At 38.4% G+C, this 288358-nt stretch overlaps 7 protein-coding genes and 2 pseudogenes across 15 annotated transcripts; 2 read left to right on the top strand and 7 right to left on the bottom strand.

The window, feature by feature from the left end:
- Positions 1-50896: 50896 nt before the first annotated feature.
- On the bottom strand, positions 50897-60105 carry rsl24d1.L (ribosomal L24 domain containing 1 L homeolog). The gene is given in 6 exon segments (NM_001092431.1): positions 50897-51662; positions 52074-52159; positions 52249-52312; positions 54180-54252; positions 58106-58219; positions 59988-60105. Coding segments are annotated over 6 exon segments (492 nt in total). The 5' UTR covers positions 60069-60105; the 3' UTR covers positions 50897-51588.
- A 5352-nt stretch (positions 60106-65457) lies between these two features.
- Positions 65458-98356, bottom strand: rab27a.L (RAB27A, member RAS oncogene family L homeolog). 5 transcript variants are annotated; one of them, XM_018250959.2, is made up of 7 exons: positions 98185-98335; positions 93548-93656; positions 74877-75049; positions 73337-73422; positions 70622-70725; positions 68435-68558; positions 65458-66148 (listed from the first exon to the last, which is right to left on the bottom strand). In XM_018250959.2, exons 3-7 carry the CDS (start codon positions 75027-75029, stop codon positions 65950-65952), a joined length of 666 nt encoding a protein of 221 aa, XP_018106448.1. In that variant the 5' UTR covers positions 75030-75049; positions 93548-93656; positions 98185-98335; the 3' UTR covers positions 65458-65949.
- A 1634-nt stretch (positions 98357-99990) lies between these two features.
- LOC121401246 lies at positions 99991-100448 on the bottom strand (annotated as a pseudogene).
- A 1194-nt stretch (positions 100449-101642) lies between these two features.
- On the top strand, positions 101643-121268 carry pigb.L (phosphatidylinositol glycan anchor biosynthesis class B L homeolog). Of its 2 annotated transcripts, none has more exons than XM_018253061.2 (12): positions 101643-102094; positions 104242-104377; positions 104900-105017; positions 105977-106081; positions 106877-107007; positions 107094-107234; positions 109863-109914; positions 112043-112254; positions 114588-114652; positions 117344-117554; positions 119492-119672; positions 120987-121268. In XM_018253061.2, exons 1-12 carry the CDS (start codon positions 101968-101970, stop codon positions 121104-121106), a joined length of 1599 nt encoding a protein of 532 aa, XP_018108550.1. In that variant the 5' UTR covers positions 101643-101967; the 3' UTR covers positions 121107-121268. The 2 variants fall into 2 exon arrangements, with proteins under 2 accessions (XP_018108550.1, XP_018108551.1); XM_018253062.2 differs by lacking the exon at positions 101643-102094 and adding an exon at positions 103339-103492.
- Positions 121269-121569: 301 nt separating this feature from the next.
- ccpg1.L (cell cycle progression 1 L homeolog) lies at positions 121570-150142 on the bottom strand. Of its 3 annotated transcripts, none has more exons than XM_018253057.2 (10): positions 150004-150142; positions 137112-137182; positions 136447-136609; positions 136288-136361; positions 132958-133216; positions 128399-128644; positions 127343-127464; positions 125867-125992; positions 123652-125033; positions 121570-122166 (listed from the first exon to the last, which is right to left on the bottom strand). In XM_018253057.2, the coding sequence occupies exons 2-10, from the start codon at positions 137169-137171 to the stop codon at positions 121980-121982; spliced, it is 2619 nt and encodes an 872-aa protein (XP_018108546.1). In that variant the 5' UTR covers positions 137172-137182; positions 150004-150142; the 3' UTR covers positions 121570-121979. The 3 variants fall into 3 exon arrangements, with proteins under 3 accessions (XP_018108546.1, XP_018108547.1, XP_018108548.1); XM_018253058.2 differs by lacking the exon at positions 150004-150142 and adding an exon at positions 149748-149893; XM_018253059.2 differs by lacking the exon at positions 125867-125992.
- Positions 150143-150273: 131 nt separating this feature from the next.
- On the top strand, positions 150274-156687 carry LOC108711379 (annotated as a pseudogene).
- A 1567-nt stretch (positions 156688-158254) lies between these two features.
- On the bottom strand, positions 158255-171865 carry dnaaf4.L (dynein axonemal assembly factor 4 L homeolog). 2 transcript variants are annotated; one of them, XM_018251029.2, is made up of 9 exons: positions 171609-171865; positions 171259-171406; positions 169966-170099; positions 169431-169626; positions 168362-168513; positions 168099-168208; positions 167555-167708; positions 164127-164232; positions 158255-159140 (listed from the first exon to the last, which is right to left on the bottom strand). In XM_018251029.2, exons 1-9 carry the CDS (start codon positions 171729-171731, stop codon positions 159028-159030), a joined length of 1236 nt encoding a protein of 411 aa, XP_018106518.1. In that variant the 5' UTR covers positions 171732-171865; the 3' UTR covers positions 158255-159027.
- A 5013-nt stretch (positions 171866-176878) lies between these two features.
- pygo1.L (pygopus family PHD finger 1 L homeolog) lies at positions 176879-182979 on the bottom strand. The gene is made up of 3 exons (XM_018253056.2): positions 182702-182979; positions 178857-178939; positions 176879-178064 (listed from the first exon to the last, which is right to left on the bottom strand). The coding sequence occupies exons 1-3, from the start codon at positions 182838-182840 to the stop codon at positions 177015-177017; spliced, it is 1272 nt and encodes a 423-aa protein (XP_018108545.1). The 5' UTR covers positions 182841-182979; the 3' UTR covers positions 176879-177014.
- Positions 182980-189260: 6281 nt separating this feature from the next.
- Positions 189261-282239, bottom strand: prtg.L (protogenin L homeolog). Its single transcript, XM_018253055.2, has 20 exons — positions 282007-282239; positions 277992-278294; positions 241400-241544; positions 241111-241244; positions 239766-239903; positions 239407-239565; positions 238773-238932; positions 237117-237364; positions 234729-234893; positions 233270-233575; positions 232479-232667; positions 206626-206721; positions 205756-205942; positions 204495-204622; positions 202580-202750; positions 199084-199266; positions 198483-198603; positions 198219-198369; positions 197289-197390; positions 189261-197210 (listed from the first exon to the last, which is right to left on the bottom strand). The coding sequence occupies exons 1-20, from the start codon at positions 282074-282076 to the stop codon at positions 196911-196913; spliced, it is 3456 nt and encodes a 1151-aa protein (XP_018108544.1). The 5' UTR covers positions 282077-282239; the 3' UTR covers positions 189261-196910.
- Positions 282240-288358: the final 6119 nt, after the last annotated feature.

Below are 288358 nucleotides of genomic sequence, written 5' to 3'. Positions count from 1 at the left end.
CTAAGCCTCTGCTGTGTTGGAGCTGTCAGCTCAGTGCCACTCTCTTTCATATTCAGGCATGGCATACCTTTGGCAAGTGAAAACAATAATCATAATGTTGACCATTTAATGCCTTCAACAACCACATCTCTTGCATCTAACATTTCTTGTGCATAGTATAGAATTGTGTTTATAAGAAGAATTGGATGGAGAGACAGCACTCGCAGAATAAACATTAGTCTGAATGTATGAAGGCAGTGGGGCAGAATATGTCCATTTAACAGTTTTACATCCCGAAAAAAATTACAATATTAAAAAGAGAGTATGTTGTCCTAATATTAGCATGATATTTGTTTCTAGCTACTGTAAGTACCTGCATACATATGCATGTTTATCCTCTTACTTATCATATCTTGCCATTGCATTAAAATGTTCTCTCTTCCCTATGTCGCCCATTACCTCTTTAGTATGAAAGAGAAGAGAGGAGAGAAGGAAAGAGGCAGCTACCAGTGTAAGATAGAATGTATTTTAACACATATCATACAGGGATGGCACAGCAAGCCTCTAGGCTCAGGCACTAATAGCAGAAAAAGAAGGTAACAAACAAGGACAGTAGTGGGCCATTGGAAAGGCTACCAAAGCCCAGGAATAGGGGACAGTTCATGTGATTATTGGTAATTTAAGGTGTATTATGGTAAGAGGCTGGGTGTGGAGCTACATTTGTATTATTCAGCCTCTGCACTTATAATTGTATCCGACTTGAACAGCAGCAAAAACAGTGTCAATGCAGCACAAAGGCATTGAGTTATAATTCCAATATACTGAGAGCAATTGACTTAGAGATACGTGTCCAGCTTCTGTGTTAGGGTGCAATGTGAGAGGCTGAATTGAAGTGTGGGCTGCTGGCTGTGTGCTATTTAGTTCCACATCTATATATAATAATTCATAGGGCTTTTTTTATCTGCCCATACATGTTACAAAAGTAGCCAAGATAGGATTTCTGAAAACCAAAGCAAGAAAAAATAAATTGGATCATGTTCTGTAACTAGATGATAGATAATTACTTAAAAGTGGTCATAAATGGCATTGACTGGTAGAAAAGGCTTGCAGGAGTGAATTAATCAACTGTCACCGATGCTTTGCTCAAAGTCTTTCATTCCAGGAGATGAAATAAAGAGGGCATTGTATTTTCTGGGGATTAAATAGTGGGAGCATTGGACAGGCTTTTTAACTGCAAGGAAAAAGAAAATGTACAGCTCGTATATTTAATGAACTATGACAATTGAAATGTATGAAAACGCCTCATTAATAAGGTTAATTTCCATATACATTACACCAGTTTCATTCGCCCAGTTAATATTTGTCTTCTGTCTCCAGAATTGACTACTGTCACTGCTTTTCTTTATACTAATGTGAAGAGGCACTTCCGGAAGCTCCGTGACATGTCTCCTAATATCAAAAATAAGCCATACTGATAAACCTGTGTGATTAGAATGGGCTTTCACATAGAAAAGGAGAGTGGCTGCAATCTATGGAGATGAAGAATGCAGGGGCCATTTAAAACTGGTACAATGTGCCATTTGTTTTGCACTTTGCACACTGCCTTCCACTCTCTCTTAATTTTTTTTCTCCTTTTTGGAGCACAAAGACATGTGCCACCCTATGAATACAGCTGCCATTGCTGTATTCACGAGGGGGAATGAAGCATCCCCTAACTTGCATGTCATTCAGATGCACAAGGGAGTGGCGGCTGGCACAAGCCGCAACTGTGCCGTGTACCTAATACCTGCTCTATGGCTAGGATTGCTACAGTATTTTACCGGCCTGACCTGCCTACCTACCTGCCTAAAAATTATGCTTTACCCCAATGTTATTAATAGGGAAAAAATCTAAATATACAGGAAGGCTGGTATTTTTTTCCAAAAAAGGTGGCAACCCTATCTATGGCAAATGGTAAGAACAGGTACAACCTGCATCCACCAACGCTGCACACTAAAATCCCGTGCAGAAGGGTTCTCTGCATGGGCACTAAGGAGAGATGCATTTGCTTGGGTAATAGTAAATGGCACCTAACTATGTCCATAACTATGAGCCATTTCAGTGTATTCCACTGTGTTAACTGGTCTTAGTTGTTCCACTTTGCATTTATAGTATATACTAGTCCCAGTCATGAAAGAACAATCTTAACCAAATGTATTAAGATATAAGGCAGAAAGTTACACAGTGATTATTGTTGCTTGCACTGGGGTCTTGTTTTCAGCTCTGACCAGAGTTGAGGCTGTATATATTCCCTGTAGGTTAGATTAAGGTACTCTGGTCTACCACAATGGGCTTCTAACAGCCAATCCACTCATCTAACCTTGAATAGATTGCTACTAACTCCTTTTAATTAAAAGCTACCAGGCCTATTATTAGTTTTCCTATGAGAATTTCAAGTCTCCAGCACTGCAAGAACAATTACAAATAGTTGCATCTAGCAGTTTTACTGTTGATGTATTTATCTTTTAAGGAAAAAGCCATTTGCTGAGTTCAAATTACAAAATATTTTACTTTCCAACAACAATGGCACTGAGCTGTCAGCTATAAATTAAACTTGCAGAAATTACAACCTTGGAAGCTCGGTAAATCTAAAAAATAAAAAAAATTGCTCTTTATAAGAAAGGTCATGTTATGACATCCATGGATATATATGTGTACAAGTTTTCATAACTTTACGGAACAGAAATGTCTGTGATCATTTTCTACACACTGAGGAAATCAACTGTTTCTACAATTTTATGATATCAATATAAGTAGAGTATTTCACTAATTTCCAGAGACCATTTTAAGAAATCCCATTTTAAGAAATGGCACAAGTACGGACAGAAAAAGATAATAATTGACAGCAATATATTTATATTGTATCTCTGTAATGTAAAAATGAATAATTCATCAAAGCTAACCCTTCTGTCAGGATCTACCAACAGTGTGTGGTTGGCAGGTAGGAGCCGAAATGCATGGTAACATGGCGACACCATGTTTGGTGTTAGAATAACCAGGAAATAGAAGTGTGCTCAGAATGAAGTTTAATGGTAAACTATAAACAATTGGTGCTGGTGAAACGGAAGACAAATAATAAGAAGTAAAATGAGAACTATAACAAACCAAAGGTTGGGGCAGGCTGATGCAAGTCCGTGTACACAGGCAAGAGTTCATAGGCGGGCGGCAGGCGATACAAGTCCTAGGAACAGGCAAGAGATCAGTGGCAGGCGGCAAACAATGCAAGTCCGTGAAACAGGCGAAGGGTCAAACCAGGAGATCAGATCAAGGATGTAGCAGGTACAAGGAATAAACAGGTCAGAGGAACAAGCAGGACAAGTCAGGAATCAGGGACTGGGTAATTTCAGGAACACTGGCACAAGGCGACTAGAACACAGAAATAAATCAATGATCCAGCAATGGCTGGCAGAAAGGTAATGGCTTATATAGAGCCTTGATGATAAGATCACCGACACCTGGCTTCAATGAGATTAGGGGTGGAGACATGGAATAGCAGTAATCTACACTGACAGTTCGAGGTGTGAGCTCCAACTGCCTCCAGTGGCTCAGCATGAGAATGCACTGTCCAGTCAACCTGCAGACCAGGGATTCAATCCCCAATAGTCCTGACACCTTCACTGGTCAGAATTTTAGTATTTGAATTTATTAAGTACATCTTGTACCCACCTATAGAAGCCTCACTTACTCCGCTCCTGGGTCCTCTGCTAAATAAATGAACAGTGATAATAAAATAATAATCTAAAACTGCAACTGGTATGAATTGGCAATGTCAGGCAGTTTGAAATGCTTAAAAGACGGTTACGTCAAATGTACCAATGAAGAGGAGAGCTCCAAACACAGAGTAGTTGCTTCAAATTATTTATTGCTGACTACATGTTTCGGATTCCTTCGAACCTTTTATCAAGTGTATACAAACAGAAACGTGATACCCAATATAAACCAAAAGGACAACTCCCCAGATATCAAAGTGTCCATCAAGTTACTTAATTATCAATGTCCAATGAGAAGTTCATCAAGCACAGTCATAATATATAGTAACATTTGGTTGAAAAAAGAAACTCATCCATCAAGTTCCACTTTCAAGTCCATATATAACCTGCCAAACTGCTAGTTTGTACAGAGGAAGGCAAAAAAAGACATCTCCAATTTGAGGGGAACAAAATTATCTCCTGACTCTAAGATGGCAATAGGACCAGTCCCTGGATCAATTTGTTCTATGAAATGTCTTCCATAACCCTGTATTCCCTTGTTTGCTAAAAACTATCCAACCACTTCTTAAAGCTAATGTATCATCTAGTACAGCAGATTCAGGGAGATAATTTAACAGCTCTTACTGTTAAAAAAATCCCTTCCAAGGGAAAATATCATTGTATAGTCTATTTCATGACTATACAAATGTTACTACATATATTATCCATACCCAGAAACAAAATACTAAGTGGTTTATTTAATAAACCTAAAGTTTTTCTGATAAAGCTTTTTTGGGCAAAAACCTGAATTTTTCATGGAAAAAAACCTCGAATTTTTCGAGATTTATTATACCCTGATCCTGCAAAAAGCCTGAATTTGAAAACCATTTCAGACTTGTTGAGGTCCTATCCCAAATTGAAGTTATTGTGGTCTGTGCTGGGTTTAGCCTGAAATCCGACTTTTTCGGGGGGGTTTCGGGGAAAAACTCAAAAAAAATCTTGCTTTTCGAGAGAAAAGCCTGAAAAAATCGTACAATTGGGGTTTTCAATAGATATTTTTATAGTTTTTTAGCAATCCGATTAAATTGAGTTAATTTATTAATAAACAAGGCAAAGGTCAGACATGGGAGTTTGGTGCATCCTAATAAACGAGTGCCTCTGCTTTTCAGAGGTATAGGTAATATGATATTTTGTTTGTACGACATCACAGTAGAACATCCGAGATATCATGTAACCAGCAATCTAAACTAAAATACACTGATCCAGACCATTGCTCTTATACATAGCATTCCATCCATAAAGCATGTTAAAGGAAAACTATTACCCGGAACATTGTAGGTCTCTATAAAAACAGCTGATATGTAAAACCCTGCTTCATGTAAATAAACCATTTTCATAATAATATACTTTGTTTCACCATGTACACAAAGAAACCATACATGTAAGGTCACATGAGCCAATTAGCAGACAGAGTTGTGTCTTTTGCTTCCACACTTCTTCCTGTTACAGTTAGAGTTGTAGTATTTCTGGTCAGGTGATCTCTGAGGCAGCACACAGACCATCATGAAATGGGGGTTCAAGGAAAGAGATGTAAAAGGGCAATATTTAATTAAATATATATTTCAGGTTGGTAAGATTCTTTAATGTGACACACAGGGGGTTATTAATCAAAGGTCAAATTTTAGTGTTTTATACCTCGAATGAACTCAAACTGGAACGGTATCTAATTTAAGAAAAACGCAAATGGATAAAACTCGCTTCAGTGAGTCCGAGTTGCATAACCCATGAACTCAAATAAATGGAGTTTTTGGTGAAAAAACCTGAATCACTCTAATTAATCGAAACCCCCGTAAAAAAACTGGAACATCATGCAGGCTACTAACATCTTAAAATGGTTCAAGGGACCTCTGCCATTGACTCCTACATGACCTCAACAGCTTTTTGATGGTGTATTTTCAGATGTGAGCTATTTCCAGGATCAGGGTATAACAAATAAATGTATTTTTTTTTTTACCAGAAAGATTTGCTTTTTAACCAAAAAAATAACCTTGAAAACTCGAATTTTCATGAAAAATAAAATCTCCCCCTAAATATGATATTGTGTATGATAAAATGTTGCTTAAAGGAGAATTCAACTCATAATAAATAAATCCTCCCCCCGCCCTCCTCCCCCTAGCCTACCTGCCCTCCCCCCCCCCGGGCAAATGCCCTTAATTTTTTACTCACCCCTTCATGGCAGCCATCTTCTTCTTCTCCGGTAATCTTCGTTTCTTGATGGCATTTTCAGCACATACGCAGTTTGAGTAAATTTCCTGTCCCGAACAACTGCGCATTCGCGCCGAAAGTCCTGGAAATTTCCGGAAAAGACCTAAGAAAGAAGCTGGCACCCGTGAACTCCCGTGGCCAGAATCTGCACAGAGGGGTAAGTAAAAAATTAGTGGCATTTGCCCGGGGGGGCAGGTAAGATGGGGGGAAGAGGGAGGGGGGTTTACCCAGGGTAGGGGGGAGGGGTTTTTTTTATTAGGAGTTGAATTCTCATTTATTTTGGGATGGAGTTTTCATGTAATACTGCTGCCCTTTTGATTAACTCATGACATACAGTATAACTCTGCCATTCATCAGAACATTAAAGTAAATTATTTGTTGGCAACCTTTGTTTCCATGGCCATTGAGCAGCCATCAAAATCTTTATAGTCTTTCATGAAATGCTGTCACCTTATTTCCCCTTAATCTCACAGGATGGATGCATCAATGAGTGTTCTCTTAGATTTTGTAATCTGATCCTGTAATCTCAAAGTGAAGTATGAAACCGATCAATATGTACAGAGATAACAATGCCATGCTTTCAATAACCTGCGACCTTCACAAAATACTTTTGACATACATCTGCAAACATTCCAGATATTAGTTATTTTTATTGTCAGGTTGTTTAACTACTATTACAACAGTCTTGAAGCATTGCCTGTAGAAGAATATTGTACTACTTATTCGGACCCCAAGAACAAAATCATCTGCAATTTAAATGCCTGTTTGTCTTAGACAGTAGTTCTTCTACATGGAGATATTATATTAAATAAGTGTTATGCCTTTTCTGTTTGTCTGGGGAAATGAAGCAACAAATCTCAAAAGTAGTTACCAACCAAGTTCAGTGGGCTACGCATAGGGGTTTATCATTATCCTCAACCACAGTGTCCCCTGCCTGTCCCTACTTAAGATTATTATTTATGCAGGCAATATTTAGAATAGTAAGGATTTTATAATTTTTATTTAAACATTATAGAAAAATGATAATGTTCAACATGATGGTGGATGGTACATCATATTATGGATAGCCGTGAAACCCTTCCTAGTCTGAAGGGGGAAGAAGTCAGTGGAGATAACAAAAAAGTCCATTGATGAGTTCATGTGTATCTATAATTCTGCACCTGTTCGGATTACATTGTGACATCATGGTATGACAGATGCGTAGGTATGATAACGTGGGAGCCATGGTGACATCATTAGGTTGCGACGGTCTGTTTTAATATTATTTATTGGCTATTTCAGAGTATGTGTTATTTCCTTTAATTATAACACTCCAGTAGCAGAGAATTTAATGTCAAAAGAGATTATATGTTAATGTGTCATTTTGTATGAAGTGAGTTTAAAATTATAATAATACAATTAACAGGCCATAATTGCGCTGTAACCGATAATAAAAGGTGTTAGCACATTACCATTCTATTTTATGATTGTGAAGATGATTTATATCACATTTTCAATGTTCTTACATAAAATGTTGACCCAAAAGTAATTTTATCACAAAAAAATCTTTGCAATACAAAAGGAATAATTTTCAGCATTAATTTACATAAGTCTAAACCTCTTATGGAGGACTTTTCTGATAAGATATAATTAGACATTTTTTACAACTTAAGCTGGCCATAGATGTTGAGATTTTTAAAAGATCAGATCCTGATCGTGAGACCAATATCTTCTCAGAACGATCGTACGATCGTACGAATTTACCATCAACTAAAAAGACCAATTTGGCAGGAAAACAAAGGGGAGCTGCCTGCTTGGCCCTGCAAACATAGAGAAATTGCACTGGGGCCGACAAAGATTTTTTGACCTGGCCGATCAATTTCCCGACAGATGTCGGCCGAAAAATCGTATGATGTACGATCGTTCGAATACCACTAACCGCACGATAATTTCGAAGGATTGGTCGGACTTCCCTAAAATCGGTCGTTCGGCAAGAAGAATCGTCGCGTCTATGGGGACCTTTACTCTACAGTCTGCAAGTGGAGAAACCAGTTCTGTATAGATACAGTACAAGATTGGTTTTAATTAGATTTTTTTAGCTTCTCAATTAAATCTATATAACCTTCTTTATCCTTTGTGTTTATAATGCAGTCGATGAATTAGTGCAGTGGTCAGTAACATATCCTATGTTCAGGTGTATTTATTTCCAAGGAAATGCATAACAAGGAAAATAAAACATGAACGTTATATACTGTCCGATGTAAGTGGAAAACTGGGAAGTATTATAGGATCTGGGAGACTTGGCTTAATCACTATTCTCTCCCAATATTTTACAAAAAAAGACATGCATTCAAAAATACAAGCAGTTTCTAAAATAAAAAGGAAAAATACATAGAAACCTATACTGAGGGCACATTTATCAAGGGTTGAATTTCGAATTGAAAAAACTTCGAAATTCGAATTCAAAAAGACCAACCAAAATTAAGTCAAAGTTTTTTGGGCCAAATAAGTCTGTTTTCGATTGAATAGGTCCGTATTTGGCCAAATTCAAATCGTTTGAATCTAAGGAATAGCGCATTCGATCGAATTCGATTCAAAGTTTTTACTAAAAAAAACTTTGATTTTTCAAAGTCCACCAATTGACTCCAATTAGGTTCTAGGAGGTCCCTCACAGGCTAAAACAGCAACTCGGCAGGTTTTAGATGGTTTATGGTCGAAGTCGAATTTTTAAAGAGACAGTACATGATAAATTTCGATATTCGAATTTTCTAATTTTTTGCAAATTCAAAACGAATTTGGACCATTCCCTAGTCGAAGTACAGAAAAATAGCTCAAAATTCGAATTTTTTCAATTCGAAAATTCACCGGGACCTCTGATAAATCTGCCTCTTAGCTTTAAATATAGAGATTCCTTCAACAGTTGCTTTTCCATACACAAACATTACCTTTCATCTTTTCCTTTCATGTCCCGTCCAGACTTTTAATTCAAGTTGAAATTTCACAGAGTAGATATAACTGCAAAGTGTGTTTATTGACACAACATGTTTCTGGTGTTAAACCCTTCAAGTGAAATATTTAGTTTCCTGGTCCTGGAGGCAAGGGGAAAAAACCCCACGAAAATGGGTTCTCCAAAGTAAATCCAATGCTTAACTAGAAGAGCTGACTATTTATCATTGATTGCAGGGGCATCCGGTAGCTGGACCCTCCCTCAGCAATGTGAAGGGGTGTGGCCTAGTAGGACACAGATTGAGTTTTTTATGATCTCCTGCTTGTAGGAACTGGGCCACGATTACAATGACAACAAATTAAATATATTGGTTATGTTTTTTTCCAACTGGTTCCATACACACTAAACATCAATGCTCTGTGATCTGCCTCTGCCCAGACATTCCCATCTGATAGACCAAGAGCCAAACCTAGTCATGTTTGCACTCTTTTAAAAGCTAATGTGCCATTGAATCCATAACCAGTTTTTCATACTGTTGGTACAACAGATATGGATTCTAGGATGATAAATACCAAAACTTGCCTCCAAGCCTAAAATTCAAAAATAAGCTCCTGCTTTGAGGCTGGAGAGTAACATGTTGCTCACAAGCTACTGGTTGGGGATCACTGATAAATATGTTAGAGTATAGTTTATAGTGTGACCTCAACATTACCTATGAGGGGCCTTAATGTGAACATTAAGTCCCCCTCCCTACCATGGGCTTTCACTTTCACATCTGGAATGCCTGTTACCAGTCAATTATCAGCCAGGGCTTAGAGCAGGGCACCAGACCTGGTTGATTCCAGACCTTAGTGAACAGAGGCCTGTTACGTATCTGATTTTGGTACTGGCAGAAATTGTTTGGTTTTTTTTGTTGTTCATGATACATTGGCCTTGTTTTACCCCAGATTGCCTGGCTCAACAAGTGTTACTCCTTCTCAAATGAATTTCATAGAAATGTTGGCAATATTTTGCATAGTGTCTTGGGTATACTACAGTGGTTCTACAAAACAAATCTTCTGAACAACTTGTCAGCAAAAGGTTTGATTATATTTCTGAATTTAGTGATTCATTTCCCCAGGCAATCATGCCCCTGACATTTATCATTCTTAAATAAGGGATGTTTCTGCCAAGTAGTCAAAAAGCTCCTAGACCTTACCCCTTACAGGTATGCAATTTAGTTCTTAATTCTATATGTATCTCAGGAAAAACAAATGCCTTTAGGAAAGAACAATTATAAATAAACGTATATACATATAATCCTGAGTTTAATGAATTATACTGCCTGGAGTCTCATCATCTTTTATTTACATTTACAGTTCTATGTATTTAATAAGCTTTTTAAGAATGCAACGCATCATAAGAAAATAGTATTATTTCATGACATTTATGAAAACTGACAAACCATGCCTTTCTCCTGACTTCATTCCAGGCAGCAGAAGCAGCACCGATTTTATGTAGTAGCACCTAGTCCTCTTTCATTCACTAATGTGTTTGTTGTTGTTGTTTTGTTTAATGTGAGCAAACTTACAAGGAGACACTAGGGGGGCAGATTTATCAAGGGTCGAATTTCGAGTTTGTAAAAACTCACACAAACTCCCATGAACTCGAAATTCTGGGGAAAAATGACCAATCTAAATTTTTCAAAAAAATCTAATTTTTCAAATTCGGGTGAATGGGATGGATCCACTAACTCTAATCGAATTTCGAGTTTTTTCACACAAAAAAACTAAATTTTCAGGATGTTTCCGAACAACTCCAAATTGATTCCAGGACGTCCCACATAGGTTAAAAGTAATTTGGCAGGTTTAAGGTGGTGAATAGTCAAATTCAAATTCTTAAAGGGCCAGTATATGATAAATTTCAAAATTCTAGTTTTTTTTCAAAAACACGAATCGGATTTTAACTATTCCCTAGTCGAAAAAATTTATTTGAAAATTCTCATTTTTAAATTCGAAATTCAAATTTTCACTTCGACCCTTGATAAATCTGCCCCTAGGGGTCATATTTGAAAGCAAGCGAAGTGTGTTAGGTTTTTAACAATAATGCAGAGTTTTTCCCTATAAATCCTGCATAATTGTTGCCACACTCAATGCCTCAATGCATTTAAATGGATGTAATTGCTATTACACTTTGTTGCAAATCTGGAGCAAGTTGAATCTATTTTCAGAGTAGGGCTGTGTCACTCCTGGAGCACTTAGTACCACTATTGAAGCAACCCAATTGTGGGCTGAGGGAGCCTTGGAGAACAACAGGAGCAGTTGCACATCATTTATCAGAAGAGACAGGATGGACTCATTAGCAACCACTGCAAGCGCAGGAACTTATTTGAAGGAATCAGCTTTCTTATTATTTATTCAGCCATTAATTAAAATGAGTTTTCCAGCTTGCAACTCTGTATTAATATTATGTAAACAGCACAATCAACAAATATCTGTATATAATTTATCAGCAGTGGCAATTGTTTCAGCCCTTAAAATCTGTCACAGAGCATCTGTTATGACTGATAAATTTGATACGATTGCTTTAATTTTGTCCGTGTGCTTAATTGGGTACACAAATTATAGGGTGGGGCTGGGCATGACCAAAATATCGTAGCACATATTGGTACTGACAAAATTATTGGTAGATGAAGAACCTTAACTTTTTTCAGTTCATTTGTTATCAAATTAATTAATAAGACTTTTTTCAAATGCTTTCCTTTTTTTATTTTTGACCATTTTTCAAAGCTCAGTAATCTAGGTGCAGATTCTGAACTGTTATTGATACATTTCTCAGCAGCATCTTTGGAATATTAACAAATATTGTATCAATTATAACAGCTGTCTTTAATGAAACTCAGGTCTGACATCAGCAGTAGGAAAACTTTTTGACGGGGTAATAATATCCCATTACACTCAACAGCTCCTGAGGCACATGCCTTGTCTGTGTAGCTCTTAGTTCCAACCCTGCAGGTAGAGTAGTTATCTGACAGGTTATTCTGAATTGAATCAGGCTGCAGTTAGTTGTAAAACAGAAGTGGAGAAAAAGTGACAAGATTCTGAATGACTTTAGTAACCAATGAGAGGTGAAGGGTAAAGAGTATTATGTTTAAACTGACATATAATAGTGTTATGTTTACAAGAATTTTAAAGGGGAACTAAAGTCTAAAATAGAATAATGCTAGAAATGCTGTATTTGTATACTATACATAAACATGAACTTACTGCACCAGAAGCCTAATTAAACAAATGATTTATGTTTTCAAAGTTGGTTGCAGGGGGCTGTCATCTTGTAACTTTGTTAAACATCTTTGTAAGACCAAGACCACGCACATGCTCAGTGTGGTCTGGGCTTCAGTTGGGAAGTTAAGCTTAGGGATTGTAATATATTACCAAAATAGCACAAGTCAAATAATATCTGCCATAGAAGCTGATACAGCAAGACTGATCAATAATCACAATATACAGACTGCACTGGGTCTGTGGATACAAATCTCTACACAGTCGCTGGCTGCTTTACAGAAAAACAAAAACGCTGCTCGAGGTCAGGGAAGTAAGGTGTGGGCCCCCCCCCGTTTGAAAGTATGATTGTTTCCCTGCAGAGCAGTTAGGGACGTCTGACGTTTCCTATCTGCAGCTGTCAGAGCAAGCAAAACGAAGGGGGAATTTCACTGCATACAGTCAGGTTTACTATAAAAACAGTACACATTTTTTCATCAAAGTATATTAAATATAGATTTATTTTTCATTATAGAAAGTAAAAATGGGATTTTATTTTTTTTGCCTTTACATCCCCTTTAAGTGTTCAGTTTGAATACTAACTAAATGCAAAAAACTGTCACAATGCAGGAAGTGATGCAAATGAAAGAGACCCATAAGTACATCATACTAGCACCAAACACCCCCAAAATTGAGGACAGGAGGCCAGTGAATTGGAGAGAGGCCACTGAGACTTAACCAGGAAGAAGACAAACTTGTGGTCAGACAGATCTCGGTCAGTGCAGGCAGCAGAGATTCAGAGAGATTAACAGGCAGAGGTCAGGTCAGGCAGAGGCAAAGAAGGATCCAAAATGGACCGAGTTATAACAGAAGAAATCAGAATTAGTTCACAGAGAAGAGCTAGAGAACGGCTAGGGGTATGCAGAACACCACAATAACCAAGCACCCCTATCAGGGCTGGAAGATTTTTATTAATGCCAAATAGGGATGTAGCGAACGGCGGAAAAAATGTTCGCGAACATATTCGCGAACTTGCGTCAAAAATGCGAACGGTTCGCGAACGTCGCGAACCCCATAGACTTCAATGGGAAGGCGAATTTTAAAAGCTAGAAAAGACATTTCTGGCCAGAAAAATGATTTTAAAGTTGTTTAAAGGGTGCAACGACCTGGACAGTGGCATGCCAGAGGGGGATCAAGGGCAAAAATGTATCTGAAAAATACATTGTTGACACAGCGCTGCGTTTTGTGCTGTAAAGGGCAGAAATCACACTACGTCACTCAGGTGATGTTTCTGGACACGGAATGTGAAAAAGCTCACACAGCTAGGTGGCACTTGGTTAAAGACTGGGCAAACAATGCCTGCAAGGGCAACGTATACAGTAGTGGGTACGGAATATATTATTGCTGCTGTAAAAACATCACTCAGGTGATGTTTACGGACACGGAATTATTATTGTTATTTAGACAGAATGTGAAAAAGCTCACACAGCTAGGTGGCACTTGCATACCTCCCAACTGTCCCTCTTTTGACCACTCAACCCCCTGTCCCTCTTTTGTACTGGAAAGTCCCTCTTTTCTCTGAACTGAACAGCCAGAAAAAAAACAGTTTCTAACTTAATTAGCTTTTGGCAGAGAGCTCAGAACAGCTAACAGGTGCAAATAAGATACTTTGTAACAATTTTGACTCTGGTTGGTGCTGGTAGTGGTGAACTACTAGGAGGAGCAGCACACCAGTCCCACTCCCCAACACAGCTAGACGAATAGCACTGGGCTCTTACAGTAGCAAAGTAAAAAAAACAAAAAAGAAAATAAAAGCAGTCCTTACAAGGACTATTGGGTTACAGGCAGCAGTCAGCAGACGAGAGATCAGAAGCAGGACAGCTGCCCACAGCAGCTACATACAGAGCACTGCAGTAGAAGGTAGATTACTAGCCAGCAAAGCTACCTAACCTAAAATGTCCCTCAAATCCCTGCAGAGTTCTGTCCCTACAATACAGAGCAGTATCAAGTAGATTACTAGCCAGCAAAGTTACTATAAACTGTCCCTCAAATCACTAAACAGCTCTCTCCCTACACAAGCTCTTCCAAGCACACACAGGCAGAATGAAAAAACGCTGCAGGGCTTCAGTTTATATATGGAAGGGGAGTGGTCCAGGGGGTGTGGGGGTGGTCCAGGAGGGAGAGCTTCCTGATTGGCTGCCATGTATCTGCTGCTCTGGGGTGAGAGGGCAAAAATAAGCACCAGCTAAGGCGAACCCAAATTGGCGAACGTCGCGCGATGTTCGCGAACATTCGGCGGACGCGAACGGTCGATGTTCGCGCGAATTAGTTCGCGGGCGAACAGTCCGCGACATCCCTAATGCCAAAGCCAGAGTGGAACTGGTGTCAGAAGGTGCGTCAGAGCACATTCATAGCTCAGTATTGCATTTACACAAACATGCATTTATTACATTACAGCTGCTCCTTTTCTTATAAATAAACCCAAATATGCAGGTATATTAGGGTCCCTGTGCAGAAGGACCTATGCCAAAGTGTTCTATACAATAGTACAATAACAGACATGCCATAAATGTGCAGCTTGAACTTGTCTTACTGTACATATCTTAAAATGCAAAGTGCAAAACAATACATGTATTAATTAAGCTATGTTTCATACTGTTATGCATGGTGTAGGAGGAATCCCATTTAATTCTCTTGTAAACAATATCTAAAAAACGATGCCAATGAAATAGCATAAAGCACATCGCTTTTCCAAACCAAGTAGCTTTGTGAACCTATTATTTCAGCCCCCTCATTATCTCTCTTTGCGTGGGGAATGCTCCTTTACATCAGTAGTGAAAAATGTCTGCTACTATTCATCCACATATTAAAGGCAGGTAAAGCATTTAGCTACTGTATATTTTTTTAATAATAACTGTAACAGGTAATAGCGATGAGCATTTCTTTTAGGGTCACAATAGGGAAATAATACAATTGTTGAGATATTTTAGTGCATGTGGCCCTATGCCTGTTGTTGAACCGCAACAGCCAGCAGTTGTTCCTGCTGTGGAAAGTGACATCTATTTCTCTGTTAAGTTAAAGGGGACCCGTCACCCAAAAAAATTAATCCAAATCCTATTTTATTATGTTAGTCAAGCAAAATTAACTTTAATTACACTGTATAAACTATTTCAATATTGTTTCCATCAGTCTGGGAATTCACAATTATAGGAAGCAGGCAGGAGCCATTTTGTGGACACTGTTATGAAGACAAGCCTTGTATCATCTCAGAATCTTGTTTGTGCACCAGAATAGGGGACCTGATGTCCATCCCCATGCCCTGGTTACACAATTAAATGGTTAAGAGAACGGGGGGAATGTCGGGAGAGCAGTGACATCTGGAAAGTGCTGAATGGAAAGTGAAAGTAATTGCTTGTCCCACCTCTATGCCTAGAGGGAGGAGGGGCAGACAATATTTGATTGACAGCTGAGATGTTTAAATGAGTTTACAACAGTTATGAATGCTTTAATTAAAAAAAAAAGAATTGGATTTCATGTTTAATTTGAAAAGGACTTTTAATATACAGCTTTTTATGTCTGGGTGACAGGTCCACTTTAACCACAACACCAATCATGCAATACATACCCTCAAATTTATTTTAGGGAGGCATAGAGGATTAGGATTCTGCCATATCAGCACATTATGCAGGATTTGGACACAAAGCTGACCCCTTAAAGCCACACATCTTTAAATAGGATGTCAATTGTAATATAACATTTTGGTTAATGCAAAAAAAAATGATTACATTATTAGCATATTATCAATATACAATTTATCAGTTTAAAATCATTATACAGGTATGGGATTCATTATCTGGAATCCAGTTATCAGAAAGCTCTGAATTGCAGAAAGACCATTTCGCATAGACTCTATTATATCTATATTTTTTAAATGATTTCCTTTTTCTCTGTAATAATAAAACATTACCTTGTACATGATCCAAACTAAGATATAATTCATCCTTTTTGGAAACAAAACCAGCCTAGTGGGTTTATTTAATGTTCATATGATTTTCTAGTAGACTTAAGGTATGATGATCAAAATTACGGAAAGATCCATTGTACAGAAAGACCCAGATCCCAAGCATTCTGGAAAAAAGGTCCCATACCTGTATATTATTTACACATTTTGGTTTGAACCTACTTGTAAATTTCATTATATTTCCCACAATGATGTGCAAGTTACTGGAAGCTATATTATCCTACTGTTTCAGTACATAGTTACAGAGTAAATTCGGGTTAAAAAAAGATACATATCTATCAAGTGCAACATTTTAAGTCTATATATGGTCTGCCTAACTACAAGTTGATTGAGAGGAAAGCAAAAAACCTTGTTTGAAATGTCTCCAACTTGAAAAAATTCCTTCCTGACACCAAGATGGCAATCAGGCCAGTCCCCGAATCACTTGTTCTATGAGCTATATTTCATAACCCTCTATTCTTTCAATTGCTACAAAGCTATCTAAGCCAGCAAGATTCAGGGAGAGAATTCCACATCTTCACAGCTCTCATTGTAAAAAAAAAACCCCTTCCGAATATTTCCGGAACCTCTTTTCTTTTAATCGGAATGGGTGCCCTCTTGTCAGCTGGATGGACCTAGTGGTAAATAAAGGATTAGAGTGGTTATTATAGGATCCCCTTATATATTTATACATAGTCATCATATCACCCCTTAAGCGCCTCTTCTCCAGCATGAACATCCCCAGCTTGGCCAGTCTTTCCACATAGCTAAGATTTCCCATACCTTTTACCAGCTTAGTTGCCCATCTCTGGACCCTCTCTAATTCAAGATCAAAACTGCACAGCATATTCTTAATGGGGTCTTACCAGTTCTCTGTACAGTGGAAAAATAACCCCCTCCTCGCACAAATCTATGCCCCTTTTAATACAGCTCAAGACCTTATTTGACCTTGATGCTGCTGACTGGCATTGCCTGCTATAGCCAGGTTTATTATGTACAAGAACTCAAAGGTCCTTTTTCATTATGGATCTGCCTAGTGCAGTCCCATTAAGGGTATAAGTGGCTTGCATATTTTTACATCCCAGGTGCATGACTTTACATTTATCAACATTGAATTTCATCTGCCACTTAGCAGCCCAAATTGACAGTTTGTCAAGATCCTGCTGGAAGGATGCCACATCCTGGATGGAATTAATTGGGCTGCATAGTTTATTGTCATCTGCAAACATTGATACATTACTTACAATACCCTCCCCTAAGTCATTAATAAACAAGTTAAATAAAAGTGGGCCCAATACAGAGCCCTGAGGGGCCCCACTAAAAACCTTACTCCAAGTAGAGAATGTGCAATTACCAACCACTGTACCCAATCCTGTAGCCAGTTTCATATCCACATGCAAACAACTTCATTAAGCCCAACAGACCTTAGTTTAGAAAGCAGTCATTGTCCAAATAGATCACATTCACTGCCGCGCCTTGTTCACATTCATTTTTAGTAAAGCATTATGAACCATATCCTGAGTCATTGACTAGATTGAGCTAAACCAACAGCATAGCTATGAGGTGGGTTTGGGAACTCTGACTCCTCTCTTGTATATACTGAAGAAAAGAACTAAATTAGCACATTTGCTAATTTTTTTGTATCTGTTACAAAGGTAGGGCCCTATAGGGATACAGGCCCTATAGAGTTAATCTTTTCACCATTTCCTTGGATTATTGGGTAGAATCCCTGTTACAAAATAACCTTTACAGTGATAGACTGAGAGATTTGATGACACTGCTCTGACTCACTCCTATATAGTGTGTGCAGGGAGTGGCCTCTTCCTCTTTTGCCTCTGGATGTGATTCCAGCTGGATGTGCTCAGGGGGACTGAGTGCAATAGACCCAGAAGAAGGCATGTGTCCAAGTCGGGGACCAGGTAACCCCGTGAATGAGGAACAGATATACTAGGGCAGACTTTTCATAGTCTCTCTAGCAGGGGCGCTCCACCAATGAGGCGAGTTGAGACACTCGCCTCAGGCGGCAGCGCCCCCCCTGGTTGCCAGGGGCGGCAAAAATGCCGCTCCTGGTAACTAAGAGCCGAATTTCCGGTTTTCAAACCGGAAATTCGGCTCTTCTAGCGCAGAGAGCGCTATCGCGCTCTCTGCACGTATCGTCGCGGACCGCCCCTGCCCTCTCCGGCGCTATAAAGGTTAGTGCCGGGAGGAGGGAAGGGGGCAGCGAAAGAAGGCCGCCTCAGGCGGCATTATACCAAGAATCGCCCCTGCTCTCTAGGAGAGAAAGGCAGAGAGGATAGAGAGAAAGAGCAGCTGAGCTCCAACAAGGATTTGCAGAAAGGGAGTAGCTTCCCAGAGGCTCTGTGTGTTGCCTCCAGTCAGGGACCTCAGTGAAGAGGGAGTGTAGGGTAAAAGCTGCTTGCCTGACAACTTCCAGGAGGGAAAGGTTGTACTGCATCTGCCTGTGTACTCTCTGTGTGAGCCTGCCTGTGATCTGTGTGAACTCTCAATATGCTGTTTTCCACAACTCCTGCGTGAGTACTGAAACCTGTGGTCATTTGCCCTTTTTGGCATAATAAACCGTCCCGGTTTTGTGTGCACAGTAGCCTGGGGGGATGTAGTTGCACTACACCATAGAGGGAACACTTCCACTTAGCGAAGGCTCTGCCCTGGGTGTAAGTCGCGTGTAACCCATGCTCTAGTGTTCTAGCTGGTGAATTAACCCCGTATGACCCAAATAGGTGTTACACAACCATACTTATACAATTATCTAAAGGGGTCACACTCTCAACCCGCATATTTTTACTAATAGGGGCATATTTATCAAGGATTGCATTTCAAAGTAAAAAAACTTAGAAATTCGACCATCGAATTTGAGTACTTCGATAGTCAAAGTATTTTTTCCAGCAAAAACGGCCATATTCGATCGAAGTACAATCAAAGTAAAATCGTACGATCGAATGATTTAACCCTTTGAATTGAACGAATCGAAGGATTTTTCAAAACTTGCCCAAAAGCCTCAGGTTCTAGGAGGTCCCCCATAGGCTAAACAGCAATTCGGCAGGTTTTAGGTGACGAAATGTCAAAGTCAAAGTTTTTTTAAAGAGACAGTACTTTGAATTTCGAGTGGTTGAATTTTCGAAGGTTTTTCAATTCGAGTCGAAGTCGAATTTGGCCTATTAGATGGTCGAAGTACCCAAAAATTACTTTGAAATTCAAAGTTTTTTAATTCAAAAATTCACTTCGACCTTTGATAAATCTGCCCCTTAATGTACATAAAAAACTATTTGGGGTTGCTCTTAGCCTCAATGTGCTCCTCATTTCTGATCTTTGACCTTTCCAGATTGCTGTTTATTGTAGTGTTTATATTCATTAATGATGCAGATTCTGTCCCCACAGACTTGTAGTTTTTAAATGCTTTACTCTTCATTCCTATTAACTTATTTACTTCTATATTAAGCCACATAGGGTGGTTCTTGGTGGTTTTGGTGCTTCTGCATTTACTTCTTAAAGGGATACACTCATGGGAAAACACATCAGTTAATAGTGCTGTTCCCGCAAAATTCTGCACCAAAATCCATTTCTCAAAAAGAGCAAACAGATTTTTTTTTATATTTAATTTTGAAATCAGACATGGGGCTAGACATATTGTCAGTTTCCCAGCTGGCCCCAGTCATGTGATAAACTTCAGTCACTCTTTACTGCTGTACTGCAAACTGGATCGATTTCACCCCTCCCTTTACCCCCCCCCCTCCAGCAGCCTAACAACAGAACAATGGGAAGGTAACCATTAACATATCCTTAACAGTACCCCCAATCAACTTTCCTCCCCCATTTTCCCTTCCTTTGCCCACTACCTCATCTAACCTGTCTTCCACAGAACCCTTTATTGCACCCTCCCCTACATGCCTAGTTTAAAATCTCCCATAACCCTTAAGCCATCTTCTCCCCCAAAGCAGCTACACTACCATGAGGTGCAGCCCATCCCTGGCAAAGAGCCTGTAGCCCAGTTCTCCAAAAACCCAAAGCCCTCTTCCCTAAGCCAATCTCTCAGCCACGCATTAATCTCCCAAAACTCACCCTGCCTTCTTAACATTGCTAGTGGCACAGGTAATATCTCTTAGAAAATTACCTTGGAAGTCCTCACCAAGTCCTCTAACTTTGTCATTGGTATCTACAGTATGTGTACCAAGACTGCTGGGTCTTCTCTGTCTCACTGCAGAGAACAAGAGGACTCAGGCAGAGACAGCTTTCAATAGCAATTACATTTAGAAATAACTTTAAATCAACTTTAAAAAGTGTATTGAATATATATCTTAATGCATCTTTCCAACCAGATAATTCAGTTTTTTGGGGGGTGGCTGCACAGATTTAAATATTTGAAATTAGTCAGAATCCCTTAGGGTAGAACTAGACAAGATGCGATGGAAAACAAGGTAAGAAATACAAGTGTCGGATGGTGTCGCATCATTGGTCCGACGCGACACGACTGTCGGATGCAAACGCTACAAGCTGCGTCTGCATCCGACAGTTGTGTCGCGTCGGACGAACACCATCCAACATTGCTATTGCTTACCTTGTTTTCTGTCGCATCCGACTTGACACCTTGGTTTGGCGCAGCACTTCGGATCTAGCAGAATCGAGTCCAAAACGGTTGTCTAGTTCTACCCTTATTAGGACAAAATAGCAGCCCTGAGAAAACTGATAAGGAGCGTGAGGTCAGCCACGACTAGCAATACACAATACCACAATTTAATACCACTAAACCAAGCAGGTTTTAGCAGTGCTATTTCTTTATTACTGAACAATTTAGAAGGTAGATATTTACAGCACTACAATTTGGGATGTCACTTTAGACCCTCTCAGCTAAACTGCGTGTCAAAAGCCCATTGTTAGGAAGAGACCCACAATTTAATTGCTTCTGTAAGTGCTGCACAAACTACACGGGCTGAAGCAGTTTTGATTCATTGAATAAATGTGGATTTCTAAAGACATTAATAGGAATATAATGGTTGCTTTGTAAATATTGTAAGTAACAATTACAGAGACGGGGTGTCAAGGTAAAGAAGCCAAAACTGCCATTAAACTTAGGAGGGAGAGAGAAAGTGCAAGTAAACATGCGTACATTCTCTATGGCAGGTGAACAAGGAAAACAATTGTATATTTCAGAGAGAGAGCAAAATAACTGGGGAATAAGAATTTGTATCCATTTTTCAGTATTTATATTAACTGTTGCTGACAATGCATGACAAAGAATAAACAGTTGTATTTAAGGGTTTGTTGAACATGTCCACCATAACAGCATTCATGGGGTTAACACAGGTCTCCATTTTGGAACTACCTCAATTATTTCATCGGCATGGTAAAAAAAACAGCGGATAACACCCATTTTTGCACTTTGCAGGTAGCAAATGACTCCTTTAGTTGTAACACAATTATTACTATTATTACTATTTACACAAAGTTTTGAGTTGGTAGCATATTTAAAGGGATTCTGTCATGATTTTCTGGTATAGTTTTTATTACTATATTACACTGGGTACATTGGAAGTAATTAATTCTACCATTTAAAATTGTATTCTTGAACCAATAAATGCATTTTTTTATTGGTTGTAACATTGGTGTGAATGCAGATATCTCCGTGCATTTTGCCTGGTTGGAAAGAGCCAGCACTACACAATGGAACTGCTTTTAGACAGGCTATTGTTTCTCTTACTTGGTGAACTGGGACTTGGATTTTTACTATTGAGTGTCATTCTCAAATCTACCAGGGAGCTGTTATCTGGATTGTTCTGCTGATGGGCTGATGGGGGGGAGGGAGGACAGTGATATAACTCCAACTTGCAGTGTAGCAGTAAAGAGTGACTGAAGTTTATCAGAGCACAAGTCACATGGGGAAAGTGACAACATGTCTAGTCCCATGTCAGATTTCAATATTAAATTTAAAAAAAAAACTTGTTTGCACTTTTGAAAAATGGATTTCAATGCAGAATTCTGCTAATAACTGATGCATTTTGTAAAAATAAAAAACATGTTTTCCCATGACAGAATCCCTTTAAGGCAGGGACTCCAGAGAGGGATACCATGAGCAGGCTTTAGTGGATTATGGCACTTCATGTCAATGCTTCCTTTACTTTTAGTATATATTGGTCCAATAGTCTGTGCACCTTCAGTTATGGCTGTAAACTATTTTAAATATAATCTTCCACTCAAGTTAAATACAGCTAAATGAGAGACTTTAGCAGGAAAGAAAGCTAATAAGGAGAGCCATTTCTACAAAAGTTACTGGGCGATGTACTAGAGAGGCAGTAAACCGATGGCCTAATTTATAATTCCAGCACCCCTAGGCAAAGCTGTGCCCACCCACTCTCCCATACCCTCCTGGACTGCACATGCTCTCCTTACCTTTTACTGGCACTCAAGGCACTGGGGACTTTGCAAACAGGAGATTTAACTGTCACAATCTCCCCCGCACCCAGTATGGGAGTGTCAATAGGAACCAGGGAGCAGATGCAGCTGGTTGGCATATAACCCCCTAAAATTGTGTCTCCCTTGGCCCAGATTTTTGTGCACTTCCCACAAATTCAGGCTTGAATATACCCGCTTTTTCATTGTGTGTGAATAGAGATTGTGCTGAAAGTATTTGTTGCATATTGATTTGGTTAATAAATTAGCTGTTCTTGATCTCTAAAGAAAGCTTTAGCTGAGGAAAGAAAGATTTTTTATACAGAGGGTTTCTCAAGGGACTAATAATATGTTTTGATTGAACAGGATTTAAAATGTGAATTCCAATTTAAAAATTTCCATGTTGAATTACAAAAAGAAGAAAATAAATATGTTTGGTAGAAGCCCTATTCCTTGAACTAATATAGAAAGGAGGTATAGTGCCCCTTTAAGGGATGTGCCATATGAAAACACTCCCTAAATAATTTAGGCACTGTTAGTAACATACTGGCTGCACACAAGGAGCTCTCTAATGACCATCTGCTTTGACTTCTAACTGCAGGGTTTCAGCCGCCCCCTTGACTTGCTCTGAACAGGCCTTAAACTGGAAATATCAGGCTCCCTGTCGGCAAACGAATGAACATAGCAATTTGCTCTATGATCAAAAATGAGCCCCCTGGTCTTTTGAAAGTGACTGTGCAGCAACTTTCTATCAAAAAATGTCTTACATCTTTCAGCTATGTTACAGTGAAGTCCTGATATCTAATTATAGGCCTTTTATGAAGGGGGCCTAGAAATGATATTTATCTCAAAGAAACTAGTCACATAGTTGAGGAGCTATGATAAAATGAGAGAACTTTTTACAAATATAGTATCTCCTTTGCCATATTTTTTTCTGTTTTGGGGCATACTTTGGCACATTTCTTATAACAGCCGGATGATGCTCTCATTTTACACCTGTCTTCCCCTGCAATAGAAAGGTCTTTGAACTGAGAAATGGATCTGCCAGCCTATTACCTGATAAAATCAGCACACTATATGGGAATTAATACCTTTTAAGAACATCTGTTGGTTCTAAAGAGGAGTCTAGATGATGAACAGCGAGAGGTCAATATCATCTCAATCTCCTGACAAATTGAATCCACTAGGAGAAAATCTCTTAATTCTATTTTAAGTACTTCAAAACAAAATGATAAACTTTTTATTTATTTTACAAAACAGCACAAATATGGGTCCGGCATTGTGCTCTTTGACAATAAAAGACTATATTTCCGAACTTACTATGAACTGCACACAAGATGATTTTGATAAGGTTGCCGGTTGATCATTATATTTTTGCAAACATAACACATCCTGGGCATCTTTTCCAAGAGAGGATGCAATAATTACACAATTTAGAATTGATTTAATTATTCGACATGGTTGTAGAAAATCAAGTCACCCATGCAGTCACATTTAGATGAATGGGGCTGTAATTCTAGGACAAATTCACTAAAGGGTGAATTTTCGCCAGTGAACTCTCCACCACACTTCTCACCAGTTCGCCAGTTGCGTCTCAGCACCTGAACACTTGGTATTGTTAATTCGTCAGCACGAGCATTTCTTACCGATCTTTCGCTAGCATTCAATTCTGCCAGTAAAACTTTGTTAGTATTCTTATGCTTAGGTCAATTTGAATAGGACGGTTACATAAAAGTCGTATAGACGTCTTTATTAGAGATGTTGGTTAAAATGCTTGAAGTGGCTACTTATTATTACACATGTCCAAGGAAGCAAATTAAAGAATAAAGTCTCCTCTAATGCCCTAGACATGAGCCCACCCTAAAACAAATCTGGGATACCCCTCAAATTGGTTAAAAAAATTGTGAACACAAAAAATCTTTTATAGGCAATCCCGCTTTAAAAAATGAAAAAACGCCAAGATTTTTTTAAAACTTTTATGAGTTTCCGGCATACAGGATTTGATGTCACTGACATCAAAGGGATAAAGGGATACTGTCATGGGGGAAAAAAATTTTTTTCAAAATGAATCAGTTAATAGTGCTGCTCCAGCAGAATTCTGCACTGAAATCCATTTATCAAAAGAGCAAACAGATTTTTTTGTATTCAATTTTGAAATCTGACATGGGGCTAGGCATATTGTCAATTTCCCAGCTGCCCCAAGTCATGTGACTTGTGCTCTGATAAACTTCAATCACTCTTTACTGCTGTACTGCAAGTTGGAGTGATATCACCCCCTCCCTTTTCCCCCCCAGCAGCCAAACAAAAGAACAATGGGAAGGTAACCAGAAAGCAGCTCCTAACACAAGATAACAGCTGCCTGGTAGATCTAAGAACAACACTCAATAGTAAAAACCCATGTCTCACTGAGACACATTCAGTTACATTGAGAAGGAAAAACAGCAGCCTGCCAGAAAGCATTGCTCTCCTGAAGTGCAGGCACAAGTCACATGACCAGGGGCACCTGGGAAATTGACAAAATATCTAGCCCCATGTCAGATTTCAAAATTGAATATAAAAAAATCTGTTTGCTCTTTTGAGAAATGGATTTCAGTGCAGAAGTCTGCTGGAGTAGCCCTATTAACTGATGCGTTTTGAAAAAAAAACATGTTTTCTGATGACAGGATCCCTTTAAGGAGGATGAAGCTTTATCTTATCAGTTTGCCAGGTCTAAGGTGGAGAAGGAAACTGTTGAAAGAGGTAACATTCTGTAAAATTTGCACTTTAGTGAATTTGCGGAGTAACGATTGTTATTCGTCTGGCAAAATTGAGTGAAACTATGCTAGCGGCAGTCTCTTTTGCTAGTGAATTGTCGTCTACGCCTGTTAATAAATTGGCGATGTCCCTGCGGATGAGATTTGAAGCATGTGACTAGATACATGGAAGTACACTGCTGGCCTATGACACTCAAGAAAGGAGGAAAAATATTTTTTATTTTTACAGTGGGAATGAGAATGCACGCTTTGGGGGCGGAATGAGCAGTAGTATGACATTATGATCCACAGCTGATAACTATGTGGAAGCATTCAGTCACTAATTACAGTATAATTGGAATTCCCTCAGTGGGATAAATAGTGAGTGCTTGATATTAATCGCTTCTTTGTTTTGCTTTGTAAGCGACCATTTCATGTTCATTTGATGGGCTATGGTGACACTTGAATATTATGCTATCTAGTATTTAGGTTGTAATTGTAATGTCTTCTGGGGAAGGGTCCTTTTTACCTCGTTTATCGGTTAATTGCAGCTTTTTATGTTAATCTGCATGTTTCAAGTATTTACTTATTGACTGGACAGTGCTGAGGAATATGTTGGCGTTTATAAACATTTTAATAATAACTCAGCGATACATAGCAGTTCAGCAATTATAGGAATAGAGAGAGAGAGAGATTATGGTAGGGAAATCCATATTATGGAAAGATGCCTTATCCAAGGATCAGTGTCCCAAGCATTCCAGATGATAGATCCCATACCTGTATAATATCAGAGTAATAACTGCTGAATGCTGCTTGTGTACAAGCCCAATTCACATGTGGCTAACTTTCAGCCAGATGCCAATCGGGGAAGCCAGTCAGAGGGCCCCATACACTGCCTAAAACATCTGCCCGTGTATGGGGACCTTTAGCTGGGGACTAATCTTTAAATAGGGCAAATAATTAGCGCATTCACTGGCATTCCATCTTTTCAGAACCATTTTATGCCACTAATGTGCTTTTAAAGTCTGTCTATATTTTGAGAAGAGCTTCTTTTTAACCTTCATTTAGACAAAGTAGATAGAAAACGCTGATGCCTCTGTTGCAAAACTAGATGGCTATTAATTAGAGATAAATTGAAGTGTGCCAAAGAGGCACACATGCACAGTCTACGTCCCACATTCTTATCCTTATCTATTATTAAACCTGAACATCCTGCTAATTTGTTTAATTAACTGCAATGCACGCAGAAACTGCTTGGTACAATGAACTTGTTTGTTCTTTAAAGTTTTTGGATAGTGGATAAGAAAAGAAAATTTACATATTTTTCCTGGAAATGATTTGTTTCTTACATGGCGCTAGTGTAAACTTCAGTCTTTATTATAAAGGCACTGTTATAGCTGTTAATAAATCCAAACTGCTGTGAATACGTTGGGGCACATTTACTTAGGGTCGAATACCAAGGGTTAATTAACCCTCGATATTTGGCCGTCGAAGTAAAATCCTATGACTTCGAATATCAATCGAACGATCATAGGAAAAATCGTTCAATCGAACGATTAAATCCTTCTAATTGAACAATTCGAAGGATTTTAATCCATCGATCGAAGGATTTTCCTTCGATCAGAAATTTGTTAGAAAGCCTATGGGGACCTTCCTACTGATGCTTGGTAGGTTTTAGGTTGCGAAGTAGGTGGTCGAAGTTTTTTTTAATGAGACAGTACTTTGACTATGGAATGGTCGAATAGTCGAGTGATTTTTAGTTCGAATCATTCAATTCGAAGTCGTAGTCGAAGGTCAAAGTAGCCAATTCGATGGTCGAAGTAGCCAAAAAAAACATTCGAAATTCAAAGTATTTTTTATTCTATTCCTTCACTCGAGCTAAGTAAATGTGCCCCCACATCTTAACTCTCCTTAAATAGATGTTTAAACGCAGAGACACGAGGAAACTCAGGCGACTTCGGAAATCAAATCGCTCTGAGTGCCATCCCGCCGGTGATTTACATTCTAGCCGGCAGGAAGGCAGTTCAGGGAGATTAGTCCCCCCAAAGAAGAGGCATATTTTACTGTGGGAACCCTGAAAATTACTGCCATGTTTAGGGTTCAATAAGTGCACCTGCACACAATTAAGTGGAAGAGGCCAGACAGAAAGAAGTGCAAGGAGTGTAGATATTAAACAATACATTTGCTTCTGTAGCATTACTACAAAAAGAGAAGATAAAGCCTGCCTATTATGTAAAGCAGTTAACATCACAATTGTTGGCTTTGGGAAAGCAGCAAAATGATTTATTTATTGTAAAACTAATGTTCAAAATGTCGATAGGAATAGTAAGGGTTGGAATGACAGACGCTTGATACAAACACGCTCTGAATGAATTTTATTTGGAAATTGCGGTCCTGCATCCATGAAACTGAATTTTATCAATCTCAGTACTGATTGAATCCACAGGGATAAAACGTGTAAAAAATGCACATAGCTCATAGCCTGCCATAGAATTTTTTTGACTTGGACTACTCATTATTTTGAGGGTCTGAGATTAAAAAAAACTGACAAGATTGGCCTATAATCAAATCAAAGTTGCACCAGAACAGTAAACCATAACAACTAAGCATTCAGATCAGTTTAATGATTGTAGAATAAAAACATTATTATTATTATTATTATTATTATTATTATTATTATTATTATTAACATGTATTTATATAGCGCCAACATATTGTGTAGCACTGTAAAGTAAATGTGATTATACAACTAAATCACATGAATTATATACATAGAACATATGGAGTTACATACATCACAATCAATACCGGTACAAAAAGGTGAGGAAGGCCCTATGCATAGGCATACAGTCTAAAGGGAAGGGAGTAATACACAAGGTGTGGGAGTGGGCAAGATCAAATTAAGTGGGTGAGAAATGTGGTATTGTATGTGGTGTTGCGTTTGGTAGTTAAGCAGAGTGAGGGTAGGCTTCTCGAAAGAAGTGTGTTTTCAGAGATTATTTAAAAGCAGAGAGAGTTCCAGAGGAGGGGTGCAGACCTTGCAAAGTCTTGAATGCGAGCATGTGAGGAGGTAATGAGAGAAGAGTTGAGTAGCAGGTCAGTAGAGGAGCGTAGTAAGCGATTGGGTGAGAGTTATGAAGTGCTTTGAAAGTCAGTGTCATTAATTTGAATTTGATTCTGAAAGGTAACGGAACATGATTGGGTGCTCAGTTTACAGCACTGGAAGAACTTTGCACCTTTATAAGGGGACCAGTCACATCCTATTTTAATCCTAATCTACCATGTTAGTCAAGCAAAATAAACTCTAATAACACTGTAAATAATTTGAATCTTGCAGTTTGGGAATTCATAATTATAGCAAGCAGGCAGGAGCCATTCTGTAGACACTGTTATTAAGACAATCCTTGCATGATCTCACAATATTATTTGTGCACCAGAATGGGGGACTCAATGTCCATCCCCATGTACTGGTTACACAATTAAATGGTAAAGAGAGAGTGGGAATGTGGGGAGAGCAGTGACATCTAAGGTATAGAGGAGGGGCAGACAATATTTGATTGCTGAGATCTTTAAATGAGTTTACAACAGCTATGAATCATTTAATAAAAAATAGAAATTGGATTTCATGTTTAATTTAAAAAGGACTTTTATTATACAGCTTTTTGTGTCTGGGTGACAGGTCCACTTTAATGCTATGCACACCCTGTGACCCGAAGCCTACCTCTTTATTACCTTAAGATCATTCATCAAGTTATTTTTACATTTCCAGTATATCTGTTACATTCTTATATTCCAAAAAATGTATTTGTGTATGTATTTTATACACAATTAAATTTGCATGTGTACATTTCTGTTAAATGATCAAGTTTTTAAAAACTTGAATATGGTTAGAATCTCATATCAACCTTGTGAACATAATATGGGGAGGCACATTTATCAAGGGTCGAATTTCAAGATCGTGTGAGGTTTTTTAAAACTCTGATTCGAGTTTTTTCTCAGAAAAAATCATGAATATCAGGAAGCCTGCAAACATCTTCAAATTTATCCCTGCACCTCTCCCATTGACTTAAACAGGAATTCGGCAGTTGGTGAATAGTTGAATTCGAATTCTTAAAGGGCTAGAATATGATAAATCTCGAAAAGCTAATTCGAATTTTTTTAAAAAACTCGAATCAAGCCGACCATAAAAAAAAAATCGACAATTAGAATTTTCAATTCAACCCTTGATAAATCTGCCCCATAAAGTTAACCCTTTTCCAATGCAAATCTCATTGACTACACGATGCACGTTGTTTTCAGACAAAAGTACTTTTTTATTTTTACAACAGTGTCTCTTCCACATCCTTTTGCACAAAATAAACAGCAATTATTATTATTAGGCTATCATATCTTTGAAAAGAGCTTTCAGTGCTTGCTTGCGATTCTATTGTGTTTTTTTTATATTGTCAGCTTGTTACATGGTAGGATAATAGCGTAATACAACAGATATTTAGTTAAATTAATTCCTAACTTACCAGACTACAGACAAGAATTTTTTTTTCAGATTTGCCATAACATCAATATAACTCTGATTATATTTACCCCTGTGTGGTGATGGCCGAATGTATTCGCCAGGCATGGATTCACGGCGAATTTCGCCAACTGCAAATGTTTTCGCAAAACTGTCATGAAAATTCACTGTGGGAAAATTTGCTGCAAAGAAAAAATTGTGGCTTGTCAAAATTGGAGCACGTCTAAATTATTCAGACACCCATTGACTTTAATGCATTTGGACAAAAGAGTCAAGCGTGTAAAAATTGTCGCACATCAAAATTATTCGGACGCTCATGTCAAAATTGTCACGCTTCAAAATAATTCTGACGCCCATTGGACAAAAGTGTTGTGCGTATAAAAATTTCGCTCATGTCAAAATTTTGTGTGTCAATATAATTTTGATTTCAATTGACTACGATGTGTTTTGCAAATTTTTTGCGGTTTCGTGAATTTTTTCGGAGTTTCTAAAATTATTCTGCGATATGGGACAGATTTGTCCATCACTACTCCTGTGTACAACATTTATTAAAGGGGGTTGTTCACCTGTGAGTAAACTTTTATTATGATATAGAGAGTGGTATTGTGAAACAATTTGCAACGAAGACGCAAAACTTAAAATACAACACCTTTACAAACCAAGGAAAAAATCATAGCACAAAAATTAGACTAAAATTACATTTGTGGCTCCAGCCCCATGTAAGGTCCGGCATTTGTTCAGGGCGTTCCTGGACCCCAGCTGGACTTCATATTGCCAAGGTCATGGATACCATTAGGGAACTCAGCCCCACAGTTTGGGAATTTTTACATAATTACAAAGTTGAATTTACAAAATATAAAGGTATAGTGGCATTTCATTTGGGGAGGATGGAGATCTAAATATGTAGGGACCCAGTCTTGTTTTACAGCATCTATTATCCAAATAAAAATGTGTTTTAGAGATGTACAAATCACAAAAAATATCTGTAACTCTTAGCTGTTTTAGAACATTACTAATAATAATTCTATACAATAACTACTGTTAGGTGCCACATGGTTGATTAGTTGGCCAACTCCCAGGGATAAATGTTCTATGGAACTAGTTTAAGAGGCAAAACATGATAACAGGAACAGAAGGTCAGTAATAGGGGCAGCCAACTGTAAATCACAGTAAATGGAGACACATTATCTAGCATAAAAATGACCTGAAGGACCTGATAGAAGAACATTCAGTGCTGACGAGAAATTCCTTTCTTTATTTACTGTTTCTATAACCATTGTAACCAATATAAAATATAGTTTTACAAAGACTAGTTGTTAGTAGCACAACAGTTTCACAGATTTTTAATTTTACAGAGGGCACCAAACTGCCTTTTTTGGGGTTTGCCCATGAATCAAATGCTCCACAAAAGATTTGGTTGAAAACTAAACTGAATCCAAGGCCTGCATTGTAAATTTAAAATCTAGCACAATCAAAAAAAAAATTTCTTTGAACAAACTGGACAAACTTATCTCAACCATTTGGTTCAGCTGATGACTAAGGGGCAGATTAATGATTGCTCAATCCTTTCGGCTTGAGCAATCATTAGGAAACCCCGCATGACGCAAGGTTTCAGTGGAAAAAACCTCGGTAGTTGAGGTGTTTTTGTGCAAGCTGGCTTTTTTTTCCCCATTAGAATCCAAAGCAGAAACAAAGACAACACCCGACAGTGGCATAACTAGATGTTACAGGGCCCACCGCAAATTTATTTTAGGGCCCCCAAAATATCCAGAGGTTGCCCTGTTTTACCAATATATATTGAATTTGCTCATTAAGTAGGGCCTCATGAGGCCCCCTATACAGTATTCTACTTCCTGGGCCTCTCTGCAGCCACAGGGTCTGCTTCCCCTGTAGTTACACCCCTGACACCCGCAATGTTGAAGATATATATAATATATATATATATATATATATATATATATATATATATATATATATATATATATATATATAAAGAGAGTGCTATATAGATTTATGCTGCTCTCCCAAAAATCATTCATATTGGTGCTCAAAGTCAAACTCACTACAGCCGTATGCAGTACATAATACAAACAATCCAAAAACACCAGGACACAATTTGTAAAGCACTTAAAATTATATTGTGGAAAAAAATCTTTGCTCAGGCCCAAACAAATCGCAGCGTTTCAGTGCTTCCAAGCACCTTTATCAATCCATGGGCACATAAGCTTCCCACAGGTTTACACTAAATCAACATTTTAAAGGGTAATGCAGGAAATGACTTTACAGATCTGACTATCATTATTAACCATATAGATTCCAGGCATCACAGCATCATAATCCAAACCCTGTAAAACAAAAACAAAAAAACAACAAGAATAATAAAAACCTACAACTCAAAATTTTTGTTGAGTCCATGGGGAACCAAATATTGTAACTGAATGATCCACCATGCCTCACATTTACATAGTAACAACTCCCTGTCCCCTCCCTGCCTGGGCATATTGACCTGCTCCAGTACAAAAAAATCTCAAGTCCTTTTCTGAATGTCCCTTCTCTACAAAATGTATGGAAACCAGTAATTTGATATTTCCCTTCCTGATGGTGGATCAATGTTGTGCTATATTTGTTCTAATCTCTATTGTGGTCTCACCCACATAGAGAAGTTTATGTGACAGAGAAAACACAGGGAAAATAAATACCAGGGTCATGTGAGCTATCTGGAAACTGAAAGCAAACATCCTATGTGGACATTGTTATATTACAGTAATGCAAGCAGGCTCAGTTCACCATCGTTATTTTCAAGCACACAGAGACTAGCTTTCCAGTCTTCTCCCGCTATTCCCAAGGCTGCAACATTCTGACATCCATCAAGAGAACTTTATAAAACTTATGCAAATTCATAACAGACATAATTCAATGACATAACCAGAGGTTTATAATATGTAATTACAAGCCAGCAGGCACCACAGAGATGCCAATACATAACATCACTTTATATTAATATGATAGCAGTCCTACCATGAATACCGACAGCTGTGTGTGTTGCCATGTTTTAAACAAAACCTAATTGCACGAAAAACAAATACAAAGGTGAGGCCTTAAAATCCCAACACTGTAGTGGCTGCTCAGGGAAAAAAATAACTGAATCCATAATTCTTGTATTTGGCTGAATACAGAATCAGTCAACAAAAGATTAAGTGTAATCAGGGAAGGATTTCCAACTGTTGAGCCCCTAGGCCATGCCATCCTTGCAGCTTTGCCGCCACCAACCCCATTCCCCAGCTCACCTGCACATGCTCTTAAAGACTCCCATAATAATTTGGCACCCCAGACCCCACACAAATCCAGCCCTAGGGCTTCTGAATTCAAACAGTTATTCAGTTAAATTCCATCATATGAATGCAAATGTGATGCTTTATTTATTGAATGCTGTAAAGTTGCACACATTTAAGGATTTGGATTCAATTTGGCTGAACACCTGCATCATCAGTCAAGGGAACTTTTTACAAACGTATATTTATATATACATATACAGCATACAGTGACAGGTGTACTTATTTACAGTCATGATTTCATTCCAAGCTATTAGTGTTTCTATGGACTATACCACATATAAAAATGAAAATGTGAAAATAACACCATATCCATAGGCAGCCTCTAACCTCCCAGGCACTGTTTAAATATAAAACCCTTCTGCAAATCCTTCATATGTTGGGGGGGGGGGGGTTGCTGGGAAATGCAGTTTAATCACCTAGAATTCAAATCATAAAAACATGGCTTTAATACAAACTGAACATGTCCATCTGAGTGAGGTGGGGCCCTTATACACCAACAGAAACAAAATGAGTTTGTAGAAAGGCTGCATTTGTAAATGGGATCTTGTTTGGCTGAATCGCTGTCCAATATTGAATAAATCACACATGTATGTAACGAAAAACAGCTTGATAAAAATCCAAGAAACACTTTCTGCAGCAGTTTGGCATCAAGACCCAATATATTTAATAAAGAAGGTAAAACACTCAGAGTGATGGCTTGAGCATGTAATCAAATAGATTTCAATAAACATGTGGGTGTGCTTCCTACTTCTAATCCTATGAGCAATGTTCTGCCCATCTGGCGCGAGCATCTCTTCTATCAAATCTATTAAGCACCCTGGGGGATACAAGGAGGGATATTCCCTTTGTATCTATCCACTTCCTTTATTTGTACAGTGTAATACATCATCCCAAACCAGGGAAGCAAAGGAAAATTGTGCCTGTTGGGGAAAATGATATATGTACACAGTGCAGTATTCTGAGTACACATCTATCAATATTAAATCATTTTCTTCTCATTTCAAGAGCAGTTCTGTGGTTCTTTTAACAAAAGTTTCCATTGCTAAGGGCAGCGAAATGAGCATCTATTTATTATACAATGTAAACTGCAAGCAACCCATAATGCTAGAACAATTCTACTTTATAACCCTCTTCTAGCATAGGCTGGAGCAATTTCCTAAGCCTTGATTTTTTTTTTCAGGTTGCAATCAATTAGTTTTATCAATCAATAGCATAAATGCCCTGGGTTATAACACATTGTTTTCATTTCCACTTTAGATATATTTCCCTGAAAATATTGCTTTTACTGGACAGCTACAATGCCTAATTTGCCAATCATATTTTACACCAATAAATACTACTATAATTAATAATGTTTTCAGTTTTGCATCAGTTTTTCCCCCTCAGTCATTCTCATTGATGGTGTTCATTGAATGTAATCAATTTTAAATGTGTATATTATATTAGAATGTGAAGGGCAGTCAGTGAATTGATTACAATTAGAAGGACCATAGCTACATTTATCTGCAGCTTCCTACTGCCATCTACTGTCCAGAACACATATGTCTGGCATTTAATTCTGCCGTGGTATTAACTGAGTGATAACATATCGTGGGGAGATTGTACTTTGTACTTTGAAATAAAACCTAAATACACTGAAAAACACTATATATATATATATATATATATATATATATATATATATATATATATATATATATATATACACATATATATACAACTATATATATAGTCAGAGGTTTAATAACAGCATGGCTAAAATACAGCCTCTAGTATTGAGCTGAAGAGCAGCAGTTCATATACTGATTATGTTATGCAGTTACATTTGTTACACTGAGTGAGATTAGGGATGATTGCTTCTTTCACTCCTGCAGCCAGGTCCAGACTGAGAATTAAAATAGGCCCTGGCATTTCAGGTTCACAGAGGCCCAACCAGCCCACACAGAGGCCCAAACAGCCCCCACCAGCCCACTATATACTGACTTTCTATGGCAACTTATAGCAGCCCCTCTGGCATTTGCCAGAACCCACAGATTGCCTGACCGGGCCTGCCTGCAGCTATATAAGTAGTTTTATTGACTGCAGTTTTGTTATAAGTTATTGAAGCCTGGCCAACTGTTGCACCACAAAGGGAGAGCTTGAACCCAAAAACTGAAAAAAACACTATATTTAAAGGATACAGTTTCACAGTATAATACAGTGTAACCCCTACAATTAATACAGTATAAACCCAAATGATTTAACAGGACTGTAACAACACAGCAATGCATTTCGTATATTCATATATCTGAAAAGTGCTGCGTTATGTCTTACTGTGAGTCTTGTCAGACTATTGCACTGATTTTAAAACTCCATATATAAGTCCAAACACAACAGTGTTTTTTTCTATATATTGCTTTTTTTAAGAAAAAAGAAGGAGATAGAGACACAGATGTGCCCCATTCCCCATACATAAATGAAAACTACTACATTTTCAAAGCTGTTGTACGAAAGAATGACTTGATGTATATGAAATCTGTTCCTATTTTAATCCTAAAAGGTCCTGCTTTCATCAGCTGGCTTTAACTACTTCATTCCTGAGATATACTGTATGCTCAGAAGCAGAGGCATATCTTTATAGAAGATGCATTACAATTGCTGGGGGGCCCAGGGGTTATAGGGAGCAGTTTCCAGTTTTTAATGTGTGTTTCTGAAAAGTGTCTTATTCCCAATCTTTAGGGGGACCCAAAACTGAATGTGCTGGGGGCCCCAGTAACTTCTAGTTATGCTACTCTTCTTAAGCAGTAGCAGATTAATGATATGTGAGGCCTCTAGGCTGCTATTTCCACATGGCCCCCTTCGAGGGTACTCCGCCTTCTGTGAGGCCAGATGGGGATCCAGGCACGTGTGCTCTCTACACCAGGTTGGGTTTGGTGCACACCAGTGATATCACTTGTCTGCCTTCTATCTTCACTATCTTCTCTCAGTCCCAGGTGCAAACTGGACCCAGCATAAAAAACATCTAGATGGGCCCCTGTTCACACTGAACCCCTTGGCTATAGCCTAGGTAAGCCTGTGCATTAATTTTCCCCTGCTCATAAGTGGTCTTGGATAGTAGTTCCTAACCCTTTGTATGTACCCAAGAATCAGGCAGCTAACACATCATTTTTAAACTACAGTTAGGCCTACTTATGTTTGCACCTGTTCCTGCAGTGTACCTATTCCCATAGCCTTCACAGAAAAGAAAACTAGCTAGAATGTAATATTCTACAGACTACATGAAGAAGTACCGAGCTAACAGATTGCTCTGACCTGACCATAGTTTCAAGCAGGCTCTATAGCTCTACTAGCAGGCTATATTGCCCTGGAAGAAAGTTAATGCCCTTAGTGCAGAGATCCCCATCCTTTTTTACCTGTAAGCCACATTCAAATGTAAAAAGCAACTCAAGCGCGCAAAATGTTCCTGGGGTGCCAATTATGGGCTGGCATTGACTATCTGGTAGCTCGTTTTTGGACTGATACCCCACAGAAGGCTCTGTTTAACAGTATACCTGGTTTTTATGCAACCAAAACTTGTCTTCATGCCTGGAATTCAAAAATAAACACCTGCTTTAAGGCCACTGGGAGCAACTTTCTAGGGGTTGATGAGAAACATGTTGCTCAGGAGCCACTGTTTGGGGACTACTGCCTTAGTGCTTCCCCATAAGAGTCTACTGTCAGAGTTTCACAAAGATTTCCATACTATGTCTTCCTGTGACCCCAGACTTCTATAAAAATGCATTCCCTATTAGTGATCTGTAGAAACCAATGTTGTGAGGATTAAGGCATTAAAAGATGAGCTGCATTTCAAATGACTTAAAGCAACAAAAATAGAATAAATACGTGTACAGTCTAGAGGAAATCTGCAAAGGAGTAATAGAGTAATATATACAGTATATATATATATATATATATATATATATATATATATATATATATTTTTTTTTTTTTTATTTATTTTTATTATATAATTTATTTCTTTTTATTATTGCTTTATTATTATTATTATTGAAATCTGAAGAGGGAAATGGTGGATTAAAAATTGATTTCATTTAAAAATAAAAAATATTGATTAATATAATTGTACACAAAGTAATCTCCATGTAACATGGTGTGCATTCATTATGCATGCATGAGGTGCTTCCTGTAAAAGAACGCTCAGCAGCATGTAGACGGCTCCAACTGTCACAAGCAAATGAAGTAATCTCTCTGATGACTACTTCATTTGCATAATTCTTTTCCATTGCCTTGCCATCAGAAGGAATGTAATACAGATGTTTAACCCACTGCTGCCCATCTCTTGAAGTAGAATTCCAATCACTTTCTAATGTCTGTAGGCAATATCAAAATGCTGGAATTTGTAGGTCTAAAAAGGCTAAAATGTGGCAAGAACAGATGGTTGTAACTACTGAGGTCACAGACAACATGTCTTCACAAAGCAATACAACTAATGATAAATCACTTGCCCTTGCTTTGTCTATTATATCACAAGACTTACTGTGCCCTCCATGACAATCAAATACCATTGCCTTGTTTTACCAAGTAATCATTAATTGAGAACTTATGGACATAGTTCCCCATTACCTTAATATTTAACATAATGTAGGTAGGGATGGTCTATTCTATTCAATCTGCAATTGGTCTTCTTTTTTTATTTGTATTGTTTTTTTTTAATTATTTCACTTTTGTTCAGCAGCTCTCCATTTTTGAATTTCAGCAGCTAGCTGCAATCTGGTTGCTAGGGTACATTTTACCCTAACAATCACACCGTTGCTTGAATATGAGACTGGAATATGAATAGTGAGGGCCTAAATGAAAGTAATAAACTGTAGCAATAACAATAGAATTGTAGCCTCACAGAGAAAGTATTTTTGGCTGCTGAGTTCATTGACCCCCCCATTTCAGAACTGAAAAGAGGCAAGAGGAAGGCAAATCATTCATAAACTATGAATAAAAAATACAAGTTTTATAAGAACAGATTATTCTATAACAAATGAAATGTTAATTTAAAGATAATGTGCCCCTTTAAATATTGGTGATTTTTTTTTACCGGTTCTTTTGTTGATTTTTGAATAGATATTTTGGTATTCAATAGAATAAGACAGGTGCACTCAAGGGACCTTAAAGGAAAACAAACTCTCTATTAAATTGACGTTTTTGGATGCACCCTGGGACCCTATCTCTTGAGGAAGGCTCCCAGGGGGGCATCTGAAATACTGATTTAATAAATAGTTTATTTTATTTTAAAGTCCCTTGAGGGTTCCTGTCTTATGCTTACATATATTCACAAGAAAAACCAGACACTTGTAACAAGGGAACACGGAGTCTGGGTGCAATACATCACCAACAGTGATCCATCTCCAAAATACACTGCTCTCACAGATTTATAGATGCCTTAAATGGTTTAGTTTTACAGCCCAATAGCTGGATCCATGTTGAAAAAGGCCAGGAGATTTTATATATATATATATATATATATATATATATATATATATATATTATATTAATGTGTGTACATATATATTTTACACACACACGCACATATATATATATATGCAAAATAATGTAAATAGAGTTTTTTTTCTTGATGAGGAACCTGGATTAAATTAGCATTGGTTTTTCATTTATTATTTAATTGTAATTACTTTTGTGCATTGTAGGAAAATAAATGCAAAATAACTAATTATATATTCTGATTTAATGGGGGTGAATGGAATGGGTATACTGATTGCTGTTTATGGGTTATTGTCTGGTTTCTTGGAAAATGAATTTTAATAAAAACCCCACTAATTAAATCTCTTCATTTTCCTGTGACTTTTACCGGTACTAGAAAGACTTAACTAGCCTGATGATAAAAAAGATTATCCACTGTCCTTTTACATTTACTGGGCCATTCATTTTATCTCACAAGAGAACCTATATAGTATACAGTATATACAACTGGTAACTGGGGAGAAGTTTGATGGGAGATATATTTCCCCTAGATTCATCTCATACTCCCATATATACAGCAGTCCTGACGGGGCTAATTCCCAGAGAGAGTGTGGCCCAGAGTGAGATTGAGCTTCTTGCTGAGATGGTTGAGACCTGGGATCTGGGTGAAATAGTTTGAAGTGCTGCTGTTTTGTTTTCCCAAAGCAAAAGGTCTCTGTGAAGGTACTGTGACTCTGTGGACATTTGGATTTTGGCTGGGAATCCCAGTAGGGGACCGGTAGTAGAGAGGGGAAATACCTCATGCATTAGTTAAAGCCTGAGTGTGGCACGGATTTTATTTTGTTGTGTTCCTGTTTGCTTACAGAGTCTGAACATGTAAACAATACATGGACTTTACCCTGTTAAAGAAATGTCTGTTCTTCTGATCCTGCTCACAATATATGTGCACATTTTCATGTTTATCATTACAATATTAGCCTTCTGACTTAGAGACCTGATCATCTGTTCCTGAAAAGATATGAACAGAAGGGTCCGTATATTACTCTCAGGAATATAACAATGACACTTCATGTTAGATACAAGAGAAAATGTTTCTCCTGTGCATGGTTTTCTTTAGACAATAAAAGAAACAATGACAGTTATGGCACTGTTGCCTTCCATGTAATGACTACCTAGTGAAACATCTCTTACTCATCTCTTAAAAGAATGATTTCATCATAAAGAGCCTGAATGTGAAACAACGAATTTGTTAAGAACAGCATCTAGTGAAATCAAGCAAGCACATGATTAGACTATGACTCAGATTAAAGTAAACAAACAATTGGGTTTTAATGAATATCCAATTTTAAATATTTGATTAACTAATGAAAACATCTGCCAGCAGTGGTGGAAGTGGTCAAATAAATAAAATATCTAGACTGCATATTTTACCAGCAGATCTCATTTATAGTGTACAATGACCCTCACATACGCAGCAGTGGCACGTGATAGGGTAGATGTTCATGTAAGGAAGGAATCCAACTATCCCTTTCTATTATCTTTCTGTGTTGTATGGGAATACCACTTTCCAGTGGTAAGTCCAGAACCATGACAAGGGAAAGCTCTGAGACTTCTTTACAAATATCTATAACAATATAGACACACAAGCAAGTACTTTTGGAGATATGTGAGCATAGTTTAATTCATAGTCATTCAACAGATTTCGGGTGGTTCACCTTTAAGTTAACTTTTAGTATGTTACATAATGGCTAATTCTCAGCAACTTTTCAATTGTGCTTTATTGTTTAGATTGTATAGTTTTTTTAATTATTTGTCTTCTTCTGACTGTTTCCAGGTTACAAATGAATGCCACCGACCCCATCTAAAAATCAAATGCTCTGTAAGGCTACAAATGTATTGTTATTGCTGTTATTATTCATCTTTCTATTCAGGCCCTCTTAAAGAACCATCTCCGTACTTGCTAATTCTTAAAATCTTACATTAATTGCTGCACTTGTCTCAACTTTCTCAGACAGGCATAAGTTATTTGTTTATTGCTGCCTCTTTTTATTTAATAGTGTTTCAATTGTTTAATGCACTCATTAGTAATTTAAAGTGCTGGGCTGTAAAGTGACACCAAAGATAGAGAGCACTTGTACTGCAATACATTGTTAATGTATGTAACCTTTTCTAGCAAGTAGTGAATATAAAGCACTAAACAGAAACACGTCCATTTTTTTAAAATCTCCTCCGGAGCAGGATAACTAATAACATTGCCCCTAACAAGCAAAAAACAATTTCTTTCCCTGCCCAGACTCTTAGCCAAGAAATGTATTAGTTACTACCACTGACATTCTTATTAAGGGATTCAAGACATTGCCATCTAAATAGAATTCAATTGTTCCTAGTTCCCTGGACAAGAGAATAATGTGTGTGTGTGTGTGTATATATATATATATATACAGTGGTGTGAAAAACTATTTGCCCCCTTCCTGATTTCTTATTCTTTTGCATGTTTGTCACACTTAAATGTTTCTGCTCATCAAAAACCGTTAACTATTAGTCAAAGATAACATAATTGAACACAAAATGCAGTTTTTAAATGAAGGTTTACGTTATTAAGGGAGAAAAAAAACTCCAAATCTACATGGGCCTGTGTGAAAAAGTGATTGCCCCCCTTGTTAAAAAATAACTTAACTGTGGTTTATCACACCTGAGTTCAATTTCAAAGGTTATAAAGCCATTTCTAAAGCTTTGGGACTCCAGCGAACCACAGTGAGAGCCATTATCCACAAATGGCAAAAACATGGAACAGTGGTGAACCTTCCCAGGAGTGGCCGGCCGACCAAAATTACCCCAAGAGCGCAGAGACAACTCATCCGAGAGGCCACAAAAGACCCCAGGACAACATCTAAAGAACTGCAGGCCTCACTTGCCTCAATTAAGGTCAGTGTTCACGACTCCACCATAAGAAAGAGACTGGGCAAAAACGGCCTGCATGGCAGATTTCCAAGGCGCAAACCACTTTTAAGCAAAAAGAACATTAAGGCTCGTCTCAATTTTGCTAAAAAACATCTCAATGATTGCCAAGACTTTTGGGAAAATACCTTGTGGACCGACGAGACAAAAGTTGAACTTTTTGGAAGGTGCGCGTCCCGTTACATCTGGCGTAAAAGTAACACAGCATTTCAGAAAAAGAACATCATACCAACAGTAAAATATGGTGGTGGTAGTGTGATGGTCTGGGGTTGTTTTGCTGCTTCAGGACCTGGAAGACTTGCTGTGATAGATGGAACCATGAATTCTACTGTCTACCAAAAATCCTGAAGGAGAATGTCCGGCCATCTGTTCGTCAACTCAAGCTGAAGCGATCTTGGGTGCTGCAGCAGGACAATGACCCAAAACACACCAGCAAATCCACCTCTGAATGGCTGAAGAAAAACAAAATGAAGACTTTGGAGTGGCCTAGTCAAAGTCCTGACCTGAATCCTATTGAGATGTTGTGGCATGACCTCAAAAAGGCGGTTCATGCTAGAAAACCCTCAAATAAAGCTGAATTACAACAATTCTGCAAAGATGAGTGGACCAAAATTCCTCCAGAGCACTGTAAAAGACTCGTTGCAAGTTATCGCAAACGCTTGATTGCAGTTATTGCTGCTAAGGGTGGCCCAACCAGTTATTAGGTTCAGGGGGCAATTACTTTTTCACACAGGTTTGGATTTCTTTTCTCCCTAAATAATAAAAACCCTCATTTAAAAACTGCATTTTGTGTTTACTTGTGTTATCTTTGACTAATAGTTAAATGTGTTTGATGATCAGAAACATTTTGTGTGACAAACATGCAAAAGAATAAGAAATCAGGAAGGGGGCAAATAGTTTTTCACACCACTGTATATATATATATATATATATATATATATATATATATATATATATATATATATATATATATATATATATATATATATATATATATATATATATATATATATAGGGAAGGCCTAGTAGCCTATAAACTCCTGTCCTAAAATGGATCTATATATATATATATATATATATATATATACTGTTGTTTTTTTTAAAAAATTGTAAATACAGCTATATGTTGATGTGACTTTTATTCCTATAGATATCAGTACAAAAGTAATAAACTGCAACAGTTTTATTGGAATTATACAAGGTCATTATCAGGTGGTCACTAGCAATGGCATATTGCACTGATTCAAATTATTTCACAGCAATGAAAAAGAAGCTTTATTACCAATAGAAGGAACTAAACTTCAAGTGGTATATAAATGTATAAGTGTATGCTTTATGGCTATACTTGAGTTTTTACTTTCACAGTGGAAGCAGCATTTAGCATTGTACAGTTAATAATTAATTTCAGCTAGTAGGAACCACTGCCTTACATATATCCATGCTTACAAATACAATTTAGCCATATTTCATGCTATGTATTATATAAGAGAATTTTCCAACAGAGAACATGTTGGAGAACATTCAACAGAAAATGTGTCTGCATGATAGATACGTCTGCTACCTTTGAGCCACTAAGCATTGTAGAACACCTCCAGATTAAGTGACTTGCCAGAATAAGTAATACACCATGAAATTAGAACAAGTATGTCAGGCTTTATATCTGGTGTCAAAGTTACAGCACATATATGCCAACGACTTTAAACCCCTGTCTTCCCTATTACACCTGCCTTATCCCTGAATGGTTCTATACTATTCTGGAGGTCCTTCATATTGGCACGTGCATAGGTTTAATCCAGTCCTATGTCTTTAAACTGGTCAGCAACATATTTATATGTTTTCATATTCCTGTCTTTACTGCCCCAAACTAATGGTTACATGTTTTCATCAATAAACATTGTACTTTAAATGTTATATGGCATAGTGCGCTAAGATTTCTTCTTTCCATGGAGTAGTAACATTTAATATTCTAGTTTTTTGTCTATTTCTGGCAAATGTAAACATCAACATGAACTTAATATTCAAGAGAAGGGAAGTATTATATTTCCTGTTCCTTTGGAAAAAGCAGAGCATAATAATTGTAAACAGTACCAAGGACAGGTCCTTCCCCAGAACTAGGCAGATTCAGTGAATAAGTGTGAACGCTGTTAGAGAACAGAGTGGACCATTCTTCGTATCTTTTTTAAAGTAGCAAATAGGTTAAAAAAAAGAAGAAGAAAGAACTGACTTTCATTATGACGGATTTGCAGACTATAAGTGCAAATATACTGTATAAAGAATGTGCCTTGAGCACAGGGTTCTCATTAAAATCACAAACATTACATTAATGGAAAACTATACCCCCAAAATGAACACTTAAGCAACAGATAATTCATATCATATTAAGTGGCATATTAGAGAATTTTACCAAACTGGAATATATATTTAAGTAAATATTGCCCTTTTACATCTCTTGCCTTGAGCCACCATATCGTGATGGTCTGTGTGCTGTCTCAGAGATCACCTGACCAGAAATACTACAACTCTTAACTGTAACAGGACGAAGTGTGGAAGCAAAAGACACAACTCTGTCTGTTCATTGGCTCATGTGACCTAACATGTATAGTTTGTTGGTATGTTTGTGAGTACAGTGAATCCTACAATCCCAGGGGGCGGCCCTTATTTTTTAAAATGGCAATTTTCTATTTATGATTACCCAATGGCACATACTACTAGAAAAGTATATTATTATGAAAATGGTTTATTTACATGAAGCAGGATTTTACATAAGAGCTGTTTTATGCAATATCTTTTTATAGAGACCTACATTGTTTGTGGGGTATAGTTTTCCTTTAAGGGGAATGATTGCGAAAATAAAAATGTAATATAAGCTTTGTCAAACTGAAGTAATTCTGTACCATTTCTGAAATAATCAAGTTTACATTCACTATCCCTCTCTCAGCATCTGTTTCTCTTCATTCTGTCTTCTAGCAGGAGTTTGGTGTCAGATTCATTGACAGATCTAATATATCTTTTAGGGAGGCTCCATTTTCTAGCATATGCTTCAGAGTTCACTCAAATAACTGATTTTATTGCAAAGAAAATCTAACAAAATAACTGACTTTGGCAAAAATTCTGCATGCAGAGAGACAGTATTTCTGGTAATTATTGGATTGAAGGGGCTAATTTATCAAAGGACGAATAGATTTTTACCCAAAAAAAGAGTATTTTTAAAAGAAATTGTTGAATTTTTTCGGATTTGAAAAAAAATAGCTTCAATCCAAAATACTCCAGCTAAAAACTTGTCGATGTCAATGGCAGAGGAACCATTTGAAGATGTTTGTAGCCTTCATGATGTTGGGTTTTTTAAAAGTGGGTTTCGCTCACAACTTGATTGATTTGAGCTATTCAAGATTAATTCAAGTTTTCCAGGTTTTTCCCCCAGAATTCACTGACTTGAATTTTTTTCATTTGAGTTTTTTTTAAAATCAGATTTCATTTAAGGTATAAAAAACCTCAGAAACCTCTAAAACCTGACCTTTGATAAATAACCCCATTCAAAATCACACGACCAACTCCTGCATGAAGAAGGAATGAAGAGAAATAGATGCTGAAAGCAGCAGCGTAACAAAGTGCCACCAGCCCCCTCCCACCAAAAAGGGAGGGGCCCAGCGTGCAGTCACTCTTGCTCCGCCCCCAATACCCACCCACCTGCCTGACCACCCCCCCTCGCTGGTTCCTGATGCTCCTCGTCAGCTCTCAATTAGGGGGGAGATTCGTGTAATTTAGAGGAAGCAGGCCCTGTGTCCCGGGGCCCCCCCCCCCCCCGGTGAAGAGTAACTTGATTATTTCAGAAACTAGTCAGAATTTTAAATTGATGATACATAGAAAATTTCTTATTTCAGTATGATGAAGCTTATATTAAATTTGAATTTTTGCGATAGTTCCCCTTTAACATGAGTTATTTTTATGGGCAATTGTATCATTAGTCTTAAAACCTCTTTTTTGTAGCTGGTAATGTTTCTATTATCCTGCCTATCTAAAGGAAATGTATATATTCTACAGTGTTACTTGTACCTCCAAGTGGCAAGTCTCCAACAAAAATCTGTAAAGGGCTCTTTAGCAGTCTTCAATTTCACTGACTTCTCACACATCATGTATCCTGGAAAAGGTCCGATTGACCTGCCTGAACCTATTTCTATTTCTTCAATTTCCTTCATGACCCTTTACCCTACACGCTCTTTTTAATCATCATGGTGGGAAAGACAACAATAGTACAACAAGCCAGGGAATATTACACATGCCTTCATGAGAAGTTCTGAGATAACACTGAATAGAACTGACGATTTGGCAACAATACCCCAAGCAGGTTTCCAATCACGTTATATAAAATAGATAATTGTTTCCTCCCAGATAGGAACTCGTCTAATTACCAGCCAGCGCCAAGTGAGAATAGCATATACATATGACTTGGCTCACAATATTTTACAGACCACTGAGTGATTTGAATATTCTGCTTACCAGAAGAAACGTAACTATTCCTGTGCATACATTAGCAAAAGGTGTATCAGAAAATGTTGAGTGGAAATCATTCTTGGCATAAGCTCTCTAAATTCATTTCCCCTGAGAGATGCTATTTTGCATGATTCCATGGCTACAAATTAGTGTTGTACTGTAAAGCAATTAGAGCACATCAGCAATCAGAAGATGAATTGATATAATTGTATTTATCATGTATCCTCTTGACATTCACCAGTCAGGTGTACTCACAACATTCATTATGGCAATGATGCTTGCACACTAAACCAGCGAGAGGCGTCCACATAGATATAGCTCATGCACAGTCCAAGGCAATGTACATCGCTGAGGACACAGGTGTCAATAATAAAAAATAATAAATAAAAAAAGGAAAATGGAAAAATCAATGTTCTTTTAAATGTTATTCTAGATATCCTTTAGATGTGATTCTCCTAAAGGATTTCCTAGAGGACATCTCCGACATGGATGGTAAATATATCTATGATTATTATACCATGTACGGTAAATCAAATTTTTTGGTTCATTTTAAAGTCCAACATCTAAGGCTGGGTGACTGATTATACTGAATCATCTGCAATATAATGTATGTGACTATAGATTTAAAGAACTAAAGCTTAACAACGAATTGGGCTACATAAAAGGGGCAGTTTACAATTGCAAGCGCAGTTGTGCTCCCACTCTCTTCCTCCAAAATAAATTGCACATTAAACCACATTCATTAGGCTCATGAAGTGCTGCTGTGCCTACTGACAAAGGGTAACCCTGGAGCTACCACCTCCACACCTGGCAGTAGTCTCATGGTTCCTATTGTGCCTGGTGTTAGTAGGTGTAGCACATCTGCCTAAAGCATCAGGTGCAGGTATCACTTGCACCGCGAACATCTGAAGTGACGCCAGGTGGACTTCTATGCAGTTGTGTCCAACTGTCAGCAGCAGAACATTGAAATGTTAATACAAAACTGTAAACAACTATTTGAGTAATTATATTTCATATAGGCCTAGATCTTGCAAGAAGCATGTGAGTCCTTGCTATTCTTAAAACAAGAAGCCAGGATAATCTGTATGGCATCAAGCTGCCTGATGCATTCCTTTTTACAAGCACACTTAATCATAGGTACTTATGCATATAATTGTGCTTGTCATGTGAAAGGTATCTAGGGGTTTTTGTAGATAACAAGTTGTCTAATTCTGGGCAGTGTCATTCTGTGGCTACTAAAGCAAATAAAGTTCTGTCTTGCATAAGAAAGGGCATTAACTCAAGGGATGAAAACATAATTATGCCTCTTTATAGGTCCCTGGTGAGGCCTCATCTGGAGTATGCAGTGCAGTTTTGGACTCCAGTCCTTAAGAGGGATATAAATGAGCTGGAGAGAGTGCAGAGACGTGCAACTAAACTCGTTAGAGGGATGGAAGACTTAAATTATGTGGGTAGACTGTCAAGGTTGGGGTTGTTTTCTCTGGAAAAAAGGCGCTTGCGAGGGGACATGATTACACTTTACAAGTACATTAGAGGACATTATATACAAATAGCAGGGGACCTTTTTACCCATAAAGTGGATCACTGCACCAGAGGCCACCCCTTCAGACTAGAAGAAAAGAACTTTCATTTGATGCACGTGTAAGAAAAATATGTGAGCAGGATTTTATCCTGTACAACTAGTAACTGCTACACAGCCAGGCAATACAGCCATTTCAGATCATAGCCATATGTGAATTTAATCAAAACTAATATTACAGTGATTTCTTATGCAAAACAGTTGTCATTGCTAACATCTGTCATAAACAGAACGCTACTGAGAAATGAAAGCTCCTGCAGATCGGAAAATTCAAAGGATTTGGAAATTATCCATGTAACATCAGCATAGCTCGCGTAGTTAGATACATGCTGTGATATATTTGAACTTTAAATTATCTCAAATACTTTTACCCCCAGCTGAAAAAGACTGGTGATGACTTGAACTGCCGAGCAGCCAGGGTGGAAAACTTGCTAAGATGCCGAAATCTGTTTTAATCATAATGTTATATATGTATATTGCACCCTGATACACACAGTTTAAAATGATAAGGACACTTGGAAAAATGTCGCTAATTATTTGTTTTTAAAAATAAACTACAGATGAAAGATGTTTGGGTTTTGGGAAACAACTACCAAAGATATACAATGAGAGGTTTCTGAATCTGCCTGGGGAAGTGCGCTTTCCTCTAGGGATGCACCGAATCCTCTATTTTGGATTTGGCCAAACTCAACGAATCATTCGCGATAGATTCGGCTGAATACCAAACCAAATCCGAATTTGCATATGCAAATTAGGGGTGGGAAGGGGAAAACATTTTTTACTTCGCTGTTTTGTGACAAAAACGTACTCAATTTCCCTTCCTGCCCCTAATTTGCATATCCTAATTTACATATGCAAATTAGGATTCAGTTCGGCTAGGCAGAAGGATTCAGCCGAATCCTGGATTTGGTGCATCCCTACTTTCCTCCCATGAGAACTGCTTAGAAGGGCTATAGCAGGGATTAGCATCACCTCTGTATCCCTTACTAGGTGTTAACATCATGTCGACATCAGGACCTAGAGGCTACCTTGACAGATGATTCTATTAGGGTTTTCAACCCAGCTGCCCTCGGCAATGGCTGAACTACAAAAAGATATTACAAAATGTCACACAGAACAAACAGGCAGTGCAATGTAAAAGGATAGTGGAACCTTTAAACTTTTATCTGAAACATGGTACTATCCCTTTAATATTAATAATCATTGATGTTCTGTTCAACATGTGACACTTGCTATTATATGACTCCAATCTTTTCCTCTGTAACAATATCAGGTAGATGTGTCATTTTTGATTAAAACTATGTGATTTTTTTTCAGGTATTTTTGTGCCCGTCAACCTCTTGAATTTGTCACAGGGTTGTATCTTCCATCCTCACAGAAATTGCTGGGTGGTTTTAACAATGGGTTTAATATCTTTGGTGGGTATCATGTGGCATTTCAAAATGCCCTAGACAGAGTGTCAACATTCTAGTGACATGAACTTCATACAGCAACATGTCACTGTCACTTTAAGAACAGTCTCTGCAAAGATCTCATTGGTTACTATGAGTAACATCACCAGTAAGGTTTCACTCCCCTTTGTACACAGCATGATAAATAATCCCCTGATGAAAGGCTTATAACCGCTACTTCTCATCCGTTTAGACAAATGCCAAACCAGGTCTCTGTTTTAACAGCTCCAGTTCAGTACATATAGGTATCTAATTTTAGATCTTTGAAAGAAAACAAAAATCCAAAACTTAGCAGATCCAACGCATTCTGAATAATGGGAGTCCAAACCTGTACCAAAATTTTGGCAAATTACTAATGCTGTGCTGTTCTTTAAAAAGGGTTCTTGTTCTCAGCCAGGGAACTATAGGATTGTTTATTTGGCATCTGTGGTAGCAACGATTTTGATAAAGAATATTAAGGCAAAATACATTAGAATACATTGTAAGGGACAGATTTATCAAAGGTTGAAGTGAAAATTTGAATTAAAAAAAATTTGAATTTCGAGCTAATTTTTGTCTACTTCTACTAGGGAATAGGCCAAACTCGTTGTTTTAGCCTATGGGGAACCTCCTAGAACCTTTTGGGAGTCAATTGGTGGACTTTGAAAAATCAAAGTTTTTTTTTTGGAAAATACTTTGCATCAAATTCAATTGAATACGTCACTTAAATTCGTATTCGATCAAAAATTTAACGATTCGGGCAAAAAAAAAAAAGTCTATTTTTTTTATATAAATAAATTTTGGTTGGTCTTTTTGAATTCAAATTTCAAGTTTTTCAAATTCAAAATTCGACCCTTGATAAATCTGCCCAAATGAATGCCACCATGGTTTTTATGTGCAATGCCTCCTACCAGACGGATTCGATTTTCAAGGAAGTGAGCAGAAGACTAGAATTCTACTAAGGAATTTCATACAGTAAATGAGATTTCTCATTAAAGTAAAGGATATTGGTCTTGAATACACTATTTCTAGGTGGAACTGGAAGCAAGACAATTTAAAACGGTGATAAATGGAACGTTTTGTCACTAAACTTGTATTGGTAGTGGAATACCTCACTTGTCTAGCTCTGGTCCACAGCTATTTAAACTTATCATGTACTTTGTTTTATAAAGCACCATTTTTTCCCATCACTTTAAAAACCTACAGGAAGGTTAAATGGCACCTGATCAAATTGACCACAATGTGTGTGTGTGTGTGTGTGTGATAGGGACCTTTGATTGTAAGCTCCACTGGGACTGTAAACATAATATTTGCAACTTACCTTGCAAAAGAAATTGAATGGTTAAGTTATAAAGAAAACCGGTAATGTTAATCTATTGGATTGTTTCAGGCACAATTTTGCAGCACTTAAAAATTGTTCTGTATAATACACCGCTTTATCTGAAGTAATGGAAATAGATCTGCACCCTAAGACTGTGGAATTCCCCATATCCCTAATGGCACATTAGGCAACATACTAACACTGCAATTACCTGAGAAGCAGCAGTGTTTGTAAGGCAATAGTGTGTGGATGCTTTTAAGGCAATGACAATGACTAGGAAGTGCCAATTTATTACACCCCCCATGTGTTTACAATTGCTAATCTTTAACCCTTTTCTCCAGAGCTCTGCCATGTTTTCACTGGTCCCAAGTGTCCAATGCACGGATTTAAGCTGAATGCATCTCCACTACAGTGTAGTACTGTGCTGTGCATGCACCCCATTTCACAGCAGCAAGAATATGGCAACATAATAATCTGGCAAAAAGTACCCTGAGCCAGAACATAGTAAAAGGATAGCAATTTTGGTCACAGGGTACCTAACAAACGAACATTGCTTCACAGAGATTTTAATTTTTCTTCTACTATAATGTAGTTTTTGGGCTACTTAAAAACATGCTGCTTAAAGCTTGGATGCCTTTTGGGCAGCCAAGATATCAGAGGCTACAGGACAACTTGAATATACATGTGTTGGGGCTTATTTATAAGAGATTAAAGTAGGAAATCCAAAACGATTTCCAGTAGTTCAATCTCCCGTTTTTGCCAAATGTAGCCAAGCTAATCCTTTCATCAGAAGCATGGAGCACATTCATTTCCTATAGGGACATCAGTAGGCAACAGTACTCTGCACCAATACCATTATCACAATAATTTATATCAATACAGACAATAAAATCTTTTCTTCCAGAAACAAACCCTGCACCAATGTATCAAATACTGTATATCAAATCTAATTTACCTGTTTAGAAAAATTAAACACATTTAACAAACTGTGCTATCCACAATCAGAGCACTTATCAAGACCACTGGTAGAACAACTTCCGTAAACAAAAGTTTTTATTGATCAGCCAGCGGGTACACACAATTATTTGGCTGTTTGTGTGTTCACTCTGTTCCTCTGAACAATGCTGCTGACAATCGGTGAAAAAGTTACAGTCCAAATTGCAAACAAAAGATTGTTTCCACAGCACACAAGATGATGATGGTATGACAGCAAAGATGACAAACAGATGGTGATGCACATGCCTAGGCAGACTCTTCCATGTCCACATCCTCTTGTAATTTCTGAACCATTTTGTCTTCCATCTGTTTTGCCTTTCCTATAAAAAAAGAAGAAAACAATTACAATGACTATTTAAAATCAGGAATTGTGAGTACAAACACAAACCATCACAAAAGGGTCACAGATATATGTATCTATTAGATAAGTCAGTAAGTCTTGCATTAAGAAAAATCAGCATCATGTGCAACTGAGAGGAGATTAACAAATTTGGGGAAATTTGTCTTGGTACAGTAACCCATAGCAACCAATGAGCATAGCTTTATTAAGTAGCATGCAGGCAGATTAATGAAAACAGGTGTTCAATTGCTCGCAGTGGGTTTTAAATAAACTCTTCTGACTGAGACAACCTATGGAGAGGAAAAGTGTTTAAAAAACTGAAGCACTGTGGCATAACTTTGGTATGTTGTTGATCGATTTGCATATTTGCACATATTTAAACAAATCTTACCAGCATGAGGAGCCCGAATAAGATGAATGTTCTGTTTGACTTCTTTGATATCCTGTGCTTTTTGCAACTCTTTGCCTTTTTTAAGTCTAAGAAAGAGAAAGCATTATGAAAATGGCCCTGTAAGCTCTGTCTTGTCTGCTTTTATATTTACAAATCGGTAGTAAGATGTATTTACCTGTTCATGATAAACCGAGCCTGCCTCTTTTGCTTGATTTCTTCCACTCTCTTCATAGCCTCAACTGAAGAGATTTCAAGGAGAATGTTAATAGCATGAAAAAACAGGGTTGGATAAGTCACGAGATATCATTTAAATGTATTTTTTGAGCGGCAATATATTCCACAGCACTGTACAATAAATGGATTTAAACAAAGAATGTACATAATTACATATATATCGACCAATAACCAACACAAAGGTGAAGAGGGCTCTGTCCATTCTCCTTAAAACATTCAAACCATAAAAAACAAAAAATACAAAGCCAATTATAGTGAAGTCTTCACATTATGGTGTCTATACTATTCAGCGTTGATGCAGAAGGGTAATAAAAGAAAAGAAATTCGGATATACACTAGAATAATTAAATATTTCACTAGATGTGAACAGTACATCACTGGTCATCTGAAGAATGCTCCACTACTTCTAGGATTGGCCAGGTTACAAAGTGAAGGGCATCATTTAAAAAAATAAATAAATTACGTTATGTGTTAATAGTATACTAAATCTACTTCCTTATGTAACTGAAAATGCTCATAATTACTACATAAAAATATTTAAAGAAGTAGGATATGCATTACATTCCTAAAGTAGATTACAAATAATTAACAGTATAATATAAAGATATATGTTAAATCATAGGTAGATGGCCATCGAACAACAAAACATTTGAGAGATCAATACTATACTCTTTTTTTTCCCATAGTAATAATTTTCTTCTCCCAAAGCCCTACTGTTAATCTAGATCTCCTGAACAAGTCTTCTAGAAAGGACTCTGGGGCAAAGCTTAACCTCACTGGGGTGTATTAATAATTGTATAAATTAGTACGGCGATAACTCAAGAGAGTAGCAGATTTTAGGGTTGAGACACACGGGCAGATTCGGGGGGAGATTTAGTCGCCTGGCAACTAATCGTCTCTTCATCTGGGCGACAATATCCCCGAACTGCCTTTGCGTGTCTTCCTGTCCGCTATAATGAAAAGTTGCCTGCGATAAAGCACACGCGGCGCTTCGTTTTCCAAAGTCGCTAAAAGTTGCATCATGAGGAAACTTTGGGCGACTTCGGGAAAACGAATCGATGCGTGTGCTTTAGTGCAGACGACTTTACATTACAGCGGACAGGAAGATACGCAAAGGCAGCGGGGAGATTGTCGCTCAGAAGAAGAGGCGATTAGTCGCCAGATGACTTAATCTCCCCGAATCTGCCCGTGTGTCACAACCCTTAGGCTAGGGCCACACGGGAAGATTCAGGGAGATTGGTCGCCTGGAGCCGCGATTGGGCACAGTTAACGGGGCTCTTCACCTTCCAAACACTTTTTTTCAGTTCAATTGTTTTCAGATTGTTCACCATGAAATAAAAACTTTTTTCAGTTACTTTCCAATTTATTTTTTACCGTTTTTTCAAAATCTTAGTTTAAAGTTTAAGGTTCCTGTCTCTGGTGTTTGAGTCTGGAAACTCAGTAATTCAGGTGCAGATTCTGAGCTGTAACAAATTTGCAACATTTAGTTGATAAATTTCTCAGCAACATCTCTGGAGTATTAGCAACTATTGTAGCAATTAAAACAGCTGCCCTTAATGAAATCAAGATTCTGCTCAGAAGCGCGAAAGATAATAAATGTATCAACTAAATGTATCAATTTAGAACAGTTTACAGGGTCAGTGACCCCCTCCTCCCAGAGCTGCTTTAGAAGGTGAAAAATTACACTTTACACTTCAATATTAGGAAAACAGACATATATTAAATAGAAAGTAATTGCAAAAAGTTGTTATTTCTGGTGAACTGAAACCAATTAGGTGTTTGAAGGCAAATAACCCCTTTCAGCACAAGTTTCATATAAATATATAACAAAATGAATTAGAAACATGTGTGAAACAGAAGAGGGCATGTTACCTGTCTTGCTCCACAATTGTCTCTGATATTTGACAGGTTCATTTCTTCTTTTTTCAAATTCAAATGAATTATCCTGTGTACAACAAAAGAGGATTAAGATGATGAAATGAGATTTATGAGAATGAGAAAAAACACTACTCCGTTTTTAATCCACAGAAATTATGTTTTACTACATAGTCTAATACTGCTTATGTATATATATTTTTATATATATATATATATATATATATATATATATATATATATATATATATATATATATATATATATATATATATATATAAATAAAATGATGCTTATTGGGAACAAATTGCTAATAACTTGCAAACATCACATGGAAGGTATAAGTGACATGTACCTTCGTATTAATATTTAGTATTATGTAGATCGTTATATTCTGAGACAATTTGCAACTGTCCTAAACTGCAACTGGTCTTCATTTAGATTTTTTTTTTAATTAATTTTGTTCTGCAGCTTCTCAGTTTAGAATTTCAGCATCTATCTGGTTGTAAGGGTCCAATTTACCCTAGCAACAATGCAGAGGAGTCTGAAAGACTAGAAGATGAATTGAAAAGGGCCAGGATAGAGAGAACACCACCACAGAAAGAGCAATAGTTTTTTTGATTATAGGAATCAGTGAACCCCAACACCCTATTGTTGCAGCAATTTTAACTAGAAGCTGGAAAGATGGAGAAAAGGCAAATAATTCAAAACTTTTAGAAAAATGAAGGCTAAAATAGAACATCCTATAACATACTAAAAGTTAACTTAACTTTTAACTAACCCTTACATGTTTCATGTGTGAAGATTAAACTACATTAAAATATTTATTATACTGGGTGTTTGTTTTATTTAAATCGCTGAAATTGCTATTTTAGGGAAAAACAAGAGAAGCACAGCAAAGAGTAGAGCTCTGTATCTGTATCAAGTGTTTGGGGCCTCATAGCAAAAGGTTTTATTGCACTCTATAAACACACTTTCACTTGTAGGCAGTCCTGGTAATGCAGGAGCCCATGGTTTTAAGAGCAGAAAAAAGTTTAATTGGGAAAACACCCAGGGTGCAGATTTATTAAATGCATTTATGTTTCTCCAATTTTCGAAAATCACAGCAAAAAAAAAAAAAAAAAAACAACTGTGACTTTTTACAATCTTTATTTTTTTTTTTTTACAATTCTTTTATGGAACATAATGAAATTCCATTTTACAGCAGTATATTTATACATTGTACAGAATGCTTGTTTTACAATAAAGTCAAAAACTTTAAACTAAACACGGTGTGGGTCATTTATAAACATTGGGCAAATTTGCTCCAGGGCAGTTTCCCATGGCAACCAACCACAGGTTTGCTTTCAGTGTTCAACCTACAGCTGGCTAAAAAAAAGCTGATCACTGATTGGTTGCTATGGGATACTTCCCAGGAGAAAATTTGCCCAGTGTTTATAAATGAGATCTGTTATGTCTTCTTGCCTTCCTAACACTCAGTAATGTATTTCCATAGCCTCAAGGGTTTGAAGTTGGTACCAAAGGGTAATACTAGGTCTTGTCTTAACAAGGGGGGGATTTTGTGTACGTGGGAAAGGCGACAGTTGAGGGTCTGTCAGGTACTGCGTTGGGGGGATTGGGGAGGAATTCCGAAATTAGCTGAAGGGTCCATCTCTGTCCAATGTCTCCAGACATTCTGAAATTTTTGGGGACGGCCTCTCCTGAGATATGTAAGTTTATATAGAGGTACTGCTTTATGGTCATGTCTTCCCAGGGTATGCAATCTGGCCCATTTCCAAAAAACCCTACCTCTCACTCCACATAGACCCTCCCTCCAGCCTAGCTGCTACCCTGGGCAAATGCCCCTAACTTTTTACTTACCCCTCAGTGCAGATTCAGCGATCGAAGTTCATGGCAGCCATCTTCTGAGTCGTCGGAAACCCAATGAGACCGTCGCTGCAGCACATGCCCGTCGGAGCAATTTCCCGGTTTCCAACAACTGCGCATGTGCAATGGACGGAAGTTGCTGAAGCGCCGGAAGACAAGAAGACCCGGAAGATGGCTGCCGTGAACTTTTTTTGTTTTTGGCTTAAGTAAGGTCACTATAGGGTCTGATGGAAGTGTGATGTCTGTTCTGTCATGTATATGTCTAGCTACTTTAACCCAAAACTTTTTTACCTTTGGGCATTTCCACACCATGTGGAAAAATTCAGTGGGGGCTTATTTGCATCTGGGGCAATCATGTGCCATTTCAGAGTTAATTTTATGTAGTTGTTGAGGGGTCAGGTATATAATCTATCCCTTGTGCTTATTATTCCCTCACAGGTCAACTCTAGTATGTCCTCCCATTGATCAGGGGTCAGGTGAGGAATGTCTTTTTGCCACTATTAATAGAGTCTATTTAAGGGAGTGCTGCTTGCTTTCATGAGGCTGGCATAAAATTAAGAGAGGGTTTTTTTGAGCTCAGCTGTGTGGGCCATTATTTCTGGTGATTTAGGGGTTGTGTCAAGAGGATGTTTAGTAAATTGAGCCTCTATTGCATATCACAGTTGAAGGAATCTAAAAAAAACATTTTATTTGGGAGCGAGAACAATTGTTTCAGTTCTGAGAAGGGTAGCAGTTTGTCTTCTGCTATAACATTTGAAACATACTTTTAATCCTGTGCTACGCCCATGCATGGGGATCAGGGAGGTATTTTAGGTGCTGGAGTTTCAGATTGCCCCACAATGGGGTACAGGTTGAGCAGTGGTGTTGAGATTTTGGGTAAAACAATATTGCAGTTTTCCATACTCTAACACAGGGGTCCCCAACCTTTTTAACCCGTGAGCCACATTCAAATGTAAAAAGAGTTGGGGAGCAACACAAGCATTAAAAAGTTCATTGGGGTGCCAAATAAGGGCTGTGACTGGGTATTTGGTAGTCCATGTGGACTGGCAGCCTACAGGAGGCTCTACTTGGCAGTATACTTAGTTTTTATGCAATTAAAACTGGCTTTCAAGCTTGAAATTCAAAAATAAGCACCTGCTTTGAGGACCCTGAGCGCAACATCCAAGGGGTTGGAGAGCGAAATGTTGCTCACAAGCTACTGGTTGTGGATCACTGCTCTAACAGTAGCCCTCATCAATAGAGTGGCTTTGTCTGTATATGGAGTACCACTATAACAGGTTTCTTAAGTTCCTCTAGGGACCCCAGTACCTTTGCTTATAGGAGAGTTACAGCATTATCTAGTCAATCTTTATTTTTAACACAGTTAGGAGAGATTATTATTAAAAAAAAAAAGTGAAAATTGTGTCACCTAATACCTAAAAAAAAAGTGTCATTTTCCAAGTTGTTCCCCTTGATTTTTATAACATTTTAGCCTCAAAAACGCAGATTTTGTTTTAAAGAGTTATTTTTCTTTGAAGACAACAATCAGAGAAAAATTAGATCACACTAAAAACAGGATAGAGTTTAGTCGCAATTGATAAAGATGCCTCAGAGATATGAGTGTTGTTTGCAAAGCAGCACAAGAGTGATTTTTCATTAAATTCAAGACAGCAATTTAAGGTAAATTGAAAATAGAAAAATGTTTCCCTCACCAAGGTGCCATCCCCTCTAATCCAGTTAGGGGAAACAATAAAACGTCTCACACATGCGCATAATGAGCGAGATAGCCACTATCTCATGATGCCCATGCATGTGCCAAAATGGTTTCCTCCAGGTTCAGGTGGAATAGAAATTCAAGAAGCATTTTCTAGCAAAATAGTATTGTTTCCCACAACAGGAGTGCAAGCTATATTAGACTGCCCTTCTGGTGGGAAAAAAATCATATGATAGGTGCCCGTTAATCATTACAGTAACAGAATTACACCTTTAGAAAAATCACATCCATAAACCCCAGTTAAGTGATAAATTACACAAGGGTGAATGAAAATGACCAAGTGAGAGCAGAGATGAGGACTTACCACAGTCAACTCTTTACCAGCTGACTTTCTGAACGCTTTGGTCCACCTGAGCTTTCTAGGGTTGCGCTTCTTCTTGAAATTCTTATGGCATTTTGACCTGCAGAATCTAAAAGCCTAAACAGATAACAAAACAAGAGTTCATCCACTCATATTGCCAGGAGTTAAACAAGAGCTTTCGTAAAACAAACATCAACTTCGTAGGAAGCGCCCCAGCATTAACCTAGAGGTAGAGGTCTAATTGTAATCCTTAGGGATGAAAGCTCCCAGTTTAGTCATTAATGTTAATGGGGTTATTAAGCTTTAAATTAACTTTTAAAGGAATTGTTCTGTGTATAATTAAAAACTGGGTAAAAATGAAATAAAAAATGAAAACCAATTGCAAATTTTCTCAGAATATCATTCTCCACTTCATATTAAAGGAAGAGTTCAGTGTAAAAATAAAAACTGTGTAAATAGGCTGTGCAAAAAAAAAAAATGTTTCTAATATAGTTAGCCAAATATGTAATGTATAAAGGCTAGAGTGACCGGATGTCTAATATAATAGCCAGAACACTACTTCCTGCTTTGCAGCTCTCTTGGTTCCCAATGATTGGTTACCAGGCAGTAACCAATCATTGACTTGAGGGGGGGCCACATGGGTCATAACTGTTTGGTTTTGTATCTGACCTGCATGCTAAGGAGTTATGTCCCATGTGTGCTCCCTTAAAGTTGCTGACTAACTCAGAGTTAGAGAGCTGCAAAGCAAGAAGTTGTATTCTGTTCTGTTATTTTATACAACAGCTCAGTCCAGCCTTTATACATTACATTTTTGGCTAACGATATTAGAAACATTTTTTTTTATTTTGCACAGCCTATTTACCCAGTTTTTAATTTTTTACACTGAACTGTTCCTTTAATATGATGTAGAGAGTGATATTCTGAGAAAACTTCAATTAGTTTTCATTTTTGATCATTGTGATTGTTCAGTTATTTAGCTTTTTATTCGCTCTCCAGTTAGCAGTTTCAGCAATCTGGTTGCTAGGATACACTTTACTCTAGCAACCACACACTGATACAAGAGACTGGCAAATGAATAGGAGTGGCCCCGAATAGAAAGATGAGTAATAAAAAGCAGCAATAACAATATATAATGCACAAAATCCATGAATATCTTGTAAATTATATCCTTATAAACGGTGACTTCTGATGTCATCAGTTATAAACTGTGAGTTCTGATGTCATTTCTGTCACATGACTCACTGAAACTTGTGTATTATAATAAAGTAAACCCAGTTGCAAAATATGAGGGTATTAGAAGTCACGTCGGCCTCGTGTTTTTATATGGTCATGAAACTCCTCGGCAACTTATAATATCCTTATATTTTACAAGAGGGGGTACTTTATTCACTATATATTTAGCCTTACAGAGAATTTGTTTTTAAGATGGGGGGGGGTCAGTGACTTATATTTGAAAGCTGATCAGAGTCAGAACAAGAAGGTGAATAAAGCAAATCTATAAAAAAGAAAAAAACAAAGGGCCATTGAGAAGTTGATTTGAATTAGCCATTCTGTAACATACTAAAAGTTAAACTACCCATTTAAAAGAAAAAAAAACATGGTGTTACTGTTGTTATGCGATCAGTCGTGTTCTTTTTGGTGTATACACCCCCCCCCCCCCTTTGCAAAATTGGGTCGGCCCTGTCCCTGGCAACAAACACCCGGGCAACTATGATCAGGAGGATACTGGGATTAACCGGATACGTTCAGTTACTCATATCTTTCAACCAATGCACACGAGGATTTGCTACACGAACGTATTCCAGACGCAGACGTATCCCCGCAGCTGCATGTGTTTACAAACTAGTAGTGACAGACATGCACATTCCTCTCGAGCCTCGCCCACCTTACAGTCGTTCCTCACGAACATCATCCCGTGTCCCGGGTAAATGGGCGCGGAGCAGAAGTAACACTTTTCAACTCGCATGGTGGCGGCTCACGACCGAGACCGACCACACGCTCCCAGCACCAGCTGTAAAAGGAAGTCTCCAAACTCCAGTCAGCAACATTTCCGTCACTGCCAGAACGGTATGTGCGCTCCTCCAGCTCACAGCGCCACCCAGGACTGGCGGAGTATGTTGTCTCACTACATCTTCTCTACTGAATAAGGAATCCTGAGGAGAAACTGATAAAAGCAGTTACCACTGAAAAGCCCTCTGTTACTGAGCTGCAGCTTAGGCTGGGTGTGTCACTTTCAATTTAAATCACCCTGACGATAAAAGGACTGGGGTTGGAAGTTTAGTGAAAAAATTAAAGTAAACATTTGTAAAATATAGATTTTCTTAGTGATAGGAATGGGCATGTCCATTTCCAACACAATTTATTTTTTATTTTATTTATATGTTTCTTAAGCATTGGATATTGCATTCCTGTCTCAGTTTGGGGAAAGTGTATATTGCCTTTAGAAGAATTCATCCCCTTTTTCTGGTGTTTATGTTCAGATTTTAATTGATGCTTTCCTTGATCTCCCTATGCTGATTGATGTCAGTGCTAATTAAGGGATGTAATGCAAAACAATATCATCTGCAAGGATTACACCCCATTAGTAGTATATAGACAATTGTGGTATTTTCCAAACAAATTGCCCTGAACATCACACTATGTTAGTGATACCGAAAGATGTAAACCCAAGTACTTAGTGGATCCCTTGGACCAGTTACTTAGAGATGCAGTTTTCCTGGCCAATTCCACAGCAGCATACATGTTACAATTACAATCTTTCCTGAAAAAGATCTTTCCAAGACAGATAGTTTGTTTCAATATGCTATATAAATAAATGATGATGATACACATGTGCAGAGCTAAATCGTCAGATATACAGGAAGAAACAATAGAATTCTACCTTAAATTACTGAAAGTAATGCTTTTAAATTTGTAAATGCAATTGCTACAGTAAAGCTGTGCCATAAATACCTCACCAAATGAGCTCATCTCTCCCCAATATTCCCATCTTGAGGTGGGCGATATCGGCTGATCTAAACGTGGGCCCTGGGGCCCAAAGATCGGATCATATTGGGTGGTTGGATCGAGGACCACATCAGCGAACCGTTGCGGCCAGATATCGATAAGGGAAGCCCATCGGAGGGCCCCATACACCGGGCAATAAGCTGCCAACTGTCAGCAGTGTATCTCTGCCCATGTATGGGGGCCTTTAGGGGCCCATCTAGTAACAATCGAATTTCGATATTTTTTTCCACAGATGTCTAAAAATTTGTAGTTTTCCGATTTTTTTTAAAAAAAAATTCGCCAGGTAAACGTTGTTGAGGTCCTATAGAAGTCAATGGGAACTGCACTGATCCTATTGGACCGTTTTAGACTTTTAGAGGTTTTTGGATTTTTTTTTTTTTTGCTAGGAATTGTCCAAAGACTAGAATTTTTTTTAAATTTTGTATACACTTTTTTAAGTGCATTATTTTCCGTTCGTAATTTTTTTATAATAAATGTCATGAATGAGATTCAATTCAAAGACGAAAAACTTTTCTCCAAATTCAGTTCCAGTTTTTTCCCATAGACTTCAATAGTTTCACATGATAAACATTGAATTGCATTTCAAATCGAATCTCATCCATGAGTTTCACGTGATAAACCTTTTTCTCTCTGAATCTCTTCCAATGTATCATAAGTTGGCTGATTAAGCCACCCACAGAGGAACCGACTTCTGCTACATTGGTCTGGCCCAGATAACTGAAAGGGATAAATTGCTTTCAGTTGCAATTACATTTACAGCTGTAAACCACTAAAAATGTATAATTAATTAATTTACATCGGAAAGTAGAATGACATTTTCTTTTCCATTGGAGACAGTAAACTGGTGATTTTCTTGACATAGTTCTAAAATATTAGCAGAATTCTAGTTGTCCTTTGGTGCACCTTTGACTCTGTTAATTTCAGGAAGATGGTACCATCTCATTATCAAGAACCAATAAATAAAATGAATAAAAAAACAGACTAATATGTTGGAATCTTCTCTGCTGATTTATTGTGCCTTCATACATGGCATGTTTCAGGGTTTCCCCTTTCTAAATTGAAATCAAAGCAGCAGAGAAGATTCAGCAATATTAGTCTGTTTTTTATTCGTTTTATTTTCTTACCTCGTAGGCGAACCCACCCACCAACTCCTATTCTGCAGAAATCACCTCCGCCCACAATCCCAGAGAGGAGACGGAAATTATTTGCATTAATAAACTTTAATATTTGATTTATTGTAAAACATCTTGTTAAAGAAAAATATTTCTCCAGTATCACAAATATTGACAAAAATATGGCATTTAGGCATTTATTTTAAATCAGGTTACCTGTTCATTTGACAAGTACAACTAATTTAATGTCAGTGTACCTGACAAAAAACTAGAGAAAGTAAAAACATTGCATGGCACTGAATTAGACAACTTATATTTCTGGTTACACTGAAATCCTGAATTTGTGAAGCCTGGTTCTTAGGTTTAAACCTTACAAGAAAGAACAAAAAAGGTACCTGCATTTGGAAAGCAAGCAACATGGCTGGCTGTGGCTGTAAAAATACAGGCATGTATAGCAGTAACAAGTAACAAGGCAAAAAGGATTCAGATTCAAAATAAATTCAGTATTTACCAAGTACTGAAAAACCAACATTCATGAATCCTTAGGTGACTACTACAAAAAAGCACTCATTACTAGCAAGGATATCTACAGTAGCTTTAATTATTAAGTTCAATCAAACATTTAATTAGGAGTAACACAGATGTGCTTTTGTTCTATTATTTGAATGCATAATGCATATTGAAGGAAAACTGTAACTAAAAGAGGTATTGTTTGAATGTGTAAGTGTGCTGTGTAACATTCCATAATGTGCTTATCCAAAACTAGTATACTGCCTATGACTGGGGACTGTGTATTTGAGGGTCCGGTTATTTTTTTTTCAATACGATTATTCATTTTCTTTGATATAGGGGCCCAATATGGACTGTGGCTCACAACTCTTATGAGCTTCCATATTTAATCAAACACAACTGCAGTAGCAGACAAGGGACCTTATTTTTGTAGCTCTTAAAATAATGCCCAGTCATATTTTGCAGCAGCTTTAAAGTACCCCAACCACAAGCAGGTTTTCAAACCTCTATTTGATTGACCCGTTCATATGCAATCTAGCAACACATTAATGGGGAACTGTAATAAAAGTGTGCCCTGGTCTTTTCACCCATATCAATTAATCAGATGTTTGTTTTCAAACAGGTGACTCGTATGAGCAGCCTGCTGATTCACTTTTTTAGGTGACCCAGTCTAATGATTTGTCTTTCAGAGTAAACAGGCCCTTGCTTACTGCTGGTTGTCTCACAACTCCAAAATGTGTAGGCCATTTTTTGCAAGATAAGTGATTGTAAGCGTTGGGTTTATCCATGGTCACTGATGGGACTTGATTGCAAGTAGGATAGGGACATAGGACAGGAACTGAGCAGGAAGGGTTCAGCACTCATTAATTAAAACATAGTAACCTGACTGCATGATGTGTGCAAGCTGGATACAGAGACTCCTCATCAAGCACTCAAATCTTATTGCCACTAAAATAGAAAACAAAGGGCAATGATAGTGCTCTGGTAAATTCCCAGGCTGGTTTGATGGAAATAGTTTAGATTCAACTTTGTGGGCTTTGTCATGTAATCAGCTGTGCAATAAGCCCTTATAATGTGACATATCACGTTATTGGTTTAAGATACAGCCAGGGGCGATCCTGGCCCCTCCGCCACCTGAGGCAGAAGCAGTTGCTGCTGCCCCCCCTCCCCCGGTAATTCGCTCTTAAAGTACCAGGAGCAGCATTTTTGCTGCCCCTGGTACCTAGTGGGGCGCTGCCGCCTGAGGCGACAGCCTCAACCTGCCTCATTGGCGAAGCACCCCTGGATACAGCTATGGACTGAAAAGCAAAGGCTTAGAACTTTAAAAAAAAAGAACTTTGAGATTGTTCAAATTAATGTATCACAAGTGGACATATGGAAATCCCCTCTCTCTTTCACCAAAGTATAAAAAATAATTACTAAAAATAATGTATGAACCTACAGAACATATATGTTCCCACTGCACTTGAATATGTGTTAGTATGCTTGTTATGGCTCAATGCTTTCTATTGCTTATTCTATATTATAACCATTTGCTTGCTGGAAACCATACGCATAAATTAAGTTGAAGTACTGAAAGCCACAGCAAGCAGGTTCTTGTTATTTAGATAAACCATATTTATAAAATATTGTGACAAATATTAAATATTTCTTTAAATACCTTCAAGGCAGGATCTGATTGTATCTGGTCTGAAATTCAAATACTAATAATCATATGGAACAGAGAGCCCACCAACATAACACCAACAGGACAGTAAAAGAGAATCAACAATGTACTTGTATATTGTATAAACTAGCCACTTTCCAAGAAGTAAATCCAACATTTACAACCTACATTTAGAATTTGGCACCTCCCAACAGAGATCTTGTGTAGCAAGTCTCACCAGGACCAGTTACGGAACTGGGTTTATCCAAAAGGGTCCCAAAAAGTACACGTGGCACATAAAATTTCATCGCTTAGCACCAGCCCTGATGAAATTTTGCTGACAAGGTTTCTGCCCTAAGTTCAGCGCCGGATTTCTTCTTCGGCCGCCCCGGCCGCACGGTCCTAGCGCCCGCCTTCCCAGCGCGCGGCGAAAAAACGCTGGTGCAGCTGGTGTAGTTGAACGCAGACGCGAACGGCCCCATAATGCTGCTTGGTGGCATGCCGCCCCTATTTTTTGCCGCCCTAGGCCCGGGCCTATGCGGCCTTGCCGCAAATCCGGGCCTGCCTAAGTTCCTGTTGAAACATAAACGATAGTATATATATATATATATATATATATATATATATATATATATATATATATATATATATATATATATATACATACACAAAACCAGTTAGGACCGCTTCAACTCACCACCACTTAGCTGCTCCCCTGTAGTGCCGGGTGCTCAGTCCGCAGCGTCCCCACTGCCAACAGTAAATGCACGAACAGAAGGACGGCACTCCGGTAAAGAACAGGATTTTATTGCTGGGTACTGTAGAAAAACATATGCCTTACGCGTTTCGGGAACTCCTTCCCTTAATCATAGGCTATAGCGGAGTGCCGTCCTTCTGTTCGTATATATATATATATATATATATATATATATATATATATATATATATATATATTATATTTATAGAATTGTATTCTGTAATCCTTGTTTGTTATCCACCATTTATTCCCTGTTTGCTATAACTGCAGTAAAGCACTGCGTATCTTGACAGCGCTATATAAATAAATGATGATGATGATAGAATTGCAAAAACAGTATATATCTTTAAGTGATTCATTATAACAGTGGCACATTACATACATGGGCTGGGACACATTTCTGATTTCTGACTATACAGAATTTTAGAGCATCTTCTTTATAAAAACAAGAGTTTAAATATTTGTACTATAAGATTACTTCTGGAGAAAGGCAGAAAATACTGTTATATGCAACATTGTAAGACAAAAGGCTGTAAATAAAATGCTAAAATGCTACTATAGCCAGTAGCCTGTGACCAATTTGTTCATTGGTTTAGTAGGTGTCCTTGGATGAGGTTGTGGATGATGAGAATCCTTATGCTTAGGAAATGTCATTTGGTACATAGCCGGATTGTAAGCCTGTGGCATTAGGCTGTCTTGTAATGGCCCATTTTATAAACAGAACAATTATTTAAATGTAGTTTTAAAAAATATTTTTTTTAAAAAATGGGGGTGAAAATAGGATCTTTTTTTTTTTTTTTCAAAATAAGCTTTGGTCTCAACAGCCACATTTGCCCTTGTCTTTTTCCTCAGTTAACTGCTCTGTAGATCTGTGGCCATTGGATTGCACCACCCCTTGAGGTATCCAAGACTTGTCCACACACCGTTCCATTCGCTTCATAATAAGGTCTAGAAGGGTATCCACTGCCTTATTTACATTGGTTCCATTTGCAGCACTGGTTTCAAAGTATGGGATTCTGGGAATATAGAAACACACACATATTGTCAGTAAATGGGTACTCCAGTTCTCAAGGGCTCAACAAAGGATTTCCTCTCAAAGAAACACATGGATTAGGCAGCAAAAGACATGTCAGCTGCCAGTACATTCCCTAATACATCTAAGATGCTGGGAGGGCAGCCTGAAACAGGACACCACTACTGTTTAAAATCATTGATATATATGTACAGAAGAATAAAAAAATATATATATTTTAGGAGAAAGGTGGGTTTCAGTTATAGGCATTATTATCTGTACATTCAGGTTAATCAAATTGCTCAGCATGTATGTGCTTTTCTTAGTTAGGTGTTAAAGAGAAATGTCGATTTTAAAAAAATATTTCACCCTTGTAGGTGTTATTTAAATGTGTCTGGTTTTGCTGTTTTGACCAGCCTTGCTCTCTTCTGCCTGCAGCTGGAGCATGAAACATTCAAAGAAGGATAGAAATGCATACAGAATCCTATGGTAAGCGGTTTCTGGAATACAATGCAGGTTGGTAGGCTGGAAAAAACTATATATTTTGACACTGAACAGCCAATTTTGGTAAATATATTTGGTGGATTACTTGAGGACACTCCATTTCTGGGCTAAAATGCTGTTTGGCTTCACTGACAGTATGGTTACTAACTTTTGTTGCAGCAGTCACTCACCATTTCCTTTCCTTCTACAGTATACTATCTCTTCTACTTTCAACTACACATTTTGTGTTCGCTCTGTGTAGGGCAAGCCAATTTCTGCACTATGGGCACTATCAGGGAAAGCATTTGGTATTATATATAGGACATCTAAACCCAAGAAAATAGTTTTAGACTTATAGAGCATTTTCCTATATTATTGCTTGTTTCTGTATTATAAGAAGGTATTAAACTTCTGATACAGGTATGGGACCTATTATCCAGAATGATCAGAATCTGCAATTTTCCAGACAAATTTCCATACCTTAAGTCTACTAAAAAATCATTAAAACATTAAATAAACCAATAGGATTGTTTTGCTTCAAATACGGATAAATAATATTTTAATTGGGATCAAGTACAATATAGTTTTATTGTTGCAAAGAAAAAGAAAATCCTTTTTTAAACATTTGAATTATTTAATTAAAATGGAGTCTATGGGAGATGGCCTTCCCATAATGCAGAGCTTTCTGGACCAGTTTCTGGATAAGAGATACCATACCTGTACCAGGCTTTCAGCTCAGCATTAACTTTGTTTCAGCCACTATTTGTCACATGCATTGCCAGTAATAACCACAGGATCATTGACACTATGCTGCTGAAAACAGTCTAAAACTGTGAATAACTGAGAGACCCCTAAATGTAGAAAATGTATGTGAATGGCAGATGTGCTCAGAGGAGCACTATGTAATTTTAGGTTTTTCACAGTCTATGGCTATAACTAAAACTCAAGATGGCACCACATCTGCACTTCTGTTGTGTGTGATTATAGCAAACATCTTATATCTGTACAGGTTTGGGATCTGTTATCTGGAAACCTGTTATACAGCAAGCTCCGAATTACAGAAAGGCCATCTCATACATGCTATAAATTTGTCAGCTGACCAGGCTGATTTTGTCCACCCTCAAGCAGCTAATAAATGCCTGCAACTAATGTATGAAACTGTATGTTGCTTTGTATCAGACTTTGTGGAGTTTTTTAGAAAGTTGGGGGAAAGATCAAGCTGCTGCTAATTTTTACACACATATAACAGATTACTGAGCTGCTTTTGAGAAACATGAGAGGGTGGAAACAGATCTATTTAAGTTTTAAATATATGTACATGTTCCTATGGGCTCCTCTATATCAACTTTCTACTGCACACGGGATAAAAGGACGATGCATGTCTTTTATTAGGGCCAGAGATAAATTATGTGCATTCATTGTACTGTAAATGGAGGCATGCTGCATGTTGAACAGCACATTTTGAAGCAAATACTGCCCTAGCCTGCCATATGAACTGATTATTAGAAGAATGTTTCACTAGTTGCATTTTCTGCAGAAATGTAGCCTACCTGATGAAAAATTCATGTAAATAAGTCCTAACATGTCATTGCAACAATGCTTTGCAGTATAAGTAGAACATAATCAGAAATATGAAGTTTCTGTATGTTTGGAGCTAAATCTTGAAGATAAATGATGGCTTAAAATGTCTTTCAGTGGTGCTGCAGGTCTATTTAGTGCAGGCAGTAACATACAGACCATTATACTCAGTCTGGGCACGCAAGCTATGGGTCACAGCCTGAACAATACATGGAAGGAAACTACTCACCCATATTTCTCAGCAAATTCCTTGGCTTCTTCTTCTTTAACTGCTCTCTGATCATCCAGATCACACTTATTGCCACACAATACAATATCTGGATTTTCACAATATGCGTGGATTTGCAGCTGGCCTATAAAAACAGTAACAAATGAGACATAATTTATCATATTTGCTGTATTGGACAATGGAAGAATGTCTGAATTATGGCTCTGCAGTGGTTGCTGAACTAAAACTACCATCATATTCCAACAAAAAAAGCAAAAGCTCCCAGAATAGGGACCAAAATATAAAACTAAAATGTTTTAAGAAACAGAAATATGTAAAACCACACAGCGACCACCCTCAAACTGGGGAATATTACATAATACATTATGAGCTAAAAAATAACTTTTAATAGGTTTGTAGCCTTAAAGGAATTGTTCAGTATAAAAATATAAACTGGGTAAATAGATAGGCTGTGCAAAATAAAAAATGTTTCTAATATAGTTAGGCAAAAATGTAATGTATAAAGGCTGGAGTGACTGGATGTGTAACATAATAGCCAGAACACTTCTTCCTGCTTTTCAGCTCTCTTGGTTTACACTGACTGGTTAACCTGGTTACCAGGCAGTAACCAATCAGAGACTTGAGGGGGGCCACATGAGTCATATCTGTTGCTTTTGAATCTGAGCTGAATGCTGAGGATCAATTACAAACTCACTGAACAGAAATGTCCCATGTGGCTCCCCTTCAAGTCGCTGACTAACTCAGAGTTATAGAGCTGAAAAGCAGGAAGTAGTGTTCTGACTATTATGTTAGACATCCAGTCACTCCAGCCTTTATACATTACATTTTTGGCTAACTAACTATATTAGAAACATTTTTTATTTTGCCCAGCCTATTTACACAGTTTTTATTTTCACACTGAACTGTTCCTTTAAGCTTGTGTCTCACATTTAACATCCGCTAAGAGAGGTACATGTGCATGTTGTTCAAGAGTGTCCATTTGGGCATCCCTTTAAATCTGAGCTTCTCGTTAACTAAAGTATTTAAAGTCGAAGTGCACCCCCTTCTTACACATGAATTCAATGAATAGGGCTTGTGCTGAACATACTTTTACCTTATTTTAATCACAATAATCAGTGGAATTTGTTATTTTTTTAGCTAAACAGGTCATACAAGGAAACTAAAGCTACTATATGTTTGATCCTTGCAAGATAGATAATTAGATAACCAGTTCTCAGATAATTCCCCCAGCATATACTGCTGCTAACAAAACAGTGACTACAAAGGGTGACCAAACATGGAGTAGGGCTGTTAACTACTAAATTAACTTTTAGTATGATGTAGAGAGTGGTATTCTGAGACAATTTGCAATTGGTTTTCATTTTTTATTATTTGTGGTTTTTGAGTTATTTAGCAGCTCTCCAGTTTGCAATTTCAGTAATCTGGTTGCTAGGGTCCAAATTACTGTAGCAACCATGCATTGATTTAAATGAGATACTGGAATATGAATAGGAGAGGCCCTGAATGTGTACTGCCAAACAGAGCCACCTGTTGGCTTTAAGTCCACATAGGAGTTACCAATACCCAATCACAACCCTTATTTGGAAGCCCCAGGAACTTTTTGCCTGATTATGTTGCTCTCAACATTATTTTACACTTGAATGTGTCTCACAAGTAAAAAAAAAGTTGGGAACCCCTGCTCTAGAAAACCCAGCTAGAAGGCCTGTAATGAGTGCATTTAAATGAAATATAGTAACTGCAACCTTGCTAGATGGATTTTTAAGACGTGTCAGATCTTTTACATATTATCTCCTATGTTAAAATGTATATTACTTTTATACAAAAAAAGAGCTAATAACCGCCAGATAAAAATATCTTTACAAAACAAGGAACATAGCGTTATCATGATATAAATAATTATCATGATATAACATTTTTATAGTTGTGCACTAAAATGGAAGCAAAACTCCTTACAATATTTGAGGAGCAACTTACCCAGAACCCTACAATAGGATATTTGCCTTTGATCCAAACACAGTCTATGCAGTGAAATGTATTGCATATTAACAGTGAAGACAAACTAAACTGCTCAATTATGAGTGCAAATATGTGTAACACTGCATTCATTAGTGGCAGTTGAGGAAATAATGCAGTTGATATGTTTATATTAGGGTTAATATGTCTGAAGAGGAGAACAGGAATACATACTCATCCAGTTCCTGACATTAAGGAAGCTTTGTTCATTGGTTAGATCAAAAAGCAAAAGGAAACCCATTGCGTCTCTGAAAAATGCAGTTGTCAAACTACGGAACCTGCAAAGCAAGCAGAACAACAGAAGGTGATGACTACAGTAGTAGTACTTGAAGGCATCTGCAAGTCTTACAGATACTCGGAAACAATGTTGAATAGCTGGTTTTTCAAGTAAAGTGAAATCCTTGTTAGTATTGAACTGTGACTCCTGCTCTATACTGATATGTGAGCAGCAACCCCACCCCTCAGTGCACTCAAGCAGAACAAGACGGTATTTTGTTGGAAACACCAGGGTAGGATGGTGTGTGCTGCCTCGGCCCTAGGCTTTGCTATGTCAACAGGGATTGGTTTGGTTGGTTACTAATGCGCTTTTTTATTAGTCTCACCTGCATCTGTCACATAGGGCTTAATCCGATTATTGGCCCTAGGGCCAAACAATTGGATTACAAGACCAGGAATGCTAGCTGTCAGAGCAAGGACCATATCAGGTAGCTGATGGAGTCTCCTTTGTGACCCACAGAGTTTAGATAGGCCCAAATCACACAGCCTGTGCATCTGTGGATACTGGGCACCCAGCTGTATATTTATATATACTGTAGACTAAATATAACATGAGAACTTTAGTTTGGAGAACACAGCAGCTGTTTGTAGCTTTTATTGCAGATTCAATTCAGGTTGGCAGGGAAGTGTCTTCTAAATAGAAAGCCCAATAGAGATGATCAATAATGGTCCATGTAATGAATCACCATGACGCACTTATCTTTTCTAAAGCAATTTAATTGATCAATATTTCTTTGCAGTTAAAAATGCCTAATTAAGCTGCTTTTTATAGCATCAAAATGATGAATGAAAGAACAGGGCAAAACCAGTGTAATTACTGTTTATGCTGATTTGCACAGAATCTTTCTTTTAGTCGTGGTCCAAAAATGGATAATTCTATATTAGCACATTGTGCTTTTCTTGTAAGCAATATAGTACAGTATGACTCACTGTATACTGCAAATGCAACCTAAAACAGAATACTTTCACCTGAGACAACCACACCTTTTATGTTAAGCTCAAATATCAACCTGAACATAGCTACACAAATCATGAAATTGTACAAGCACTCCGGTAGAAAGTGGGTTTATTGCAGAAACCTGCTGCTATAATACGTCTGACGCCCACTTTCTACTGGAATGCTGTCCAATTTCATGATTTGTGTGCATTATATAGTGGGGACACTGTGGGCAGAGCACCTGGTTATGTAACACGGGAGCTGCTTTGGACATGGGTGAGCTTGGAGTGTCTTTTTTCTCTTTGTTCTCAACATAGATACACGTCTTTTTAGAGGCTTAAACTGTAAGCATGGGATTTCATCTAATCTAGGTTGGGGAGTGTTATCCCAGGCTCACTCAGGTGACCAAGCCCAACATTACAAATTACCGAAACAGTCAGGATTTCTGGAGACAGGATATATATGTAATGCTGGAACACAACACTTTACTCCACCAACTAATTTCAGCAGGCAGTTAAAGCTCCCAAAATGTCATTGCTGCTTCCTAGTGTCACTAGTGTCAGGCATTTCTCATTCCAAAAGGGAGGTCTGTTGGATGAAATACCCCTGCAGAAGAGTTACATGTGCCATCAGCCTCCTTCTCACTTAATTAGGGGAGACCTCACAGAACCAGTACTGAGGATTTTCATGCTGAAAACATTTACATGTTCCATGTGACAACAGTCTCCCCTTCACTTAACAGGAACACCCAACAGGACCACTATTGGAGCTTCTCATCCTTAAAAAGTATGACTGTCAGGCATTTCCCATTAAAGTGGAAGGGTGAGTTTGGTTGCTCCTCTTCTATATGAAGTCGATGATGGTATATAGCACCACATGTGTGCCAAAGTGCTTTACAACAGGGATGACATAGTTACAATAAATACAGAAGTGCTAGGAGTTTCAATTCAAGGAAGGATGAGGTCCCTGTCCCAAAGTGCAAACAATCTATGAAAAATAGGAGGCCAAAAGAAAATAAATGGGTAGGGATGAAATTATAGGCGTAAAAGTAACTTGCTAAGATAACTGAACATTATACTTTCCCTGTCAAAATATCTACATTATATTGCTTCCAGAATTAAACATATGCATCCTATATGCATTCCGTAGTATCCCCCCAAAGAAATAAACTGTAACCACTAATTATGGTCAGGCCAGTGAATTGTTTTCAAATTAATACCACATTGGGAAATACACGTCTATCCACCTGGCTGCAGCATATGCTTCTAACTTTAATACCATCCTGTAAAGAGCAGGAGATACCATGGCAGGTAAATCAATACTGGGCAGCCCACTTGGCCTGCTTATCCACAGCAGTTGGGCTCATTAGGTGCTTAAGTTAAAAAAAAACTGCACAGTCCCTGTGTTTAAGGAATTGGCTGCTCATCATTATAGTCTGGCGTGTGCAATCGTGGGAGGCTCTGTGCTATAAACAAAGGAAAGGTACAGAGATACAAAAATGTAATTTATCATCCTCATAACAAAGAACTGGTCTGTTTATTTGGAAACAGTCCAGGCAATTTGCCAGAGACAGTCTCTGTGAATTAAACATTAAATCTAGAAATGATATGTTAAACAATAGGTGAACTGAAAAAGTAATTTGTTAATCAGATTGTGAAAGGATGACACCGTGTTACCTTTCCTGCCCAGCAGTATCCCAGAGTTGCAGGTGAACTCTTTGCCCTCTGCCAGAAGTCCCATCTGGCCCATTTGATCGATATACCTGTGTGGGAAAATGCATTAACTATTGTGTTCTATTACAGCACACAAGAATTTTATTAGCTATACATTATGAGCTATAAGATACAGCTTATCTTCTACTATCCCTAAAATGTACCTGAATTTAAAAGCCTCTTTATCATACTTGTGCTTTTCAGTGGATCTTACAGTCTAAGGCTATCACATACACATTATATGTTCAGTTTCATCAGGAGCCAGTTTAATTTACTGTATGTTTTTGAAGTTCGGGAAGAAACTGGTTTACCGGGAGGAAACTCACACAAGCACAGAGAGAGTATATCCTTAAAGGAGAACTAAACCCTAAAAATGAATATGGCTAAAAATTTAAGATTTTATATACTGAACTTATTGCACCAGCCTAAAGCTTCAGCTTCTCAATAGCAGCAATGATCCAGGACTTCAAACTTGTCACAGGGGGTCACCATCTTGGAAAGTGTCTGTGACACTCACATGCTCAGTGGGCTCTGAGCAGCTGTTGAGAAGCTAAGCTTAGGGATCGTCACAAATTATCAAGCAGAGAAATGCTGTATATTGTATTCTAATTATAAACATGAACTTATTGCACCAGAAGCCTAATTAAATGACAAATGATTTATGTTTTCAAAGTTGGCGGCAGGGAGTCACCATCTTGGAACTATGTTAAACATCTTTTCAAGACCAAGACTACGCACATGCTCAGTGTGGTCTGGGCTTCAGTTGGGAGGTTAAGCTTAGGGATCGTCATCAATTATCAAAGCAGCACAAGTCAAATCATTTGTGCCATATAAGCTGATACAGCAAGACTGATTAATGATCAGAATATGCAGACTGCACTGGGTCTGAGGATACAAATCTTTACACAGTCACTGGCTGCTCTACAGGGAAACAAACAAAGCTGCTGGACTTCTGGGAAGTAAGGTGGGGGGTCTTCCCCTGCCGTTTCAAAGTATGATCGTTTCCCTGCAGAGCAGTTAGGGACTATCTGAAGTTTCCTATCCACAGCAATGAGAGCAAGTAAAATGAAGGGGGAATTTTACTGCATATAAAAACTGTAAACATTTTTTAATTAAAGTATATTGGAGATAGATTGTTTTTTTAAGAAAGTAAAAATTTGACTTTATTTTTTTGCCTTTACATCCCTTTTAAAGTAAAGCTTGGCATAATTATCCTTAATCCTGGTGTCTTGGTTATTCAACCTGAGTGTTATAGTTCAACTATTTGATCCTTCCTAAACCATATAGTAAGGGCCCACCCCAACTGCAAGAGTCACATATTACACCTGCTCTACTAGTAGCTGTCTTGCACCCAGCTAGGTTGAAGGTAGGTTAAGGTTAAAACACAGTGTATTCTCTCCAGAGAAGTGCAGACTACAACTCCACATTTACAAATATTGTTACACTGAAATCAGGAAAGAAAAAGGAAAGAAATTGAAACATACACCACAGTGACACAGCTTACCACTCTCTTTTCCCGGAAGTCAATGCCCACTGTTGTGATAAACTTGGAATTAAATTTTCCATCTGTATACTGATAAAGGAAACTAGTTTTTCCAACTGCAGAATCTCCCAGCGCTAAAAATTTGATGAGGTAATCGTAATCCCCATCGGACATTTTGAAATTTGGTTGGTGACCTAGAAAAACAAATACACAAAATATGTATACAACTGCAAAGGTTTGCACAATCTGCTGCAATGGAACAGCAAGTGAAGGCACTGAAGTTGCTTAATGCCCTTAGTGCCTTAAGGTGGCCAAACACTGACCCTTTATAGTGTGTATGGGGACCTCTGACGAGCCCATTTCTGGCCAATAATCATCCAGTTGTCAAGCAGGTAGGTTTGATGTTCCCATCGGATTGGGGACTGCATTAGCTAGTTGATGCAGTCCTCGCTCCAACTGCCATAATCTGATCGCTTTGCCTTAGGGCCGATCTGAATAAATCCTGATATCGTCCACCTTAGGTAGGAATATCGGTGAAAGATCTTATAATGAAAGGCGACCTATAGACACCAAGACTATCAGTTACCGTACGAGAACTCACTGTGCCATGAAAACATGTTGACACAAGTAAACATAATTAGCAGTGTTGTATCTAAAAAGTAACATTATTATACTTCACTGGTCAATAATATTGGTCATGTCAGTATCAAGGAAAGGGAAGAAAGGCATATTTCCTAAGAATGATTTTGTAACTATAAATGCTAGTTAGTGAATTGCAGCAACATATTTCAGACTATTTGGTTACAAAAACCATAAGTACTATGCAACTAGACAAACTAGTTACACAAGACCACAATTCATTGTGACTACTCTTTCAGTGCCAGAAGACATTATACAAATCAGAAAATATTAAATACAGATGGACATCTCTACCAAATATGTGCAAACTACTTCAATTGGGTACAACTGTATTTCTCATTATTTATCAATATTTTGCTTATAATCTCTTTCTGCAGACACATGTAAGATTATTTCTGTTCATATATATATAGGAGCATACATTTGTACAGTGGCGTAACTACCGGGGGAGCAGGGGGTGCAATTGGGCCAGGGCCCGGGCCCCCCGGCAGCTCGCGCGCCACTCAGTTCTGCGGCCGTTTCCGGCTGTACGAAGGGGGGTGGGGCCCGGCTGCACGTCCCGCGCCAGGGCCCGCCCCCTCTAGTTATGCCTCTGCATTTGTACCACCCTTTCTGCCATTAAAATGGGAAAAACATCTTTACCAACATATGCATATGGCTGCACAGAATACAGTGACAAGCTATTGTGCAGAGAGAGAAATAATCTCGGCTATTTCAGAATGACTGGCTCAACCAGCTAACATAACAGGCCAGAATTTATGAAGCAAAGAAGAGTTAATGACTAACTTAGAGCCACAAAACAAGTTAAACAGCAACTAACAGTAGCCAAAGCCCTGCAAATTGATGAACATCTAGGACACAGTTGTTACACGAGAATAAGATTAGACAAGCAGTAGCATTAATCTTCTCAAGATGGTCCATACAGACCTACTGGTCCAGTTTGAATGGCAAAATACATTGCTAATTTGTTGACAGAATGATATCAGTCTCTTGTAGAGATACATTAAAAAATATATATATTTTATAGTTAATATTATTCTCAATATTACATTCAAGACATTTATAAATACAATTTTGCTCTGCCAAGCTGAGAAATCATGCAGGGGAAGAGACAGATACAGTCATTTTGTTATGCCCATTTCATAGTAATATACAAGTATTATTTTATTGGTTATTTTAGTGGTTGTCAAGAACCAGGGGAGGAGCGGTCCTGTTGTAGGGCATCATTCCGCAACCCATACTACCAATATCCTTGTTGACAGGTGTGTGTGTGATGCATGGAAGATAAACCTTTAGAAATCACGTGGATCTAATTATAGTAAAATATAACATGTTAATAAAAACAGGCAATTATATAACTAGGTCAACTGCCTTTGAAGTGTACAACAGTTGTGACTGGCATACCGTTTATACACTACAATAGCTGGATGTATAGCAATATAGGGTAGAAAAACAATCTTGCTTTTCAAAACAATTTACTCATACAGACAATGATGAAACACATGAGCTATAGTTCCTCAAGTTAAGTGAGGAGTAGTTATGAGCAATAGGCAGTTTATATATTCTGTGAAATAGTCACTGGTTCTGAGGTAGGAATCTAACCTACTGCTTTAGATTTTGTAATAAACAACAGGACCTAAGAAAAAATAGCAGCTAATATAATGTTGCATAAGCATCCTCAGCATTGCTTAGAAAGGCTTGGTGAGCTGGACAGTTAATAATTGGAGTACTATAACAGCCCCCTTCACTCACTGGTGTGTTTCTATGGGCTCTTACAGACAAGCGTTTTTAGCTGCGCTCCCCTTCGTTCCGGTTTCATGCGTTCAGCCACAGAGTAGACGCAATGAATTCTTTTCAATAGGCTGTACTCACACAGACGCATGTAAGTGCCGAACGCAGGTGGGGATGCAGCATGTTGCATTTTTCCTGCGTACGGCACTTACATGCATCTGTGTGAGTACAGCCTATTGAAAAGAATTCAGTGCGTCTACTCCTGCGCTCCCCTGCGGTTGAACGCATGAAACCGGTACGCAGGGGAGCGCAGCTAAAAACGCTTGTCTGTAAGAGCCCTTACTACCATGATTACTGTTCTTCCCTGACACACCCAGTGTGGCTACCATTTACCATTTGTGTGTGTAATCCTGTAAAATAAAGGATCTTCATGTCCGTTTTGCCTAACGGCACTTTTAACTTTGATATTGGACACCAGTAACTGTAAGCATTAAAGCATAAGCAAAATTTCCAATATATATAGTAACATAGTAAGTTAGGTGGAAAAAAGACACATGTCCATCAAATTCAACCTTTTTACTTTTTTTAACCTGCCTATCTGCAAAGGTTTTGTGTCCATCCTAATGCTAACTATACTGAAAATAACAGATTTAATGTATGATAATGTAAGGACACCAATGAAATAAAAGCATCAGAATACAACATAACACAGATACTGATGCCGATGTAACCAAACCCTTTGTGCCTGCACCTGGCACTAACTATATGGCAGAGCCTCATGCCAACAGGACTCCCCCAATAAACCCATAAACGTTCATGTCTTTAGTTATGTACCCATAGATAAATCATGTAGCACATGTTAAAGCTACAGTTTCTGCAGGGCACCTACCCAGACAAACTGATTATATTTGACCCCTCCCCACCCAGCTAGTCACATTAACAGCTCAGGCACCAGCTTCCTGTGATTTGTAACTGATTTGTTGATTTACCCTCCAACGAAAACCACAGGAACACACCCAAGTATATCACAATATACTTCAAAAACAGGCAGAGCTGGGAACATGCTATTGGGGAATGGCCAGGGGCAGAACAGTGTGTGGCCAAAATGCACCCAAATTACAAAACCACTGGGTTGGCATCTCTACCAGTTATGCTGTAACTTTTGGATTCAATTGGAGCAGCTTAAGTGCAAATGTAAATTTAATGAAGTAAGCAGACCCTGTGACTGCTGTGGGACCCTGACTGATAAGCCAGTCCCATGAAAATGTCTTACTCCCAAAGTTATAAGGAACCCTACAATTATTGTGTTGTGTGACACAGTATCTTAGTTATGCTGTTGTACACAAATATTCGTTTATATGACATTTTTTTCTTAAAATATTTTGTTTTCATGTCACACTGAGTCTTGAAAAAAATGATTTGGTCTCAATATATTTTGTCCCCCTCCGTGTGAACATAAAGCTTGTATCAGCTTTAAATTGTCTCCTCCTTGAACAAATACTGAAGGGCTCTCCACCCTGAACACAAAAGATAGTAGCTTTGACGAACCAGAAATCAGTACCCTGCATATATCATTCCCCTGGCATTTGTAGCAGCTTTTGTAACATTCCTACACTGTACTCCCATTGTTTTTGTATACGGACAGTACTCACAAGAAACAAAACTTGGTTCATTCATTCTCAAGCAGCATTCTAAAGAGATGGGTGTGTCTGTATAGTTGTTCCTATATTCTTCATTCATTTTAACTCCTTAGCCCATTTGATATCCACATTAACAAGTGTTAAATAAAGCTTTTGCAAAAGACACATTTGGAATACTAGTTAAGAAATGATGATGATTCATTAAACAACATACAATCTAAAATATAAAGAAACACAGACAGAAGCAGCATTAAGAATGTAAATAAAGTTATTTTTGAGGTTATTTATGGTGATTATGATTTATAATACTGTATAATTGGAAAATAAAAGTCTAAAATAAAAGTCTTTTAAATAGCGCAACTGGCACCACTTGCAGAATCTTTGAACGCACTGAAAATGTTTCCATTTTCCATTGACTTTCTGTATAACAACCTAGTTGCCATCAAGTGGATTAGTTCAATATCAAAAATGTAGCTACATAGCACAGCCAAATTGCACTGATCTGGATTGCCAATAAGCCAACCACTAATCGGATATGTGGGTACATTCAGCTCTGAGTCAGATGATAATCACAATCTCCATGGGGGGTCATAAAATTACCAAGATTTTACTTTTGATGGGTTTGTTTTGTTAGGCCCTGCGCTAAAGGGGATGGGTTACAGAGAAGGACTGGTTAGAAAGGTAGAAGGAGAACCAGGATGCAGCTTGATTACAGATACCAAGGGAATTAAATATTTGCTTTAGGCTTAGTCCACACCAGGCGATTCGGGGAGATTTAGGGCCCTGGCGATTAATCGCCTCTTCTTTGAGGCGACTAATCTCCCCGAACCGCTTCCTCTTTTCCTGTGCACACGAGGTGCTTTGTTTTCCGAAGTTGTTTGAACTTGCCGAGGAAACTTCGAGCAACTTCGGAAAATGAAGCACCGCGTGTGTCATAACGCAGTCGACTCTCATTACAGCTGGCACAGGAGAAGAGGAAGCGGTTCGGGGACATTAGTCGCCAGGCACTAAATCTCCCCAAATAGCCTGGTTTGGACTAAGCCTTAGGACATGGTCAATGTTATCAAAGGCAACGGAGGTGGATCAGAACAGAGCCATGTAAGAGAAAACATTAGGCTAATGCCACATGCAGCTGATTCATGGCCTGCGTATTAGCAATGGAATCTGCTCACTTGTGTGTCTGCACCCAGAGAAAATATGTCAGCTTGAGCGCAGGCATGTGGAGCGGATTTTGGCACAAAAATGCATACTCGTGAATTTCAGTGCCAAAAACCACATCGTGTGTCTGCACCCAGGCTGACATGGGTGCAGACACACAAGTAAGTAGATGCCAGCAGAGGGTCTGTTTATCAGCCAGGCCAAGAAACAGCCCATGTGCTAATACTCTTATTTTCCAAAAGTTTAGCGGCTAGTGGCAGAGCAGACTTGGGACAAGTAAGGCGACAGAAGTGTGGCCTTTTTCTAAGAATTGTATGAATTGCTTGATGCAGGGCTGTTTGATATATAATGGAATATTGCAGAGCAGAGGGAAATGTTTTCATGTATAGGTCGGACCATAGCATCAAAGGTCCTTTATATGCATACAGTATATGTACAATAAATATATATAGATATATACAGACCGAAGTTCTGTAAATAAAGATTAATTTTATTTTTTCTATAAGTCCTGAGAGTGCGAATCATTCTGGAGTTATGAGTTATTGTGGAAATATATATATATATATATATATATATATATATATATATATAAAGTATATATATATAAAGTATATAGGTATATAAGACCTGAGAGTGCGATTCTTCGATGGGACTAGATTTATGCTTTGAATTTTTTGCACCCAGACATTATTGACCCAATACATGAGTTGTGCTGGCACCACACTGTTTTTTTAATATATATATATATATATATATATATATATATATATATATATATATATATATATATATATATATATACCAGAAGGAGGCTCACACTCACAGGTCTTACAAAGAAATAACAGTGTTTATTAGTCAAAAATAAGAACTAACGTTTCGACTAGCAGCACTTTTGAGAAAGGCTAGAGTGCTAGTAGAGGCAACTTACACCTCTACAAGAGTTGTGCCGGCATCCAGACAGAAGGTATGTAAACCTTCTATAACAAAAGTCTACATATATATATAGAAATAAATATATAGGATTTCTGAAGCAAAAGGTTACACTTCAAAGATCTGGTTCCTTTTTTCAACTTCACCTATGTGAACATGTAAAATACTCCACTGACTGTTGCACACTGCAGTAATATGTATTGTTTAGATGTTATGTTTACTGGAAAACCAAGCTTTGTATCTGTGAAGAGAAATGGGCTCTGTGCTGATCAACAGTTTGTAGAGGCTGATGTGCTCTAGTTCACTCTGCAAACAACTTCCTTCCAGGCCATGGACTGAACAGGCACATTAATAACTTCCATTCGCATCACCATGAGGATCAAGTCACAGTGTAACAATGGCCCGTACAGATCCCAGGGCTGCCTGTAAAATTCCCTCTGGAAACCAGGCAGCTAAAACAAGGGAACACTGTCATATTTGAGAATAAGGGAAAGAAGGAACTCACCTCCAACATGCAACAAAGCAGGAAAATTAGTTGTGCTGTAAATCTGTGGTAAATGTTCAACACAAGTAGTTTCTCGCTCCACCTGTTTAGCATACAGTCTATCAGCCTACGTGTCACCTGCTTACAACTAATGTCAGTGTGTAAATGCAGCTGAAGGTGTGCCTAATGTCTGTATACCTACAGGGCAGGCCTGCGCTACTGCCTGCACCTGGTTTTTTTTTGTTTTGTTTGGTTTGGTTTTTTTAAGCCAGTCGTCAAAATTATTCATTATAAGTGGAAACAATCCCATCTCTAACAAGCAGCAGCTTTATTTCTTTACAAAAGATAATAATGATTTAAATACAACTTAAAGCTCAAACCATGAAACCTTATTAAAAGGAAGTAACTCTCAAATCTATCTTCAGTGTGACACAGACAAGGATTTCCTATGACAATGTTGAACAGCAAAATTAATTTTCAGTTTATTTTTCATTAAAAAGGATCACTCAGAAACAGTTTTTTATAATGAAGGCAAATTCCATTCCAAGCAACTTTATAATAAACCGTAAACATCATCAGTGATTATTTGTAAATTGACTGCAATTGAAAGCCATGTTTCTATATATTTTTTTATCTGCACACTCTCCAAGGCAATTTTAGGAGCAAAACTGGAAAAACTGGATCCCCTTCCCAGAGATTCATTTTGCTGTAATTGAGCAGCCTGTTGTGACATAGAACTCTGCATACCTTGATTACTTTAAGCCTATCACACTGAAATTGTATTCCTTTGGATATATGGGGCAGAGAGAAATGAAATAAATTTTTTGTCATTTGATTTACAAGGCTTAATTTATTTTTATGTCTCTTGCAAAATTTGAATTACGTTAGTAAGTGCATGACTTGAGGCAACTGCTGTCAATTAATGTGCTACATCATTTATATGACAATAATAACCTATTGTTTTGTGGGTCATAATGATTGATGTTTGTGTTACAAAATTTAGTTGTTACTTTCACTGAACTCGTGTTATAACTAGCAACAGCTGAGATGAAATCAGTAAGGAAAAAATGTAAGAACACATTAATGAAAGGGAACCACCCATGCCAAAGTGAAGGGTAAAGTCCAGCTCTTAAATTCCAATTGATATAAAGCAAACCTGAAAAGTAAGTCATCATGGAATGCACTCTAGGATTACCGCTTGTTTCCTCCTTATACAATGATGTAGGGCCAGCAGGGAAGAAGACAGGGTGAGGGAAGACTGAGGGACTCTCATGTAGATATAATGTGTCAGAAATATTTATGGCAACATAGTAGCTGTTTCTAAGACAGATAAAGCAAACATTTAAAAGGAAGACTATACCTCTTAGGGTTAAACTACAAGGGAGATTTTTTCATCAGATTTGTGGGTCAGATTTTATTTTGTCTTGCAACAGCACGAGAATTTCTGAGATGCTAAAAAATCTGATCCCACTCCGCTCTAATGCAAGTCGGATCAGATAAAGCTGGCTGGTGTGTTTTTTTCATCTGACAGTCAAGGTATTACTACATTCAACTTGTAGGAAGCAATCTGTCAATCTAACACCATCCTAAAAAATCTCCCTTGTAGTTTAACTCTAAGGGTAGGACTACACGGGCATTTTCGGCTCGATCCGTAGCGCTGCACAAAAACGCAGACGTCAAATCGGATGCAATGGAGATAGGGTAATACAAATGTTGGATAAAGTTGCAGCGTTGATCCGACGCGACACGACTGACGGATGCAGACGCAGTGCGCATCGTCTGCATCCGACATTCGTGTAGGATCAACGCTAGGACACCATTCGACAATGCTATTGCTTACCGTCTTGACGCCTGCGTTTTTGCGCAGGGCGTCTGATCGCTTTTAACACCCTAAGACCATGAACAAGTTGCTTTATTGCCATGCAAAAAACATAAAAGTGCCCTACCAAACATATTTAATTTAAAATTATTCTCCTTTTGTACATACGTTTACTCAATACAGGCTACTTATCTGTAACATAATAATCATCACTTTTATCTAACATTTCCATAGTTCTGCTAAAGCCACCAAACGTCAGCTATTCTCCTTAAAGGAACAGTAACACCAAAAAATGAAAGTGTTTTAAAGAAATGAAAATGAATCATGTACTGTTGCACAGCACTGGTAAACCTGATCTGTTTGCTCCAGAAACACTACTGTAGTCCATATAAACAAGCTGCTGTGTAGCAATTGTGGACATTGAAAAAAGGCTATATGGCATAGGTTAAATAGTGGATAACAGATAACACCATTAAGTTATACAGAGCTTATCTACTATCTGCTGTGTAACCTGAGCCTTTTCTCTTTTGAATGACTGCCCCCATTGCTACACATCAGCTTATTTATATAAACAATAGTAGTGTTTCTGAAGAAAACTCAGCACTTGTACCAGTGCAGGGCAATATTGCTTTATATTTCTATTACTAACACTTTCATTTTTTGATGTTACAGTTCCTTTAATCACTCAGATGTATGTTTTTCCAGGGCCTAGGGTTAAACTACATCCATGTTTTTTATTTATATTATGAGCACCATCATTGCTGGAACTACTCAACGTTTGTTCCACAGATTGATAGGTAGTATGATGAGGCTGATTACAAAGTAAAATATATTAACAACCTGTTCTGCAGGTGACAACCCACAGTGCACTGCACAGAGTGGTGCAGGTGCTTAACCCATGTATTTAGCCATTACCACCGCAACAATTTTGGGGGAGGGGGTCACTACCTCCCTACAACAGGATACACACCGAAGTCACATGCCCTGTTTATTACACAGTTGCTTTGTACATAGCATAGCACAGATCAGGGGGGTGAACAAAGTGTCCATGACATAGTCATAAGATAGAGAAGAAGGATGCATTGGCAGCATCAGCAAGAGATGTATGAAGAAATGTTGGGCAAATAAAGTGCAATAAATGACCTCTCCATGCTTCTGGTATCAGTAAGAGAATTACTGAGAGATGAAACCATGCTCCTAGGGATGCCACCTTATCATACCAGACACATATAAAATATGTTAAATCAATTATAAATAGGCTGTAGCTCACCTTTAATATATGTAGGTGGATTCTCCTGCAAGGTGTCCTGTGTCCACACCCAAATTGATACAGTCAGTATTATAATAGAAAGCAGGACAAATCCAAGGCAGTAGCTATGACTGCAAAGTGCTTTTATTGCATTTTTCGAGCATTTTTCCCCAATAAAAGCACTTTATCAAAAAAAAAAGCACTTTATACAGTCATAGCTACTGCCTTGGATTTGTCCTGCTTTCTATTATAATACTGACATATAAAATATGCAATTGATAAGCATGCTACATGGTATAGGTCAGGGGTCCTTTTGAACCCATGAGCAACATTCAGAAGTAAAAGGAGTTGGGGAGCAACACATGCATGAAAAATGTTCTTGGGGTGCCAAATAAGCACTGTGATTAGTCATTTGGTAGCCCCTATGTGGATTGTCAACCTACATTGAGGCTCTGTTTGGCAGTACCTCTGTTTTTGGTGCAACTAAAACTTTTCTCCTGGCCTGAAATTAGGGTTGCCACCTGGCCGGTAGAAATGATGGCTGATCCAAATGTTATTGATAAGGAGGCCGGTATTTTTTCCCAGAAAAGGTGGCAACCCTACCTGAAATTCAAAAATAAGCACATTTGAGGCCACTGAGAGTGACATCCAATGGGTTGGAGAGCAACATGTTGCTCACGAGCTACTGGTTGGGGGATCACTGGTATAGGTAATTAAAGAGCTGAAAATCATGAAGTTGCAAAGAACAAACTGCAGTTCCTTCTGTGTAGCATCTTACCAGTAACAAGCACCCAGATGAATGAACAGGATTACACAAACAACTTGTCTATTGCGTTACTTTCATCTCTGATAGCCAGGAAAATCGGACAGTTACATCAAACAAAGCAGTTTACTTATATATTACACAATACACAGACTGCATTGTGCGTTTGTTATTACATAATATTTCAAAGCGCTAAATGGCTTTTGGTACTTGAGGCTAGTAAAACAGAAGCATATGAAGAATCATATAGTTGCTTAAAAAACTCATCTCACAGTTAAACTACTGTACTTTATAGAGGTGTGTAAACACACTGGAATTTTAGCTGTAAACAAGAAAGCCAGAGGCGAAACTTGGCAGACACTTTAGCTATCTATACTCTACTTACATTCCTCAATTAGTAACACTGTTAGATGGGAAAAAAAAGGACACAAGTCCATTATGTTCATTAATCGAATGCATTTCCACTTCTTATAGCCCTGGCAGGTTAGCTGTTAAAAGTAAAAAGTGCAAAAATGAAGTGGATAAGAGAAAAACACAATAAAGCGTACACAGGAGGGACATTCACAGATATAAACACATACACACAACAAATTAATAGTACGAAAAAACCTCCCAATAACAAAGTTTGTCAGTCACTTTTTAAGGCAGAAAGACATTTATATATAATATGTCACCTTCAGTGGCTCCCCTCCTGAACTGCGCGAGCTGCACTCTAACACTGCAACATTGTTTGGCACCCTAGGAACTTGTTGCGGGCTTATGTTTTACAGTTGAATTTGGCTCACGGTTAAAAAAGATTGGGACCCCTGGTGTAATCAATAGGGGAGGTACAGGAAGCAAAATAAATTAATTGCAGGGGATGCTGGAATGAAAAAAGAAGGTCAATATGCCCCTACCCTGTCTCACCTTCATTGTGAGAATCCAGTAGGCTATTTATGGGGGTTTATCAAAACTCTTCTAATTCTTTTTACAGCATTGCTTTTAATTATTATTACTCTCACTAGTATAGATCCATTTTGTGGAAGATATGTCCATATTTACAAATCCATACACAACATCAACTTTGTTTTTAAGAGAGGGGTTACTACTATACATACACTTTTACAAGTACATCTGAAATGACATTCCTTGTAAAGAACATTTCCATTGCTTCGGTCTGTTGCTTCTTAGTCTTTAGCAAAACTAGAAGCTGTTATGCCCCACAAGTTGTACTTGAAAGAGAACTGATTTATCCCCATTTACTTTACACATTCAGTGCAGAAGAAAAAGATTCACTGAAAGGAAAATCTGCACCCTCCAGCAATCCAAACATTAAGGAAGTTTTGCAACTTCATATTAACGCCTCAGCTAGGGAGTGCCTCAAAGCTTTAGAGAATGTGCATGGCACTTGTAACAATCCCTATACTTAGCTTCATATGTTCCAGAGTTTGAAACAGAATAAGATCGAGGAATTATCCACTTTTATTAGACAGAGGATCTGGAACTAATACATAAAAATAATCCCCATCCAAAAGATCAATGAGAAGAGGCAACATCAGCTCATGTGCGGGATGCAATGTTGCAGTTGAGTTGTGCATCATGTACCACCATGGGTATCTGCTAACATTGAGTGAACTTATGAACAAGGTAAAGGAGCAAGAGGCTGAGCTTAGGTATGCAGCTACCCCTAGTATGAGGGAAGATCACCCACTTCACACTCCCTCTGGGACACCAAAAAAAGGAAGTTGGCAGAGCCCCATGGAGGAAAGAGAATACCACTATAAGATACTGCAGACCTCCACCCCCAGTCAATTTAGTGCCACAGCCCATCTAGAATGCTTCCGATGGAGACACATGAGGCATCAAACCCATCAGTGCAAGCCAGAGTAAGGGCTGTTACTCACGAGCGTTTTTACCTGCACTCCCCTGCGTTCCGTTTTTCTGCGTTCAGCCGCAGGGGAGCGCAGGAATAGACGCATTAAGTTCTTTCCTATGAGGCTGTACTCACACAGGCGCGTGTAGGCGCCGAACGCAGGTTGAGATGCAACATGCTGCATTTTTCCTGCGTTCGGCGCCCACACGCGGCTGTGTGAGTACAGCCCCATTGGAAAGAACTTAATGCGTCTATTCCTGCGCTCCCCTGCGGCTGAACGCAGAAAAACGGAATGCAGGGGAGCGCAGCTACAACCGCTCGTGAGTAAGAGCCCTAAGATGGATAAGCTGGCAAATAGAAGCCGGAATCGCTTAGAGAGGTTGTGTGCTGCAAGCCTCCCTGGAGTGGGACGCAGGTGCACTTTCAATCTCTTGGTGAATGGAGTGCCTGTCAATGCCCTATTTGACACAGGCCGTTCTATCAAAGGCACCTCAGTCACGTCTCTTTATACGCTATGGGCTCCATGCAAGTGTATGGGGGATAAAGGAACCCGTCTCCATTGACGGCTGCTTGGAAGTCAACGAAATACCACTGGCATGGAGACCAAGATCCTCCACTTAAAGTCATTGCTTATGTGAGCCCTCCTGCTTATGGAAAGGAGTCGGCACCCGTGATCATAGGTTTAAAAGTAAAAGCCATAGAGGAGGCTTTCCTTAGGTTACTCCAGTCACAGGAAGGAACCGTTCTCACTTTGTTGCCTGTGGCCCCAGCCCTGCAGGAGATTTGCCAAATATTTTCTCTGGAGCTACCTGGGGGCTGTGTGTGCAACTCCTGGGGGGAGTGAAAAGCCTTCGGGTATACTGTATGTGGAAATTGACAGCTACTTCCTCTTGGAGCCTGACCCAGAGGAGGCTGTCATTAATGGCTGGGAAGTAATGCCTGAGATCAAGGAAGACCAGAAGAAGACTGCCTTTATCTGTCCCCTGGGAAGGTGCTAGGAGATTTGACCCCTAGGCACTGCATAGTCCACCTGGACGATATAATTCTTTTTGGCTCAGCTTTGTAGTAACATGATAAATGGCTGTTTCAGGTACTTGAGGAGGGACTGAGACTTTGCATTGATAAGTGCAAGTTCACCTATAAATCTGTTTCCGCATATTGTGTCTACAGAGGGCATTGCCATAGACCCAAGAAAAGTTGTCCACTTTGCTGAATTGGCCCAGACCAACTAACCTCACTGAGCAGAGGTCCTATTTGGGGTTTTGTGGATACTATCAATGGTTTGATGCGGGTGACTCTAAGATTGCACATCCCCTAAGTGAACTCTTGATGGGTAGTTGTCCAAGAGAGGTTAACGTTGCGGGGCCTAGCGTTGCCGAGAAATGGAACTGCATGTGTGAGGAAGCTTTTCTTATGCTTAAGAGGAAGCTAACTGAGGCACTGGTGCTCACAGAGGCCCTATGTGTATGCCAGTTATGAATGGATAGGGAGCATCTTACACAAAGAGTAGCCAGAAGGGTTAAAGCCAGTGGCATACGTCAGTAGGAGTCTCAGCCCTTACACAAATTGGAATATTTGGCATTGAAATGGACTGTCACCGAAAAGTTACGAATATTTATAAATTCGGCAATAACGCTTTGACTTAAATCCTAACTACAGCTTGCGTAGCTTGCATGATCAGCATGGACACTTAGGGGTTGAGAAAACCTACGGCCTAGTGCGTGACAGGTTCTTTTGGTGCAGGATGAGGGAGGCTGTCACTGTCGCTGTAGGAGATGAGTATCCTGCCTGCAGAGTTAAACCTTGCCCACGAGAGAGGCCCCCATATAATGCCTAAGGATTACAGGGCCAATGGACTTGGTGTGCATGGAATTTATGTGCATTGATAATGATTGGTATAGGCAATGTCCTAGTTTCGCCAAAAAAATGACGCCCATAGACTTGTATGGAAACGTGCGTCAAAAAAAAAGACGCGCGACAAAATAATTTCGCCGCGCGACAATTTTTTTTTGACGTCCATAGACTTTAATGGGCGTCTGCGACATTTCGCCGGCGGCGAATTTTTGGCGAAACTAAACGGGTCAAATTCGAGTCCTTTCTTTACTTATGATACTTAGTGAAGGCTTTGCTATGCTATGCTCCTCCCCCTTATGCACTGACGAACTTAATTGATGCTCATGCAAACTGGTCAGTATGTTGCCTAGGGGCTATTAAAAATAACTTGCCTGGCAGGAATAATTAACCTGTAAATTGTCTTTCAGCATGCCATTGTACCGGGGGGAAACTCCGGAAAGTTACCCCGAAGAGGTTAAAAGATAATAAAATATTTGGATCCATGCTCTGTTTATTTTTCAGGATAGGTACCAAAAAGAGAGGAACCAAAATTTTTCAGGATAACCATTGTTCCCTGGTGGTCCTCCAGAGAGGCTACTGAAGAACATGTTAACTATAATGAATTCTTTCCAGGAATTCACGAGGGAGAGAATGTAGGGGACAGATAAATGTATCCCCATTTACTGTGCATTCCCCTAAGGATTGGTCACAAAGGGGATCCTTAGTCATCGGAAGGGAATAATTCCTCACTTCCTCGGTCACCGCTTGACCCCTAGTTATCCCCGCTTTGAGCACTAGGTGGCACTGTGTAATGATATATAATGAATGAGCAATGTTATCTCAAGACTTTTTGGCCAGCCGCCAGAAGAAGGAAGGAGTGGAACCCTAAGCAAGCATAGGGTTAAGTGAGTATCAGTTAGATCCTGTAATAGTCTCTCTAGGAGAGCCAGCTAGGCGTAGGGCTACCTATTTTTTGTCACGTCGTAGCTCCCTCCACCGCCCCACCCGTGTGACATCACCACCCCGCCCACAACCTCACCGTGCCGCTCCCATGGTGTCATTGAGACACTGTGAATATCGACCCCATTTATATTCCTGTCCTTGCCTTTTTTAATGTAATCCTCCCTTGCAATTTTTTCTCAGCTATTTTCATTTTCTCAACACTTAGACCTAAGGAAGTTTATATTTTTCTTCTACCCCTTGTTGTCGTTCCCTACATTTCCTTACTTTTATCCACACATTTTCATCTTTTCCTTTCTCACACTTTTCTCTCTGATATAAGTGTTATGCCATCTTACTGTTAGATGCTTTGCCTTTCTTTCCCACTTCTCTTCCTCCTTCCTATTTAATTTTTTGTGCTGCCCCTTCCCCAGCCATTGCTCCTTTTCTTAATAATTATGCCCATGTGCCCATTACAGGGCCTATACTGCACCATTCCACAAGTCTTTAAACACATAATGTATGTGCATAACCAAGAGAGAATTTTTATGAAAAAATAAAAACACTGATTTATCAGATTGCTTTTATTAGAGTTTACTCTTAGTTATGCAAACACTTTGGGGTATATTTATCAAAGAGTGAAGTTAATAGTGAAGTTCCGCCACTCTCCATTCATTTCTATGGGATTTTTATAGGCGTATTTATCAAAGGGTGAACTTTCACTTCACCCATTGATAAATACGCCTTTCAAAATCCCATAGAAATGAATTGAGAATTTCACTCTAGTGGTGGAACTTCACTCTTTACCCCCTAATGTGCTTAAGGAATGATGTAGCATAGGTCCTGTAATAGACACACTCCATATCTGTATGTATATAATTATTAAGAAAAGGAGAAATGCACATAAAAACTCATTTTATTCTTCATAAGTGGTCTCTTAAACCACCCCTAAATTAATACAGGCAGGGGCAAGTAGCCAACACTCACCACAAAAGCAGTATCAACGGATTGAAAATCATCTCCTTTGATTCAAGTTGTTCACTTGCTGCAAACTCACTGCCACTCCCATCCTCATTACACGGCCCATGTGGGTATTTGAGCTATTTGAACTTTATGCATGAACAGAATGGAAGATGAAGCTGCAGTGAGTATGCATTGTGTAAAGTAAGCCGCACCTGAACTACTAATGGTGTTATGTGAGTGCTAGCAATTTCGGAAGCAGGGTGACAAAATAATGGGGGCAATGGCCCCATTGGCCTCCCCTGTTCCGAGCCTTATTTATCAATAATTATTAAAGGGTTTGTTTACATTTAAATTAACTTTTAGTGTAATTTTAGGGACAATTTGCAATTGGTTTTCAGTTTTTGTGTTATTTATCTTTTTATTCAACGCTCTAGGGTTCCTAGGGTCCAAATAACTTAGCAATTGATTTGAATAAGAGACTGGAATATGAATTTGAGTGGGCCTGAATAGAAAAATGAGGAATAAAAAGTAGCAACAACAATACATTTGTAGAATCCCAGAGCATTTGTTTTTAGATGGGATCAGTGACTCCCCAATTGAAAGCTGGAAAGAATCAGAAGAAAACCGAATGCTTAGAATTAGTCATTCTATAACATACTAAAAGTTTACTTAAAGGTGAAACAGCCCTTTAAAGTGAAACCTACACTGTTATTGCTCTTGTACCATAGAGGTGGCCATAGACGTAACAATTGTGATCTTTTATTGCAGAAGAGATCATTCATTCTCAATACAGACATGTTAGAGCTGAACTGTCAGTGGTTACCCATCGGGTAGAAATACAGATTCTTACAAGAGAATGCTTAATGGTTAATGGTTAAATAATCAAGAGTAATTGGGACTCGTATGCCAAGGCTGGCAGGTGGGCGGATTATCCGTTGATAGCCCCATATTCACCTTATGCTCGGCAATTATTGCCTGACTCAATTTGGGTTCTGGGTCTCTCTGTTCCTAACTTTATTTTAAATGCTCTTCTGGATGTATGGTTTTATCTAATTTATTAGTAAAAGTTAAGTTTTAAAATATTTTTTGTTCCTTGAGTCATCGGATTCTATGATGGGGTGGTGCAATTAAGGGTTAATCTTTTCCTCTTTTTGTATTATCTTTCATTTAAAGATGCCTGCATGGTCTCATGGCATCGAGATTACACTTTTAATGCAACATATGTGCTTGCATTAAATTACAATACAATATTTTTACACAAAATATTACTAATTAGACTATTACATAGTTTTAGCCCCTTCTACTCTGGCAGTAAAATTAAAGAAAATCATTATTATTTATATAAATGTATGTTTAAGATGATAAATTCCCTTAAAGTAGGACTAATTTCTCCAGTAAAAAAAAAAACATTAAAACATTTCCAAAACACTTTGTTTCTAGTGTATGATTCCCTTCTCCCTCCCTCTTATGGAATTCTAGTATGAGCTACTGACGTCAGTATGCCAAAATCACAGGATCAGACTGTGGGAAACGGGGGGGCTGAGCCTAAATTTATGCCAACTGGAATGGTATGCAAAAAAAAAACAATCGTTGCCTAACTTTAGGAGTAGAAAATAGAAATCACCCATGACCTGGTTTAATATGTCTAGCCATTAGCCAATCACCTGTAGCAGATTTCTGTAGCTTTCAAGGGACAGGGAAATACAGTACAGAAATAAAGAGATATGAATAAATATTAGTAACATCATCAATGAAAATGACCCATCAAACTTGAATACCAGTTGTCAATCCTGTTTTTTATTGCAGTGTATTTGCTGTGATGTCAGCTCTGTATACTTATTTGTTGAATAACCTAAGCCCCACCCGGTCTTCTGTGTCCAATAAAACCTGAACTAATACATATTTATCACCTGCTTTCAAATGCCCTGCTGAATGAAACTACAGGTCTTTTTAAATAAGAATAGCACACTTTCTAGAATTGGTGCAGAATTTCACACTAAGGGAACATTTTATTCAGCACATTTCCTAGTGTTAACAGTCCTTTAACCTTTTACATGCTGTCAGTTTTCACCGGAAAGGAAAGGCCAGACACTTTGTAATTACACATTTTCAGATTAAACCTACTGTACTGGAACTTTTTTTCTAAGGTGCTAACTCTTAATTTACAATCTGTGTCATATAGAGAAAAAATAAAATGCTGTTTAAGATAAAACCCAATGTCTGAGGCTGTCATCCTAAATTCTACAGTTAGTATTGATATTGCGGTTTACAGATTATATACATTATATGTGAGAGTACAGATAGGCCTGTATAAGTATGTGCACAGGGATTCATTTGCGGGGGTTGAACTTAATGGACTTTGGGTTTTTTTAAACCCAAAAAAGTAACTTTAAAAATACTATATTTAAATATATTTATTTCGTCAAATTTTATGGCTGAAATGTCAACCTGTATCCCCTTCAGCTGCCACTACTTAACAAAAGTCTTTTGGTGTCGGCAGATGCTGAAAGTTGCAGTTGAACAAGGAGCTGTGGGAAGGTGAATATCTGAAATTACTAGCAACATGTTACTCTGGAATAACAAACAAACAAAGATGTGGCCTAGGACAAAGCATATACACACACACATTACAAAGAAATAATCTATTTGTTAAAATGCATCTATATGTAATTAATACAAAAGGAGTTCTTACCTTGCTATACAAGGAAGTGTAATATGCTCTTTTGGTAGGCTTCACAAACACAGCCGAGTAAAAGTCCTCAATTGTATCACATATCAGTCAAGCTGAAACTTTTGAATTGCTAATAAATAATAAAAGAAAAGGAAAGGCGGTATAACACCACAACATCTGATGTAGGAGCCCAAAGGAACTGTATAAAGGAAAGTACAACATTCAGCCCACTGCAACGTCCATCTAATTCCTCTCAGCTGTTTGTCATGTGATTTTGCTGACTGATCAACTGATTTTGCCTTGTAAAGGCTTAGTAGTGCAGTTTATTTTCCCTTCAAGAAAGTGACATAGAAGAGCATGAGATAATGAGAACTTGTGCAGCAAGGACCCCTTTTATAGACATACCAACATTTAAACTATTTAAGACATGTTTTCTAAGTTGTTTCAATTGTGCTCCCTTAGCTATGCATGGGAACAGGATAAATATAGACAAAATGTCTCTGCCATTACAGTCATACTCTAAAAAGCAAGGGCATTATTATAGAGGAGGCAGACCCTACGAGTGAGTACGAAGATGCCCAGCAGGAATAGGGGCCCAGTGGGGCACTTGCAGATAAAATAGTTTTAGTGAAAGAGGTTATGAAAAGCGTAGGGGGGTCCCTAAAATGATATTGCTGTGGGACCCAGTAACCTATTATCATGCCACTGCTCTAAAGCCCCCATGGTTAAGTCCATGTGCAACAGCCATACCCTTTTAAAAATATAGTACCCATACTCAAGGACCCAAAGCAATGGGTAGAGAGAGAGAGTCCAGCCTAAAGTCCAAATTGAATCAATGCTTATTTATAATCATAAATACTCCTTGAATTAATAGTAGGTTGTCTCTGAAAAATGTTGTTATATATTTGCAACTGTTTTTTAAAGATAAGAGAGGCACAAACACATTTTTTCTTCAAAGAGGGGACTTTTGCCTTAAAGCATACACAGAGTAAGGGGGTGGGTGAAAGGCACAAAGGCTCCATGTTTTTGCACCTAGTCCTCCCATGAATTGCACCTGCTTTTTGTAGGTGTATCTTTTTGCACTACCAGAGTGAAGTGCAAATGTTTGCAACTGTCTGTATATGCAGCACATCACTGGAGGGGCAGCACATGGACAGGAGCAGCACAAGGGGGCACAAAGCACAAGATAAAACATTTTACATGCAGCAAGTTTAATTGAACCTGAGGGAAAGTTATTTTCAGGCAAGAAAGTGCCCACAGGAAAAACAATTTTCAATAACAACACATTTGTTATTGCAGTAAACCTTGCCACAATTGAGTTCTGGTAAGCTATTTAATATAAAAATGCAGTGAACAAACACATTAGAGAAAACGCTTTGTTACTAATTTGTGTATAACCCAGTACCCTTTTTCCCGTATCATGTAAGCATTTCAGCTTGAATGTGAAGGAAATCAAGTGACAAATAGAGCATGTTACTGATGTAAATGCATCTTTACTGAATTTGATTAAGTAATACATTATTTTCTATTGCCAAGTTTCTCTTCTAATCCTGCTGACACTCCCAAAGGACACTTCCTGCCAGTGGGCTGTGACCCAGACAACGCTGAGAGAGATTTCCCATTTATAGGAGCTTTCATACCTCCTAGAAATTATAGAGGCACAATTACTTGTATATCTGGAGCTAGTTGTGCTCGTTTTACTTTTCAGCTCATTGAGAAAGGGAACTATATTGCAAAGCTGTTCAATTCTGCAAGAGTTGGTCTATTTGGGTTGATCAGGTGCCAATGGCAAATATGCAGAGGTTCCATTGACTAAAGGACTTTATCTATGCCCCTGTCTGGCACAGGAAAGAACTGTACCCGGCATGGCAGGAAATATATATTCCTTTAAAAGTGCACTTCTTTCTTCAGTGTCTTCCAGAGTCCAATGGCACACGTTACATTTTCTTCACACCCAAAACTCCAGTTAAAAAACAACGTGACTACACTAGGGCAGACCTAAATGCTGTAATGTGCATTTTTGGGCAAATCACCACCTATATCAAATGTGAAGCTAAAATGTTAAGCTAAAATGTAAGAACTCCTTGTGTATCATTAACCTCATTTCCTTAACTCACATACAGTACCATGATACCATGCCAGTACAACATTACAGTAAAATGACAGTAAAATTTAAAAGTGTTTTAGCTATGTATTCTCAAAAACCACAATGAATACTTAAAGCAAATTTTATAGTTTGACACTGTGCCAAATAGAAAAGAAACGAGTAGCTACATTCTTGTTATGTTTATTTTGTATTTCCTCTTTCCTGTTACAATGTATTGCACGGTGTTGCTCAAATATTAACAAATCAGATGTTCCAATCAGCTTTGCAAAATGAGTAATAGCGATGGGGGGTTTATCACATCAAACTGTCTGTAGCTAACAGGAAACTGTGGTACATAAAGGACAGCCATGTGCTGCAGTTTCCATAGATAAAACTCAGTACTGCAACAAATGACCTCACATGCTTACTGATCAGCAACAGATATACACGTGAGCGGGTGGGGGTCTTACCAAAAACAACCACCAGGTTTTCACAGCATGATTCAGTATTTTAGTTAAGAATGTCTCAGTTTCATATTTAATAAGCAATTTCAAAATCAGTAAGAAAATTAAACCAATAAGTCCATATACATCATAGAGATATTTCTGCTTCATTAGCATAAAGTCGAGTCCCCACAACTGTCCAAGGATTTACCTGGTGAATCTCTGAGAAGCTTTTAAAAAATAACACATTTTAATAACTGCCATTTCCCTTTGTGAAAATTATATTATGCCACTAAAAAAGTGGGTTTTTAATTTACCTTGTTTAATTAAATTAAGTTATTTTTAACTTGTATTTCCTAGAGTTTTACAGCCTCATAATGTAGAATATGTCATGTGCAGTGACCTTTAAATAGAAAATAAAACCAGTTCATAAGTAAACTTAACCTTAAATGTTTAATGCTTTAAAGTTAACATATACCATATGAATGATAACATATATAACATGAACTCACTTAGCTGGGCTTATGTATAAAAGGTGCATAAATACTATCTGAACTTCCAGTAATATACATATAAATGATTTTGTTTCTTTTATACGACCATACCTGCGTCACAGATTGAAAGAATGCCATGATGGTCCCTGCAACCACAGGCAAAATATTTCCAAATGATGGATTCTGGGACTTGAAGTCCCCCTAAGCTCTTTCAAAAGAATCAGTGCACCACCAGTTATGGAAAACAATGGGTCTATATGTCTCAGAATGTATCAATGAAACAAGATAAGGGAGGGGAGCAGAAGCCAATTGAACTTAATTTAAAAAGGGGGTATATTTTCCCTTTAAATAAGATCAAAAATAGAAGGGCATAGGTTATTTTGTATACTGGACATTATATTCTCAGTTTTTGTATTCATACACAAAAGCCATGTTTCACATAATGCTTAACTCAGAGAAGACATTAGACATCACGTGCAGTCTGTTTATGCACACAAGGGGTGTTGTTCCTTTGAAATCAGTAAAAAATTTATTTTCTTACTCCGGATCAGTGTTATGACCCATATATGGGGTTCAATCAATATCTGCCCTACAATTGCTAATTAGTTGCTAAATAGTTTTTCTAATTGCACTCAGGTTGTATTTTTCACCTGCTTATGTCTTTTTAAAGCAGCTCGTGAAGGGGGAGGGGGTCGCCGAATCTGTGAACTGGTCTACATTGATACAGCAGCTGATACATTTCTTATCTTTGTTCCTGCTGAACAGAATCCCTGAGTTTCAGTACAGGCAGCTGCTAGAATTGATACAATATTTGTTAATACTCCAGAGATGCTGCTGAGAAAAGTATCAACTAATGTAGCAAAGAAAAACTGTATAAATAAATAAAAAGATGGAAACAATTGAAAAAAGTCTAGTTTTCTGGTGAACAGTCTGAAAACAACTGGATTGGTAAAGAATGATAGTACAGGTATAGGATCCCTTATCCGGAACCCAATTTTCCAGATAACTCCGAACTATGGGAAGGCCATCCCCCACAGACTACATTATAATTGTTTAAACTGATTTCCTTTTTCTCTGTACTAATAAAACAGTACCTTGTACTTGAGCTACATGAATCCATATTGATGGCATAACAATACTACTTGGTTTCCAGACTATTAGCAGACTTAAGGTAATATCCAAATTACAGAAAGGGAACAGAAAACTGTGTCCCCAGCTTTCCAGATAATAGATCTTATACCTGTACAGTAATAATATTGTGGGAAGGAATGGGAAAAATGTAGCTAAAAGCACAAGGAAGGAGGACAGGAGCAAGAGGGGGGTAAGGGACAAATATTTAGATGAGTGAGTAGACAGAGGGTTAATAGAGACTAAGAGGTGAACGTGGGAGTAAATCAGCAGAGTGGCAAGTGAATGGGTACAATACCATATGTGTGGTGTGGCAAATGTCCTGGAGAAAATGTTTGGAGACAAACTAACCCCCAACCTGTACTTATAAGATTCAATAATGTGATAATACTTACACAGCTATACACAACTTCATTTACACTCTCTCACACAAATGCACATTAACACTGACAGTTTGTTGTATTCACTAACACATTCACTGGCATTCACACTGTAAGATAAACACACCTGACAGAGTCACACTCATCAGCCCTGGGAAAGAAGTTGGTCCATCATAAGAGGATTCTCTATTCCGATTCCTCATGCAGTTTTAGAGCAGGAAGCTTCTTACAGAGGGAAGGGGTGGGACTGAACCCAGACTGCAGCTCTGATCACTAGAATAGGCAGCACACTTTTGCTTAGATTGAATAGCCCTGGGCTGGTCTGTTTTTATTTTTGTTTGGAGGTGTGTTTTTTTTATTTTAGGTGTGTCTTTTAGCTTTAGCTGTGGCTTCTTACATTTATGATAGAGTAGCCATTTTAAAGGACATACATTCTAATGATTTGCAGATAAATTCTTTTATTTTGAAACGTGCCTGGTGATTTGTAGTTTTCATTGTAACAAGGTAGAGCAGCAGGTGCTGCCATCTACTGGGCAATATGAAAAAAGGCTACCATTACATAAGTATTCATTTTTGGAAACATAAAGGATCTAGTTTAATGTCAGGGATTTCTGACATGCATGGCGGAGTCTTGGCCTGCACATAAACGAAGGTCATAAATTAGCCCGGATAGCTTTCTGATGTGCCCGCACCCTGAGCCACTTGCGCTGGCACATGGAGATTTCAGTGCCAAAAGGCATACATAAACAACTAAATCCACTCCCTGTGCTTGCACCCAAGCTGATGCTGTGACCCCAGCTGCAGGCAAATGAGAAAGCTGTTCAGAAAGTAGAAGCTGATTCGCAACAGAGTTTATCCATCTAGTGTGGCAATAGCCTCAATTGTTGCTTTGGGTTGCAGGGTCCTTTGATCTTGACACTCCATATGGTGTCAGTACACACAGCATGGCATAGATCAAAAGGAAACCAGGAAGCCTATACAATGGTAATTTTATATTGGTAATGTACATTCTACATCACTTACAAGGTTAAGTCCCCAAACTGCTAAAAGAAATGATTGTCAGAGCATGTTTCAGTTGTTTATCTGTCTACCTCTATTGCCTGCAGTCAACACCCTAAGGGGCATATTTATCAAAGGTCGAAGTTAAAAAAACTTCGAACTTCGAATTCAAAAAGTCCAACCGAATGGTGGTCGAAGTGGGCCGAATTCAGCCTACTTCGAATCGTACGATCGTACTTTGATTCGAAGTGTTTTTAACTTCGACCTTCGATCTCCCAAACTCCCCCAATTGCCTCCATACAGGTTCTAGGAGGTCCCCCATAGGCTAAAACAGCACGTTGGCAGCTTTTAGGTGGTGAATGGCCGAAGTCGAAGTTTTAAAGAGACAGTACTTCAAAAAATTTGACCTTCGAATTTCGACGTTTTTTGAAATTCGAATCGAAGTTGGACTATTCCCTAGTCGAAGTACACAAAAAAAATAACTTGAAATTTAAAGTTTTTAAATTCGAAAACTTCACCTCGACCTTAGATAAATCTGTCCTTAAATGTACTCTAAAAAAATATCCTAAGTGCCTCCAGCTCTAGTCACAAAAATAAAGATCAGGGAGTTGAGTGTGCATCAAGTAGATAAGAAACACATCCGAGAAGAATGAAAACACTACAAATTTATATAGAGCCATCAGCATCTTACGTAAATGTTAAATTAGTGAAGGAAGAGTATTAGGGTCAATTACAATTAATCTAATAAAATTTTATGGTTTACACCAAAAATAGAATTTCAAAATTCCTCTTAATTTTCAAGGCCATTCACTCTGCTGCAACTCTTCTCCTGTGACTATAAATGTTCATGGATGTCACCTCCTTTCTTCACAGAACCAGCACCTTTTCATTGCACTGTGCAATATGTTGGCTCTCTAAAATTAAATGTTAATAATAATTGCAACATTATGAAACTGGACCTCTGGACATTTTACTTCTATAACGTATTACATGAAAGAACGTAAGCTTGTTTTTATTTAGAGAAATAAACTTACAGCATAATTTAATCACAATAAAATAGTTCATTCATAGTTTTCCACTGTCTCAATAATCTGAGTTTCCTGTTTCAGATCCCATACATATTGTTCAAATACTGGCTTATATATGTACACCCCACCAGCAACTCCTAGAAAAGTTGCTAAAAAAAAGGAAATGAAAGTCTTCGATACATCATAAGAGTAACTTGCCACTATCAGGGGATAAATCAGTTACATTTGGGACCTGAAAGAAATAAAATGACAGGAGACAAATTCAGAGAGGTAAATGTGCTTGAATATTTTCCAAACTATGAACTACAAGCCTGTTGCATTTAAACCCTGCAAGAACAGTGCCATTTCTACTTACAATCAACATTGCACATAGGGCTACATTAGTCACAATGATTTTGCTAGTGTAGAATTACATTGGGCTGCAAATGTGGTATTTCTCTACAGGTTTGTAAACCTTCCCATTATAAGCAAGAGCCAATCATGTGGATGTGATTGTACCCCAATGGGTCTGCATAGAACCATCAGTGTCCAACTTTGTATCAGCCCATTTGCAGCACCTCCAAAGTAGCCATGCTGTGAATAGATACATTCCTATGGGAGTATCTCAGTATTTAAATGCTTTTCATGTATTGGCCAGATTATTGTTCGGGTTTCACAAGGCTCAAAACTGAACAGGCCTTACAAAAACCAAACTGTTCGGGTCAAAACTGAACAGGTGGGAACCCTATCTACTGATCATCAGCTAAAGGTCTAGATCTTCCTTTTGGGCACCCCAGACCTAATCATGGTATGCATGTTCTACATAAAACATGTTAGATGAAACACAGCAGATTTAATGGTTATTTTAGATGTGGAAAACAAATACTGTAAAAAGAATACAAATTTTGATGATTAAAGTAGAAAAAAGTTAGCTGCAGCATTTCTATTGTGAGTCTTTACATTCTGTGTGAGACTTTCTAAAAACTGTTTTGCTGGAAATAAAGAGGCATTGCATAATAAAGGTTGGCCGCTTAGAGCAAGCGGTTGGTATGTGCAAATTAGGGGTGGGAAGGGGAAAACATTTTTTACTTCCTTGTTTTGTGACAAAAAGTCACGCAATTTCCCTCCCTGTCCCTAATTTGCATATGCAAATTAGGATCCGAATTTGGTTCAGCGGGCAGAAGGATTCAGAGAAATCCGAATCTTGCTGAAAAAGGCTGAATCCTGGATTTGGTGCATCCCTAAATGTAACCATGTGCGGGTTATACAGGCATTAGCCAAAACAAATTTGTTGTGCCAAGCGAGTGCCGGTTACCGAGACTGCTGCTGCTGTGACATAGCATTGCCATGGAGGTGACTTACAGCTGGGGTTGCCACCTGGCCGCTAAAAATGATAGCTGATCCAAATGTTATTAATAGGGAAAAATAGATAAATATATAGGAAGGATGGTATTTTTTTTTCCAGAAAAGGTGGCAACCTTACTTTCAGCACTCCTACAAGCAACACTATGACACAAACACATACCAAGCTATAGAACAGGTTAGAGCCAGCTACGGGTTCTCATGAGGTCCAAAGTAATTGCTGTCAAAGCGCTGTCTGCTGATGGGTTGACGCCTATAATTGGCATTTACATTTTTTTTATACATACAAAGGTGGCGGTTTGATGGCGTCATGCGTATAATTGTCATGTCACATTCGCTCTATGATCTAAGCGCCAGTTACAAATTAGTCCCGCGCTCTCCCCCTTTTGATATTAAAAACGAAACGTGCAGTGTTCCGCGGCGGTCAGCGGTGGAGCAGTCCAAGCAGCAGCAAGACAAGGGGTGCTGGCGCGTCACAACCAAAACAAGGAAATGAATTAGAGCCTCGTGTCACATGGGATGTGCAAGGTGCATTGTTGTCAATGGAGAAGGTAAGGAACAGGGCCATCTGGCCTTACCCTCGGCAGGACACACAGGGAGCCGTGAAGCTGAGGAAGAGAAAGTCCAGGCTGTACAGCAAGGAAGCAGCTAGCGCTTGTCCCGGAGCAGGTAACTTGTATGCACTCGCTTCTCACTCACTGTCTCTGTGTCTCAGGTCACTCAATGGACTTGCTATATATATATATACAAAACATTTTAAAGACTATAAAAAATTAAGACCAATTGAAGACGTTGTTAACTATATACAATATTTCATATTTTTGTTATCAAGAGACCAGATTGATCATTATTATAGGGGTGGGTCACCTGTCAGCGAACCTTTAGTATGTTATAGAATGATCAGTTCTGCAAAACTTTTCAATTGGTCTTCATTATTCATTTTTTATTATTTGTCTTTTGACTCTTGGGGGGGGGGGGGTCACTGATCCCTTCTAAAAACAATTGCCCAGTAAAGTTACAGATGTATTGTTAGTGCCACTTTTTATTGTTTGTGTTTCTATTCAGGCCTCTCCTATTCATATTCCACTCTCTTAATCAAATCAGTGCATGGTTGCTAAGGTAATTTGGACCCTAGCAATCAGATTGTTTAAATAGCAATCTGGAGACCTAAATAACTAAAAAATAAAAATGAAGACCAATTGCAGATTGTCTCAGAATATCACTCTCTATATCATGCTTAAAGTTAACTCAAAGGTGAACAACCCCTTTAATGCATGAGACCAATGTCCACAACGACCACTTGAGTTCATGCAATTCTTTGTATATTGTGCATATTGTTAAAGGGGATGTAAAGGCAAAAAAATAAAATCCCATTTTTACTTTAATGAAAAAGAAACCTATCTCCAATATACTAGCCCAATAAAGCACGCCGGAGCGGCAGCGGGGCCCTGGGGCAATAGCCCTGGTGGGCCCCAAGCCCCTCAGTCCGACCCAGGCATAAATCATTTGTTTAATTAGGCTTCTGGTGCAGTAAGTTTATGTTTAGTATATAAAATACAGCATTTCTGGCATTATTCTGTTTTAGACTTTAGTTCCCTTAAGGGTGGTGACACATGCTAAGATTCGGGGAGATTTAAATGCCCAGTGACAAACTGCCTCTTCTTCGGGCGACTAATCTCCCCGAAAAGCCCTCCCGTCGGCTAGAATCTAAAACGCCAGCGGGATGGCAATCAGAGCTCTTTGTTTTCCGAAGTTGCCTCATGAGGAAAAAGTTAATTACTGTAATAGAACCCATTTCTGTTGTATATTCTCTGGTGGGACTAGCTGATTTACTAACTAAATGATCCCCAATGTGCTTACCTAGTAGTAGCCCAGCTAACTTAGAAATATGGATGTTTTTTAGAATGGTAAAGAAGGAAAGGAAATTAGTCACCCCCACTATGTGACTTTGGGCAACTTCAGAATGCCAAAGCGATGCATATATTTTATCACCAGCAATTCACTTTATCACAGTGGGAAAGCATTTGGTGGAGATTAGTCGCCTGCGGGAGAGGAGATTTGCTGAAGGTAACTAATCTCCTCATTTACCATTTCCAATAGTATTTTATAGAATGGTCAATTCTAAGCTACTATTTAATAGTAATTGTGGCATGTGCAAACGTTTGGGCACCCTAGTAACTCAGCATTTAGCAACACCCCATTTGGCCCAGGTCACAGTGTGTAAACTTTTATATCCAGTAACTTTCCAGAGTCTCAGTTCCCATTGTAGGGATTTTTGCTGACTCTTCCTTGCAGATCACTTCTAATTCCCAGAACTTCTAAGGCAGATTGCATGTTAACTATCTCCCCTCAAATCTCCCATATGTATTTCGTTTGTCAGGGGACTGTGAGGGCCTTTCCAAAACCTACAAATTTACATTTCTTTAGTTAGCCCATGGTGACTTTGGAAGTATAATTACAATTATTGTCTTGTTACAGGAACCATTTCCCCTTTTCAGCTTCTCGATTTACTCTTTCACATTAGAATTTAGAATGAGCTGATATTTAACTGAATCCATTCTTCCATCTACACATACAATGTTGCCTGTGCCACTGGCTGTTTCTCTCAGTCTGCAAAACATTTGTATTTGTAACGTTTGTAAATTAAAATGAAACTACAGTATTTGCAAATATGTTATATTTTAATTCACTGATTCCTGCTAACTATGTAGCACTCTTCCCGTGCAAGATTAACCAAATGTGGCAAATGTGTATTCAGAACTTTTGTTGTACTTTAAGGACAGTTATGACTGATTCATCATATTTTGTTTTCTCAGGTCTCTTAGGAGAAAGTACTTACCTGGTCTTGGCAGCAGTTGGTTTCCGGCTATTTAACTGCGTGATGGTCCAGACAAGCTTTGTTCCAGATGAATACTGGCAATCTCTTGAAGTCGCACACAACATGACCTTTAAATATCCTTCATTTTATATTTCATGTCTTTTTTTTTATCTACAACTGCTTCTTTCCATGTGTCCCCTCACTTTGTTCTCAGCAGTTGCATTTTCTGTATTGTATATTCTCCACAGATGTAGCATGCAATATAGAAATACTAAACAAAGGTTCTAGATCAGGGATGCCTAAAAGGTACATTGTGATCTACCAGTAGACCTTTAGCTGATAATCAGTAGATCTCAAGACACAGTCAACAAACAGCGTGACTACATCACCCTCCTGTTTTATTCAGATATTTATTCTGTTAAGGCTACATAAGAAAAAGTTGTTTCTTAAATATAGCAATATAACTTTTTCCATTAATCAATATAATATATTAATAATATTTTCCATGGAACAAAATGCTGATAATGCTTTTATGGATGTAGATCATAATGGGACAACATCACTAAAAGTAGATCCCACATTAGTAAAGTATGGTCACTCCTGTTCTAGACTTTCTTCACATCTGGCAATGGAATGGTTGACCTTAACAGTAGTAATTATGGGTATCTAACTTGGGAGTGGACTGAAGGTTTAAGAGGGTTTTTCTACCCTCTGATGTTTGCAGTTATATATAAAGCTTTATATCTGCTTGGCAAGGATCATGTCTGGTTTCTGGTGAGTAAAGTCCATTTCAGTAATTCTATGATACAGGTATGCTGTAAAGTATCTCTGTTGGTGTGACTATACATGTGCAGTTATCAGCAGAGATAATAAAAGATACATGCAGGCTACAAAATATATTAAAAGCAGGTGCTCCGACACAAGCGTTATTCCCCTAGTTATTTCAAGCAAATGGTAACCCAAAAATTCCCATTTGAAATTCCACCATTCATAATGTATTCTTAATGTACTTCCCATTAATCTGTCTGCAGGCAAGAGGACTCTAGCTTTCTACATATGGGCTGACTTCACCGTCCAGCAAAATTAACCCCACCCTTATCCTTTGTATGGGGCATGTGCAGTGCTTTAGAGTTCCGACTGTACGGCTCACAAACCATTATAGAATCATATCCTTTTGAAAAATCCAAGGCAGGCTCCATTGTGGTCAAGTACGTAAGAGTTGGGGTCCATAATTCAGATGTTCAGCAGAGGTGGTGGTTAAAATGTTAATAGTTGACTTCCTTTCTTCTACAGTTTATGTTTCTAGAGTTTCTATTGTAATGGATATCTTAGTTGTACAGGTATGGGATCAGTTATCCAGAAACCCAGTTACCCAAAAAGCTCCAAATTACTGGAAGATCGTCTCCCATTATAATTAAATTATCCACATTTTAAAAAAAAAACTATTTACTTTTTATTTTTAATAATAAAACAGTACCTTGTATAATTAATCTTCTCTGAAGGCAAAACCAGCATATTGGGTTTACTTATTGTTTAAATGATTTTCTAGTAGACTTATGGAAAGATCCGTTATCTGGAAAACTGGGCATTCTGGATAACAGGTAGCTCCTCATTTGTTTTTTAATATTTTCTATGTTTATTCAGAAATTCTTTACGGTAATGTTGGAAACGTAAACCTTTTAGAAAATCTTGGCATAGATGAAATCTAGATTGATAAAACTTTTTCTCTACAGATCTGGATTCCTAGACTGGCCCAGGCGGTGCTTTCAGGCATTGCAGATGTAAGGCTGTATAGTCTTGTAAGGCACTTGGAGAATACAGAATTGGCAAAGTGGGTGGTAAGTGTACCCACCTATTAAATTGCCAAATAAAATAGAATAGAAATTTTATTTTGACTTAATATGAAAGAAAAAAAAATATTTAGTATATATTTAAAACTTACTTGTGAAAGGGGTTTGAATAATATTATAGAGTTGGCCACAAGGAGCTAACCAAGGATCGATGGGTTGTGCTTTGTAAAAGGGGGTTCTCCTTTTTTTAAAGCTAGGAAAGCACAGTAGCTCCCTGTACTAGCAAATTACACCTAACCACCCTGTGTGGCTCCAGAGAAGGAGAGGTAACTGGGGGTTATTTAAATCCTTGCTCTGCAGCCTCTAGTGTCAGAATGACCCATATTGCTATTAGAATTACTAGAACACATGGTCTTCAACTATTCAGTTGTTGACCAGTTTAATGGGCCTCTGATGGCTCTATTTTGGGCACTCTGAATAATTTCCATCCCCATTGTAAAGCAAGCTATAATGCAGGGATTCTAAAGCTGTTGGTAAAAATGGATCCTCTTGCTTTAGACGGTGTCTCCACGTTTCCCCTGTATGCAGCACATGTCTTCCTACAGTATATTATTATTATTATTAACATGTATTTATATAGCACCAACATATTGCGTAGCACTCTATAAAGTATAAAGCAGTAATTTAATAAAACCATGTAATTAATAAAATGCTCTATCTTCTACTCTGGGCTGTACCATTACATTTATTTTATTTTGACAATTTCAACATTAAGACTGCAAAATAAAAATTTTTATTGAGATGCATATTTTTTAATATTAATAATGATTATCTTATGTTCAGTACTTCTGCCAGCTTTGCTCTTGGTTTACATGGTACTGCTCTACAAGAACTCTAACCAACACAATGGAAGCCGTTCTCAGCACTTTTGCTCTATATTATTATCCTCTGGAAGGTTCAAGTACAAAGAGTAGGTGAGGAAACTGACTTACGTGTTGGAAGAGTTGTGTGTAGTTATCGTGTAAATACAAATACTCTTCTTCTTCTTCTTGTCCTTCAGCACCAAATATCTAATCTGTGTAGCCCTGGCATTCCTTATTCGGCCAACTGCACTTATTCTTTGGATTCCTCTACTTTTTTACCACTTTGCAAAAGAAAAGAAGAAAGCAGACCTGGTTGTACATCAGTATTTGCCTATTGGGTAAGAATATTCTTAAATTATATTCACATTACTATATTTATTTATATATATCTATCTATCTATCTATATATATATATATATATATATATATATATTCTTCTTACATGCTTATATAAAATTCTGTTACAAATAACTTAGAAATTATTGTTGTAAAAAACTTGTAATTGACCAGTAGCCAGCCAATTAAAAAAAAAAATCCCATTGGGCACTTTTAATTTGCTGACGCCATTCTGGTTTATTGTTTCCTATTGTTCCTATTTTCTGCGTTTATCATTACTTGGCAAAGCGCAGCAGCACTGAGTACCAACACCTATGCAAATATTTAATCCCGATGCTAATCGCTAGCATGGAGGAACGATTCAGACATTTATTTTCCACTGGAATGATTTGTTCAGTGCATAAATTACATTGTTTAGTAGTAAAAAGTTCAGGGATCTTTTTAATAAGGGTAAGACATCAGTACTGCTCATAAAGAGAGTTAAAGCTCTTCAGTTGTCTAGGTCCCAGCTCACAGTAATGTATCTTTACATTTTGGGGCATATTTGTCAAGGATCGAATAGTTAATTCGAATTTTCCAGTTTAAAAATTCACACATTTCGAATTTAAATCCCCCTATTTGAATGTAAATTAGAATGTGAGATTTATCACGCCTTGACCATGGAAACAGTCCTAATATGACTATTCACCACCTAAAACCTGCCAAATTCATGTACAAGTCAATGGCAGATGTCCGTTGAGCCATTTGGATATGTTAATAGCCTTCTTGATTCAAGGTTTTTTTTTTTTCGGGAGAAAAACCCGATTTGTACGTATCGAATACGATTCCGATTTTTGGGTCAGAACCATTTGATCAAATATTAGACATTTAATTTTTTTCTTAAATAGCCTCCCAGTCGAATTCTGAATATATTCGAATTTAAAAAATTCACATGAATTTGAAATTTGACCTTTGATAAATGGGCCTCTTTTTATAATATGTTCTAGTAAAAAGCTGCAGTATGCTTGCAGTGCTTCCAACTACAGAAACTGTATTATCCCTGTGCCAGTTTTGCTTTTATTGGTACTAAAGAGGAATCAAGACCACAAGCTGAGAACTTCAAGCAAGTCACAGAACTCCAATGTGACTTCTAATATCACTTTAAAACCCAGTAGGGTGATTTATTCCTCCTCCTATATCAGGTTACAAATTGATTTAGTTTTTTAATTCTCTTTTATTTATGCATTTTCCACAAGAACAGGTACAGTCGTCCATTGCACAATCCTGTTCTAATAGCATCTTAGTAAGAAGACAACTGAAATTTTAACATTAACATTATAATTTGGAGATGGGAAATGTTAGTATATTGAATTCAAGAAAAAGGTGGAAGAATCTACCGGTACATTTCCTTTATGTTTTAAACGCATCAACACTTTGGATTTGGATTTGCAGAAGGTGTTCCATGGGGACCATATTTCATTATGATTATTCATCTGGTCGGTTAATAAAGCTGTTAAATACAATATATTTTGCATCGTGCTTATTCTCCCTTCTAGCTCATGGGTTGTGATAGATTTTTTGTAACCATTGTTTTACTAAATTAACTCTGGCCACTGCTAAAATATGGGACAATAGTTTGTTCTGTGGTTTATTTAACTCTTTAGTGGGAAGAGCTGGCAAGGCTCGACAGATATCTTTCTATATGGACTTCTAAAATAATCTATATATTATTCTGAAAATGTCTTCCCAATATGGAGTTGCAACTGGGCATGTCCACCAAGTATGTAAAAAATTCCCACATCCGCACAACCCCAGAAGCACTTTGGAGGGATTTATTTTGTGCTTTCTTTCAGGAGTGATATACCATCATGTCATTACTTTATAGGCCCATTCTTGTATAGCCGGATTGAGAGAGATCCTAGATATAGAGCCCCATATTAGTTTCCTTTCGTTTTGTGAAATCGTTTGTCCCACAGTCTGCCATATATTTTAGGGAGGTATGAGAGTTTTGGGATAGCAGTAGTTTAAATAAGAGTGAGAGAGTCCCCTTGAAGGAGAATTCAACCCTGTAGAAAAATACCCGTACCCCCTCCCCCCCAACCTAACTGCCCCCTGAGCATATGCCCCATACTTTATACTTGCCCAGATTCTGGCATCGGATTTCACTGGAGCCATCTTCCAGGTCTTCGTGTCTTCTTCTGGTGCAATTTCCATCCAATTCTGTGCATGTGCAGTTGTCCAAACCCGGGTAAACTGCTCCAACTGTGCATGTGCTGACATACCGATCTCCCAGTCAGCAGTTTAGCGAGGACCCGAAAGATGGATGCCGTGAAGTCTGATGCCAGAATCTGTACCAGTGCGCAGATAATCCCCCAGCATAATGGGCTCCTGTTTATTGGTAACAAAGAACTTTCACAACAAAGGGGAAGAAGGAGCAGGCTGTTTAATGGTAATTAAAGGTAATCTAATTAAGAAATAATAAAAAAACAGATGTTCTGGTATTAACACAACAGACAAAAAAGTGCAAAAACCAAAATAATCTACATGACTGAACAAAGAGTTCACGTAACTAATTTTTTTTTAATATCATTAGAACATTTACTGCTTATAATTACAGACAGTGATTAATTGCATATTCTTATATTTTGCAGGATTTTAACTCTTGCTACATCATTAATAGTTGACAGAATATTTTTTGGAAAGGTATGTCACCTTCGACTTCATAAATGTAATGGTTCATTATCGAAAACCCTCATAGATATAACATATAAAAAAACAAATAATTTAACTTTTTTAATTGCACATGATGATAAATAACATGCAGGCCAAAATATTCAGACTTTATTTTTTGTGCTTTTAAATGGTTTCTTAAAATCAGATAAAATGTAAGATATTTTACTCCATATTGCATTGATGTGTTGCACACGTAAACTCACCCTTTGTGTGCAGATTTGGTCAACCAGTTTGGCCAATTTTGACCGTACTGCCAGTTTATCTGGGCATGTATGGCCATTCACTCTGTCCATCAGAACTATTATCCTAGCAGATTAAGGATTATTGTCCCTGTCAGAAAATTTCTGCAGGTCAGAGGGAAAAAAGAGAAGAGATGTTGCATTGGTGTAACAGTCATTGGGGAGGTTAGCCCCAATTAAGGAACAATAGAGCAGCAACCATGTATGTGTCTCATTGTGCATTATGTGTCTGTTTGGTCCAGGGCCAATCCGTCAGATACTGTGCAAGTCGGGCTCATATGTGGTCAATATTAACATAGTAACATAGTAAGTATGGTTGAAAAAAGACACACGTCCATCAAGTTCAACCTTTTTTAGTTTTTTTTTTAATCTGCTTAACTGCTAGTTGATCCAGAGAATATTTAGCCGTAACCTCTTTTCTTCTAATCGGAATGGGTGACCTTGTGTCAGCTGGAAAGACCTACTGGTGAATAAAGCATTAGAGAGATTATTATATGATCTCCTTATATATTTATACATAGTTATCCCATTACACCTTAAGCGCCTCTTCTTAATTTTGTGTCATCTGCAAACACTGATAATTACTTACAATACCCCTAAACGACATCACCAAACGAGCGGATCTTTCCCCGATATGCCACTAAACTGCATGGCTATATCAGGGGTAATTCGAACGTTCGGCCGTATGGCCGAACGATCGAATTACGATGCGCCAAGCGGCTCCGACGAGTCGGTCAGGTAAAAATCCAACCTTCCCGATCAATATCGTGGCCAGATATCGATCGGGAAGACCCGTCGGAAGCCCCCATACACGGGCAGATAAGCTGTCAAGTCGGTCCAAATGACCGATATCGGCAGCTTTATCTGCCCGTGTATGGCCACCTTAAGTCATTAATAAACAAGTTAAACAAAAGTGGACCCAATACCGAGCCCTGGGGGACCCCACTAAGAACCTTACTCCAAGTAGAGAATGTACCATTAACAACCACCCTCTGTACCCGATCCATTAAGCCCAACAGACCTTAGTTTAGAAAGCAGTCGTTTGTGGGGCACTGTATCAAAATGCTTTGGCAAAATCCAAATAGATCACAACTACTGTTAGAGTAGTCCTTCGTACCCTTCTGGGAGCCTGGTGAATATCTCTTTGCCTGCAAATCACAATGCAAATATTAGTCATGTTTTGTTTTGTCTCAGAAGCAAAACAATTTTGTAGAGATTTAAACATTTGGAGGGCCAAATTATCCTTGTGTTCTATAGATGCACCGAATCCATCCTTTTTTTTTATCCAGCATGCTTTAGTCTTATAACTTTAAGGGGTTTGGTTTGGCTGAATCCTAAAAGTTAAGTTAAGACATATCTAATCTGAAGCCTTGAATAAAAAAAATGCTAGGATTTGTCCAGATTCCGGATCAAATCCTGCATCTCTGGTTGCTTCTATAGCACACACAGTTTGTATTAACATTGCACATACAAAAGTTTATAATGAAACAAACACATGGGGCAAAGTAATTACAAGGGTTTGGGTTTCTCTTCCATGCCTTGTATTAAAAAGCAATGTATATATGCACAGAAATGTCATCATCAAGTACATAGTGGTATGTAGTCTTTCATGTAGATGCACCGTGGGTGGAGGGAAGGGCTGCCGGAGCAACTCACATAATAAGAACTTATGTGGGGGCTGCACACATTTCAGAATACTTGTACTCAATGCTATTTTTCAACTCTAATTTTTCCAAAAACAAAACAGTTCTGAAAATCCTCAAAATGTGATTTAAAAAATATTTTATTTCTGGATTTAGTGTATAGACTGTTGCTTTGGATTAAAACAATGTCATTGTTTCTGTGTACCATTCTTCTAGTGGACCTTTGTTCAGTGGAACTTTCTGAAGTTTAATGTGCTCCAGGATTTGGGATCTTTTTATGGGTCTCATCCGTGGCACTGGTATATCACCCAAGGAGTTCCTGTCATCCTGTGCACCCACTTACCCTTCTTTATTCATGGCTGTATGGTGACCCCCAAAAAATACCAGATTCTTTTGGTAGCTGTAGCTTGGACAGTTTTAATATATAGGTAAGAAACTTCGTGTTAATGGATTATGGTCTCTTGTTTTATGATGTTTATACTAAGCAATTACTTCATGTCAATTTACATTTGTAAATATCTTATTATTAAGAAAGAAATCAACAAACAAAAACCCTGGAATTGATAAATGTCTATAAAAACTTAAAATCTGCTTATTTATAACAAGACACTTGCCACATAGAGAGAAGCCCATTCACAGATAAGAATCCGACAAAAGAAACAGAGGGGCTGGAGTGTAAATGACGTGAAGATGTAAAAGTACAGGGGTTGTGTAAAGATTTAGAGAAACCATGACCCGAGGTAAGAGAAAGAGGACGAGGGGAAAAAGGGAAACTTTCCAATTTAGTCAAAAAGTTGGTTACATTGCCTATATTAATATGCACACACAATATTACTGCCCCTCCCCTCACAAAGAGCCAATCAGAAATCGCACACCTTCAAACCATTCATTGTTATAATATAAACTGGGTAAAGAGGCTGTGCAAAATAAGAAAAGTTTTCGATATAGTAAGTTAGCCCAAAATGTCATTGATAAAGGCTAACATAATAGCCAGAACTTCCTACTTTGCAGTTCTCTAACCTGTTAGCAGTCAGTAACCAATCGGTGTACAGCCACGTTGTACATAACTGTTTTGTGATCCTTTTCACACAGGCCAGATTCAAAAGCAACAGTTATGACTAATATAACCAAGTCACTGATTGGTTACTGACTGGTAATAAGTTAGAGCAGGGATCACCAACCTTTAGAATCTGTGAGCAACATTCAGAAGTAAAATGAGTTGGGGAGCAACACTAGCATCAAAAATTTCCTGGCATGCCAAATAAGGGTTGTTATTGGCCATTTAGTAGCCCCTATGTGGATTGTCAACCAAATTGAGGCTCTGTTTGGCAGTACGCCTCGTTTTTATACAACCAAAACTTGCCTCAAGCCTGGAATTCAAAAATAAGCACCTGCTTTGAGGTCACTGGGAGCAACATCCAAGGGGTTGGAGAGCAACATGTTACTCACGTGCTACTGGTTGGGGATCACTGGGTTAGAGAGATGTAGAGTAGGAAGTTGGGTTCTGGCTATTATGTTAGCCTTTAGAGATGACATTTTTGGCTAACTATATTGAAAATTTTTCTTATTTTACACAGCCTATCTATTTACCAAGTTTTTATTTTTACAATGGTTTCTTTTAGAGAAGGAGGAGTTTGTTTGAAGGTGTGTGATTTCTGATTGGCTCTTTGCAGACCAAGGTGCTGTCATTTTCTGCTTCTTTTCTTCATCTTGCTCTAGAAGTTAGCTCTTCTCCTAAGATCACATGCCCTCTGTGTAAAAATGAAAGAACAGGTTTTCTTCCGATCTCACTTAACTAATGCAAAATATTAGTGGCAACTTTTCTGCCTACTCTGCCTAAGTCTACTCTACTTCCCTTTCAGATCTATAAACTGATCAACTCTTTACATGCTGGTTTATTCCCTCTGTGACCACTTTGTCTTTCTGAAATACATTGTCAGACCATCATCTCCCTCTTCCTCACCGCTAATTTCCCTACATCTGATTGCTGCTAAATATTCCACTTCTTCTATATGAAAACAGCTGTTAGTGCTTCTCATGATGCTTGATTCACTCTTTTACTATTGTCCACTCCCCACCATGTAACACAATCTGACAAAAAATAATAATAAAGAGCAATTGAACAGTTTCTCAGAATCTGCCACGCTATTATATATTACGGGTGAACTACCCTTTTAAGGCTGTCCAGTTCTGTAATGAATATGCAGGTTACTGTGTGCACCTGGTAGATTTCAGCCCCAAAAAAAACATGCTATTGAAAGTTTTCAGGCCAACATCTGGTGTGTGTGTGCAGTGACATGAGGTAACAGATCTGCCTATGTTTAGACAATTTAGAGCATTATAAAACAGCAGTGGCAAACATGTTTTATGTTACACTAGCCCAACGGCTCTGCTCAGCTTTCCATTCCCCTGACTTGGAAGGACATGCCCCTGCCTTATTGTAAGGGGCTTATGACACAGTAGGGGGATAAAGGAGATGATAGGAATACTTTATGGCTGGCCAGCCTGAGACACAAAGATGCATAGTCAGTGCTAAAGCTGTGAAATAAACTAGGGAATTCTCGACAAATTAAGGCATCTCCATCTGATCATACAGAGCCAATTATCTTCCTTTCCATTGGGACTGAAGCCAAAGCTGCAGCAAATGTAGCGATGATTATACCTGACTCTTATAATGAATGACAAATAAATAGTAATAGAGGATGGGTCAAGTTCTAATCGGTGAATAGTGATAACACTTTTGTTTTTACTCTCTCTCTAGTGCACTAAGCCATAAAGAGTTTCGATTCCTATACCCTGTACTGCCAGTCTGCATGGTGTTCTGTGGTGAGAACAACTCTTTCTTATTCTCTATACAACTCCCTAAATTGAGCAAGTTCTTTCCTAAATGCTGTTTTGTTTGTATCTATTACCCTGTGGTTGGAAATGTATATTGTGCTTTCAAACCAGATTTTCAAGTTTGCACTAAATATAACATACCTATAGTGCTTTGTGTGGGTTTTACCTATAAATTCCGCTCATATTTAACATAGTTTGGGGGTTATAAAATTTTGCCCAGATGCAGTTTACACACAACAACCAATCAGAAGGTAGCATTTACTGTTAAAAAGCAAATCTCTTATTGGTTGCTTTGTGTTACTAAGCCGGGGCAGAATTCGTATTCTTGGTTACATACAAGGGATTATATTCTATCATGTACCTGCATGAAAGTATGAAAACGGAATACGTATACAATACAGTACCTGCGAAAAGTATTCACCCCCTTTTATTGTCAGAGAATATGTCATTACAGAGGATTTAATTTCATTTTCTAGCATTGATCAACAGAAGGCTTGCATGCCAAAGTGAAAACAGACTTCTGTAAAGTGATTGGAGTTTTGATTGCAAAAGTACATACCCCCTTCATATATAGTGTGGAGTATATGCACCTATGCAGCTGAAGTTGGACCTGCCAGATACACGTGTTTATACATTGGTCACTTGATACTCATTGCCTCCATGGATCTAATGATGTGATTTTGGAAGAGCTGAGTGGACCAGTGATGATTTAGTTGTGCCATGTTAAAGGGCTGTGTTCTTATGCAATCAGCTGGGGGCCATAGCATTGGCATCGACTACACATGGGAGGGCGAGCTGGGGTTAAAAACATTATTCATTGTGCTGGAAGCTGATTGGGGGAATTTTGGTTCAGGATGAGTCAGCAGCAGGGGTTATAAATACGGCTGCACAGGTGTTACTTACCTGGTCGGAGCAGTCTTTGTGGCTCTTCATTAGCAGCATGAGAGAACCCACCCATCCTATATAAAAATGTTTTCTTTGTCGCAGCTTTAAAGGAGACGTAAATCCCTTATTAAAAAAAACCCTACCCTACATAGACCCCCTCCCCAGCCTAGCCGCTACCCCGGGCAAATGCCCCTAACTTTTTACTTACCCCTCTGTGCAGATTCACAGAATTGGAGTTCACAGGCGCCATCTTCTTCTCTCCAGTCTTCATCGGGAAGCAAGTTCTGTACCGGCGCATGATCATTGGAGCAGTCTTCGGGTTTTTGACATCTGTACATGCACCGAACAGCAGCGTTCCTAGAGGGGGACGGGCCCTGGTGCGCGAAGCGCAGCTGGGCCCCGCCCCCTCCGTACGGCGCGCTGCAGGGGTGATTTCAGCGGCGTGCGGAGCTGCCGGGGGGCCCTGAGGGGCTGCGGGCCTGCTCCCCCGGAAGTTCCGCCACTGGCACCGAAAGTCACGAAAATTGCAGAAGCGTCAGAAGAAGACCCGATGAAGACTGAAGAAGAAGATGGCACCCGTGAACTCCAATGCCGTGAATCTGCACCAAGGGGTAAGTAAAATGTTAGGGCCATTTGCCCGGGGTAGCAGCTAGGCTGGGGAGGGGGGGGAGGGTCTATGTAGGGTATGGTTTTTTAAATAAGGAGTTTACTTCTCCTTTAAGGAGGGAAGTAAAAAGAAATATGTCTGTAGCTTCAGTCTAAATAAGGAAAATATTGCTAGGCTCTTGGCAGTTACAGCGGGAGCTAGAAGCTGGACAAGAAATAGATTTATGTTTATCACTATGAAATGAACACATTTTATCTGACATTTTACTATCAATTTGAATAAAGCTGCAGCCCTACTCTTTGTCCCATATCTGTTTTCATTGAAACATATTGAAATTACTTTGCAGTTTACAGGGATCTATTGTCACTTTGCCATTAAAGAATCGATTTCTGTCGGTGGTGGGAAAAATTCTGCTGTAGTTGAATGACAATATGGGCAAGGCCAGGCGTGGTGTTTTTATGATGCGCTTTTAAAAAAGCTCAGTCGGGCATGAATACGCATAGAATGCACTACCACTGAAACGAATGGAATAGCCACTATGGCAATTCTCACACGGCACTTGCAAGCTGAAATTCACGGGACGCTAGTATTGGCATTTTTCAGCAGAAACGTCAATATTTCAAGAAACAACCAAATCAATCTCTCTCTATAGGATCTGCATGTTTGAAACGACACTTTACATAAACAAGCAGCGTATTTTAAATATGGTGTTCAAATTCTCACAAGATAAATGACGCATATACGTTTTTACGGCGTATTAAGCCGGTGACGTAATTACGTTGCGTATTGACAAGCCGTACGGCTACATTCTGCATGTAAATAGTTTTCCACTTGGCTATTTTTCGCAAAACTTTACTAAAATGCTTCTGAGTGGAATTGTGGGGAACGAGAAAAACCAGAAATGCATGTCGGGGAAAAGAAAACAGGCTGAAAAACGCATATTATAATACGTGTGGTTTCATTGGTGTATTTACGCTCGACCACGAGTTTTTAAAAACGCCATGTGTGACCAGCCCTAAAAGGGGGTGAATACTTTATACATACCCTGTATTAATACTGAATTACTGATTGATCACTCCTTAATGAATTTGAAATACTTTACTGATTGATAGATACTGTAGATAGATTGATAGATGATACAATCCGTGTAAACTACAATATTTTGAACAATTTCATCTGCCCAATAGGCTTTTCATTCTCAAACTTGAAGAGATGGAAGAAATCAGCTGTGGGATTCTTGGTCTTATCCAACTTGTTTCCTGCCTTGTACACTGGATTAATCCATCAGCGGGGGGCACTCGATATTATGTCTGCAATTCAGAAGCTCTGCAAAATGGAGAACTCCTCAGCGTCATCTCTTTTTATTCTGATGCCGTGCCACTCCATTCCTTTTTACAGGTGAGTGACTTAAATATGTGCTCTGTAACCCACAACTTCTCGACTCTCGCTGGGAACTAAAGCTGCTGCATTGCTTCAGTAGTCAGAAACAGCAGTGCAGAGAGCCGCAAACAGACCTATCTGATTTACAAATACAGGTATAGGATCTGTTATCTGGAATGCTTGGGACCTGTAGTTTTCTGCATAAGGGATCTTTGCGAAATTTGGATTGCCATATCTTTCGAGTGCTAAAAACCATTAAATAAACGCAGTAGGATTGTTTTGTTTTGTGGGAGATGGTCTTTCTGTAGTTTAAAGCTTGCTGCCTATCTGTTCCTGGATACGAGATCCCATAACTGTAATGTTCGCATTTAAAACAAATATTTACATTAGACAATACAACCCCTTGAAATTTCTGTGCCTCTAATCCCACACTGGTTTCTGTGCAGCCATGTAGTGCAGAGCTAAGAGATGTTTAATCAGCTGTATTTTCACCTTCAGTGGTTTTACAGAGCTGGGGATTCTATATTATCCCTTTAGGACTGGACACCTATCAAATACACACACAACTGATTAGTTCAATTCATTGGTCCCTCACATATCAGGGATATGGACTGTCAACATCATACAGATTGGAGCTTTGTGGGTCTAATTGGGTCACTCTTTCTGACCTGCCACCTGCACTTAAATATGGAAAGGTATATGCAGGTATCTGCTCACTACTCATTTCAGAGACATGTTTGTGCACTTCCACAGGGCTGCTGCTAAAATGCGCTTGATCATGAAGATACTAATTGTCAGTTTTTGACCATAGCCCAATCATGTGTGCATAGCACCGTATGCCCTATTCTCTAATGATTTATGCCATATTTATTTAATTAATTTGTCTTTTAAAGGGCACTTAGCAGCCTCAGGTCCCCCACCAGAGCAGAACTCACATACTTGCACTCACAGCAATGCAACAACCAAGCTTTACCTGCAGCCATAGTGGAACATAGACAAGCAAGTGCAAGGCCCATATATTTTATATATTTTCTTCTGTGCGGCAGTCACTATTATACACAAAACACAGAAAGAAATCGCCAGAAATAGCTCTAACTCACGCTGTGGCGTTGACCAGCTGCTTTAAACACCATTGTGCCAGCGCTCTGCCTAAACCACATTCTGCAGTTGACCAGCTGCTATAAACAATAAAAAGACAATATTTGTACACAGAGAGAGAAAATTTGCCAGTGCTATGTATAAAATATGTATAAAATATTTATTACAAAAAAATTAGTACCAGTAGGCGTTAGTACCACACTTTGGCCAAAATATGTAAGCTTTGTGAGCATTAAAAATTTGTAGTGCATTTAAAATCAAGTCCCCCATCAACCAGTGTGACTGAGTATAAGACCATTGTGCACTTACCCTTAGCTCAGGAGCTCTAGTGGCAAAGCTGGCAGATTTTACAACATACACCAGTGAATAATGTCCTTCCTACACTCTTTTTTTTAGCATTTTAACTTTGTAGTGCATTTAAAATCAAGTCCCCCAGTAAACATGTGACTGAGTAATAAGACCATGGTGCACTTTTAAATGCACTACAAAGTTAAAATGCTAATAGATAGTGTAGGAAGGACATTATTCACAGGTGTAGGTTTGTTGGCTGGAGTTTAAAAGCTCCCTCCTCTGCCACTAGAGCTCCTGATCTAAGGGTAAGTGCACAATGGTCTTACTACTCAGTCACACTGGTGTTAAATGCACTACATACTTACTTATAATGCTCATAAATAGTATAGTACTAACACCTCATTTTTTTGTAATAATTATTTTTAAAGGCAAACCGTGCGCTGCCAAATTTCTCTTACTATTACCAGTTTAACGTGGGAGCAAGGAGGGTGGTTACTTGCTGATATTGCAACACAGACTGACTTTCTCACTTAAAGACTGACTTAAAGCTGCTTTTTCCTTTTTAGCCATGTTCACTGCCCTATAAAGATGAATTTTCTTGAATGTCCTCCAGACCTATCAGAGAGTGATGTTTATATTGATGAGGCAGAAGTTTTTTATGCAAGTCCATTAGCTTGGCTCAACGCAGAGTTTTATAACAAGACACTTTTACCAACGCACCTAATCATGTTTAGTGTTCTGCAACCGGTGAGTATCTGAAACCCGCCAATCTGTCTCCAGTTTATTAAATGCTCAGATCTCCCATGTTCCACCCCGCGGCTGATTTTGGCACGAGAATGAAAACTCAAACGTTTCTTTGGCAAAATCCGTCACGTGTGCCTGCACCTGAGCCAACATAGTTCAATTAGCAGATTAACCCATTATGTGATAAAAGGACACAACGTTGGCCAGGTTCAGTAAGCCATAGTAGTCAAAAAGAAGTTTTCAATTCTCACTGCTTATTGGTTGCTTTAGGTGATAAGGACTGTAGCAAACGTTGTACCTTATATTACATAACCCCTTTAGTCTTTTATGTAAACAAGTAATGCTGGAATAAGCCAATGCGTAAAGGAGAACTAAACCCCCTCCCCCTGACAAAGGTCCCCATCCATCAAATGAGCCCCCTCTCTGCTCCCTCCCCACAGAGTTTTAATAAACCATGTCTCTCATAGTAAAGCTGACCTCTACAAGCAGAAATGGGCAGCGGAGCTAGCAGGTGCCATCTTCTGAATCCTCTTGTTCTTTTCTGATCAGATCAGCTACACGGAGCTTGCTGGCGCATTCACAATTGAAGGTAATCCTGGAGTATCTTCAACTGCACCAGCAAACTCCTTGTTGCCAAATAGGACGTTCCGAAGATAGCACCCGCCAGCTCCACACTTCTGCTTGTAGAGATGAGCTTTAGTTCACTTCATTTACTATAGCTTTACTTACTATGAGAGACACTGTTTATTGAAATAAGACTCTGTGGGGAGGAAGCTCGTTTGATGGACTTTTGTCGGGGGTTTAGTTCTCCTTTAATGCTTATTTCAGTGGGAAATCCCTACCCGCATTGGTTCATTCATACATTTGCAATTCAAGTGGATCGGAAGCAGTTGGGGAAACGGAGAATGAAACAACTGGTGGAGAAGACACTTGCGTGTTATTATTGCCATAGCCCTAATGACTCTATTATATTAGTGGAGACTACTTCATCTTTACATTAAGATTTGCTATGAGTAAAGCTACGAGATTCCCGATTGCACTGCAAAAATGTGTCTTCTCAGTGGTCAATAGTTTTATTCCAGCCAAGGAACTATGTGCAACAGTTTGTACGTTCACCTCAGTGCTAACATACACGCGATTTAATTGGCTCCTGGTGAAGTTGGTCACAGCGTATATAAATGTGATATAGAACAGACCGTAAGCTTCGCTGGGACTGATGTATAATAGCTGTGAAATATGTTGGTGCTATTTGTAGTAAAGGATAATAATGTTATAAATAGATCTTACCCTAAAGAAAATACTGTTCCTTTACTACAGGAAATTCTTTCATTCCTAACAAATAACAACTATGTGAAGACAAGGTCTGTATTTCATACTCACGTACCAGTGGGTCGGACAGGAAGCCATATTTATATGTACGAGAGGAGCGATCAATAAAAATCCTCCTGTCCCAGCGCTCAACATTCCTTATACATTCGCTGCAGCTTTTATTTGTTTTATGAAGCCTGTAGCAATCATGTATATATGCATGAAGAACCAACCATTGTACTATGTTTATTTTATATTTCTAACTTTTATTAAATAAAGATGTTGAGAGTTTTTTTTTTTTAACTAGTTTCTTTATTATTCTTCAACAAACATTAAGTGCAAGGAGTTTAGCAGAAAACCTGCAGGCTTATGATATGCAACAACATGTTCATCAGAAAGCCACAAAGAGAGCAAGCAAGAGAAAGCATTACAGAACAAACGCAGATACTTGCCCACCCTCACTATTAGCTAGCCTAGGTTACCATTTGCTGAGATCTGTACAGAGATTTATTCTTGCGTCCAGAGATGATCGGTGATGAAATGGAGTCGTGCCTATGCTGCATGCGCGGAGCGAGGAGAAATCATCTGCAACTAAATACACTGTTCAACACAACATCTATCCTATTCGTTTTCAAGGTGTTTATCTACCCTTAATAAATGAGAAGGGTGTAATTTATGTAACTAATTAGGACAGTTTATTCTATGAGTGAAATGGAACTTGTCATGGTCACACTGCACTTGTCATTTCAAAGAACTGCAACACAGGCCTGAAACATGAACCAATGAAACTTTGCAGCGCAGGAATGTACAGTGTAACCTACACACCAAACCATATGTCTGCAGGAAAACATACAAAGTAGAACCACTTACTTATAAATAGGATAGATTTGCCCTTTATGAGAAGCTGCATGTGACTGACAAGAAGAGCACACTGAATGGATCATCTACAGGGGTCAATAAGCAATTTCAGATCATCTAGACCTACTATCTGCCTCAGTGTCTTTAATATTTGGGATCGAAGGGAAGTTGTCCCAGTTCTATTTCCAAGTTTGCCATGTGTCTCCCATTGGCGCGCCCGTGTTTTTGCCATTTACCATCCCTTCTATAGCGATACTGGCTGTTCTTCTGTACTTGCTTTCGGTATCTTTGGGCTTCAGGATCCTTTTGTAGGGGATTCTTTTCAGGTTTCCTAAAAATAAAATGATTAAAATGTGAAGTGTGGCTACACTTAATCAGACTTCCCTCCTGACACAACAGAGATTGTTTGCCTTTGAGACTTAGGGGCAGATTTATCAAAGTGTGAAATTAGCGCTCAATACAGAAAAACTCACCCACTTTCTGTTCATTCCCGTGGGATGTGTAGATGTGTATTTATCAATGGGTGAAATAGTTCAGTTTGATAAATATGCTTCTAAAAATTACATAGGAATGAAAAGAAAGTGGGTGAGATTTTCTGTAGTAAGCGCTAATTTCACACTGATAAATCTAAAGCTGGCCCTTTATATAGGAATAAACGAGGTCATATGATATTCTTTATAAGGGGTTTACCATAGAACTATGCAACCCCCCATTTATGCTTTGTTTCTTTGTATTTGTTCATTTCCTAATGTTTATACTGTTGTTAGAATTATCAGTCAATATTAACACTATGCAACTTGGGGATGATTTAACAACATTCAATTCAGATTTTTTTGCCACAATCTAATTTTTTGGCATAAAAACCTCACAAATTCCAATTATATTTGTAAAAATTCAAATGTTTGCTAATTATAAAGCGCAAAAAACTCAAATATAAAACTAGGGCATCTAAAAGCTTGTGAGTTCATGTAGAAGTCAATGGGAGTTGTCCTAGGCAGATCTTTTTTTTTTCTCAATAGGATTTGAGAAATAATTAAAAAATTACATTTCTCAAAATACAAAAGTTTACAGTATATCGCAGTCTTGTGTGAGAAGGGCTTGTCTCTCAGCAGAAAAAGAGAATTGCAGATGTGTGACAAGCTAAATGTTTTATTGAGCATGAGCACTATTTATTTATAGATACAAACTTGCTATACCAGAATGCTTTAATACTATGTTATAATGTGTTAGAACATGCTGGGATTTATAGGCCAGGAGCAACTGACTAAAATGTGGTTAAGCCACAGTGTTTAGATCTGCCTTAATTACATTAAAAAAAACACTATAACTGCTTAAACAAATTCTGCAAGTTTTGTCACCCTCGCGTTTTCAGCCATTAAATGCTTGATCACCCCTCATTTATTCTTATTTGAATCACCAGAGCTTGCAGGTCAGGCAATTATCACTCTAGAGCATTTTTGAGTGATAAGTTAAATAGGAATGAATTGATTTTTGCCTCCCATGTACTGGAAAATGGAGAACAATCAGGAGTCAAACATGCAGAGTGGACCTTTGTGCCATTATCCTAAAATGTTCTCCCATACACATATTAGATAGGAATACACTTTATTTCTGCCTATCCTTTTATATCAAAGTGGTACAGAAAAAATACAAGATGATACTTTAAAATATACATTTTTTCACACGTTATTCTAGAGCGGAAGCTCCTTTTCAGAGTCACAGTACTCATTTCCTCCAAAATGCAAATGTGAAATGAATCCCTAAAATATCTAATAATCCAGCTACAACAATACAAACAGTGGAAGAATAAACCAACCTTGGTCCGAATGTATTCGAGTAGGTATTGCCAAAGAAGTGTTTGTAGACAAATTCATCAAGGTCTTCAAAGACTCCGCCATTTTTCGTCTGATATTCCTCCATGTCCTCCAGGTAATCCTCAACATCGTTCACAAAATCCGTAAAAAGCATCTGATCATGAATGAAAACTCCATTATGGAAAAATCTATTGATGAACTGTTGAAGTTCTTTCCAGTGTCGGAAGTTGGCCACTTGTCCCTGTACGTAAATCTGCATTAAATGATGAAATTCTTCCACACTCACAGGATCCAGTACCTTATTGAAGAGACTTATGGATTCTTGGTGAGCGCATTCAAACACCCCAGAGCAGCCTTTCTTTGTAGAGTGCTGATCACGGCTCTCCTTGGCAGCAGTGTCTGATTCTCCAGTATTTTGTTCTTCAGTGCTTGAGGCATCTCGTGTGTGCTTGAAGTCTTTCGGAATGGCTGTTGCCTTTTTAGGGCCATGTTCTTGGGTGTTGGGATTATATTCACGTCTTACAGTGTTTGCCTCCTTGGCCTCTTCCCTCCTCCTATCTGTGTATTTTTTATAACGGTTCTTGTCAAACATGTTTTTGGTAGAGTCTTTAAAGTGCCGGAAAGTTGTTTTAACCGAATCGGAAAACTTCTTCAGGTTCTCCTTAACGGCCTCTTTGGCCTGTTTTATCTTCTCCTTGTGATGCCGCACAAACTCTTTTGTTGAATTTTTCATGGCATCGAAAGTGTCCTTGACTGAACTGAAGAACGTATCCTTTGCTTTCTTCTTTGATTTGTCTCTTGCCTTGCTGTTTTTGGACTGTTCTTTTTCTTTAGAGTCCTGAATACTTCCAGTTTCCAGCTTCTCCTTTTCTTCTTTGGTTTCAACGTAAAGCCTTTCCCATAAATCTGATCTTTGTTGCTCAAAATTAAGTTTATTTTCTAAATCATAAAGCCGTTGCCTCAAATGCTGGATCTCTTGATTTTTGTTCATGCTATTTTCTGCTTCAGGGGACTCTCTGTTACTCATCTCCTCGAGCTGTGCCTTTAAAGCTTCAGTAATTTGCCTCTCGTTGTCCAGCTCACTCCTCAGTTTTTGTGCTTCTGTTAAGAGATTCTCCTTCTGAGTACGGAAGCTGCGCACTTTCTGCTTCTCTTCTATCAAGTGTGCTTTTAGCTTCTGATTCTCAGACAGCATGATCTCTCCTCTCCCCTTTTCTTCCAGATTTCTGATCTGTTCTCTTAGTTTCCTTAACTCTTCTTGAAGTGAAGACAAGGCTTGTTCCTCCTTCTCCAGCGACTCCCGTAGATGCTTGTTTTCCACCACAAGATTCTTCTTCTCCACCTCTGTTGTAGTCAGACTGGTCGAAAGATCATCAGCTTCTATCTACAGTTACAAAGATAAAAGTTAATTAGAATTGCCTCCTTTAAGCACAGAGAACAAAAATCAATGTACAGGCAATATTTAGTAACTGTCAGTAATACTGGCCAAACTCTGTCCTATTTGTGCCACACTATATGGGAAGATGATGCTTTGACAAAATAAGAGAAATTCATTGATATCTTAAAATCCATCGATAATTGTACAACTTGAATGAAATTTCCATTATTACAGTGACAGCTCCAGCTTTCTTCTATGCTTGGAAACAGTTCAAACAGCAAATATTGTTATTTCTGCACATTAAATTATGGTTAATTAAGTGGCCCCCAACCAAAAAGTTTTTTTGGATTTTCCTACAGTTTGTGTTGAGCTATAACTCCGCACTCAGGTATTTTACATGGTTGGTGAGTGCCTTCTCTGTTATGGGATTTATATGGATGTGCCTTGATTACTTAAACATGCATTATTGTACCTATTTCACATTCATCTTCCTCATGTTTAGTGTGCAGCAGGTAATCAATTTTTGATTGCATGTATTTCAAACCATAATTGTCCCTTTACTGATGAAACATGCCAAGAACTTCTGAATTATTTACATGCAGCTTTCTAAATAATTCAATAGCACTCATTGACACTGTATGCAAAGATAAATAATTCAGTAGAAATCCCATCACTGGTGGATACTGTTAATCTGCTATATATAGTGAATGGCAACCCCTGTAGCACTGTGTGTGTGTATATGAATCTTGCTAGCGTCTCTTCCCCCCATATTTATATAAGGAATTGGACAGAAGAACATTTAAGATGCAAGTGTACTAGAAACAGAAAGCTTGTGTTACCTTTAACTCTGTGTGTTTCTGTCTAAGCAGCTGGTTCTCTTTTGTAATTTTATCCATTAGGCCCTTGAGAGATGACACCATATCTTGTCTCTCTTCTAGGTCTTCCGTTAGTTGCTCAACTACTTCCTACAAAAGTTTTAACAGCAAGAGTATAAGCTCTCACACCTATTAAAGAAACCTTAATTTTGTTGCCTCCCTCCCCCTCTTTATCCAAACAGATCATTTATAATAATGCTAGATGTTTTATTTCTCAGCACGTGGCAGTCGTGCAGCACAGAACATTAACTTGAGCATCGCTTGGATTCAGGTACATTGACATGCTAAGCAGAGAGGCAGATAAAGGGAATATATCCACACAATGCTGTACCCGGCCCAGTGCATTATACTAGCTATAAGCTGGTATTAAAGGGATACGGTCATGGGAAAACATGTTTTTTTCAAAACACATCAGTTAATAGTGCTGCTCCAGCAGAATTCTGCACTGAAATACAATTCTCAAAACAGCAAACAGGTTTTTTTCTATTTGATTTTGAAATCGGACACGGGGCTAGACATATTGTCAGTATCCCAACTGCCCCCAGTCATGTGACTTGTGCCTCCACTTAAGAATGGAACTGCTTTCTGGCAGGCTGTTATCTCTCCTACTCAATGTAACTGAATGTGTCTCAGTGGGACATGGCTTTACTATTGGGTGCTGTTATCTTGTGTTAGTGAGCTGTTATCTGGTTACCGTCCCATTGTTCTGTTGTTAGGCTGCTGGGGGGGGGGAGGGGTGATATCACTCCAACTTGCAGTACAGCAGTAAAGATTGACTGAAGTTTATCAGAACACAAGTCACATGACTGGGGGCAACTGGGAAACTGACAATATGTCTAGCCCCATGTCAGATTTCAAAATTAAATATAAACAAATCTGTTTTTTCTTTTGAGAAACAGATTTCAGTGCAGAAGTCTGCTGCCCCAAGTCATGTGACTTGTGCTCTGATAAACTTCAATCACTCTTTACTGCTGTACTGCAAGTTGGAGTGATATCACCCTCCTCCCTTTCATCAGCAGCAACCAAACAAAAGAACAATGGGAAGGTAACCAGATAACAGCTCCCTAACACAAGATAACAGCTGCCTGGTAGATCTAAGAACAACACTCAATAGTAAAAACCCATGTCCCACTGAGACACATTCAGTTACATTGAGAAGGAAAAACAGCAGCCTGCCAGAAAGCATTTCTCTCCTGAAGTGCAGGCACAAGTCACATGACCAGGGACAGCTGGGAAATTGACAAAATGTCTAGCCCCATGACAGATTTCAAAATTGAATATAAAAAATTCTGCTGGAGCAGCACTATTAACTGATTCATTTTGAAATAAATTTTTTTTCCCATGACAGTATCCCTTAAGTACAAAGATTCCGCCTGGTTTGATGGCAAAATTGAAACCTGGAGCATAAAAGCACTGCATGCACTCCAACTTTACACTCACTATCTGCTCCATTGTAGCTTCCTGGTCCTTCTGGCACTGGAACAGGTCATCCTTCATATCATTCAGTTCATCATCGTGTATCTTCTCCACCATCTTTTGTCGTTCCAGAATCTGAACAGTACCTTAGAAAGGCAAAGCAAAGTCAAACACTTAATTTTCTCTCTTCAGGAGTCATGCCTATCATAACACAGCATTCACACGCCTTAATTCATGCAAAGAAATTTACTGGAATAGTCCAATGTGCCACAGGATAGTGATTCTATGATCTAGCATTTCAGGTTTCACAAAAACTTTACTGGAATGTGATGCAGGTAAACACTTTAGTCCTGTTCCAAACCCCTGGATAATAATAATAGGAAAAGGGAATTGTCCCAGGAGCCAACGAGAACACAGCAACAGACGTGGTGTTTTATTGCCTAGGCCCTAGTGTGATCACTGATCAAACTGTGAGCACTTAATTTACTTTACTCAGCTGATATGACACATAAAAAGCAGGTGGTAGGTTGTGTTTGTAGGGATTAAAGGTTCCCAAACAAAGAGAGATCGCCAAACGAGTGGATCTCTCCCCGATATGCCCACCTTAAGGTGGAGATAATGGGCTGATCCGATCGTGTGCCCTAGTGCCCAACAATCGGGTCATAACGAACAGATGCGTTCTGTGATCCAATGGAATTTTTAACCCTGCCCAATCGACTTCTGGCCAACTTTCGACCAGATATCGATCGGGGAAGCCTGTCGGAGGGCCACACACACAGGCCAATGAGCTGCCAACTCGGTCTGTCGGCAGCTTTTATCGGCGCGTGTATGACCATCTCTAAGTGTCAGCCATGGAAATTTGGGGGTCTCTACAATCCTTTGAATTCTGGGTAGAACACTATTCCAGAGACATGCTACAGCCAAATATATGACGTTCTATCTCTTAATATTTAAAAAAGTATTTTAGCAAAGAGTTGCATTAGCCATTTGCCATTTTAAAGTACAAATACATATTAACTTGTTTTGAATGGCAAAGCTTTTTGCATGTTGGGTATATCAACAATTTCACCGTGGACTTACCATAGAAATGTCCAAAGCCCATGCTTGTTGCTATGACCAGAGCAAGAATAATGCACTTGTTCAGGCTGCCCAGTTGAATGAGTGCTCTAGGCTTAGGAGCAACAGGCTGGTGTATAGGAGGGATATTCTCTGGTTCACATAGAGACGATGCAGGACGCTTTGAACGCCGGCGCCGCAGGGAAGGACCCGAATCATCACTTGCTTCATCATTGCTGGACTCATCAACACTATGTTGGGAAGAAAAGACTAAGAGAGAAAATATATATTAGCAGCACTGGAGAGATAGAGGCAACAAAGCAAAAATAAAAAGCTATGAAGAATAACCAGGTTTAAACGTGGGCTAAGTGAAAAGGAAACATACACCAAAAACACACATGACTTTACAGAGCTTATTTACCAAGGGAGTAAGTTTAAGTAGTGTCATGTCCTGTAATCTTTGTTCTTTGATAATAACCACTTATGGCTTAAATCTAAAACCCTGATACTACATAAGGGACCATGTACTTTGTACTTACACCCATCCTTTGCACAACTGTCACTTTTGATGGCATATCTAGCAGAAGGTGCAAAGCTAAAGCAGGCCATAGACACACAGATCCTATCGTATGAATCGAGGATTTGCACGATTTTCGGATCATGTGGAGAGACAGCTTTCGTCCGGCGGAGATCGGTCGTTTGGTCGATAGGTCAGGTTTGATTTTGACCGGACCGATCCCGCCGGAGCCCATTGCACATCGTAATCGGATCGTTCGGCCTTACGGCCGAACAATCAGATTACCCCCATATAGCCATGCTCGTTAATGGCATATCGGGAAAGATCCACTCGTTTGGCGATGTTGCCAAACGAGTGGATCTCTGCGTCTATGGCCACCTTTAGGGATGATCTCTACTTACCACCTCCCTTGTGTACTGGCTACTACTTCTTGTGCCAAGCAAAGGACTTACATGTAGGCACCCACGTTGTATATCACCCACCTGCTGACTATTACATGATTCCGTCATTTAGTCACGTAACAATTTTTGCTCTACTGGTAATGGGGTGAGGGCGCAAGGTGAATTTCTGGGAAAAAATTGTGCTTTGTGACTTTTTTACACTCTATACCTTGCCCTCATTGGTAAATAAGCACTTAGAAGCAAAATTCGTCATCTTTTTGTAGATTCACATAACAGATGTAACATGTTGATTTCAAGTGCCCTAATCTATGACCTATTGCAGGGAAAAATAAACACAACATAAAACCAGTTTTACAAGCTTTAAATAAACCTAATGTTTACATTTGTTTAATACAAATACTAGAGGGAAAAAAATGTTTGTACAGCCATGGAAAAATGGTTTCACATAGGGCAACATAGTCTAACAACCTCTACACAGGACTGCAGGGAAGGAATATTCTGGGCACACAGTGATGATAACCCCTCATGCAATACTGAATGAATGCTTGGAAATAAACTTCAAAAAGGGAACTAGTCGCAAGTTATTGTCTGTATGGGTGCAATGTAGTGCATAGAACCAGCAGTAGTATTAAACCATTCCTGTTAGTAGTTTCAGCATGGCACACTTTGCAGACCAGTTAAATACAAAACTATTAAGCCACACAGGTATGATGCCAAATGTGCAGTCACTATGACCCCTGGAACAGAATCATACATAGACAGCAACTAGATTCATGCATGTATCCACACAGCAATTTGCTCAGCAGCTATGTTCTGCTTTGTACAGTGCTCCATAGATAACCCCCAAAATAATGTTTTAAATATCATTGCAATATATTTGACTGAATGGAGTTTCTGTGTTGCTTTTGTATTACTATGAATGTGGTTACTAGATACAGCAATCTGCTGCTAAACATAACCATTAGGCTTAAAGGAATAGTTCAGTGTAAAAGTAAAAACTGGGTAAATAGATAGGTTGTGCAAAATAAAAAATGTATCTAATATAGTTAGTTAGCCAAAAAAGTAATGTATAAAGGCTGGAGTGACGACGTCTAACATAACAGAACACTACTTCCTGCTTTTCAGCTCTCTAACTCTGTTAAGGTGGCCATAGACATTACAATTTCCAGGAAAGATCGTTTGTTATACTAATGTAAAGCTGAAACGTCAGATATAGAAACAATGGAATTCTACCTGTATCTGATTCAGCACAACAATGGCAGATGTTCGGGTGCCTTCAAATGTGCCCAATCAAAATTTTCCAGCCAGTCCAATCGACAAGCTGACTAATATCCAAGTCTTCTGCAGATATTGGTCCGCTTGTGTCCCACCATACATGCACCGAATATTGTATGAAAATTAGTTTCATACGATATTATCAGTGCATCTATGGCCACCTTTAGTCGGAGACTTTAAGGGGGGCCACATGGGACATAAATGTTCAGTGAATTTGCAATTGATGCTCAGAATTCAGCTCAGATTCAAAAGCAAACATTTATGACCCATGTGGCCCCCCTTCAAGTCACTGATTGGTTACAGCCTGGTAACCAATCAGTGGAAACCAAAAGAGATGCAAAGCAGGAAGTAGTGTTCTGGCTATTATGTTAGACATCCAGTCACTCCAGCTTTTTTTGTTTATATTTTTGGCTAACTATATTAAAAACATTTTCTATTTTGCACAGCCTATTTACCCAGTTTTTATTTTTGCACTGAACAATTCCTTTAAGGCACATGTGGGGTGTTTCGGCAAGCTGAATGGTGCCACATACCACCTACTTGCTTGAATGAAGAAACCCTAGAAACCCGTTACCTGCACTTTTCAGATCAGACACAAACATTTTGTTCCTGTTCAAAGGTCTGTAGCACTATTATGGAAGCACCACTGATGATGCCCCAGACACTAATGAAACTGTAATTCTGAATGTCTGCCTTCTAATTACAAAGCCTGCAGATCAGAAGGACAGCCATGTTGCTTCCCTGCAACAGATGGCAGTGGCAGAAAAGCACATTTCTTTGATTTGAAGCAGCAGTTGATGCCTAAACCCGGCTAAGGAAAAGGTGATGTGTCTGCTTTACCTATTTTGATGTGAGTAACATATGTAAAATTCTGTTATAATATGTGACCTGCTCAGAACACAATGTACAAGAAGCCCAAGAGATGCATGCTCTTTCAGCTCACTGATCCATGCCCTTACATCTTTGGACTCTTCCTCACTGCCTCCATGGTATCCACTTTGTGCCCAGTACAAACTGACACCCTGATAAAGGAAACTGTAGCTCGGGGATGGAAGACTGAATAAGAAACATCATAAAAAGTTTGTTAAAAATAGAGGTTTGGTATAACAATGGTTACAAAGCAAAATGATAACCACAGCATTTCAGAACATCACAGTTCCTTTATCAATCTGGAATGTTAAAGCCACTCACAGTTTGGCTGGTTATTGTGGTACCATATTTTTACCACGTTCCCAAATGCAGTTATTTTCAAATACTGGTGTCAGTAATGTCACTGACTAGATGAATGTAATTGTGTATATCTGTTTTACAGAAAACAAATCTGTATTATTATAAATATACCCCATGGCACAGCGTTCATGTTGTTTCATGTTGTTTTGTACAGACCCCTCAATCATTCATGCAGGATTTGCTTTCTACTCTGTAGTGTGTCAGAGGGTAGGCCTTCCTTTGTTGTATAGACTGTGACTTCTAGGGAAAGGATGCTCCTGCCTGAACCCAGATCATAAACTTGGAAATATAGAACGTTCCACCCCCTTGACACACTTTTAAAGCATTCACAAAAATTCACAGTTTCCTTTTATTTCTATGTCCGAGGTCCAATGCTAGCATTAGTTTAGAAGTGTCAGTATCGTAACTGTAACTTTTGCGTAATGTATGGTGAGCACAAACTACTATCCCAGGCATAAGCCTAGCAACAAAATTCCCTAGAATGGCAGCAATGGGAATAAAAACATAAAAGGCATATATAAGGCATCTTTCCTTAAAGGGGAACTATTGCGAAAATGAAAATGTAATATAAGCTTCAGCGTATTGAAATAAGAAACTTTCTAAATACAATCAATTGAAAAATTGGTACGGTTTCTGAAATAATCACTTTTATCTATTCCAGTATCTGTTTCTCTTCATTCTCTCTTCATGCAGAAGTTGGTGTCAGATATTCATTGACAGATCTTATAGTGGGGTTCATTTTGCCTAGAAGATGTATTAGAGCTCACTCTATTAAAATCACCAGAAATCCTGTCTCTCTCTACATGCAGGAGTTGTTCAAAAGGCAGTTATTTTGTTACATTTTGTATTGGAATCAGTTATTTGAATGAGCTCTAATACTTCTGCTAGGAAAGAAAGGTCCCCCCACATTAGAAGTATTGGATCTAACTGTCCAGTGACTATCTGACACCCAACTGCTGCATGAAGAGAGAATGAAGAGAAACAAATGCTGAGAGAGGGATAGTGAACATAAACTTGATTATTTCAGAAGCGATGCAGAATATTTAATTGACTGTATTTTCTTATTTCAGTATGCTGAAGCTTATATTACATTTTCATGTTTGCGATAGTTCCCCTTTAAGGAGAATACAGCTCAAGGACACAAATATCAAAACACCTACCAGTATCTGGATTGCCAAAAGCATATTGGCTACTGAAGGAAGAACTCATATTAACATCACCAGTGTCCTCAACTTGTTCTTCCAAGGAGGTTTCTTCCTCCAAAGCTCCAATAGCTTCAACTTCCAAGGTAACAATATCGGAGTCATCACTTGCAGCCTCACACTGACCATCTGCCAATGGGTCCCCTTTCTCCTGACAATGTAGTTCATCTGGGGGAACATCTTCCAGTTCCGCAGAGACACCATGGAGCAATGATTCCTGTTTAACAATAACAATTAACTTAAAGGAATAACTCAGCTTGAATTTAAATTGTACAAACAGCCTCAAACAATACAGTGTAGTAACACGGATACCCAGTCTGGAATACTTGATGCTACAATTGCAGCATCACACACTGCTAAAAGGGGTGAAAGGTGCGAGTAGCTATTCTGCACATATTCATATAAAGCAAAACAAAGAAAGCGAGATTCAAATTAGTGAGACTCAAGTATATTTGCCGTGGAGATTGTGTTTAGTGGTTTTTACTTAGACACATGTACAGGCATATAAATTGCTATTGTATTCTTGTTTGTTTTATTATTATTATTATTAATGGCTATTTATAAAGTGCCAACATATTCCGTAGCACTGTACACACAAAGCAACCAATAACGGATAAAGGCAGTAAAGTGTGCCTACCAAAGCCTCTATTAACACAGCATTGTGAGTACAGGGCTACTCTCATTGACATCAATGGGAAGTGATACACAAAGTTACCCAGTGTGACACAACAAGTATCGTGTGTAGCTGCCTTATTTATTTATGTGTACAAGACATTTGCCTTGATTTCTGTAAGGGAGACAAGCAATGTAATATAAAACTGGTGATGCAAACATGGGTAACATCTTAGACTTATAGTATGAATTACCCAGAAACTCATCCAAAAATTTGTAATATAGGTATGGGATCTGTTATCTGGAAACCCGTTATCCAGAAAGTGACGAATTACAGAATGGCCGTCTCCCATAGACTCCATTATAATGAAATAATCCAAATTTTTAAAAATGATTTCCTTTTTCTCTGTAATAATAAAACAGTAGCTTGTACTTGATCCCAACTAAGATATAATTAATCCTTATTGGAAGCAAAACCAGCTTATTGGGTTTATTTAATGTTAACATGATTTTCTAGTAGACTTAAGGTATGAAGATCCAAATTACGCAAAGATCCGTTATCCGGAAAACCCCAGGTCCAGAGTGTTCTGGATAACAGGTCCCATACCTGTACTGATTTTAGGCTGATTGTATTTTACTGCACGTCTCATTTTAATATAAAAACTACGTATTTCAGGCTTTAGCCCCCCATTCGTTTGAGACACTGAAAAATATGTGAGCCAAAATACCATGTCCTATGTCCTAACAGATGTATAAGGTGATCTGCTCCAAGGTATTGTTGCTTATCTAGATGAGAACGCAGAGAAGGTTGGTTTTATTTGCAGCAATGCCGTTAAAAGGGAATTACCCAAAATACTGAAAAAATCATTTTGCATAGTTATGAAAATTTTAAGGAACTCTTCAATGTACATGAAGCATTTTTAATTAAAATATAAAGTTACTAGTAAATATAATTGCAATTGAAAGCGGTATTTGTATAGTGGAACCTCAATTTTACATCCCCTGATTTTATATTTTGTGGTCCCACCTATATATTAAGTATAATACATTTCTCTGATTTTACATTTCCCTGATTTTACACCATTGGTCCCCTGAAAAACATAAAATGGGGGTTCTACTGTATTTGAGGCTGGCAGATCTGGGCCTGATTTTGCCATCCTCGTGCAGGGCCTAGGGCCAACACCAGAGGTACTAGGGGGGCTATGCAGGCCTGTTGGGAAAAGACAACATCTATGCACCAATGTGGTCCCCTCCCGATGGGATTTTCCAAACGAATCAATAGATATATGGCTGATGGGGGTAGGCCCATATCAGGGCAGATACACTGCCAAAACAGTCCCAATTTGCAGCTTACCTGTTAGGTCAACTTAAGACTGCAGCTCCTACAGTGTCTCTTGTGTTTTTTACAGGGCTTTTAATCAGATATCTTGTTTTAATAGTCATAAACGCCAGTGCAAAGAATATGAAAAGAATTAAACTTGTATTTGTAAGTACCTTGGGGTACAGACATGGCCTAGATCAGGGATCCCCAACCTTTAGAACAACATTCAGAAGTAAAAGGAGTTGAGGAGCAACACATGCATGATAAATGTTCCTGGAGTGCCAAATAAGGGCTGTGATTGCCCATTTAGTAACCCCTATGTGGATTGTCAACCTACATTGAGGCTCTGTTGGGCAGTGCACATGGTTTTTATGCAGTGAAAACTTGCCTCCAAGCCAGGAATTAAAAAATAAGTAGCTGCTTTGAGGTCACTGGGAGCAACATCCAAGGTATGGAGAGCAACATGTTGCTCAAGAGCTACTGGTTGGGAATCACTAGTCTAGATAATACAATGCACTATGTAGAGGGATCCTCTGCCCAGCTAATACCTGTATCACAGCAAGAGTGAGTGCAAACTAAGACACTAATACCTCAATAGAAGTCAAAATATGGGTTCATTGGGCCACACATACAAACAAAACTGCAAGTTAAAATTACTTTGTGCTCTTAAAGGGTTGGTTCACCTTTACATTAACATTTTGTATGTTATAGAATGGTTAATTCGAAGCAACTTTTCAATTAGTCTTCATTATTTATTTTTTATAGTTTTTTTTAATTAATTGCATTCTTGTGACTCATTCCAGCTTTCAAATAGGGCTCACTGATCCCATCTAAAAAAACAAATGCTCTGTAAGGCTACACATGTATTATAATTGCAAATTTTTATTACTCATCTTTCTATTCAGGCCCTCTACTATTCATATTCCAGTCTCTTAATCAAATGAATGCATGGTTGCTCGGGTAATTTGGAACTTGCAACCAGATTGCTGAAATTGCAAACTGCTGAATAAAAAGCTAAAAAACACAAAATAACTCGAAAAACATAAATAATAAAAAATGAAAGCCAATTGCAAATTTACCCAGAGTATCATTCTCTACATCATATTAAAAGTTAATTTAAAGGTGAACAATCCCTTTAATGTTTCAGCACAGACAGGAGACATAAAGAAGACTCTGATCAGATGTAAAGGAAGTTACTGTGAAAACACCGAAAATGAAGGTGAAGCAGAACGCGGTTGAAATATAAAAAAAAGAGAGCAGGAGGCTGAAATAAAGCAGCAGCTGTTGCACTCAGTCTTTCCTGAGAGAGCAAAACAACATATGCTGAAACCCACAGGAAACGGAACATGTTGTACCTCAGGAGCGGGATGGGTTTCCTCCTTAGCAAGCAGCTGGCTCTCTACACAAGCTACAGCACCTTCACTGGTACCTGTTAGAGAAAGTGACAAAAATAGCTGCTCACTGGCTTCTGTTACAGTGATATGTGCACATTGTGAGCAAGCTTGGCCACCTACCGTTCTGATCCTCCAGCCCTTCATACTTTGGCTCTTGCACACAATCTGTGGCTTGCTCCAGAGCGAGGACACTGGTCACCTCCCCACTGTGTGACTGTAGCACTGATGCAAGATCATAGTATGGCTCACCATTCTGAGGGTGTAGCGTCTCTACATCTGAACCCTAATATAGGGAAAATATGTACACACAATAAATATTCAGTAAAAACTTGACTCTCATCATAAACACAAACATAGCTGCCAATGTAATCATTTACCAACAGGCAGGTGGTAGCGAGATAAAGTATAAACTGCCTGAAACTTAACTGGATGTAAGCCAAAAGCATCCAAGTGTCAGGGAAGTTATTATTCCGAGCTTTGTATGTGCCCCCCCCCAGTAGTTAGACAAAAAAATACATGATCCACAACACTGAAATCCTAGATTAGATGTGTTCATCTGAACTGTAAAGCGATGGATAGCAAACCAAAAAGCTTGTGTGCTTGAACCAATACCTCACTTTTCATTATGTGTCGTAAAAAAGTGCATTTGAATTATTCTAAAAGTGCTACCAAGTCAGAGCTGGAATAATTCTATTATTGAACCATACAACTGCACACTGCCTGGCATCAATAAACTCCGTAAGGTAGAAAATGGTATATTTAATTATAAGTTCTCAATAGAATACCTCATGGTTAATAATTGTCCAGCCACATGATGACTCGCTGTCGCTCGAGTTCTCAGACATTGTTCAATGCACTAGAAGAGAAACATATTTAAATAAATAATGTGCTGCATCAAAGACTGCAAACGTGCAAAACAGTGCTAAAATGGAGCTTCCATATAAAGGAAACAACTTTTTTCTAATTTTGGTTCTGTACATTACCACAATGAATTTTAAATGAAACAACTCAGATGCAGTTGAAATACAGACTTTCAGCTTTAATTCAGTGGGTTGAACAAAATGATTGCATAAAAATGTGAGGAACTAAAGCCTTTTTTTAACACAATCACTTCATTTCAGTTGAACTGCATCTGAGTTGATTTATTTAAAATTCATTGTGGTAATGTACAGAACCAAAATTAGAAAAAAGTTGTCTCTGTCCAAAAATGTATGGGCCTAACTGTATATACACATACATACACACACAAAAGAAAGCTGTTGCACTCAAGGGACTTTGCAAAAAAGTAAATAGAGAGTTGTGACCAATAAGCCTGAAAGTCTGGTGGCAGTTTATTTCTCTGGAGGATTTTAGCTAGCGGGAAAGCACCTGAAACCAAACTCATTAGTGCAGATATTTATTATTTATGTGAAATGACCCTCCTCCCTTTCAGGTGAAAAAAAAAGTAGCCTATTCCAAGAACAAGAAAATGGAATCATGTCTACATTAAATATTTGCATTTTCATTAGCTTAATATCAGGGAAAAATGAGAGTGGTCTCTTATTGGCACTGCATTAACATTGAGAGCAACCAAAGAGACACTGTCACAAATGAAAAAGATCTACACCTAAAACAATGTGTAATATTTACATCAACATATTGTTTCCTGGTATATACATTCCAGATAATGGATCTTTCCATAATTTGGATCTTCATACCTTAAGTCTACTAGAAAATCATGTAAACATTAAATAAACCAAATAGGCTGGTTTTGCCTCGAATAAGGATCATTTATATCTTGGTTGGGATCAAGCTACTGTTTTATTATTACAGAGAAAAAGAAAAACATTTGAATTATTTGGATAAAATGATGGCCTTCCCATAATTCAGAGATTTCTGGATTACGTGTTTCTGGAGAACAGGTCCCATACCTGTACAACCATTTAAAAGATTCTGTTTTAATATATGAATGCTTTAAACCTCACAAAAACTTTAATACAAGGACACACACACATTAATACAAGCGCACGCAGACATTAATACAAGCACACACACAGACATTAATACAAGCACACGCAGACATTAATACAAGCACACACACACAGACATTAATACAAGCGCACGCAGACATTAATACAAGCACACACACAGACATTAATACAAGCACACGCAGACATTAATACAAGCACACGCAGACATTAATACAAGCACACGCAGACATTAATACAAGCACACGCACACAGACATTAATACAAGCACACGCAGACATTAATACAAGCACACGCAGACATTAATACAAGCACACGCAGACATTAATACAAGCACACGCAGACATTAATACAAGCACACACGCAGACATTAATACAAGCACACGCAGACATTAATACAAGCACACGCGCAGACATTAATACAAGCACACGCGCAGACATTAATACAAGCACACGCGCAGACATTAATACAAGCACACGCAGACATTAATACAAGCACACGCAGACATTAATACAAGCACACGCGCAGACATTAATACAAGCACACACACACAGACATTAATACAAGCACACGCAGACATTAATACAAGCACACGCAGACATTAATACAAGCACACGCGCAGACATTAATACAAGCACACACGCAGACATTAATACAAGCACACACGCAGACATTAATACAAGCACAGGCGCAGACATTAATACAAGCACAGACGCAGACATTAATACAAGCACAGACGCAGACATTAATACAAGCACACGCAGACATTAATACAAGCACACGCAGACATTAATACAAGCACACGCAGACATTAATACAAGCACACGCAGACATTAATACAAGCACACGCAGACATTAATACAAGCACACACAGACATTAATACAAGCACACACAGACATTAATACAAGCACACGCAGACATTAATACAAGCACACACAGACATTAATACAAGCACACACAGACATTAATACAAGCACACACAGACATTAATACAAGCACACACAGACATTAATACAAGCACACGCAGACATTAATACAAGCACACACACACAGACATTAATACAAGCACACGCAGACATTAATACAAGCACACACACACAGACATTAATACAAGCACACACACATTAATACAAGCACACACACATTAATACAAGCACACGCACAGACATTAATACAAGCACACACACATTAATACAAGCACACACACATTAATACAAGCACACACACACACACATTATACAAGCACACACAGACATTTATACAAGCACACTCACATTAATACAAGCACGCACACACACACATTAATACAAGCACACACACAGACATTAATACAAGCACACACACACACAGACATTAATACAAGCACACGCAGACATTATTACAAGCACACACACATTAATACAAGCACACACACATTAATACAAGCACACACACATTAATACAAGCACACACAGACATTAATACAAGCACGCACACACACACATTAATACAAGCACACACACATTAATACAAGCACACACACAGACATTAATACAAGCACACACACAGACATTAATACAAGTACACACAGACATTAATACAAGCACACACACACACACACACACACACACGCACACATTAATACAAGCACACACATTAATACAAGCACACACGCAGACATTAATACAAGCACACACACACACATTAATACAAGCACACGCAGACATTAATACAAGCACACACACACACACATTAATACAAGCACACACGCAGACATTAATACAAGCACACACACACATTAATACAAGCACACACGCAGACATTAATACAAGCACACACAGACATTAATACAAGCACACACAGATATTAATACAAGCACACACATTAATACAAGCACACGCAGACATTAATACAAGCACACGCAGACATTAATACAAGCACACACACAGACATTAATACAAGCACACACACAGACATTAATACAAGCACACACACAGACATTAATACAAGCACACACACAGACAATACAAGCACACACACAGACATTAATACAAGCACACACACACACAGACAATACAAGCACACACACAGACATTAATACAAGCACACACAGACATTAATACAAGCACGCACACAGACACTTATACAAGCACGCACACAGACATAGGCCCAGCTTTACTGTGGAAACAAATCCTTAGGCTATAGGGCTGGGACAGGTAAGAAATAGATATGCTCATATATATCAGGAAATAAAGAAGAAGACTTATTTATTGAAAGCTATAACTTTCTATAAGTAAGTTGAACAAAGGAAAAGAGAGGCAGGAGTGTCTGGCAAGGAGTGGGTGGATTAGGGCACGGTGCAATGTCATTGCTTTTAGTGTCAATTTGCTTTTGGCTCATAACAGGGTTTATTTACATACGCAAGTGCTAAAATGAAAGCAAATAGCCATGTATTTGACCCACATTGCAGTGTTTTTGCCAGAATCATATTGGATGCCCTGTACTTGGAACCCTGCACCAGCTCCTCAGCCACTCACCCACAGGCAAGTAATATAGAACAAAAGGTGGTAACCCTAGAAGTAACTAATATTTTGGTGTGAGCCACAGTATATAGAAGTGTATAGATACAAGTACCTTTGTAAATGGCATAATGTAGGTTTTTATTTTTAATTTGCAAGTGCCTTTGTAACTAAGCCCATTATGTCATCAATTGCAGCAGACACAACATTATTATCAAAATTGCAGTTGGTCCCATTTAACACAGTGGTGATATCAGCAGTGATACTTGATAACAGAAGATGCATACTGTATATATACTTCTGAAACTGCAGAAAATCTTACATCAAGCAGTGTATACATAAAAATGGCAATAATTGACTGCTGCTCTGCTTTGCTAAAAACACTGAGATAAAAGATGATAGCAGAGATAGCGAGCAAGCCTATGGCAATGAAACATTTCAGGGGAATTTGAGGCCTGCACACTCACATACAAGCAAGGGATTACATCCTACAAAACCATTTCATCAACTGGAACAAACACAAACCTATCCTACACATACGCTGGTGGCACATTACATATCCTACATGTACATAAAAGGGGTGGTTAACCTCTAAGTTAACTTTTGGTATGTTATAGAATGGCTAATTCTTAGCAACTTTTCAATTGGCCTTCATTTTTTCTTTTTTATACTTTTTGATTTATTTGCCTCTTTCTTCTGACACTTTCCAGCTTTCAAATGGGGGTCACTGATCCATCTAAAAAAACAAATGCTCTTTAAGGGCTATTCCACACGGGGAGATAGGCACGCGTTTGCGGTCGCGGCGACAAAGCGCCGCGCCAGTCGCCGCGACCGGCGCAGGCGACAGTTTTGTATGGGCGCCTATGTAAAAACGCCTGTGCTAACCACACGAGGCGATGCGCTTTTCAACAGTCGCCTGAAAATGCCTCGCCAGGCTTTTTCAGGCGACTGTTGAAAAGCGCATCGCCTCGTGTGGTTAGCACAGGCGTTTTTACATAGGCGCCCATACAAAACTGTCGCCTGCGCCGGTCGCGGCGACTGGCGCGGCGCTTTGTCGCCGCGACCGCAAACGCGTGCCTATCTCCCCGTGTGGACTAGCCCTAAGACTACATAATTATTGTTATTGCTACTCTTGTTTCTATTCAGGCCTCTCCTATTCATATCCCAGTCTCTTATTTAAATCAATGCATGGTTGCTAGGATCCTTCTGGACCTTAGCAACCAGATTGCTGAAATTACAAACTGGAGAGCTGCTTAATAAAAAGTTAAATAACTAACAAAATGATACAAAAATGAAAACCAATTTGCCAATTGTGTCAGAATATCACTCTCTACATCATACTAAAAGTTAGTTAAAAGGTGAACAACCCCTTTAAGCAACATTATAAATACATAATGGTGGTGATAATTTATCTCATCCTACCTACATTTTACACATACCCTCAATCAATCCAAAGTATGTGGGGGACAGACAAAAACATTGTATATTGGAAGAATAAGAACTTGTACTTATTAACGTGAGCAGGAAAGAAACACAATACAATATGGGAGAGGCCATGTGTACATACAGTGGAGATTTCTGGCTTCCCTTTAGGTCAGAGACACACGTGGAGCTCTTTGTTTTCCGCAGTCATCTGGTTTCCTCGCAAAGGCAACTTCGGAAAACGAATCGCTCCAAGTGCCATTACGCCAACGATTCTAGCCGATGGGAAGGCAGTTTGAGGAGTTTAGTCACCCGAAACACCTCAGCGACTAAATCTCCCCGAATCTTAGCATGTGCCCTTACCCTTATCAGTGACATTCATTGGCCACTCTGATAACAATGACACACTGGTTATCACTGCTACTTGGAGTGTTGTTCAACTGGTTGCTATCGGTTACTGCCTAGGTGCAAATTTGCTCCATAAATTTGGGCCAAGGTTGGCCAGGCAGCTATTAAAGCTGTAGTAATAGATTTCGTATCCTGACAATACTTTAGGGGGCACCCTATCCAATGTGGTGCAATGCCCCATAATCCAGTTAGGTTATAACCACGTATAGGATCAATTATCCAGAATGCTCGGGACCTGGGGTTTTCCAGTTAAAGATCTTTCCATTATTTGGTTCGCCATACCTGAAGTCTGATAAAAAAAACAATAACATATTAAATAAACCCAAAAGGATTGTTATGCCACCAATATGAATCCATGCAGCTTGGTACAAGGAACTGTTTTATTATTACAGTGTAAAAGGAAATCAGTTTTAAATTAAAATGATTTACTTAAAGGTTTTTCACCTTCCAAAAACTTTGTTGAGTTGTGTCCAGATTGTTCTTCAGAAATTAAGACTTTTTTTTTTAATTACTTTCCATTTTTTTACCCTTTTTCCAAAATCTAAGTTTAAAGTTGAATGTTCCTGTCTCTGTGGTTTCAGTCTGGCAGCTCAGTAATTCAGGTGCAGATTCTAAACTGTTTTGCAACATTTAGTTGATACATTTCTCAGCAGTATCTCTGGAGTATTAGCAACTATTGTATCAATTCTAACAGCTGCCTTTAAAAGGGGAACTCCGGCTTCCAAATCAAAATTTGATAAAGAGGCTCAAATAACACAGAAACCCCTAATAAACACATCACAATTATCGGTTGAAAAAGTATGAATAAATGCCATCTTCTGTGGTGAAATCCAGCTGTTTAACAGTTCTTCTCCTTCTGCATCATTTGAAATCCTGACAGGGAAGGAGGGACTAAACACTGATGTTACAAATTGTAACAACTTCTCCACAGCTTACAGACAGCATGCAGGAACTACATAACCCACAATGCATTGCACAGTGATGTTCTGTTCCTTATTGAAATCACGTGTGCAGGGAATTGTGGGGTTTGGAGGAAGCAGGCTGAGGACAAAGTAACAGTAGTCAGCCAGCTCAGCAAAGTAGTCAGACAGATCAGCAAGAGAGCAGGGGGCTAGGCTTAGGGAACAGTTCCAAACCATTAAAAATCCTGAAAAGTCTGCACAATATTTAATTGATGTATATAGCAAAGTTGCTTTAAATTATGTTTACTTTTCAAAAAGTTTAAGTTATGTTTGTGTGGGGTTCCCGTTTAATGAAAGGCAGGGATTCTGCTCAGGGACAAAGATAAGAAATGTATCAACTAAATGTATCAACTTAGAACAGTTGAGGGAGTCCGTGAACCCCCTGTCAGAGCCGCTTACACTTCAATATTAGAATACTGGTCACACAAAATATACATAAAATATAGGAAGTAATTGGAAAAAGTCTATCTGAAATCAACTGAACAGTGGTGGAAGGTGAACATCCCCTTTAAAATGGATTTTGTGCAAATGGTTACCCTGTATTTTGGAGCTTTCTGTATAAAAGGATAGTAAGTACTTTTGGGCAGGGCCATTTTTACTTCTGCCATTGGTTGTTTCTGTACGTATTCTTGTATGTTTAATGTATACACCTATTTATTGTACAAGCACAGTATTGTTGGTCTTTTACCAATATGTAATGATAAAGGGTTTCCAAAGAATGGATCCCATAGATGCATAGTTCCAGTTCATGTATTAAACCTTCAGAAGTTAAAGTGCCTTGGTTTTTCCTTGTTTGACTTAATGCAGCAAAGGGACCTGTGTCAACTTGGATATATAACATATGTTTCAAGAGAAGTTCAATATTTACTGAGCAATTAGGATGTTACGCAGTTCTGCTCCTAAATCCTTGTCTGTTATGGGGCTCGGTTACAAAGACCATAGCGAGTACAGAACTTTACTCACACACACCTGAAGCAGACTTAATTATAAGTATGGATGTTGTGCCAGCTATATATTCCCACACTACTAGAACAAGTCATATGTAAATAAACCTATATATATGGCACTATTGCAGTCTAAGAGAATCCAGCCATGGTAAGTATAACAGCAGCTGCCACTGAATAAATACAGATATGTAACAAAGGTATGTGTTGTGCAAATGGAAAAAAATATATATCTTATACACAGGAGCCATGAATATCCTGTAAATTATATGCCAATAAACTGTCCTTGGTGGTGTCATTTGTTATAATCAGTGCTCAGTGATGTCATTTCTGGCATACAAAATGTACAGATTATAAAACAAACTTATGTACAGATGTGGGATCCATTATCTGGAAACCCGGTATACAGAAAGCTCTGAATTATACAAAGGCAGTCTCCAATAGACACAACTGTATCCAAATAATACAAATTTTAAAAAATGATTTCCTTTTTCTCTGTAATAATAAAACGGTGCCTTGTACTTGATCCCAACTAAGATATAATTAATCCTTATTGGAAGCAAAACCAGCCAATTGGGTTTATTTAATGTTTACATGATTTTCTAGTAGACTTTAGGTATGGAGAAAATCCCAGGTCCCGGGCATTCTGGGTATAACATAGCTATACCAGAAAGAACACCAACACCAACTACTGGTATGAATTAAACACAATGTTTTCTGGTTTAACAGTAACGTGTAACAAATGTTTGGTTCATACAGAATGTAATATGGGAAGAAGAGCATATAATACAAAAGCAAGCAGGTTCGTTCCATGTAAGCAAAGGAAACAACTGTAATAATGATAGCAGTAGCATGATGGCTGCTTGTATAACCACAAACAAAAGCTTGTCACCTCTTATGAATGCACCATGGTTAATGCCTGAAAATCACAAGATCCAGAGGCACACATAGGAGGGGTTAGCGGCATATCTGGGCTGCACGGTTTACAAGCATGAATTAAAGGAAAACTGCTCCAAAATGAAAATAGTTTTTTCAAGGCAAAAAAATAAAATCCAATTTTTACTTTCTTTAATGAAAAAGAAATCTATTTCCAATATACTTTAATTAAAAAATGTCTACCGTTTTTAAAAGAAACCTGACTGTAGGGAGTGAAATTTCCCCTTCGTTTAATTTGCTCTGACTGCTGCAGATATGAAACTTCAGGTGGCGCCTAACTGTTTTGCAGGGAAACAGTCATACTTTCAAACAGCAGGGGGGAGCTCCCCCACCCACCTTAAGCTCCCCATAGACGCAAAGATTTTTCTTGCCGAACGACCGATTTTACCGAAGTCCAACCAATCCTTCAAAATTATCGTGAAGTTAGTGAGATTCGAACGATCGTACATCTTAAGATTTTTAGGCCGACATCTGTCAGGAAATTGATCGGCCAGGTTAAAAAATCTTTATCAGTCCCAGTGCAATCTACCTATGTTTGCAGGGACACGCAGGCAGCTCCCCTTTGTTTTCCTGGCAAATTGGTCTTTTTAGTTGATGGACAATTAGTACGATCGTTTCGAGATAATTGTGGTCTAAGGATGATGATCGTATCTTTTAAAAATCTCAACATCTATGGCCAGCTTTACTTCCCAGAACTCAAGCAGCTGTTTGTTTCCCTGCAGAGCAGCCGACGACCGTGTAGAGATTTGTATCCGCAGACCCAGTGCAGTCTGCATATTCTGATTATTAATCGGTCTTGCTGTATCGGCTTCAGGCAGATATTATTTGACTTTTGCTGTTTTGATAATTTATTATGATCCCTAAGCTTAAAGGAGAATTGAACCTGTGGGGAATAGAAAACCATACCCCCCACCCCAGGTAGACCCCCCCTCCCTCCTCCCCCCAGACTTACTACCCCATACTTACCCCTTTGGCGCAGATTCTTCCAGCGGAGTTGCACGCATCCATCTTCTGCGTCCTCTGTAAGATGACTGGGAGATGGGTATTGCTGCGCGTGCACAGTTGGAGCAGTTTTCTGGTTTGCGACAACTGTGCACGCGCAGCATTACACAGAAATTGCAGATCTCCCAGTCAGCTTACAGAGGATGCAGAAGATGGATGCGTGGAACTCCGCTGGAAGAATCTGCGCCGAGGGGGTAAGTATAGAGTATGGGGCATTTCGCCAGGGGGGTAGTTAGCCTGGGGGAGGAGGGAGGGGGTCTACCTGGTCGCCCATGGTAGAACAGACTTATCATGGGCGACTTATCTCCACGTGTGCTATCACCCTAAATGTGAATGTAAGTTCAGCAAGTAGGGGGCTAACCGTTGTTGTGGGCATGGTGTACAGTACAGTGTGTTACTACTGTCTGCAGCTTTCCATTAGTATGCACAGTTCAGAAAGAGAAAAAAAAATTGAAATCATTGCTCTACAAATAAACACAATGTAACTAATTAGCAAACCAGTGCCAATTAGCCTTTACCTTTCAAAAATCCACTGCACCAACTTGATTTAACGAGACCTACATATTATTGCCTATGGTAGGCAATAATGAATCATATATGGTGCTGGTTTTTACTCTGGGCTAAAAATGTATATTATAGTCATGGCTCCTTTATTGGAGCTCCCTATAGATCTGCTATGGTCCCTGTTTGTTATTCAAATGAGGAGGGTGTGTCCCTGCTACAAGCACAGTAGCAGGAGGATAGCCAATCACTGTCACAAAAGCAAAGACTGGCTTCAATTCCCTTTCAGGTCAGTCTAGCTGCTGATTGGTTCCTATCCTACAGAGCAGTGTGTTGAGGGCCCCTGGCTCCCTGAACAGCCTGGGAAAGCAGGAAGTGGAACAGATGGGCAGGACTAGTAAGCTTTTTGCAGACATTTTCAATAAATCAACCCGAAAAACTACTTTTCTCAGCATTTCCTTCTATATTTAGAAGTATAATTCACTGAAACATTCTTGTTTTTCACACAATATGTCTCCTTTAAAGATGTGAAATACCCATTTTGCTCAGCAGTCCGCTGCTTATATGAACAGCTGCTGTGGTATGACATTCATTAGTACATATGCAAACGAGTTTTTATTATTCTTTTTTTATAATACAGAATTTGCACACATAGAGATATAAAAGCAAGTGACAAACTGCAGGCAGAATGAACGGATACCGTGCAACGGGCCATACACATGTACGGCCATATTTCTATTGTCCCCTTCATTTTGGCTGCCTGACTGAATCACCAGAGCAACAGGAAGTGAAGAGGAGTTGCCCTCTTTCCGGCTGACAGTTATCTTCCATCCTGGATGAAGGATTATCAATCAACCTCCCTACTAACTGTCCATACACACTCAGTTGGTTAGGCAGCATGGTGTATATGGACAGCTCAACTGCAGAGAGTTGCATTATACAGAGGATAAGGTACCCTCTATTGTTATTTATGACGTTATCAGAAGTCACCATATAAAAAGCACAAGATCTCAGGCTGCAAAAGGAGCAATTTCATATGCCTTGAATGCCAGATTTTTATGTAGCCCAAACATGCCAACGTATCTCCATTGACATCTGTAAGACCTAACTGCAACAGACTGAGAAAAGAGAATGTCACTCTCGCAGGGCTGCTGCACTTGTGCAGCTGTTTGTAACTCACACTTAAAGGAAAAGTAACACAAAAAGAATGCAAGTATGTTGTATAACTTTAAATATATATAGCTTTACCCTACACTAGTAAAATAAATTGTGTTTGCTTCAGAAATATTACTACAGTTCATATAACTGATGTTTAGGGAAAACTATTCAAGATGAATATGGCAAAAAGGCCCAGGTATAGATAGATAAACTCTGTAGAATACAATGGGTTTTATTCTTACATAGGACGATCAACTGGGATTCAAATGCCATTCATGGCAGTCTGAAAACCATTTTCAACATTTCAAGAAAAGCAGAAAAGATTCAGTCAAACTGACGGGCAACTCTTTCATGTTAGAAACTTCAGCAATTAGTTCTGCACAAATGAAATTCAATGTGGATGCCCAAAGTTGAATTTCTAATGTGATCAGTGAAATTTGACATATGCACCATCTAACCAAACCATTAATTCCCAGCGGGTCTGGGTGGAAAAAGGGTGGAAAGTGCAGCTCATCTGGCACAGGAAACCACCGAGAATTTACACATTTAGATAAAACGGGCTGAATTGTTCCATTGCTTGTCCAACAGGTATTAACTGAAAACTTTTAAACCTTGCACTCTTAGTAACAAACTGTGACTTTCTAGTAAGGATAACCTTGCGAACGTCCACCTGTCCCCAGAGAGTTTAGATCAACAACAGCTGGAAATCCACCAACGCCCTGTGTGGTCAACTGAATGCCAGGATTCCAAGAGATATGCAAAACCACCCACAAATGACTCGCTTGTGTAACGATTTAGTTCTCGTATTTACCCCAAAAAAAACAAGCTGCAGGTTTAATTACTGAAGAGATGGTGTGTGGCACAAATGTACTCTCTTACAGTTCGTCCGGTTACCGTCATCATAATAACAAAATAACGATACATAAAATCATTTGCATTCATCAGAAAGTGCTCACAACTTTGACAAGAAAGCCGCAGAAAATCAATATGGAATATAATAGCCGATTCTGTAACCTCCAGCTGCTGCTGTACAACTCCCAGCATCCTGGTATACTTCACTTGCTGAATCTGCACTTCTGTAACGTACGCAGGCAATGAGTTTTAGATCAGGACTAACTACAGTAGAACCCCCATTTTACACCCCCTGATTTTTAGTTTCCCCTCATTTTACATTGTTGTTTTACTCTCCCACCAATACATTATGCATAATACAATTCCCGGATTTTACACCATTTTTTTCTGGTTCCAAGAAAAACAGTGGGGGTTCTACTGTATTCTACTGGGCTTTCACCAGATACCAGATGGATTGTTTATCCATTTCTCCTCCATTCACCTTCCATCACTATCCTATTCACAGGGACACTGAGTGACAGTCAATAATATTCTTATTAGTTAATATGATGCTGGCTTGCATACATATTGGCAACTGTTATATAACTGAACTATCACTGATATATTTTACGTTTTTTCAGGGGACCAGAAAAAAATGGTGTAAAATCCAGATAAATGTAAAATCAGGGAAATGTATTATGGATAATATAGAGGTGGGAGCAGAAAACAACAATGTAAGATGAGGGGAAACAAAATGAGGGGATGTTGTGCTGTATATAAGGCTACTCACCATAGGGCATCTATTATCTCCAGCTATAAGCGAGTGAAACACATAGCAGAGAAGTGGCAGCTCAACTCCCATGTTATAAAGAAGTGTTACTCGGCCGAGCAGCTGCACTTGAGAGAATGCTGGTAATCACACAAACGCCCAGCTCCCCGGCTGATGACACACACTGAAAGGCCAATAACAAACTGCTCTCTCACACACACACACACACACACACACACACAAAAGCCACAGCCCAAACAGCCAAACTGAGCTTTACCGCGGACATGCAGAGAGGCCCTGGGGAGCCCACACCTCGTGTTTACATCTGCCGAGATCCCAGCGTTTCTCCTTGGCTTGCGACTGTCAGTTGCAACACCTAAGCAAAACAACACTACTGTTAGTCTTCTAAGCAGCTGCTGCTGTTAGAGGAGTGACTGCGCCGCGCAGTAACTCGGGAATTGTAGTTCGGTTCGCCTCTTTACAACTTCCCGCCCCAGGAACTCCAGGGCTCCGAGCGAATACATTTCCCGCAGAGCATTGCGCGTGGATGGGCCGGGTGATTGTGGAAGAGGCGGGGCTTGTCACTCGTGATCTCAGAGCGGTGTTGTTGCCCCGGTAACTACAGGCATAACATACAAAGCGCAGATAGAGCGGTACCGGGTAGCCCCAAGGAACCCAGAAAAGGTGCGTGCTATTCAGGCTGCAATTATGGTATGTAATATTAAAAGGGATTCACAAAGTGTATTCTTAGAATTTCGTCGTCCGAATTAACCTACAGCTAAAGTACTTTAGTTATTCTTTCCAAAAACGTGCATTGTCTCTGGGCGGGTTCTTTGTAATTATCATGTTGTGGGAAAGGCTGCAAATCCTACCAAACTGGTGGTGCTACCTCAAGCATAAAGGACTGGGGCTCTAGCACTGCCACCATACACGAGATCCACTGCTAGTGATTTAGCATTGCCCAGAGAAGATCCAGTACTAATGATTTAGAATTGTCCAAAGAAGAGGCACTTACTAGTGATTTGATTTAATATTGTCCAGAGAAGATCCAGTACCAATGATTTAGAATTGTCCAAAGAAGAGCCAGTACTAGTCATTTAGAATTGTCCAAAGACGAGCCAGTACTAGTGATTTAGCATTGTCCAAAGAAGATCTAGTACTAGTGATTTGATTTAACATTGTCCAAAAGAAGAGCCAGTACTAGTCATTTAGAATTGTCCAAAGAAGAGCCACTACTAGTGATTTAACTAGCTCACTAGTACTGGCTCTTTGGACAATGCTAAATCACTAGTACTGGCTCTTCTTTGGACAATGCTAAATGACTAGTTGATTAGAAGTGCAGGAGGAAACCCACACAGACATGGGGAGAATATACACACTTCATGCAGAAAGCAGCCAAGGGGAATTGAACTCAGGACCATAGCATTGCAATGCAGAAATGTTACCCACTGAGCTGCCTGCATTCTTATTGGACAGATTGCCCAACTTGTCCAGTTGGATGATTAATTCCAGGGTTGTGGAGTAGATACATAAATCCTTCGACTTCAACTCCTCAGTTTATGTTAACTCTGACTCCTCTGTTTTTAAAGAACAGTAACACCAAAAACTGAAAGCGTATCAAATGTACTGTTGCTCTGCACTGGTAAAACTGGAATGTTTGTGTCAGAAATACTACTATACTTTATATAAACAAGCTGCTATGTAGCCATGGGGCAGCCATTTAAGGCTGACAAAAGGAGAAAAGGCACAGGTTACACAGCAGCTAAAACACCATTGTATTAGACAGAGCTTATCTATTATGTGCTGTGTATTCTGTGCCTTTTCTCTTTTTTTCAGCCTTAAATGGCTGTCCCTGGGGCTACACAACAGCTTGGTTATATAAACTAAAGTAGTCTTTGTGAAGTAAACACACAGCTTTTACCAGTGCATGCTAACAGTATAGTATATGTTAATCACTTTAAAATGCTTTCATTTTACTGTTCTTTGAATACACTAATATATTTTCCTTGTTGACTGAAACAAGTTAAGTACTAGGGATGCACCGAATCCAGGATTCGGTTCGGGGTTCGGCCTTTTTGAGCAGGATTCGGATTCGGCCAAATCCTTGTGCCTGGCCGAACCGAATCTTTATTTGCATATGTAAATTAGGGGAGAGTAGGGAAATCACGTGACTGCTCGTCACAAAAGAAGATTTTTTTTCCACTTTTTCCTTTTCTTCCCCTAATTTGCATATGCAAATTAGGATTCGGTTCGGTATTCGGCCGAATCTTTCACCAAGGATTCGGGGATTCGGCCGAATCCAAAATAGTGGATTCGGTGCATCCCTATTAAGTACACAACATACAAGGCATTTTTACACTGCCAAAGCTCAAAAATGTAAACCACATCCTTTTGGTAATTTGAAAACAAAATCCGAGTTAAACGACATAAACCAAAAACAACTGGAAAACCTAAAACAACTTATATATTAACTGAACTTGTTAGCATTGTTCTATTGTTCTTAGAAACAGAATTGCTTCTGCTATATCCTCCTTGATAGAAACTCTTAAACGGTTGGTTCACTTTTAAGTTAACTTTTAGTATGTTATAGAATGGCCTACTACTATTTTTTTTTCAATAATCTTTATTGAGTTTTGCATATTTGTTTGTTCACATGTGATATATTATCATAATTAGAAAATCTTGTTATTTTCCTTTTTTCCTTAAATTACTACATTTTCATGTCATCTCATTTTGTTATATACAAGGTAGTCAGCACAGCCTCCTGGCTTTTTCTTTGTTGTGGTGCAAGTTATCCAGTGGCCACTTTTCCACGGGTATACACTTAGTAGTACAAGACGAAACAGCACCACCTTCTTTTTAGAAATTAAAACGCCTTTATTGGAACCCTTTAGGGCATTACAGCAACGTTTCGGGTCACACCTGACCCTTTGTCAAGCTTAACTGGCATTTTACAACACACCAATTTATACCCCCACCTCTCCACCTAGTGGTTGATACACAACATGTGATAGGTAACATATTAACCTTTTAAATGTCTAACAATGTTTCCAACATATTAACCTTTTTAAATATCCAACACTGTTTCCAATAATGCAAAAGATAACACGATTCATGTGTAGCAAATCTGTGAAAAAAAATACAAAGTAGAGACATAAAAATTATTAAAATATTTTGTATAAAGATAGTTTTATCTAAAAATAGGTTTCAGATCATATTCTTTGTTTAAACCTAGAGGGGCTAATGTTTCGAGTTTCCTAATCCAGGAAGCCTCCTTGAATAGTAACTCTTTGAGTCTATCACCCCCTCTACGTTTTGGTTCTACTACCTCAATGATCTGAAACCGCAATTGGTTCACATTATGTCCCAATGCATTAAAATAACCTGCAACTGCCTGCTCCTTTTTGCCAGTCCTAATCGGCGACTTATGTTCACGAATACGTTCCCGGACGGTTCTAGTTGTCTGGCCCACATACGCAAGCCCACATGGGCATTTGATAACATACACAGCGTAGGTGGAACTACAAGTGAAATGATTTTGTTATATCATCACAGTAAATGAAATGAGTAAAAAAATTAAAACGAACAAAAAAAATTAACCTGTAATACAAAAACTTAAGTGAAGAGAATTTCAACAATACATGAAAATAAAATTGTACAACAGTTTGTTACATTGCTTTTTACTTGGTTCTGATTCCACCTGTACAAAGTCTCCAAGTAGATTCAAACTTTCTATCACTTGAACTTTATTAACAGTTAAAGCTTTCAATGAGTTTGAAGAATGGCCTACTCTAAGCAACTTTTTAATTGGTCTTCATTTTTTTTTATAGTTTTTGAATGATGTGCCTTCTTCTTCTGACACTTTCCAGCTTTCAAATGGGAGTCATTGACCCCATCTAAAAAACACAAATGCTCTGTAAGACTGCAAACATATTGTTATTGCTTCTTTTTATTACTCATTTTTCTATTTAGGCCCTCTCCTGTTATTAACCCCATCTCTCATTCAACTCAATGCATGGTTGCTAGGGTAATTTGAACCCTAGCAACCAGATGGCTGATGGCTGAATTGGAGAGCTGCTGAATAACTCAAAACCACAAATAATGAAAAAACAATTGCAAATTGTCTCAGAATATCACTCTCTACATCATACTAAAAGTTAATTTAAAGGTAACCAACCCCTTTAAAGTTGATTTGATTATTTTCAGTGCTTGTATTTAAAGTTATTAAGAGCCAGAGTTGGTGCATTTTTGGCAACTCCAACTCCAAAATTGGTCCCGGCTTCAGCACACGGATTCATTTTAAGCAGATTGACTTATTTCGGTCCCAAACAGACTAAAATATCATGCCTTGGCCCATGTTATCTGTTAATATGTAGCCAACTGTAGAATAAAATATAATACATTTAAAGGGCGGCTCAGCTTTGAGTTAATAGTTGGTATGTTACTGAATGTACTATTCTTGGCAACTTTGCAATTGGTCTTCATTTTTATTTTTCAATTATTTGCCTTCCTGTTTCACTTATGTCAAGCAATGGGGGTCAGTAACCCCAACATCCAAAAAGAACTTTCGCTCTGTGAGCTTACAATTTTATTATTATTGTTACTTTTTATTCCTGATCTTATTGTTCAGTTCCTCTTCTATTCATATTTCAGTTTCTCATTCAAACCACTGCCTGGTTGCTAATATAGACCCTAGGAGACCCTAGCAACCAGATAGCTTCCAAAATTCCAAACTGGAGATTTGCTGAACAAACCGCTAAATAACCACAAAAAGTTAAACAATGAAATAAATTCCAAATTGTCTCAGAAAATCAATATCTAGGTCACACTAAAACTTAGTTTAAAGGTGACTATCCCCTGTGTTTGATCTTCCATAAAAATCCTTGATTTTGATGGAAAACTCAGTGGTTGAACTGTCAACTGTGGTTATCTTGTACCATTTCCTTTTAACACAAGGGACAGTAGTTACTAAACACATACCCATTTGGTACCTGATTTTATGGATTCATTGCAGTGATCTCGCAAAATACTCGCAAATTGCTCCGACATCTGCAATATGAATCAGGACAATAGGACTGATTGTTGTCCATTTTGGATGATCAGCTTAAAGGAAAACTATACCCCCCAAACAATGTAGGTCTCTATTAAAAGATACGGAGTAAAACAGCTCATGTGTAAAACCCTGCTTCATGTAAATGAACCATTATCATAATAATATACTTTTTTAGTAGTATGTGCCATTGGGTAATCATAAATAGAAAACTGCCATTTTAAAAAATAAGGGCCGCCCCCCTGAGATCGTAAGATTCACTGTGCACACATACAAACCACATGTAAGGTCACATGAGCCAATTAACAGACAGAGTTGTTACTTTTGCTTCCTCACTTCTTCCTGTTACAGTTAGAGTTGTAGTATTTCTGGTCAGGTGATCTCTGAGACAGCACAGATAGAGTCACGAAATGGTGGCTCAAGGCAAGAGATGTAAAAGGGCAATATTTATGTAAATATATATTCCAGTTTGGTAAGATTCTTTAATATGTCATTCAATTTGATATAAACTATCTGTTGCTTAAGTATTCATTTTGGGGGTATAGTTTTCCTTTAAGTGAAATTTCACCAGAATTTGATTGACCAGACTTTTTGGAAGGGGACGCCACATACACACACTCACCAATAATCATGCAGTTGGTATAGAAAATTAAATGAACAGCTTCTACTTTCACTATAACTTTTTCGTTCCTACCATTTCCAGTCTTATAACATCTTATATTAACAAAGTTCCAGCATTCCACTTATTTATTTTCTTGAAGGAGTCACATACATACTTACCTGTAACTCTACTTTTGGATATGTTATCATCTTTGTTTTGATGTGGTAGTACTGGTACACAGCTTTAAACATACAGGCAAGTCAACTAGCTCCTGATTATATTGACCATAGTGTATATGAATGCAGTAGGGACATTAGACTGTGAGCTTCACTGGGACAGGAGCTATAAAAGATACATAATCTCCTAAAGTTTTTAGGAAATGTGTTGGCACTATATAAATACCAGGAAATAAATACAGTAGAAATACATTTGTACATCTTTTCTTCCCAGAATACCATATGGAGATTTTCGCATGGGCTTGTAGCTGCTTACAGATATATTTCATGTCCTTTCAATACAACAAGCCTTGGCCATTTTTTCTACAGCAAAAATATTTTTGACCAAATAACAGCAACACATATCTGTGGCTAGAAAATATACAGAGTTCTCACAAGGCATTGCTTTTCCAGATATCCCCCCTAATACTTAACAATTTAGATTCATCATCTTCTCTGTCCAACGGAAGAATCATTTTAAATGAAAACAAGATGTTTTACTAGACAGATAGAATGTGTCCTTTATTAACACCATATGCCATTAAATTCAAAATACGTTCAAAGTATATCCTGTCTGCATAAAGCAAGCATTACTGTTTGAAATATTTCCTTTTTTGATTGTAGAATATGACTTCGGTTCAGCAAACAACTCCAGGTTCAACAGCAGAAAAAAATGGGCACCCATGTGTAAACCCTGGCAACCCTGTGTTTTCCTGCATGACCGCTCCAGTTACTGCCCCCAACCATGGGCACCCATGTGTAAACCCTGGCAACCCTGTGTTTTCCTGCATGACCGCTCCAGTTACTGCCCCCAACCACATCTTCCAGGCCAAGCAAAGAAACGTATTGTTCAAAACAAGTTCCAGTGAATATGGTGCACTACACCCTACTTAAGAAATGGCACCATGTTCTCACCACCCTGTGTCCCAACGATTTTCTCAGCACCTTGGACAATGCGGGATGTATCGCAACCACTCTTTTAACACTATGGTTGACAGAAGCAGAGTTCACGACTGTCCAAATCTTCAGTATACATTATAATTTATTTTACCAACAAATGGGAATTAATGTATGCATTAAATATGATTTCCTATATTACTGTGTCTCACTTGAACATTTTGTACAGCGCATAGTTAAGGACAAAGCCTGACACTGTTATAGTAAGGAATGAAAAAATAATCCAGTTCAATCTTTTGCCCAAACTATTTCTACTAATGGTTCCTTATAGATCAGTGTTTCCAGAGCTGGGGCATGGGGGGGGCAGGCTAAAGGAGTTAGAGGATTTGGGGAGAATGCCTATTTTCTCCATTTGCCAATCCTGGAAAGTCAGTATGAAGGCCGATTAGGGGGTGAAAATGTACTTGTTTTCTTTAGATATTCTTAGAATTATGAATGTTTATACAGTCATGTTTACACACTATTAATTTGGGTCTTCAATGTAGGCTTAATATGGAAAAGGTCTTGAAACTACTGTTCTAGAAGATCTAGAGAAACAATACAAATAGAAAACAGTTTAAAAACAATACTATTTAAAGGGGTGGTTCACCTTTAAGCTACATTTTAGCATGTTACAGAATGGCTAATTCTAAGCAACTTTTCAATTGGCCTTAATTTTTTTAGTTATTGAAATATTTGCCTACAAAATACTCTCTCTTTCCAGTATTCAAATGGGGGTTCACTGAACCAATCTAAAAAACAATTGGCCAAAAATGGGTATTAGGTACCTAGAGAATATGTTGGTTGAAGGTAGTTTGTCTCCCATGGACCAACTAAAAACCAAATTGGATAGACAAGATATACAAATATTTAGATATTTCCAGCTGAGACATGCCTTTTATGCACAATTCAGGTCATTCCAAATTACACTTATCACTGGCATGGGAGGGTAGACTCTGGACCCTAAACCCCACCAAATTACTATCTCAACTTTACAATATAATTCAAGCCTCCCAACCTGCCCCATTCAATAAAGCCAAACAAAAGTGGTTATCGCTTATCCCTTCACTAGAGGAGGACCAGTGGGAAGAGGCTATGGATAACTTGTTCCCCTGTCTAATATCACTCAGAGACCGAATGGTTCAATTTAAAATGATTCACCAAATTTACATCACCCCTCTAAGGCTTGAAGCTATGCGTAGATCAGGAGGAGCCAAGTGCGTAAAATGTGGCAGGGGAGAAGATGGATTCCTCCACTTGATATAGAATTGCCCTAAAGTACCGGCATATTGGTCAGAAGTAATCCAATACACTAATATATTTCTATCCTTTCCTGGAATTAAGTCCCCTGAAACTTGTCTATTGGGTGTTATAGATGAGGCAGTCCCTTTACAAAAATCCAGAACACTATTACAATCTATTTTGTTCTACGCAAAGAAGCTAGTAATAATGAAATGGATGAACTCCAATCCTCTCACACTTCAGCAATGGATCGACCTAATAAATGGGGTATTGAGTCTAATTAAATTGACGTATAATGCTAGGGGAACACCTCAGAAATTTGAGAAAATATGGGAACCTTGGTTAGAGGTCAACCCTCATGCATCCCTATCAGACGTCTGAGCTCTAAACTGATCTGAAGTATAAGTTGATAAGTGATGAGTATGGTACATACTTCTTTATGTCTTGAAACTGTCACTAAAACACAAATAATTGACAACAGTAGCCATGTAAGTGTCAAACCTGTGGTTTGCTTTATTTGTTTTTGTTTGTTTTGAAAATAAAAACCTTTAAAACAAAAAACAAATGTATAAGGCTACAAATGTATTGTTACTTTTTATTACTCATCTTCAATCCAGGCCATCTCCTATTCATATTCCAGGCTCTTATTCAAATCAATTCATGGTTGCTAGGTTAAAACTGGAAAGCTTTAAATAACTCAAAAGCCACAAATAATATAAAATGATAACCAATGGCAAATTGTCTCAGAATATCACTCTCTACATCATACTAAAAGTGAATAACCCCTTTAAATGCCACCTCTCAGATGTGCTAGGACATTGTCTCCAATTCAGAACATTTTATTATATTGTGCCTAATTTATATATTGTGTACACGTCTTTATATTTGCAACAGAAGACAAAATTTGCCATATGCATGCAGACACTGACCTGGTATTCATGAAGTTAGCTATGTATAAAGGTTATTATACTCTTTTTTTTGGCTGCTTCTATTAACCCCCCCCCCCCACACTTGCTGTAGATGGTAAAACCTACAGTTCTGACACTCGTGTAACTGTTTCAGCATATTTAACATGGGATGCAACATGCGAATCCACTAAAAAACAGACAACACACAAAATTAATTTCCTTCCTTATGATTTTTCATGTGAAGGTACTGGCACAGTGTAAGTATTATAAATAATTGTTTCTTGGCAGAACAATATTTCAGCATAAAAAATATTCTACATCACAAGTCCTTGATGTCCAACATGATTCCTCATTCAATATCTGGAAGGGAAGATTGGATGACCCGTCGAATCTTTTCAGCATCAGATTTCATGTTTTGATTGGTGGGATCAATTTTAAGGGCAGCTTCGTAGTCTTGGAGACCTAATGGATAAATTAGAGAGAATTCTGTTATGAGTACGGGCACTCCAATGGTGTCTTGCAAAATGTACTGGGACTGATTTATAAACATAGGTGCTGTGTGAAATTGCCCATAGCAACCAATCAGCAATCACTTGTAAACAGTTTACTAGAAACTGCAAAATAAAAACACCTGATTGGTTGCTACTGGCAACTGCACAAGTGCAATTAAGCACCGGTTTTTGTAAATAAGCTCTCTTGTGTTATTTTATGTTACCACTGTGTCACTTTTTTATTAATACTTGTCATAACACTACACTTATCAGTTAAAGCTACTGAACAACATTTTACAAAAGGCCTTGTGGCCTGTTTATTTTTTTTTTCTGTTCCACTCTCACTCTATCTTCTATGAAGATGTTACTGGGTCAGGTTAAAGCTAAAATTGTCTAACAAGTAGCCAGCAGAGGGTGTAGCCTAGCAATGGAGGGACATGCAATGATGTGGTTAGCTAAACAGGACCGTAAATGCAACTCTGCCTAACAGGGAAAACTCCCTGGACTTTCTCATAGCCTGTACTTAAAATACCATGAATTTATGCCGGATTGCTAGAGCTTTTATCGGACTGTAAAATCTTTCACAGTGCAGTGAAAAAAATTGCTGGAAAAACAAATGTGCGGCCAGTAAACATTTACGGAGTGGATATACAGCTTGAGGAAAACACAATTGTAAAAATAAAACACCAAGATTGCTGTAACCTATAGCAACTTACCAGCAGGTAGCATTTACTGGTAACCTGTTTCAAAGCAAACATCTCATTGGTTGCTATGGGTTACTGCACCTGGGCAAACTTAGTGGCTTTTACTGCATATCGGATATATGCCTTATCAAAAAGAAACAAAGGTGCAAAAGAGCCATGTTTTTGCACTTTGTCTCCATCAATTCAGCATTTTGCTCCTCTCTGTATGCGCCAGAATAAGGGCTCTTACTCACGAGCGGTTGTAGCTGCACTCCCCTGCGTTCCGCCGCAGGGAATGCAGGAATAGACGCATTACATTTTTCCAATGGGGCTGTACTCACACAGGCACGTGTAGGCGCAGAACGCAGGTTGAGAGGCAACATGCTGCATTTTTCCTGCGTTCGGCGCCTACACGCGCCTGTGTGAGTACAGCCCCATTGGAAAAAATGATGCGTCTATTTCTGCGCTCCCCTGCGTTCCGTTTTTCTGCGTTCAGCCGCAGGGGAGCGCAGAAATAGACGCATCATTTTTTCCAATGGGGCTGTACTCACACAGGCGCGTGTAGGCGCCGAACGCAGGAAAAATGCAGCATGTTGCCTCTCAACCTGCGTTCTGCGCCTACACGTGCCTGTGTGAGTACAGCCCCATTGGAAAAAATGATGCGTCTATTTCTGCGCTCCCCTGCGGCTACAACCGCTCGTGAATAAGAGCCCTAAGGCAGTAATGCGTATAGGGGGGCAGGAGATAAATAGCACTTGGGTGTCCTCAACAAATAACTAGCAACACATGCTGCTGTGATCCCGGTTTTCAAGCTTGGATTAGCAATTTGGATTTTCTGGAAATGCTTGATGTAAACACACACATAAGCACTATAGTCAATTTTATTAGGAGCCAGTTATTCTGCCTGTATGTTTTTGGAGTGTGGAACTAAACTATAGTTACAGAAGCTGGTTGGTGCAAACCATGTTTATGTAAAAATACCTCTAGAACATGCATGCTATTGTTAGCTCAAAGCCATATTCACTACTCCAGAGCCAAGAACACTGGCTGAAGGTCATACAGCTGCTGGACAACCTACAATTGTGTTTCCCCTTTCTAAATAAAACATGGTTATACCAATGTTACTTTGTATTAATACACTATATTATAAATTGTACTTGAAAAGTTGTGCTATCTAAAGGAGGCCATATAAGCAGACCTTCGCCCAATATGACCATCTTGTGTTTGCCAATATTGGGCTGATCGGATTATAATAGGCAGCATGCAGGCCATCAGAAGAGGACAATGTCGTTCTCTTTCCTATGGGATTTTTAAACCTGAATAGGCTATCTGACAGGGCACATATATAGGCACATAAGCTACCAACTCAGTCTGAATGGGCCAAATTGATTTCTTAAATCTGCCACCTAAAAAACCTAGCATTCAATAATCACAGCAAGGACCATTTTAATGTGTTTTGATATTTCATAGCTTGTGTTTACCAACATATCTCTATGCGCAAAGGTCAGTTCTCAGGCAGATAATTTTTACCCACACTGTATCTTAACCCCTAGAATTCTAGCTAAGGGGGCAAAATGTTCAAAGGTCCAACACTTGCTCACAAAGGGGTTCAGAGCCAAGATAGACATCTAACTATACCCTCCAGAATGAATACTTAACTGCTAAATATTCCAGGAGATAGGAAAATGTGGGGATAAATATGAGGCCAGCAAACATTTAAAAGATTAAATTGAAAAGTAACAGTTTACAGTTCATACTCATTACTCTTTGTGAACCATTCTCTGTTATATTATCATAATGATTCTGACATGTTTGAGACGTTGCTTTGTTCAATAAATCATTCTACAAATAAGAACCTGTGAAGTCTTTATAGATGTTCTGTCTAATCAGAAATAGCATAAACAGGTCAAAAGTGCTATCAGTCAAGTGCCATTCAGTGGCTTTGTAACGTCAAGCTATATAAAGAGGAAATTAAGCTCCGTATTGTTATGGCCTTCCAGTTACAAAAGCTACTTCATATTAGGTTAGGAGTAGAGCTTTTATACTTTCTAGCAGTATAATTAAAGAATTATTGAATCTCACACCAGACAGTGTTCACCAAATTGTCTTTTGAATAAGACCCCATAAAAAGTCTATGTCAAAGGCCCTAGAGATGAAGCCATTTTATTTTTCTTGGAAATCTGAAGCTAGAAAGCAAATGGACTATTGATATGTTCTGGACATAACAGCATTAGCTTTGGGACTGCCACACAATAGATCCTTTCTATAAAATCCTACATTCATTTCACGCATTGTAACATCTCTTAATAAGATTGATTTTTCAATTTACCAGAAGTGACAGACATATATAGATCCAAGCACTATTACTCATTTGCCTGACCTCTAAACAGTGATAATGCTTTTTCAATACCGAGTTTAAAACTTCAACTAAAGAAGTGAGACAAGCCACTGCTCCTGCTCACTTAATATATGATGTGGCAGTTCAGGCCACGGGCAGATCATTAAAAATCTAAAATAAACGTATTCGCTATGTTTTTTACTCAGGTACACTGTGATCCGATTCTATCTATAATCTTCCGGAACACTATCACTTGGTGTAAGTGTCTCTGTAACTCAGTCAGTGCTCATATCATGTATTGGTTGTATCATTACCTCTCTGTTGTTTCTGATGGAAAAATCGTGTATTGCCCTGATCACAGCAATAGCTTAGTTTTCAACTTGAAACTGAACTTATTTATTTTAACAGGATTAGCTTTTAAACTAAATCATCACTGGAGAGTGACAAGTGAGCAGATATACTGTATTCTCTCTTTAGTTCTGTTCAGAGCCTCAGAATTTTACAGAGGGGGGGTGTATAATAAAAGTGGTCTAGAAACCCATAGAAACCAATAAAAAAGCAGGATTTACTTTCCACCTATTTGAAAGCAATTGTCTGCTATGGGTTACTAGATGGTGCAAACTTGTAAACCTTTATATTATTGCATTTGTGTAAAGCCTAAGATATTACAGAGGAACCCACCTTCCTGTAATTTTGGCAAATTTTATAGCTGAGTGCTAAAAAATATAGTACTATTTTCTAAATGCACATAGAATTTACCCCAACTACATTGTTTTGCTTTTTGTACACAAATACAAACAAATCACAGTTTTTAACAAGCCTACAAGTATAAAGATCCAAAACAAAACCATACCATTTTCAATACCATACCTTTGAGGAAACACTCCCAACTTTTCAGGGTAAAAAAACTTGTTAAGGGATGTCTCTTGTGGGTGTTCCTAAACATTGCTTTATCTGCACTGATGCTTAGAGGCCAGGAATCAGTCATAGAGATATGAATGAAAAAAACCTTTATGCTATATTGGCGGTTCCTAAACTGTGGCGTTGGCCTTGCCAGGGTAATTGAGAGCCTTGGCTGGGGGCCCAGCCTGAAGGTTACAGACATAGAGACCATCTTGATTCTCGGTGTACTTACTTGAAGTCCAACATATTAATGGAACAATCACTAATTAGCTGTTAAAGAATTGTGAACTTGGGGGGGTCATTGATCACATGTTGGGCCTCATGGTAGGGTTGTATTTACCATATAGGTACCTGATGGCCGGTGTCTAGGGTGGCAGCTCTTGGTTGCCTATATGGTAAAATAATATTTTCGGGAGGGGACCTTCCCTGCTGCCGACAGATACTTGCCAATTAATTCCAGCAGCAGAGCAGTAAGAGCATGCACATTATGTGCTGAGGTCCCGTGCTCTAAAGGGTACATGAACAGACTAAGTCCAACAATCAATGTGCTGGAGTGAGCATTATAGAACTCTCTGCTCCCTTATATACAGTATCTAAAGGTGGCCATAGACGCAAAGATCCGCTTGTTTGGCAACATCGCCAAACGAGCGGATCTTTCCCCGATATGCCATTAACAGGCATGGCTATATCGGGGGTAATCTGATTGTTCGGCCGTACGGCCGAACGATCAGATTACGATGTGCCATGGGCTCCGGCGGGATCGGTCGGGTCAAAATCAAACCTGACCGATCGACCAAACGACCGATCTCCGCCGGACGAAAGATGTCGGCACACGCCACACACGATCTGAAAATTGTACGAATCCTCGATTCATACGATAGGATCTGTGTGTCTATGGCCACCTTAACTCATTACAGTAGAGTCAAAAGTGTAGTGAGGAAAGTTTTTTGAGGGAATTTTTCTGGGATACAAGACTTGTAGCATCCTCTACGCTGCTCCCCTTTTCACCATTAAAGAAACACAAAAGTCATACCTTCTACATAAAGTTCCAATTCACAGAAAGCTGTCCCCCGCCTCACATGAGCCTTAATTCTGGCACTGGCATTGCCTGGAACGGGTGGTGTAAGTAGCTCCAAAGCCTACATTAACAAAAGAACACATGATAAAAATGTTTATTTCCCTTTGTTCAATGCATTGCACAGCTTATACAATGTATTCACTTTTTTACAAGTATTGTAACATGCTACATAAAAGCAAAGCACACAAACCAGTTTTTAGCTGCTCCATGTATTCCCAAGATTAATTAAAATTAGTACTTCTTTCATGCACAAATGCACCCCTAATTTACATATGCAAATTAGGATTCAGGTTTGGTATCCGGCCGAATCTTTAATGAAGGATTCCGGGGTTCGGCTAGGGTTACCACCGAGCTGGTATTTTACTGGCCTGGCCGGTAAAAATGATGCTTGATGCCAATGTTATTAATAGGAAAAAACAGCAAGAATATAGGAAGGCTGGTATTTTTTTCCAGAAAAGGTGGCAACCATAGGTTCGCTGAATGCAAAATAATGGATTTGGCGCATCCCTACTTCTCAAGTATTTAAGAAGTCAGATCTTTTAACTTTTAATATCTGTATATTTTAGACTGGGAGTGTAAAAATAAGTTCAAAGGATATATTTTACATTTATGTAAAGTGTATTAGTACAGCACCAAAAAAGTAGCATTTTGTTTGCAATGTGTCTTAATTCCTGCTGAGGCACAGGGCAATGATTTTGTGTCAAAGGTAAAATCACAAGAAGTGTTTACAAAGTGTTGTGTGGCCAAGGACTGTTGGGGAAAAAGGAAGAAAGATGCAAGTAGATAGTCAACTGTTTCAAATGGTGATTGCATTGCAGGAAATGCAAGGGTTTTGTTTTTTCTAATTAAATATTTATAATACAAATTATATATAATTATATATTAACAAATTAATAAAATATGTATGTAGGGCTGATGAAGCGGTCACTAAGCAATGTTTATTAATGCTCCAAACTATTTAGGTGACAAAGGGCAACGGCTCTCTGTCTGTCATTGCTACTAATACTAGTGAATGGAAAGCATCCTACTGAATGCACATGTGAAGTGGTGAGAAGACAGATCAGTTACTATGAGCTCTGTAGACATATCTTTGGTGTTACACTCTATTCCACCCTGTTTTTTAAACATAAGCTTTAGTTTTTAATATATGGAAGTAAAAGTTCAATCTATCTATGGTCGGGACCATTCTCCTGACTGGTATGAAAATGTTTAACTGTCAGCTTATCTGAATGAGTTTGACTTCTTTATCAGTCAAACGCCATTACGCTCTATGGGGCACACTACCACCTGTTTGTGAAAGGATTTAGACTATTAATTTCCGCAATTAAATTGTTAAATATAAAGGCCTGGTAAAGTCTTACAGACTGATAACAACATTATCAGTATAGCTTGGTAAAATGTACTGAACAATATCACTCCCTTACACAGGAACACCGATGATAAACAAACAAAATGGTAATATGCCAAAAACTGACTTAAGTATGTTGCTGTTTTCTAACTGCATATCTAAGAGTTTTAACATATCACTTCTAGCATGATAAACTCCATTAGCAGTCAAGGAGACAATTACAATTTTCCATTGACAAGCAACAAAAAGCTTTGCAGGGTTCTATGGAAACGTAACAGTTCTTTGTCATACAGAAGTTCACAAGTATTTAAACCCTGTATGAAGGAAAATATATTTTATATGCTGAAAAGTAAAAATAATATAACAGTTCTGCTCATTTCACTAGATTGTAGTATCTTAGAAACAGGTCACTCAAATTGTTCAAATTTCCGCTGCTTGTGATCCAAAACCCTGCTTATAACACGTCATTCCTGCCATTGTCAGCCAGGACCCACACTCAGCAATAAAAATCATACCAGTGTAGCTTTTATAGCATATTTGCATACAAATCAAGAGCTGGATATGGAGCAGGGGAGTGGGCCCAGGGAAGTGCATTGTAAGTAGCACTTCCATTATACTTAAATATATTTTGTATTAGCCTTAAGAGTGCTTCCACCACCCCCCCCCCCTAGATTTTTGTATGTTCGCCTGAAGCTGTGGCTCAGCTCAGTGTGGTTTTTTTAATAGCACCCCATACCCACCCCTTTATATTGATGGTGGTCCTATGCTTTTAAATATGGGCGTTGGTTTGAGCAATCTCTCTCTCTTAAAAGCCCTTGCTGGCGGGGGAGGATTCAGCCTTCAGATTGAAACCAATGCACAACACAGATTGTGTACAGGTAATGCTATTATGCAGAGAAGTATCTTTTTATATTGTGACCTAAATTAAGTAAGTTAGGGACCGCCATATGGGGTTTACCTTGACCTGGTATGGTGGCTTTTCAACTTTATGATCATAACTTTGTAACTAAAAAACCCCTGTTTTGTAAACATATGCATTTGCATTTATATTGAATTACTTATGAGACAGGGGCCCAGGGAAGTGCATTGTAAGTAGCACTTCCATTATACTTAAATATATTTTGTATTAGCCTTAAGAGTGCTTCCACCACCCCCCCTAGATTTTTGGATATGGAGCAGGACAACATTACATAATATCATAGTAATAACAAAGTCATATAAATATTACTTTTACATTTTGTCTAAATGAGCTGCTTTACAGCTAATAGATTCAGGAAGGCCAACATATTCTTCTTTCCCACTTTGACTCAGAGGTGGCAAATTCCAAGATGGTAATCAGACCAGACACTGGGTCAACTCTGTTCTAAAAGCTTATTTTAATAAGCCTGTATTTTCTTGATTTTTAAATGTCATCAAACCCTTTCTTGAACCTATGAAATGTATCTGCCTGTAAAACCACTTCAGGGAGAGCATTCCACAAAACTCACACAGTAAAAAATCTTTTTTGTATGTTAAAGTAGAACTTTTTTTCTAACCTGAATGGACACCCTTGTGTCTGCTGGAAGCATCTACTGGTGAATAAAACTTATTGTATGGTCTTTATATATTTATACATACATATCCCTTCTCGAGCACATCTTCTCTAGTGTAAACAATCCCAAATTGGACAGCCTTACTACAATACAAAGTTTTCCAAAAATTCCAACTTAAATGTGGCTTAAAGATTGGATTCAGGAGGCTTGCTTATATGATAAGATTGTTTAAAATGAATAAACACCTATATTTTAAATCTTTTCATTAACAATGAATTGTATATGGCAATTTGTATATTCTTCACTGTGAAAGCAACAAATACAAACTGAATGCAGATACTAAGCACTTTATCTTGAACGTAACTGTATTTTATATTTATTTGTATTTTTATTACTGTACGATTCATTTGTTCTATTAATGTATTGTTCTACTGAATGCACATGTAGCACCTTATAAATAAAGACATACACACACACACACACAAACAATTTCTAAAGCATACCTTTGATGAGTCCTCAATTGTTTTATGAAGGTTTCTTAGTTTAAGATGACAGGCAGATCGATTTAGATACAGTCCTGGAATCTTATTATTTAACCGTATTGCCAGGTTGAGAGCATTCACAGCAGCAAGATAGTCTCCAGCTGCAAAGAGCTTGCTGTGTCAAAAAGAGCACATGTCAGCATGAGAGGGGATCTAAACCCAAAAATGAATGCATTTAAACATACCCAAAAGTGTTCCTCGGAGCACCTGTTTCAATGTACATGAATTTTCTTTTTAGGGACAATTGCAGTATAGACTTTTAATACTAGGCTCAACTGAGAATCACCAATCGTAGGGTTAGTAGAGTCCAGGAAGTGCAAAGAAAATGCATAGGCAGTGTGAGTTGCTGACACTCTTGGTCTTCAGAGAGCTGTTGAGCTGAAGCCTTCCTAGCAGCATAGAATGGTCTAAAACTGCTAATATCTTAGACATTGTTAAGAATAGAAGCTGACTGTAAATTGCTAAAATGCTCAGAGAAGAATAATTAATATATATTAATACTTACTTTCCTTTATCTTTAAGCCACTCTGGATTTTTTTCCTCTTCGGTCAAGTCTTCAAGTCCAAGATCAACTGTATTAGTGGCTCTTCGGGCTTCGGCCTGCTTGTGTAACCACTGTGAAAGAGTTGGGAAGAAATCAAATACCAGTATTTTTTTTACGCATGTCTGCCACACATTCATCAGAGGAGGCATTTATAGGTCTTCTAACTTGAATTCAGCTATACAATGAACACATATAAATGTTATTGTACTTAAATCCTTACTTACTTCTTCTTCCTCTGCCACACGGGATTCTCTGAGTGCTGTAGGAAAGACACGAGGTGTAAACTGGATCTGAATGCACCCAGTGGACCGAGTAGGAGGCAAAATCTTTTCTTTCTGCTTGACGTTAATTGTACGGTCATTTTGTACAGTCGTTGCTAGAAGGAAAGGCAGAGTTTATATGAATTCCTTTTTGATAATGACAACTGAGCAGCAACTACAACACCCTTATGAAACACAAGCTGTTTACCTTGGATTAAACAGGAAATATCAATCTCTCCACAAGGGGGCAGAGAGAGAGAGAGAGAGAGAGAGAGAGAGAGAGAGAGAGAGAGAGAGAGAGAGAGAGAGAGAGAGAGAGAGAGAGAGAGAGAGAGACCAAAATTCACTAAAGGACGAAGCGCCTAACGCTAGCGTGAATTCGCCAGCGTAGCACAATTTCGTTAATTTGCTGATTCAGTAACGGACGCTGGCGTAAATTCGCTAGTGTTACTTCGCACCCTTACGCCTGGCGAATTTGCGCAACGGACGTAACTACGCAAATTCACGGACGTGCGCATTTTTCTGAACGCTACCTTTTACGCCAGACTTCCTTCGCCACCTCAGACCAAGCGAAGTGCAATAGAGTAGATAGGGATTGCTTCCAAAAAAGTTAAAAAAATTCCCAAAAAACGCTGGCGTTTTTTCTTTTTTTATGGGTGATAGGCTGAAAAAGATTGAATAATTTTTTGGGGCTACCCTCCTTCCCCCCTACATTTCCTAACTCATGGCACCTTAACTATACAGTGGGCACATGTGTAGGGCAAAATAAAAATTTTATTTGCTGTTTTGAAGGTTTCCCAGGCTTGTGTAGTGAAGCTTCATATACCTCCATTGTAACTTCAATTTGGCGCCGTGAGAGAGAGAGCCCACATTCCGGTTGGGGATAACAGTATTTTTTTTTTTAAAAAATGTCCCCCGCTAGCGCTAGGCTACCCAGCAGCCAAGTCCGGTCACTTTATGTGCATGTTGAAAATATTCCAACCTGCTTCTAATACATTTGCAAAGTTTTGGATAATTGTAGTTCATACATTACCAGTTGAGCAGTGTTTCAAGGACCCTGTGTGTAATGCTTTATTTCTTTCATTCTCTTGTCTTATTTGTTTTTTTTGGATCATTTCATTTAACTTCTGAATCCTCTGTTTTTCTTTCCACTTCTCCAGTTCCTCTGTTGCTTTCTTTCTTTCCTCCTCTTTGACATCTTCAATACGTTTTCTTTCCACTTCATCGATCTAAATTCATATTTATGTTTTAAAAATACATATTTGCAGGTGGAATTACTATTATTATTATTCATAATAAACATCTCTTCTGGTCTGCTGATGTCAGCGCAGCACAAACATCATAGGGAATTCTCAATTAGGGCCATTGGATGGACCACACCCCAGTGGCATTCTTCAAACTCCCTGTGTTTTTGTTACTTGCCTTTCAGGATTTTTTTAGCGTTATAACACAACAGTAGGGCTATGGGGGCCGATAGCAAAGCTTGCAGCCAGCGTGAGAAACAATGGAATTCATTTGAAAAAAAAAAAGTTATATGTATACTGTATATAAATATAGATACAACTTACCTTCATCGTGACTTCTAAAGAATATTTTTCATTTTCTCTCTTCCTTTCTGCTTTGGCTTTTGTTTCTTCTTGTGCCTTCTCCTGTTCTTTTGCAACAGCATTTTCACGGATTTTTTGCATTTCTTCTTTTTCCACTAAAATGCACATAGTTCATTTAATAGCGATGGGTGATTTTACCAGATGTTATATACATGCATGGAGAATGGCTTCTTACAGTGCAACTACATGTTATTTCTGGTGCAGGGTGATCTCTAAGTGCACCCAATGCATCGGCAGTAGTCAGCGCACGTATGAAAAGTAAGATGGTGGTGTAGCATTCCTACAATACTTACCCCGATGGTGTGAACAGGGACGGAAGCCCCAGGAGGCTTAAGTTATGGGTTATAATCGCTGGGGGGGGGCGATTACTTACTGGCACCAGCTGTGATTATGCCTTTCCTTCTCCTTTTAGTATTTCACTGGCTGTTCGAACTCAGCACTTCTGCTATTAATTCATTCAACTATTTTCTCAAAATTTGTCTGACAGTCAGAAATGTTTTATTAAATGGGCAAAAGGGGCATCTGCCTAGAGCCCATCAGAATTCATCAAAATTCCCATAGACTTTTAAAGGGGAATGAAACTGTGCTTATAACACTAGGTCCCATGTTCCGTGCCGGGGATTTCAGAGGACCTGAAGCAGAGCGACATGGTGCCTGCCAATACCACTGTAATACTGCATGTTTTTTTTAACTAGGTAAAGCTACGGGTGCAGCAGTTATGCGAGTCATCTTTGGTGCAATTTGGAAGGGGTTTAAAACTTCTGGAAGGGGCCTAGGCAGGTCTGGACTGGGAGTCAAAATAGGCCCTGGCATTCGAAGTACTCAGAGCAGGGTCGGACTGGCCCAGCGGGACACCGGGAAAAAACCCGGTGGGCCCCAACCCTCATGGGACCCCGCCGGGCCAGACCCCCTTTCCCGATATTGGGATGACAAAAAAATGTTCTGGCACCGTGCAGCGCCATCTGAGCATGCGCGCCAAGTGGCACCGTTTGCACATGTGCATGTCACCAGTTGCACATGCACGCCGAGCGGATTGGGGCGTCACAGTCCGACAATGACTCAGAGGCCCAAATAGTCCTCCACCAGCCCACTAAAATGTGATTGTCTATAGGACCTCACAGCAGCCCCTCTGGCATTTGCCAGAACTCACAGATTGCCAGGGCCTAGGGTTATAAGCACCATTTTCTTCATCATTAATACATCAAATTCATAAGTCTCTCCTCCTATGGCTTCATATTGTACAGTCAAACTTACTATGTGCCAAGGTAAGCGCATCCCATACGGCAGGCTCCTTCTTGTGCAGATTAAAGAGAATAACTCCATTGCCAATCTTTGCACTGCTTGTGCTGTCATCAATAGGAGCAAACAGAAAAGCCTCAAACAGGAAAGGGGGGAAATTCACCTGAAATCAGAAAGATGTATGGTAAATACACATTGTACAACGTATATCTACAGAGAATCAGTAAAACACTTTGGTTTAAAATATATATAAAAACATAGCTAAAGCAAACTTCCATCACATCTCTGTGTTACTACTTTTAAATTAATGCCACAGACCGGGACACTTTCTATTGGCTTCTGCAGGAATATGCTCCGGGACTCACCTTTAGATAGCTCTCAGAGCAAAGCACGTTGGACGCCGACGCCTTTGTACCTTTTAAGGGGACGGATATATAAACATCATTCTCACTCTGCTCCCACGTATAATCATTCGCTATGATAGGCATGTTGTCGTTCTAATGCCAATTGCCAAAGCGTGAGTGCGTTGCTATGGGAAGCCTACATTTTCCGCCCTGCTTCGGCGCAGAAGCCACAACTTCCGGTTTGTCTCTGATCTCTGCAGCTGCACCTGCCGGCGTATAGATTGTCGCCAGTACTTGTATAGCATTAGCCAGTCTGACGCACGGATGTCTTTAAAGTGGTTTATTTACACGTCGAATTATTGTCTTGTTTTATATCTGTATTTACACTCAATTACTGTTTAAGGAGTCCAGGTTTTATTTGTTTTTACCCTAGTAACCAGATAGCTGGTGAATTCCAATCTGAAGCGCTAAATAAATGCAAAATGAAGACTAGTTGCAAATTGCCTCCAATTATCAATGCCTATATCATACTGAAGTTAAGGTAAAAAGCCCACTTAAATATCTTTTTTACAGTAAGGTTTACAGAAAAAATAGGCTGGGTGTTTTGAGTGTACTTAGATTAAATGTAACATATTACATTTTAAATACACGTAGTACATAGACCTTGCTGGAGTATGTGACATTTATATATATGTGCCATATCACTGAATCTAGTATTACTAAACAATAAGGTTGCCACCTTTTCAGTAAACAACTACCAGTTTTCCTATATTCTTGCCGTTTTTTTCCTATAAAGGAAATGCCTGGGGATGCCAGATGCCAATGAACTTTCTTCTGTTCAGCCGCAGAGGAGCTCAGGAGTAGACGCACTCAATTATTGTGAAGGGGGGTGTACTCGCACAGACGCATGTATGCGCCGAACGCAGGTGAAATGCAACATGCTGCGTCCCACCTGCGTTTGGCCCTTACATGCGTCTGTGTGAGTACAACCCCCTTCACAATAATTGAGTGCGTATACTCCTACCAGAGCCGGGCAGGCGCCCTAGGCAGCCTGCCCGAATGCTGCGCCGGCTAGTTGCGCGCTTCTGCGCATGCGCAAAAAGACCATTCAGCGCAGAGACGCTTCTGCGCGAATCGACGCATGCGATTGCGTATGCGCACAGATGGGCGGTCGGCAGAGAAGGGACCAGACTAGGGGTAGGAGTAAGTACGTGCCTGGCACCCCTCCACCTTTGCGCCCTAGGCACGTGCCTACTCTGCCTACCCCTAGTTCCGGCCCGGACTCCTGCGCTCCCCTGTGGCTGAATGAAAGAAAGCACAACGCAGGGGAAGGCAGGAAAAACGCCCGTGTGTAAGAGCCCTTAATAACATTGGCATCAGGCATCATTTTTACCGGCCAGGTGGCAACCCTACTACACAAGCCCCTTTTGTTTCCTACTGCTTACAAAAACATCATCATGTGCTTTGGGACCTCCTAATCAGTAATTGGCATACACCAGTATCACCCAGGGAATAGTTAGGGGATTAAAATAATACTAGCTTCCTTAACATAGCTGTACATCTGTTTGAATGCTAGCACTTATGCATAATAGGTGGTTCATTCTGCCCCAAAGAAACAATGTATTCCTTTGAGTACTGAAGGATTTAAAGATATATTTAATGTAAGATCACAACATGTTGCATAGCAACGACCCAGTGTTACCAAGGAATTCAGCTTTAGGAAGGGGTCTAATTAACTCTGTGCAAATGTGACAAAAGCGTCACAAACTAAAAGTGGATTAAAAATGAATTATTGTAGGCAAGAAAAGCTGCTGTACGCTGCAACTCTTGTATGAGTGGAACTACACCCAGTTTTCAGTGTGGGCAAGTCACCATATGCAAGTCCTCTATGCCCTTGTGATCGCCCACATCTGATTTTATATGAGCAATAGGAATAAATGTAACAGCAAAGGTGCAGGTACCATAGGTAATAGACAAAACATTATTTATTTACATTATTTACGTATGTAGTATACAACATTACTAACTGGCTGACCATCACTGATACAGTGGGCCCGGTGGGTCATCCTTACTGATTCAAAGTTTAAGCCTAAACTGTAGGATGGTGTCAGATCGACAGAATGCATCCTATAAGTCAGATGCAATAGCATGGGTGAAAATATAATGGGACTGAAGAAATCTGATGTGTAAACTACATGGAAGATTTGCCATCCAGTACAATAAGCCTGCTAAAATATTAGAAACCACTTAAAATAAAATATTAATGTAACCTGTAATAGTGATCAGAGGAAAACTAAATGCATTTGTTGGCTGAGACCCCTTTAAGTGTATACATGCAAAACAGCATGATTTATGTAAAGGCATACAAATCTATGTACAGGTATGTTATCCAGAACGCTCAAGGCCAGCGGTTTTCCACATAACAGATCTTTCCGTAATTTGGATCTTCATACCTTCAAGTCTACTAGAAAATCATGTAAACATTAAATGAACCCAAAAGGCTGCTTATGCTTCTAATAAGGATTAATTATATCTTAATTTGGATCAAGTACAAGGTACTGTTTTATTTGGATTATTGGATAAAATGGAGTCTATGGGAGATGGCCTTTCTGTACTTCGGAGCTTTCTGGATAATGGGTTCCAGATAAAGGATCTCATACCTGCATTATTACATGAATCTATTTCAAGGAGCATACAAAGAAGTACACATGCTGATATGTCCTGGGGTGGTTAAACTGTTAAACCATAAATGTCTAGCATTATGTAGCCCTTCATACAGTCACTGTAAACGGTTTTTGTAAATTATCATTTTGTTGTTGCACTAAAGATTAATTAAAACAGATCTGGATTAAAAAATCAAAAATAGGTGTGATTCCAACTATAATTTTTAGCAGGCCCAGCTCCCACTGACACAGTTCTATATGAAATTCCACATTTTGCATTTTACTGACTTGCAGTACAGAACACACACACACGTATTTATGTTATATAATGTGATATGTTTAATATGTTTACTTGGTAGGGCCCTTGATACCTTTATTCCCATTAGAGCCCAAGCAAGCAGCTGAACGTATAAGAGGTCACTGAACATCAGACAGTGAGGCTGATTTAATACAGTCTAATACATGAAAGCAAAGGCCTGATTTTTCATAAATAAACCCCAGCATCTTTTTCAGTAATCTACTACTAGCAGAAAGAGATCAAACCAACATTACTACGGTACTTATTTACATAAACGGGATTAACTGCAACAGCACAGTTACCCAGAGCAACCAATCAGAGCTTTGCTTTCACATTCTAACTTGTAGTGGACTGATCAAGTGGCAACTATACTAATACAATGTAGCAGCTATGTAAGTCTATAAGTAACCCTAAAGTGTATTTCCAGAAGTGTTTTAATGAGTGCCATGCAAGTAAACAATACAAATCCAAAAGCAAAAGTAGAATTCAAATTTTATTAAACTGATAAAATATGGTTTTTTTCTTTTTAGCAATGTACTAAATTTTTTAAATACATTTTACTGGGAGAAAAATAAATATGTTTTAGAATGATCCCAACACTTCACAAGAAACCACTAATGAACCCTGTATGATGGGACAGCAAGTAGAAAATATATTCCCAGGTAAATTAGGTTTTATTAAAAAATAATGTGCTCTCTTTCTACCTGAATGTTCTAAGGATGGTAAAGTACTGCTTAACTTACTTACTGCACACTTAACTGAAACAAATCAGAAACAAATCACCAACACAGTTGACTACAAAACCAAATAGTAAACCAAATTCTCTATAGCTGAACAGCCTGTCATGCTTCCCTTCTAAAATTAATCTGCATTGTATTCTAAGATTTCTAAAGCACTCAAACATCAAAGTACATTAAGGCTGATATTAGTGTGGGTGTCTTTCCTCCAACAATTAAATTGCTAGAATATAGCAAAACACATTAGCACATTCTTACAGCCAATGATTACAGCAACATTTGAACAAATCTGTTATATTTAATTTAAAAATAAGTCACTCTGCATCAATATAAAAAAATCACATTCTACACATATTATTCTGATTTGATCTACACCATCCATCAATTAACTAAAGTGCTTATTTAGGCAATGAGACAAAATTGCCCTACTGGGCCTATTTGCAATTAAATACAAAATCAAAACAGATTTTTATAGCTTTAAAAAAAATTCAAGACACTTCATGGTCACATATTCAGCGCCCATTGGGGTGGGGGCATATAGTGCAAAAGTGAAGCAACAAAATCTCTAAGTTGCCTTTGCCTGATTCTTTAAGCATACCCGTAGCTTCATAATCAGTAATGTCCAAATCTCCTTCATTGTATTTTATCTTTCAAAAGCCTGAAGAATGGGTTTTGTACATTTTGGTGTTAAGAATTTTGTAAAATTGATTAAAGCCCAACAATATATTTAACTGTGACCGATGAGTTTCATTAGTTACTTGTTCAGAGTGAATAACTGAGCCAGTGTCTTCATAATGTGCAAAATAAAGAGGAATGGCACTCATCATACACAGCTAAGTGATTTAAAAAAAAAAAATAGTGCAAGGAATTTTACAACATGGAAGGATGGAACACAAAAAATGCTGATGATAAGTGTAGTAGCCAGCAATTTGTTGTCATATCATCACTGATCCGTTTCAGTCGTAACAAGATCGAGTCATTGGTTTTACAGAAATGTAGGAGTGAGATGGTCATGGTCATTTCAGATGTATCCTCTATTTATTCATCTGATTTTATTGTTAAACCATTAAAGTGATGAATGAAAGCTGAATGTATGTGCTCTGTCTATTAAGCTGATAGAATACAAAGAAATATTATGATTCCATCAGTCCTGAGTATCTGTCCGATAAAATGTTTTAATAAAAAACACTACAAGATAGTGTTGGCACGGCTAAATGCTACCAACTGAAGTACATTTAGATAAACATAAACTTGTGTCAAACATAAGACAATATGACACCAACATGCCATATTTTAACGAAAAGTAATATAAGAATGTATGCAAACAGTATTTTTCTGTGCATTTACATACAGTATGAGTGGAGAATTTCATAGTGTTTCTCATTCGGATACAATTACAATAGACTTCAAGTTAATGATACACCTTGCAATTATGAATAAATGTTACTTTTCTGTCTATGAAGAATTACAGACTTGTTTCAAAGGAGGCAGGCAATATAAAAGCCCTTGCTCTTGATATGCACTGATAAAGTGCTCTGTGCACAGAATAAGCAATGTGAGGCCCATGAAAATGACAACCAACAAAAAGTTAAATACAGTACATTTTCCATTTATAAATATCCCACAATAAGCAAATGAGGATCAAGTGAAATAATTTAGTTAACATTGCTTCTAACCTATCTTATTTTATACATTCGCCAAAAAAAAAAAAACAAAGCTTTTTCAGAAGCTATTCAATGGATTTCCTGATATGCACTAACTGTACATCCTTCTTTGCCATACAGGAGTCACAACCCCAAATTGCTGAGGTTTCTGCAGTAAGAAGAGCATAAGCAATCTCAGTCATACCAGTGCAGCTTCGGTGAAACCATTTCTGACAAGACAATTCACACATGATGGCATCTTGAAGGTTACTCACTTCTACAGAACAAATTCCACAGGAGTATAAGAACTCTGAGGGCAAATGGCCACACCTAGAAGAACGAAGAAGCCATCTGTTGCATTTCTCATTGGTGGTTATATTGGCTTTGGATGACTTTGGTACATGAAGCCTGCCTTGGTTTCCAGTAGTCTGACCACCATTTACAACATCAGCACAATCAGAATGGGGATTCTCTGTACAAATCACATGGCTATTATGACTTTTAGAGGGACCAGAATGTATGACTGATTCAAAATCTTGTTTACTGTTTTGAGGAGCAGAGGTTATGTTAGAATTCCGGCCTGATACTGTGGTCTTTAGGTGTATAAGGTGACTTTGTGACTGAGGAAAAGTATGGCATGTTTCCAGCTGCTGATTATTATTCAAAGTGTGACCAGGGTCTCTACTAGAGTTTGACTGAAAAGAGCTATATGTGGTCATGGGGTTAAGGTTCTCATTGCGATTACATCTAAAGTGCTGACCTGGCAGTGTGATAGTCTGACCAACTCCCGCGCTAAAAAACAATTGGTTTTCAAACTTTGAATTTTCCTGTATTCCCATACTGAAAGAGGAAGGTCTTCCAAATGCCATAGCCATGCCATCCTGAGAAAAATGACGTACATGATCTCTGAAAGCATACGGAGTACAAAATCGTGTGGATGATCTAGGTGATGTGTTTTGTGGTATCCCAAAATGACCATAATCCTCAAACCCAACATATCCAGGATTACTAAAAAAGTGGTAAGCCGCAGGAGATGAAATATTGTAGTCATCATCAAAGGGATTGGAAGCTATCAGATGATCTGAGCTTGTGTTGGCTGGTGGAGCATATTCTGAAATAAGTGGAGTCACGGGTGCCTAATGTAAAGAAAGAAGAAAAAAAAAAAGACAGATGTATCAATATATAATAAAAATATTATGAAAAAAATAATAATGATTCCATTATACATGAGTAGATCCCATTGTACTTTATACCTAATTAAAGGAACAGTAACACCAAAAAATTAAAACATCATGTACTGTTGCCCTGCACTGGTAAAACTGATCTGTTTGTTTCAGAAACACTACTATAGTTCATATAAACAAGCTGCTGCGTAGCAATGGTGTTAATTGAAAAAGGCTATATGGCACAGGTTAAATAGTGGATAACTGATAACACCATTATGTTCTACATAGCTTATCTGCTGTGTAACCTGAGCCTTTTCCCATTTGAATGGCTGCCCCCATTGCTACGCAGCAGCTTATTTATATAAACAATAGTAGTGTTTCTAAAGCAAACACACCAGTTTTACCAGTGCAGGGCAACACTGCATTATAGTTGTATTACTTTAAAATACTTTAATATTTTGATGTTACTGTACCTTTAAGTGAGCTGAGCATGTATAAATCAAGAGAAACTAATACTACAATATAGAACCTTTTAGACATGCAGAAGCTTGCTTCCATCTTTATATTTCTAAACCTTGGTGGCATCCACTAAACTACTTTTGGTTTTTGTGTTTCTTTTTAGTATTTGTTACTGTTTGGCAATGTATTGTGTTTGATTTAATTTGTCTATTAGATATTTCTAATTGATGTACTTTTGTGCAAGGGTTGTATTGTCATATATTGGATGCTATGGTTTATGGTTGTAGCTATTCCAATGCTCACCTGTAGGCTAGACTTTCTTTTCTTCTTTTCAGGGCTCCCTTGTAAACCTGGTCTGATTATCCCGTCCAAAACACCATCATCACCTAATGAACAAAAACCCATGAACAAATGCAGGTAGGTATTGAATGTAACTTAGGAAGCATCAATATCAACAAGTTTTCATTTTACTGCAGCAATACTTCAGTAGCTGGGCAACTGCATGCTAGGTGCACCACCCATGCAAAGAAAGTTTCTAGCATCTGTTTACAGTGTCATACAATGCCAGATCCGCCAAGACATATCATTTAAAAATACTATGTATTTTATTTTGTCTAAAATAACTATAAGGTTCTATAAGGATTCTGTATTCTATAACATATCAACAACTCAAGATGTGTTGTTTTCAAGATTTTTTTTTATCCTTTGCATAATATTCTCTAGTGAGGATACAAACCATATCCCAAAATACAGAGTTCTTGGGATCAGTTGGCATGACAACCACAGATGCAACATCATGGTCCCAAAGGTACATGTTGTCTTCAGAGAGCTGTGGCGCAGCAACTAAAGAAATAACGTGTCTCCCAAGCTTGAGTTTGTGCAATGTCAGTAAACAGAATGAGAACCCCAACTAAAGAAATCCCATGTATAAATATACCTTAAATGCATCAACACAAAAAAGCAGATACATATCCTTATCCAAGTTAATCTGAATAAGCAAAAATACATTTATGATGCTAATATAATATCACTTCAAGGATGCTGTAAACTATGTTATATATTTACTTCCTGTTGAACAAATACTATGGGGACATCAAACATTCCACCTCTGCTGCCTCACTGCAGTCTAGCAGTCTATGCAGAAGCCAAACCATGAAGTATGGCAGCCGCCATTGTAGGCTTATCTGAGGCATTCAATGTAAGAACCATAAAGGCTGGTTTTGCCTCCAAAAAGGCTTATTATATCTTAAAGTGGACCCGTCACCCAAACAAAATTATTCCAAACCCTATTTTATCATGTTAGTCAAGCAAAATGAACTTTAATTACACTGTGTAAATTATTTGAATATTGTTTCCATCAGTCTGGGAATTCAAAATTATAGCAACCAGGAAGGAGCCATTTTGTGGACACTGTTATTAAGGCAATCCTTACATAATCTCAGAATCTTGTTTGTGCAACAGGGGACAGGGACCCAATGCCCATCACCATGCACTGGTTACACAATTAAATGGTTAAGAGAGCTGGGGGAATGTGGGGAGAGCGGTGACATCTAGGAAGTGCTGAATGGAAAGTGAAAGTAATTGCTTGCCCCGCCTCTATGCCTAGGCATAGAGGCGGGGTAGGCAATATTTGATTGACAGCTGATATTTTTAAATGAGTTTACAACAGCTATGAATGCTTTATTAAAAAAAAGAAATTGGATTTCATGTTTAATTTAAAAAGGACTTTTATTATACAGATTTTCATGTCTGGGTGACGGGTCCACTTTAATTGGGATCAAGTACAAGGGACTATTTTATTATTACAGAGAAAAAGGGAAATCATTTTTAAAAATGTGGATTATTGGGATAAAATGGAGTCTATAGGAGATGGCCTTTCCATAATTTGGAGTTTTCTGGATAACGGATCCCATACCTGTAATATACCAGAATTCCATAGTATACCATATTTGGCATGTAGAGATTACCATATAAAGTAATGACATGCTGGCAATGTGACTTCTATGTATTATGTTGAGGTTCCACTTGTTCTATTGTGTTTACACTATTCACTTTTAATCCTGTTGTTCTTGGGCGCTTTCCAGCATGGATATTTACATCATAACTTAAAAGGGGATCTAAACTCAAAAAAATTAACTTGAAAAAAAATGAGATTTAAACTAGATTCCATCAGCTGAGAATGCCAAAAAAACTACAGAATTTATGGGTTCCTGCTAGGCAGCAAGATTATCTGCAGCGTGGATGCAAATTACCAGTGTAAAATATGGATGTGTTGCCTCATTGCATTGCTCATTGAGATTCATATGGTGCAAGTGCAGGCAAAGCACACAAAGGAGCGTTGTAAGCAACATCTTCTCAAGGTGGGTGTTCAATTCCAGGCCTGCCTTGTGTCTGTGCAGCCTGTAATTTACACATATGGATTTTGCCAGTGCAAGAAATGCTAGACTTAGGCCAAACAGGATACGAATCACTGCTTAAAGGCATGGTTTACATTTAAAGGGAATCTGTCATCAGAAAACATGTTTTTTTTCAAAACACATCAGTTAATTGTGCTACTCCAGCAGACTTCTGCACTGAAATCCATTTCTCAAAAGAGATTTTTTTATATTCAATTTTGAAATCTGACATGGGGCTAGACATTTTGTCAATTTCCCATCTGCCCCTGGTCATGTGACTTGTGCCTGCACTTTAGGAGAGAAATGCTTTCTGGCAGGCTGCTGTTTTTCCTTCTCAATGTAACTGAATGTGTCTCAGTGGGACATGGGTTTTTACTATTTAGTGCTGTTCTTAGATCTACCAGGCAGCTGTTATCTTGTGTTAGGGAGCTGTTACCTTCCCATTGTTCTTTTGTTTGGTTGCAGTACAGCAGTAAAGAGTGATTGAAGTTTATCAGAGCACAAGTCACATGACCTGGGGCAGCTGGGAAATTGACAATATGTCTAGCCCCATGTCAGATTTCAAAATTGAATATAAAAAAATCTGTTTGCTCTTTTGAGAAACTTCAGTGCAGAATTCTGCTGGAGCAGCACTACTGACTGATTCATTTTGAAAAAAAAAAAACAATTTTCCCATGACAGTATCCCTTTAAGTTAACTTTTAGTATGTTATCTAATGTCCTATTCTTAGCAAGTTTGCAATTGGTCTTTTTTTATAGTTTTTAAATTATTTGTCTTCTTCTGTCTCTTCCAGCTTTATAATGGGGGTCAGGCAAACAAGTATTGCTCTCTAAGGCTACAATTTTATTGTTATTGTTACTTTTTATCACCTAACCTTCTTCTTTTCATTCCCTCTGCTAGTCATATTCTCTTGTTCAAACCACTGCCTGGTTTCTAGGGAAAACTGGACCCTAGCAACAGCCATTGAAATAACAAACGGCAGAGCTGCTGAACAGGAAGCTACATAATTGAAAAAAAACACGAAACATAAACACCAGTTGCGGATTGCCTGAGAATGTCAATGTCTAGGTCATACTAAAAGTTAATTTAAAGGTGAACAACCCCTGTAACAAAATGATCACTTCTTACTGGGAAAGAATTCGTGTAGCGGCTGTCTGTTTCATAAAACACATTAGCAGCTGAAAAGAATGGATCCATCCAACACACTTTTTTCCAGTAGGCAAGCGCGGTGTATGCAAAACACGTACTCAATACCAACACTGTGCATCACGCTCCTCTCCATATGAACTCACAGGATTCTAATGGGACTGTGTCAGGTTACTGACCTGAGCTGATTAATGGAAAGAGCCGATACAGACAGAGGTGTGTGGGGAATGTGTGTAGCAGAAGGAAACACAGGGCCATTTCTTCAGTTCCTTTACAGTATAGATGAGAAGTAATGAAGGGTGCCACCGTGTCAGCCATTAAGTGGCTCATCATTTCTCACTGGGGGTTATTAGCAGTAATGGGCCCATGCTACTGACAGGACAATTAGCAGAGATTAGAGCAAAGTGTATATAGTTAGAGAACCTCCTCTGTGCCCATATTCACAGTCAGGCTTAGTGTGTCTGCCAGTATATATCTAGATATATATATAGTCTCTACTCACACACTGACCCCAGACATTGCCCATGTACCAGCCCTAGCCTAGGCCCCAGCCCTCCCCTCTCTGCCCTACTCACTCCCCTTGTCTGCACACAGTGAGCCGGTTACCTCTCGCTCTCTTATACGGCTCCTTCTTCTGTTGCGAGAACATTCCAAGGACATGGAGTGGGGAGAGCTGTGCCCCGGTAAGTGTCTGTGCTGCTGCCTGACAGCTTCCTTTCCTCCCTCTCCTGCTCTCTCCTCCCATCGGGGAGGGGGAGCTGGAAAGACTTTACAAACTTTGGGAGGAGTGCAGCGATTTCACCTCCCCCGTGTAGTCACCTGGGCTGAGGGAGCGCGGGGAGAGAGGTGGCAGGGAGGCCTGGGGAGTTTACTAAGCAACTCAAATGTAGGTTACCGGGCTCGATGCTTTGGAGATTATTAACACAGCGACAGACACCCCCTCACGTCTGGCAGCTTGTAGGGACACGAGTGTGCCCGCTGTTTCATGTGACGGGGCGGCTGTCAGCTGGCTTTACTCATAGAACGTGCAGGGCGGGAGCGCCATCTAGCGGCGACCGGGGGAACCTGCAACTTTGGAGAATCACACACGTGTTTACCAACCAATGAAGGCCCAATCGAGTTGCTTATCTGAAGTAGTACCACAGAGCTGATTATCTAACGTAGTACCACAGAACTGATTATCTAACGTAGTACCACAGAGCTGATTATCTAACGTAGTACCACAGAACTGATTATCTGAAGTAGTACCACAGAACTGATTATCTAACGTAGTACCACAGAACTGATTATCTGAAGTAGTACCACAGAACTGATTATCTGAAGTAGTACCACAGAACTGATTATCTAACGTAGTACCACAGAACTGATTATCTAACGTAGTACCACAGAACTGATTATCTAACGTAGTACCACAGAACTGATTATCTAACGTAGTACCACAGAACTGATTATCTGAAGTAGTACCACAGAACTGATTATCTAACGTAGTACCACAGAACTGATTATCTAACGTAGTACCACAGAATTGATTATCTAACGTAGTACCACAGAACTGATTATCTGAAGTAGTACCACAGAACTGATTATCTAACGTAGTACCACAGAACTGATTATCTGAAGTAGTACCACAGAACTGATTATCTGAAGTAGTACCACAGAACTGATTATCTAACGTAGTACCACAGAACTGATTATCTAACGTAGTACCACAGAACTGATTATCTAACGTAGTACCACAGAACTGATTATCTAACGTAGTACCACAGAACTGATTATCTAACGTAGTACCACAGAACTGATTATCTGAAGTAGTACCACAGAACTGATTATCTAACGTAGTACCACAGAACTGATTATCTGAAGTAGTACCACAGAACTGATTATCTAACGTAGTACCACAGAACTGATTATCTGAAGTAGTACCACAGAACTGATTATCTGAAGTAGTACCACAGAACTGATTATCTAACATAGTACCACAGAACTGATTATCTAACGTAGTACCACAGAACTGATTATCTAACGTAGTACCACAGAACTGATTATCTAACGTAGTACCACAGAACTGATTATCTGAAGTAGTACCACAGAACTGATTATCTAACGTAGTACCACAGAACTGATTATCTAACGTAGTACCACAGAATTGATTATCTAACGTAGTACCACAGAACTGATTATCTGAAGTAGTACCACAGAACTGATTATCTAACGTAGTACCACAGAACTGATTATCTGAAGTAGTACCACAGAACTGATTATCTGAAGTAGTACCACAGAACTGATTATCTAACGTAGTACCACAGAACTGATTATCTAACGTAGTACCACAGAACTGATTATCTAACGTAGTACCACAGAACTGATTATCTAACGTAGTACCACAGAACTGATTATCTAACGTAGTACCACAGAACTGATTATCTGAAGTAGTACCACAGAACTGATTATCTAACGTAGTACCACAGAACTGATTATCTAACGTAGTACCACAGAACTGATTATCTAACGTAGTACCACAGAACTGATTATCTAACGTAGTACCACAGAACTGATTATCTAACGTAGTACCACAGAACTGATTATCTGAAGTAGTACCACAGAACTGATTATCTGAAGTAGTACCACAGAACTGATTATCTGAAGTAGTACCACAGAACTGATTATCTAACGTAGTACCACAGAACTGATTATCTGAAGTAGTACCACAGAACTGATTATCTGAAGTAGTACCACAGAACTGATTATCTGAAGTAGTGCCACAGAACTGATTATCTGAAGTAGTACCACAGAACTGATTATGTGAAGTAGTACTACAGAGCTGATTATCTAACGTAGTACCACAGAACTGATTATCTGAAGTAGTACCACAGAACTGATTATCTAACGTAGTACCACAGAACTGATTATCTAACGTAGTACCACAGAACTGATTATCTAACGTAGTACCACAGAACTGATTATCTAACGTAGTACCACAGAACTGATTATCTGAAGTAGTACCACAGAACTGATTATCTGAAGTAGTACCACAGAACTGATTATCTGAAGTAGTACCACAGAACTGATTATCTAACGTAGTACCACAGAACTGATTATCTGAAGTAGTACCACAGAACTGATTATCTGAAGTAGTACCACAGAACTGATTATCTGAAGTAGTGCCACAGAACTGATTATCTGAAGTAGTACCACAGAACTGATTATGTGAAGTAGTACTACAGAGCTGATTATCTAACGTAGTACCACAGAACTGATTATCTAACGTAGTACCACAGAACTGATTATCTGAAGTAGTGCCACAGAACTGATTATCTGAAGTAGTACCACAGAACTGATTACCTGAAGTAGTACCACAGAACTGATTATGTGAAGTAGTACTACAGAGCTGATTATCTAACGTAGTACCACAGAACTGATTATCTGAAGTAGTACCACAGAACTGATTACCTGAAGTAGTGCCACAGAACTGATTATCTGAAGTAGTACCACAGAACTGATTATGTGAAGTAGTACTACAGAGCTGATTATCTAACGTAGTACCACAGAACTGATTATCTGAAGTAGTACCACAGAACTGATTATCTAACGTAGTACCACAGAACTGATTATCTGAAGTAGTACCACAGAACTGATTATCTAACGTAGTACCACAGAACTGATTATCTAACGTAGTACCACAGAACTGATTATCTAACGTAGTACCACAGAACTGATTATCTAACGTAGTACCACAGAACTGATTATCTGAAGTAGTACCACAGAACTGATTATCTGAAGTAGTACCACAGAACTGATTATCTGAAGTAGTACCACAGAACTGATTATCTAACGTAGTACCACAGAACTGATTATCTGAAGTAGTACCACAGAACTGATTATCTGAAGTAGTACCACAGAACTGATTATCTGAAGTAGTGCCACAGAACTGATTATCTGAAGTAGTACCACAGAACTGATTATGTGAAGTAGTACTACAGAGCTGATTATCTAACGTAGTACCACAGAACTGATTATCTAACGTAGTACCACAGAACTGATTATCTGAAGTAGTGCCACAGAACTGATTATCTGAAGTAGTACCACAGAACTGATTACCTGAAGTAGTACCACAGAACTGATTATGTGAAGTAGTACTACAGAGCTGATTATCTAACGTAGTACCACAGAACTGATTATCTGAAGTAGTACCACAGAACTGATTACCTGAAGTAGTGCCACAGAACTGATTATCTGAAGTAGTACCACAGAACTGATTATGTGAAGTAGTACTACAGAGCTGATTATCTAACGTAGTACCACAGAACTGATTATCTGAAGTAGTACCACAGAACTGATTACCTGAAGTAGTGCCACAGAACTGATTATCTAACGTAGTACCACAGAACTGATTATCTGAAGTAGTACCACAGAACTGATTATCTGAAGTAGTGCCACAGAACTGATTATCTGAAGTAGTACCACAGAACTGATTATCTGAAGTAGTGCCACAGAACTGATTACCTGAAGTAGTGCCACAGAACTGATTACCTGAAGTAGTACCACAGAACTGATTATCTGAAGTAGTACCACAGAACTGATTATCTGAAGTAGTACCACAGAACTGATTATGTGAAGTAGTACTACAGAGCTGATTATCTAACGTAGTACCACAGAACTGATTATCTGAAGTAGTGCCACAGAACTGATTACCTGAAGTAGTGCCACAGAACTGATTACCTGAAGTAGTACCACAGAACTGATTATCTGAAGTAGTGCCACAGAACTGATTATCTGAAGTAGTACCACAGAACTGATTATCTAACGTAGTACCACAGAACTGATTATCTAACGTAGTACCACAGAACTGATTATCTAACGTAGTACCACAGAACTGATTATCTAACGTAGTACCACAGAACTGATTATCTGAAGTAGTGCCACAGAACTGATTATCTGAAGTAGTACCACAGAGCTGATTATCTGAAGTAGTGCCACAGAACTGATTATCTGAAGTAGTACCACAGAACTGATTATGTGAAGTAGTACTACAGAGCTGATTATCTGAAGTAGTACCACATAGCTGATTATCTGAAGTAGTACCACAGAACTGATTATCTGAAGTAGTACTACAGAGCTGATTATCTGAAGTAGTACCACAGAGCTGATTATCTGAAGTAGTACTACAGAGCTGATTATCTGAAGTAGTACCACAGAACTGATTATGTGAAGTAGTACTACAGAGCTGATTATCTGAAGTAGTACCACATAGCTGATTATCTGAAGTAGTACCACAGAACTGATTATCTGAAGTAGTACTACAGAGCTGATTATCTGAAGTAGTACCACAGAGCTGATTATCTGAAGTAGTACTACAGAGCTGATTATCTGAAGTAGTACCACAGAACTGATTATGTGAAGTAGTACTACAGAGCTGATTATCTGAAGTAGTACCACATAGCTGATTATCTGAAGTAGTACCACAGAACTGATTATCTGAAGTAGTACTACAGAGCTGATTATCTGAAGTAGTACCACAGAGCTGATTATCTGAAGTAGTACTACAGAGCTGATTATCTGAAGTAGTACCACAGAACTGATTACCTGAAGTAGTACCACAGAACTGATTATCTGAAGTAGTAGATTATCTGAAGATGATTACCTGAAGTAGTATCACAGAACTGCATGCCCTCTATTCATCTTTTCACAACCACTAGACTACCTTATCAGTTAATAGTTTGTTGCATAAGTTGTCGTGTATTGTACACACAGACAAAATAGAGTTATTAAAGTGTGTTGTTTTGCTCCTTTCTAATATTGTGCCTTTTAGTTTTGTGTATTTTTTCTACTTCAAGATTCTATTTAATTAACTTTTTTCCTGGTCAGTATAATGGCACTAATGAGTGTACTACACCTCAGAAATAGATATACATATTTACAGGTATATTCTAAGAACTACTCCCTGACAAACTGCAGTTTTTATGCTCCATCTTCAAAAAATGCACTGGGGGCATTGTAGCCCATTATATGAAAACCTCTGTAAATTAAATATGAGCACAAACAGGCACTAAGTATGGGAAAAAGGCAGATTATAAAGCATAATGTACTGCCTAAGTCATATTTAGAAACCCAAATACAGGCTACATTCAGTGACTTGGCCTGCAGCCTTGTGTTTTAATGGTCAAGGAACTCCTCAGTGACTTGTACTAGCCTTATAAATTATGTGTCTCTTCTCTATATAATGAACTCCAGCTCAAATAATGGATATCAGTTAAATTGGTTTCCCAGTCTTTTTAAAGGCCTAATGTCACGTGCCAAGTATCTTTATACAGATTATAGTATCCACACCCGACCACAAGGGCCATATTTATAGGCCAGGGACCTGTGCCTAGTGCAATAAATACAGGGGATACAAGGCCAATTTCAGTGAAATCCAGAAGTGACGTCACACACACACACGGGTCATTCCGTACATTGGGGGGCGCTGTACAGCCCTGCCTACCACCAACAAACTCTACTATTTACTACACAAAGTGCTATTAAAACTGCAGTTCTAAAATAAAGTGTGTTATAAAGTGTTATATCCACAACAACAAACTGCAACAATGCTTTCAAATAACATCCCATTTATGACAATGGGAGTGGCTGGGCTCATGGTACACTTTACATATTACACGTAATTACACACAAGTGAAGTTCTATTGCTGAAGAATTAGTTTACCTGGAAACTTTTTGGACTAGGTTAAAAGTTAATAAAACTGTATTAGCCCAAGGGTATCATAAGCATTGTGTTTTCCATTATCTCTCATAAGAGGTGACTTGTAGGTTGTTTTTGTCTGTTATTATTTTAACTGACCTTATGTAAAGATTCCCAGTTAAAAAAGCAAGGATCCTCATATCATATATCAGTATGGACAGTTTCCCCAAACACAATTAACTGGGCCACCAGGGGCAGCGCAGCCCTCCCAACACATTTTACATTTGAATATAGCTCATACAAGCACAAAAGTTTGGGGACAACTGTGCTTTACAACAGTCTATGTAGTCACTTGGCCTGATTTCTTACACTTTTGTGCAATTACACAATCGCTGAGACTATTGATATCTCTGCTCCCCATTGTAAAATTTTTATCAGAACCCAATGTGTCATATCATTGGGATTCACCAACTTACATTAGAGTCATTGTTACTTAAGAAAAAACCTTTATTTGAACGGTTATCACAGTAGAAACATAAACATTTGGCAGTTCAACATTTATATATTTTGGCAAAGCCTTGGGGGTATGTCACAGCCCCTATAAAACGTGAAGAAGACAAACAAATAAATGGCTCTAATACACATTTCCAAAATAATTTTAAAAAATGAGCACAATAAGAAACAAAAATAAAAAATACAGAAATCAAGACATCTCTGTTACATTCAAAATTCAAGGTGAGAAGTGGTGCTATACAGTGGAATGACACAGCAGATTCCCTGAGTACAGTAGCAAACTAAATCAGCTATGTCTTCCATTGGCAATAACACCACTCCTACCTTTACATCAACAGAAAAATTTTTTGAGTGTATATAGAGTAGAAGTTGTTATTCGGTATACTGAAAAAAATATAAAAGAGCAAACTGAAACAATCACAGGTACAGTACAAATATGAAGATACCCATACATGTGCCAACTTGGCCATGGTTCTCCAAGCTGTAAGTTTACTGGCCTTGTATGGGTGCAAAATGATGCCCAATCTGATCACTATCTACCCTGGGCTCATTAAAATATTGATTGTTAGGCTGTAAAATAAAGTTGGCCAAGGACGGTATTGTGTCACGGATGTGGTCTAAGGCTGAAAAGTTGTCGGTATTATTTGGCCCACCTATTATTGGGTCTCAATCGGGCAAACGTAATCATTTGGTGACAAATGGATAGATCTTACCATGTATAGTCAGCTCAAGTTTCCATGCAGTTGAGAATGCTTATTTTGAGCAGCAGAGGATGTATCAAGTATACAAGTGCCACAAGGCCATCTCATATAGAAAGGAGCTCCAGCAGCTGAACGGATGTGATGGTTTCACGTCTAATTCTGCTATGGCCAGTAACATCAGACACATGTTGTTTCCACTACTATGGAAGGAGGCTCTACGTTTTTGAGCATGTACAAAATATGTTATTTATTATGTCACACCTTGGCAACAGTACCTGAGAAATGTCAAAATGTCTACAGCTTTAAAAAAAAAACATACAAATGTCCTGTAAGTGAGACTAATCTTCTGAATGCATAGACATGTAAAGTGACTTTTGTTTTTGCAACAATCATTATTTCTTACAGGAGACAACAAGGCTCATTTCTGAACACAGTGCAATGTGCAAGATTCAGACGCACACAGCTATGATTTAATCACAATCCAGCATTCCCACAAGAATTATAGCACAATTTTGGGCACACACTTGGTTTTGTTCACAAACAACTAGGGCACAACTCAACCAAATGGACACAAATTTGCATCTATTCTGGTATATTGCACACATATTGCAGCAAGTTATTTCCCTCTGCATTTGTGTTTCGGTGCAATGGAACACTGGGATTACAGGCAGGGTTCCCTTACATCTGCCCATATGAGCATGTATGGACACAAGTACCTTCTGAAAAGCATCAATGCATGCAATTTTGTGTCCATTTTAGCACTTTGCACTTGTGCTTTTTAATGAGCCTTAAGAAGTACTTTATATTAGAATGATTTCTTTACAATTGTAATATTACTGGACCTTTAAGACTTTGTACACATTGCATTTATTTCTATATGCAGCTGCATAATATACATTTGATGTGTATTAAACACAGGAAATGTTTGGACCACAAACATTTTCTATATAGAGTACTGCATACAGACATGCCTTAGATTTTAGGTAAACACCAGAAGTCAAATGGAATAACAGGGGGCTAAAGGACCCCAGTGTTATTGCATGTTGCAACTCAAATCCGATATTTGCTGTCATTGTTTGACTTGCAGTAGCCTGGTCAAAAACACATAGTTACTGTGGGAAACTGCACCTGTGAAGATTAACAAATGGTACCTGCAATATTAAGAGTGTCTTCTTTCCAGCTTTTACATTCACATATGTGGTTATTGTGCCATTTGGAAAATGTGTCCTATTTTTACAGCATTACCTTAAACAGAATCCAGCTTGCTGCTGGCTAAAATGCTAGTGTACGCATCATTATTTCCAGCAGGATATGTGGAATGCAAAGGAGAAAAAGATTCCCTTAACCTGCTTGATGTTAGCCCATGGAATGAGGTAGTATATCTTACAACATAATCATTCATGTGGCAAATAGCTGTTTTCCTAGTATCAGTGCCAGATAAATTGCAATAAAATCTCTTTGCTAGGAAAAGTCATTACAAATCCCCATATCATGGAGTGGATAAAACATAAGCATGACATGTTAAACTGACGTTAATGTATATACAATGCATGCCTTTGGAAACACTACGAGCTGGTGGTACATACAGTATACAATGCCACAATATATTCACAGTCAAAATTGTTGCAGTTCAGATGCAAAAAATAAGGAAATATTCCTTGAGCCATAGCTGAGGTTACAAAGAGAATACTTTAGGCAGGCATTACATGGAGTGTTGGAGAACTCCAGGTCAAGTGATTAAGATCAACAGGGGCACCATCGGACTCAGAATGCACCCCATCCTACTGCATTGCTGCACTTAGGAAACAACCAACTACTGAAACAGATTCACATTTGATCCTTTGATAAACACTGAACATAGAATCCAAAGAACCAAATCTAGCAAGCTTCACTGCAGCTGGAATATAGCGGTCACCTATTCACTGAACAAACATTATTCCGCTACACATTAAACAGATTGCAGTGTAGTTGCAGCACATAATTGTTTTTTTCTCGTAGAGATGATACCATCTGCTAATAAAGCCAGAGACCAATTAATTGTACACTTAAGGCCAACATCTATTCCCAATAGGTAGTTACAAATTAGATTAAAAAAAAAAACAAGTAAATAAAAAGAATGTTGAAAAAAGCAGTGAAAAAAAGAGTGCTATAACCTGCTTTGTTTAGATCAGATCTCTCTTTTTTAGATCCAGGCAAGGCATACTTTTCAACTGCTAGAGATAGATGTGATGTTAAATCCCGCTGGATACAGCTCTCGCACCATAGAGGTTAGCTGTACTTTCTGCCCGAGTAACACATTGCAGGAAGCTCTGATGAGGCTTTGAATTGATCAAAAGCAACATTCTATAAAAGTTTCATAAGGAATTGGTCCAACTGGTTGATAGAAGACATCAAAGGAACATATTGAGAAATCTATCATCTATGTGGATATAGGAACATGTCTCCAGAATAATTATTAGAAGAATGGGATTTATTACAGATAGCTGTAGGATTGACAAGAGATTTCTTTATAAAATGGTCAGTACTTAAATAAATATAGGGAGAGAGCAAGATAGTTGTTCATTTTAGCCTTCAGACTTTTCTCTGAATTTGACCTATTCAGTCTCTCAACAGTGCAGGTCATCCCTATTCACCATTCATAAAGAGTTCACCTTGTAATTATAATAGCATAATGTAAATGGCTACTGGCAGACAAGTGCATAATCATACAACCGATAGAAGGACAGATTTTGGCAGTTCTTTCTGTTGTCGAACACATTAATGACTCTCCTTTTCTTCAACATGCTGACCTGCATATGGCTAGAACAGACGTCATTGTATGCATTATTTAGCATTGAATTCACTACTTGCACTACCACCTGCAATCATATGGCTGCTTATTTGTGAAAAATGAAAGCAGAGATACACATCCCATTGGTGGAATAAACAGGACTGATCATGCTTATGAACTTGAATACATTTCTGCCAGGTTCACTAAGCTCTGCAACACAATCCACCAGCCCCTACCTAACATTAAAAATGTCTTCTTTGAGTTTCTAAAATGTGCCAGGCATCCTTGGATATGGTAATGATCATTTAACTGAGAAAAATATCATTTTAGAAACAAGAACACTTTTGTTTTGCTGAAGGAGCATTAGAGTTAATAGTGTACATCACATCTATACATACATCAAACAAGCTTTACACATTTGAATATATACAAACATATAAAATAAGCAGAAGGGAGAATCCATTTTTCAGGGCTGATACACATCACGACTGCAAGAATTTTGCTTTTTAATATATCTAGCTCTATATATATATATATATATATATATATATATATATATATATATATATATATATATATATATATATATACCCTTGGATTCTTGCTTCTCCTTGCCCTTTGCTGTGAGAGAGGTCTGCAAGATACAAACCCCAAAGGCAACAAAAGGTATCATTGTGTGCTTATGCATTTAAATAGAACCAGATAACACTTTCCAGAATTCAGGTTTTAGTTTTGACGGTAAAGAGGCTATTTCAATAGCTCTGCTAACAAGTAATTCAGATATACTATTTTTAAGAACTAGCCAACTAAAACATATACTCTGGAAATGATCACATTTATCCTCAAAACCTACAAACAGAGCACAGTTGGTATAGAGCCTTGTCGACTGGTTATATGCCATGGTAACCTTAAATATCTTTGGTATTAATGTTAGCCAATACAATGATATTCAAATAACTGAATACAGATGCTGTCCTCAGCATGAAACCGATACTATTTTGTAAAACACAATCCTGTTTACGTTATATGCTTGTATTGTCAAGGGTTGGTTGACAGGAACAAATATCTCCCATGCTCCCTCCCATGCTTGTACTAATCTTTTTGAATTTAATAAACAATAATCAGCTCATAATAATAGGTCTCTTTAGGGGTAATGAAATAAAAGATCCCAAAGTTTGCACTGCATCTAATAACCCAAGCCAAATAGCATTTGATAACATTTATTAGTCCCCTGTTATTAAGCAACCATCTGATTGGTTGCTATAGCTTACAATACATATTGTAAACTTTGTGACTTTTATTCCATTTATACCCTGATTAACCTACACTGCTTCCCTACAAACTCTACAGAGCAACAGCTTCAGAACACAATCTGAACTTCCACAAATAAATATAAATGTCATTTTTTACACAGACATAGGGGTATATTTTACCTTCAAATGCAAGAAGATTAACAAATAGTTTTTAAAAGGGAGTCCGTAGAAATTCTAATGTCATGGCATTCTTTTATAATTAGGGATGTAACAAAATGAACAAAAGCACAATCGAAGCTATAGCTATAGGTACTGGGTACTTTACATCAGCATTTCCGTATCAATCACATTTAACATAATCACATTAATGGTTAGCAATTTAAAACTGTACACTTTGGTTACCATGGCATAGAGGTTTAGGATAAGATGGACAGGAAAAGTTAGTTTTGATGCAAACACAATCATTTTGAATACTTACTATACTAAACATTTTCTGCAAACTAAACATTTATATGACAAGACCCAAAAATAAATCTTTGGCTAAAAACGTTTGATTTTTTTTTTTTTTTCTTAGCATACAGAACATTTTTTTCCAAAAATAGGCAATCTAATACTGTCAAGTTAAAGCGCTACAAACTAAAGACTAAGATCATCTCTTGGAAGATTCTGGACTAGTCAAAAGGTAGTTAGAAGTGCAGACAAACATTCACACTAAACAGTTATGATGTTAGTTGCCAACTATGAACTAAGGACATTACTTAAAATAATATAGTCCTTACAAGTAGAGAACAATCTTTGGTATGACATAATATTCCATTACACATAATTCATGTACAGTATGTACCTGGGCAACTATAGTAACTACTATACTGTAGCTTTATCACATTATCACATTTAAAAAAGAGAAAAGGACATGATACCCTGTCAAAATTTTCCCATGTTTTCATGGGTTAAATACAAAATAAACACTGTTCCCTGAGTTCAGGAAAGCAATAAACATACACATTTGTTTTAAAAAAAGAGGTAGTATAAATCAGGAATTGTAAAGGCACAAGCGTGAAATGCAGACATTAGATAAAGAGTCATCTAAAGCCTTGCTTCTAATCTGACGCTACTTTCCACTTATATGCAATGGGCTGATTAACATCGGGAGGATTAATGGGGAACTGTTTCCCCTTCATCCCTGAGTTGCTTCTGGGCACTGTAGAGTATGGCAACATATCATAATGATTTTTTTTATTCATTCTGGGATTAATTTGTCTTAAGGGGGTTGGAACTGAGGGAGTTGTCCTCCATTGTTGACAAAATACTATTCTCAGCACACACAAGCAGCTGAAGACTGTCAGGGGATGCTGGGAGCTGTAGATCAACACCTGAAGACCACAGTAGAATTCTTTGCAAATAACAGGGCCCCATGAAGTTTCTGTTTCTGCCTCAGGTTCACCACAAATAAATAAAGGTCCTTTCTGTCAAAATAATATTGGTAGCTGGTTGTTTTAAATAAAGTTTTACAAGAGGAATCCCTTTTAAAAAAAAATGTGTACTAAACATATATATTTTTGGGGGACATCCAAAACATAAAAAGTCATTTGCAATTCTACAAATTTGCCACATTAATGATGTAGGATTTAAGGCATCTTCTCATTCACCTGAGTAGCTTCCTGAATGTCATGAAATAAGGCAGTTGTATGTTGCTGAGAGTGGGAAAGGCACAGTAGTTGCTAGGTAGTTAATGTTGCTTTTGTTGTTTTGTTTTGTATTTATCCAGGAGATGCTTTTGAGACAAGAATGCTGTAGGTAGGAATTCTGAACAGAACACTTAAGATGCAATTTTTCTTAAAGAAGAGCAAATAATTAAAGGTTTCTAACCTATGTTCTTTCTGTAATATCAGGGCACAAGGGGGGAATGGGAGGTGGATTGGTCCTTTTTTAAAGACTTACAAAATCCAAATATATTTGAAGTGCTTTTAAATTACAATACTCAAATCTCTGAAATCAATACATATGACAAAATAAAACAGGTTTTGGGCATAATGCATAACCATGTATCTCTGTTACGTTGTTGACAGACATTGGTATGGATTTAAAGAAGCAAAGCTTTAGATAAGCTATATAAGATTTGTGCCTTTACAACCCCTTTAGTAAAACATTCATCATACACATAGCAAAATCACAATTACAATTAGGAGGTACAGGATTACAATTAGGAGGTATTGAGGTGTGCAGGGCCAGTTTTTTAGGAAGGGCAGCACAAGCATTTGCCATGGGTCCCCAGCCTCATAAGTGGCCCCAGGCCTTAAAATGCCCTTGACAAAGTTGTTAATTATTATGAGACGTCAAACCAGTGTCCCTCCAGATGTTGTCGACCTACAACTCTCAGTCTCCACTAACATATTAAAGCTCAACAACTGCTGGAGGAATGAAGATAAAACTTTCCTGAGTTATTTTTCTCAAACTGGGGAGCAAAATCCAGGTGCATAGCCCCATATCCAATCTTTCCTAATTCTGGCCCTGTTGGTGTAGGGGACACAAACAAACATAAATGTGGGAAAAGCAGCAAAATGAAGTTCATCATCTGACCAGCTGAGGTAGACATTAATCAAAGAGACTGCCTGATATCCCTTTGCAGCAATGACAAATTCACGTAAAACCAATTTAGTTGTAAGTCCAACACTATCTAGCAAGCCAAATTTCAAAGTGAATGGACAATACAGAAGAGGTAAGATATATCTGTGAAATGTTTCTGAAGAAATTTTACAGCTCCGTTCATTGTCCTTCGAACAGACTCTACTGCCTCTGAAATGGCTTGAAGAAGTTTTGGTTTTTGAAATGGTTGCGGAGAAATGTCAGAGTAGTTGAGACAGATGAAGCCTCAACAGCCCCGTACACTGACTTGTCTTCCTTATTCGCTTAAAGCAGAGTTCTGTCTACATTCATGGCTGGTGAAAGAATCTGATGTAGGAGTGGTTGGACATACAACTGAGTACAGGTGGATTTCATCGGCGGATTCATGAGAAAACCGTCCAGAATCACTAGTTTCATGACTTTCGTCACTGTTTCCAGAATGCTCAGTATCTGCAATGCTATTCCGCATTTTATATGTGCCAGGATTGCCTGGAGATGGAGGGGATACATCTTCTCCTATCACAACTCTAGTGCCAGGCTGATATAAGCACACTGTTTTGACAATTCTTTTGCTGGGCTGCAAAGACAACATTTGTAAATACAAGGAAGAAATATGTAACCCACCATAGTGTATTAATGCTGAATAGAAAGTTACCTGTTCAACATTGCCATTTTTATTGTGCTTGAAAAATGGCCATGACTTCTTGGTTTTGTTTTGGACTGGCCCACAGCCATTTATGATGAGATTCGAGCCACCCTGAAATAAACAGAATCTCTGTTTAGACAGTAATTAGCATTATCCTATCCACCACATATACAGTTCACAAGGTTTTCATGGAGTTATCTCTTTCACAATCTAGCTGACATACACATTTGATTAAATCAAATTAAAATCTTGAAAAAAATGCACATATGCTGAATTCTGGGCAGCCCTATTAAATAGTGTATGTTTTCCCTTTCAGAACATCTACAATCGTTATTAGAATACAATGAAAGCTGTTTTTTTCGCTGTTGAGTTAATACTTTAGAAAATATATTTGGTTGATGTATAATGGTGGCATAACCCAGGGCATGAAACAAATGTATTTTATTATAATAATCTTTTTTAAAATAGTTCTACGTGACCTGCTCTGCTAAAGCAGAAAGATACTAATCCACAAAAGGATAAAAGCAGAATCTCCTTTTATTTGCATGTTGATATCCACAGTTGTTAATGAGAGTTATTATGTGAATAAGCCCACTTATGATTGTCCCAGTTTCTTCAGGGCAGATCTAGAGTTTCTAGTGTATTCCACTTAACCACATTAAAGCTGTATATCTGTTCAAGGTTTAACTGGGATGTCAAGAGCTTTTAGCAGCAGATTGCTACCTGGTACAATGTTTTTTCCAAGACAATAAAACACACCGTTGATCATAAGCATAGGAGTTTTCACCCACTCTTAGAATGAGAAACAATGTATCTGGACAATAACTGAGTTTCATAAATAAAACTGTATTTTAGAGCATTTTTCTAATATAAAACATTATCAGAAAAATGGAAAAACAGCAAACCTCTATAAACAACATCTTCCTGGCAACACTTTACCTTTGCATCTATGAAGTGGTTAGATTCCACAGAAGGGATCAAGGGGTTGGCATTTCCCTCTGCTTGGTCTTGCCTATCAATAGAAGCGGATGCAGCTGCATGAGGTAGAAGGTTGGATTCTTGCTGAGCAATCTTAGCAATAGATGCTTTCCTGTATTTATAACAAGGCAAAAATAACATCTCAATATGACATTTTTTAAACAAACTACATTCACAGTTTTAGGGGAGATTAGAGAATCCCTACAGGACTGTAAAAATACTCACCTAGCTTTGCTTCGGTAAATCAAGATAAGGACACAAATCAGGATACAAGTCAATGCAATACACACCCCGACAACAATGCCAGTCATGGATTTCTGATCCAAATGGTAAAAACGAGAATAATCTGTAAAGAACATAAAAACATATTCACTCTAGAAAATTAGGCATTTACTGTACATTCTATAAATATTTAAATCAGGGCCCCATTTAGTAGTGGAGGACCTAGTGGTCCATTGCGATCCATATTATTATTATTATTATTATTATTAAGATAAAATTTATGGCCATTCAGCATCAGCTGATACTGTAGCTGGATGGGCTCTGCACCATCATGTCCCACTATAACTGTTGTCCAATAGAGTCCATTCTTCCAGAAGTTCTTGTGCTCATTGCTGCTACTGAAGCTGCTGTGCTGCCCATAAGAGATGAAAATGTGGCATGTTTTCAGCTGTTTTGTGCTCCAAGGGACATATATTTTACAAACCATATACATTATCTTGTAAATAATCTAAATGAAAAGTATATAGTACTGCAGGGAGAAATAGTAATATTAAAACTTATCTTGTATTATGAATTGCTGACTTAAACAACACTAAAAATTCACCTTCGCGATGCCCTGAATCTAACTGCTTTGACTTTGCGACTACTCGCAGGTTCTCCTTCGACTCCGCTACCAACTCAACAACATTAGAGAAGGGTCCCTCTCCAGCTTCATTAGCAGCCGAGATCTTGACAAGGTAAACGTTTCCAGGCAGCAGATTCTCTAACAATGCCATGGTCATTGTTCCTGCAATACAGACATGAATTCCTTTTCAGAAAAGATGATGGGTTTTATTGACAATACGTATAAAAGTTTGTTTCTCATTATACATGAAACCATTAAAAAGGTCCCCTCCATTGTTGAAGGGATTATTTGTGTAAAAGTAATACAAAATTAATGTAAGGGTTCTTTTATAAATATATAGTTATATAAATCTGTGTGCCATGCACACTGGAAATGACCCATGACGCCAACACTGTTGAAGAAAGAAAATAAGAAAGAATATATAAAGTTTTATAGGAGATGAGAACCAGCAAATTATTTTTCCTTTTTTGTATAATACCAACATATTCTGTGGCACTTTACAGAGATTATACATCATTATCTAATTCAAGTTCCTATCACATTAAAATATAACTGAATAAGAAAAAGGCCAGCCTTCCTTAGTTACACTATATAAAGATCAGCATCTTTAATCAACAATGTATCTATAGAGCACTCATTGACTCCGAATAGATTAATGTCACATAAACCAGGCTTTTTAGACTTTGTTTGGACCTCCATGTGTAATATGAACCTTAGTAGATATCATACAGTAGATTCATGGTAATTTAATATCTGGAACCATAATTCAAGCTGGAAAAAGAAGAAAAGGCACAGGATACAGAGCAGATAACTGTAGAATACAATGGTGCTTTACAGAGCTTATCTGCTATGTAACCTGTGTCATTTAGTCCTATTTCAATTTGAGTAGCTGCCCCCCATAGCTATGCAGCAGCTTTGTTTACATAGACTGTAGTAGTGTTTCTGAAACAAACACACAACGTTTACCAATGCAGGGCAACATTACATTATATTCTAATTACTTTGATACATTTTCATTTTTTGGTGCTACTATTCCTTTAAGGCATGGTGCTCCTTGGAATAAAATTAATGATTCATTTCCCAGAGATCCACATATCATCTTGCATCTGCCATGGGTACAGGCACAAACAGGTACAATTTTGCACCCAAGTTACCTGACAGTTAAGTCTCCATCTATGGAAAATGAGCCCTGTAATAGCTATTAGTGGTCTATTAGTGAGTCCAAAAAGCTTGGACATGAGTTAAAATGAAAAAGTATCAGGGAAAGAATATATAACTAAAGCATTTCAATGCACAGAGGGTACAAACAAAGTGTAGGGTCTTCACAGAAGCCATAGCACATTACAGCAGGCATCTAAATTTATACATGTAGCTTGTGGATTTTTAATTCTCACAATCTCCAAGGAGTTTTCACATTCTCCCCATGTGGGTTTCCCCTGGGTTCTCCCATTTCTTTCCTTACTCCAAAAACATACAGGCAGGTTAATTGCCTCCTAATGAAATTGTACATACTGTTTAATATGAATATGATTGGAACTTTCAACTGTAAGTTTCACTGGGGCTGAGGCTGAGGCCGATGTGAATGATGAACAAGATCTGTGGTATAAAACAAGTGTAGTATAAATATGTCAGTGCTCTGTGTATTAAAAATAATAATAATTTGAATAGAGTTTTAATGGAGTGACATTGCAATTCAACATATTTATGTAAATGATATGGGTGAAAACGCTCAGCTACTAAGTCCAAAATGCAAAGGCAGCTGACAAAAAAGTATTTGTCAGAAACCCCTCTGGTGCTAGAGCAGATACAAAAGCGATTGCAAGAGGTAATCAGAATTACATACTAACTATCCCTGTATAAGATCTCATTTTTGGTGAAGGAAGTGCTTTTCACAGCAGCTGTGTCTTGTCTGCTTTGACATGGTCTTTAGTAGAAATGTGGTTTGGTGTTATAAAGCTGTCATAGTGCTGGAAACTTCACAGACTTTCAGGCAATAAATACTGATCAAAACACCAGCACATAGACTGCAAGTCTGATTGACTTCCAAGGAAGTAGGATCTAAGACTAACCATGCAAACATTCTGTAAGCCTTTAAATTAATAACATAACATATGTCCAGAACACTGGAGAGTTTCATTAATCCATTAATTCATTAATGAAACCACTTATCCAGCATAAATGGGTCTTAACTACAATCCATCTAACTAATTTAAAGGTATTTAATGGAATACAGCATGATAAAAAAAAGATACAGCAAAAACCAAAAGATTAGATTGTGGTTTAGGTATAAGAGAAGTCTTTTTAATATACACCACTAAATATAAATACAAAACTTCTGTAAGTTTGCAAAAATAAGCAAACTAAAACAATAGAGCACTCTGTGGTACCGTTTCACAGCTCCTTCTTAAAGGAATTGTTCAGAATAAAAATAAAAACTGGGTAAATAGATAGGCTGAGCAAAATAAAAAATGTTTTCAATATAGTTAGCCAAAAATATAAGCTATAAAGGCTGGAGTGACTGGTTTTTTATTTTTACACTGAACTGTTCCTTTAAGATGCTTAGTACATAAACAAGTAGGGCCCATTTACTTAGCTCGAGTGAAGGAATAGAGGAAAAATAATTCGAATTTCTAATGGTCGAATATGGCTACTTCGACCATCGAATGGGCTACTTCGACCTTCGACTACGACCCTCGACTTCGAATCGAACGGTTCGAACTAAAAATCGTTCGACTATTCGACCATTCGATAGTCGAAGTACTGTCTCTTTAAAAAATTCTTCGACCCCCTAGTTCGCCACCTAAAACCTACCGAGGCCAATGTTAGCCTATGGGGAAGGTCCCCATAGGCTTCCTAACAATTTTCTGATCAAAGCAATAGCCTTCGATTGATGGATTAAAATCCTTCGAATCGTTCGATTCGAAGGATTTAATCGTTCGATCGAACGATTATTCCTTCGATCATAGGAATAGCGGTAAATCCTTCGACTTCGATAGTCGAAGGATTTTACTGAGACGTCAAATATGGAGGGTTAATTAACCCTCGATATTCGACCCTAGATAAATCTGCTACACAAGTACTTGTAACTTTTGGAACTTGTAGGTATTGCAGTTAGAAATATCTCCCATTATACCCTAAACCCCAGAAACTGTTTGTGGTTTTACAACAGCTGGAACAATAATGGAAGCCAATTCTGATCTGCAAGAATATTGATTAAGCTATTTCTTGTGAAAAGTGCTATGAAGAAAAGGCCAATGTAAGACATTTTCGCATTGCTTACGCAATAATATCATTGGCACATCTACAGTTAGTTGTTTTGGGTTCAAAGACATTTATTGCTTTTGTCCTATATGGGTGGAGTGTGAACAGACTGCTGAATTGATGCAGATACCCTACAAAATAATGAAGTATTGTATTCTGTATGAATGCATAGATTCACTGGCATACTGAAGAAGTTGGATGCAATGACATTTACCTTCTCTATGCATAATTTGCCACTCGCCAGCTATCCAGGACTTTCTAGATGTGTACATGATGGTATAATGGGTCACAACTGAATCCAGTTCTTCAGGGGCCTTCCAGGAGACCAAAGCAGTGTTTTCTTCTATCAACGTCACCTTTACTCCCACTGGCGGCCTTGGCGGGGCTAAAAAAAGTACAAGATAAAGGAATATTGATATTGATGGGCTTCCAATGAAAGATCAAATCATTACCCCAGTCTGTACAAATATCTTTCCATCTATTCCAGTAAGGCTGGACAACTAGGGTTGTCAAACTGGAGGACCATATTCCATATCTGGCCCTCCACGGGTTTTTATAGCCCATATAATGTCCATGTTATCTCTGTTTTAATGTAAATTACACAGGCAGTGCTGTATTCACGAGGGAAGCCACTGGTCTCTGTGCTCCAAAAGGGACTGTGTCTATTCACCGTTGGCGACAAACTGAAAATTTGGTTAATTACCCCAATAGTCATGCTAATGCTCTATTCATATAAAGATGATACATTTCTTTGTAAAAAAAAACTCCAGAAAAGTAGAATTTTTCTTCTAAACTGTTTCTCTTTAGCCACATTAAAGTATACAGTTATATTCACCTATGACTACTGCCTTAAAACATCAATGCAGCGTCTGTGATGAATAACTCTGTAGATAGCAACATGGCAGTTCCCCATCAAATATATAAGTACAAACAGGGCAGCCATCAGGGGGGAGAGTTGTAGGGGGCCCCGAGGGTAAGGGGGGTCTGGCCACACCACACTTACTTAATTAGCCGGGCCCCCACCTTTCTGAGAGCTGCTGACTTCAGGAAGGCATGGCCACCAATTTTATTATAATGTGTGGGGGGGGGCTGGCCACCAATTTTTTTTCTCATGTGGGGTCCTAGCCACCAATATTTTTTAATTAGGGGGTCCTGGCCACAAATGTTTTTTTATGGGGGGCCCTGATCACAAATATCTTTTTATTTTTTTATTAACGTGTGGGAACCCTAGCCACCAATATTTTTTTTGTTTTTTTACAGTGTGGTGGGGGGGCGGACCTGTGGGATGGGGAGGGCGGACCTGTAGGTGGGGCTTGCGGTGGGCGCAGTCCAGGGGGCCCAGGAAATTTTGTCATATGGGGCCCTATGATTTCTGATGGCGGTCCTGAGTACAAATAACCATAGCAAGGGGCATCTCATTGTGTGCACACAGTAACGCGTATTCTAAAACTTTACGTCCAATGCTTAACAAACGTTTTTTGGAGTTTTAAATGCAAGTGACCTCTAATTGCACAATAAGTGAGATAAAATTATTAAATGCATCGCTGAGGCTTTGCACTTCAATCTGTACTTGTGATCACAAAATAATCTTTTATTTGTTCATGCCAAGGCACAGTATAACCCTTAGCACTTCATGAAACAGCTGCTGGCAGTCTTAATGATCATTTTTAGCCTTTTACCAGTTTCCATTTAATGTTAAACTGTCTTTTTGGCATACTGTATGAAATAGTGCCTTTCAGCCAAGCGACGAAAATAATCTATTTATATATAATCCTCTGGGATACATATATTCAAAACCTAAAAAGCATAGGAATGTTAATAACCATCTGAGTCAGAGATGCATACATGTGATCATTTGGCACATGATGGGTTATATTTCAAACACAAAGCATAGAAATGACCCAGAAAGGCATCATTATAATTAATGCATCTATTCACACAGTCAGCTGCTCACTATACACAGAGAACACTTGGAAATTGCGGTCATAAAATCTGCCATGGGAGTTTGATGGCCTCACTTTGGCACTGCTAGATCCACTAAAACACCTTTGTTACTGCTATTTTACAAGGCCTTTGGGACATGTTGTATGCTACAAGTCTATATAATAAACTGCATTGATAAAATATACCATCAGGGAGGGTGGACTGGTAAACAACAGGGCTCCAGGGGCTTGACAAATGGTCCACATGAAGCCTCACAGCAAATTCATATTTGGTATTAGCTTCAAGATCCTGAAGTAAAATGTGAGATTCTGTCCTGCAATGGTGCAAAGTAAAACAGATAACGGTTATAATGCATTTACAGAACAATCACCGTATACAAAAGGTATGTCTTTTCGAATTTTAGAATAGTGTGTCACTTGTTTATAAGTATCATATAATTTATACAAGATATTTTTTTTTAAAAAAAAAACATTAAATGAGTGCAATATTTCGAAAATATGAACTATGATAAAGAAATAAACAGATGTTAAAAAATAGGGGCTAGCAGTGGGGCTTGGATGGGTGCTTATTACAGGTAGAGATAATTGGTTAGATTACACTGGTGAAGGCAAAATAAAATTAGTTTCAATAGAACAGTTTAAACCAGATCTAGAAACCTGTTATTAAACGTTGGAATTATTCTACTGTGCAAGTCTTTAATTTACCCTAAACTGCACCTCACCTAGATTTACCATTCGGTATCACACCATATTGTGTTCTAAATAAAGCTTATAATGACTTCACATCCACTGTAGGTGTCAGCTGACAGACAACAATTGTAAATGTAAATAAATGAGTAGCAATTAATTTGCATTGTCTGCAAAGATAAGCAATGCCTAATAACTTGCACTAGCACCGCTTTGCAAGTTAATTTATAGGCTTCCCCAGGAAGGAATTCCCCATAGACGCAAAGATTTTTCACTGATTTTAGTGCAATCCAACCAATCGGTCAAGTTATCGTAAGGTTAGTGGAAATCGAACAATCATGCATCTAATGATTTTTCATCCGACATCGGTCAGAAAATTGATCGGGCAGGTTAGAAATTTTTCACCGGTGACAGTGAAATCTATCTATTGTCCAGTTGCTTTAAGGGCCCGGCGGGCAGCTACCCTCAGTTTTTCTCGCTTCAACTAGACCACATTGCTTGAAATGGTCTTTTTAGTTGATGGACAAATAGTACATTTAAACGATCATTTCAAGATAAGCTTGGTCTTACAATAACGAAAAGATCTTTTAAAAATCTTAACATCTATGGCCAACTTTAGATACATGGCCAATTTAGAATTTATGCATATACACAGTATATTATGAAGAAATTAATATTTTCAGTATAAACTGTTTTCATGACTAAAACACAAAGGCTAAGAGTGGCAAAAGAGGCAGGCAATTTGCAGAATGGTACATACGTTTGCAGGTAAAGCACCAAGGAAGCATTCTGTAGGCCAACAGGATTGCAGCGGACAGTGTAGTTAATGGCCTTGGCAGAGGAGAAGGCTGGTCGCCCCCAGTGTAGGTAAATGGAAGAAGAGCTGTTTACTTTAGCATAGAGATGATGTGGCGGTGGTGGTGGTGGGTTCACGTGATCAGGAACAGCTACACAGACATAAAACAATAATTCAATTCTTCATTTACATACTGTACAAGCCAAAGGACAGAGATTGCTATGACACTTAACAGTTTGAACACAACATGCCAAAGAAGATGCCAGCGATGATTATAAATTAATCTAGTCAGATAGACCATTAAGAACATTTAGAGCATCACTCCATCTAATTTATAGAAATGTAACTGAGGCTTAAAACTAGCAGCCGTGCATTGGTTAGGATAGCCTTTAATGTGAAGCAAGTTCTTCTACAAATAGTATGATGGGAACATAGAGTCTAGCCAGTGAATGTTAAAAAGTCATTCTTGCCAGAGGTTGATTTTGTTAGAACATGTGACAGCAAACCTACTATGTACTGTATACAGTTTGTGCAAAAGGGTCACGATGATTACTATGACTGCCAGCAACTGTGGAATAAACAGCTATAGTACTGCATGAAGCGCCAGATGAGATTCTAGGAATGTTTAAGTATTAGACTGTTCATTTACAAAATGTTTTTAAAGAACATAATATAATGCCTGGGATATTTATACTGTTGCTAAAAGTAAAGTAACTTTGTTTATCGGTCCTTGACTTTTTCATCTCACACTGGATCTGCCTCAATAAGTGCATAGGGCATAGGACTAGAAGAATCTAATGACCTGACCTTGTACAAATACATAACATTACTTACACACACAGACTGGTGTGCTGACTGTTTGGTCTGCTTGGTAGCCTTCATCCATGTTGTTGTACGCCAGTAGTCTCACATGATATTTTTTTCTTGGATCTATAAAAATAATAACAGAGTTAAATGTAAGTCTACTTAATATAGTAGTAGTTGTTAACACCAGTCTGCCTTTTTAATCCTATCCAGTACATAATATAGTCAGAATATGACAAATTATATAATAAACCAGAATATTGCAGTATTTGAAATTACACCCCCAATAAGCCCAAAAAACACACAAAAATTTAAATGGCTCCTTATCTTAATCACCACAGGTAAAACCATAATTATGTAGGGATGTTGCCTTTTGCATTTTTGCACTACTACATGAAAAGTCAGTTTCACCCAGAGCTATTCACATTTTATGGTATTTTCAGGTATCAGGGAGTGAGATTTCTAAAAACTGACAAAATGCTCGTTCCATTGCTCAATGGCAGAATGGGCAGTTTTGCTCAAATCCCCACTACAATATAGAAGGGTGTCTCTACAATCATGTGCTATTAGCCCATAGCAGAGCAGTGGTAGCAACAAAGACACATACAAGTGCTATCAGTTCAGGCAGCTGTTGTCTTGTTACCTGCCCAAGAAAGACTGAAGCTTATCAGTCAGAGCACAAGTCACATGGCTGAGGGGGATTGGGCAAGGCTTGTCTCATTAAATTTTAAAAATTGAATATGAAAAAAATATGTTTGTTCTTTTAAAAAATGGATTCTCATAGTACAACTATTTGAGATTATGGTTCAACAAAAGTTATGAAGCCACATTTGTATAATATATTTTCTATTTTTATTTTTTTTTTAGTTTAAAAGTTATGTGCAACAATATATTATCAACATTGTTTCAGCTGATCAGACATGTGAACTGTCAAAATATATTGTTTGTAATACAATGCTGATACTCTACCTCCTTTATTCAATGTTGAAACACGTATACTTTACTATGAAAACCAATAAACAGAGATATGTTTAAAAAAAAAATGGATTCTCAGTAAATGATTCTTCTGGAGGAGCTTCTATAAATGGATGCGTTTAAATCTCTTTACTAATCTAGCATTTTTTGGCACGTCGGTGGACAGTATAAAACTCATGAAAAATACTGGAAGACATACAAATACCATACAAATTGTGCCCTGGTCAACTTCAAATTCAGTTGGCTATACATCATACGATCCCCCACATGCCCACCTAAGGTGAACTATATCCGGCTTTAATATGATTGTTGGCCCTAAGAATACAAGCCATCAAAGTGAGGACCACATCAACTGATGGGAAAATCAACTAGCTGACAATCAACATCTGACCGATTTTTGGCCAGATATCAGTCAGGTGGGCCCATCGGAGGTCTCCATACACAGGCAGGTAAACTGCTGAATCAGTCTAAAGTGCCCATCAACAGATTAAATCTGCCTATATATGGCCACCTTCAGCCTCCCAAGAAGAGACCAATTTACACAAATTACACCCTCCTCCCCTGCAGGACCCCAATACTGGCAACAGAACAGTGCAAGAGGTTCTGATGGTCACATTTAAATAGTCCATTTGTATGTATTTGCATTTTATTTAAATGTGGTTGATTCTTCTTCTTACCAAAGGGTTACTGTGACAATAAAGTTTGGTAATGAGCAAGAAAAGCAATTTCACTATTGCTCTAGCAATTTGATTAGGTTACTATTGTACTCCTTCCGCCTCCCATAGATCATGAATGAAGGCAGCTAAGGTGATCCATCATGCTGTCAAGTACTTATACAATGCGTCTTGCATGGAGAGGCCCTGCAAAGCAATTCTCTTGCCAAAATGGGGTAATCAGTTAAAGGGAGAGAAAACATTGACATATTCTATTTTTGCAGTGTACAGTCTCTGTTTAATGCACATATGAAACCTTTTTTATTTGCTATATAATGTACTAGTTGGAATACCTACACAGATACAGGTTTAATAAGAATTAATATGTAAACTACATAAATACTACAAGCCCCTCTATTCTCATGTATCTCTCACTCTATAAGCATTTGGATATTTGCATCCTAAACACAATTTTGCATATTGAGGCATACATTCTCTGGATATAGAGTATCTACACTATACCCAATGCTAATCTCACAGCAATATCATATACCTTATACTGTATTTTTAGCAACCAGATATATTATTTAGCACCTCAGAATGACACGTTGCATAACACATTGCATTCACAAATAATGAGTGTATTTGGTTGTATCACTGGTATGTACCAGCAACATAATTACTTCCACAGTCATATCTCTAGTGCTTTAGTGACCGTTACAACCATGGTTTCATACATCGATAATGGTGTTATAAGCTAACAGAGGCAAAGTGGGGACTTGAACCTAAAAATTCAGAAGACATTTGTGGCGCTGAAAGGAATAGATAGCTGTTTATTTAAGTAAAGGAAAAGGAAAGCCATATCTCCGCATGAATTTAACTTTGTAATTTATTGTTCTACTCGCCTTTAAGAAAAATAATAGCTAACACATTGGGGGTTGGCCAATCTACTAGGCACCGCCAGTGATTAGAATTGCTAACCTCAGACAGTGGGCTGGTGCTCCTCCTTGTTGAAAACTGCAAATGCTTGGGGTACTATTGCAGCTATCACTGGAAGCCAGATGGTGGTGTGACACTCCCAGCAATGCTCTGCTTCAATAAAAACTGTACCGACATAGGATACTGTTCTATCCTAGGTTTGTACAGTTTTTATTGAAGCAGAACTTGCCCTTGTCTGTGGTTATAATTTCTAATCATCACTAGGAGTCCTAACAAATCATTGAAAGCAAGATGGTGGAACAACACTCCCTATAACACTAAACCAGCTCAGCCCAGTTTTCAACAAAGTGGACCACCACCCTGCGATCTGAGGTTTGCAATTATAATCATCACTAGGGGGTGCCTAACGAGCTGGAACTTCCCCAATAACTAAGCCTTTCTCTTGTCCTTTAATTAATATTGGTTGCTAAGAGATCTGTGACCCCTAGCAAGGATCCCCATAAGTATGTGAAGCATTGGTGAAAACACCAGGGATTGGAAGTTCTGAGCAATTTCTTAGTGGGCTTCCCACTCACTGCATGCTGACTTAGAGAAAGCAGAGTTCCATTCAACCATTAGAAAGTAGTGACCTTTGACAAGTCAAGACCTCTGTGCCTCTGGCATCAGTAACTTAGAATATAAGTGCTATACCATGCTTAGTAGTAAAACAATACACCATGGTCTCGACATTGCTTGTCCCTGTTCAAACTTTAAAAAAGTATTTAAAAAAACAATTACTTAAAAGCATAAGGGTCTGCATGCAAGTACCTATTTTGTTATCATTTTCTGATACATGTTGAGGGATTAGTTATAGTGATATGTTGCTTGCCTATACTACTTAACTTAATAAAACAATTTAAAGGGCATGTAAACACAAAAATGTAATCAGTGAACAGCCAGCATGAATGTGAATTGTGTGTGTGGGTGTGTGTGGGGGGGTGTTGGAGGGGGTATGAAGGCATTTCCAGGAGATTAGTTGCCCGCAGTACCGAAGATTTATCATTTGTCGACTAATCTCACTGTGTGCCAACACCCTAAATCACACAAATTTCCTTCTCATCCTTAAACCACTCTGACCCCTCCCTCAGGAATTTGCTTTGGCTGTTGGCTACTGAGCATGCTCAGTTCTTCTCAGCTCAGATTACTAAACACATCCTCCAATCTAACAGCCAAAGAAGAGATAGCATTGCTGGTTCCCATAGAAATTCTAGCTGTCTAATCCTATTTTTTTTGTCCTAACCACCTCTCCTGAGCTCAGTTTAACCAAACCCAGCAAAACCTTTAATAAAAGTATGTTGTGCCTGTGTATGAACTTTACAGCATACATGTCCTGTTTGCAGATGTCAATGTTGCTGATGATGTGCCAGAGGGAAAATAGCCGCCAGGTGAAGCTGCTATTTGTTTTAGGAAAATGTGATGGTGCTGGCAAATGAAGGGGGTATATGCAGTACAAATGATGTGGCTTGGGTGGGGAAGATATGCCCAACTTATATACATGGTAGGAAAATGTACGCTTTATATGTTATTTGCAACTACACTTTTTATTGAGTTCCCCAGCAAAGATAGGTCTGTTAATCAGCTGTCTTGTCTTACATTGTTTTAACAATCTGAGCCACCAGGTCAGAGAATAGAAATGGACACACAAGCACTGTTTTCAATAGCTATACATATACAAATTAAACTATAGAAAAATTGTAATTAGAATTATGCTTTCTTTTTATTACATTAACATTCCCCTTAATGTGTCACACAGACACAAAAATCTGTATAATAAAAGTCCCTTTCAAATTAAACATGAAATCTGATTTCTATTTTTTATTAAAGCATTCATAGCTGTTATAAACTCATTTAAAAATCTCAGCGGTCAATCAAATTTTGCCTGCCCCTCGTCTATGCCTTAGGGCAGACAATTACTTTCACTTTCCATTCAGCACTTCCTAGAAGTCACTGCTCTCCCGACATTCCCCCATTCTCTTCATTGTTTAATTATGTAGCATGGGGATGGACATCGGGTCCTCCATTCTAGTGCTCAAACAAGATTCTGAGATGATACAAGACTTGCCTTAATAACAGTGTTCTCAATGGCTCTGCCCGTTTGCTATAATCATGAATTCCCAGACTGAAGGAAACAAGATTCAAATAATTTATACAGTGTAATTAAAGTTCATTTTGCTTGACTAATGTGATAAAATAGGATTTTGAATATTTTTTTTGGGTGACGGGTCCCCTTTAAGCTAAATTGACTAAATACGATTTATATAATCCTTTGAATGAGAACCACACAATACAAACTTTACTAAGCAGGACTTTGCTGGCAGCTAGTTGGCCTCTGTACTCTATAAGTATCACACCTGCCTTTTGAAATATATTATGGAAAATATTTTGTTCATCATCTACAAGGTCCTTGTTTTAGGGTCAGACAAATCAATTCTCATTACTCTTTTCCAACAGAATGGGTCATCGTTACCCCAGGTGTAGTCTTCCCTGAGAAGGAGAGATAGCAGTGGAGCTGTCAGTCCCTTGGTACTGGCTTGCGCCCCGGCAAGAGGTCGCGGCGTGTGTGCGCACCGGCGCGGTTGCGTCGAGTTGTGCGCGCGTGCGTGGACGGAGGTTCGCGGGCGCGCGCACGTCTTTGACGCGCACGTTTTTTGACGCGCGCGCACGTTTTTGACGCATGCGCACGGTGCGTAAAAGGACGCCGAGGCCTGCAAGTCACTGCGAAGTGATCTTGCCTCTGACACTAAGCGTTTTTGAATTCCACATTGCTGATCCACTGGTTTCCTGATTATTGGCCTGTTTTTGACTCTTCTCTTGGATTTCCCCTGGTACCGCTGATTCCGTTCCTGACCTACGCCTGGCTTTGACTACGTTTCCGCTTATCCCTGTTTGGCTACCTCGACTAGACTTTTTACAAGTGCCTATCCAACATCTATTACCGGCACCTCTGTTACTCTCCATCTGGACTTATTCCTGTCTCCACCCAGGCTCTAAGTTCCAGTGAGAGGCATAGGGGAGGCTATTATTTCGTCGGACCCATTACGGAGCCTGATAGTATCACTTCGCCAATATGGAGTCTGGCGGTGATCAAGCCTCTCAGCCTTTTGATGCCCTCGTTCAGCAAATCACATCTCTTACTAAAGCAGTACGGGACCTGCAAGGAGGTTATCAACAGATCCAGATTCAACTTCATGATCTTACTCCTCCTGTTAATCCTCCTCCACCTCCGGTGTCCCAAGCTCCAACCCAACCTACCGCTTCCGCTCCTGTTTATTCCGAACCTAAGGTGGCGCTACCAGAAAAGTTTTCCGGAGATAGACAACTTTTTCGTGCATTCTTCCATGGTTGTCGACTAGTATTCTCCCTGAAACCACAGACCTATGCCTCCGAACAATTCAAGGTTGGAGTAATTATTTCCTTACTGTCTGGGGAACCACAAGCTTGGGCACACCGTCTGATGGAGAGCCAAAGTCCACTCCTGAATGACTCTGATACTTTCTTCCAGGCCTTAGGTCAAATTTATGATGACCCCAGACGCGACGTTTCTGCTGAGGCCGCCATTCGTGTCTTACGCCAAGAAAGACGGCCGGTAGAGGACTATATTTCTGATTTCCGCAGATATGCAGCAGACACAGAGTGGAATGACAAGGCTTTGAGACATCAATTTCGTCTTGGACTCTCTGATGCCTTAAGAGATGAACTGTCTCGTGTTGCAATGCCCACCGATTTGGAAGGCCTTATTGATCTAGTAATCCAGATGGATCAACGCCTGAGAGAAAGACGTGCTGAAAGGTCTTCTTCCTGGCTTCTTCCCAAGGCTCCTTTGCTCCCTCGCCTTTCTGCCTCTTCTCATCTTGTGGAGTCGGGTGAACCTATGCAAATCGGTCTTCTAAGGTCTGCTATCTCTCCTGAAGAAAGACTTCGCAGACGCCAACTGAACCTCTGCCTGTATTGCGGGTTGTCTGGTCATTTTCTGAAGGACTGTCCCACTCGTCCTTCTGGTAAAGCTGGACTGTCTTTTTTATCTGTTAGTACTTCGTCCAGAGGATTCTCACCCTTAACTCTTTCCATTTCTCTACAGTGGCTCGAAAGAAGAGTTAAAGCATCGGCCATCGTTGACTCTGGGGCGTGTGACTGCTTCATTGATTCTGAGTTTGTTAAGACTTACGTTATCCCTATTCGTCTCAAACAAGAGCCCTTCTCTGTAAGGACAGCCGATGGTTCATCGCTCTCTTCCGGGCCTGTGACGCATGAGACGATCCCTTTGAAGGTTATGATAAACTCCTGCCATTCAGAGTCTATTGTTTTCAATGTGATTTTTTCTCCCCTTTTCCCTGTTATTTTTGGCTTACCTTGGTTAAAACGTCACAATCCTTTAATAAATTGGTGCACTGGTACCCTGCAATTCGACTCCGAAGTCAGTATTTCTCATTCAGTTACAGAAAATAAAGAGGTTTCCATGGCTCTGTGTCCCTCCTCTGACGATCGTTTAACAAAAATACCATACTTTTTACACGAATTCTTGGATGTCTTTGATGAGAAGGGAGCTGACAAACTTCCCCCTCACCGTGTTTACGATTGTCCTGTCGACCTTTTACCTGGAGCAGCCATTCCTTTTGGGCGAATTTACCCTCTTTCGGAACCTGAACTGTCTGTATTAGAGAACTATATCGACGATAATTTAAAGAAGGGTTTTATTCGTCCTTCCACTTCACCAGCTGGGGCAGGCATATTCTTTGTCGAAAAGAAGGACCACTCTTTACGACCATGTATTGATTATAGGCAATTGAATCATATAACTGTCAAGAATCGTTACCCTCTTCCTCTTATTCATGAACTTTTCCAGAGTCTTCGAGGGGCAAAGATATTTTCAAAACTTGACCTACGAGGTGCTTATAATTTGGTGAGGATCCGAGAGGGCGATGAATGGAAGACAGCTTTTAGATCCCGCTATGGACATTTTGAATATTTAGTCATGCCGTTTGGCCTATGCAACGCCCCCGCAACTTTTCAGCATTTCGTCAATGATATTTTTAGAGACATCCTCGATCAATTCGTTATCGTTTATTTGGACGACATACTTATCTTCTCCACATCCTATGAAGAACATGTTACACACATGAAGAGAGTTTTCAATAGGCTCCGTACTCATGGTCTCTTTGCTAAGCTAGAGAAATGTGAGTTTAATAAATCTTCCATCGAATTTTTGGGTTTCATCATTTCCGATCAAGGGATATGCATGGATAAGAAGAAGGTTTCTACAATTCTGGAATGGCCAGTTCCTGATAATCGTAAAGCTGTTCAGAGATTTGTTGGTTTCGCCAATTTCTACAGAAAATTTATTAAAGACTTTTCCAAGATCATCGCCCCCATCACAGATTTGACCAGTTCTTCTAAACCCTTTGTCTGGACTCCTCAGGCTCAATCTGCATTTCAGAAACTTAAAGAGTTATTCGTCTCTGCACAGATTCTTAAACACCCAAATCCAACTTTGCCGTTTGTCCTTGAAGTTGATGCCTCTGAGGTTGCAGTCGGTGCCATTCTTTCTCAAAGGTTTGGAGCCCAAGGTTCTCTTTTTCCTGTAGCTTTTTTTTCTAAAAAGCTCTCATATTCAGAAAAGAACTATGACGTTTCCGACAGGGAACTCCTTGCAATTAAAGCTGCATTTGAAGAATGGAGACATTTGTTGGAGGGGGCTTTACATCCTATTTTAATTTTTTCTGATCATAAGAATTTAGAATACTTACGTACAGCTAAACGTCTCAAGCCTCGACAGGCTAGGTGGGCTTTATTCTTCTCCCGTTTTAACTTCCATATTACCTATAGACCAGGAGCAAAGAATGGTAAAGCCGATGCTCTTTCCCGTATATTTTCTGAAGATGATAAAATTCCTGAACAGATCCATACCATTCTCCAACCTCAGAACTTCCTTTTATTACAGTCTGAACTTATGTCCAGAGTTAAAGAAGCTTCTTTTTCCACTAATATCTCCCCAAATCTGGAACCAAAGGATGGTTTTTTTTTTTTCAAGAATAAAATTTTTGTCCCTGAGACACTTCGTGTGGACGTTCTTCAGTTTGTTCATAGTCATCCTCTGTCTGGACATTTAGGTACAAAAAAGACTATTAATTTAGCCAAAAGACTTTTTTTCTGGCCCAGGATGAGTAAGGACTGTAGGCTGTTTGTCAGTTCTTGTGAGACGTGTGCTCGTTTTAAATCTTCTCATTGTCGACCCATGGGGCTTCTTCATCCGTTACCAGTCCCTGACAGGTTTTGGGGATCACTTTCAGTGGATTTTATTGTGGAATTACCTCCTTCTCAAGGCTTTAATACAATCTTTGTTGTGGTCGATCGTCTATCCAAGATGGCACACTTCATTCCCATGATTGGTACTCCTTCGGCTGCTTCTACTGCTGAGGTCTTTATTAAAGAGGTTATCAGACTACATGGGGTTCCGGATGAGATTGTTTCCGACAGAGGGGTACAATTTACGTCCAAGTTCTGGAAAGCACTCTGCCAGTCTCTGAAGATTAAACTTCTTTTTTCCACAGCCTTTCACCCTGAAACTAACGGACAAACAGAAAGAACGAATCAAACCCTTGAACAATATCTTCGTTGTTTCACTTCCTTCCTACAAGATGATTGGCATCAACTTCTCCCATTTGCCGAATTCTCTTACAATAACTCCGTGCACTCATCAACTAAGGAGACGCCTTTTTTCGCCAATTATGGTTTTCATCCTCAAGTTTTACCTAACCTTCCTAGAGAGGTGACACTGCCCGTACTTCAAGACCGACTTACATTTTTGTCCAGTAACCTTCAAAAGATCCGACAAGCTATGACTGTGTCACAAAGAAATTATAAATTTTTTGCCGACAAGAAGAGAAGAGGGAGTCCGGGTTTTAAAGTGGGGGAACAAGTGTGGTTATCCACCCAACATGTTAAATTAGACTGTCCTTCCAAGAAGTTGGGGCAAAAATTTCTTGGTCCGTTCCCCATCATGCAACAAATCAATAATGTGGCTTTTAAGCTGAAGTTACCTGCATCTTTCAAGATCCACCCAGTATTTCATGTATCTCTTCTCAAACCGGTTGTCAAGAACACGTTTCCTGGTCGTTCTTCTTCTCCTCCAATACCAGTAACCATTCAAGGAGTTGAAGAATTCGAAGTAGGTGCAATTTTGGATTCCAGGTATCACAGAGGTCAGTTACAATATCTAATACATTGGAAGGGTTATTCTCCTGAAGAGAGGTCTTGGGAACCAGCAAACAATGTTCATTCTCCTCGGTTTATTAAAATGTTTCACAAACGCTATCCTGCTAAGCCTGGGCCCGTCCAGAGGCCGCGCCTCGGGGGGGGGCAATGTCAGTCCCTTGGTACTGGCTTGCGCCCCGGCAAGAGGTCGCGGCGTGTGTGCGCACCGGCGCGGTTGCGTCGAGTTGTGCGCGCGTGCGTGGACGGAGGTTCGCGGGCGCGCGCACGTCTTTGACGCGCACGTTTTGACGCGCGCGCACGTTTTTGACGCGCGCGCACGTTTTTGACGCATGCGCACGGTGCGTAAAAGGACGCCGAGGCCTGCAAGTCACTGCGAAGTGATCTTGCCTCTGACACTAAGCGTTTTTGAATTCCACATTGCTGATCCACTGGTTTCCTGATTATTGGCCTGTTTTTGACTCTTCTCTTGGATTTCCCCTGGTACCGCTGATTCCGTTCCTGACCTACGCCTGGCTTTGACTACGTTTCCGCTTATCCCTGTTTGGCTACCTCGACTAGACTTTTTACAAGTGCCTATCCAACATCTATTACCGGCACCTCTGTTACTCTCCATCTGGACTTATTCCTGTCTCCACCCAGGCTCTAAGTTCCAGTGAGAGGCATAGGGGAGGCTATTATTTCGTCGGACCCATTACGGAGCCTGATAGGAGCTCTGCTTAGAGATCATTGATAGAATAGGCTAGATGGTTCGAAGCACGCAGCTCATTTCAAATTGAGGACGACAGCTGAAGATAATTGAACAGAACACCAAATGCCACATATTTTTAAGCTATTCCCTTGGGCAGGTAGCAGACTCTCAGTACAGTACTCAGGATGACAACTAAAATGATTTATAATAAGCACAAATGTAGTTCCCCATACCCCTAACCCTCAGGAGTGTTAATTGGTCAAACGTGATTAATCTGTAAATGCTACATACCAGATCACATCTAGCTGGTTTCACACAGTTATACATGTGGGTCAGTTGTTTACACAAACTAACCAAGACCTGTTACATGTTTGGCTCTAAATAATCCAATTTATGATTGGAACCTTCTCAGAATTGTAAACCTCATAATTTGACATATTGGAAAATGACTAGTGATCTGCCTATTAAGTCATTAAATTGCCCAGAGGTGTCCAGCATAAGGAGGGAGAGTTATCAAAATTCATACATGTTTCTTGAATTTTCCTCTTGACTGTAATTTATGTATTTATTTTATATGGTTTGAGTTATCTTACCCTTAAGTTACTCTTACCTTAAACAGCTGAATGGATATAGCATACAGCAGTCATACGAAATCTAAAGGTACTTCTAGAAAGGGTAAGCAGAAATAAAGATGGTTGCTTTTTCCCTTTCTTCATGAATATATTACTAGTAGGTAACACTGCACATGCACAAGTAGAAGGAATTTACCAATTAAAAAAACGCTAGGTTTATATTTGTAGTATCTAAGAGAAATGGGTATGCTGTATTAGTAAGAAAGCCATGTATTTTCACAGCATATGTCAGCTTCTGAATTTTTTTTCTGTACCCCACATAGGCTAATTTACTAACAAGTGGTATAGTTTGCCTGGACGCAGGAACATTAGGGTTAGGATGCATCCAGGTTTAATGCATTGACAATACAATGCATTACCCCACCAAACATAGTTCACCTCCTGCCAATCGGATTCCTAGCTGCACCAGGACTCAAACTTTAAGGACATAGCTTGCAGGCATGATAGAAGATGCCTGCACCACAGTCTCGAAATTACAGAAGATATAGTCACAAGCAGGTTTTTGTTTTTTTCCTTTTTCTATTTAGGTGTCAGAATAGTTTGGACGGGCTCAGCCTCCCCTAGCCTTATTGAAAATCCACCCATGCCCTACATGTTTCCAAAGTCTCAAATATTAACCCTACCTAAGAATAGATGCATTTGTTTTCAAACATAACCATAAAGATTCAATATTTCTTCTGTGATGTAAGAGCCATGAACACAGATTCATAAATAATGATAAACCTGCTCCATAATTCATATATTGTCTTTATACGTTTCTGCAGAGGAAAATATAAAGGGTTTGCATTGAACTGACTACAGCAATTGTTACCCAATTGCATAGAAGAGATTTTTATTTGTTTTATTGCACCTATTACTTAATCTGTGATAATACAATTTACAGTGATAATGAATTGTTTTAAAAACAATGCAGTCACCGTGAGCCATAAATGAGCATTTTCAGCGAGCTGCTTACATTTCTAACGCAAGTATCATTTTGCCTGGAGCTTCTAAGTATTGTTCCTGTTACAGAGAATGGCTTACAGCTGTTCATACAAATGGAACAGGCAACTCAACTCACGCATCCTGTGCTATAGATGTTCTGAGAAACCAACATACCATAATGCAACGTGCTCTTGTCATTTTCCTGCAATGTAAGTGTTTACAGTCAAAATATTGACTATACCTGTAAAAAGCCCCCCTAAATACCGGGTTTCTGACTATAACCTGTCAGGCTTTCATTGACCATGAAGCACTATATTAAACCCCATAAATACCGGGTTGGCGACTATTACCTGTCAGACTTTAAAATGCATTTCCCCAAAATTTTAACATTTTTGGGACTCTAAAAGTGCCACTTGATTCTCAACTTTTTTTTAAAAAAAAATTTGAATAACCTTTTGTTTAGGAGAAGTTTATGAGCAGCATACAGATTTGTGCTCTAGCAAGCATGACTTCTTACCTCTTTGATTCAGAATTTGTAAATGTGCATTGGTTTTGCTTTGCTTTCCCATTACACTCAATTGCATGCATATGCTGTCCTTTATACCCTATGTTCCCTTATACCAGCGAGAGGTGATATTTACCAATAATGTGGCAAATGCATCAAGCAGTGCCAGCATTAGTAACATTTAATAAAACCCTATGATGAGGCAGAAACTCTCCCATATGCTGTTTTTTTCACTATAAAAAAAGCCAAACTAGGAGTAAGGCTGAATTTTGTTACACTTAGGGGGTTATTTACTAAACTCTGAATGCAAAAATCTTTTTTTTTTTATAAAATCAGACTTTTCAAAAATTGGAATTTATTAAAACCAGAGGATGGAAAAGTCAGAATCTGAAAATCCGGCATCTCAGACCTCTCGAGGTTGCATATAAGTCAATGGGAGAAGTCCCAAAGACTTTTTGATGTGTGCTGGGTTTCGTGCAAGTTTTCTTAGTTTTCAGGTGAAAATCAGATGGAAAAATTTGTGAAAATCTGATTTGATTGGAGTTTGTAGCAGAAAATATTAATGAAATTAAATAACCCCCTTAGAATTTTAAGATGTATTTTAGCACTGTTTGGCTTTGTTATAAATGTTATACTCTTAAAATAAGCAGCATCCACAGCTTGTTGTAAAACAAATACAAAATAAGCAGAGCAAGAACAATTTTTATTTCAGTGATCAGCTGAAAGAGGAAAAGCTGAAGAGATGAATTGAGGTGTGAAGGTACAACGTATGGTGTGGCCAAATGTCCTTTTTTAGGATATCTTTTGTGTTGTCAGGTTTTTAATACCTCAAAGGCTTATTGTTCTTTGAAAGTCTGGCAGGAAAGCTCATTGGTCCTGATTTCTAGGGTGAGTGCACTGCCCCCAAGATGTCCTTTCAGCACAATAAACCTAACATCATTATTCAGCCAAGGGGCAATCAGTATGGCCTAGAGTGACATATGGGTCAAGACCTTTGCCACCAAATCTGAGGTTGACCAAAGTGTGTTTGGAGTAACTGATGTGTATAGGAATGGTTAAGGGGGGAAGGGTGGGAAAAAAAAACAAATAGAACTGCTGCCCCCAAAAATGTAAATGATTAAAAGACCAGAACAACTGTAACAGGGTCATATCTGGTAAAAGGGATTACACAGGACTCAAGAGCAGGAAGAATGGAATACAATTTAAATAGAAGAAGGTTCTGTACATGTTTTGTATGTTAAATTTTCACATATGGTTCTTAATTCAGTCATGTATAAGTTGTAGTTATCAATGTATGGAATATTTTACAATGCCATAGCATGGTGCTTGTATTAACTGATAAGAAAATCTGGGGAAATGGATTGCGGCCCCTTTCAATGATTTGATGGAAAAAGCCTTAATACTTTTTAAGCTGTATCTATCAAATAGAACAGATGTATCAAATAGAATCAGGGCTTAGGACATAATAAAGCGACACATAAGAGGGGGATATAAATGTATGCGTGTATGTATGTATAATAGCGCTAGTAGTATATGCAGTGCTGTACAATTTTACAAAACAGAAAAGTATATCTAAGAGGCTGGGGTTAAACACTTTATATTGCTCACTTTTACAACTTTAAATTTTGTATTTTAATTCACTTCTACCACCTCAAAATATATCCATAATATATATCCCTATATATCCCTACGTTTTATTTTTTATAGAACTGATAACATGATCTCCAGTGAAGTAAGCACTCATGATGTTGCGTTCTGGGTTCACAAAAATAACACTGCATACTGAAGGCAAATATATTAATAAGGACAGAGGATATAGTAATTATAGTATAATTAGAGACAAAAATGTATGTTAGTGAGGGTATGAGAATGTTAGACATATCTATATTAAAATACAAATTTTTGTATGTTGTATTAAAAACTGATTTGTATAACAACACTGCCAACAAATTGATATGTTATAGTGAGGTTAATAGAGTCATGTTTTTAAAAATAAATACAAATACATATTCACATTTACATCTAAAGTCCTCGCAAGTACAACCATGCAATTAAAAACTGTTCATGTCTTTAAGAATATGCAATAAGCAATTAGATATGCTTCTTTTTTAGATGTCAGGGTGCCTGCACACCAATCTGATCTTGTTCTATAAGTGAATGAATATCCCATCTATCAATTTCCCACCCAGGTCTAGTCCTGTAGCTTTACAAATGTGACTGCTTGCTTGTGGAGATGCAAGCTTATTTTAACCCTAGTTTAATTACAATGGAACCTAAATAAAATACACTAAATAGAAAATGTGTTTCTTATACGGGGGTTAAAATTTACTGTAAATTTGAATAACGGTCTCCTTTTTCCCACAATCAGTTCTGATGCCTGCATAAGATCTTTCCATACCAAAGGAAAATGGTGTATTTGATAATGCCAAACTAATACATTAAAAAATACAAAGTCTGATTAGTAATCAGTTCAGATACAGACCATCCTAGCCCGTTCAACATGCTTTTAAAAGGATGATTTACCCACCATGAAACTTATCATCTATCATATCTGCCCAGTTTTAAAAGGAATTGTGTAAATACTAATAATGGAACCAGGGCTGATTTATAGCTCTGTGTAAATACATATAAATAAAGGATAATAAAATAATCTTATGTTCTAAATATACTCTCCATAGATAACTGCCCATGTGTAAAAGGTCATATTATTTGTATAGCTTATTTTTCACATTGGTAGGTAGCACAATCTATGATGGATAAAATGAAAGCTGAGACCTTTGTTCATTTAACCAGGTACACTTCTAAAAATGAAAACCTGCATGAAGGGATTCTAATTGTTGCTTTCCTGTAATATGCATTTTAAGAGGAGGTCTGGTCACATAACTATTTACCATATTGTAACATTAAATAAGAATAACTTGCCCTTTGAACCAAAGAACTGAATATTGAAGAAAGACTGCAGACGTACATTTGGGTATGGGGATCAGTTAAACAAAAAGTTGGGTCACTTCTGTGGCCTTATGTAAAACACGACCTTTTGAAAACAATAGGGCATTCTTTGTTTTTTCATGTGTTACTAATGCTTTGCCCTAAGGCTAAAACACATTAGTACTGGGAATTTAAGCTACTCCTCAGGAAGAGCTGTTTTAAAACAGCCAAGTACTTTAGGAAGGCATGGTAGCTACTGAGCACATACAGTAACGCTATAGTTACATTCAATTTACCTTCCAAACACTTTTTTTAGTTCAGTTGTTTTCAGATTGTTCACCAGAAATAAAGACTTTTTTTATATTCCATCTTTTATTTCTTACATTTTTCCTAAACTGAAGTTTAAAGTTGAATGTTCCTGTTCCTGTCTCAATCTGGCAGCTCAGTAATAGTTGCATTCTGAATGGTTACAATTTGCGATATTTAGTTAATACATTTTATTGATACATTTCTCAGCAGTATCTTTGGAATATTGGCAACTATTGTATCAATTATAACAGCTGCCTGTAAGGGCTAGTCCACACGGGGAGATAGTCACGCGTTTGCGGTCGCGGCGACAAAGCGCCGCGCCAGTCGCCGCGACCGGCGCAGGCGACAGTTTTGTATGGGCGCCTATGTAAAAACGCCTGTGCTAACCACACGAGGCGATGCGCTTTTCAACAGTCGCCTGAAAATGCCTCGCCAGGCTTTTTCAGGCGACTGTTGAAAAGCGCATCGCCTCGTGTGGTTAGCACAGGCGTTTTTACATAGGCGCCCATACAAAACTGTCGCCTGCGCCGGTCGCGGCGACTGGCGCGGCGCTTTGTCGCCGCGACCGCAAACGCGTGGCTATCTCCCCGTGTGGAATAGCCTTAATGCAACTCTTGGATTCTGCTCAGTAGGGCCAAAGATAAGACATGTATCATCTAATCATTAAAATATCATTAGAAAAACAGTTTACAGGGTCAGCAACCCCCCTCTCAGAGCTGCTTTATAAACACATAATAAGGTGAAAAATATAACTTTACACTTCAATATTAGAAAAATAGGCACAGATAGAAAATGGAAAGTAATTGGAAAAAGTTTTTATTCTCGGTGAACCATCTGAAAACAACTGAACAAAAGTGTTTGAAGGTGAACCCCTTTAAATTCTGCACTTTGGCTTGTAAATAATGTTTTATTCCCCCACATAGATTTTATTTGCCTATGACAATTGCAAAGCAGTATTCCCTGGTGTTTTTAATCAAGTCAAGAAAACGGCTAGTGGAATGAGTACTCTCTTCCCAGAAATCCAAGACCTATATGTTTGTGAGAAACTTTGGTATTTTACAGCAACAGTCAAAAGACACAAACACATAATGTTGGGCATGTGCTGATGTCTGCTGGGAGAACAATGTTTTAGAGTCTCAAATCAATTTACTTTATGGATTAGGGGAAATGTGATGCTTTGAGCACACATGTAACTATGCCTCTATCTATATAATCTCAGTAGTGAGCATTTCCAGGCAATAACTGCTCACATTTACCATAAGCCCACTGATTCCTAATAACAATAATATGAAGTGATCTGGGACAACTCCTGGAATGTTTTCACTGTAGTTTCCCTAAGGGCAGAGACACAGGCTGCGATTCGGGGGAAATTAGTCGCCCGGCAACAAATCTCCTATTCTTCGGGGCGACTAATCTCCCCGAACTGCATCCCCGCCTGCTAGAATATAAATCGTCGGCGGGATGGCACTCGGAAAGATTTGTTTTCCGAAGTTGCCTCACGATGAAATGGCCCCCTTAAAGTTGCTGACTAACTCATTTAGAGAGCTGAAAAGCAGGAAGTTAGACGATAGATTATGGCTAACTAACTATATTAGAACATTTTTTATTTTACACAGCCTATTTACCCAGTTTTTATTTTTACACTAAACTGTTCCTTCAAGCCAAAATGTTGTAGTTCTTGAGTTTAGAAGTGTTCATGTCTCAAAACAGATGCACTCATAGCGCCTCACCAAACTGTGTAGCCTTGACAGTACTTTAGAAGATCCACACATAGTAAAGTTGGCCATACTAGCTGCAAACTGTATGCTAGTCTGACAAATCAGATTATACCACATGAGGAGGTCATACAGTGTATGCCAACCTTTGTATTATTTGACCGGACAACCACCCAAACAATAAAAACAGAAGGAAGTAAAGAGGAGCTGCAGAGTTTTGTCAAACCTCAATCCATCAGGAACAAAATTAGCATAACCCTGGTTAGGTTTCATGTAAAATTCCATTGCAGCATATGTTTCTGCTGTCATAGTACATGCTATATACATCATAACTGTTTTCTACTATGTTTTGTTTTCTTGCAGAATGTAACTATGATTGGTAGCATCACTGTAATCTGCAGTGCACATTAGCCAGCAGGGTGGGATGTCCAACTGATGTATCCTCCAAGCAGACATTATGGAAGTCCAGCCATTGCCCCTTCACACTTCTACCCAACCATACAGAAATTAAAGAAAGGGGGGAAAAGGAAAGAAAACAATGTTGGTTACCACGGATGACTTGTGGTCATGTAATATGGAGAATGGGTGATTCTTCCTAGGGCAGCAAATGTTTCCTGTTGACCACTCTCCCCTCCTTCATGTGGAAATTGTGGCATTCTCTAAAGTCTTCCCCTTTGACTTTTTAATTCCTTGAGAGGGCCTCACACAACTGATTTTCTCTTTTCATGCACAGGGAACAATTGAAAGGGGTTGAAGGTTTGGCATGCAGTATGATTAATGGACAACACTGATTTAATTTTCTGCAGGGGAGTTTTGTTAAAAAACCTTTACAATTATATCTTGCTTTGCTTTTCATTTTCCATATTACCTCTCTTGTAAAATGCAATTGTGTTTTTATACTGTTATCAGACATTGTACAACAAAACAAAACACAATACAAACAATATATATATATATATATATATATATATACACACACATATTTTTATACAAAAAATATCAAATTATTACATATCTTTAGTAACGAGAGTTAATTTTCTACACTGTGTGTGTGTGTACGAATAAAACTATATACACAATCACATACTTATTGCATCTGACGTTGTTTCTCAAAACAGAAACTACAGTTGGTAGATAACCCTCATTTTATCATTCACAGAAACTCTATGCAGAAGCCTCATGATTGGCCTTACCTTCAGTTACTGGAAGTTGAAAGTGGTGAAGGGTTAAAAAAATGTTTTAATTGCCTTTAAATTCAATTATTTTTAATGCCATTCAAACATAGCATTTTATTAATACTAAATCAATGTTCCTACATTTCACCACAAACCAGCTCCACTGGTCCATTGGCCTGCCATGTTTTTTTTCACTGCACTACTTCTATGAGAAGAACATTAAAATCCAAGTGTGCAAGTGTGATGCACTGAAAGAAACCACCATGGACTAGTTCTTTTTTTAAAGAGTAGGAGAACTGGTTTGAGGTATATGGTCAGGGAATGTTTTTATCTTTCATTCTCCTTTTATGCCCAGCTTGTGAGTTTTGCACAACAAACTGTATGTATCTCACTAATAGCTTGAAAACAGAAAGCACAGCCTCTTGGGGATCAGCAAGCCAGTCCAGGGTTATATTCTTCTGTATATTGATGGAATCTAGTTTGTCAGAGTGTTTTCCTCCACAGCTTAAAAGACCAGGAGATCAGAGTAAGCTGAAAAGGGCAATTAATTATACTATTTACATAACATCCTTGGACTATATGAGTATCTCTACTAAATATGAAATTAGCAGCCCCACAGCCCATCTGTGCATCCACCATTAACATTTTCTCAACAGTACAGATCATTTTCATACACCACTGCACATGCCCTTGCATTGAGCATCTAGCAGCCTGGTTTTCTTTTTAACATAGGATCGACAAAGCTGGCATGCTGGAGTTTCCATGTTAGTACAGTATACTATTTATGCCACTTAAGGGGTTAAGGTAAACAATCTCATAAGAACAAATATTTATATCTGCTATCTTTACCATATATGGCTCACAGGGAAACTCTGAGCACTTTATCCCTGCAGAGATTAGTAGCTCTATGGCATTCATTTGTATGATTTACACTCATAAATCCTGGTCGGCCACCCACACAGACATACACAAATCTCATGTGCATCAATTTCTGTGATCAGAGGCATAACTACAGAGCAAGCAGTTGCAGGGGGGCCAAGGAGGTATAGGGGCCCCGTGAGGCTCTAATTCATATACCATTTCAATAAATATTGGTAAAAGACAAAAGACATTTTGGGGGCTGTGGGGCCCAGAAATAGCTAGTTACGCCAATGTATGTGATGGTGAATACAGTGAAGCTTTGGGAGAAAAACATAAAAAAATATTCAAATGTTTTATTTGAAAATGTTATTACACTTGAAAGCAGTATCCCTTTTTGGTCTTTGTTCTGACCATTTCCAATTACATTTACAAAAACCTCTTTAGTTTCTACAAAAATATTTTTTGGATGGGGGATACCGCTGGCAATTTAAATAGCCTTGTATACATTATTCAAATTGTGTAATTGTGCAAACATTTTCAAAGGCTTTTTCGCTTGATTTGAAAAATTCACCAGTGGCAATTTACATTGCTGGCAATGGTACAGTGCTTCACCCCTTTTGTCGCCATGAACCACTTACAAAAGTGAGCCAGCATAGAAGTGCTTGTTAATGGATACAGCTACAACACATGAACTTACAGCCACTTATTACTGCAGGTAATTTTCCCTTGGCTCCTCACTTCCTGCTGTGCCCTACATTTTATAATACAGCAAAAGATAATTCTTTCCTTGCTGACAAAAAACTCAATATTATATTTAGATATTATTGCATGTGAAAGCATGCCGTAACAGTGTTTGATTATTATGTTTAATTTTATTATTGATCATGAACATTACAGTTTACTCTCCCGGGAACTAATATGATTCTGTTATAGTAATTCCAGTTTTACGTATATGGGGCATGTGGCCCTGCTTTCACGCACATTTGCTTCGGCCCAGGAAGTTAGATGACACAAAACTATGGAGGCCATGAATAAACTGTCATAGAAAGCATGGCCGATCTGGAAATACTGTGTTTCTTTTTTTCACAAATGATCAGGTTAAACTTAGACTGGGCTTTCTAACCTGTGCTCACCAGCTGTCTTTGAATGGCAAAAACCATCATCTCTTGACAGCCTTCAGCTATTGGTGGTTGGTGGGAATTTTAGTTTAGTTAAAGATGAAATGCCATGGGATAGTCTGCCCTCATACAAAGTGCTTTTGCTCTCAAAACATTTAGAGACACACATGTTTTGTATTTGAAATCAGATATAAAGGCACTAGGTGTACATCCCCACATCGACCCAATTGAAATACCAATAATACAAACATGGTTCTGTCATCTGTATATACAACTCATCTCTGATGTAATCTCTTATACACTCAAATATTTACTGAAGGCAGTGGCATTGCTATGGAGAGCTAAAGAATGCTACAACCTACCTATGTGAAGCAGAACACAATTTTAGTGTGGCTACAATAGTAAAGGTGTAAAGCTGGCCATAGACGCAAAGATCCAATCGTACAAATTCTCGATCGGCCAGGTTAAAAGATTTCTGTCGGCTGACGAAAATATCTCTGCATGTATTGCTGATCTGACGATTTTCAGTGGGAGACTGTCACCAGCTTTGTCTGACAAAACTTTAGTATGATTGCTGTTAGGGACAGAACATTGGCTGATCTGTTCTTTTACTACTTTATTTAAACTGAAGGTTAGTGGCAGGTCGGGAGATGGGGGAAGTCCGATCCTTCGAGGATTCGAACGATCAGATTTTTGCGTCTATGGCCATCTTAAGTTATACATATTTCTTTCCAGCTCCTGCAGCACGCCTTAATCATCACATCAGTAAAGCTCTCTCTACTCCCTTTTTTAAATATATTTTCAGGACATTCAACCTTCCATTGACATTTCCAAGCAGAGTATATCTCTGAAGGGGCGCAAATACCAAAACATTCAGATGTAGTATGTAGTTTATTAGGACATATATAGGCCTGATGCGTTTCATGTCTGAGATGGGCACTTACTCATAAGCTAGTGGTCTCCCCTGTTTGTACAATTCTTATAAAGGAGTATTGACCAATTAAAATGCATTACATCATACTGGTCCCTAGTCACAAATACCAAGTGTATGTGGGTGAAATATATACAGAACAATCAAACTGTGAAAGAAAGACTGGAAGAGAAAGGAAAGGTGTAGATGAACAAGTAACAAAAGAGGAGAGGAATGGAAGAAAGGAAATTAGAAGACATATATAGGCCTGACGCATTTCATGTCTGAGATGGGCACTTACTCATAAGCTAGTGGTCTCCCCTGTTTGTACAATACAAGTATGGGATCCGTTATCCGGAAACCCATTATCCAGAAAGTTCCGAATTACGGAAAGGCCGTCTCCCATAGACTCCATTATAATCAAATAATCCAAAATTTTAAAAATGATTTCCTTTTTCTCTGTAGTATGAAAACAGTACCTTGTACTTGATCCCAACTATGATATAATTAATCCTTATGGAAGTAAAACCAGTCTATTTGGTTTATTTAATGTTTACATGATTTTCTAGTAGTCTTAAGGTGTGAAGATCCAAATTACAGAAAGACCCGTTATCCGGAAAGCCCCAGGTCCCGATGATTCCAGATAATAGGTCCAATACCGTACTTATTGACCAATTAAAATGCATTACATCATACTGGTCCCTAGTCACAAATACCAAGTGTATATGGGTGAAATATATACAGAATAATCAAACTGTGAAAGAAAGACTGGAAGAGAAAGGAAATGTGTAGATGAACAAGTAAAAGAAGAGAAGGAGAGGAATGGAAGAAAGGAAGATTACAAAGTAGGAAACAAGAGGACAACAGGAGAGGTAATGTGCAACCATAGTATCTACTCGTGAAACTAGAACACTTGTGTATGTAGTGAAGTACCGGGTAGAATACCCACTGGCAATTTACATGTACTGAAACATCCCAACATTATACAATTAAAATGTCAGTAGAAACCTTTATTGCAGATTAACAGAGAGCATAGTTATTATCATTATTGCCAAGATTTAAAATTTGGTGAATTGGGAGAAATCAAAGAATTTTTTTTAGCACAACCCCACATACATAATTATTTCATTTTTATACATCTGAACAACAAATGCCCTTTGCAGTACTGAGGTGAGATATGAGTGAGCAAATAGGTGGGTGTCATTTATCAGCAGCAGTTAAAGGGTAAAGGCAGCTAACCATGATCCCTTAGTGACCTAAAAAAATTTTTTGTTTTGTGTATATGTGTGGTATATTTGCTGCCTTTCTACCACCTTTCACCTACTGACCTCTACAGTCCCAGAAGAGATAATGCCTTTAGTTTAAACTATGTGCTGACTTTTTATTCCTGCCCTGAAAGGACACAAAGGAATCCTTCTAATGTTCCATTAGGGCAAGGGCACACAGGGCATTAGCAGCTCAGTCCTTAAAGAGGCAGTATACCCTTTTGTTGAATTTGAGTTCAATGACTACGGCTTGTGCTGAACATACTTGTTGCCTATTTTTTTTTTAGTCATGAAAAAACGATGTTTTTTGTTATTTCTTGAGCTAAACAGGTCAAGCTAGGAGACTAAAACTATTACATGTTTGCTCTCTGGGAGGTTTAAGAGAACTTCGCTGCACAACAGACTTCTGCTAACAAAACAGTAATAACAAAGGGTATAAGGGGGTGTTGTATATTGTATACCACATTTTTTATTATAAATTGCTCCTAAACTGTACAACATGACCTTAATTACCTCTGATGTGTTAAGCATACACAATGGATCTTACTTAAAATATCAGAAACAAACACATAAATACACATAATGAAATTATTAAAACTATATTAAAGCTGGCATTATGGGACTGTAGTATATGTGTCCACATTAGTGATGTGTAGGCCTGCATCACACTCTGAATAAGGGGACTTGTTGCATCTTTTGTCCCTCGCCCACATAACTACTAAAGATCGCAAGGACAGAACATTTCAAAACAACAAACATACTTATGACTTAGAGCTCATCTAACAAGCACTGGCACCCTGGGGAATGCTGCACTCTGCAGTTAGGGGACACCTACAGTACATGCCTCCCCCTCATGCCCTTTATGAATATAGTGCTGACTAATGTAATCAACACTAAATTCTTAACGGGAGGCCCCGATCTCTGTGCTCCAAAACAAAAACACATGCTGTTCAATACTTAACATAATTTTTTAGGCCATCTCACTTTTTTTTTTATATGTTGCAATTAACTGTGTATACAGTATATGTTTGCAATGTTCTCTCTTTCTCCCTCATACACAAAGTGGTCATCTTTATATAAATATATATAGCCTTTACATTTTATCTTCCTTGAAGAATGAATGGAGTTCTTCAGTTAATATTTATAAAACACAAACAAACAAACAAATGTGTTTAGCCAGTATAAAAGGTTAAATGTATACAATAAAATGTTTTTATTCCTTGATAGTTAAGTGTGTAGTAGTAGGAGTAGTAGTAGCAGAACCATACTAGGAAATGGTTAATTATAACCACTATTAGACAATGCTTATCCCTGATGTATAAAAGGTATTACTGAGTAATTAAAGTTCCTTTGTTCTCTCTTCATAGGAGGTCAGCAAACATTTCAATTTGTGCTAAAAGGGAAGTTTTCTCCTAAACCTACTCAAGTAGCACTTGAAATTTCAAGTATTTTTTAATAGGCTACTTCCAGTGCTTCATTCTCTTTCTAATACATTATCAGTTCCACTCTTTCTCTCCTTTCTTCTCTGGCCTCTTACTAAAGCAGCCGCCCTTTCCTTTCCACAAACTTTGTACCCCAAGGCCTGTATATGCAGAATGCCACCTGACACAGAGTGCTTTGCATAAATTCAAGAACAACAAAAGCTTTCTTCAGTCTAATGAAAATGGCCACATAATTCATTTACTCCTAGAGAATTTAATGAAACCCGGACAACCGATCTTCAAAGTGCTGGTGATAAAGAAAGCTATTAAAACACTGACACATTCAAATTCAAATGGGGAAATGAAAAAAAAAAACACAACTTCCGGAGCCTTTCCTTTTGGCTTCTGGCATGTCTAATATAGGCTTCACATAACACCTTCTACCTTCCATTAAAGGGGCTTTGTAATGCTGCAGTATTTCATAGCAAATATAATCCATCTGTCTTACATTACTCAATTAAGTGATTCAAACAGGTTGGCTTCATTCAACCATTATCTAACGCATTTATTCAATGAGCATGTTATCCATCTAACTAATCGGATGGTTGACACTGGATCGTAAAGTCGGTCACTGGATTTGCTGATTGAGAAAAGCATACTGTAGCAGTTTAAACTACTTTGGTGGATGGAAAACAAAATTCTGGCCATAATAAAATTGGAAATCCTAGTAGCTGGCCAAGATCCCCTAACATGGTCATATAATTCCTCTTCTTGCCATGTATTTTAAAGTAAATGAAAAAAGAAAATGTACATTTCCAAAAACAGCAGTGCCCTTTAGACAGCAAGGTCCTAGCCCATGGCCCTATAACTCTGTTTTATCCTGATTGTTATAAAAGTATTGTAAAGCTTTCATTGCACTGTCCATGGACCTATAAAAAGCTTAAGATGGCCAAATGCCTAATGGAAAATCTACTACTCTAGCAACATCCTATTGTATACAAATAGAAAGAAGACACAGAGCTAAATGAAACAGTGACAAATTAACTCCTATCAAACACCACCTTTTATGAAGTTCAGAAACCCACCCTGTGCTATTACAGAGCCTGGCTCATGAATCACACTCACTGTGTTCCTGTGGGAATGATTAATCAGGCCCCATTCTGCATCTATTCAGCAGTTCTATATGTCATTTTCATTGACTCCACTTGGAGTAGCCACTTTAAAATTGCAAGTATTTAAGCAAACCAACGGGTTAGAAGACTACACAATTAATTTTCACCCGCAATAGAGCATTTCCCCATGTTATTTGGCTTTCATGAAAGATTTTCATTAGATAGATATTTAGTTTATAGTTACAATAACAGCCAGAGTTAGAGGAAATTAAGAGCAATGGCAATGCTGAAATGATGGATCTTCCTAAAGCGGTAATATCAGATATATGTGTTGGACTGTTGATCGAATTGGTGGGGTTGGGGTGAACTGCATAATTTTTGTTGTGGCACTCTTACCATACTCTGTTTAACCACAGTTGCCTATGCAGCGGCACAGTCCTTTTCACTCAGGATATATTTTAATGACAAATATACAGTTGTTAAAAAAAGGCAACACACTTACCTAACCCTCCTATGTTATAATCAAAATCTTTCACATCCAGAAGTATTGGCCCACTTTCTTGCTGTCCTTCCTCTTTATAATACAGTTTGTAGCCTTGTATAGTAGCAGTATCTTCAGGGTCTTGCTGCCATCTCACAGCTATGGTTGTGCAATTCAAGGGGTCCAAACGGAGCTCTGGAGACCTTGGCGCTGTGGAAAACAGCTCTTCTAGTTTTAATACACCTTTTTATTTCTACATCTGCTATTTCTGATATATTTACCTTCATATTCCTCCTATTCTGAATCATATTGCCCCCAGTTCACTTGTTCATTCTAAATTCCATGCCTAATTTCAAAGCAATGTACAATTATCAGCCTAAAGTTTTATTGCTGTTTTATTACTGTAAATGTTTGCTAATTTGTTCTAAGGCTTATGATTGTTTTAAAATTTTAGTAAAGTGCTGTTTAACTTGCTGGTAAGTTCAATAAATGACGATGAAAAAATTTATAAAGATTATTTGTACTTTTGTTGGTGGCAGGGGATGACTGCAATCACCCGGCAAATAATTTGTAAGAATGATAAAGAATTGTTTGCCGCTTTGATACATATGCCTTCTCATATCTATATTATACAAGAAGCCAATAATTACTGTGTACAAATGTAAACGTTTACATTTACAAGCTAGTTATATAAAAACACTTTTAAGTTGTTTAATATCAGAAAACAATGAACTTGTTAACAGAACTATATCCTGACAAGGTAAAGGTCTGTTGAATGGCTGCCAGTTCTGTTGAGAGACACAGACATTTACCTCTTATACTTGTAGACTTAGGTGTCCTGTGAGATGTCCATGCAGAGGATTCTCCCCAACCTACTTTAGTTGCTGCAGCTATACGAACTAGATACACGCTGTCTGACTTCAAACCTTCCAAGAAATACTCGTGTGCACTTCCTGGGAGCTCGACATTCTGGACAGTGTTTTCAGTGTTCATTCGAAAAGATAGTTTGTAAAGGACAATCTTTCCCCGACGGAATTTGGCCGAAACAGGAAGCCAAGAAATAAGGACATCAGTTGGACTGCGGCTTGTTAAACTGATTTCTGGAGCTCTTAATGGAACTGAGAAATATTTATAATTATATTATTATATTAGATTTGTACGATAATCCATTCTTTTCTGCAATGTGTCCATTTTTGAGAGTTTTCATGTAAAATTGTATTTGGTTAAGCATCTATACACAAAGGCTACACAGGGTGCTGGGCAATATTCATATTAATAATTTTACTTGGGACACCAGAATCTTGGCAAAAGTACAGATGAAGCTAATTTAATAATAATGACAGCACTCCTTTGACAAAAAACATGTATTAAAAAGTTAGCATGTATGTACAATCAGCATTTAGGTGCCCTCTGGGCCTCAACATACACACACAATAGCATATATATATATATATATATATATATATATATATATATATATATATATATATATATATATATATATATATATATATATATATATATATGTTTGTGTGCATATATACGTTCTTTTTAAATACTTAACTATGGGTAATCTTTACTTTATTGATTTGCTCCTCCATCCTGCATCTATGTATTTATTCAGGTTCTGGATCAAAATGTCAACTCAATAAAGTAAAGATTATCCATATTTAACAAGACCCTGGAGTAGCATGGCATATTTTTCAATTTTGTATAGATTCTTTCTGCATTGCTCATGGCAATGTCTTGCAATTAGTGAGCTTAAATCAAGCACACAGCTTGTATTTGTGTGTATGTATATCTATATATATATATATATATATATATATATATATATATATATATATATATATATATATATATATATATATAGGGGGAAGGGTGGTGGGAAAAGGGCTATTAAGCAACATATACAAAAAAATCTATTTATAACATATGTATATATATATATATATATATATATATATATATATATAATGTCAACAATGTTATATTAATAATACAGTGAGTAATTTACTCTTACTTAATTACACCAATATTATAAGGTTCCAAAGCATGTGCTGTTGTACAAGTCATGAAACTCCCAGAAAATGTTTAATAAAGTTAATAGTGCAATATACTGTAAATACTCCCAAAACTATAAGTGAATATTTAGAAATCAGCATGAGTCTGGCCTGTATGAAAGTATAAGAACTGAATTGGAACTAGTGAGTGTTTCCATTATCCTTAAAGGTAAATGTTATACAGAATATCTAGTAACATCTGCCTTACCATCTTCAAGAGTGCTCTGTGTCACATGATCAGACATCTGGCTTGCCCCCACTGGCATATATGCTACAATATAAAAGGTATAATTGCTGTCAGGATCCAAGTCATCAATGATGTAATGAGTTGTGTCATTTCCAATCACCACCTGATATTCTTCATTATTTAAACCTAGCAAGAGACCATACCAAAAAGTCAGTTAAAACAAGTCAGGTAAAAAAACAAAAACATGACTTTTATTAATGCCATATAAAAAATAACATTCATGAATCAGCAGAATGGAGCCATTAAAAAAACATGGCAACTATGCTAGGGGAATATAGCAAAAAGTAGAGCAATGAGTTCAAAACAATGCAACTAAAAAATATTAAGCGCTGAATATAACATGGAAGCATACTAAATGATAACCCCCATGACATTGGGGTTTTTTGTTCTTGTAACAAATATAAAAATGCACATCAATTGAGTATTTTCTTACCCTAAAATATATCCTATTGATTGTATTGTAGCTATGTGCTTTCTGAGGAAGAGTTTGTTTATTCCAAATTTACATTTTTTCTTTGTCGGTCCTAAAAGCTCCTTTCCGGCGGCATTTTGCTTTTCTATGCACTCTAAAGTAGTGTTTTGTTAAAAGTGATTTCTCATTAAATCAAAAGCTTTCAAAGCTGCCATCCAGTAACTTGTCACAACACGTTTAGGGAAGTTTTGTTAAACAAATCACTAATAGTTTTACCATTAAACCTTCGCAAATCCCTTAAGTTTTAACCGAAGTGATTAAGCACTGAGATAAACAAACCCATTTTCCAATTCACACCATTCAGCATAGCAAATTCTCCAAATTCATTTATGTGAAAAAATGCACAAAAAGCTTTATGACAAAAACAAAAAAACAAAGATTATGTTCTTGAAATCTACTATGACACTGGGATAAAATAAAGGCCCAAGCTCTGAAAGAAAACGTGCTTTACAATTCTGAGTCTTAATGAGCTTAGGATGTCAGCAATTCATATTAAAATATGCAGAGGGGTGAACAGATGTGATTGCCTTTGTGATTATTTCAATTCCTATACACAGGAGCTGGTAAGCGGAATACGATTTTTGAAAGTGGGAGAAGACTATTTCAAACTAAAATGCATGTCCACTTAATCAAACTACCAATAGCCCTCCATTACCATTAAATTTATAAACAAAACTAAGAGCCAATGCCACTATTAAGCTTTCCCACATTTCTGAGCACACTGAAAAGCATTTTAATTGGACAAGATTACCGGCATTTCACAACAGACCAGTTGATGGCTTCTTAATTAGGAATGTTGTGGCACGATTTTTGACCTGCTAAACAAGATCCTAAAGCTTAAATTAAAAGGCCCTGAATGCAGTACTGGGCCTCATGCAGAGGGATGATGAAATGGCCATAAAGACACATAAGACTAGCCTGCAAACAGAATGACTACACCCTTTGTAGCCATTTCAAATGACTTACAATGAATGAATACACAAATATAATCTTTTCATTTTCTCCCACCCCAACCTTTTATTTTTCATTTAATCATATATATATATATATATATATATATATATATATATATATATATATATATATATATATATATATATATATATATATATATATATATATATATATATATATCACAGTCCAGTGAGTATCCGGAATCCAAGGCACACACTGTTGCGGCTTGTATAGCCAGGGTGCACGGTTAGGGCATATATAACGTAGTATTCAAAAGAATCAGCACTCCCATGTAAAAATTCTCATTTATTTCTGTTGCATCGATGTCCAACGTTTCGGTCCTTGAGAAAGGTCCTAACAAGGACCGAAAGGTTGGACATTGTTCTGTGCTGGTTCTTTTGAATACTAATATATATATTAAAAAGCACCTGCTTAAATTTGAAACTATGAAACTATGAAACTCTTTGAATCTCTTTTGACTAGCAAGACTGATGTCAAAGCTCCATTTAATGGCTCTGGTGGTTCTGCTATTTTGTAATGCTACAACAGACATGAATACGGCTACTGCTTGTATGACTGTATTTTCTTCTTCTAGGCTTAATAAATCAATGATTTATGTAGAAAACATGTATGCCTGAAATACATTAACTTATATCTTAGGAAAGGCATGATAAATATTTCAATGTTAGCCATAAACAGGTGCCTTGTTCTCTGGAATCTAATCTAAACAAATTAATCAGAACCAAATGAATGATGGTCAAATGGAATTTAAGATCAACATTTCATTCAGCTGGTGACACATGCTTGCTGTATGCTAGTTTACCTTTGGAGAACAAAATCTTATAAGCTCTGTGGACCCTCTTGCAGCTGTCAGAAATCTATCGTCTCTTAATATACTCACAATTCAATTCACTTAGTCTTACCTTCTGCTTTCATGTAATGCACAGAATAAGCAATGATTTTCTCTGAGTTATACAGAGGCCGTTCCCAAGAAAGAATGATGGCTGAACTGGACATTGTCTCAGCATGAAGGTGACGTGGAGCGCTGGGTCTGTCCTCAGACATAACGACTATCAATCGTGCATGAGAAAGAACAGAGCTTTGACTATTCTCTGCCATGCACTGGTACACTGCATCGTCTTCGGGGATTATCTGGTTAATTACCAATTTACTAATGGAAGAAAAAGAGAGGTACAATAAATCTTAGCTGGTTTATTTGGGAAAGAAAAGACAAAGAAACCAGAATTTGCTTTGATCTTGTACACACAGCTGCTGGAGCTGTCTATTCAGAGTACTTATTTAGGGTCAGGCCACACTGGGCATTTTGGGGAGATTTGGTCGCCTGGCAACTAATCGCCTTGCTTCGGGCGACTTCGGAAAACGAATCACCACGTGTGATTAGCGCCGGCGTTTTTTCATTTTAGCCGGCGCAGAGTGAGGGAAGGCGTTTGGGGAGATTGGTCGCCGGGCAACCGAATCTCCCCAAAACGCCCAGTGTGGCCTGACCCATAAGTTGTAGAATTCTTACAAATCTGTAGCAACCCTATAAACGTACATGTCCAGGGTACCAAATGAGTGTAAGTGACATAAGCCTTTCTAAATCATACGACTGATGATTTAAAAACTTGATTATTTTTTTTTACTTTTCCTTGCGAAAACTCTACTTTTTCAGATTATCGGCCAAAAACCTCTCTACTTTTTTGGATAATTAGCCAAAAACAAATTATTTCGATTATCCAACGCAGATCACGATGTCGAGAAGCAACTTCAGGGACATCTGCCATTGACTTCTACATGACCTCGACAGGTTCAAGATGGTGTATTTTCGGATTTTTTGCAGATTTGAGGTATGATAAATCAGATCACAATCCTTAAAAAAAAAACAATCCTACAATCCTTCAAAAAACACTGCAAAACACTTTTCATGTGGTTCTACAGTATATGGAAATTCAGTCCAATTCAGGCAAAATAATTTAACAGCTTGTACTCTTAATCAAGGAAACACCTAAGTCATACTGAATGTATATTCTATCTTATTTGTAATGCCAAAGTTGTGGCTTTTACAGTTGTAATCCCTATGGCTGGCGCTGCTAGTTTGAAAAGACCCATATCAGATTTACGGTCACCAATGGGTTGTTTTTTTTATCAAACTAGTTAATCTCATACAGATCTTAAAGAGCTGGATGAAAGTGAGCAGGCCCACATCTATCTGTATCTATTTACACACAGAGATCTATGTAAAATCTATGTAAAGCTATAAGCAAGGTATTTCTCCCTAATCCCTAGCGACATTCCAGGTTCTGCATCTAGCTATTGCTCTTGCTCTGTCAATTGAAATTCTGGTATCTATCTATCTATCTATCTATCTATCTATCTATCTATCTATCTATCTATCATCTATCTATCTATCTATTTTTCCTTTCTTTCACTGTGCCCATTGTTATCCCTCATTATTTGACTACCTATCTAAACAAACTCTGGAGTGTATACATATAGAACAGCAGATATTTACATCAGAACTACCATAATGTGTCCTACAATATGGTCTTCTAAATATAAAAAGCATGTTTGTCTCATACCTGTTGTACATTTTAATTCTGCCATTGGAATGAATTTTTTTGCCATTCTTCAGCCATGAAATTTTTGGAAGTGGATTCCCTTTGGCTTGACATACAAATCTGGCAGTACCAGCACGTGGCCTTGTCAGACTCGCTGGCCATTCAGTAAATGATGGTGGTGCTATGAGGAGGTGAAGATAAAATGGGAAAAAATGGTTACCAAATCTATTATTATATTATTTGGATTTTGACTTTGTATACAGTGGGGCTAATTAATCACAGGTGAAGCAACATGGACAACTTCTACAAAGATCTGGGAAGCACCGGCGTTTGCACAATATAGTGGGTGCATGTGGCTCATGAGGCAGGGGCTCACTGTCATGCACCCACCATAGCTTTTTATGAATGCTGTACTCAGTTTATAAATGAGCCCTAGTCTGTCTGTATTTCTAAATAGTGATATCCAAACAAGAGTAAGCCTCTGGAGCTTCAGATTAAACACCCGTTTTTGGATATTTATTTCTTTTTTTATCTTCAGAGATTAGCAATTAACAATTTAAAAGTATTTTTTAAGGATTTGTAAGTATTTACTAGTGAATTTTACATCTCCTGACAGAAAATGGACTGTACAAAGCCTAAAAACCATCCAACATACCAAGAACTGTGACAGTGGCCATTGCCACAGTAAAGTTGCGTGTACCCGGCGTGGTGGCACGACAAATATAAACTCCAGAGTGCTGCAGGTTCACATCTGATATTATGAGGTTTCCATTTCCAACTACTCGTGTGTTGAACACATCAATTGGTTTATGGTCTTTATAAAAAAGAGAAAAAAACAGAAAATGTAATGGAGTTGTAACAATAAAACAGAGGATTAGAGTTGTAACAATACATTCGATTAGATTATAAAATGTGTTCTGTTACAACCACAATTGAAAATATTACACAATGTAATAAATACTAGGAGTAATAGGAGTGAAATAGTAATGATTAAGGGACTAAATGAAATCGTACCCATCCTGCTCCATGATACAATAGGCTTTGGGTTTCCTGTAGCCACACATTCCAGAGTGACTGACTGATGCATTGAGGTAGTTGTATTTTGAGGAGGTGCAATGATGACAGGTTTCTGGAAAGATTCCTTTTCCGTGGCTGGTCAAAAAGCAGAAATAAATATGAGTTTTTAAATATAAATAATTGTTTTTAGAATGTGTCCATGCTTAAAGTTTCATGCTTGGTTTACTACTGTCTTTCTTCTCTCTATTTAGCACTTGAATACAACAGGGTAAACGCAATCAATACTTTGTGGTTTAACGTTTAGGGCTAGTCCACACGGGGAGATAGCGACGCGTTTGCGGTCGCGGCGACAAAGCGCCGCGACAGTCGCCGCGACCGGCGCAGGCGACAGTTTTGTATGGGCGCCTATGTAAAAACGCCTGTGCTAACCACACGAGGCGATGCGCTTTTCAACAGTCGCCTGAAAAAGCCTGGCGAGGCATTTTCAGGCGACTGTTGAAAAGCGCATCGCCTCGTGTGGTTAGCACAGGCGTTTTTACATAGGCGCCCATACAAAACTGTCGCCTGCGCCGGTCGCGGCGACTGTCGCGGCGCTTTGTCGCCGCGACCGCAAACGCGTCGCTATCTCCCCGTGTGGAATAGCCCTTAGGCTGCAGCCACTGATCAATCTGTCTGAACACAACATTTTCTTCCACTAAGTAAACATAATCAACCTTTAGTAAACCAGAGGTGAATGATGTTCGTGTTCCTTGTGGAACCAAAAATATAGTGTGCGCTTCTTTCAAAAGGGGGGAATTTTTACTCAATCCCAAAAATCCCAATCCTAATATTGAAAAAGATTGTTTTAGATAGTTCGCTTTTTTATTGTATGGACATGTTTCATAAAATACACCTTTAAGGGCCAGTTGCGTGCAGGAATGATTGAATGAAGGTGCAATATAAAAATGTTCAAAATGTAGTTTGACTATACTTTTAATTTAAATAAATCCACAATTTATTTTTTTTCCTCATTCACAGTTAGTTTCACTGTGCAACAAGGAAGTTGCACAGTGAAAGTATTTTCAATGCTATTGTTCTGCAACAACAATAGGCAAACAATATGTTCAGTACAAGCAGTGAGGTCAGGCTGTGCACAGTTACATATGACAGCAATTACTCACTCCTTGTAACACAGTGCTAGAAAAGATGGCAAGACTAGCCCTATACTAGCCATGCTCCTCTAAACATTTAGCTGCCCAAGCAGCAGATCCGATGTCGCTCCCCTTCCCCAGGACATTTTTTAGGCTTTAGTTCTCCTTCAATATCATGCAAACCAAACAAGTTTTATTTTTCAGAATCATACCTGGCACAACAGTTAGTGTTGCCTCTGCACTCTTCCGCCTGTTCGACACACTGGTGGCTACACATCTGTAATTTCCAGCATCCCTCTTTGTGACTCCATAGATCTGGAGAACTCCTTTTGGTAGCACAGCAATCCTTTAATACAAGGCAATGGTTCAAGTTAATGTAACAAAATTGATTCTTAATCAGTTCATTATAACCTCCAAAAGCAATAACATGGAAGTACCATGTCAGCTAATTGGTCAAATACATGGAAAAAGTTGAACACATTATTAAAATTAAACACTTGCCTGTCCATAGCAAGGGGAAGAGCCGTGCGATTTACTTCCCATGTAATTACTGCTGCAGGGTTAGCCGTTATCTTACAGGAGAACCGAGCCACACTTCCATCTTGGACGTCAACTGACACAGGTTGCTCTTCAAAGCCTGACATGGCTGAAAGAAAGGTGCATTGATATTATTCTTTATTAATATTATATTAATGATTAATATACAGAAACATAATAAAAAGCCAAGAATTTTCTGAACACGTACACATATCTAAACCCACAGGTTACTGTTATGGGACTACGCCATGTTCCTGTAGTGTGCCCTTTCAATGGCATGAAGTACAAGTTCACTGTACAGGAGCTTTTTTGTCACCCTTTCATCTAATTCTTGTGTTTGCCCTCATTTTTGGTGTACATTCTAACAAGCTGTAGTGATGAACACAAAAAGTCAAAAGAGTTGATTTACGATTTTAAAGTTAAATCCCTTTAAGCCATGTTTTCTGTACAGCTGATGGTTTAGCCTACGGAAAAGCATTTATCAAGTCTAGTTGTGATGGGGAGTTATTCTTCACACTTGTCGACTCTTTGCCAAACAAAGTGCGAACTAGCTAAAGAGTAAGCTTAGAAAAAAGTTTTAAAAAAGTCAAGAGTTGTTTTACGATCTTAAAGTTAAATCCCTTTAAGACAAATTTTCTAAACAGCTGATGCTTCATCCTATGGATAAGCATTGATCAATTTTAGATGTGATGGGGAGGTCTCTTTTACACCTGTCAACTCTGTGTCAAACAAAATGTGAAATAGCCGCAGGGTAAGCATTGAACAATCCCTTGTGGGTTAGGCAATTTTCACGCAAAATGCAGAATTCCATATTCATCTGACCCAGGCAATTGCACAGAAATAAAGGGGCAATTCCAAGAATTTTATGCTTAACCATTGAAATGAAAATCACTGTGGAAACAGCTTGTCCTTAATCTTTAAAGGAGAAGGAAAGCTACTGAAGCAGTTTATTGCCAATAGATTAGCCACAATAGTGCAAGCTATAACACTATATTTATTCTGTAGAATGCTTTACTATACTTGAGTAAACAGCTCTTGAAGTGTTCTCTGTTTGTTTAGAATAGCAGCTGCCATATTGGCTTGGTGTGACATCACTTCCTGCCTGAGTCTTTCCCTGCTCACGCATAGCTCTGGGCTCAGATTACAGCAGAGAAGGGAGGGAGGGAGAGAGAGAGAGAGGAGCAAACTGAGCATGCTCAAGGCCGTGCCCTGGAGGTTTAAGCTGAAAACAGGAAGTCTGATACAGAAGCCCATGAGTACACAATAGAAGGGAAGAAATGTGGTGTTTCTTTTGACAGAGGACTCAGAGCAGCATTACTTTGAGGGTTTACTGGTGTATTTATATAGACCTTTCAAATAAAGCTTACTTAATTTTAGCCTTTCCTTCTCCTTTAATATTAATCTTTGTCATTGGCTTTAACTGGATTTAAGCTATCACAGGACACTTCAGATATATTTCTGTGTTTCTCACAGATAAACAGTTAAGGTTTTCCTGGATATAACTGATAACACGTGAGACTGTAAGCCAAATATTTCTTCCAGGCACCTCTGAACATACAAAACAAGGAATGTCTGAAAATATTTGCAAGCAAAGGAATCTGAAGGCAGAGAAAGATAACTATATGAATAACCCAAGTGAAAATCTACATACAGCAAAAGTGTTGTGGACAGGATAAAAGCATTGGTGAAATATTTTTATGGTAAAATTCTAAATAGCAATCAAAGTGACAGATGTAAAAAAGTAAATGTCTGGTGTCAGTATCTCATTAAGTTATATAATATCTTCACTACTAAATGAAAATACCCTATACAAGAATGTATGAGGACATGGCTTAGCATGCACAGAACATTATTTTCCCGCATATTTGCATTCATTCATTTATGTGGAAGCCTCCCCAGTGGTAGCCTGGACAGAGGAATTCACATATATTTCAATAGGATAACATTATCTATTTGTAACCAGTCTTTGTACATCCCATAAAGCTCATTTATGAATGAAAACATTCAACAACTGCTAATTGCCAACATTACAGAGTAATAGCAGTTGCCTGCTTAATAGCATGCGTCATAATATGCATGTGATTTACTAGTGTGGATGCTACTTAACGTTGTCCACATTCATATATCGCATTCAAGATAACAAGAATTTTTTCTTTCTGAAATGCACCATGTGCATGGCACCATGATTTTTTTCCCCAAAATTGCAGTGCTACAGCAGTTGCAAGGAGCTTATGCGATTGGTGCAATTACGCTGCTCCTACCTCATTTGTGCCCAATTTGACAAAATGACTGCAACTGCGATATTGAGACTAATTAGACACAATTGTGCAGAAGTCTGTCTGGCGTAATTTACAGTGCTTGATGTGTGAGCCTAATTCTGTAGACACAAGTGTGCTGCGCCTATTGACACTGGGCACAAACGGAACCTTGTAGCTACAACCTGGTCAGATGGGTTGCCCTGCATCAATTGGTGCAGTTGTGCTCGATTTGCAACAGAAGGAAGGAGGTTCTGAGTGGCACAGAGCATAACTATATGGAAGTGCAAAGAGTACATTTTGACGCAAGTACCTTTAGTGAAAGTGGTTTTACACAGAGTTCACTGTGTGGAAATTGCAGGGAACACTGCAGTTGCAGGCAACATAAGTTACTATATATATATATATATATATATATATATATATATATATATATATATATATATATATATATATAATATATATATATATATATACTCTATATATATTCAAACAAAAAAAGTCCACACTCACAGGTCTTGCGAAGAGAAAAAGTGGGTTTATTCAATGTTTCAGCTCCTAAACGCAAGCTGTCATTAGGAGGTGACGGCTCCCGTTTAGGAGCCGAAACGTTGAATAAATCCACTTTTTTTTCTTCACAAGAGCTATGAGTGCGGACTTTTTTGTTTGATTGTAAGTAATATTACTGTTCCAACACCTAGGCATTTCCTGGTTCTCTGTGTGCACCTACCTAATTGTTTATTTTATATATATATATATATATATATATATATATATATATATATATATATATATATATATATATATATATATATATATATATATAGTAAATTACCCTTAATGAGTCCTCACTGTAGGTGAGGGGGTGCAGTAATTTCAGAACAGTGCAACTGTCACTTTTAACAGCTATTGTAGGTGATACTGTCCTTTTGAAGGTGACCTGTGTGACATTCACAGGCCTCCTGAAATCAGTTTTCTCTGGACAATGGGTTCCATTGTTATGATAAAATATACTGTTATTAAGCATGCCGAGCAAGTGCTAATGTCAGTTTAAGAAGCACCTCCATAAAGGCAGTGCAGTGCCGAGCAGAAAGACCAATAAAATGAAACCACTTTAAAGGGGCTTGTGTTGTTCAAGAAAACAACCCCCACTGAAAAGCCATAAATGTAATTACTTTTTTTTTATGTGAAGGTCACGCCTTCCTTTTAGACTGGGGTAATTCCCAGGTTTACAACCAGGAGAAAACAACACAAGCCCTTTCAGGTAGATACTGTCTGGCCCAGCAACAGAACAATATGCTCCCAGCATCCCCTGCTGACAGTGTGACAGCTACATACTCTGAGTGTAAAGTGTTTACATATACTGTATATATATATATATATATATATATATATATATTCTCTTCTTTGCATTTGTGGATATATATATATATATATATATATATATATATATATATATATATATATATATATTATATATATATATATATATATATATAGTAATTGGATAAGGACCCGCACTCCAATGTTTCGTGAAAAAAAGGGTTTTTATTTCAACTTGTGCATCCAACGTTTCGGCCCATGCCTGGGCCTTTATCAAGGATCCTTACTCTAAGACTGGATCAGAGTGCGAGCGTTTGTATATATATATATATATATATATATATATATATATATATATATATATATATATATATAAAATATTTTAAAAAGTTTTAAACATATTTGTAAATGTAACTTGATGTAAAAGCTGTATTTGTCAGTTTACACCCTCTGCACTTCTGGCTCTTACTCAATGAAACAATGTTGCAGACTAGCTGATTAAAGCAAATTACAAGGCATGGCTCCTGTTACATTGTTTTAAGCATCAGACAAAGGGGCAAATTCACTAAATGCCGAAGCGCCTAACGCTAGCGTGAATGCGCCAGCGTAGCACATTTTCGTTCATTCGCCGATTCACTAACGGACGCTGGCGTAAATTCACTAGTGTTACTTCGCACCCTTACGCCTGGTGAATTTGCGCAACAGACTTAACTACGCAAATTCACTGACGCGCGAATGATTCTGAACGCTAACTTTTACGCCAGACTTCCTTTGCCATCTCAGACCAGGCGAAGTGCAATAGAGTAGATAGGGATTGCTTCAAAAAAAGTTAAACATTTTTCTAAGTCCCAAAAAACGCTGGCGTTTTTTCATTTTTTATGGGTGATAGGCTGAAAAAGATCTAAAAAATTTTTGGGGCTACCCTCCTTCCCCCCTACATTTCCTAACTCATGGCACCTTAACTATACAGTGGGCACATGTGTAGGGCAAAAATTTTATTTTCAGTTTTGAAGGTTTCCCAGGCTTGTGTAGTGCTGCTATATATACCTCCATTGTAACTTGAATTTGGCGCCGTATGCAAATTAACCATCGCTAGCGTAACTTTGCTTTGCTTGGCGAATTAACGCTAGCGCAACTTCGCAAGCTTACGCTTCCCCTGATCGCAACTTCGGATTTTAGTGAATTTGCGTAGCGTTGGTGAAAATAAGCCTGGCGAAGTGCGGCGAAGCGGACGCTGACGCAAAAACGAATCTTAGTGAATGTCCCACCAAGAGAACAGAGAGTGACACAAATTAGTCAACTGCAATTACATTTATGCATTAATTTTGGGCACTGAATGTATACTGAAAAGTTGAATAGAAACATTTTTTTATAAAAAAAAAATGACAGGCTTCTAATTTAATTTATCTAAAATCTGCCAAATGATCATGATGCTAAATTATTATGTACAGTTGCATTCTCCCTTTTATCATCTAATGAACTACCCTAAAGAGAATGTTGATTATGGGGTTAAAAGTCAAAGATCACTTTGCATTACAGTTAGGTTATAGTATAACATACTCCCTAAATGAATAAAGCAACCAGGTTGGCAAGATGTATGACTATGCTTTCTGTCCCCTCTGGCTGATTAACTTTTTGGTAAAAGGAAATCTCTATAGGTATTTTGTGAAAGACCTGCCTGGTTGTTTTTCAAGTAGATCCATTCATAGAGCCTTAGTATAATGCAGTCATTAGGCAGAAAGATTATCTCCACACATATTACATTAATCCGCAGTACGACTTCCAAACTATTTCCTTTCCCCAAGGTGCATGTCTCTTAAATTGCTTGTGATCCCCCTATCTCAGGTTTCTCTCTAAGTAATGGCTTATTTACACACACCCTGACCTATGAGAGGAAGGGTAAGAACTGCTTCCCCTTACCCATGAAATGAAGGCGTTACACAGTCAATGCCTTGCGGATGACAAACATGTGTATGCACTTTTGCCCTAGGAGTTGCTGGCATGTCAACTCTTTGCTAAGGTGGGATTGCATCTTTTCAAATGTAACGTGATAATATAATGTGACATATAAAAGTACCTCCTGACAATAGGCATTCTGCTTATACACAGGCAATGTACAACATTAACATAAGAGATCATAATCATCGGAGCAATTACAAAGGGCATTGTTTTCTATGAGACACATGCAGGATCTAGTCTTTCAGCCCAGTAACTGAACAGGCAGATTACGGATTTATTTAGCTAAACAATCTAATACTGTACACAAATCAATGCAAACCAAGTTGATTTACCACTGATTAAGATTAGATTTTGGCTTGAAACAAAGCAAACAGATAGAGAATGGCCATTATGGGCAAACCTGGTCAAAGTAAAGGTGGCCATAGATGGGCCAATAAAGGTCTGGAAGGACTGAGTCTGCAGCTGAACTAGCCCCTGTATGATTGACCTGAACGACCGCTATCTAGTCAGATATCAAGGGGGCAGTTTTGATCTTCCTGGCAGATCAGCGACCACATTGCACATTGATAAAGACATTGATCTGATGGCCTGCAAAACGGCAATTATGATCCAATCATTGGCCCTAGGGCAAAACTATCATTATTATTTCCACCTCATTGTGACAGATCTGCTTGTTTGGTCAAGGTTATAATGCATGGTGAGCTTTACTGACAGTTCTACAGAATCCTTGAACCAATATCACTTTGCTAAAGCAAAGCTTTTTCTTGGGCCACCCAAATTAAATTGTAAAATCATCCTTGCAACCCAAAATTCAGTTTCGATTCAGCTATGCACTTTTCAATTACTATTTTCTATTGTAGGAAGAATATTACTAAAAGAGGAACTTGCTTACTCAACCAAACGAGTATGGGGGAACAAATTATGCTAAAGAAAAATAAGACTATTCAACCATGTCACTTTAGTGAAAGTCATTAAATCAGTGTGGGGGGAAAGAATCTGCCATACTGGGTGCAACTGAAGCCAACAGGATTGTGCTAGCGTAATTTATGTTATTGTACTTAAAGAAGACCAGGTTGGTCACACTACCCCAGACACTTGTATACATAGTTACATAGTTACATAGTTAAATTGGGTTGAAAAAAGACAAAGTCCATCAAGTTCAACCCCTCCAAAATGAAAACCCAACATGCTCTTCCAAGGCTTTTGAAGACATTAATTGGATTGATAAACACTTTTTGCCAAGTGATCCTGTTCTTTCAGTCACTGGCTGACCTCAGTTTGTGTCTGGAATTCCTCACAAATTACCAAATACCAAGCTCTTCACCCCTTCCTACAGCCTTCTCTGTACAGAATATTTCATCTCCAGGATACCAGTCCTTCCATCAACATGTTAATCCACTTTGTGGTTTACAAACCAAAACAGTTTAAACACAGTTGTTACTTCCTAGAACTGTCAAAGTCCATTACTGTCCACTGCACTTAAAACAGGTTTGTGTAGTCTCACATCTGAGAATGGAGCCCAAGAAGAATGGAATCACATTTCAATCACTGAATATCCAAATGCTTATCGACATGTTATTGAGTCAAATAACTCAGTGTATGCAATGCTAAAAGGAAATTGTATCAAATACCTGTGACAATATTTACTTGATAACTTTGCTGTTATTGTTGACTTCCTTCTTCTATAAATCATCACTGACTGAAACTTCAAGGTATCCAATCTCTGAAACTTCAAGGTATCCACTCTGTATGGATGGATTCTGTATGATTAGCTATGCACATGGATTTTCTATACCATGTTAGCTTCCTATAACTGGAGCAATAAAGTGAGAACTCAGTAGTGCAGAAGACGTTACTGGAAAGCTGGTCTGGGGGTCTTTGTACTCTTGTAGCTTTAGAGTGCTTTAGAGAAAACATTTTGTCTTAGTCTTGCATATCTATGAGATGTAATAACTGATATGGATAAGACTTCTGCTCTTTAATCTGAAGGATTTGCAGCAGCATGCTAAAGCACACATTGTTTTTGCTGTCCTTTAACTCTCAAAGCTTTCTGCACATTTGCTCCGTCTTGAAAACATTTCCGGAAGGAAAGAGACCTTACAGGAAAACATTTAAATGACCAGCTTAACACCCCATCTCATATGGCAGTAATTAAAGGGTGAGAGAGCAAAGGGCAGAGCTTTTGACAAAAAAAGAGAAAAAGAAAACAGAGCAAAAACCAAAGACAATAACATTTATTATTTAAAAATACAGTTCTGAAACAACAATGTCGAGCAAGTTGATTACTGTTTAGTGATCACTGAAACACTGAATATACATAAGATAAGAGATATTCAGTCCATTATTTTCTGCATAGTTGAGCCTTTCTAAGATCAGTTTCTGGTTGGAAAAAGTAACAAAAACAAGATGTCTAAAACATAGACATGGCTGTTTGCAGTAGTTAATGACCTGTTTTTGTGCAATAGACTTATTAGAAAAATTTGCATCAACCACACATACAGTATCTAATAAAGTTCCATCAGGACAAGTCTTAGTTGGTATCCTACTAACTGAACTGGGGTAAAAAAAAAAAAAACATTAAAGAAGAGAAACAAGGAGTTTATGAAGTATGTTGCAAATTCTACTTGCATCCTAGGAGGACTAGAATTTAAGGGAAAATATACCCTCTTTTTTGACATGAGATCATTTAGTGCCCTGGCACCCATAATAAATCTATGCTACCACAAATGACAACATTGCTAGTTTCCTTCCCACCATGTAAATCCCCTGTGGGAAAACATACATACCTGGAAACTTTGAGCAACTTGAGAAACCCTGATGCTGCATGTACTGTATGTGTCTGTGAGAACAGGGACCAGTTCTTCACCCTCCTTAATGTGGCCATACACGGAGATCGAGCGGATCTCTCTCCGATATGCCCACCTTGAGGTGGGCAATATCGGGCTGCTCGATCGTGGGCCCTAGGGCCAAACGATCGGATCCTAACGCATGGGAAATGGGGGTCAGATCGCGGGACCGCATCAACGAACAGATTGCGGCTGAGATCCGACGGGATTTTTTGTCCCATCCGATCGGGGAAGCCCATCAGGGGGCCCCATACACGGGCCAATAAGCTGCCGACTTGGTCTGTTGGCAGCTTTTATCGGCCCGTGTATGGCCACCAGGCTCACAGGGTAATGCAATCCCTCCCTCACCTAAATTCCACTGCAAAGTGATGGATTCTGAGGTTTCATCTGCTTTCCAAAGTGGGTGATATACCGATTATTTGGAAAGCAGAGGCCCCTCAAGTTCATGTCAAAAAGGGAGGCCTATCTTCCCTTATAACGGTGTTATAAATTATTATACCATATATGTAACTTCATTTTGGAAGTAGTTTGGGTTGAACCAATGTAATGGGATTCTGCAATCACTAAGCTAATAATTATTCCATGTGTGTTCATCATCAAAATCACCAAATAGTTAATGAATTCTTTTTGTACCATGAGTATAAAAAAATTGCTTTCAATCAACTAAAAAGTGAACAAGCTAAAAAGCAGCAAACATTTGATTGTCATGCACAAGTTAACCCATTTTATTGTTACAACAGTAGTTGTACGCATTTACACGTTAATATGATACAACACAGGGAATACATAACCACAGTAAAGGGACATCAAATACATCAATCAATATTCCCATATTCAGTATAATAAGATTAAAGCATTGCCGAAATGATAAAGAAAATGTTACAGATGTTATTTCTTGATTTGGTGTTTCAGTTAGCTGCACTAATTACACAACTGAATAGTGTTTCTTCATGCTACTAAATAGCACACAGTAAATGTTGGATTTTGCTAAACAAGCATGATTTGACAGCATTGAGACTTGTTTGCAGCCCTCAATATTTATCATTCAAGCAGCAGCAGCAGTGTGTGGCCCCAGAAATGGTACAATACATGCTAATATACTTATCAAACAGCTACCCTGGCCCCCTCCAACCTAGAGAAAAGAGTCAAGAAAAAGGAACCAGCAAGCTACATTAACCACCTTCAAAGCTGTTCATCTTGTGTGGCCCCCATGGTTTTAGGGGGGAGAAAGGCGCACAGATTTCCCCTTACCAGGGGAGCTTATTTGAACAGTGTGCCAAGTGATTGCCTTCTAGAGATGACATCTAATCCAACAGATACCTTTTCCCATGGCTGGCTGCCATTCCACAAAGAATTAACTCACTTAAGTAGCTAAGCAGTCACATGAAAACTCAATATAATTCCATTAAGTCTAAGTAAGATTCATAGGAAAATAAATGTAAGACCCGTAAGAACCTTTTGAGGGTGCTATATCAACATGTTTTTTTTCTAATATAACCAGCTATATAAATATACTTGCTTGTGGTGAGGAGTTAAAAATGATGTGAAACATTTTAATTTTGACCCATGAGTGCAATGAACCTAGTAATATGGGATATTTTTAAGTTGCACCTGGAACAATGCTGCATGGTATGATGATGGTTTGGGAACAAACATATACAAGCAAGTAGAAGCCGGTTTATACACTTTCCAGACATGACTTTTCCATTTATCAAATCAAAATGTTATAAATATATATGTATACACACATAGGAGAGGCCATGGGGAAAGTCACAATGCCTGCAGGTGTCAAAGACATGCTGGACGGAAACATAATGGGACCCGGAGTGTTCAAACATACCAGGAGCAACTAGTTGTTAAGCTGTCAGTCCACCTACTCTCAGCCACGGAAATAAGATTGTTATCACGGTCGTAATATTTGTGCCATTATGCTTAAGGGATTACCAAACGAAAGCAGGATATGCACAGAGTGATGCTCAAGAAGGGTTCGTTAAGCAATGTAAATTAAAGAGTGTTTTTGACCCAGGTACTAATAACTCTTCACTTAAGACTTTTGAACGAATGCTGATGGTGTCTACTAAAGCCCTTCCGGGTAGAGTAAGATAATACTAATGAAGACGATATATATATATATATATATATATATATATATACAGTTCAAAATGGACCAGCACTCCAGTAGTTTAATCAAACAGATTTATTAACACATCACTCGTGTTTCCAATGTATATAATAATCAAAACAGCTGATAAGAAAGGAGCAGTGGTTGTTTTGGACTATGAATATTATTGATCTGAAATTTTATCACAATTAGCCAGCAATGCATTAAAATAGATTTTTGATCCAAGTCTTAAATTCCAAATGCAGTTAAAGAAGATGCTGGGTGAAGCCACACTACATGGTTGGGTAAATGAGGAATTGAAGGACTACCTGTTTGTGGAACAACCAGTAAGACCTGTCATATATACTTTACCAAAGATACACAAAAACCTAACACACCCACCGGACAGACCAATAATTGCAGGAAGGGGTTCACTGGCAGAGTATATAGAAAAGTATATTGAAAAATGATTACAGTCCATGGTAAAACAATTTAGTTTATCTGAGATACCACAATTTTTTTTAAAGTTAATTTATAGGATACAATGTGGATTTCATAATTGTCACAATGGACCTACAGAGTTTGTATACCAGTATACAAACTGTTATAGGGCAACCCTTTTGAAATAAAACATAAAAAAAGTGGTATAAAGGTGATACCTTCATTTGCTAACTAATATAATCTTATCTATTAGTTAGCCAATTAAGGTATCCCCTTTATACCACTTTGTTATGTTTTATTTCAAAAGGGTTGCCCTATAACATTTTTACTGGCTAACACAGTACAGCAACTTTACCTGCAGTACTGGCATTTTATTTATATTATTATATTAAATATGATTTATTATTCATCAGCAGGTATTTACCAGTAGTGATGGGCGAATCTGGGGCGTTTTGGCCAAAAATTCCTGAATTTCCTGCAAAATGGCGTAAAATTTGTGTGCCGGCGTCTCGTTTTTGACGCAGGTGAATTTTTATGGCGGTTCGCCGGTGGCGAATCGCGGGAATTCGCAGCGAATTTGCGCCTGGCAAATAAAAAGTAGGTTTGCTACCTCAACAGAATATGTTTCAGGCCCATCCAGTCCTTACACTATGATACAGCTGTACAAGTTGTGATGGTGGTGTTTTATAAATAATTGATGAATAAATTAATAGAGCCTGGTGAATTCTCAAGCATGGAAGCTGAGAGGAAAAAAAGGCACCCTTTGAATATGTATGACTGATTATTCTGGGCTAGAAATTCCAAATGAGGCCTCACAGAATGGGCTGGAAGACTTCAAAGGTCTCTGTCCATGTTATGCTTGCATTTAAGTATTTTGGGGTCTGTATCTAGGACTTCCCGACACATGTGCAGGCAAAACGAAGCACGGCAGAGTTCATCTGGGTGACATTTTTCCAGGCCCATTTCTGACTCCTGTCCTTTTGTTGATCAAGGGAAATATTTTAACGCTAAGCATTTTCACAGCCAATTCACACTGTACTTAGAAAATAAACACACGGCTAAAAATAGCTGTACTGAATCAGCTTACATAAATGACATTCTTGCTTACTGCCCAAAGTTTGCTGAATAGATTTAATTCAGAACAAAATATATTGTAAGAATTTCTCCTGCATGTTTTTGCTTTGGTGCTTTATTGCCCCAGAGCTGAGTGCTATTCCAAAGTATCTCTGCTTGTAATGAAAGCCAATTCGTACTAACAGCCGCACTGTTCCATGAATATGCATGTGCAACATTTACTCATACATATGCAATCATTTTAGTCAGAGAGAACAAGCAAAATGAATAAATAGAATCAAAAGGATCGTTTGCAAATTTAATGCAGAATATCAGCACAACTATTTTACCCACAATGTAATGTGGAGCATGGGAAAAACAGAATGTGCTAGAATATAGAGATGTGGCTTGTCAATTCATCCTTGCAACGCTGAGGACAGACATCAATATAATATAAGAACTTGTCAGTGGTACAAGTGACGGAGGGCTGCAATATTCTGAACATTCCCCAAACCATTCCCAATGCAGCAATACTTACCCCCCACCCCAAACTTTAACCAGGCTCAGATTAGATTGAGGCGGTGCAACCCTTCTACAAGCTGCTGAAGGACTATTTACACTTGTACATAGAACAGAAGGATCATAGTGCCTAAACGCCAGCATGACAAATGAAAGTGGCTCATTCTGTTAAGTGCTGCATGTAAACAGGGGCCCATGTATGGTATCCCAAAACTCAGAACAGATGCCAATTCTGGTCACGGCTCACGCTTCTGCCTATAACAGCCACCTTTCGCTTTGGGAGGAGCCCTCTGCCTCTCGGATGCCACCAGGTCTTAAAGTGAGAAAACCAAGGTGAGAGTTCTGGGCAGTCAAGGGAACTGGGTTAGAGCAAAGCGTATTCAAGGAAACAGGCATGGGTCAAAACCAATCGGTCAGTGTAGTACAAAGTCAGGATCCAGAAGAATAGTCAGTAACAGGCAAAGGTTGGATCAGGCACCGATACATTGGACAGGCAAAGATCAAGGAACAGAGAAAACAGACTAGAAGGGCACTGAGGAATGATCTACAACAGACCTCAGATGTGGCGAGCTGAACATAAAGATGCACACGACCTGGAATAACGCATATAAGTAAAAAGGCGTGCAACTTGGGAAAAAGGTTGTGGGTATCCCCACCGCCCCAACAGAACGCCAGATAACATTACACAGGGATGGTTATGTACTGCTAGGCTGGGGCTGGATTATTAGACTGCAGCTATTGATTACTATTTAAACTGACAATCCTACTAATTATACAAACAAGTTGGTATCACTTTGAATTAAATAAATTATTTGATTTTAAATGCCAATGCCAGTGCTCTACTCTGGGGTGCTCTTTAAGTGCCTGATTTGCCTAATTTTTGCACAAACTACAGGCCAATTTCCATGCAGGCCAATATTTGGATCATAAGCCTGTTATTTATTATTTCAGTTGTAGGTAAGTTGGTGAAGAGCTGCTATAATGTAGTATCAATAACAACAGGATGATGGTCAGATAGGCCAGAAAAAAGTATTAACTGATTGCAATAGTGTAAAAAAATAAAATAAACTATAACAGATATAAGAGGATTTTTTTACAATACTACTCAAGTAATTGTGGTGTTCATGCAAATGGCCTGTAGATGTCACTGTGTGCTCTTACTTATACTGTGCATACTTCCTGTTAGCTTAAAAGTGAAAGTGAAAGCTTACGGTTGTGTAATGCCTGCATGACTCTGCTAATAAGGCACTCTTATATACTACTCATCCTCGGCTACCCAAAACATAACAAATGGTGACAAGGATGGCTCGTCTACCTCTGCAGCAGCCTGTGCCTTTTCTTCCAAACCCTGGTGAGCCTACTATACCTTTTACTGCTATGTTGTATGTATGTTTGAAAATTACATTATTGCTGCTAGAAAGCGTGCTTTACTTATTCACTGCCTGGGAGCAGAGGGACAGCGTATATTCTACACATTACCATTACCTGATGATACTTATGAAACTGCTCTTACTGCTATAAAGAACTTTTTCGTGCCCAGAGTAAATGTGGTTGCTGAAAGATATAAATTCCGCCAACGTGGACAACGTAATGGCAAATCCACAGAACAATTTGTAGCAGCTTTGAGAGAGCTGGTTTTTACCTGTGAGTTTGTGAATCTAACAGATGAAATGAAGAGACCAAATAGTGGAAAAAACAAACTCACCTCGCATTAGAGAGAGACTGCTCCTAGAGCAGGATTTAACCCTTGCAAAGGCTATTACAGTTTCTAGCCAAATTGAAACAGCAGTGGCAGAGGCTAAAACTCTCAGTCAGGGAACTGCTGGGAATGTACAGATTGTGAATTCAGCACTGTGGCCTAATAATGCACAGTCACAGGCAAAATACAGTGCTAAGGAAAGGGATTCACCTACACTGCAAAACCGGGCAGCAAATACAAATAAAAAATACTGCTTTCGCCGTGGTTCAACACAACACACTACTACATATGTTACAGTATTCAGTGTGGATAAAACTGTTACATTTATTCCAGACAAGTTTATATGTACTGTCAGTATCAATACTGCTTCTGCTGACAAGGGACACTCCATTAACCTGATGCTTGATACAGGTTCAGCTGTTTCTATACTACCAAAGGATATTTTCTTGAAATACTTTGCAAAAGATCCGCTTGTTGCACCTGCCCTGAAACTGGTCAGTTACTTAAAGGATCCAATCCCTGTGCTTGGTTGCTTGCCAGTGACTGTACAATTTGAATCAAATACTGCAAAATGTGACTTTTACATTGTGAATAAGGGTACTGCTATACTTGGAAGGGATCTCTTTGCTGCATTAAACCTACAATTAGTTGATGGTCTCATTACTAGAGCACCAGTGCCTGCCACACAGCCAGTGCCTAGAATTTCACCACAAAGCAACACTTCACTGGGTTGTGCAAAGAACTTGCACAACCCAACTTTGTACACAAAGTTAAGTTGAGACCAGATGTAAAACAGTACACCAGAAATTGAGGCGACTGCTCTACTCTATAAGGGAGACTATCTCACAGGAACTAAAGAAACTGGTAGAGCAAGATGTGATTGAAAAATCAGAATCCTCTGAATGGGTTTCACCAATTGTTGTAACAATGAAGAAAACTGTAGGTTTTCGATTGTGTGTTGATCTCCGTGAACCTAATGAAGCAGTTGTTATGGATAATCATCCCTTGCCACACATAGAGGAAATATTTCCAGAACTCAGAGGAGCAAAATTCTTTTCTACTCTGGATCTTTAGAGTGCTTATCATCAAGTATTACTGCATGAGGAAAGTAGAGACCTCACTACATTTATCACCCATGATGTGATGTTTCGGTTCAAGCGTGTACTGGCTTCAGCACCGAGTTGTTTTCAAAAACTGATGTCTTCTATACTCCATGGCATACCTGGTGTAGAATGCTACGTGGATGATATAATTGTCTACGCTCCAACTATGGATCTTCATGACCAGTACCTAGAAAAGGTTCTGAAATGCATTGATTCTGCAGGACTGAAACTGAACCTTTCCAAATGCCACTTCAGACAAACTCAGCTGTCATATAATCTCACAAAATGGATTACTGCCTGACCCTGACCATGTCAATGCTGTTAAACAAGCAGCTCCTCCATCTGATTTCCAGAGCTTACGAGCTTTCTTAGGTCTTACTTCTTGGTATTCTAAGTTTATTCCCAACTATGTTTCAGTTGTGGAGCCACTTAGAGCACTACTACGTGGAACTTTAAGTCTAGCGTGGTCTAGTGAGTCTGTTCAACATAACTTTGAAATAATGAAAAAGCTAATTGTGAACAGTCCAGCGCTAGCTTTATTTGATCCTGCACTACCCACTATGGTTACTACAGATGCTTCAGACTATGGCGTTGGTGCAGTTCTCACATAGATCCATGCTGATCATACAGAGAAAACTATTGCGTTTGCATCCAGAACACTTACAGAGACAGAGCGTAAGTATTACACTGTTGAAAAAGAAGCTCTAGCATGTGTTTGGGCAACAGGAAAATGGAGAACCTACCTATGGAGTAGAGATTTTACCTTATGCACTCATCATAGCCCTTTAACTACACTTCTTACAACAAAGGGACTAGGAAGAGCTGGAATGCGTATAGCTAGATGATCAGCAAGGCTACTGAATTTCAACTACAAAATGCAATACAAACCAGGTTTTAAAAATGTTACTGCTGATTGTTTGTTTACGTGCAGCTTCTGATACACAGGATGAGGACATAGAAGTTGTAGCATTGACTGATTTACTATCATCTACAGTTACAGCTGCTGATTTTAAGCAAGCTTGCCTCACATGTCAAATTCAAGTAAAACTACGGGACATCTTACAAATGGCCAAATGCTGAGAAGAAACTCAGTCCTGATCTTCAACCTTACTACAGGATTAGACAGTCCTTAGTAGATGGCTATGTTCTCCGTGGAGCTCATCGTTTACTGTTACCAGAGACCTTGTGAGAAAAGTTCATACAACTTGCACATGAGAGTCATCAAGGAATTGTACATACAAAACAAAGACTACGAGAACTATACTGGTGGCCAGCAATGGATGCCGATGTGGTAACTGCCATTCATTCTTGTGTTACTTGTCAGAATCATGACAAAACAGCTATCACACAGACACCACCACTTCAGCCAGTACCATTCCCTGATTCAGCATTGGAAAAACTTGCTATTGATATTGTCGGTCCTTTTACAGATGCTCCTATAGATTGTAGATTTGCTATAACCTTGATAGACTATTACATTAAATGGCCTGAAATTGCATTTGTTTCTCATATAACAGCTACAGTAATAACATTTCTGTCTACAGTCTTCAGCAGAGAAGGTAATCCAAAGGAGTTAATATCAGACAACGGACCATAGTTTGTCTCATATGAGTTTGAATCCTTTCTGAGAGAGAGAGAGAGAGAGAGAGAGAGGAATATTGTGCATAGGAAATGTTCAGTGTATTACCCACAAGCAAATGGAGAAATCAAGCAATTCAACAGAAGTCTGAAAGAAGCACTACAGACAGCAAATCTAACTGGGAAATCTTGGAAAGTACTTACAACAGAGTTCCTACATAACTACAGAGCAACGCGCCATGCAACAACCCAATCATCTCCAGCTGAATTATTACATGGCAGACAGATGAGCATTAAGTTACATGTTTCATTATCAAACATCAAACTTCCATAAAATAATGTGCCTACAAAATCATCTACTGCTGACATTGTGAAACGTCCACAAGCCAAATGTAAGGCTTATACTGACAGAAAAAGTGGTGCAAGAGAAGTGCACTTTCAGCCTGGATCTTTAGTCAGAATTAAGAAACCAGGAATACTGAAACAAGGACAATCTAAATTTACTACACCACTTGAAGTGAGATGCCAGCGAGGACCATACACATATGAACTGTCTGATGGACGCATATGGAATGCAAGTCGTCTTGCTCCTGTTAGATATGACTTTGGAGAAGCTCCATTTGATGAAGGACTTTTTCCTACTCCTGATATCAACTGCAATAGGCCTGAGGAAAGTGAACCTATAAGGCATACTGAGAGAATCAGAAAACTACCTGCATGGACCCAGGACTATGTGATGCGAATAATGTATATTATTTCTTTAAAACGCATACTGTTTAATGTTGTTGTTTATTATAGTTGTCCAAATGCTTTCCCACTATAGGTGGAATATGGGGTGTTCATGCAAATGGCCTGTCACTGTGTGCTCATACTTATACTGTGCATAGTTCCTGGTAGCTTAAAAGTGAAAGTGAAAGCTTACTGTTGTGTAATGCCTGCATGACTCTGCTAATAAGGCACTGTTATACTCTACTCATCCTCGGCTACCCAAAACATGACAGTAGTTTTCTTGCAACTCCACAACAAATTTAATACATCTTCTGTGCGAATGACTTGACAAAATGCCGAAATGATCCATCTTTCATTGAGGATATAATGTTCCAGTTACCCCACAGGTTTTACAAGTTTCTATTTGGTGTCGCAGTGAATCAGGGCTCTTGGGTTTTTCCTTTTTTTCTTTAAAGGAATTCTGTCATGATTTTTATGGTATAGTTTTTATTTCTAAATTGCACTGTTTACACTGCAAATAATTCACTCTACCATAAAAATTTTAATTCCTAACCCAACAAATATATTTTTTATTAGTTGTAATATTGGTATGTAGGCATCCATTTCAGGTGCTTTCCGAAAAAGCCAGTGCTGAACTTTGGAACTGCTTTCTGACAGGCTGTTGTTTCTCCTACTCAATGTAACTGAAGGAGTCGCAGTGGGACATGGATTTTTACTATTGGGTTTTGTTCTCATATGTACCAGGGAGCTGTTATATGGTTACCTTTCCATTGCTCTGCTGATGGGCTGCTTGGAGGGAAGAGAGGAGGGTGACATCACTCCAACTTGCAGTGCAGCAGCAAAGAGTGACTGCATTTTATCAGAGTACAAGTCACATGACTGGGGGCACCTGGGAAACTGACAATGTGTCTAGCTCCATGTCAGATTTCAAAATTAAATATTAAAAAATCTGGAGCTGGAACTGCACTATTAACGGATGCGTTTGGAAAAAAAACATGTTTTCCCATGACAGTATCCATTTAAACACCACTTGGGAAAGTAAAATGAGTAGCATATCAGAGACAGGACTAAAAACCAGTAAATGTTTGAACATCCACTGTACTTTGTGTAACAAGCAGCGTTGCTCACTGCCCAGAGAAGTGACAACTAAAAGTATTATCGGAGAACTGGCAGAAATTCTAACTCACCATGAATCTGTGGCACCGAGCCAGCTGGAAATCCATCGTAATTCTCTGAATAAGCCATATCAAAATAATTTACAGTTTATACCAGAAGAGTAAAAGAAACATGTAGGTTATATTTCATCTGTGGAGGCCTGTTGTGTTCATTCAAAGCCAGGCAGAAGGTTAACTGTAGAGATCTGCTTTTTAATGCTTATTATTTCTAGCACAAGGGCACAACAGCGTGGTCCTTCTCATCACTTCATAATGACTATTAATGCTCTGGTGTGAAATAAAGATGACAGAGCTAAGCTAACTGGCCATGCCTTCAACAGAACGGCTCTCACTAGTGTTAGGCAACAGCTTCCAACAGCTCTCTATAACCCAGCAGCTAATGCTAGCTTTAATCAAGTAAATCAGCTTTCATGCTACAAAGTAACTATATAAACGGAATGAAAAACAGTAATGCAGCAAAATACTGATTTTATTTCTATAATTTATTCTTGCAAGGTTTTAATTGAAAGAGCTGGTACAAAAATCATATGGAGAAAATGTACCTCTGTAAGTGCACACTTACACACATAAGTCATTGCACGCCCTGATACACTCGAGCGAGCGAGCACACACACACACAAACGTGCATAATTCATAAACTGAAAGAGAGGGACCATATTTCTTTTTAATAAATAACTCTGTGAGTGAAATCAGCAGCTCAGGCCTTTAATTATTAAAGATAATTTTACCTGACCTTTGCAAAGACTCAAGGCCTTAGGGAAGCAGGATGTCCACTGTGGTAAGGGGTGGTTGGGAGAAAGAGATCCTCCTTAAGTTACTATATGTTAGCACTTATCACATTTCATGTCCTGGGGGAGGCAACCTGTCTTTGTTTTACCCACTAGCCTGCTGTGGAATTAAATTACATTTTAACACAGCATGTCTGTAATGTTAATGGGTAGATCTGAAAGCAACCTCAGAGGGGGCTGCTTTAAAAAAGAAAATCAAAGTTTACTGCCATGGTTTTTTAAAAAGACAACTTGGACCCCTTAAAGGAACAGTAACACCCAAAAAAAAAAAAAAGTGTTTTAAAGGAATGACAATATAATGTAAAACTGGTGTGTTTGCTATAGAAATAATACTATAGTTATAATACACAGTAGATAACAGATACGTTCTGGAGAATCCCATTATATACTACAGAGCTTATCTGTTATCTCCTGTGTATCCTGCGCATTTTCTCTTTTTTCAGCTTTGAATGACTGCCCCATGGCTACACAGCAGCTTGTTTATATAAACTATAGTACGGTTTCTGAAGCAAACACACCAGTTGTACCTGTGCAGCGCAATCCCTACCTTATATCTCCATTACTTTAATGCACTTTCACTTTTTGGTGTTATTGTTCCTTTATGTTTTTGCTTCTTTTTTTGTTATGCATATTTTTTGTGTTATACATGATAGCATTAAAAAAATGCCTTTCTGTGGGATTAATTGTACATTTATGATGGAGTATAGGCGGTAACTTACACAAGTGCAATTGACAAGAGCAACCAATAACGTTGTCTCTTTCATTTTCTAGCATACACAAGCCTGTTAAAAATAATTGCTGGTTTCTATTGGCAACTGTAGTTGTGCAATTTAGCACCTATGTTTTCATATTAACCCATATATATAGTTTATCATCTCTGTGTCTTTGAAGGTGCAGCTATATGAATCTTCTTATTTTTACTCCATCATCTGCTGGTGGCCAGGGAAAAGTGTCAAGGCGATTCCTTCTTAGCATAGTCAAAAGTTAAAATTAATTTGTACAAATAATACATAGACTATGGTCATCTATTCCATTTGTACTGAGATAAACTAGAGGCATCTCTTGGTATATATCCCTAAGAAACAATGGCCTCAATAGTGGTACATTTCCAGTGTTCCAGCTGTGGCGCTAATATTTTGTCTCATTTATTTATTTGGGCATTTATTAATTTTTCTGATTTAATTAAGGCAAGTTTTGTCTTGTCTGTGTGTTGGACAATGAAAAAGGAAAAACGAACATTTTTTCCTTGATTAGCGGATTACTGGAAGGAAAGTGTAAAGACCTTTCTAGGGGCATCTTCATTTGCCCTTGGGTGGCTGAACTGGCCTTTTCAAAAGGGCCTTGCTATAGTTTGACCAGTGGTCACTGAACCTTGGCAGGAATCTCTGCTAACTATCTCAGTCACAGGCTAGCAGCTGGGAATTGATTCGTTTAACTATCCAGCCTCACATTCTTCTGTCAAGAGCTTGTCAAGAAACAAAACCGCCCTATAGAGAGCCATTCATTTACCTAAAATGGACGAGGTGCATTATATGATTGAGTGGATTACTTTTGGGTCAGAAGAAGCCTCTTGGTGGTTGTGTTTTAATTTGGCTTGCAATCAAAGAAGGATTTGGGCAATAACTAGAAAATGTTTGTTCAAGGAGGGGACAAATTATTTAAACTCTGTGAAGACAATAACTTGCTTTCTAACGCAAGTCTCTAAGAGACAGAATAGAACTAAAGAAAATGCTTCAATGCCACACCTGCTTATACTGTAGCCTGCCTTACTGTTTCAAAGGGTGTCAAATTAGGAGAAATGATCTACAACAATTTAAGAGTACAATGTCTGTTAGATAAGCCTTTGAATAAAGAACCAATAACATCTGTATGAGATAACTGCAACACAGATTTGAGACTGTAATAGTTCGCAATGATGTATGTGTTCAAAAGAGCTTGCAGTCAACAGAAAAAAACACAACATGCACACGTACAAATGCCTGACCAGATATGCATCATTAGTGTACATTGTGGCTGATTTAAAGGAGAACTAAAGCTGAAATGCTGCACATCATGTTTTATTGTGTACCTGTCCAAGGTGATCCCATATCTTAAGCCAGGGATCCCCAACCAGTAGCTCGTGAGCAACATGTTGCTCCCCAACCCCTTAGATGTTGCTCCCAATGGCCTCAAAGCAGGAGCTTATTTTTGAATTCCAGGCTTCGAGGCAAGTTTTGGTTGTATAAAACCAGATGCACTGCCAAACAGAGTCTCAATGTAGGTTGACAATCCACATAGGGGCTACCAAATGGCCAATCACAGCACTTATTTGGCACCCCAAGAACATTTTTCATGCTTGTGTTGCTCTCCAACTCCTTTTACTTCTGAATGTTGCTCACGGGTCAAAAAGGTTGGGGATCTCTGTCTTAAGCAGTAAAAAACGGTGCCTCCAACGATGCCCCAGTAGCTTCCCATCCTTATCTGCTGATTCACTGCACATGCTCTGTGCTGCTATAAGTTACTGCACTTAGGGACCAACGCAAAATATAATGTATATATAGTATAGTCACACTACAAGGCTCGTTAGAAATTATTTAAAATTGTCACTATATGGCAGCTCAGAAACCAGTGCAATTTGCATCATAATTTCAGCCCTATAGCATCAGCTTCTATGACATGTGAACCTCATTTTCTGCTTGATGATTTGTGACAACCCCTAAGCTTAGCTTTTTAACAGCTGTCCAGACCACATTGACCATGTGCGTGTCACTGATACTACTAACAAAATACAAGATGGTGCCCCTCTGTGCACAACTTTGAAAACACGAATCTTTACTGAAACTTAAGGCTGGTGCAGTAAGTTCCATTTATTAAACATGGCATTTCTACACATATTTGTTTTTAGTGTTTAGTTCTCCTTTAAGGGGTCATTTACTAAGACCAGGGCTAATATCCCCCTCCAATGTCATAGCCCCACCCCAAAATGCCCTTGCATATCATGGCTCCGCCTTCATACATCACTGTTCCTTCCCCCAATGTCATTAGCTCACCCCCTTGTCTGTTTTTGCAGACCTCAAATGTGACAACTCTAAAAAGCAGAGATAACCATTCATGCATTACTTGCAACACTTGATGAACTTTGAAAAAAATAAAGGCAATTCATTTTCACTGACCACTGGACTACTTAAGGAAATAAGGGAAATATTTCCTCATATAAATAGCTTGAATTTTAGCAATAATCATCCTATAGTCCCCTACAAGAAAGAGAACTTTCAAGAAAAATGTGTTTATTTTTGTATGTGTGCTTGGAGGAATGTGAAATCTGGTCTCCAAAACAACTTGCTTTGCAGGCCACTGGCTTATTTAAAGGCATTGGCAGATAGCTGATAAGAGTCTCTTTGAACAAAAATGGTTCTAACCTGTAATTACCTTCTTTAGATGTTACCATAGACATAACGATTGTATAATCAAATGTACATTAGCATGTTTTTGTCTCTGCAATGAAGGTAAGGCATATTTTAGATGGTAAACACCCAAAGAACAATCTTGTACAGAGAATAATGAATGACCGTAGTTTCTATTCTTGAGAATTATTACAGTTTTTTTTTCATATATAGGTAAGACATCTATTGTCTGGAATGTTTGGGACATGGGGTTTTCCAGATAAGGGTTTTTTTTCCATACTTTGGATCATTATACCTTAAGGGCAGAGACACACGCGAAGATTTGGGGAGATTAGTCACCCAGCAACAAATCACGTCTTCTTCATGCGACTAATCTCCCCTAAATGCCTTCCCACCAGCTAGAATCGAAATCGCCGGCGGGGTGGCACTTGGATTGCTTCGAATTTCCGAAGTGCCACCCCGCTGGCGATTTACATCGCCGGTGCTAAAAAACAGCAAATAACCCCAAAGGATTATTATACCACAAAAATGTTTTCATGCTATCTACGACACAACATAGTTATATTTAATTAGGAGCACAGTAGAAAGCACTGTTTATTATTACAAAACTATCGGAAATAATTCAATAGATTTTAGATTATTTGATTATTTGCTTAAATTGGACTCTAAACTTTCTGGATATAGGGTTTACAGATAAAAGTTACACACATTAATCGGGGTTAATAGGGAAGTTAAACGACCTGTAGCCTGCAAGCTGGTAACAACGAAACATATACCTAGAAACACAAATTACTGCACACAAGCTCTGAATTGAATGTTAGACATCCATCCAGCAACTATGTAGCAAGCCAGCCAGTTCAGGTTATGATCGCAACAGTATATTAAAACTTAACCTTTAATAGTAACTATGCTTAGTAAAAACCAAATAGGCTCAAACCGACATAAACACACGCAGCATGTTCCAATCACAGCTGTGCAGGACAATGTCCTTAAAAATAACACATATTAAAAACTGAATGTGTAGGCGGATTAGGTAGGCTAGTGGTAACCAAATGTTTAAATGCACTTCACTGTTCACACAGCGTTAATGCCAGTAGCGCTCTTAAATAAGTGCATATGCCCCTGACGAAGCTGCCAAGCAGTGAAACGCGTTGGGTGGTGTAGGTGGAAGGTGGTGAGGCTAGTTCCCACGCTTCCCAACGTAGCTAGGCAGAAACTATAGCATTGGGAGGGAATGGTGGGGGGCTCAAAGGTGGCTCATTGGAAGGTGTGGAATACATTTAAGAGCGCTACTGGCATTAACGCTGTGTGAACAGTGAAGTGCATTTAAACATTTGGTTACCACTAGCCTACCTAATCCGCCTACACATTCAGTTTTTAATATGTGTTATTTTTAAGGACATTGTCCTGCACAGCTGTGATTGGAACATGCTGCGTGTGTTTATGTCGGTTTGAGCCTATTTGGTTTTTACTAAGCATAGTTACTATTAAAGGTTAAGTTTTAATATACTGTTGCGATCATAACCTGAACTGGCTGGCTTGCTACATAGTTGCTGGATGGATGTCTAACATTCAATTCAGAGCTTGTGTGCAGTAATTTGTGTTTACAGATAAAAGTTCTCATAAATGTACTTGTTAGGCGGTGATAGACGTTACAATTACATTGGTCATTAAAGGAATTGTTCAGTGTAAAAATAAAAACTGGGTAAATAAGATAGGCTGTGCAAAATAAAAAATGTTTCTAATATAGTTAGTTAGCCAAAAATGTAATGTATAAAGGCTGGAGTGATTTGATGTATAACTTGTCAGTCTGAACACTACTTCCTGCTTTTCAGCTCTCTTGGTTTACACTGACTGGTAACCCTGGCTACCAGGCAGTAACCAATCAGAGACTTGAGGGGGGCCACATGGGTCATATCTGTTGCTTTTGAATCTGAGCTGAATGCTGAGGATCAATTACAAACTCACTGAACAGAAATGTACCATGTGGCCCCCCTTCAAGTCACTGACTAGCTCAGAGTTATAGAGCTGAAAAGCAGGAAGTTGGATTCTGGCTGTTTTATTAGACATCACTCCAGCCTTTATACATTACATTTTTGGCTAACTAACTATATTACAAACATTTTTTATTTTGCACAACCTATCTATTTACCCAGTTTTTATTTTCACACTGAACTGTTCCTTAAGGCTAAGGCCACACTAGGCGATAGCGCCGCGATTTGACTCGCGGCGACTTTTCGCCGCGACTTTTAAGCCGCAATCGCTGGGGAAACTTTTGCGCTGGCGTCTATGGGGAATCGCCAGCGTAAAAACACACGCGGCGATCTTTTTTCTATTGTCGCTCGAAATCGCCTAGCGAGGCAATTTCGAGCGACAGTAGAGAAAAGATCGCCGCGTGTGTTTTTACGCTGGCGATTTTTCGCGATTCCCCATAGACGCCAGCGCAAAAGTTTCCCCAGCGATTGCGGCTTAAAAGTCGCGGCGAAAAGTCGCCGCGAGTCAAATCGCGGCGCTATCGCCTAGTGTGGCCTTAGCCTAAAGAGCTGAATCTTCGGATATGCAGGTAGAAACAAGATAGAATATATCTCTAGCTGACGATTTAGCATTAAGCTTTGCTGTTCCATTCTGTCCGATCGGTGAGACGACTAGCTTTTGCCTTGTCTCCCACTACACACTCACCGAATATCATATTAAACCTTGTTTTATACACAGTGGCATAACTAGATGTTAATGGGCCCCACAGCAAATTAATTTTAGGGCCCCCAACATACCCAGAGGTTGTCCTTTTTTTACCAATATATGTTGAAATTGTTCATTAATTAGGCCTTCATAGGGCCCCCTATAACTCCGGGGCCCCCTGTAGCTGCAGGGTCGGTTTCCTCTGTAGTTATGCCCCTGTTTATACAATAATATTGGTGCGTGTATGGAGTGAAACATTACTGGTGATGTTGCTCATAGCAAACAATCAGATCTTTGCTTTTGTTTTCTAACTGTTGACATCTAATTTCTGATTGGTTGCTCTGGGCAACATCACCAGTAATGCTTCACTCCACTTTTTTTGCAGCAGGATGAATAGGCCTCTAAATGTGCACTCCCATTCTGCCATTCAGTTGGCCACAGTTCAACATACATGGAGGATGCCTGTTGGGCATTACTGTCTTCTCCTACCATTGCTCTTTATACAGATACTAGATTAAATTGTCAACATATGTCTGAAAGCAAAATAAACTGCAGCAAACTACACACAACAGCAAAATCGCTTACAGAAAAGGTGTGTGAAACAGGGAGACCAATCATTTCCAACACGGCCCCTTGGGGCTTACAGCATTGTTAGTGGGGCTAAGCCTGAAGGCAAGTTAGGGTGAGAATCAATCAGAATGGCTGTTTGTTCTTCTACATACACTTCAAAGTCCAGCTTAAAGGTTAAAGGATATAATTACGGGTGAATATGTACAGAATTTGCTGTCCTAGCTGTTCATGAACCCTGGGCTGAAGGACTGATATGCCAATATTTTTCAATATCTGTGCCCATTTCACAAGCTAAGGGGTGGCCTGAACAAAGATTGGCAATTTATGGGAAACTCTGAACAAAGGATGAAACTTTACAGAGAGCCTGAACCACAAAGGTAGATCAACAAAAACACAAAGAGTTAAAACAGTAAATCCGTGAACAATGCTCTGTGCTCATATTGATTTCTTTTTAGAGCCAATGGACAAGGCAATGATTTCTAATGAATAAAAATAGTGTTCTCCAGAAAAATGTCATCCTTCCACTCTTGTGTTGGATTACTGTGAATGATCTATATAGTGCTGCATGCTGTTCATTGAGTTTATAATCATTGCCTATAATTTTATTTTCCTTTAAAAATTACTGCTGTGCTTAACCCCTTGAATTTCACAATGATGACATATATCTAGGGTGATCACAAACATACTCATTCAATACTAATTCAATAAACACAGTGATGTGAAGATCTATCATATGTGCCTTTTCATAAGGTTTACTTAAGCCAATACAAATTCAGTATGCAGAAATGTACAATTCTAAAATAATATGGCAGCGCACCAAAATCCACATTGCAAGTTCAATGTAAGATGAAAACACCATATATCTAAATAATAAAATTGATGGATAAACAGGCCGAGAATCAGCCTCTCTGCTGGCATCGGTCTTCTCTTTTGAGAAAGGTTTTCAGTGTAGAAACATGCCAGGGACCATTTTGGAGCTGAAATCTGTCCTGCTTAACTGCACCCGGGTCAATGCAATGGCTTTAAGTGCAGTCACAGAAGAAGTGAGAATCAGCCCCACATTATCCTAACTGGTGTTTCTATGCCACAACAGCATAAACAAGAAAAAGCAAAAATTCCTGTTTTCTCTAGCTGTGATTTTTGTACGGATATTTTGCAGAGATCGTTCAATTTTGATAAACAAGCCATATTATGTTATGTTTTGGGCTTCTTTACTAGCAGTAGTCAAAACCAGATAAACACAACATCATAGGCTTAAACAGGACCAGAAGGGTCTTAGCATGTACATACCAAATGGAAAATCATGATTTATCTAATAAATCGGACGCAGTACCAAAAACATACAAACAGCATCTTGAGGAGACAACCACCATTTCCATTATAACCTTTATTATGTACCGTATATATAAAGATCTTATTTTATATATATTCGTTTCATTCTCGTGTGTACGGTCTTTCGCACACATCAAAGAATATCCACATACTTTTAAGATAAAGTATGTGTTTTTATTCTCATTATTTATTATTAGCACACATTTATAAGGCAACAACATTTTTTGCAAAGCTAGCTGTACAATAGAGGGTGTACTAAACACATGAATTACTTACTAGGTGAAGAGAAGCAGAAATTAAGTACAGGTGTGGGATCTGTTATACAGAATTCTTGGGACCTGGGGTTTTCCAGATAATGGATCTTTCCATAATTTGGATCTTCAACCCTAAACCTAAAAAACCCCTACCCCCCTACCCTACATAGACCCCCCTTCCACCTCCCCCCAGCCTAAGTGTTACCCTGGGCAAATTGCCCCTAATTCTCCTTTAAGTCTTCTAAAAATCATTTAAAGTAAGCCAATAGGCTGGCTTTGCATCCAATAAGGATTAATTATATCTTAGTTTGGATCAGGTACAAGGTACTGTTTTATTACTACAGAGAAAAAAGGGAATCGTTTTTAGAATTTGGGTTATTTGAATAAAATGGAGTCTATGGGAGATGGCCTTTCCATAAAGGGTTTCTGGATAACGGGTCCCATACCTGTATTGATAGCCACAAAAGTACAATGCTGGTCCAGTGACCACAGGCCACTGCTAGATATGAATGTGATCCAAGCACCCAGATTCCCAATTACAATAACAAATTCCAGATAACTGCAATCATTGTTTCTGCCCTAAAAACGTCACTACCTCACTATAACACACTGTTTACAAATGAAACCTCTGTGTTTTGATGTCAGCATACTTTTCATTTCTATTATCGATTGGACTTTTTCACATCTTTATTGCATGAGCAGGACTTTTTAAAGCGAATGCAAAAAACGATAGTTCACCCTGTGTTGGAGAATGTTCACAGCATTCCCCAAATGGGCAAAAACAGTTGAAACGTTGTGTAGGAGCAGCTGCTAATTCCTCAAATCTTTTAGAAAAGTTGTACACCTAAGGCAAAATGTCTTGTATAAACTTCCCCAAATATTTCAAATATTAATTTGCTGGATGTGAAGGAAAGGTTTAATGATCCTGCTAAGTATTAGCCGTTTTCACTGAGTTTAAGGGAGAATGCACAATGTATGGATCTCTGTAGCCAAAAGGAAACTGGAATTTAAATTATTGTTGCAGAATGACTTCACAATTAAGGAACAACAAAATGGGTTTATTAGTTAAGCAAATGGTTAACTTCTAGAATCCTAAGCAGTTCAAGTTCAAGCCAATTCAACAATGATAAAATCAAGCAAACTATGCCTCATATATACAGTACACTGGCAATAATAGTCCAGACCTAACCCGTGGCTGGTGTACAGTTCTGCAACAACAACAGCTCTACACAAAGCAAACACAAAAACTAAATATGCGCTATTTTTACACATCACACATTTGGCAATTAACATGGCCATTCTAAATATTTAGTATGCAATAATCCTATGCTGTCAGTGCCCTATATAACTATGCTTCCCAGCTGATTCTGAAATTGGTACAATGTCCAAGCTACTGAGGTTAAATACAATCAAACCGCAGGAGGGAATTCACTGCACTCTTGTTAGTAACAATATGGTGTTCATTCAATATTTATAACCAAGGAAAATGTTACACATAGTGCTGCAACTGTGTTTTGTCTCTGCAACTTTCTCAGAATCTAGACAAAGCAGACTAATGAGAATTTTTAAATGACAAAAAAATATATAAATGACAAAAACTATACACTATTTACAGCTATTCATAACCAGATATATATTAGTATATCTGTGGGTAGTTATAAAGATTCACAAATTTATATATCCCCATTATGCATCTAGAATCCTGTAAATATTTACTTATTCTACATTCTCTGAAATCATTGATCCAGCAACACTCTGAAACATTTCAAGGCAACCCAGAAATAAAAAGTCCAGAGCAGAATAATTAAGCATGACTAAAATGCCAAGTTAATACAGGCACATAGTCTCACAGACATGGGCAAAGCTGAAGAACTAGGGAAATATCTTGGAAAGCTATTGCTTACAACTATAGTACCTCATGCTTTTAATATCAAAGAATATTTTTACAGAAATGTAAATATGTCCCTCCCATGACTGTCTAATTTTTTGCAGGACAGTCCTGATTTTGACAGCACAATCCAGTTGTTACTGAAATGTTCTGACTTTCTCTTTGATCACCTGCCATAAAAAGATACAAAGTTTCTAAAACTTAAATAAAAGGCTTTTGGCAGAGAGGCCAGAATAAGTGGCAGCTGCACTTAGATACATTTGTAACAATTTAAGATTAGCAAAGACAGAATTGTAACTGTTTAAGATAAGCAGGTCTCTTGGGGAAACTGTGACTTGCTGCAATCCACTTTCATTAGAAAAACTGTAATAACACATAAAACCTGACACTAAAACACCCAGAAATGTGTTCAAACTTTCCATAGCCTGTCAAATTTTGTAAAATGGCTGTGGTATTTAGGGGGTGTGACCATAAAATGGGTGTGGACAAAATATTTTGTTCCTCTTTCTATTTTACAAATGTTGGGAGGTATGTATTAGGCACAGTAAGCATGTCCATTGTATCCTCTGTTTTAACCTTCCTCTATTTTCAACGTCCAAGTCTTTTTTTCACCCCCTGCTTCTAAATCTAACCAGGGGCTGTGCATTTGTACTACAATTAGTTGTGTGTTAATAATTAACAGAGATCAACCATCACTAATTCTTGGCATAATGTTTCATAGTCAGATGTAAGTTAATAGGCCATAAATTCAATAATATAACAGAAATAAATGATATATATATATATATATATATATATATATATATATATATATATATATATATATATATATATATATATATATATATATATATATATATATATATATATATACTGTATACATTGCACCAAAAAGTCAACATTTCTTTACATTTCAAACTGAAATGATTTAATAAAACAGTTGCCCTAGGACAAAGAAAGATTCTCATTCTGGTGGTATGTTAGGGTGTTTGTCCATTCTGCTACCAGCACAGTGTAACCATAATATTTATAGTGCATGCCTGTTCCATTGGTGAAATGGCCACATTGATGCTCTTTTTTGTGTGTGTGGTCATTATTTTTAGCAACAAACTGCCAATGCAAGAGAGGGGTCTGTTTGGTTAATGCAATTGCCATCACAAGATGTGATTCTACCTGAAAATAAAATAAGCTAGCAAATTCTGTGAAAAACATGGGGGTCAGCAGCAAAATATATATTATGTTCTAATGTTACTGGTGCTCCCCTTTAGTAAATTAATCTCCAACTCTGCTTTACATCAGTTTTAATAACTAATATATCTACTCTGTTCATCTGCCATCTAGAGATTCTAGATTTCACAAATACCATGGCTTGTCTTCTCTCGTCACATATAAATCCTTAAATAAAGAAATGATCTATCTCTTTGAGTCTTTTCTATTGCTCTGGCAGCAAGTGTCAAAGTTCTTTTCTAGAGAAGGAATGGAGGAATTAAAGCACTTGAGAAGGAAAATGAGAGGTTCCTAAAGTAAGACTTGCTACAATGATGTGGCTATTCAAATTATTCCACCCGTCTTTCTAGTCAATCATTCTACTTTACTGGAATTGCCACACATATTTGCAAGATCCTAAAGCATTGCTTAGCACTGTGAAATGGAGAATTAAAGTCAGGGAACAGGAATTGCCAAATTGTGGTTAGACTGAGAGTGCAGAGTTTTAGGGCACAGACAAAATTGCCTTCAGACACAGAAATGGGGTGCTTGGGCAGAAGATATCCTTGGAAATGTTCAATGAAATATTGTATATTGTGTAATACTTGATGTCTGTCAAGAGTATTAACCTTGTGAATGACCACCTTGCAACCCTCCAACAGTTTTAATGAAAGCTGCTACAATCCCAGCTTAATGCAACCTGCACATAAGAGGCACATACTGTAAGTTGTATACCACTGAAATGTGTGTTTAGAGTCTTCCTGCTGACTGGGAAACCCCCTTTTAGTTCCAGAATAAAAGATATACACATAAACCCATTACCCAACACAACTCCAAACAGACTTCTTCCTCCACATACACAGTGGAGGCATAATGGTACATGATGGTCTAGTGGGGTAGGGGGGTCGCCTGCAGCCACTTCTCCAAAATTTCGCACACGCATCTGGTGAGCGTGTCCATACACACACACGTCATTTTTTACTTCATCACACTTGGCAAGAAATTCAAATTTCATATTTAAAGGAGAAGGAATAGCATTTTACACTTAAGGGGTGCCAAAAGTTAGGCACCCCCAACTGACTACTTTTACTTACCTGACACCCCGGGCCGGCGCTCCTATCAGCAGAAAACCGGACCAGCCCAGGGTTCTTCTAGCAACCAACATGGCGAGATCCACTTCCTGCTTCTTCAGGTCTTCTCGCAGTTACGCATGCATTGCCCAGGGAAATTTGAAAACCGATGAAGCAAGAAGAGGATCTCTCCATGGTTCTTGCTAGAAAAACACCCAGGGCCCAGGTGTCAGGTAAGTAAAAATAGTCACTTGGGGGTGCCTAACTTTTGGCACCCCAATTGTAAAATGCTATTCCTTCTCCTTTAAATCATATTTAAAGACGCCTTGTCTATTTTCACGCGTTACGGTTCCCTTGTCTGCCCAGAACGATCGTCTAGTTTCTCTCCCTTTATTACCTGGTGGCACCCGAATAGCAGAGAGCTCCTTGGCGTCTGTTTTGGGATACCATACGTGACAGGAGGGGAGTTCTGTGTATGAATTCACATATATACATACATAAGCACGTTCTCAATAGATCCCATCTCAGACATGGCAATAAATTATTCTGCATTTTAAACAATAGACACAGCTGTTGAATGGGAGAACGTGACAATAGACCTTTGGCTAAGCAACTGCTCAGAGTTATAAACCATTCTTCAACAAAGGCAGAAGGGGTTGACAAAAGAAGCTGCTACTCCTAGGCCAAACCATGCAGAAAGAAGGGAAAGAGAAGAAAGATAAGCAAGGAGGACATTGTCTGGCTCACAAATGCAATGGTAACCCTGAGGAATGCCTGTCGAACAGAAGAATATAATAACCTTGCAGATACAAATCATGTATTAATGAGACATTACAAAGGTAGAACTTACATTAAATATTGCTATCTAGCTTCTTAGAATCATTACTCCTTCCAAGTAGATAACTGGTTTAACAGTAAAACTACAAATACGGTAGCACTCTTGGGGAAGGGCCACATTAGCACATTCATATTAAAGGAAAACTATACCCCCAAAATGAATACTTAAGCAACAGATAGTTTATATCAAATTGAATGACATATTAAAGAATCTTACCAAACTGGAATATATATTTACATAAATATTGCCCTTTTACATCTCTTGCCTTGAACCACCATTTCGTGACTCTATCTGTGCTGCCTCAGAGATCACCTGACCAGAAATACTACAACACTAACTGTAACAGGAAGAAGTGAGGAAGCAAAAGGCAGAACTCTGTCTGTTAATTGGCTCATGTGACCTTACATGTAGTTTGTATGTGTGCACAGTGAATCTTACGATCCCAGGGGGCGGCCCTTATTTTTTAAAATGGCAATTTTCTATTTATGATTACCCAATGGCACATACTACTAAAAAAGTATATTATTATGATAATGGTTCATTTACATGAAGCAGGGTTTTACACATGAGCTGTTTTACTCAGTATCTTTTAATAGAGACCTACATTGTTTGGGGGGTATAGTTTTCCTTTAAAGGCCTGTATTAACACAATTACAAAAGTTAAGCTAAGCTTCCTCTATGAAGTAACATTTTAACAAGAGAGAGGTAAAAGTGTGCATGGAAGTGCAACTGCAAAGTAAGCCCAATAGCTATTCAGTTGTTGTGAAACTCTGAACACCAATCAACAGCCAAAAATACACAACTAATGCACCATATGGTGGACAGTCCTACTTTGACAACAGCTAGAAATACCCCTAGATTAAGTTTTTGAGAATCATGGACACGTTTATATACACAAGATGGAAAACAGCGGTTTTGGTGGAATGTTTTCCCAGGGATAGATTTGTGCAATTGCTTAACTACATTCATGTATCCATGACCCTTTGAATTTCTTTAGAAGTTACATGGGACACAGGTTTGCCAAAAAATAAATAGCTTGCATTCCATTATTCTTCTCTGTTTCATTCGTTTTCTTGTGGATTCAGCTAGACTTATTAATAAGATCTTTTTATCCAGTTGCCTGAACAGATGAGACACCATGGAACAGCCAGCAATGACACCCTGCTATGCAGACCTGCTGAGATCAGAAGATAAGGCTCTATTATGACCCCAAAGAAGGGCTCAGCCCACTTTCCAATCTCAGCATTCCTGCAAAACAATCCTTGGTCATAGTTGGATCACTCTGGGGGAATATGAAAGATATGGTCAAAGAATAAGGGTCATCGGCTCTTTATCAGTAGGGTACGCCTCACTCTGAACAGTCAGTAACCTTTTAACCGGGTACAGTCTTCAATGTGCAAAAGGATAATGGCATTCATGCCTGGAGCCCAACCTTTGGTTTTCACTTCTTAAACTTTTGAAGTAAGGCCCTGATCTTCTTGTGTGTTCAGGCCTTAAAACTACTACCCAAGCTAAGCTCCTCGCAGCTCCAAATGCTGCTTTCGGCATTGTGATATTAAAGCACTTAGTAATCTTACTTGTCAAAGCTTTGGCCCAACAGAAAAAAGGCCATCCTTGCCCCCTGCTGTCATTTCAGACTAAGATAGCACTTGCTCTTTGACAAGAGAGAATGCCCATTTAATGCCTTTTCTCCACCTATTTAATATGTATGGCTTGCCTTAGTTATAGGAGTAAGTCATCAGTTTTCGCAAACTGACATAAATATTCCCCAAACAAACAGGCTAAATCTTCCTTTTCTTCTCTAAACATCTAAACACTGGCAATGGTATTAATTCAGTAGAACAATGTTCTTAGGGAAAAAGATCTACAGGATTTAGTGCTTTTAGTTTAACTTCCTTGGATACATGGAAATCATAGAATCTGCATATATTAGCTTACCACAGCTGTGTCCTTAGAAATAATATAGTATAAAAATGAAGTTGGAAAGTAGATGAATTTCACAAAAAGGACACATGCTGATAAAGCAATCACTGGCATTTTCCCATTTTTTTCTTAATTCCTTCAGAAATCTGACCGCAACACAAATTTCCATAGTTCTGTGTATTTGTCTTGAAGCTGCCCATTTAAGATGTTCAGCTCCTTTGCCGTTGTTTCTAGGAGACTGTGAAAAAAAGTTTACATGGGACAAACAAAACGAAAATGCCTTAAGCCAAAGCACACACCATCCATTTCAGGCTATTTACAATTCTGTCTCATGTGAAAAAAGCTTTGGGATATTCTCAGTTGCCCACTGATATCTCTATCACAGCTTGTGAATAACAATTCATTTGGATATATTACGCAATCTTTGAATTTCTTGTCTACTTTAAGGGTAATTTATTGGATTGTATAAAAGTTCTCATTATTGCCTAAGCTATGTACATAAAAAATACTCAAAGAGCTTTCCCGTGTCAATTCATAAAAACCTTTTAATGGAAAATTAAACGTTACATTTTATAGTTAAATCATAATATATATATATATATATATATATATATATATATATATATATATATATATATATATATATATATATATATGTATACAAACTTTTGCTGGAGTGCCCGCACCTCTGACAATGGTGACTTCGAGGTGCTCGATCAATGTTTAAGGAATAAGTGATAGAGGATCCGCACTCTCATTTTCATTTCAAAGTTTTTCATTTTCAAAGTGTATATATATATATATATATATATATATATATATATATATATATATATATATATATATTTTGAGAAACAAGGAACAGCATCTAATGATTGGTTGAAAAGCCTTGAGGCAGCCAGACACAGAGTGTATGAAGGACACTATATATACCAATAATTATATGAAACTTTGCTTCATTTATGGCCAGCTTAGCTTTTACAATTGGTAATAAAGGTGTAGTCCTAGGGTTCTCTATAGCCAGGTATCACATGGGAGAAATACACTCTGCATTAGAAAAATAAATCAATGCAAAATCACATGCGTTGGACCTTAACATCAAACAACCAGAAAAAGCATGTATTTGAGATAAATAAAGAAGCTATTGGACTCTTTAATATATCCAGCTATTGCTATTTTCTTTAGTAATAAAAGCATTACGCTAGCATGGCCCACGAGGCTTCCCACATTAATATTATGTGTTCTACCTGAGGAACCTTGATTATGAAAAAGCACCAGCAGTTAAATAGATAGCCTATGGATCTATTCTTCATTCCACTGCCATGGCCTGTCCCTTCAATGGAAATTGATGGCATCAAACGGGAAATTAAATACATTTAACAGCCTAAGATTGATTATGCTATATGCTCATGTTTTTTCTAACAAGGCTATATTTTGCCTACGCAGAATCCATGCTCATAACTGCAAATGCAAATTTCCCATTTCATCTAACCAACTTGATAAGATCCAGCATATGTTTAAAATTAGCCATTTTAAAGATGGCCGTCACCTTAATCAAAAGCTGGGACTGACAGTTGCCATGGATATCTTCACAGCAGTTGCCTCAAATTAAGATTCTAATATTCAGATGTCAAAACACTTTCATGCCAAAGATTGAGAAGATGGCATGTTAAATTATGGTTAAAAATGAAACTGAAAACACTTTTGCACTGAAGTGTCTCTTTTGATTATTCTTTTTAGAGCTTGGTTGCCCAAAGAGACACAAACGAACTGGCCACATTGCTAAAGAAATTCAGGCAGCCAACACAGGCAGTCCTAGTGAAACTAAACACCAAATAACTTACTTGCTAATGAAAGATGAGCTCTTTGACTCAGAATGGCACCAAATTTGTTCAAAGCCAAACACTGATAAAATCCTTCATCAGATTGCTCTCCTTTCCTGCCCTCCACCTCACGGATATACAAGGATCCATTGTGAAATGTGGATATCCGTTCCTTCTCAGAAATCTTTACTCCATTCTTCATCCATGTGACTGTTATTGGAGCTTCTCCATTAGCCTGGCAGTCTAAAACCACTGAATCTTTCCGTGAAACAATTACATCTTCAGGTTCTTTAACAAACTTCAGATCACTAAAACACAAAATCCCTAGAAAGAAAGAGAAAAAAAATTACCCTGTTAGACAAAGTTAATATTTAAGATAAATACATAAACTATACTTAACATACATAGCATAGCAACCAAAATATAAACATGCTAGAGACGATTGGGCCCCTGGCAATGCAGGATGCTATGGGCCCCCTCTGAGGCGGGAAAAAATAGACAGATTGGGTATATCCAGCCTGAGAACCTTCAGCAGTTGTTAAACTACAAAACACCCTATAGTGCTAGACAGCCTCCTGGAGAATTATGCAGATGAGAAAAGTTGTGCATGTTAAATTTTAATTTCTAATTCTTTTTGCATCTATATTGTTGGACATCGCTAGTGTATATACTGAAAATGTCTTGTTAAACAATATAAGAACTTTTTTGTACTTATTTATGTTCCACTTTCCCAGCCTATGTAATTCTGGAAGAAATCTGCCCTTCCATAGCCAATCCTGAATAATTGCTTTAACAAATAAAAAGTGTACTGTATCATTATTATTATTGTACATTTATAAAGGGCTGACATATTCTGCAGCTCTATACAATAAATGGGTGTATACATTGAATGTAGAGATTTACATACAAAGCAACCAATACAAGTAGTAAATAAAGATGACCCTGCCTAAAATAGCTTACGCTGCACCTACTAGAACACAAATAGTTCCTGAAGTCTGTTTGCTTGTTTATCCCCAATGTGTGTAGCGATAAATCTTCATGGGTGCTTGCAAAAAAAGTCTAAGAACAGAAACGGAAGAAGAAAAAACGCAAAAGCTAAGGTTCCCCTTCATTAACAACGTACCAAGGTTTAAATCTGTCGACTAATTTTACAAGCTTGTCACACAGATCCTAAACAGGGAAAGTCATAAAGGTTTGATTTTTACAAGAAATCATTAACATACCCTTCATTTTATGAACAAGCAGGTTTTCCAGCCCTAGGGAGTTTTCACATTTCTACACCCATCTTCTGTGAGTTCACCTTAAGTGACAACTGGGACATATTTGTACATATTACAAATATTCACATATTACAAATGCACATACTCTTTAAATTGATGAACTTCTCTTCAGAAACTGCAATTTGAAAAACTATTTGTTCCGGGATTAAACACAGGCACTCGCACTTTTTTTTTCTTTTAAATCTATCCATCTGTTAAGGCAGCATTTAATACCTCTTTCACTTGCTCAATTTACTTCATTTCTCCTTTTCAACAGATACATTTAGGATATGGACAAAGCAACTTCCTAATATTTGTGACTCTTGCTGCTAAATCACAGTGGGATAGGGATTAGGAAATCTTTATTTGGACGTTTGTGTATTGCCAACTGTTACAGAAATGCGGAACTAATTGGTTACTTACTGTCTCATGCAGTGGGGATTGCTTAATTACCCAATACAGCATTTTGTGAACGAAGTGCTGTGCCTTTTCTAACCTTACAAACCCATTTTGCTTTCCTAATCCATCACAGAGCAAGATGAAAAGAAAAGAAGAAAAATCTCACCCCCAGGATAGAATCTCTGTCGCCATACCTTTAATCAGTCTCTTTAATCTTTGTTTAGAGCATTAAGGCTTAAGATGACATGTAGACTTCACCCCATTATCAATTGATTTCTCAGATCAGGATCAATAACTCAATTCTGAAAGCCCCCTTGTAATCTGAGATATTTTACACCAGATAGTGTGTAGTGGGTAAATAACATTTTCAAGCAGTTTCACTGCAGTAGCTAAAGATGTGTAAAATCTGTTACAAACAAGCTTTATCTGATCTCAATTCCCAGCCCAGCTCATCATCCAATCTCATCCATATCACTTTATATTACTGGCTACTGAAATAACTATAGTCTTAATACACAATGTCCCTTTCAGAGAATTAAGTTCTCTGTGGTGTTCATAAGAAAAAAGAACAGATCTTATATTTTGATAGTTTGGAAATTAAATGTTATTTGTCATCAAACGAATAACAAATAATGACACAAAAGACACATCAAGAATAAATAAATCCTTGCCAGTGTCGTTGATTCCCTTTCTAAAAAGTAGAAGCACAGCAAGTTTGCTTACTTTCTGTCACCAGGTTATACAACATGACATCCAACGCAACAGCATACTGACCAATAAACACATAATACACATGTTTTGTTATATGAACAAAGGGAGATGTTTCTTTTTTATTTTGATTTATTTTTCAATGCATGGATTGTTTCAGTTTCTGACCACATGTAACAACAGCATCAATGCAGCCCTTAATGGGTTTATTTGTCTACAAGTAAAACAACAGAAATACTTTGATTTCCCGAATTTCATGTCGTTAGTTATTGAGTAGCAAAAAATGGCAATGGAAAGATAATATTTAAAATATGCAAATATAAATGCAATGCTGAGGGCACAGGGCAGTCATTGGCCTTGTGTAACCCTATTTTAATTTCAAAACAAGTATATCATATGAAATATTTTGGGTTCCCTTAAGGTCATTCAAAGCCTGTGAGTGCCGAGTTCACTAAAATGCACTATTTGTAGCTTAGCTGTAAGCAGGCATATAAAATACAAAATAGAGACATTAACACATCCACACCATTTACATTGGTTAACCTGGGACCAGAACAATTAGAAAGGGTTCAACAAAATCTCTCTAAGCTCCTCTGAGTACAGAACTACATCATATTTGTATATTTCTATACATTCCTTTAAAGATATAGTAAGTTATAAATGCACTGTAATGGATTTATAACCCCTGGCCATAATAGGGATGAAGTGATAGTATGAAGGAAGGAACAGAAATAAATATGCAGCTATATGTGGCAGTTGAAGGAGGGATGCCAGTGGTATGAAGTCCATAATCTCATGGGGTTTAGCAGGACCCACATTTAAAAAGAACGGTTTGATAAAGAATTCATTAACATTGCTTATGAAAGATGGTTGTCCAGCCTATATAGCCAATCATTTGTCTTATCTTCTAATTATAAATGATTGTCAATGGCAACAATGTAATTGACAGCAGGAGCCATTTGCTGGTTAATATCGATGGTATTGTTAAAGCAGGGATGTGCAGCGGAATTTAAAGATAAAGGTGGATAAATGTGCAATTTCATTGTGGCAGGTAACAAAACCAAACTTCATAAAATTGGTCCTTATTAAACTACAAGTCTGAGCTGAGGGGGGCCACCAACTGAATTCTGTCGAAAGGGGTGCGGGAGAGCATCAGTCGGGTATATACAGTGGTACCCAATGGGGATGAGGTGCGGGAGGGCATCAGTAGGGTATATACGGTAGTACCCAACGGGGCTGAGGTGCGGGAGAGCATTAGTTGGGTATATACCGTAGTTACCCAATGGGGCTGAGGTGCGGGAGAGCATCAGTAGGGTATATACGGTAGTAACCAGTGCAGTGGGGCTGAGGTGCGGGAGGGCATCAGTAGGGTATATACGGTAGTTACCCAATGGGGATGAAGTGCGGGAGAGCATCAGTAGGGTATATACGGTAGTACCCAATGGGGCTGAAGCGCATACCGGACGGGACCCCATTGAATGGGTCAGAGAGTGCTGTTGCCGGGGCTTCCACTTAGTCGCACAAGGCACTTTCCCATGTATTGGTCAGCGCTAGTCAGTGTTAGTGAGCGCAGAAGGTCGCGCCTTCCTCCCCTCACAGGGAGGCGACACCGGCACTTATCTTAAAGCAACTTTCATAGTAAAAAAAAAAAAAGCCCATTTAGCACTCACCTGGGAGGCTGAGCAGGGTTAGCCAGCAGAGTAGTACCCCGTGGGGAAGTCGCTGTGTGCAAGCCGCCATTTACTGAGCTCCTTGTAGCATGCTCGAGTCCTGCTGACACTTACAGCTCTCTTTGCCTCTGTGACTCGAACAAGGATCTCCCGAGTCCTTCGGGGACTTTTTTTTTCCTAGAGCTCCTGCGCAGGCATACGAGCCAGAAGGAGGCGGAGGGAGAATAGCACGAGAGAGATGGGGGGGGGGCTGGTCAGTGGGACAGGGAAAGCCTTGGAGTGGCCGGGACTACATAGTGCATCCTGTTGTGTAGCCAGGAGGGGGGCAGGGCTGAGGTATGTGTGTCCCACAGCAGCACAGGGCACGGGGGTCAGAGGTTGGCTGAGTTCTATGTGGTGCCATCCTCCTCCGCACACTCCCTATAGTGACAGAGCGGTGCCCCTCACTTCCCTTGCAGTCCCACGGCTTGTGGCGATAACGTGGGGACACCGTGTGCTGCTTCCCTTATTTATGTTGTAAGCTCGCTTGCACTGCACATGCCACAGGGCACGACCCCCTTGTGTCTGTTAGCATTTTGCATTTCATCCTGAACTTAATTATATATGCTTGTTCATGTTTACTGTAGTGTTGCCTTGTGCATTCTACCAATACATTTATTGAATTGACAGGTAGACAAACCCACTCAGTCTCAGGTTATAGCCTGGTGCAGCAATGAAGAGGTTAATTGCATGCCCACCCTCATCAGTGAGGTACATGCCTTACAATGACTCCTCCTGAGCCCTAGTGCAGCAATGTTCATTTAGTACTTCTTGTAAGTCACACTTGGAAAAGACCTGAGAGAGAGCTCAGTGGGATTCTGAAGGCATCCCTGCTAAACGAACACTTGGGCTGTTTAAATACATGGCCGCCAGAGAGATACTGGAGCTGTGCTGTGAGCAGTGAAAGTGTTAACGTGTGGGGTTAGCCTGGTGTGTGTCTATTGTGCACACACAGAATGTGCTGGATACTGGAGCCTGCAGTGCCTGGGGTTTCCCTTGTGACAGTAAAGCTGGAGCTCATTCAGAAATCTGTGCACTGGGATCCCTGGATACGCTCATGGCAATCACATCGTACATGGAAACAGTCACTTATATTGTCACTAACCCAAACTCCAGCTTTTCTTGCCATAAAAGTTCATGCAATTGCTCAGATTTTTTATGATGCCAGCCTTTACCTTATTACATGTATTATGTATATTTTATTAACATATTTGCATGAAGCACTGTACAGCAGAACAATGAATTGTTAATGATAATAAATACAAATGAGTGCAAAGTACGGTAAAAATAAAGATTAAGAGCTTAGTGTCAAAGAAAGAAAAGGATGGAGGTTCCTGCCCTGCAGAGCTTACAATCTAAATTATGGATCTACTGTATGATTGCCATATACAATGTACCTTGGTGGTACTGTACACATTCTATTCTAAGTAGAAGCAATACCTCGCCTTCTCATATAAATGATTATGGAAAACTAAGGGGCTGCTGTAGAACCCTAATTGTAGATATGATGCTGCCTGAATTGTTTCAGCAATTCCCAATGCATGTGTGGCTGTCTGTGTATGTTGGGAAGAAAAGTTTGACACTTGCCTGCTTAGAGGGTTTTTTATTAAAGTTCAGATTTTTCCGGGGATAACTCAATTTTTCACTGGGTTTCACACGATAATCCGAACAATTTGGTTTTTTTTTGGGGTGATATGCAAAAAAATCAAGGAGTCAAATCCGAAAAATTGTTGCAATTTAAGTTTTTGCTTGATTTTATTGGGCTTTTCCCATGTATTATGGGAGTTTGTTTGAGTTTTTTATTATTGAAATTATGAGAAAAATTTGAGTTTTAGAAATAACCCCCTTAATGTATGACAAAATCTGCTTCTGCTTTAAGTATGAATCTGAAATCCCTGTGTTAGGTTCCACACATAACTGATGTTTTATATTAGTTACATTATTTCAATAGATAAGCATTCAAAGTGGGGGGGAGAATAATAATTCTTTGTAATAATAAAGAAGATCCGGTTTCCATATGTTCATATTTGTGAGAGATCAGTTTGCAATACAGTAGTGTTGTATGACAAAGATACAAACTTGTGTTTAACAGCAAAATATAAAGGGTTCTTTATGCAACATTCTATTGTTTGCTAGACTGTTAATGGAATTAAATAGCAGAATGGGTGAAGTACGCCAGCCAATAGGATTGAGACTACACAGGGCTCTTTAGGTCACAGTCTGACCTAAGGAAGCCTATGGCGGGCATCAATGAAAGGGAAACTGTCATCCCTTTGTGAAAAATTGCCGGTCTGCTTCAAATAGACACAGACAAAGCAATTTGTCCTGGTGTCCCCAGTGTCCCTTGCAACAGCATTTCCGTCTGTAAAGTCATCTGTGAACCCAGTCATCCACATGTGAGATCTCCCTAGTAGATCAACTGCAAATGAATTGTGTATTACACCTACTGTATACTGTACTGTGCAGGCAAGAAGTGGCAGATCCAGATTTGTTTGAAGATAACGTAGTGTGATTGAGATAAGATAAACCTAGGCAGAGTATCCAAACTTTTAGTAGTTCACAGTTATGTTGTATAAGGGCAGTGACACACAGGGTACTTTGGGGCACTTTGGAACCTGTGGTTTAAAGTAACGCACAAGGAAGACCCAAATGATCTAATATAACCCCCATTGCATGCAATAACAATCACATTAAAGCACACATTTTAGGCTACTATAATTTGAAATCATGGACCACAACATTCCTAAATCGGCTACAAAACACTTGGATTAGCATAAGAGCTTACATTAGGAACTTGCCGGAGAAAGCAATCAGGGTGTGGTTGCCTTAAAGGGCAAGTCAACCCCAAAATAAAAGTTAACATAATTCTTAGCAATATACATTCATTACAAATTTTCTATGGTTTTTATGTTATATGTATATGTATTGCTATTGAAAGCAGCGTTTGTCTGTCCCTTTTTATTCTCTACCCTGGTGGCTCAGACTGCTGATACAATGTAAGATAAAGCAGCTGATTAAAGCTGGCCATAGACACAAAAATCTCATCGTACGAATCGAGGATTCGTACGATATTTGGAACATGTGTGGAGAGTCCAGACATTTTTCGTCCGGCGGAGATCGGTCGTTTGATCAGTCGGACAGGTTAGAAAATTTCTGTCGGGTGCCGATAATTTCTCTGCCTGTATTTTCAGTGGGAGACTGTCACTAGCTTTGTCTATCGTACGATTGCTGTCAGGGGCAGAACATCGGCTGGTCGGTTCTTTAACTACTTTATTAGGTCGGAATGGTAAGACTTTGATCTGAATGGTTAGTGGCAGGTCGGGAGATGGGAAAGTCTGATCGTACATTGATTCGTACGATCTGATCTTTGCGTCTGTGGCCAGTTTAACAGACCTGTCTTTGCTGGGAAACTAAGAATTTCGCAACATTGTTTAAAGGACCAGTAACATAAAAAAAAAACACCAAGATAAATGAAACTTTAAAATAGCAAACCCTTTATTAAGAAATAACTTACCTAAACTCTGCTTCCTCTTCAGAAAAGGTGACAGGGCAACGATCCCTCCTGCGGCGCTTGATTTCCCTTTCAAACTCCCTGACAGCATGTGAAGGAGCGTGAGTCCGCTTTCCAGCTGTGCCCCCTGTGTAAGGAGATGTGGGTGTCCTCTGCCCCCATCTCCTTTTCCAGCTCTTCTTCATCCTCCAGCAGCAGTAGGAAGTGATGTCGGCCAGCTCCCAATTGACTACACACGAGGTGCAGGAAGGTAGAGGACGGCAACGCATCCATTTCGGCCTGGCGACAGAAGGCGTGAAGACACAAACGTGCAGCCTGTGGGGGGAGCCAAGGCTGAACCGAACCAGCAGCCCCCCAGTGCGCTCCCTTGTAGCTCTTCCTACCCACACTCCTTCACATGCTGTCAGTAGAATAGCCAGGGAGGAGAAATCAAGTGCCACAGGATGGATCTTTGCCCTGTCGCCTTTTCCGAAGGGGAGAAGAAGCGGAGTTTTGGTAAGTTGTTTCTTAATAAAGGCTTTGCTATTTTAAAGTTTAATTTGTCTTGGAGGTTTTTTTTCGATGTATACTAAGAAATTTTCCTTTAAAAAGTAAAAGGGAAAACTCCAATAGTGTATCACCAATAGTATAGTTGCAAGGTTTCAAAATCCTGTTATCACTTAGCAGGGAATGTGAGTAATATGTATCAGGTAAGGATTCACCACAGTGTTCCCCCTACTGCCTATATACTCACAAGCACAATGTTGAGAGTCGCTTTTCAAAATACAATGTGATCCCTCAAGCTGGCCATTGATGTAAAGATTTTTAAAAGATCTTTTCGTTATCGTGAGACCACGATTATCTCGATTTGTCGATCAACTAAAAAGAACATTTCAAGCGAAAACTGGGGAAAACTGAGCTGCCTGTTTGGCCCTGCAAACATAGATAGACCTGGCCGATCAATTTTCTGACAGATGTCGGATGAAAAATCGTAAGATGTACGATCGTTCGATTCCCACTAACTTCACAATAATTTGACGGATTGGTCGGATTGCACTGAAATCGATCATTCGCCAACAAAAGATGTTTGCGTCTATGGGGACCTTTAGTGTTTCAGCAATGGCAACCCATTCAGTCGTTGTGTGAGAAAACAATAGATGATACAGTCGTGCAATAGGGCAGAGACACACAGTCAGATTCGGGGAGATTAGTTGCTCGGCAACAAATCTCCTCTTCTTTGGGAAGACTAATCTCCCCGAACTGCCTTCGAGCCGTCTAGAATAATAGTAATAATAATAATCGCCGGCAGGATGGCAATCGAAGCAATTTGTTTCCCGAAGTCACCCAAAGTTTCCTTGTGAGGCAACTTCTGGCAGCTTCGGAAAACGAAGTGCTCCGAGTGCCATCCCGCTGGCGATTTTCATTCTAGCCGGCGGGAAGGCAGTTTGAGGAGATTGGTCGCCCCCCCAAAGAACAGGATATTTGTCACCGGGCGACTAATCTCCCTGAATCTGACTGTGTGTCTCTGCCTTAAAAGCTTTTACTTTTGTATAAATAGTAAAAACAAATATCTACTCACAAAGTCGATAAAAGTACAAGCAGTAGAAATATCTAAGGAGAAGACACTGACTGCTCCTAATGTCAAAAGTGTTTCAAGAAGCCCCTCTTCATCTGATGTTTAAAAAGTAACAACCAACAATTGGAAAGTTGCTTAGAATTAGGTTTTCTTTTATTAAGCATATTTTTATTTTGGGGTTGGGGGTTTTGGGGCCATTTAAATTTCAATGTTTGTTGAGTTCAAGAAATCATTATGTTTCACAATGAAAACACCCTCTAGTAGTGCCAGCCTATTTCCCACCCCAACTAGAGGATGGTGAATGCCAGTAATGGACAATGCATTGAATGAACAGAAATGAGGAAACAAATAATCAAAACTACCTGCTCTCTGTTAGGATGCCAAATGCTTCTATCTGTGGCACATAAAGAGTTGAAGGCACCTTTTTATTTTTGTTAAAAATATTCATGATAGTAAGGAACATTTTCATAAATAGAGAATATATGAAACTGCTGAAAATACTTCAGGAAATTTCAGTTCAATATTTGATAAATCTGCCACCATGTATGTCGGTTTAGGCTGTACAACCATCCTTTTTATCCGATATGTCTAAAGTTCTGCACATTTCCATGACTATAGTCAGTGGTAATCCTAGCCCTGTGAGGCTCCCTTTGATGTACACATTCCATTTTTGTGCAGCTGAAATGGAGAGCATTTGGCTTTCTGCACCACACTGGATGCCAAGCGCTGCCTTTCAGCCTCCCATTATTAAAATATTGTAAGTTCTTCTATTTATATTGCCTCTGGGGTGACCAATCCATTTGCACTAAAATAGTACACTCACACCAGGATATCCCCACACACATAATACCCATATGGTTACATTAGGATGAAGATGTGGGAAGCTAATCACAGTTCTGTCCTCACACATGAAGATATAAACTGCAGTTCCCTCTCAGGTCCACTGAGCTGCTGGTTGCTCACCCACAAGATATGACAGGGCTAAACAATCTGACTAACATTTACTGAAATTGTACATTGACACTGTACATTGTTAAGATCCTGGTACAGGAGCCAGACCTGCTGTACTTTTCTAATATCTATCACCCATTGGGTTTTTGAGCCCCCAGGAACTCCCATCATCCCACCTACAGCTGAAAAGCCACATGTTGGATATCCTGCATATGGGGAAGAGAAAATTAGTGGCATATCCCTTTTATTTACCCTCGCTTTTGTGACAAGGAGTAAGGAATGTGGTTAGAGAAAGG

The sequence above is a fragment of the Xenopus laevis genome, chromosome 3L (assembly GCF_017654675.1).
Source record: "Xenopus laevis strain J_2021 chromosome 3L, Xenopus_laevis_v10.1, whole genome shotgun sequence".
NCBI lineage: Eukaryota > Metazoa > Chordata > Amphibia > Anura > Pipidae > Xenopus > Xenopus laevis.
This window is presented reverse-complemented; position numbering and strand designations above follow the sequence as displayed.

Coding starts and splice junctions, on each gene's coding strand:
- dnaaf4.L (XM_018251029.2), bottom strand. CDS start 171,731: ATGCCTATCATAGCGAATGATTATACGTGGGAGCAGAGTGAGAATGAT. Junction 168,209..168,361: donor GTGTGGCAGAGGAAGAAGAA/GTAAGTAAGGAT, acceptor ACTCTTTCACAG/TGGTTACACAAGCAGGCCGA. Junction 159,141..164,126: donor ATTGGAACTTTATGTAGAAG/GTATGACTTTTG, acceptor TTTATCCATTAG/GTCTCCAAGACTACGAAGCT.
- pigb.L (XM_018253061.2), top strand. CDS start 101,968: ATGGAGAAGGTAAGGAACAGGGCCATCTGGCCTTACCCTCGGCAGGAC. Junction 104,378..104,899: donor GCACACAACATGACCTTTAA/ATATCCTTCATT, acceptor TAACAGTAGTAA/TTATGGGTATCTAACTTGGG. Junction 107,008..107,093: donor GGTTCAAGTACAAAGAGTAG/GTGAGGAAACTG, acceptor CTTGTCCTTCAG/CACCAAATATCTAATCTGTG.
- rab27a.L (XM_018250957.2), bottom strand. CDS start 98,260: ATGAGGAATCGGAATAGAGAATCCTCTTATGATGGACCAACTTCTTTC. Junction 75,050..98,184: donor GATGAGTGTGACTCTGTCAG/GTGTGTTTATCT, acceptor TTGTTTTTCTAG/GTCACCAACCAAATTTCAAA. Junction 66,149..68,434: donor GAATTTGCTGAGAAATATGG/GTGAGTAGTTTC, acceptor CTATATTCCCAG/AATCCCATACTTTGAAACCA.
- ccpg1.L (XM_018253057.2), bottom strand. CDS start 137,171: ATGTCTGAGAACTCGAGCGACAGCGAGTCATCATGTGGCTGGACAATT. Junction 125,993..127,342: donor AAGCTACAATGGAGCAGATA/GTGAGTGTAAAG, acceptor AAACTTTTGTAG/GAAGTAGTTGAGCAACTAAC. Junction 122,167..123,651: donor TCGAATACATTCGGACCAAG/GTTGGTTTATTC, acceptor TTTTATTTTTAG/GAAACCTGAAAAGAATCCCC.
- prtg.L (XM_018253055.2), bottom strand. CDS start 282,076: ATGGCGGCTTGCACACAGCGACTTCCCCACGGGGTACTACTCTGCTGG. Junction 237,365..238,772: donor AGAATTAAAATGTACAACAG/GTATGAGACAAA, acceptor TTCTTCCATTAG/TAAATTGGTAATTAACCAGA. Junction 234,894..237,116: donor GCATTACATGAAAGCAGAAG/GTAAGACTAAGT, acceptor GTCTCTTGCTAG/GTTTAAATAATGAAGAATAT.
- pygo1.L (XM_018253056.2), bottom strand. CDS start 182,840: ATGGGAGGAGAGAGCAGGAGAGGGAGGAAAGGAAGCTGTCAGGCAGCA. Junction 178,940..182,701: donor GCCGTATAAGAGAGCGAGAG/GTAACCGGCTCA, acceptor TTTGTTCATTAG/GTGATGATGGTGTTTTGGAC. Junction 178,065..178,856: donor AAAGAAAGTCTAGCCTACAG/GTGAGCATTGGA, acceptor TCTTTACATTAG/GCACCCGTGACTCCACTTAT.